At 37.1% G+C, this 288,358-nt stretch overlaps 3 protein-coding genes and 2 non-coding genes across 5 annotated transcripts; 2 read left to right on the top strand and 3 right to left on the bottom strand.

Moving 5' to 3' along the window:
* Window positions 1–23,567: 23,567 nt before the first annotated feature.
* Trnam-cau (transfer RNA methionine (anticodon CAU)) lies at window positions 23,568–23,640 on the bottom strand. Its single transcript has one exon. It is a non-coding gene; the product is annotated as a tRNA-Met (tRNA).
* Window positions 23,641–24,396: 756 nt separating this feature from the next.
* Window positions 24,397–24,469, top strand: Trnam-cau (transfer RNA methionine (anticodon CAU)). The gene has a single exon. It is a non-coding gene; the product is annotated as a tRNA-Met (tRNA).
* Window positions 24,470–39,668: 15,199 nt separating this feature from the next.
* Window positions 39,669–48,941, top strand: LOC135071405 (ionotropic receptor 75a-like). The gene is made up of 14 exons (XM_063965196.1): window positions 39,669–39,807; window positions 40,084–40,250; window positions 41,159–41,291; window positions 42,447–42,542; window positions 42,810–42,889; window positions 43,167–43,294; window positions 43,829–43,886; window positions 43,961–44,076; window positions 44,435–44,643; window positions 46,360–46,407; window positions 46,803–46,987; window positions 47,295–47,433; window positions 47,784–47,946; window positions 48,710–48,941. The coding sequence occupies exons 1-14, from the start codon at window positions 39,669–39,671 to the stop codon at window positions 48,939–48,941; spliced, it is 1,893 nt and encodes a 630-aa protein (XP_063821266.1).
* A 44,232-nt stretch (window positions 48,942–93,173) lies between these two features.
* Window positions 93,174–98,819, bottom strand: LOC135071404 (uncharacterized). Its single transcript, XM_063965195.1, has 3 exons — window positions 98,327–98,819; window positions 97,013–97,150; window positions 93,174–96,628 (listed from the first exon to the last, which is right to left on the bottom strand). Exons 1-3 carry the CDS (start codon window positions 98,817–98,819, stop codon window positions 93,174–93,176), a joined length of 4,086 nt encoding a protein of 1,361 aa, XP_063821265.1.
* A 20,499-nt stretch (window positions 98,820–119,318) lies between these two features.
* Window positions 119,319–230,492, bottom strand: LOC135071290 (lachesin-like). Its single transcript, XM_063965080.1, has 10 exons — window positions 230,292–230,492; window positions 203,480–203,632; window positions 199,189–199,295; window positions 185,325–185,532; window positions 180,553–180,714; window positions 177,037–177,165; window positions 172,633–172,807; window positions 162,915–163,024; window positions 161,610–161,672; window positions 119,319–119,553 (listed from the first exon to the last, which is right to left on the bottom strand). Exons 2-10 carry the CDS (start codon window positions 203,550–203,552, stop codon window positions 119,372–119,374), a joined length of 1,209 nt encoding a protein of 402 aa, XP_063821150.1. The 5' UTR covers window positions 203,553–203,632; window positions 230,292–230,492; the 3' UTR covers window positions 119,319–119,371.
* Window positions 230,493–288,358: the final 57,866 nt, after the last annotated feature.

Here is a 288,358-nt window from a genome sequence, read left to right as displayed (position 1 = left end):
GTCTACAGTCGAAACTTTAACTCCTAATCATTTTCTTCTAGGAAACTCCTCCAATTTACCTACTATTGGTGAGTTTGATGACTCAGACTTATATCTAAGGAAGCTTTGGCGTAAAGCTCAACGGATGGCGGACATGTTTTGGAACAGGTGGGTAAAAGAGGTATTACCAGACATGTTGCCGCGCAGAAAATGGAACGAGGAACGAGCACCGCTACAAGTTGGCGATTTGGTGCTTGTGGTTGACCCAAGCTCACCCCGTAACACCTGGCCGAAAGGCATTGTCCATCAAATATACCCTGGTAAGGACGGGCGCACACGGATGGTTGATGTTAAGACCAAAACAGGAATCTTGCGACGGTCTGCGGCACGCGTCGCACCTATTTCCGTCGTAAATTGAGTGCTGCGATGCAGCACTAGGGTGGGGAGTGTTAGCGACGCGTTCATAATATTATTTTTAAGTGTTAATTTGTATTGTTTCTCAGTGTATTCATTGCTTAAATCCATATCACGCAAATGTATGTAAAACTGCGGTAGTTATAAGTTTGTTTTTATTAAATATTGGAGGGTATTTTGTGGCCATATTTCTGCCTGTCATAAGCGACAGTTGAGAATGAACCGTCAGTTCAAACCGATCCACGAGCGGCACCGCACGCCGCCACAGTTGTAATACTTGGAATAAACGCGATTTCATACAAACGTTCGTTTTTCTCCGATTCGCACCTACGATCGCCAACGTATATGTTACTGGTATTTAATTTTATTTTTATGTTAACTGTGACAGTAAATTAAGCAAACAAAATTGCCTAACCCGTGGACGAAAATCTGTAACCTGTGAGAATCTTCTTTTTATAGAAATTTTAAGGCATTCATCTATTAAGAAATGCGTGATAAAAGTGAATAAAATTGTAAGTTGGCAGGAAGGCTCATTATTATCATAAAGATTGATTGTAAGGATTGCCTACGGCGGACTCCGTAGCAGCAGCTACGGAACATGTTCGTAGTATAACGTACTACGAACGTGACTCGTAGCTGATGTAGACCTATAGCTACAACAGAACTCTAGAGAAAGTTAAACGTTCCCGTTTCTTCACTGCTGAGAAATGCAGTCTGCTGGGCTAAACAAATAAAACATTTTTTATTATTATGTTCTTTTGAAACACCTTGTCTGAATTAAAATTTTTCATTATCACATTGAGCTATAAAGCCCCCGCGCGTCGAGCAAGTGGCGCGAATCAAAAGCCGAGTCCGTGCGAGTGCGAGTCACCGCGTCAAATTATAACACGCCTCACCTCGTTTAATTAAACCAACGCTCATTGACGCATCGCACTCGCTTTTCTTTCATACAATAAAACCTTATCTCTACCCAATAGAGTTGAAAGTTATGCGTGCCAACTGCAATGTTCTTCAAACCAATCAGTCAAGAGCTAAATTCATATCTCACCTACAGTAAAAGGTTATAAGGTTCAAATTTTAACGTTGCAGGTAACACTTGTCGATGTTGACGATAAGGTAAAACTACACGAACAATTTTTCAATTGTTTGGAAACAGTTGCCGAAGCTAGTGACTAATTGCTTACTCCAATAAAAAATTCATTAAGTCCAATGCAATGGTACAATAAGTTTTCTTTATTATCTGACATTCGAATTTATTTCGATATAATTTTTCTTTTTTGTTCTTATGATGAACTTGAGCAAATTTCTCTAATGAGCAATTTTAGTTGCCGGTGTAACGGCGCGCGCCGTCGCTGCGCTGGTTTGTGGCATTAAACGGATGCGCCCGAAAGGAATAAGTTGCACATTCCGGAGCGTTGACGGGGCTTATGAACTTTGAAATTTACCAGCAATTTGTCAGATATTAAAGTCGCACTATGTGTAATACTTCGGTAGGTGATTCCTCGTAATCTGTTATATTAGTGAGGCAAATGAAATATACTGAGATCCCGAGGAATTGGATCCATAGAGGAATTCCTGTTTTCGAGCGAGAATACCGCACGAGAGTGGACGGATATTAGAATAAATGTGGATTGTTGTCGTGAATCTTTACCTTCGACAGGATTTTCTCAAAGGATGTTGGGCAAAGATTGAGCTTGATGTTTGTCAGCCCTCGCAAAGATCCACAGCTGCCCATGCCCATGGTTGGTAGACACTATTTAAAACATGGTATAAAGTCGTTTCAGTATTAAGCTTATGGAGCACTACTCTTGAACAGACAAAGTCACAATAGAAAAATTGATGCAGTAAGCTTAAGTTAACTTCTGAGATTTTTAAAGTTTTCTTAGTTACCACGGTAGCAACTACGACGATGCTGTGTGATGTATCGCTTAAAACTAATTACATTTTGATAGACGTTATTTTCGGTGCCGAGTAGGCATTGAACGGGCTACGGCGAGTTTGCTCCGGTTATACTACAAATGACTACGAGTATCATACGGGCTGTCGGATGTAGAACGTTGATGATGCGTTTCAGCGGTCAAAATATTGTTGGGAACGCTTTTGATTCCAAATGCTTACATAGACAAAAGCTTGTGTCATTGTTTTTATCATGAAGTTTTATATGCTATAGGTAGGGTAAACTGCCAGTCATTGGACACTTAAGAAAGTTATTGGACAGTTGAATTAAAAATAGCATTTCTATTTCAACAACTGAGAGATTCCGACTGATGGGGATAAAAGAGCGTTTTTTTTAAGGAATATTCATTTTAAGAAAATTTAAGGGTTGTTTTGTCCAATTACTGGCAGCGTCCAATGACTGTCGGTTTACCCTATATGTTGTATTTAAATTAAAATTAAATATATGTTTTGCAATTTTAGACTTCGAATGGCAGCACAATTAAGTGATCTCGTTGGAATCTTACGATGTTGTTGTTTGAATTTGAAACAAAAATAATTAGCTTGATTTGTTATTATAATGTCTAAACCTTAAGCTGGAAGCTTTCTTTGCGTTCTTGCAGTACCAAGGGACTTCGTGCGATGATAACATGCGGTAATGTAGTTCCTGCCTCATTAGTAGTTATGTTAACTGCGAACTTTGGCGCGGAGGTTGTGTAGACAAGTCGACAACTCTCGGCTACATGTTATGCCTACTACGCTACTCATGCTACGCGCTTAACGCGAAACCCAGAACGTTCAGTTTACTTAGAAACTTAATATTAATTTAATCGTAGCTATCATAACTGCTACTGTTTGTGCAAAAATTGTTGAAAGTCTTTATAAGTACTTAAAATTATGATTATATTTTGAATATTTGCTGAGTAACGTATTATACAACTGTTTATTTTTTTCATATTGAAATGAGTACTACAGGGAATTCATAACTGCGTATTGGTTTGAAGCAGAAGCAGAATATACGAAATAACAATCCAAGAGTCGAGTTTGTGATTTCAAAACCATCTTTTAAGACAAATGTCTCGGAACGAGCGAAGGGAGGGAAGGGGTGCAAAAGTACACGCACGAATGTACAATCAATAGACGCTGTTAGCTACATATTAATTATCTTGAGCAAACACGAGCTCATGTTTGGCTTCGCAGCCTCCGCGGCCGCAGGGCTGCGCCTACACGAGATTCTAGGAATGGACTCAGATAAATAAATTTCACTTCAGTCCTCTTACAGATATTGGCTAAGATATTCATCAATGAATAATTTCAAACTTATTGTGCATAACCAAAATTGAATCTATCTTCTTTATATTATTATAAATGAAAATGAATTGCTGTTCGTTAGTCTGATTAAAACTCGAGAACGGCTGGGCCGATTGAGCTGATTTTGGTTTTAAAATGTTTGTCGTAGTCCAGGGTAGGTCTAAACAGTGATTCCTTGTCGTTTTTGGGTCAGTACTGAATTTGGTTATCTAGTCCCGTTTTCATGGTTAGTCAGTCATCTCATGTGGCAACCGGCAGCCCTGTCGTTATCACCGGCGCGGCCGCCATCTAATCGCTGCACTCGCTCGCCCGGCCCCGTCGGAGCAAAGCGAACAGCTAACATGAAACATTCACTTTCAGCTTTGAAAACTAGCTCGTTTGGCCTGCCTGCTATCACACTGGTCAAAGTCAAAACCTGCCGGCATTATGATATTACGTTTTATTTGTTATGTCATAAACTTTTAAAGCGGACAGATTAGCAAGCTGAAGTGGCAATGGGCAGGGCACATAGTACGCAGAACTGACGGCCGATGGGGCAGCAAGGTTCTGGAGTTAAGGCCGCGTACCGGAAAACGCAGCGTGACGACATCATAAAGGTAGCAGGAAGGCGCTGGACGCAGGCCTCTAGTAACCGGGCAACATGGAAAGCATTGGGGGAGGCCTATGTTCAGCAGTGGACGTCCTATGGCTGAGATGATGATGATGATGAAACTTTTAAAAGAAGGTTTTTAAAACATATTATTTACAAAAATCGACAATAAGTTAGGAATGGCCTGTCTGTTCTGTTCCAGGCTCGGGCTACGATCGCCTGATCGCGGGAACTCGGTAAAACTGTAATTAACCGCGGAGATACGCGCCATATTTGTTCAGAGCCGCTGTGTGCCTGCTGGGAGCTACACACTTGTACACTTTTAAACCTTATCTGTAGATAGCGCGCGGTACACGACAGAGTTGTACTTATAATTACTCTACATGATTATGTAAAAGAACAGGTGTTTTATAGATAACATAAGTAGGTACTCAATATGTTTTGTTAAGAAAGTAGTTTGCAATACAAAATTGTTTCAATTGAAATTTTATGTCGGGGTCACCAATTTGTGCCATGGTAGAGGACCGTATGAATGAGACAAAGGTTGTTATTAATCTTTGTTATTAACGTGAATTGCGTGAGTATTTATACGATAAGATAAAAGATAAATAAGCACATAAAACATTATTTGTGGATTAAAAAGCACCTTCATAGTAAATTAATGCTTTGTTATTTTGTTGAGGAGAGATATTTACTCTAAGAATATGCTAAATATTAGTAGACATAATCTTCTATATAAATAAAAATGAATTGCTGTTCATTAGTCTGATTAAAACTCGAGAACGGCTGGGCCTATTGAGCTGATTTTGGTTTTAAAATGTTTGTCGTAGTCCAGGGTAGGTCTAAACGGTGAGCAAATAAGGAAAAATTGCGATGGCTTATTTATTGCCTTTAAGGCGGAACAGAGTTCGCCGAGTCAGCCAGTATAGGATATTTTCGGTTGTCATTTTATGCTAGCCTAGAATTTCTTCTGTAATACTTAGTTGATGGAAGTAATTGATTTACAAACATTAAAGAAGCATTGCTTAATCGCGCTTGTACAAGTTAAATATTTGCCGAGGGCGACCGACATTCAAAATATTGTTTTATGTACACAATATCCATAAAGCAACATTTCGTATGGGAGCGAAATCATCTGGTTGGAGCTTTATTGAAAATTTCACTTTACATTTTGCGGTTTCGGAAATCCATTTTCATCCTTAACGCGTTACAATAGAGATTCAGCCTAGAGGCAAGGTAGGTTGTTAAGTTTGTGAGTAAAGTTTCTTAGCTAATATTTGTAGTACATTTTCGCCGAATACATTTAATTTAATCATAACATTTAATGTTGTTGCGAAGTTTCAACCGAAGAAATACGAAACTCCGCCGGCGCGGGCGCCGCGTGTGTGATCGGCGATGTGGGTCCCGCTTGTGGAACAATCAGGTAGACACGTATATAGGTATTAATATTTGTAAAGGAGCAGGCGCCTGTTAACATGTACAAAACTTTTATTTTAGTTTATCGAGTATCGCAGTGATCTGAGTGCGGCCGGGCGTCACGCGATGCGCCGGTATCGGTTACCAATTACCGGACGCCCCGTGCATCGCCATTCAGGGCGGGGAACGAATCCTTCTAGTTTTCTTCAATTGTCAATATTATTATAGTACATTTTTTAATGTAATGGATAATTGTACCGTTAACTACATGATATAGGTTCAATCTCTCGTATCTAGAAGGTTGTAATAAACCCGTGAGCAGCCATCTAACAGGAGGCTTAAATTATTAAGATAAATTGGTGTTATTGTTATTGTTTCTATGTATAATAAGTATGTATTTACAAAAAAAAAAAGTATTTAAGTATGTTTATATCCGTTGTCTAGTACCCATAGTACAAGCTTTGCTTAGTTTGGGACTAGAAGCGCAGTGTAAAATGTCTAAGGATATTTATTTTTATTTATTATTATTTTATTGAATATTAAGTGACATATTTCTTTGTATTGAAAATTGGGAAATCTTCAAAAGACAAGTAGGTAAACAGGTTATATCCGATCTTCTTCCGGCTCGTGATAGTAAAGATTCAGAGTTGCATTTTTATTTCATAAACATTTGCAAGCTCAAATTAATATGTCTGTCTCTTAAAAAGGATGATAGACCCATCTGCGGACACAAGGGATACATTTGTTGGCGCATTAATTTTTTATGACATAAAGAAAAATGTGTGTCCATTCCCAGCAGTGAGTGTCACCCTCAATGTCCCAGCAGCTGGGCCGTTGTTTACGCGCGCGCCCGCGCGTTAATATTCAGCGGGCACGCTCACGTCGGCCGCCGCCGCGCCGTAAATATCAGCTGATCACGCGCCGCCTCACGCACCCGGCTTAGAGCGGGGTAAAGCGTTTGAACTGTAAGTTATCGATGGAATCTTATTTAGAGTCTTGTGATAATTGTTTGCTGAAATTAGATTTATAAGCAGTCTCGTAATCACTACCTTATATTAGGTAGTTTTACGCAAACGCAACCACGTCACGTAATATAACTTCAACGACAACAAATCGCTGGGTTGCGATCCTATTGAGTAATCGTTCTATTGAAATGGCCCTTGTGAATACGGACTTAGAACTGTTTTTCAATAGGACGACTTCTAAACATCAACAAGATTTTGACTGTGTCAAAATAAGTGAATTAGGGCACAGGAGTTACTTTCCTCTGTTGCTATCACTTAAGTAATGCACCTCACCAAAACAATGTAAGTAACGTTACTTTATGCAGCCTTTACAACTCTAGACAAGTACTCATCGTTTGCACTTCGAAACATAATTCGTGGATGGTAGTAGGTAATATGTTAAAAATAAAATATGCCAATTAATCATAAAAGAACAAACATTTTTCTGAAATAAGTACGCAGAAGTTAAGGTTCAGCCAAACCAACGCGATCACACGCGATCAGCCGGCGTGCAGCGATGGCGACCAGACTTAAATGCATTGATCGCCATCGCTGCACGCCGGCTGATCGCGTGTGATCGCGTTGGTTTGGCCGAACCTTTATCGATGGCCCTCGTATCGAGAGCGCCGCACCCTCACTACGCCTGAAACGTAGTGCGGCATCGCATATTGACATTGACACCGGCGTGTTTTATTATTATTGTATCGGCCCTTGATGGACACATTTGCGGGTGATACGGGACGTTGGTCGAGCTTCAGTAGGTGTAGCGAAATTTAATATCATACCTAATTTGTTATAATATAAAAATGGTTTTACTCGTACTTGTGATGAACGTTCTTCGACAAACCATCGTTTCATTTAAGTCGTTTTACCGGTCTAAAGTATCGCCTACTGTATCACTAACAAAAAATCTAACTATACCTATTGCATCGAACTCACTCATTTCAGTGTAGTAATTAAATATTTACTTGGACTATTCGAAAGAAAAAAAATCGGTTAATAGCACAGATAAATCAATTTTGTGGCTTTGTGTGAGATTTAACCTAAATTGAAGGATTTATTATCCCCTTCAGTATAAAAATATATTATTAATTTAGTCGAAATCAATATACATATTTCAATTAATAGTATGACGGTACAGGATAGACGTTTTTCACCAATCAGTGAACCTTTCTAAGTAGGTACTACGTCACACTACTAACGGGCGCGAGGGCCACGCGATCGATGCGCCTTCAAAAGACTTCAACGCGCCTTTTTTATCAATTACAAAAATATTACTTTTTTCCAGGAACTTTTCCATGATTTGTGCATGGTGTAAATGATGTTGTAGATAATTTAGATTTTGCAATGGAAGAGATAATTTGAACTAATTTTATATGCTGAGTTTAAAGCACACTTTATTTGATATTTTACACTGATAATACATAATTGTTTGTTTCCTCCTTTTAAAATATTAACAGAACTAACTAGCGTTTTCATATTTTATAGAAAAAGAACAGATGTACAAAATTAAACATGAAAGAAAGACGTATTATGCATACCTACGAATAAAATAGTACAAAGTGTAATTTTTAGGTTGTTAGAAAAATAGTACACTATTGTCTTCATTCGAATGTACTACATGAATAATGAGGTATTTTGAGACCTGTAAAAGTGGTTGAAATATTTAAAATAGGTTTATCAATTTAATTTAATTTAATTACATTCTCATCAAGTGCATCCCGCGCTTCTCCCAAATGAGTGGGGCGTAATTTTTCGCGATGCAGACGAAGGCGGGCAGTATGTTAGCGTCGAGTTAAACGCAAAACGTTTCTCCATCACAATTCACATAGCTGCGCGCGTCTCCGGCGCAGGGCTGACTACATCATACGAGTGTGATTGTGACTTGATATTTCTACAGCTTTGGGATACAGCGAATGATGGTGAGAAGAATTTACTCTCTGATGGTCCGTGTAAGAAAGACTTCTACGACAAACACCTTTTGCACTCAAAAGTGTTTTTTTTTTACTAACGCGCTTGGTCAAAACCTTTTGACTGATTTTTGCAGGTAAAAGTGGTTTTGGTCAATTACGAGTTTTGACTGTAACATTGATACTTAATTACGTTATATCAGTGTTTTTCAACCTTTTTCATGACACGACCCCCCTAGTATGAAAAAATTTTTGGCGACCCCCCGACCGTTGGCTTTGTTTTTTTCATGCATTTTATAATGTCGCAAAGATGTTTGTAGGGACCGAATACTTCAATCCATACAACATTTGCATAATTAGATTTCGGATTAATCTGTCTTTATAATATTTTTTTTTACTGAGATAGTTTTTATGACCTCTCGCGACCCCCCCTATAGAGGCTTCGCGACCCCCCAGGGGGTCGCGACCCACAGGTTGAAAAACACTGCGTTATATAAATGTTTAAATAATTAATTTGATAGATTGATTGATTATTTTCCTTCTGTTAATTGAATAAAATTCATTTTAATTTAATAAACTATATGGTTGAATTAAAAGTCGCGGAAAGAGCCTGGATGCAGGCAGCGCAGGACCGTGCATTGTGGAAAACCTTGGAGGAGGCCTTTGTCCAGCAGTGGACGTCATTTGGCTGAAACGAACGAACGAACGGATTTGAATAAACGGATCTAAAATTATCAGCTCTTTTGGGCACAATACTAGCAAATGGCGTAGCGAGTATGCGCAAAAGGTTTTTACCTATTTCATTCAGACCTAAATAACCCTGTTAGTCCACGAAGCTGACTAGTGTAGCACTTATTTTTTGTTTCGCCAGCCCTACTCGCAGTAAATCCGGCGCGGTGACTTAACGGCGGCATAAATACCGGCGGGGCGGCGGCGGCGGGCGGCGGGGGCTGTAATTTACTGTTTAATTGCGCGCCATCTATTAGCCGCCGCGAGCAACTCGCGTCTTGTGATAAAGGATGCAAGTCGATCTCGACTAACTCAGACGCTAGTTTATATTTGGGAATGCTGGGTAAATTTTGCGAGTGGTGCGGCTATAATGATCTCAGTGTACAAGTTATCTACAATGCAAAGTGCCATTGAAGATACTGTCTAACACAAGTTTAAAAAATTAAACATTGTAACCCCCCTTGCTTTTTATAAATGTGCTACCTTATTATTCTGACACATTACCTGTTTGTGAACGAATCCAAAACAAAAGAGCTATTGGAATGTTACTTAAGCTAGCGAACTATCATAATCATCAAAAAGTATGTTTCCTAGGTCGCTGACCCCACCTGAGTATTGCACACCTTCGAGGCCATATCTAACGTACCGGCAGCGCTCGATCAGGATCGCCGCGTCGCCGCGTGATTGACAGCGACACGCGCCAGGCACGACGCCAGGCCCGAAAAAAATGCAACCGTCGCAGTTACTTGTAACATCCATCAATTCCATCTTTGTGCCCGTAGATAGACATCGAACTCTTAATTTTACGTCGGTTGAGAATGAGATAGTTGTACTTATTAACACTAAGGAGTTCTACCTACACGCCGAAGAAACCGGAGGAGAGATGAGTTTGAACTAGGTATGAAAAAAAAACGTAGATTAAGAAAAGAAAAAGAACAATGAAAAGCAGATGTAATTAGTAATTAAGCCCTTATACAAACATGATAGTTAAAAAAACACTATTACAGGAGAAATTGTTAAGTAATTCATTTAAGCCGTCTAATTCCGCATTAATAGACATTCCACTAAGTTGATCCCCGAGCAAGACATCGCTGGAATCGCGTCATAAATATTAGACGCGTGTATCACTTCAATATCTACGAGACGCGACACATACAATATGTAGAGGGCCTGAACGACGTTTAATTCGGCTAATGGAGCCGTGAGCGGTCGCTTAGAGATGTTCATTTGTTGCGGGGTTCTATTCGCACACTGCGCGATAACAACTATCAGAGACGTGTGACTTGCAGTTTCTGAGATGTTGGCTTCAGGATGAAAATTTACTACACTGCAATGTTATACATACTAGTAGGTATTACATTTATTTTATGTATGTATTGCTGTTCTAATATATTTAGATTATTATTCCGCGGAATATATTCGCGCTAAGTTTGCCGGTCAGTGGAATGCGCGTCCCCTGCCCCAACCGCGATTAAACGCAATTAATGTTTTATTTTATGCAAAAACACAATTTTTATCAATAATAATAAATAAAAAATATTTTAAATATAGTTTGAGAAAGTTATAGACGATTCTCGTCGAGTGACGTCATATCGCCAGCGGCAAACTTAAAGCGAACGGATAGTAGCATAATAATATGTTGCGACAGTTATTCATAGTTCTTCTATAATTAAAATTGTAAGCTTAAGACATTTCACAAATTCAAGTTGTATTGAGTATTGAAATTTTTATGATGATGTCGATAAGATGAGTTACTTGGTTCCTATAGTAAAAATTATGCCAAAGTATCACTATAGTCACCGAAAATAAAGCCTAATATGTCTAGCTAGCGGCACAGAGATAACCCCCCTCGCTAACTCGCCCGAGTGATGTTTACAGATGGCGCTCGTTGTCGCGCGCTGTCCGAGGCCCATTCGTCACGCGCACGACTACGCGAGACGGAGCCGCGCACCAGCCTGCTGTCGGCGAGACAATGACAAGTCGAATGGCCTGCCGATTTCATTCATACTTTCGTCTCATTTATTTATTCATCATCATCACCATCATCATCATTTCAGCCATAGGACGTCCACTGCTGAACATAGGCCTCCCCCAATGCTTTCCATGTTGATCGATTGGTAGCGGCCTGCGTCCAGCGCTTCCCTGCTACCTTTACGATGTCGTCGGTCCACCTTGTAGGTGGACGTCCCACGCTGCGTTTTCCGGTACGCGGCCTCCATTCCAGAACCTTTCTGCCCCATCGGCCGTCAGTTCTGCATACTATGTGCCCTGCCCATTTTATATTATTTATTCATTACATATTGTTATTTTATGAACGAGTCTTTGACTAAGCAGCATGCTGTTGAGAAAAAAAAACTAACTATTTGTGCCATGTTAAATGATAGAATGTTTTTTTTAATAATATCTGTGAGATGTTGTCTTTTATGAACAAAATTAGAATAGAAATATATGAAGCTCTGTCGCTTGCTTTGACTATATTGTTAATGTTCAAATATAGTGTTTTTGTCAATAGAATAACTATGGACAATACTTAGGCAAGGAAGCATAGTAAAAATATTTTGCCCAGCTTGTAAGCACTAAGTATCAAAAAAGGTTTTAATGATCACGACTCTCAGCAATGAATACCAGTATGAAAAGAGGGAAGAAAGTGTTAAAGCACTGCGCTTTGTGTGCATAGCACTCGAAAAATATCATACAAATGAAGCGGCATCCAACAGCAAACATCTTTACTCACCAGTAAACCCGGAGAGAAAAATGAAATAAAACTCCTGGAGCCTACATGAGCATAATGCCAGCACTTTCGCCGCGACCCGCGACCTGCGAGCTGCGAGCTGCGAGGTGACACAAAGGGGTCGGATGCATCTCACGAGATGAGCCGCCCGACTGCGCGGTGATGCAACCGCCGCAGACACACACGAGCTGGATGTGCCGTTACTACTACGAAATAATAATTTGAAAGTGATTTGTTAGTGTCCGTGAGAGGTGACACAAAGGACGAATACATTGACTAAACAAGGCACTTTGATACACGTTTACACACTTAGGCCCAGAACAGACGGTGAAACGCAACTGCAACGAAACTGCAACTTTCTGATGATTCTGATGATGAATGAAACTGAAACTTTCAAACTGGTCGCGTCATGTTTGGTCTCTCAATGGACGCTATGGCAGAAACTTAGATGCAACTCAAAAGTAACTAGCAGTTGCAGTTTCGTTGCAGTTGCGTTTCACTGTTTGTTCTGGGCCTTACACAACCAATAAAGATATGACGTATTGCCTTTGCAGATTTTTTTTGGTTAGGTATTTAAATAGTTTTGTGCCTTTTGTCAAATATCGAATCGATGAAATCAAAAAGTTATCAATAGTGCTTCAGCCACATCTAGAGGCAAGAAACGGCGTAGCATCGGCGTGTCGCGGGGTTTGCATTTTGTTGCGTCGCGCGCGGCGAAGAAAGACCTAAGTCTAATGCGCTGGCAGAGCTGTCTACATGTCTATTGTTTACGGTAAGAAACTGCATTTATTTTATTCAAGCGTTACGATTGCTCGTTGCTCATCAATAAGATGTCGCAAAATCTATGTGCGTTTGTACTCATTCAGCAATTCGCTTTATGCTTCTCTACTCTCAATATAAAATATTTTATTGCTTTAGTTACACTGATATAAAGTAAAAGTAAAGCTCAAGAGCTTTAAAAGCCAAGGCTTTTTCCCGCTTCTGTGTCCGGATCGTCACAAAATATTAATTGACGATACAACGTGGTAGCAGCCATTCATAGCCGACCACGTCTACGAGTAACACTTGATGTTGATGAAATACATTATGAAATTACTGAAAATCTAGGTCAGAATACACAAACAGATTAATTTAAATCGTAATCATAGTAGGATCGACTGTTTTGATTTTAACTAGAAGCTTGATAGATGAAGTTTTGGATGCTTAGAAAAGAGAAGTGTTGTATCTAGCGTATCGCGTTGTTGAATTTAACTAAGCAAAAACACACGTGTCAGCCCTGCCGACGCACATTCTGTAATTTGTTTATTATGTTTACGCGTCGCCATTTTCCGTTCGCGCTGTGGGTGGAGGGAGTAGAAATATTCATAAGACATCCAATTTAGTTTGCATTTACCTCCGGTGCTGGAGGATATCATATTCCACGAATAGTACTGCTGTTTGTGCGAGTACAAAACACTACACTTCTGGCAACCTACATAATACAAAATAATGGGATTGCTCCACGTATGGTTAATGAAAATAAACGCGTCAAAAGAACTACTAAGTCAGAAATACAAAAAATTCTAATGACCACAAATTATTATACGTATAATAATTATAACTGAAGAAGACACAAAATTGTAGGTGCTTTCCACATACAAGCTCTATTTTTTCTAAATTGTTTTTTTTTTTATGTAAAGCTTGATGCTGATAATTATAGCGACTCTAATAAATTAGAAAATTTATTAATTAAGGAAATTGTTGACAGTAATACAAATTACTAATAATCTTTTAAAAAAACGTAGAGGTAATATTCTAGCTTTCTTCAATGCATTTCGTCAATAAAATTGGATATGCCACATTATACCACGTAGATCCCTGGCTCTACTGACCCGGCGCCGAGTAGCGAAGTTTGCAGTCTTTGTCAAAACTAATGTTATTTTTGCCCTCGCGAGGTGCGGTCGAGAGCCGAGCAAACGTTCGCGCCGTCAGCGGACTGTGGACACAGACTACTAAGTACATTCAGTTTGAAATCCATTCTGCTAAAATATTCAACGGCTTTCTAAGCCTTTTGGGATTTCGGTGCCCAATTTAGATCGTGTAAGAGCAAGTTCATTTTCTATTAAAAGGATACACTTGTCAGTGGTTATGTCGCACGGCACATTCAAATTTAGTTCTGTTAAAATAATAGCATTTTGTGCAATCCAAAAACCAATCCAGCAAATGCCGCCCACTGAAATTTTCTTTACATTATACAATACAAAGAATGTATTTTATGAAGCAAGTGAATTTGCTGAAGTTTATTTTGTACACGTAATTGTTATTTTTGGGTAGTTTCTGAAATAAAACCGAAAATTTTAAGTATCCAAAAAATCAGGAATAAGGATTTCAGTGTTTAAGTTTTTGCCAAACTACGAATATTCGGTACACCCGCCTCAGTTGCCATCAGTTACTTTAAAGTTTGTATTCCAACTGTACTACTCGTATTACAATATTAAGTAACGTTTCAGCCTCTCAACTGGCTAGGCTGCGGCGGTGGCTGTTAATTTATGGGCCGCACGGGAAATTACCGGCGCGACACGCGACGCGCGCGGCTAACGAACGCATTGTGACGACGCGCTAATTGGGCCAAGATAAATTACGACACCTTTGTGGTGTACCTTATACTTTGTGATTGTTGCCCAATAAACCTGTCAAAAAACCACAAGCGGGTACCAGGCTGAAATTTTGCACGCATGATCTAAATTGATTAATGAACTCGAGGGAATTAAAAATGCTTATTTATCTTAGTTTGTAGGTGAGAATTCGCGCATTAACGTACCTATTAGTAGATCCCTACATAAGTACGTCTTAGTATTACCATCTGAATTCTAAAGAGGTCCAAAAACATTTTCTGTCAAACGGTCTTATCTAAAAAGTAGACATTTAGTCGGTTAGTTTCCTGCATGTCAGTAGTAAGAGCCAACGAGAGCTCGCACCGAACTTTCCGGCGACTGGGACCGCAATTAACTAGGACCGCCCAATCGGTAATAAATTAATAACGGAAAATAAATAATTTTCTTCCGGTCCCTGGGACCACTCATAAATAGTACTGTACCGATTTTGGCTTGAATAACATATTTTTTATGTTATCTATGTGTGGTCGCTGGAAGAAAACTATTAATTTTTTATGGATTCATCGACTGACAGCGGACCCAGTTAATTGCGGTCCCAGTAGCTGGAAGCCTCCCCGCCCCGCCCCGCGCGCTTCCGCGGCGCACCATGTTTGCGCGCGACTGTGCCCGCGCTGTGTAATCAACACTGTCTGTTTGTCGACAACTAACTTAGGTTAAGTTTAGTTTAGAGGAAATAGCTCGTGCTTAGTTCGGAACACTAAATTTATTCGATTGCGTCTGCTTTACAATGGAAACGGAATTTCTTGGCTTGAGAACTTTGAGCGGTTTCTTAAGGTTTGTTTGTTATTATTTTAGTTTAAAATATTTTCAGCATGGAATTGAGATAGGATGTTGAATGATAATCCTACTAATTCCTACTAATATCAGGCCTGTTCATCTCCGCGAGTTTACATCGAAAACAAAACACGCACGATGGCCCACCTACAGGATACTATTCGACAAGGCCTCACATACGAGCGAACATTGACTCACGCACGCGTATTCTTGTGTATGATGGAAGAAAATAAAGAAAATGGTGTACTAAATACTGTGCAGTATTTAACTGCCTAAATAATAATAAAAACACAGAATGTACTTTTCTAAGTTGGCTCAAGACACTGAGAGGTAAATAAGTAGTTAATATTATTCATGATAATTCATGCTAAATCATGTATTACCTCCGCCATTTTCCGCAGTTTGGCACCTCACGTCACATCATTTTACCGAAGTCAGCCCTATAGCATCGGCGCAGTGCCGATCACTGACGTTTGTCAACAAAATGGTGCTTGACTCTTGAGACAGGCTAAATTACACCATATTGTTAATGACATTGAGCATACATTTTTTTAAATACCTTCGCGAAGTAAAACTTCTGTACGTAGTACTTAATAATAAGTACTACGTACAGAATTCTGTGCTAATATTATAAATGCGATAGTTTGTATGGATTTTTGAGATGTCTTGATGTTAAAATGTTTTTTTTCACGCAAAAATTACTGAACGGATTTTGATGAAACTACACTATTATTGTTTATAACCCAGAATAACATAAAGGCTATAATTTATTTCCAATTCTCATTCATTCATTCCTCATTCCTCTCATCATAATTTGTTCAGTAGCCTAGACGTCGTAATAAGGAAATTATTTAAATAAAAATGCATGTATATTGAGTAAAATATGCCAGTAAACTGAAGTCGAGTTCTGACAGACAAACACATTAATCGTCTAACACGTTTCACCGGCCAACATGCAAATTGAGAGATTTTCTGGCTCGCGCAGCGCGGCGGGGCGGCGAGGCCCAGGCTGCAAAAAGAGCGGGACAAACACTTTTTGTACACACGGCTACAACCGGTGTCACTTGGATTTAGGACTTCATTGGACCGAAAACTGATTTTAGGGTAGGAGCTTTTTCCAAATCATACCTACCCTAACAAATAAAATAGGGGTTATAGCGGAAATCAAATCGGTCCAGTATGTCGATTTCAAAATCTTTATTAGTATAAAAGCCCTTCTGCCCCTTATTTGGTCCATACTTATGCTCTATTTTACTTAGTATTATCTTTACAAAAATAAATTGCAATATTTATTACAGAGCATCACTTGAAAACACCTCCACCAATTTTAATTTAATTTTGTTCTATTAGTTTTTTTCAGAAAAATTAAGCTTTATCAAGAAAAAAAGAACTTAATCATAGATACGTATAATTAAGGTACTTGATACAAATAAGGCCTACGTTCTAATAAGGCCTATACATCAGAAAACACAGATAAATAAATCCAACCGGGACAATACTTCAAGGACACGTACTCATATGCCCTATAACCCAGTAGAGTGCAAGAGCGTCCCGATCCAGGATCCCAGCACCGATTGGCACGCGTTCTTCTAAGGTGGTGGGTGATTTCGTGCTCTCTTATAAAAATCCGGTGATTTCAACATAAGATTTCAGTAAAATGACGCTGTTTTAGATTAAGCTTTTACTTAGTAATCGTTTCTAAATATATCTTACTAGCTAATAATTACCTTAATTTGTACTACTGGCTATAGATGCATTATTTGTAAATTTTTAAAGAGAACAAGAGCGAGATATCTAATAAGGCCTAGGCCTTATTTCAGCATGGTAGGCCATATTAGATACTTATGTTAACACCTGATTACGGACAAATTCATTAAACTAAATGAGTCAAAGAGTAACAAAATATTTATTTAATAAGAATGTTACTAACAGCACAGAAAAGAAAAAGAAAACAGTGTCAAAAAAAATTACAAAACCTGTAAAAAAAGAAACAAAATACAAAAACAATAAAAAATAAGAAAAAAGAAACCGTATGTATAATTCTTAAGGAAAGGAGAATAAAAGCTGGTATTATCATGCCTGTTTCGAAGACAAAGTAGCAGATACGCGACCATAAATGACTGCTTTAGGTGGTATCACAAGTATTGTGTAGGAGTTCGCAAAGATGATTCAGAAGCCTTTTTATGCCCTGGTTCTAACAAAAAATGATATCTCATTTTGTTTACAAAAATTCAAGACTAAATGATGTTCCTAAACTGATTTATTTAAAAGGTTTTATGTGTAGGCCTTATTCGAACACGGTGTTTTAATAAGCCCTATACAAAAAAACAATATTGTTTGTTTTTGATATTTTTTTTGATAATATATGTAAGGAATCGTTACTTTGTTACTATGAATATTTAATTTTATCTATAGTTTAAGTATAATTCTTAATAAGTGGAATTTAAGTTTATCTAGAGATGTACAGTATATTATTTTCTGTTTACTTGGTATGTCCAATTTTGATAACGCAAACAAATCGTCGTGTTTAATGTTATAAGACCGCATTTTGTTTAATACAACCTCAATTTTAAGGTCTAGAGGCATTTGAATCATGTAGGCCTTATTCCGTGTAGGTGATTTAAGAGCCATTTCACAAAAATATTCCGCGCGAATTTAGGTAAAAGCTGTCAACGCAACGTCAAAAGAGTAAAAAGAACGCTGTAATGGACAAAAAAATCTTGAGCCGTGACCGTATTAAGACTTGATTTAAGTTATTAATTTTACCTTAAAATTAGGTAGAATGAGGTATTCAAACTTGATAAATTAATTTAAATGTTTAATAGAGTTTAATAAGTCTTTTATATTTCGATTCATAATGAAACACGAATAGGTATAATATGTAAAATATATATTAAGTACAAAATAAAGACAGTCACATAGTGAAAAAAAAATTTGCCCCCTTACAGCTCCGTCATCGGATCCTGGATACGAAATATTCGTCAAGGCGAATCACACAAGCCCAAACTCCATAGGGTTCTATTGTTTTGTTACGGAGGTGGCCATTGCATCTCCTCCAGATCCATTATAAGACAGAGCTAAGAAATAAATAAATAAATATTATTATAAGAAACAAATAACTAAAATAATTCATCTTACTGTCTTACTTCTTACTAGTCTTACTAATATTATAAAATGGAAAGTTTGTGTGGATGTCTGGATGTTTGTTACACTTTCACGCAAAAACTACTGAACAGATTTTGATGAAACTTTACAGTACAGTACAGTAGTACTAGGCAGTCTGTGTTCAACTATCACTCGGGTCGGAAGTTCCTATCGCAAGACCTTTGGTTCACTCAGTTCCGATACGACTCTAGTGCTGTGTGTAATTATTTTCGTGAATATGTTACGGTCAAAGTGATAAATGTGAAAATTATGAATAATCGCCGGTTATTATGAATAATTACCGCATGATTTGGTAAATGTGATTAATGTGAGGTCATTTGTGTGTGTATAAAACTAAATAGGCGGCTTAGGGGTGGCCCAAGGGCCGCCGCACCTTAACCTATTTTTCACTTTAAATCTAAACATTATGTTATAGGCATCATGGAAAAGTAATATTATGCAAGAAACATTCCAAACTCATTATGCCAAATTATATTAATATATGATATCAAAACGTTCAAAAGTTTGGCTGTACACGAGCACGTACACAAGATGTTGTTCTCTTTTATGAAATTTGTTAGTACTAAGGTTGAATTATTAAATAATCACTGTTAAATGTGATTAATTAATATATCACTTTCACCGCGACTGTCGGTAATTATTCATAATAACCGGTTATTATTAATAATTTTCAATTTATCACATTAACCGTAACATATAAACTGAGTTTATTAATTTCTACGAGTGGATTTCATTTTGCCTGAGACCTACGCCATGAACCCTGAACCAGAAGACCCTGTCGTCAGCGACAGCGACGCTCATCCATCCCTGGCGTCCACCAGAATAACAATGTATAGGCTATAATTTATGACGATCTGTGACAAACTAAATTTCAAGCGGGTGAAGCCGCGGGCAATACTACATATTTCATACTAGCTTTTTGCCCGCGACTTCTTCTGCGATGTAGTGGAAAATGGTTCTAATAGAATTAAAATATTCTAAGAAAATTAATTTTGTTAAATAATTATATTTTTTGATATAAAATCTACGAATTATTATGTTTAAATTTTTGAATACTTACAAAATTATGAGATCTTTCTAAAACAAAATTAAAACACTACACCTGCCGCAGATTTCTTTGTAAACAATGTTTTTTTGTTTTTCCTTCATCTTCCATCACCAGGCTATTGTGTGCGCATACTCTGGAGTATTCCACATACAACTGGTCATCGGAGAAGCATAGATTTCCATTAAGTCTACTCCCGCTACCATATGGAACTCCGCTAAACCTCGTGAGGGCGCCAACACTTGCTTTTTACCCGACTACGGCAAAGCAAAAGGAGGGTTATGATTTTGACAGGCTATGTATGTATGTATGTATGTATGTATGTATGTATGTATGTATGTTCATGTGTTCCCTCGTAACTTCTAAACTACTTATCAGAATTCGACAAATGACATATCATTAGAAGCGTCTTAATTGTCCGCTGGTTATAGGCTATATGGGGTTTCACAAAATCTAATGTGGCGCCCTCTAGCGGACAAAACATACAGAGTAAAAAAATTAAGTTTAGATAAATATGCCGTGTTTGGTATCATTTGAAAGCGCTTTACTTGTACATTTTGAATATAATATATTACTAGCATTTGCTTGTGAGTGTGACTTTACCTGTATTCATGGGCTGATTGCATATAATTCACATCTTTTCGTTCGTAGCTTCTTTGCTACTTATTAGTTCATCAATTTACCTTTTCTTAATATTATGCGCCACAAATACACTTTATCACCAAAATAGTACAAATAATAAAAAGTAAAAAAACTAAAACCCAACTACGACAAAAAACGACGCTGAAAAAGTATAAAACAAGATTTTCAGAATACTGAACTGAACAAAGTTGCTAATGTAGTTGCATAGTAATTTTCATGTTTGGAAAGGCGTAGTCACACGTTACATATACCTACCTACCGTAGCACTTTGACAACGTGTGACTGCGGTTTTCCAAACATGAAAATTACTATGCAACTACATTAGCAACTTTGTTCAGTTCAGTATTCTGAAAATCTTGTTTTATACTTTTTCAGCGTCGTTTTTTGTCGTAGTTGGGTTTTAGTTTTTTTACTTTTTGTATTGAAAATTAGTATGAGCAACTGCGCACGCGGTTGCCCGTTGCAGGCTCTATGCAACCACACTATTTTAAACCGTGGTCCCTAAGCATGAGATGGGAAACTGCACTCTCTTGAATTCTCTTGAATTTGATGGTGTTAGGGGAATCCTAGGAATGAATACATACTTTCCAATGGAATCTCCTCATCAATATTGCGAAATTGCGAGTTGCAATGCCTATATAGAAAAAAATTAGGATTCTAAATCGTGAAAGAATTTTTTTTCGGAGCCTATTACCTCCAAACAAACAAACAAACAATTAAATCTTTCCTCTTTTATTAGTATAGATTTAACAACAAAGCTTCCCTCTCGAAACAAAATGCTTCTTTTTCTTCTTCACGAAACAAAACCACAGAATAATAATAAGTACTACGTACAGAAGTTTTACTTCGCGAAGGTATTTAAAAAAATATATGCTCAATGTCATTAACAATGTGGTGTAATTTAGCCTGTCTCGAGAGTCAAGCACCATTTTGTTGACAAACGTCAGTGATCGGCACTGAGCCGAAGCTATAGGGCTGACTTCGGTAAAATGATGTGACGTGAGGTGCCAAACTGCGGAAAATGGCGGAGGAAATTTAGCATGAATTATCACGAATAATATTAACTACTTATTTGCCTCTCAGTGTCTTAAGGCAACTTAAAAAAGTACATTCTATGTTTTTATTATTATTTAGGCAGTTAAATACTGCACAGTATTTAGTACACCATTTTCTTTATTTTCTTCCATCATACACAAGAATACGCGTGCGTGAGTCAATGTTCGCTCGTATGTGAGGCCTTGACAAATAGTATTCTGTAGGTGGGCCATCGTGCGTGTTTTGTTTTCGATGTAAACTCGCGGAGATGAACAGGCCTGACAAAACTCAAAGCGGATAAATAAATAAACAAATCTTTGAACAATTTCACAGCGCCATCTAGTCCAAAAGTAGGCAACCAATATGCTTGTGTTAAGGGTGCTAGCATAATGGATATACTTTTTTATAATTTATTTATTAAATTAAATACATGGTACCTACATATTATACATAGTTACACCCAGATCCGTCAAATAAATTAAAATTCATCATTTTAATTTCTGCTCGGCCGGCCGACTCGAAACAGCCTCTCGGCATAGTATCAAATGTATTTGGTCACCGTACAAATCACCGCTTTACGACACGAACGCACGTAAACGTCACGGCGGGAAAAATGACACAGGTCCTGCCTTGACGGGCGCTCGCGCCATACTAATCGATGTCGGCTTGCGCATTGTAATTTATACTGATATTCACATCAATATTTTGACAAAGTGGTTACTAATATTTAAACAATAACTGTAGAAATCAATTCTACAATGAATATTCTTTATTTTGGGATACTTTTATTGCAGTTATTGCTGTGTTTTTAAACCAAAAACCACGATCAAAATGTGACGTTAATCTTCAAATATGCCAAATTATTTTTAGATTTTACTCAATAATGGTAATGAAATTCAAGAATCTATTTCATTAATGGACTACAAGAATATATGTCCGATAATTACTATATATTTTTAAGCTTATTATATGAGCATAAATAATAGATACAGGACTTTGAAAATGAGTCTGCGGCAATTTTTCCGTAAAATGGTTGTGGGAGATGGGGCACTGTGAATTAAGCAAAAGAGTTTTAGTAAATCCGTTTCATTAATGGTCAACACCAAGGATTGACCTATCTTTCGCAGTTGTTAAATAATCTCTGGGTGTTGCTTAAGATAGTAATTCATGCTTCCAAAATCTTAGAAATTCGCACGAAAATGTAAAATGGCTCTTAATAAAGCCAAAATCAGTGGTTTCGTAATTTGCTTATTTTGAATAGATTTAGTTAAAAATTGTGTTATTTTTTGTAATATTGCTAAAATTAAAGGATGATAGAAGATAATTAACCTTGTTTTTGTTAATTGGCGTTAATATTTATTGAATTATAAGCATTTAAAGTTAGGTAGGCCTTATTTGTATCAAGTACCTTACTTTGTCATAAAATGTTTTTACAATAGGTAGTTACGTTCATACGGCTCAAGCCAAAACGCGTTCTACCGAAACAACGCGGCATTTAGCTCGAGTCGACACTGCTTTTTTATTCACGGACGGACAGAGCGGTGTCAGTTTAAATTTAGAACTTGATGTGTATGAATAGTTAGTGAGTTACTGCGCTTTTTGAATGTAGTATACGGTGAGATACTAGCTTAGCTTTGAATCGCTATTTATTTTCGTAGATTCTATGTATCTGTACACTATAAATCCACATACTTCTATTTGACGTGTTCCTAAACATATAAAGGTAAGGAGACTATAAATAGTGCGTTGTTTCGTTATAACCCCGGGGCTCCGCTACGTGCATCCCTGCCGGCGTCGGCGGTGCAGCCCGAGCTGGACTGACGAGTAAATGCAGCTGCTACTTTATCATTTCATAACACTTACTCATTCGGACAGCACTACAAGACTGAAGATATTTCAGCATCTCTGAATACTTACGTTTTTAAATAATATACGACTTTCCGCACAATATTTTTATATTTGTTAATAGAATTCAATTTATATTTTTCTTCGTATGTGTTGTATACTAAGAACATAATAAAAAGGCAGAAGAAGATTTACAAAGAAAAAACGTTTGAAAATAGCAAAAAGAATTTATGATTAAAACGATGTTTTAAAATGAAGTAAAATCTCATTTCGTTTCATTATATTAATTATATCAATAACAACTTGCAAGACACCAAATCGGTTCAATAACAATGATGGCATAACTTTAAAATCATTTTGATCATGCCATTTAGAAGAGATAAAAATTATGCCCCGGGTGAGGATCGAACTCACGACCTTAAGATTATGAGACTTACGCGCTGCCTACTGCGCCACCGAGGCGGGTGTTAACGGCTGCGAATAAGCTTGTTACCTACTTTTTTTCTTTTTATCTTAAATTGTGTCAAGCAAGGTATATTTTTGGATGAGTATGCAGAAGCTTCCCCGTAACTCCGCAAAAAAATAATAGTAACGCCAAGTCCGTCTTTATGTTTATTTATTTACGATGTATTTCAGAATATCTAGCCTGCTAGCAGAAACATGGAACAAAACAACTATAGCAAAGTGGTTAGGTCTTGTTCCCGTCATCCTTTCTATTGAATTTTGTCCCTAGGTTTGTCACTAACCTACCTACTATGTAAAAAATTTAGTAACAGACACTTCACTTGATGTTTATCAAGTTGGTAGTTGAGTGCTTTGCTTATTGATAACGTGCACTTGTTGATTTATGTGCCAAATATACATTACATAAAATATTTTGAGTTATCGATCCCCAATGATGACGATTGGTTTTGCATTCTGTGATCGCGAATTATCAAATATTCATCTATTTTAACGAAAGTCCTATTATGCTTCAGACTTTCTACTTATAACTCAAATGAGTTGATTTCGTCTGAAAGTGGTTAATAGTTGAACTATTTCTCAGATTCAATAATTGAGTCAATCAAGAATGCCATGCCTTTGTAGATAAGTATCATTTAATATTTTTGTACAAAAAAGTTTTAAATATCTAATTTATTGATTTGGTTTTAACGGTTCAGTTTAGGGCAATGAATAGTCACAAAATACAGAAACATACATTCAATCAGCGCCGCACCCGCCTCGGTGGCGCAGCAGGCAGCGCGTAAGTCTCATAATCTTAAGGTCGTGAGTTCGATCCTCACCCGGGGCATATTTTTGATCCCTTTAGTAATCAATTGCAATATGAACTTATGAACATTGTAACGTCACATTTACTTACAAAATCTTAATTTTGGATTTGTCATGACTAAGAAAAGCAAATATATTTTTCCTTTCAGTGATAACTAGATGAGTTTTCACAGTTTATCACAGATAACATAAACAGATAATGACTTACATCTAACCACTAGAAGACTGTATACTATATGACGACTGATATTACTCAATACTCATATCTCACTAAAATGTCCGCTGTCGAGACTCAAAAACGTTCATCCCTGTCTCAGGCCGGATGCCAGACACCCGTCAAGACTGCAGCGTATTGCAGAATTTTCGTTCCGAAACTTTCTAAACTGAGGCATCTGATCCCGGAGCCTTAGATATTAGACCAACGCATGGGTTAAGCAAATAAACCTTATAAAAGCCAAAGAACGGCAAATTTCCACACATCAAAATCACTTTACATTATTTGCAAATTAAATAATTTTCACCCCAAGATTCGTTTATTAATTACTCTTTCTCGTGTCCATGTTGTTTAATTAATATTAAACAAGCGGCATTATTTTCAATCGGTCCGTCTGTCACGTGCCAATACAGCTAGGTTACGTGCAGTAGGCCAGGGGAAAATTATTCCTTTTGATTTTTATAAATGGTTAAATAGATCTAAAATAAATAAAAATTAAGGCAAAAAATAAATTTTATCTAACATTGTTTTAAACCAGAAGTTTATTAGCTATTGTAAACGTACTGAATTATTTTAATTTTTCAAAAATTAACTTTTTGTCACCGGCTTGCAAACAATTCTCATAATGAGCCTTATAAAGGACCGGGCCACTTTTGACCCGTGAGCTCCAAAGCGTACAAACATAATATTAATATTGTTGAGATGTTTAATTTAATGCATAATTGAGGAGACTAGGACAGATATACTCGTATGAGAGTAAACTTATTGGACCTGCGTGTGGTGTGCTTCGTCACTGTTTGCTTTCCATCGGCCGTTATCGGCTGTTGTGACAGACGGACGCGTGTTTGTATTGCTACCTACGAGTATACGCCCGATATCACAACGGTAAAAATGATAACACCGAAACAATCAGCTCTGATTTTTTTTATCTAAACTTATCCATGTGTAGTGGCGATAATATTATATGTACCTATAATAAAATAAAGGTGCTTAAATAATTAAAATTGAATAAATGCTGTAGTTAAGTATCGTTTCAAAATGTGAAATGAGCTAAACATGGGATATTTTGAATTGCGGAAATTTTATAATACTTTAAAAAAAATAAACATAATATGGCAACAAAACATGAAGGAGGGTTTAAAGTGTATTGACATAATCCTATAATGCTATGACTACACTAGAGAAATACAGCTGAGCTGGCCAAACCATTTCTAAACGCAGACACTCAGACACAAAGTGAAACAGATCAACAGCAATTGCGAATACAAAATCAAGCAGCGCCCAAACATTCCTGCCTCCGAGGCGTGTTTGCGCCGGCAACTCGCCGGCAACTTGCGGGCGCGTGCCGGGAGAGCCGGGCGTGCCGGCTGGGCATAGTATCGGTTGGGGAGGTTTATCTTGGCCACTATTTGTCTTTGGGCCGAAGACGGAGTAAATAGATCTGGCACATCCTTAGTTTGAGTCGTTATCTGCAGTCTCATTGAGTTGCAACACGTACGAATTTTTAAGTGTTTGCGTATGACAACTGTCTTGAAGCTTAACATATCTAAGAAACATGTAGGAATTCGTATTATGCCTACGATTTGTGACTTTGTTGATCTTGTTATATCAAAATATTTTTTTTGAAAGTGCTAACATGCGATAAGAATAAGAAGCTGATTTTACATCGAAAAGTCTATACGGAACCTTAAAGACATTGCTACCGTAACGAACACTATCGAATCTGCTATTTTTTGCAGTTCCGATAGTGCTCTTTGCAGCAGATTTTAATTCTCATTCTAATTGTGCCCATCGCCCTATAATTTTAAATGGTGCATGTAATTATTTAATTTTTTGGTTACCCAGATAAAAATGAAACAACATTTATTGCTTTTGTTATTTCAGCAGACCCATGTTTCTCAAACATTTCCCTTGGCTTTTATAAATATTCAACGACGAGGAAAATAATCCAACCTTGAGACAGTGTGAGGGCTCGAGCCGCGGATGAAGACTCGCGTAATAAGGCTGAGTGAGCGAGTTAATAAGCGGCGCGGGGACAGCGCGCGGGCCCGGCGCCCCAGCGCCCCACTCGCGTGACAGATACTAATGTCATCATTTGCTGTTTCCGCGTTGCTGTTTTGCGACACACGAGGCGTCTTGTGAGCGGCAACGCTTAAGGCTGAGTTGCACCAACTTACTTTAACCGTAACTATAACAAAAGCCGGTGCTTTTTGTATGGAGTTTAACAGAGTTTTGACGTTTTTAAAGTCAAAGTAAGATGGTGTAACCCAGCCTAAGTGATCCTAGTGGTAGGTATGTAGGCACAAAATTTTGTCAATTTGCCATAATTTGCTGGCGGTGCCTTCCTAACTCATACTTTGATTGTAACGTTATGTCGGAAGGTGACGGTATGTGGGATACTCTATCATTTGGAAACAACGATTTTGTTGATGGGTTTTAACGACATACTACTACCACACCTCCTGTATTTTTTAATGCGTTACGAACACTTTATATTAACAGCATAATGCAACTTCTAGAGTTTTATTTCCCGCTCCGGCAGTTCGCAGCCGGTGTCCCGTGTGTTCCCGCAAAGCATCGCGGTAAGAGATATGCGCGGCAATCAAGCGACACGAAGCAGGGCCCACCAAGCATTTGTACTGACGTGCTCTCTATTAACAGACCGACATTTTTCTCTGTATTTTGAGGGTACCTCTTTGTTATTGTTATTCGTTACCGCGGCAGAAAAGAGTTTAAAAATAACAAGTATTTCAAAGCAATATCTATAGCATTACAAAAACGAGGCTTGTATATTCTAGTTAATAAATAATCTCTAGAAATACAAATTCACTCCATACAATGACTTATAGAACTATTAATTGTAGCCAATTATTTGCGTTTTCTCGTGACTCCCCAGAATGCACTTTCTATATGTATTTATTCTATTAACAATTGCATGCTAAAATACTATTTATAAGTGGGTAGGTACATCAATAAATTCATGTACCAATGTTTGGTCGTAAACATTTTGAACTCCTGGCAAAACCTGCTACAACAATATTACCAATAACTTTTGAACACTTTTCCCTTGAATATTATAAAATAATGTTGTTTCCTTCGCCATACAGAAACCTTACCCGAGCCGGCGGGGGCACTAAACGTGAATACATCAATTTTAAATATGCCAAAGCAAATTTACATAAACGGGTGCCTCCGAAGTTTTACTATCGAATTCCGTTGTTCACGAAAAACTGGCGCTTTTGCCTTTGAACTAACTCGCTGAATGATACATCCCCATTCTTTATTTCGAGGGGTCATGGTTCAGTTCGGCGTGTTTGTACACGAGTACATTATACATGCGCCAAGGATGCCGGCGGAGTTATCGGCGACGGCGGAGGAATCCGAAAGCGTTTACCTGCTATATGTAAGCAAATTTAAAGGGTTGTACGGGAGTCGATTTGTATGAGTTCAATTGATACAAGAATAAGTGTTTTATGCCTTTTAAGGGCGGAGTTATTGAAAAGAATTTCGAAAAGACGTAAAAAAGAAAGTTTATTGCGAGACGGTTTAATCAAGTGGAAGCCGTGTTATATGAAGCTCAGCCACATAAACGTTCGAGGTAATGTATTCAGTTGAGATGTAAAATTACGAATACGTTATACAATTACCTCATCAAAGTTTAGGTTTCGTAGACTGAATACTCAGAAGTTAGATAATATTAATTAATTAGACTATTCATTTCAAACTTTAATACAAAATGAACGCTTCTAAAAAGGCCGCCCTAAAACTAAACACAACCTGAACAAATATCGAAGCTAAAAAAATAAATAAACATTAAAAACACCTACCTTAACTCTCACTCCTTCCTCGAACACGAACTCCATTCCACATTCAGGACCTGTAATAACACAAAAAAGTAGGTATTAAACATCCACACATTAAAACAAAGAACTCCAGACGTATGTAATTTGTGGGTTAACTGCGGATAGACTATGAATTCGAATGCCGTAATCAATCATTAATCGTTTGCACCTACCCTCCGGGATTAGCACTAGTTTCAAATATTCGAGTTAGTCCGTCCTGCTCCATCGTGCTGAGGGGGACGGAGACCCCGAATGCGGAGATGTGGTACAAGCCGTGAGCTTGTAAATAGCGTGCCAGGAAGGGACCGATTATGGAATCGTTACTAATATACTGTTCGATATTTGAATGTCGGGTGGGATGAGAGATTTAATGAGCACAGGATGAATGCTTAAAATGTTGATGAAGGTATAAAGAATGATATTACAAGAGGGACGACAACTTAGATAACTAAGAGGTAAAAAATAACAGTCAATATCACAGTCAGATGTGACTCTAATAATTCCTGTTTGTTGTAGGTAATTATCTGAGTTCCCAAATATCCGCCAGGTATAATTAAAAGATTTTTATTTAGAATTTGATACAGTATTAGATAGATGACATAATACCTGCTTGTCGACATACATAATAAAATACAGAGTTATAAAAATATGAAAATCAGGAATTTGATTAAAATCTGCATTTTGATTATTAAAGATTAGAAATAAACATGGGAAGCTAAATAAAACCGTTTAAAAATTTGTAAAATTATCATACAGACAGTACACTTTAATGAACGTTACACCAAAATAAAGAGTTTCAAAACAATAATGGAGCCACAATTTAGGCGTACAGGTGTTTCAGTAGCTTTTAATAGTCTATTGTCGCCAGAATCGGTCCCCCACTGGTCGTGCAGTGAATTAAACGGTGCATTTGTGAGATAAATGCGCTGCAGCGCGCTGCAGTCGCCGCCGGGCCGCGGGAGGGCGCTAATTCTGATCATTAATCATTTCACCGTGACGCTGTTTACCACTTCATCTCTACGAGGTAGAGGTTAGTGCTAGGATTGACCCCATTCCGCGCGAGACATCTTTTATTGATGAAGGTAGGTTTATTAACATTTTAATGGTTTGTCGTGAATGCTACATAGTAAAAGGTCTTGTTTCAGAGAATCGCTCGCTTATTTCTAACTAAAGAAGGGTTATATTTTAGTAGAATGGTTGAAACGAATCGAGATTTTCATTTAGATTCGAAGTCGTTTTCCATGAAACTAAATAATGCGGCCTCTGCTTTGGTTACATTTATAGACTATTTAGTAAAAACTATTTTTGCAAAAACAATGGATGTTTGCATCATTATACGAGTAGCTTTATATTTTTGGGAATTTATGCTTCTTGATCGTAAAGTCAGTGTTACTTTAGAATAAACCTTGGTTATTGTCCACAGCGCCAAAAGTAACATTACATGAGTATGGCTTGTTACATAGGAGTAAGTGCTCGATAATGATATAATGGTTAGTAACAGAATTAGATAATTATGAATTTTGTACCAACCGATTAAAAGCACCTAATTAATATCAATTAAAAAAATATTTGTTTAATTTTTATTGTATTTTTGAGCCAATTGGTGAACTAGAGATTTTCTTTGCCATCGTGTTTTGGCAGCACAAAATTATTCTATAAATTTTAATAAAACTAGCGCTGACATTGCAATCTTTGCCCACCAGCGCTAACGCAGTTAAGGTTGCGGTTAAGCCGCCGATAGCCGGATAACTTGTCCCGGCATTTATTATTGACGGGCCCGCGCGAGCTACGCGCGACACGCTCCACAACTCAGTGCACTCCGAAGTCGGCTGTATGTAACTACGCGGTTTGCGGCCGCGCGACAAGACATCGCTTTTAGCGCGCCGTCGCCGCCGCATGCTGGCGCGTCGGGAAAACTTGCTACTTAGCCTCACATTGTAATGGGAAAGTCGAGAAGTTGATTTGTTATGTATTAACAATATTTTTTTGAAAAAAAACTTCGTATTTCCCACCACCAATCAATAACTCTTAGATTTTCTTTGTTTTGAATACGTAAATGCCTAGCTTATATTTATATGCTATTCTAACTTTTAATTACTATAGCATGTCTTAAAAATTTCTACTACCGTCAAATTTGTTTCCAGCAGCGGCTACTAAAAGCCAGTACGCAGGCCTGCTAACATGGCGGCCATCGCCGAGGAAAAAGCTAATTTCCCCCGCATTATAAATTCATGGATTCTTTGTGCCCAAAATAAGTTGTTTGTTTCGACAACAGGGGCACAAAGTGGACCTGTAATTGCTACCTTTTTGATCCCGTTCAAATTCTTTTTTCCTGTTCCGTCGCGAACGAATGTTGCAGCGACGAGCATGTCAATAACACAATGCTTGTTTACTTGTTCAGATAAACAAATTAAATGTTTGAAAGCAAGCGATTAATTATACGAGTACATATACCGTATTCGTCTTGTCATCATTCGCCTGCTAAATTGGCTTATGATGATTTTTTCCAGTACCTAGTATTTAATCTAGACTACACTGCTGGAAATGTTTGACTGCCTATACAGACTTATGTCCCGTCTTAATACTGTTACCCAAAGCGCTGTGCCGCCTCCATTCGAACAACTCTTTGGTCCGGTGGTTAAAGAGTCCAGCTCGTTTAAACCGAAGGCTCTAGAGCGGTTCTCAGACGGGGTAAACAATTTGAAAATCCAATTTGTTTCCCCTTGGGCTTGGCATGCCTCACAGTCACACAAGTTAGATAGGTATTTGTAAAACTCGCACTCAGTAAGTATTCTTAAGTAATTCAGTAAAGAACGAGTACAAAAGATGACCGAAATAAAACAAGAAAGATCCATCTATCGATAAGTAATTTGTATTTCTCCTAAATAAAGGGATACTGTGCCCAGAGGGACAGGATTATCTTGTTTGACGACTACCTCCCAAACGAAACATGTTCGCAAGAGATTTTATTATTATACGAGTATACATAAAGCAGATTTCTTTTCGTTTGTAGAGAGACTATGAGATGAACAAGCTAAACATAAAACCAAATATTTGATGAACGTCTTCTTTTTAACATTTTAAAAGTACATAGCTTTTATTTTTTATTTACAAGGACCCTCGTCTGGGCACGGCGGAATATCTTGCGACGTTATTGAGGACTATAAATATTCTTCAATTGTTTGTCGAGATTATGTTCTAAGACGTGATCTTCGTTCAAAATATAAATACAGAATTTTCAAGTTTTGAGTTAATGTTTTATCTGAATTGGTTATTTTAATCCTTCATTTATTAACTTGCATTAAAATGGTAGATTGAGAATGAATTGACCTTCACAGATCAGTAAAGTTTTCAAAGTTAATCATTATACTCTCATAATGAATCAGCCATACAATATACGATGACGACACGCAGGAAAATTAATTCGCTATTGTCACTATTGTGATAAATGAGGTTCCTCGACAAAGGCGCGAAGAAGGCAGAATGTTCGCGCCACTATTAGAATTAATATCCGCCGGCATTACAATAAAGACACCTTATTTCAGGGGAATTATAAAGCAAAGCAAAGACAGAGCGTTTATTAAGGCTGCCTGGAGAAACGTGTGGCCATCAAAACAGCGGAGAAGAAGCTTTAAAAGCGAATTTGAACATGATATTCAAAATTTTTTTCTAGGTAGGTACGATAAATAATATTCAAAACTTTTTACAAATAATATTTACAATCTTAAAGGTAGTTATTAAAAAAACAAGTTTTAAAAAAATATTCTTAAAATCATTTGAGATTTACAAACATGCATTTCAGGGTACAACTCAAAATATAAATATCCTTGGACATTTTACACTGCGCTTCTTGTCCCAAACTAAGCAAATCTTGTACTACCCATAGTACAAGCTCTAGTACCCATACTAGACAACGGATATAAACATACTTAAATACTTTTTTTTTGTAAATACGTACTTATTATACACATACAAATATGTTCAGGCACATAAATGTTTGTACTGTGCGGGAATTGAACCCGCTACCTCCGGAATAGTAGTCCGTTTCGAACCACTACACCAAACGGCCGACGAAGGTTTTGTTCCATTGTATTTTAAGTAAATAGCAAACGTTCACGTCGTCCATTATCAAGTAAATATTTCTGGAAACGTTAAGATTAATATAAATAAATAATTAATTTGATTTTTGTTTTTTGCTGCAAATCGGCGATACAAGTTTAAAACCCGCTATGCTTATGGCCCCGCTCAGCGCGTCCGCTCTAGTAGTGATAGATCACCCGCCACGCGCAGCCGGCGCGATCTGCATCCGCTTATAACGAACAGCGGATTTGCACTACACTTTATTTATTCGCCTCATGAGGCGCCATCAAGCGCGCTAAATAGGTGTTAGGCACAACGTTCGCTTTGTTCAACTGCATAATAATATACGCACACCTTTGACTGAGATACAATGGTGGCTTACGGTGTTGATGATGTTGATACTACCTATTATGTACTTTGATTCAGTGCAAAAAGAAAGAAACTTCGCGTAGACAGCAAAATTATCTGATCTGATTATAAAAACAAGACGAAATTTTTTGGACTAAGCTACATTTATGCTGCTATTATAGAACAAACAACCCTCCTTCTGGCACAGTCGGGTAAAAATATAGTCCGGCAGTCAACACAATCTTGTCGAAATGTTAAAGATAATTTGCATTGATTCTATAAAATGTCAATAAAAAACTAAACCCTGCTTGTGTATAAAATTAGGATTAGATCTAGTTGGTATTATAAATGTAAAAAGTGTTTGCTTAGTCGTGACCTTTAGGTAGTGACCCACAGACGACTGTAACCGAACTACACATCTAAATTGTTTCCTAAGCCGGGCCCACATGTCCGCGGTCGCAATTTTCGCGGCGGTAAATCAGCGAGGGGCTTAAGAATTTAGTTTAATGGCGCCCTCTCATCGCCCGCCCCTCGCCCTGCGCTTAGCGCGTATTTATGAGCTATGAACCCGTGGGCGCCACCGTCAAAGGGACACGTATGTAGATCTACTCAAGAAGGGTACGTTAGCTACTTTTAATTTTTTAAATATTATGGTCATTGAAAACAATATGTGATAATAGTAGTACATAATCTGTGTAGTTAATGATTTAAAAAATAAAACTAAATAATATGAAATAATTAAACGCCATTTAATTTGAAAACCCTATTGACTACGAAATTGCTACGACGTAGCAGTACCTAATGTATGGGTAAGCTACGAACGTTACTACGATATTTACGTAGCGTACAATATTTATAAATTTTTACCTATTTTATGCAGTTAGTTGAATTATTTACCGCGAGGTTTGAATTTCTGATATAAGTTTGATTAGGTATAAGAAAATCTACACATTGTTGAATTGCATATTATATAGGAATGCGGTTTTTATTTACGGGAGCTTGATGCAAACGAGTTCTGTGACATATTATGCAGTGGGCATGTCCCAGATAGTCTAGACCATATTGATATTCTGGAGATCATATTACTTACTGAGCTTCTAAAAATTATACTTTTACGAAAGAAAAGGAGCAAAAGTTATAATGTGCTAAGAACCAAATATCTGCAGCGATTACATCGGAATTGTCATCGTAGTTCGGCAAATCGCGGCGTGAACAGCGGCGCAAAACCTTCGGGAATTGACGTGGGACCAAACAAGTGAAAACTTTCAACTTTGTAAGGGTTTTAATTGCGATTTTTCTTCATTTTCAGATGGATAACTGCCGTGCTAACGATATCCTCAGTAACTCTAATATTTTTCTCTTAAAAAACTACTGTCAGCCCATCTGAAATAGAGGTCATTATGGTTTTATCAATACAAAATGGAGTTACTGCGGATATCGCTAGTAGGTACGGCAGAATTGTGATCAAGTGATATAGAATTCTGACTTCGTAATAATAATGAAGAAATTTTACGTTTATTGTCTAGTTAGCCTTTATTTTAATGAATATTTTGGATGTAGAATATTTTTACCAGACCGATAAAACTTAGCGCTAATGATGTTAGTAAAGTAAAGGGTTGAACGCGTTTGTTTTTATTACAAATTTCACAGGATAGTGATTATCCTAAATTATATCAGCATGCGAATAACATAACCGACAAGGGAGGCTAATCTGTGTAACGTGCGTTAATCGGGCCGCCATTAAAAAAACTCGTTAGGCGGCGCGCCCCTGCCGAATTAGCATTTATATTGTCAACGCGCGGGCCTTTTGCGTCCGCGGCGGGGCCCGCCACTCACACGCACTACGAATCTTAGTTAAATACAATACAACTATTCATTTAATACTAACAATGACTAACATGGTACGTTTAGGAAGTAATGCTAAGTGTGTATAGTAGGCGGCAATTTATAATTCGACATAGGATTAGAGTGCTAAGAACAACAAATAAACCATATTTTTATTTTTAACCTTCTATTGTTATATCTTAATTTCTATTATAAAATCTAACGACGCCACATAGGATTGTTAAAACAGAACACGCCACAAAAATAAATATAGCTTACAATTGAAAAATAAAACTTTCTTTCATCAGAGAAGTAAATAAATAAGAAGTTCTCATCAAACTAATTGCTTAGTGTCATACAATATGAACAAAATTTCTTTCCCACAGATTCCTTCCCTTGGAAAATACATTAGTTTTCAGTTTACAAATGATGTTGATGTCAATTGATGTTAACTGTAAGTGAATGTGAAATTTTCCTAAAGAGAACTTTATTTGTGGTTACAGTTCGGTGTAACAGGCGGCCGGTGCAGCGTGTAGCAGCGCGGCGTGCAGCGAGGGCCTGTTTATTGGCCCCGCCTTTTGTGCTTCTTTTCTACGCCCCGTAACCACGTAAATATACAGGGTTGCTTGTGATTGCATGGGTTGCAACCAGGAAGTGCTATGAAAGCAAACTAAATTCGAGGTCACGTTTGATTATCTACTAAACGAGTTTATGTATTACTAACTGCAATCATAAACATTGAGCAAAAATTTTTCTGAATAAAATATTCAGAAAATTTGTCCGATGTGTTAATTTAAAAAATATCTCGCGCTTAATTTAATATGCCGTTTCCCCGAGCGTATCCGTCTAAATGAGCCAAATTATGTTATGCACAGATAAAACGGTCGGACATTCAAAAGGTCGGCTAATTAGTACCTAATGGAGCTACATGAAGCACATTAGTACGACAGAAACCATAAAAAAGTCGGATCATTTTTCTCCGGCGCCAGGGACGGGCCGGCCACTCGAACCTGGACTTTATGAACTCGCCCCCTCAAGCAGATCGGACGTTTTTCGCGGGGCAATGTCCGGATGTCTCGAGGGGAACAATTTCTTTCAATAATTCCCGGTAATGGTCTAAGTAAGCCAGTTAACAAGGCTCTCGGAGAGGCTCGGCTCACAAAAAATAACAATTTCAACTTTATTCAATTATTCACGGTGTAAAAAGTTCTGATTTTAGTGGGGCAAGTCACTACTAGTGGGATGAGTTAATTTCAAGAAGTTCCGTAATTATTCAACCCATGTACGAGTATCACTTAGTCATATAGCAAAAATGAATAATAACTCATTGTCTCATTTCATTAGTAAAATGACCAAGTAAAATAATCCTACCTACATCATCAATTCGTTGGTATTTAATAAAAATCATAAACACAAAAATATGGAGTTAAATTACTACATACAGATTCACAAATTAATCGAACGCTTGTCTAAAATGAATAACGAGTGCTTACTTACCTACATGTTGACGCACTAATGCAATCCGTCGTTGACTTTTACAAAGCAAACAGCGGTGTAAATAATATACGACTTGATACACTTGACACGTTACAATTTTGTCACCACACCACTAAATAAAGCCACAAAACCAATATTCGTAATACTGAGCCACCAAAACGCGAATATCGATAAAATATGCGGCCGTCCCGCAGCGCGCCCGGACGCCCTGACAACTGTGTGAAACTGCACCGCACACGTTATTATTAAAGCAAAACCAACTACCCTCATAAAATTTAATTTTAAATAACTACCCTCATTATTATTAATAAAATCATATCGGTCTTTGACGAACAATCTACCCACTTATACAATGTCTAGTAAACATTTGGAATGATCGTACTATCAATATCAACTTAATGTATAAAATATTGCTTAGATGTGTGAATACACAAAACCAACGCCCACGTCATCTCTTACCTATACTTAAATACACAAAAGAGGTAAAAGTGCTTTTTTCTAAGATTATACGATTCTTATAATATCTATGCCATTGTCCATTACCTGACATATTTTTATCCTGAGATTTGATAGTTGTGTTGGTTATTCATTAGGTGAAATCGTGGTCAAATGTAGACTTAGTATCGAGTAATAAAGGCCGATCGAGAAGACCTAGACTGATAAGAAAGAAAGGAAAAGAGGAGTACCAGTAACAATGGTGCATCGCTCATATCAGTCGTCTCTTTGGTTAGGCCACAGCGGACTTCAGTTTGTCGTAATAGGCGGTGAGTCATACTTACTCGTACGTTTAAGTGTAGCTACTGTCGGCCGGAGAACGGTCTGCCTAATAAAGGTAATCAGGAACAGAGTAACGATTGCGGTTACGGTCTGAGACGCCATGGCCTGAACTGCTGACCTGTGGACATGTCATCCCTATTTGTAGACTGGCTTTTAGAAGATCATTTTCATTCTCAGTTAGTTACCAACTGGACATGTCTTAGCTATCCTCGCGGTATAATGCGACAGTCAACTACTTCTTCTCTCATCAGCTATAAAAGGTTCTGCTAAGTTATTTGAGCAATCATTTATCAAATAAGACCATTAATGAAATTATATTTCATTTCAAAAATATTTCTTCCATTGCAAAGCCCTAATTGCCGAAAACATTTTTACAAGTACACGTACAATTAATTTGTAAATCTGTAAAAGCCTCGACAACCGCGCGGCAACGGCGCCGTATTCCTTCCTAATGACTGGAACCGACACAAATGTACGAACAGATTTATTAACCGCCCTCTACTTCGGTTTTAAATGTAAAACATGCTCGGAAACGAGTTTCAATTAATTTAAAGTGTGCAGCGGCAAATACAAGCGGATTTTATTTCAAGTGTTATACAGTTTGCTAAAATATTAATGGCACTTGGATTTAAAACCGCTAGGAAATCGAAACGAGCAAGTGTTGGTTATTTTTTAATTTATTTTTCCGGTTGCTGACTACCAAGTAGGTTTAGTTACTTGGTGCAATACAGTAAGTAGTGAGCACGTGATAGGTAATCATTTTTAACCTTTAACTACTGACGTGGGGGCCTCTCAGGCCTTGCAAAAGTCAAATTGTTGAATTTCTCCTCTCCCACGTGCACGAAACACGCGAATCTTTTAGTACCTTCAAGTTTCATTGCGCCGAGGCTGTCAACAACGGTGCACGTGATTGCACGCGCAATTTCAGTAGGTAAATTAATTTTAAAGTTTCTTGTGGGCCTCTCAGGCCCCCACCTCAGTATTGGCGTAACTTTTTTTGTCTATAGTTTTCATTTAATTGTCGTCTTTTCTTGAAATAATTTGAAAAAATCTATAATATGGAGCCCACAGTACGTCGTCCGAGAGAAAGCGGTATCTCGGAAGTAAATATAACCAGCATTTAACGAAAAATAGAAGAACAGTAGTTTTTGGCACTTATGCTAGGAAATGATAAGCCTGTACCTGTCTATCAAGATTTAAACGATGAAACCAAGTGCCATACATGTATTTTGAAGACTCAAATGAAATCTACATTTTAAAAATATGTATAGCTTCCTTCACTGAGCAAAGCAAGTTTATTCAGGCTGTGTTTAATTCACACTATTTGATGTGTGTAATTTTTTTCCCCCTTTTTCATATTAGGATTACTGATATATCATTAGCTAAAAAGACTATTGATAATTAAGATTCTAAGTTGATTTGTTGAATTAATGAATATTTTTCATGATAACTTTGTGAATCATGATTTCATGAGATTTTTGCCAAAAAATGCTACATGTTTTCTAAATATTGAAATAATACGTACTTATTAACAAATAATTTACATAAAAATCGTTTTATTGTATTTAAATATAACCACTATTAATATTTATTAAACATAAAACCCTAAAAAGATTATATATTTTTAAATATAAGCACACATATGTACGGGCCTCTCAGGCCCCCACGTCAGTGTTTACGTGAAATTAAATCCACCTCAGTAGCTAAAGGTTAAAAAGGAGATGAATTTCTTTTGTTTTTAAATAGCTATACTCGGCGCAAAGACTCGTGGCAGGGTATGCGATTACTAGTTCTCAAAGGGGTCGATTCGCACCCGTTTTTAATTCTTTTGATATATCCGGGCGAAACGCCTACTAAAAAAAATATAATTGAAAGGACATTCGTGCAAAGGAAAATCGTGCGCAACTACTACTAACCCGTGGCAGGCGGTGTCATAATAAAACAGTGCATATCACGTGTTCTATCGCACTCACACTGGTTATGGGTGACGTCACACAGACGCAGGCATAGCATTGTTTTTGATACGTAATAAATTAATAAAAAATTGGCGAGTCTCAAAAATCTCTGTTTCAAAAATTACTTAGGTATGGCCCCGCCTGCCACGAGTCTGCGTAGAGTATAGTGATGATGAATATTTTTCTACTTACAATACAATTTATACGATTTTTAATAATAATAATATTATGAATAATGTACAACAAATAAATATTTCAAGTGTTGAACATGACATAATTATGTGCGTTGATTCTCTACACGATCAATTACCATAAATGTACTCGTAATTAGTTATTTAGAAATCAGCCAAGTGTGAGGCTACGTTAAATTCGTATTGAACATCATAATATTCTGTCATGTTATTAAGCCCCTATTCTATTTAATCAGTTACAATTTCTCGAAAACTGCTCAAGACTGACAGGATAAGCGTTAGATTGCACAAAATGGCCGCGAATAGCAATTTGCCAATCACTCACGTCTGCAATAATGTTAGTGCTGTTTAATAATAAAACTCATCAATGTCATTTCGTATTTGAAACAACCTTCAAGAGGCAATAAAATAATGGACTACAATCCTTCTGACTCATTCTCAGAGGTTTCATCAGTAGGGCTAGCTATTTGGTCTAGTTGTTTAAACTGGGATCATGAACATCCTCATAGTGTTTTGTTTGCTATTCAAAGGTTCAGAGGGACTGCAGCGTGAAGTGGCTGATTTGTCGTTTGATTATTTCATGTATAAAGATGTGAAATACTTATGTTTTTTATCCTGCGATAATGCCTACGGTAAAATATTTATTACACCGCACTTAACTACAATTTAATCACCATAATATTTATGGGTATCAATTTTTTACGTCAAAACTAAATGATATTGCAATATGAATGTATCTTGTATTTTAAAAATACATATTGAAGTATGTGTTATTAATTTATAACATAACATTTTAATTAGCAAAATGGAGCTGGTATTTAATATCAGGGTGCATCAACTACATTAACGGTTCAAGTAACTGATAATAATAATAATAATTGTAAACTAAGTATTATTTCTTTTCCTAGAAACAAAATTAATGCTCAACAAGTTTTTAAACACAGACGTAAGACTGTCAGTGCGAAGAACAGACGAATCCAAGACTTCTTTGGAATGGTTTCTCCGGCAGTGGACCGTGCCTGTTGGGGTTCTGTTAGATTTGTCTTGTAGTGAATCGCTTGACATACTTGAAGAGGTAAAAGTTATATTATATTTTCTAATTACGTCATAATTACTGGGAGTTATGGCAGTGAGTGGCACACAATACAAGGTTCGAGTAGTTTAACTTTCCCTCGGGACAAACTTGACCTTCATTGGTTGGGTTTTTATGGCGGTCAAGCTTTAGATCCTGGCTACACAGGAGTTGCAGTGGTGGGAACGAGAGGTGGGAATAGTCCCGTAAGCTTCGAGTAGAGAAACATGTAAGGTATTCTTGCACAATTTGAAATGACTTGGGTAAAAAAACAGATGCGTATTACTTACCTACACCGCTATAGCTGAGGCGATAGCTGACAAGCATCTGCGAAGAGTTCTTGTGTGAAGACCGCGTCTTGGCTGGCGCAGCCCATCTGTAAAAGATACCGACAATTCGTGAGATGAGTAGCAGCAGTATAACAAACTTTACCTTGTTTACACTAATTTAGATAATATTTTGCAAAGATTTTTTGACACAGTTTCAAGTAAAAACGTTAATTAGAAAAAGTTGTCAAGAGAATACGGATAAATTCCCTTTATGTTCGTGAATAATTAACATAAGCGGACCGAATCCTCCTCGATACCGCGAATCAAAGGAGCCTCTCACAGTCCATTTTGTTTGAAAGCCGCGTTTGTTCACCTTTGTCCTCGCATATAACGGGGACATTCAAAATTATTACTTAACATTAACGAAAACCAAATGTAAATACATTATCCCCAATACGCTTTAGAGTTCGAACGCACAAATACCGGATTTGCCTCTGCAATGCAGTACCTTATTAATTTAAAGGTGTCAACGTAATCTGATTATTCAAAATTATGAACCATTGTATAAAATAACTTGCAAAAGTATGAGTACGGACGACGGTACTTCATAAAACTGAATCTTTTTACGAGTATGTTTTTCAGGCGTCGGCAAAATCATTGTTTGACGCCACTCACATGTGGCTCATGCTGTTGAAACACAACGAAACGTTTGAAGACTTGTTCCAACGACTTAACCTCAGCGTCGATGCTGACATCGTCGTGGCGCAATATGACGGTGAGTGATTCTTATCAATTAGAGAAACGAATATTATGTTCAAGGAGTCTACCGCGGCTTTGTAAACGTGGAGTTCTATCTGTCACAGAAAGTCAGATGGGTGTGCGCCTCCGCTCTAAATATTATTTTTACTGTAGGTATTTTAAAAGGTTTTATATTCTTAACATTAGAAGCGATAGATTCCTCTAAAATTAAATCAGAAATCTCGGTTGACTGAAAAGATGATGATGATGATTGTGGTTATGCTGGAAAACTATTTCAACGCGTAGGAAATTTCCCAAAACTAGTGTTAAATTCGCAATTTGAATACTCACTTGAATACATTTATTTAAGTTAGTAGTAACTACGCTTCGCTTGCTCTCGTAATAACATAATTTACAAAAACAAAGATTTCAGTCTTGCCTGAAGCTTAATTGAATACTGAAATAACATCACTGGTTTAGTGTTTTAAAGCGGTAACATACTGTCGGTATTTTGGGCTCCAGCTCAATGTCATGTATGTCGTTATCCTTTTGAGAAACGTAGTATGTTTAATAGTGATTAATGTCAGACTTCAACAGGTTATTTTATCTAATACTATAGAACCAAAATAACTACTATAAGGTCCTACTTTTAGTCCATAAAATGAATTCAGCTATATCGTCACTATCCATCCTTTACCCTCAAGCCAAATCCTGCCGTGAGTAAGAGAGATGTTTGAGACAATACATCGAAATCGCTATTGGATAGACCCCTGAAATTACTTCATTATGGCAAGGTCACGATCATACCCCGCCTCAGTTCAAGGCTGTGTGAGGTATTAATTATCGCTGTCGAAGATCCCTCACAAGATAATTACTGTGTGTTATAATAATCGTTGCCTATTAATGTGACATAACAGTCTGAAATAAAATCGACTACTACGAGTCCAACACTGTAAAATAATTTTACTTGAATAAATAAACTAGGATTATTATTACCATAAAATTATTTTCGAATTTTCACAGATAATTAAAGGTATTGCAATTAATTATGAATTATCAGTTTTAAACTATGGAATTTCCCTATTATACTTAATAATGTTTAAATTATAGTAAAAATAAATAAACGAATAATAGCATAATTGAAACCAGTTGTAGTTAAATTATAACCATATCGTGGAATATACTTTCTCAGGGGAATGTCACCAACTCACAGACGTGTACAACTTCGGGCGCATCCAGGGAAACGACCTGGAGACGGAGCACCTCGGCGCCTGGGGACCTGGCACAGGCAAGGGATCCGTTAAAACGAATAAGTTTTATGGTCTCGTACCCAAAGGGTAAGAACGGGACCCTATTACTAAGACTTCTCTGTCTGTCTGTCACCCTCACCAGGCTGTATCTCATTCGACACGCAATTGACCGATTTTTCAGTATTTTATTTCGAAGCCCGATGTTGTTTGTTCTGTTTTATTCTTTCTGTCAGAATTACTTTTCTATTACTATTATATGTGAATGCTTACAGCTGTCAGAATTTACATTTTCATATTATTTTCAGGTTTAGAAATAAAAAAGATTGGTTTCAAATATTATAGGCGTTGGGATTTCCACAATTTGACGCTTCGTGCTGTATCAGTGGTAAGAAACAAATACATTTATTCATCTATTCCGCTGATTAATTTCATTAGGGAGTTCTAAGACAGTTGAATATCCCACGGGAATGCTCAACCCTCACTGGTTGGGTTTCAATGGCGGCCGAGTTGGAGATCCTGGTAATGGCGGAAATTAGAATAAGATTATGGGATAACTCATCTATGCTTGTCTTAATATTATGATTTCTGTAATTAAGTACATATTTGAATATTTTTACGTTCATTTAGTTTGAGATTTTTTATTCCTGTTTCATGATGCCTAGATCCTAGAAAAACCGGATGTCTTCAAACCAGAGATGCTACTGGACGTAAAATACACCCCTGGTGTCGCCGCTATGACTAAAATATCGGCGCAATTATTGAAGGCTCTGATGGAGAAGCATAACTTCAGGTAATATAATATTTTATTTGATTTCAGTTTCAGTATTTCAACTGCCTAATTATAAATTAAAGCACCGTAACTCGTACATGACGTGGTTGGGGCGTAATGATCACCCTAATACCGAATAATACCTTCTAGCTTACTTCTTCTATAATATAGAAAACTCATCTTAAAAGCGATACAGTAAATGGTTTTGTCATTTTCATTATAAAGCAAATAGCACCGAACCGAAACTAGCTTTTTCAATTAGCCATGATGGCGCATTTCTATGCAACACTCACGTATGGCTCATGGTAATTTCAAAAATGCAAGCTCGTTCACTCCACTAAGCCGAGTGCAGTTCCCGAGTCGTTTCCGCGGCCGTTTCCACAAACTTAACGGCAAGCGCTTCCTTCATACCATCTCCATCTTAAGACTTCTCGTGCAATCATTTTTGGGTAAAAAGTATTAGTTTGTGAATATAATTTCTCAATAACCTTTCGACTGCAATAACAATAACATACTGCTAAAGCGAGTTGGAAAAGTTACTTATAAACGTTTCAGGTTTAATTACACAATAGTTAGCCGATGGATTGGTGAGCCAGTGGTGAACTCAACTTTGGTAAGTATTCTTTGGAAACAAATAAAATGATAGACAGATAATTGTTGGCAAGGAAATGTCCCGTATTTTTGCAGACAGTGACCAACTCTCTGTACTGGCGCCAGCAAGACATCTCGTGCACCACCGCGAGGATCTTCCCCAAGTGGCTGGAGTGGGTCGACATCTTCCACCCTCCGGCTTCCATGCTTGAGTATTGAACATTTTGTTTGTTCCATATTACATTTCACTATTGCACAAAAACAGCATGTGTGTTAGGTCACATAGATCCTATAAAACTCATTCGGAATTGCGATTTGACATTATGCTGTCAACAGTATACATTATGAGACCCGTAACTATATAACTCAAAGGTGACTGACTGACTGACTGACATAGTGATCTATCAACGCACAGCCCAAACCACTGGACGGATCAGGCTGAAATTTGGCATGCAGGTAGATGTTATGGACGTAGGCATCACTAAGGGGGTAAAACGGGATCCACGCGTACGAAGTCGTGGGCGGCCGCTAGTCAAAAGATAAATGCTCATTCCATTTGTATCCCTCAAGGACGAAGTTCTACTACTTGATCCCGGACAAAGGCGTGGGCGAGTACGAGAACCGCTTCCTGACGCCGATGTCCCCCGGGGTGTGGTGGTGCTCCTGCGGCGCGGCGCTGGCCTGCGCGCTGGTGCTGGCGGTGTCCGCCGCCATGGAAGGCCGGCCCAAGCCCGGGTTATACGCCTTCTTTAGTGTGGTCGCTGCGCTGTGCCAGCAGGGTAAGACCGCCTTCACCAGTAGCCTTATCACGTAACAAAACTTCAACGACAACAAAACACTCAATTGCGATCCTATCGTTCTATCAAAATGACCCTTGTGAATACGGATTTAGAACTGTTTTTCAATGGGACGACGTAACAAAACTTCAATGACAACAAATCGCCGAGTTGCGACCCTATCGAGTAATCGTTCTATCGAAAATGACGCTTGTGAATACGGATTTAGAACTGTTTTTCAATGGGACGACTTCTGAACGTCAGCGAGATCTTGACTGTCAAAATACGTGAATTAGGCCACAGGGCGACGAAAGCGCGACAGCAGCGCGGCAGCGGCGTTTTTACAATGTGATGGTAGACATCCGCTGTCACAAAGAATGAAATTATCGGCACCGCGTTTGTCGCGCTGCTAAAGTCACCTAAATGTGAAAGCGCCCTAAGTAGTGGTCATGAAGCCACGATAGCCGAACGGTGAAGGGGTTAGACTGGCCGATTTGATATCAGAGGAACGCTGGTTTGTACCCCGTCGCCTGACTATTACGGTGAACCCATTTGTAACACAAGCATATTTAGCGACGAGGGGTTAACACGACTGTTAGTAATTTTTGCAACACAAATTTCCAATATTCTTTTTAAAAAAGTAGAGGAGAGATTACATACATTGTGGTACTAATAACTGCCACTACGAGATTTATTTACGGGCAATACTTTTAGCATGAAGTCCACTGATTGTACACCGTTTGTGCAACAAAGTGTTTAAAAATATTTAAAAGAAACCTTATAGGAATCGCTATTCTTAGAACTTTTAATGAAAACGTTTAGATAATGATTGTTTGTTTGAAGAGTCATATTTCCGAGTATTCTGTTAAGTGTCGCGCCACTTCAATGAGTAGTTATTAGTTAGTTAGCAGTTTAATAGTTCCCGCGCCGGAGTCTATCGAGCATTTTAAACTTTAAAACACTTAACAAGACAAAGCACTCTCGCTGAAGATTGTCTATTTTTAAACAGTCGCCGAGTTATCTTTGGCGATAGGGGCGCATTTTGTCTGCATTGTTGCCAAAATAGACGAGGATATAAAGTAGGAACATTTAAACAAACATTGCTGGTCAGATTAATTACGTTAAAGCACTAAGCATTAATCTTTAGTTTCTCTGACAAATGCATTTAGCAGAACGGTAGGTAACCTAGTATTCTGTGGTTATATGTAGTACATTTTATGTATCTATCTAAATCAATCTCCACACGACATGAGTCAGTTGTAATATTAGTCTACTAAAAAATAAAATTTATCGAGTTAAACTAAGACACAAACTAAGCAACTGGCTCTATCTTAACTTAGAAAGGGTGTTCCAAATAAAATAAATTAGGCATGATGGTCTTTGAAAATTACTTTTAGTGTGTCATTGTGAATTAATTATGACAGATTTTATCGTTCAACTCGCTGTTGAACTATAATAAACGAGCCAACTGAATCGGTTTCCACTGTGTGTCCGTTGACCTTATTCGGCGAGTGGCGGCAAAATGCGCTCTACCACCTTATCTCCATTAATTCCATCTATTAAGCATCGTCGAGCTGCATCTTACATTGTTCCTCGACAAGCTATTTAGCACTCGAGGAAACTGTAAAATTTTACTGCATCTAAAATTCCAAAGATTCTGTGGTACTAAGACAGTTTCATTTCAAACTGGAAATGTATTTGCATGAAATATTTTTTCAGCATACGAAGATGGCGTTATCTTCTTAGAAGAAAGGTTTTCAAGTCAAGGTTAGTAGAAGCGATCTATTTATAGGTAAAAAGGGTGATAAACTTGATAATACGTTATTTGAGTTTCCGATATTACGTATGAGTGGGTGGGTATCAGAATTAGCCCCACTTGCCAGTTCGATTCTGGAAACTCTTCAAATGCGATGATTTGCTTCCTAATTTATATAAATAGATCTGAATTTCAGATTGGTTAACCTGGCTTATTTTCTTTGTTTCCACTGAAGCATATCAATCAATCTTTGAGTTTGAAGTAGGTATTCTTAATGGGTCCCTTTTTGAGTGCATCATAATAAAGTTCAGCCCCGTATTTTGTAACTACCACTCCCAGGGTAACTGGACGGCTGCGCCCAGCGTCGCCTCCGTGAACGCGCTCATCGTTGTACCCATACTCCCAGGGCGCCGCAGCACGCTGCTGGTGATCGGGCTGACGAGCATGCTGCTGTACAACTACTACACCAGCAGCGTGGTGTCGTGGCTGCTCAACGCCGCTGCTCCTAGCGTCGCCTCCATAGACGCACTTATCTCCAGCGACCTTGAGCTGGTCTTCGAGAACGTTGGCTACGCGAAGGGATGGCTTGCTGTGAGTAACAATAACAATTTCAAGGTGAGAGTGAATAGGCACTTACAGGGCAGATGTGTACCATCCTAGACCGCATCCCACTTAACATCAGGTGCGATTGTGGTCAAATAACTGCCTTGTTATGCATAAAAAAATTGTATTGTTGTACTCAATATTATTTTAAGCATTGTTGCTCAAATCAACAGTAATACCACTATGTGGAAAAACTGGTAAATTAATGTACCTATAACGATATTTTCAATTAGTATTCTCGTATTATTCTTGGTTCAACCATGCTTTTGTAGCTTAATTTTTTATTTTATTGCAGAACCCTGGATTCTACTACTTCAGTGGCTTCAAGAATCCGAAAGAAGATGAATTAAGAGAGAAGAAAGTGATTCAAGCGCAAAGAACTACACCTATCTTTCAGTTGCCTGAAGACGGCATGAATCTAGTTCGCAAAGGCGGTAAGAGACTTTTACTTAAACGAAACACAAAACTGAAAACACCGAAAGCACGCCGCGTTGTGTCGCATAGTAGCACGAAGGCGGCAAGCAAGGATTGTCACTGGTTTGATCTTTTTTTTCATGCAGCACAGGGCAGTTATTTGGCCACAATAACATGATGTTAAGTGAGATGTTGTCTAGGATGTCTGCCCTGTAAGAGTGCTTATATTCACTCTCGCTCCTTGCGCCTACCGTGACGCGTCGCCTCGCACTCGTCATTGACTTGTGCTATCGCGTAATATTTTTTCCCTTCTGACGTTTCAAGATAAATAGCATTTTCTGACTCAATCGACGTTATGCTTGGTCTGCAGTGTACGCGTACCACACGGAGCCGTACACCGCGAGCCAGGTGGTGGCGCGCTCGTTCGAGGAGCGCGAGCTGTGCGCGCTGGGCTCGCTGCAGATGATGCCGCCCGCGCCCGTCTACATCATGGCCCAGAAGCGCAGCCCCTACGGACAGTTCTTCATTTGGAGGTTGGTTACAAAACCTGTTGCCACTGCTTCTTATTCGGCATTTACTATGAGTAAGATCACTCTTCATTGATCTTTCTGATTTTCCTGTACCTAACTGACGTTTCCTTTGTGATGGAATTCCGTGAAAATGTTATGATAATGCAAATTCCGTAGCTGGAAGTTTTCTGACTACATTGTCATTGTCACATGTACTAGGGCGATGTAGGGTGATGTTTTGTTATGGTTATCGTCTCTAATGTTACGATTATTTTTTTTTCCAATGTCACTCTCTACGGCAGCGTATGGGACTGGACGTGTATTCGTCATTGTACCAGGCCCGTTCATCTTCACGAGTTTGCATGGAAAACAAAACACATGCGGTCGTCGCATGAGGTGTCGACCTCCTGGGATATTTTATCGTCAGGACAATCACGAGCGAGCATTGACGCACGCAAGCGTATTCCTCACCCATTTGAATTGTAAAGTCATAAACTATGTATGATGGAACGTAGAAAAAAACGGCGGTGTATTAAAATACTGTGCAGTATTTAACTGCCTGAATAATAAAATAATTAATCATGTATTTCTTCTGCCATTTTCCGCAGTTTGGCACTTCACGTCACCCAATATTTAATTTTTACCGAAGTCAGCGCTATGGTACCGTCACAGTACCGATCACTGACTTATGTCACCGAAACGGTGATCGACTCTTAAGACAAGCTGTACTAAGAATAACATGAATCTATGTTTTAGTTTCATGGTTGAAAACACATTTTGTTTCCAGCCTAATGCGTTTGTCCGAGCGCGGGCACTACACGGCGTCGCAGGCGCGCGTGGGCGGCGCGATGCCCGCGTGCTCGGGCCGGGCGCCGCGCGCGCTCGCGCTGGGCCAGGCGGCGCCCGCCTTCGCGCTGCTGGCGCTGCTCGCCTTGCTGGCGCTGCTCATACTGCTGCTCGAGATACTGTGGTTCAAGTACGTAGCTGTTGCTGGCAGTTGCACCAGCAGTCCTCTTTGATACTAATGGGGCAGGCGGCGCCTGCCTTCGCGCTGCTGGCGCTGCTCGCCTTGCTGGCGCTGCTCGTACTGCTGCTGGAGATACTGTGGTTCAAGTAAGTATTTGTTTCTAGCAGTTGCACCAGCAGTCCTCTTTGATACTGATGGGGTAGGCGGCGCCCGCCTTCGCTTGCTGGCGCTGCTCATACTGCTGCTCGAGATACTGTGGTTCAAGTACGTATTTGTTTCTGGCAGTTGCACCAGCAATCCTCTTTGATACTAATGGGCCAGGCGGCGCCCGCCTTCGCGCTGCTCGCCTTGCTGGCGCTGCTCATACTGCTGCTCGAGATACTGTGGTTCAAGTAAGTATTTGTTTCTAGCAGTTGCACCAGCAGTCCTCTTTGATACTAATGGGGCAGGCGGCGCCCGCCTTCGCTTACTGGCGCTGCTCGCCTTGCTGGCGCTGCTCATACTGCTGCTGGAGATACTGTGGTTCAAGTAAGTAGGTGTTGATAGCAGTTGCACCAGCAGTCCTCTTTGATACTAATGGGGCAGGCGGCGCCCGCCTTCGCGCTGCTCGCCTTGCTGGCGCTGCTCATACTGCTGCTCGAGATACTGTGGTTCAAGTAAGTATTTGTTTCTGGCAGTTGCACCAGCAATCCTCTTTGATACTAAATTGCATTTCTAAAACTTCTTTAATATCTCTTGTTGAACTTATGTTGGTTGGTTTGCCCAAAAAAATTATACCTTGCTTCTTCTTGATGCATGATTTATTTATAAGAAACCCACCACAATGCAAAATACAGCCCGCTTCAGTTACCCGTAATAGTAGGCGAATGTACGTTAAAGGTTCCATCAACGAACTCTGTGTTCCCGAAATCTGAGGTCTTAAACACACAACGGGCAAGCTTCTGGGAAAGTTCGCTCCATCATAGATCGCATCTGCATACCTTGATATTAAAAAAATACCTACAACACCGACCGTGTTGAGTCAAGCCACGCTAGCGTATTAAGAAACATTTCTTACATTGATATTATGTTGTGGGGAGTACCTATTTACCCAGTTGGATGAATTAGAAAATCTGCTACAAACTACTAAACAGCCACTGCGATTAACCTACAAAATAACTAGCTATTTAAACGACTATGTAATACTGAAAGTAATATATCAAAAAAGCAATAAGACTTAGTACTTTACCACGTAAATTGAACATTAAACTTCTTGAATTCTGACATAACTTTTCTGCTTTCAGAATCACGAGGAACCGCTCTATAAAAAGGCGATCGCGAAATAATCGCGCACATAACGCACAGCTCCGGCTGGCATAATTCAGAACATAAAAAAACAATAAGGGGATGTTTGACGGGACGTCTTGAGCGATGGGCTTCAGCGAAGCGAGGGTGGCAACGAAAAGTGCGAAATATCTGAGATTATAGTTAACAATAGCTTGCCTTGATAGCAAATTTTTAAAAAAATCAGGAATTAGAGATAGCTAGGACGTAAGAAAAAAAGTTTAGGAAGAACACTTAAAACCTTTGAGCTTTGAGTAATTGCAATGCTATAAGCTAAAAAATGTTTCCATAAATGTGTAATTACGCTTGATATAAAATTTTAATTGATTGAGTGCACTGTAATGTAAGGGTAAAAATACTATTCCCACCTCTCGTTCCCACCACTGCAACTCCTGTGTAGCCAGAATCTACAGCTTGACCGCCACAAAAACCCAACCAATGAAGGTCAAGTTTGTCCCGGGGGAAAGTTAAACTGTCATTGGACCCGCAACGAAATTAATCAGAAGAACATAGGAGGAGTTCAAATTAAGGTTCGACTTCCCTCCATTGCAAAGCGGATGACAGGTGACAAACAAAGGTTTAAAACCTATAAGAAAAGATTATGCACCACGGACAATAAATTAAATTAAGGGGGCCTATCTTATGAGCAATTAGCAACTACCTGCCAATAATATTTTTCACAAAATCGCTTAAAAGCACGGAAATTTTTCCTTGTCGCGACAAGATCGGTGTAATAAATTGCGGAAACAGATGTATTTTGTATTGAATTAAGCATTATATCACGTTCATGTTTCCAAAGATCACACTCCCACAAGATATGATGGGCAGACTGCTCATGACTGACATCATCAGTGGAACACTCGCAAAAAGGAGACGGAACTAGTTTGAATTCGTGAAGTTTATGTTTAAAGTTGCCATGTCCCGTGAGGAACTGCGACGAGCAATGGTCGATTTCTAACCATCGCCTAGTTAGACGTAATGTAAGGGTAGTCAAATGAACAATTAAGCGCACTCTCTACAGTATGAGCTGCATCAGTACATAGTTTTTTAATCTCAAAAGTCTCGCTTGACTCCTATAACTTGGCGACCCCACGTTTAGCGATCAAATCGCGTCCTTATAAATGACGCAATCAATCCTCGTTTGCCGGCGGGCCGCGCTGCACTAATACTTCACCTGGAATAAATTCAATTAAGCAACGATAAGTGTTTTATTGCCTCCATTGCCCCCATCCATAAACTTTGAGCATCATTCCTCACTTGAAAAAATCTACCGTCTCAAATGGGACTCGAATCTATGGCGTTTCACTTGCCGGCTGACCGCTCTGACCATTGAGATTTTACGTTTAATAAAAATATTACGATGTTTTCTGTGAATAAAAGTTTGTGAAATAAAAGTAGCAATATTGAAAAATCTAATTTGGAATCCTGTAATTCTGTTTAAAATATTTTAGACTTATTTTACCAATAAGTACACTCGTATTATACATTACTATTAGAGCTAAAGTTCTTGAAATTAGTTGAAAGTAATTCTTTGCATAATTTGTTTTTCGGCTCATGATTAAACGTCGTGCAGTATATTTTGCAAGTTCTAATCATGGGCCACAAGTTAATACAAAATTTATTTTTCTACACAAGCGTTTTAAAATCATCCAACGGAACGATTAAGAGTTTTAGTTATTTCACTTTCGTCTTTACTGCCAAAAAAGGGAAAATACCACGAAACTATTATAAATTGGGCTCTTTCTTATTTTTGCTTTCAAAATTGACTGGGTATCACTTTTCTATCCGGTTAAAAGGAGATTTTATATCGTGAAAATTTCAAACGCGCAAAACAAAAGCGGATCGCCGACACTGTGATGGAGATATTATTTAAAGACGTATTCATTTTGAGCACACCCGCATTTGCATACAGATGGAAACTGTCACATTCATATTATATTACTTAACAGACACGAAAAAACAACAACTATCTTATTTCTTCCCGCGTAGAGTCCAATATCGAGGCGACTTTCGAAGTTTGTAACGGCTGTGTAGTTATTTATTGCGCGGTTAGTCTGGGGTCGAAGGAGTCAAACTCCAAATTTATTTATTTGTAGTTTGATACGAGATATTTCTTGAGAAACAAACTCTGAATAAACTTTTAGGCGCCTTGTGACATCTTTTGTGTTCTTGTCCTTTAGATTAAATTCTAAAACAGATTTAAAATTATTTTATACCAACTAATTCTTATAAAAGATCTAACAAACAATTGGTAATACTGTTCAGTTTCACTTGCACAGAACATGTACCTATGTAAAATAAATAATGGTATAGCTATTACAATGATCTCTAAAATAAATAAGTCTTATTGAATATGATAACAATACCTTAATTAGATTCAAGTGTGTAATATGACGTGGCATGGTAAATGGTACAGACGTACGCGGAATATGCCTACTCGAATGTAGTAATAATACTGTGGATCAACTAAATAGCACAAGATTAGAATTGCTCATTTAATATTAATGGCGTTCAGGATATTCGCGCCACACACGCGGTGGGGTGAGGCTAAGGTTACCATATTTTCTGACAAACCAGGACGCCTAATATAAATCATATTCAAAATAAAATGTTATCTTCGACTAAACTTAAAAAACTAACTAAACTTCGACTAAACCAGGAAGTCTTATTGCATAATGTCATCTCTTTATACCCCCAGATACTAAACGTGGGTTAGTTTTTAACATCATTTGAATTATGTTTTTGAGTTCAACATAATTTCGTTTTGTTTTGATTTACAACGTCATAATTTTTTGAAGACATTTTTTATACGGATGTAACTCGATATTCGTATTTATATTATGTTTTTATTTATAAATTGGACATATTATTTGGAATCAGGACTGTCCTAATGAACTGCGAACGCATGGGCATGTCAGACATAGCCTAATAATTGGCTAGGTTTACCGCGCGCCTGACGTAATTACCTCATCAAATGTAATTACACTGTTATAATCAAGACTCAGCAAATCAATTTTACACTTTATTAATCTAGAACGTTCCGAAAACACATCTGCGGCTGGGGCAAAAGAAACATCCCCTAATTTAATTGGGGGTTAGCACGTAATTAGGAATGTCTCCGGCAGCGTATTGGATTGCTGTTTGTACAGTATATTGGAATAGGTTTTGGGAGCTGGTGGTTAATTAGAATTTGATCGAAATTACTCACGCTGACACGAGCCGAGCGGCCGGGGCGTCGGGGCAAGAGGTGGAGAATGTGGGATTCCCCGATTTGATATTTTTAATTAAACGTGGAACGAGAATTGAAAGAATTTGCAACTGCAGGTGGAACCGTGATATGATTTTTAAGGAAAGAATAAATTGTCTTAATATCTGTAGGTATCTATCAAATATGTTTTTATCTTGCGTTGGCTGCTGTTGTGTAAAAGTTTTAATTAATTATTTACAACAGAAACCGACAGCCAATATCACTAACGAATAAACGAGTTTCAGCGAAGAAACAAAAAGGCGTGGAATTAAAGAAGGGCTATTTAAATATTTTATGAAGCGGCGGCAAATTGCCGACAGATCGGGAGTCAGTCAATATCGCGCCGCTTTATGACCCAATAAAAGTTTTACGGTCGGCGTGAAGTGCATGTCCCGGAAATAATTGTTTCAAACTTAACGTATCTGGAGTTTTTAGTATAATATTAGAATTAAAACTATTTAACTTTATAACGCCTTAATTCATGCGCAATTAAGATCTGCGAAAGATTAGTTTTAGCACTAATAGTAGATGTGACACACTTTGCTTTACTCGCTTTTTTTGCACAGTAGTAAACCGAAAAATACCTACGAGTATGTCTTTAGAATAATAGGTTTAAATCGATGACAAAAATAATTAAGTAAATCATGTTGCGGGCTACGAACTACGAGTACTACGGAAAACAACACCGTAGCGCCTGTGCTACGAAATACTACGAATGAATATTTTCGTAGTCTTCGTAGCGTAATATCCAATTTCTTATTTTTAATTCAAAAGTAACAGTATCATGATTGCTAGAATCAGGGACAGAAGAAACCACAAAAGTAAATTCTGAAATAGATTTAAAATTACAACAAACGTGCAGCTCTCTTATTCGGTTGCCCATTTTCCCGGAATGAATTTGAATTACCGTCTTTTGTTTGGTCGTATTAATCCATTCTCTAAAAGGGCTGTTTAAAAAGTCCTTCGGCAACAAGAAGCTGAAAGTGGGGAATTAGCGAACAAACAGCGAAGTGTTCCGCGGCCGCGACATTAGCTCGCGGATGAGCTTTTCACTTTGTTGGGATTTGGACCCGGACTTGAGGCCGTATCTGATCTCTCAGAGGTGCAAGTGATGAGAGTTACATATCGAAGGATTTTGTTCTTTACACGTTTCAAGATTTCTACCCTGCAGAAAGAATACAGATTTGAGATTTAAAAAGATCGATAAAAATTTTGGTCCCTACAATTAAATAATTGTCCCTTGGGTGAATGATAAAGTTACTATAATAGAGAGATTGTGTGTGACGCTCATGTGTGTAAAATTATGAGTGCTCAGTGCGGTATTGCAAAACTTCATCTAAATATAGCCCATATTATTTGCCGCCCGACTCCACATCTTGTATTGCGCACGCATTGATCAGCTCCTGAAAGGGTTCAGGCTCTGCAGGACGGAGCTTTGTGCGATAAGGCGCGGGTCGATCTCTACAAAAAGCGCCGTTATCAACCTTATCATCTATGTATTTACTTTATGGATTTTTCGCTGGGCCCCTGCTTAATGTAAGGATGTCATTGTCGTTGTCTATTCGAATCCTGAAAATTATTTTAGGTCATAAGACTTTATGTTAATTACGTCATGTAGGTAGCACTGCAATATGCCAAACAAGAAGCTATGATAGCGAATATAGCGTCGTTGTTTTACATAACATTAACTGCAGTATTAATGCGGTAACTAAACATTCTATTGCAAATGTTGTAGTCATAACTTCACTGACGTCTACGTCACAGTTTTTAAACCTTGGAACTTTACAATAACCACTTTATTAAGTACATGTAGAGTTGAATATTCAAAGGACTGAACTAGTGTGTTTTGTTGGCAACAGTGACTTATGGCGCGAACTGCGGTGGCTTATCATGTGTGACGAATGAATACTGGCTGCCTAGACAACTTTGCGAAGCACGTCCCTTTTTTATTGAAAAAAGAACGAAAAAAGACGTAGGAGTAGGTACTTACACAGACTTAATGCCGACCTGCCCATAGTGTGAACAAGGGATAAATGGTTATTTAAGTTCACTTTTTCGACTTTCGTCGTCGACTCCACTTAGATAAAAGTAACTAAACATCTATTCATATTCTTTCTGTAATTTTCTGCCTTGCAGAATACGAGTTTCGAATTAATTTTTACATAGTTGTAAATAACGACATAATGAAAATATGTATGAACGCTAAACGATTCTATTTCTAGTACCTACTACATACATAAAACGTACGTTTGTAGACAAAAGCGTTGGACAAAAAATGTGTTATCTTTCGCCATAATTATTGCCAGCGCCGCCCGACGCTGCGTAGCAATTCTGCAGCGATACAGGTCTCTGATTACTGCGCTGGCCCCAAATTTGGTCGTAAATCCGAACGTTTTAACCCTCCCGTACAGGCTGGCTGGTATTTTAGACACATGAGAGTAAAAGGGTTTTTTGTTTCTCGTAGGAACAAAGGTTTTTTATCATCTTCCTAATAAAGAGTATAGTTTCTAAAAGATAATTAAAACATAGGTTAAATAACTTAGTTAAAGCGAGAAAGAGATTTTTAAAAGAATTGAAATCAAAATATAAATAACAGAAAGAACGGCGACTGACGTCACTATTACAAAATGTCTACCTCAGGTATTTCTAGACATTTTTGAATAGGAAAGTCTCAGGATGCTAAAGCAATGGGGAAATAAAAAAGTTTTAAGAGAATAATTACAAATCATAGGTCTCAATGGCCAACTTTGGAAAATTGAATATCGTAAATCCTTCAGACTAGTGAAGGTTGGACAAACGGTCGCTGCATCCAAGTTGCAATATCAGGTGCTCTGCGGAACGCAAACAGAAAGCGCAAAATACGTGTTTAATTACCCCAAATGCTTCACGAAATGACGCGGGATGATATCTATGAAAGTATTTAATAGCAATAAAAGTTTTTTAGTTAATGCAGAATTACGTCTGTAAGTATCGAAAGTAGTCAGTACTTATTATTATTCTGTGGTAGTAGTACTTTGCAGTTAATATTCAAATTATATCCCTTCATTACCTGAATGCTTTATGTTTTTGGCATTTCATCGCCCATGAAAGATATTTATACCTAATATAGATGTTGTAACAAATAAATACATTAGAAAGTTAATTCAGCCGGCTGATGCTGCTAAGTTTCGCCATCAATCTTCACACGCAGCGAAACAAAACATCAACGAAATTTATTAAAATTAAGACATTCATCTTACCTGAGTGTGAACTCCTTAAAATCCCGTTCCGTTATAACTAAAGCGAATAAATGGCGAGCATAATTCTGCGATGACGCGCATAAAAATTCAAGGGGGCATGTCGGGGAGGGTGAAAAAACGTGATATGAAGACGCTGAGAAGTGGCGGTAATTCCCCGCGACTTTTGACTGACATTTGCATTCCCAAATTTAATTTAGGCACCTGAGCCTGATGCATAAAACATGGCCGACTTTTTCCACATTCATTCCACCGCTTCGGCTCCGGGTTTGTTTTAATGAGGTGCTATAATAATTTTTTCAAGGCCCGATTGTCGTGCGCGTAAATATTTGTGACGGAACGACCTTTTTTAATTAAACAACTTTTGAGTACGGCCGTGTAAAGCGCTTTATTGCTTCACTTTTTGTTGTGTTTGGTTAGGTCTTGACAGTCCACAGGGACTCATAAAGAAAATTGTCCCGAGGCCTATCCATATGCGATTAGGGTTACATTGATCAATAGCCTTTTGGTGGCCGACTCAATTATTTCACCCTTTCATTACTTTGATTTGCAGCTTTTTGTCAGCCTTTGCAAGTTTATCGAGGTTTTTAATTGAAGCTCTTTGATCAGTGCAAATAATAATTTAAAATCGTGATGAAATAAAATGACAAACTTTTCATCTGGTATTACTAAGTATTTACGGCAGGAAAGATTCATCCATGAGTCTTAAATTTTTACGTCTTTAGCATGCACTTGCATCGATTTTGACCTTCAGGTTTTATCAAGTTAGTCCGTAAAGAAGAAGTACATTTAACAAAGTCATCAACACCTAATCATCTGAAAGCAAATTGTTCCAAAAAGAACCGACCGAAGTGCGATCTGCAGCCGCGGCCGTAGCGAACACCGATAATAGGTATTCATTGTTCTTTTTGCCTCCGCCTGAACTTTTTCCATAAGAACGAGCCATTCTTGTCGAAACGATTGTCGAATCCTTTCCGAGACTCGATTAATTCCGGCGATCCGAACTTTACGGCGACTTAATTAAAAATAAACTGCGTCTTTTTTGGTGTACTTAAATCATTTTTTATCTCTGTTGCGAGCCATAAAAGTGGGACTCAGTGCTTTCTGCTATAAATTGTGTAAATATTTTATAGAGACGGCTCCGAGGGCGAGAGCCTGGCTTCCCCCGGGATCCCCTGTATTTATTACGTAAGAACTAAGCTCCAAGTCGAGTCGCAGTTTCGAACAAGTTTATCAATCTCGTGCCATTTTTAAATGTGCCACTTAAAACTTGAGCCGGCCACATTAAAATGTAATAATTGGCGAAAAGAGACTTCGTCCTGTTGTTGAATCGCATGAATCACTTACAATCTATTCATGGAAAAAGTTTGAAACGACCTTTCTCTGAAGCTTCTTGTAATAAATAAAAATCAAACAATATTTTGCTTTTTAGTCTAAAGCTGAATAATTTGAATACTTTGATTACTTTTTACAAGATTTTAATATGCTGTATGCATGTGGGTAAACAAGTAAGTCTAGAATACGGCTATCAGTAGCTTCAGCCAGTTTATAAATAAAGCATTTACCGACTTCAATACAAAAGTAAGTAGGTAACTTAATAATAGTTACTCTACCTAGCATATTACTCATTCTTCTATATTGCTTCTATTTTTTATTAAACCATGGATAGTGTACGAGTACTCAAGTTGTATGGACGAAGGTTGTTTTGAATTCAAAAATATGATCCATTTGAAACCCAATACGAATACAATTTGTATAAACTAACAAGACAATGTCTCGCTTTCGTCTGTATTTAAGCGCGCTACGTCGACAAGCCCAAACAATAGTTAATGGAAGCGGCGCAATTAGTTCTGCCGTCCGGCCCGGACAGCCGCTGTCCGGCGAGCAACTGTTTACATCGGACGCTATTTTAGTATTACCAGGAAGTGTACGCTGCTTTGTTGAGAGCGGTAAAGAACAGCAACGGCTGGAAAATATGCAATTCAGTCCTTTCTGAATCCAGTGTATAGAATGATGAGCCCGATTTTGATTTTAATCTGTAATCTGTCACTCAAGTCAGCATCTAAGGCAGTAGAAACAGCAGTTACATGTTGTTCTATGTAACCAAATTTTGCAATAAATTCTATTGAAATGGAATATTCTATTATAAGCTTTCTCATGAGATTTCAAAAAAATAGTAATTGGATAATTAGACGGAACTCAGACTTAAAATCAGATATTCTTCAAGGTCCCATCAAATATTGATAACCTGTTGGTCGTGCGTTTGATCAGTATTATTCATGCAACGCCAATCACGACGCTATCCACGCCCGCAGTGAAGGCACAGCCACAGATCTTAGCCACACTGCGAACTAGTACAAACTTGTAAACTGCAAGACGCTCCACTATTCATGATAAGATTACTTGTACGAACAGGTGGTTTAAGCACACACCAGCTTTGCTAATTGTGTTTCCGATCTCGAATGAACTGGCTCGTGTGTGTACCGCCGAGCTAATACACACTAAACTTTGTATGGGTAATGAAGGTTAAGTGACATGATTCGAGACGTATCTACGTGTTACAATGATCAATGGGTTAGCAAACTCAAAGAGAAATGGGATGTTTAAACTGTAACCAAAGCCGATGTGTCTTGACAATCGCACCATGGGCTTTCCCAGCTATTTGGAGTGAAGATTTAAATACTTACTCAATAAAAAGTTGCTAACAGTTCCTAAAAGTGAAGCTGCTGCTTTCGATGTAATTTGTTTTGTTCTGTTCTAATTTATATTCTGCTGTTTAATGCGAAGTCCGTAACTATGCTAGATAGTCCAGTCAATGAATGCCTTAACGACGGTGTAGAGAGAAATCCGTGGAACACAATTTCTGACCTCGGGACTTTATTTAGCCTAGTTAGGTGGTGAACATAGCAAAAGTTAGCCCTTGAGCCGGCGGGGAGAGGGGGTTTAAAGGAACCACTTTTCGGTTTTTCGCTTAATCCTCGGAAACTATGCGTCCTAGTGACATGACTACTATGAACCAAAAAAAGCTTAATCAATTTGCTACAGGTGAGACCGTCAAGTTTTTCTATATCTTGTATAGTTTTTGCGGCATCTGCTCTAGAAGGTCTGTAAAATTGGAAATTTTATTGTTGTCTTACATGTTCCTTTCAGGAGAAAATCGACTAAATCAGCATTGAGCAAACACTATAGACATGCGGGAGCATGTTAAGCCTAGTTCCAGGGAGGGGACTGCACCGTGCGTATATTTAGACGAACCAATTAGAGCTACTTTTGACTCCTCATCATTCAAAAACTGCTGTGCATTAACACTTCAAATTTGGCTCATGTATTGAGACTTGCAAGATATACATCAGCTTTAAATTTCATAAATATATCTCAAACGGTTATTTAGGTATTGACGTTCAAAAATCGATATTTAGAGCACTAAAATCTATCTATCACATGTGAAATGTTAAAATTTACTGGTTTTTTATTTGTTCCTATGTATTTACATAACTACCTTTCTGGATGCCAAATTTGAACCTTCGAGGTCATCTGGAAGTGGTTAGAATTTGGTCTATAGGTCAGACTTGTAGATTTTTGAATGTCAATATCTAAAGAACCGTTTGAGGCATATTTATGAAATTTGAAACTGATGTATATCTTGCAAGTCTCAACACATGAGCCAAATTTGAAGTGTTAATGCACAGTAGTTTTTGAGTGATGAGGAGTCAATAGTGGCTCAAAGTGGTTCGTCTAAATATACGCACGGTGCAGTCCCCTCCCTGGAACTAGGCTTAACATGCTCCCGCATGTCTAGAATGATTGCTCAATGTTGATTTAGTCGATTTTCTCCTGATGGAAACATGTAAGACAAAAATAAAATTTCCAATATTACAGACCTTCTAGAGCAGATGTCGCGAGAACTATACAATTTATAGAAAAACTTGTCTATCTCACCTGTAGCAAATTGAATATGCTTTTTTTGGTTCAAAGTTGTCATGTCACTAGGATGCATAGTTTCCGAGGATTAAGCGAAAAACCGAAAAGTGGCACCTTTAAACCCCCCTCTCCCCGCCGGCTCAAGGGCTATGGGCGGGGACTTTTGCTATGTTCACCTCCTAACTAGTCTAAATAAAGTCCTGAAGTCAGAAATTGTGTTCTACAGTTTTCCATCTATAATGCTTTATTGACTGGACTAAGATAGCAATTTATGCGGAATGTTTTCAAAATATCATCCATTAAATCAACAAAACATATTATTATGAACTACGAAGTTCTAAACACTGAGCCATTTGAAAAGCTTTAACAATAGTCGTTGTTAGAACCAGGCGGTATTAAAAATGTCATAACAATCGTACAGCAATGCACTGGCTGGCTGCTAGTAAATAAATAATTTGGCTATTCCACGTGCGCAACGTTTGTCGTGTCACGATATTTTGTCGTGCGATGGTCGTCGTGTGACGGTTGTTTGCCGGATCAGAGCCGTTATTTACTCGCGCGTCAACAGTTTCACGCTTTGAATAATAAATCGCTCAATAGCTGTGGTTTCGCACTTTTAGTGATTTGTTATGGAACTGGAAAAACAACAGTTTTATTACGAAATGTGCGGTTACTTTCATTCCGACCATCATGTACACTGAAAAAGTTGACTCTCTAAGCTCTAAATTGCGGAGCTTTGATATTCGTTAATCGTAATACCACAAAATAATAATAAGTAATACTAATTCTCGATAAATAATTTAAAAATGTAGAACGTTTAAAAAATCTATGTCCATTTTTTAAACATCCACTATCAATCACTTTGTTTTTTTTTTTGTTATCCTCTTTCATTCTGTTGTAACAGCAAAGCAAAATTAGGGCCAATTAACGTTTTACCTGCAAAAACGAAGCTCATACAAAAAGTAGCAAATAAATCCCGTAGATTGATTCAAAACATAAAATTTCAAATGAAAATCGCGACCGCTGCGATATAGTGGCGCAGCCGACTGGAAGTGACGTGGCCGAAACATTCGCCGCGGGCGGGCTCGTTGTAAAAACACATTTGGGGTCGAAAGGATTGCGCGTTGTTATTTGGGGGCTTCTGATTTATCGATTTGTGGTTCGTGATGAGAGTAAAAATAATATTGGTGTTTTACTCGCAAATCGGAAACTTTTAATTAATTATTCGGGCACAAGATTTTTATATGATGCGTGCATTGCATCGTATATTTAATTTAAAACAGATTTTTGAATGTGAGATACAGGCCAAGAGCTTCCTCGTTGTGGATAAAAAAACATCGTTCAGATGTGTTTACTTACGGCTATATTAAAGTAGGTACCTAGATATTATTTGCTTTAACATCTTCTATCATTATTTACTTCCTAAATTAAGGAAAAACATTGGGACCTGATATAATATTTCAGAAATATTATTTTCTCCTTTATTTATCGGAAAAAAAATCATGTTTATTTATGAAAAATGCCAAATTTTTGCGGTGTAGATTTGGCGAACTGGAAGTGACCTGGATCCGCGTTCTGCGGGGCACGCGGGTGTAACACGCGACCGGAGTTTTTGCAGCTGCGGTCTGTTTGTTACTGCTGTTTTCATTTTTTTAACAACGTGCTGTAACTTTTTGATAGCATAAAAATCAACAATAATCCATTTTGTTTTATTATATTTCAATCTGCCTGGTGTTTTAATACAGTTTTTTAATATGTGCTTAAATAAATCTTCGTTAAATACTTATCTTTAGTTCTAAAATTAAAGAAGAAGAGGACTTGGAAACGAAAAAGAAAATGGGCATTAAAATACTGTCATTTACAAGCGATATCAAAATGCATAATTATTCATATTTATAAACAATATAGGTAAGCATATCTACAAAATATTTCTTTATTACAGAAAGCTAATATGTAAAAATTAACTAGATACTCATATATAGAGGAATACATACCAACGAGAACGTCATATTTTATTCTAAAAATAATCCACCCATTTCCAAATGAAAGTTAAATTTTTCAGCAGTTTCAAATATCATAAATGATTCATTTTTATTTTGACATTGCGGTAATAATAGCTGTGGAATATAACGTTAGTAGACTGTGATGCGTTGTTCTGCGGTTTTGGTTGTGTCACTGATCGATACGAAATTCGAATATCGATATCACTGATATCAATGGGATCAATTAAATTATTCCCATCTAGAGATGTGCGCGAAGCATGTGCATCAAAATAATATGCAGACAGCCCAGGACCGGTCGTTATGGAAATCCTGGAGGAGGCTTTTGTCCAGCAGTGGACAGCCTTTAGCTGAAATGATGATTATGTGGTCTGAAAGGTTTTGTTTAATTAAGTATAATGAATCTAAGTTGAAATAAGCCTTTCTTGCTTGTTGGAACTTTGTAAATCACTATTTATCGATAACAGATAGGTAGTTGGACTAACACTGGTCTAGAATTTAGCGCACGTTATTTTTATTTATTCCGCGGGATGGATTCGTTTAATTCCCATTTCAACCGGCAAATATTTAAGCCGGAACTAAACAAACGCGTGACGTCACGCCGCGCGTGAGGCCTCAAACCACGAATACCTCTCTAACGTCCTTTTAATTATGATATTTGCGGAGCCAGATTTGGTTACGCTAATATTTGTTTTATTAATTGGGTCACTGAAAATAAGGCCCATCTGTCCACGACACACTTAACACTACCTACTTACTTATATGTTTTAGAAATTAATTATTACATTAATATATTACAAAAATCTACATAACAAAACCACATACAAGGGTTACATAAAATGTATTTAAAAACCAATTTAGATTTGTGATATCATCGGTCTTTTTATTTTCATTAGCGTGAATATTTAACAGAGGATATTCTTCTGAGTAGAGCCACTTTACTGGAGATGGCACTGATAGGACAGCTAGGGACTGGAATTCGTTGCCTGCTGCTGTCTTTCCCGAAAACTATAATCCGGGCATTTTCAACGCGAGAGTGAATAAGTACTTACAGGGCAGATATGTACCATCCTAGACTGCATCCCACTTAACATCAGGTGCGATTGTGGTCAAATACCTGGCTTGTTATGCATAAAAAAAGGATCAAAAGGAAACCTATTTGTTATAAAAAAGTGGTATTTTTATTATTATTCCACACTGTTGTACTTGTCAATGGCCTTGCAGTCCTTAATGTTGAGGATCAGTGTTCCGCCGCATCATAAAACCATAGTGACACCGGCCGGCGGCCGTAAGCCGCACGTCACAACCCATGTTCGCTAATGCCGCCCACTGACGTTTTAATACCGACACGTTTAACCGAAACAATCATTTATTTCCCTATATTTTGCCGTTTTTGCAATGGCCTCAACGAATTATAAATTGAGCATTGCGCCAAAAAGCCACCACCAAACCGAGAGGATAAAACTTTGATAGTGACTGCAATAATACATAGTGGGTTAATGTTTTGATAAAAATACAATACGAGCAATATTTATCAAGTTTTTTAGATACAAGACTTAGCCAGTCAATTATGAAACCAAACAATACAAAATCTATTATTTGAAAGGTTACTGACTCGTGTTTAAATCTAACGGTGAAATAAAACAAAAATTCTAAGGTAGGTAGAGCTATTCTTAACAAACGAAAGTATTTTAAAGAAATAGTGAGGCCGAAGGCTGAACCAAGTCTCTCGGAAACGAAGATTAAAAAAAAATATATAAGATAAGAAGTAACGGAATTTTATGAGTTGGAGAAAAATATTTTGTTGAAGGTCAGTTTCAGGTCGCCAGATTTGAATAAAGACTGAAATTTTGAATTCCTTGTAAATTTGAGTAGGTACCTAGTGTTTTATTTACGAGTATATAAGTAGCAGCAAATTGAGCTTAACATCGAGAGGCGCGCGAGCCCGCCACGGGCCGCCTAATGCCGGGACACTTAGCGCCGACACATTTTAACGAGGCGTTAGTTACGTAAATTGTTCCGAGGTGACGGTCATTTACTAAACATTGTTAAAGGACCTTTACCTTTGCATTATTTAATAATGTAGGTTGTAGGTAGTAAACATTGTTAATTTATGGATTGTTTTCATTTGACGAAATTAAGCTGAGTATTAAATGTGGATAGAGACGCACTCTCCAGATTTTTTTTTGAGATTATTAGTAATTTGTTATTTCACAAATTACTAATACAAATTACTAAGCTAAGGCTGAGTTTGCACCACCTAACTTTGACCGTAACTATAACGATAATCGGTGTTTTTTTAATGGAGTTCAGATTCAGATTCAGAGACAGATTTTTGACGTTTGTCAAAGTTAAAGGTGTAACCTACCCTAAAATATGCTTGTATCACGAGTGAGCTCACCACAATAGTCGAGCGGCGGAGAGTCGGCCAGTCCGAGCCCTTCACCGTCCGCCTATCGCGGCTTCAAAAATGAAATAGAACCAACGCATATTATGTTCAAGGAATACCAGCAGCAGTAAGTTTCAGCTAATCCTGAACTGTCACGACAGCTTATGAGCTTTGAAACCGGAAACACGTTTAATAATGGTAATGTAACAAGCAAATATAATTAAAAGTAACCATATCCAAAAACGGGTACAACGCGAACGGCAGGCGGTGAGTAAACCCGTGTCACCCGCCCTCGCTCTAATCCCGCTTTTAATGTAACTGACGTTTTGTGTCCGTGGTACTTTACATTATTGTAGGGCGGTCATGTGCAGTTGTAGCTTGGGTTTGTTACCATCAAACTAATTGTGGTAGGTACTAATTTAATTAATTGAAATGATCACTTACCTACCTACTAAGGTTTGATTATTAAGTAAAAATAATAAATGATTATGTCAAACGAGATCTCAAGAAACGAACTTAAAAGGTCTTTTAAGAATTCAGGATAAGAGTAGCAGCAGAGCTCTCGAGCGGAAGTTTCATAAACCTTTAGGATATTGTTACTTGAACAAATTGCATATAAATGTAGATTTTATAAAATCTAAGTTTGCATTAATTACTAAGCCAATGAAGCGTCTATTTGTAGGTCTTAAAAATAGTCTTAAAAGTTCTTTGAAAAGTGTTTCTTCATAGTCGCAAGTGAAGGGCCCTCCGTCGCGAGCGGAGGCTTTTAGTGGCGCCGGAAATACCCGGAAACGGCGTCACGATCGCTGTACAATTTAGTTTGAGCCACTTTCCAGCACCAACTACTGGGACACTTTAAACGGAATGCTGTTTTATGAAAAAACTGTAATCAAACTCATGCAGAAGTTGAAGGAATGTTTTTAGTGCTAGTTCTCATGTTATAGTTCTCTAGTACTGGTGGACTTAAAGTCCTCAGGTGGATGTGACAGAGAAAAGTAAAATTATGTATGCAAGATGCTATTGAGACCATTTTTATAATCCAGCACTTAGCTCGCGTTTCACGTTAGTAAGATGCATTTCACGTCCGTTACTTAGCCCTCTCTTTCCTCAGACCTCTTAAATTTACAACTTTTATTTTTGAACATGATGAAGAATTTGTTTCTTTGTTTACTTGAACGCGCTCAGGAACTTACTGTTCCAATTTGAACATTTATTTTTGTGTTGGATGGGTCATTTATCTAAGAAGGTTTTAGGCTATAATGTAACCACTAGCCTGGACGCAGGCCGCTGCCAACCGGGCAACATGGAAAGCATTCAATACTCAATTCTTTATTGCATCCATAATGTTACAGAGGTGGTATGTATGGTTTTATAAGATACAATTATGGACCCTGTCGGGCACAGCATTCTAGCATTGGGGGAGGCCTATGTTCAGCAGTGGACGACCTATGGCTGAGATGATGATAACCATCAGGCAATAGGGGCGGAGAGTGGTAATGAAAAATGTTGCAAAAACGGGAAATATTATTCAAACTAATTTCACGCGTACGAAGTCGCGGGCACAGCTAGTAGAAAATAAATGTTAAATATTGCAATATGTCCACAGTTTGAATGCCATGAGTAATGTGTCCCGGCCCACGCTCGTCGGGCTGCATGCGACGCGCTTTAGTCTCAAGCTCCCGGCCGTTGTTTATTGCGACAGCCGCGGGACAGGCCCATCCCTCACTACTTGACGATCTTTCCTGGAACTTGTCTTTTATACTGCAGCTAAATAAATCCTGCCTACTGTTAACAGTTATCTCGTTTGCCTTATTTTGCTGTTTGCAAAAATACTTGTAGCGTAGTAGTAGGTGCCTTTAATAAATTATTGACCTTTTCTAAAGTTATGGTGGATGTAATTTATGTAATTAATTTATCGCTACTTAACTTAGGTATCTATAACTTTTATTTTATCATAGTAAGTTTTACGAATAAAAAATACTTCGTGGCCCGAATCCAAAAGTCAAAAAAAAAAAGTCAAAAGTCAAAATTTCTTTATTTGTTTGGACTAATAAATAGTTCTTACAAATCGTCATTTTGCTCTTAAGGAGCCTCTACATGTCTCATAATCTTTTTACCCTACCAGCGCTTCGAGACCAACATTTGGCAAGTGCTGAGAAGAAGCGCCGCAACAAACTCAGTCACCACTGTCTGCCGGTTAATATAAATAAATAGAAATAGTAGTAGTAGGTACATTCGATTCAGGAGCAGTTCACTGAATTTACCATGCATTCTTGTATGGTGTATCTTATAAGAATGGGTATACAAGATTGCGTGGTATATTAAACAAGGTAGTGACGTGCTAATATCTAGACTTACATATTAAGATACTAGTAGAAATGACTCGCATACATAAATTTGAATAACTTGGATTGACCAGTCCCCGAAAGCAGCGCCTGTTCACAGACATGACGAGTGAACCAGCCATCGCTTCACTCGACCATATTAGAGGGAATGTAACGACCCGCCTCACTACGCCACCACCCCAGAGACATTTTAGTGAGAATGACAATTCCAAGTTATCTCTTTAAAATAAAAAAACTAATAATAAAGCTAAGTAACAGTCCAGATTGAGAAGCATGACACTATAACATTTGAGAAATTATTATGAGTTTATACATTACTTTTCATTTTAATTCTTTTTAGTGCGAGCATGAGAGGACCATAATCCTACTCCCAGGATGACTTATCATTAAGAAAATCTCGAGTTGTATAATAGGCTTTTTTAAGCATGTGATCTTTAACTATATCTTTAAATTTATTATACGGTAGCTCTTTATATTTATCAGGGACTTTGTTATAAAAATGGATACCTTGTCCCATAAAAGAGGCAAACACTTTATTAAGTCTAAAAGCGGGTATAGCCAATTTATTTTTATTTCTAGTGTTAATTTGGTGAATATCACTTTTCTTTTTGAATTCAGTAATATTTTTTTGAATAAATAGAATACAGTTTAAGATGTATTGTGAAGCGGCCGTGAGAATGCCAATTTCTTTAAACAATTCTCTAAGGGATGCTCTTGCTTTCATTTTATACAAGTATCTTATCGCGCGTTTTTGCAAAATAAATATTGTTTCAAAATCTGCAGCTTTGCCCCATAGCATGATTCCATATGACATTAGGCTATGAAAGTAGCTAAAGTAGACTAAGCGAGCTGTTGAAACATCGGTTAATGACCGTATCCTTTTTATTGCAAAAGCCGCTGAGCTGAGCTTTCCCGCCAGAGTTTCTATATGGGGGCCCCACTGGAGTTTTGAATCCAGGGTAATTCCCAGAAATACAGTAGAGTCTACCAGATCGATTGCATTATTATTAAGTTCTATTTGAGTACTAACTGTTTTTACGTTAGGCAAAGAGAATTTTATACATTTTGTTTTCTTTGCATTGAGTTGTAAATTATTAAATCAAACAATCTAACCCAAATCCACAATTTTGCAGCGGTCATCGGGTCCTATAAAATTTGTCCAAAAAGGCCCGCGGATCATCGTCCGCTAATATGCATAACGTAACTCAATCCGATGAGTATTTGCTCAGAGCCCGTCGATAATTGAAACTCAAATAACTGGATCCGCGGCCGTCTTCGTAGGCACGTTCCAATTGGAAAGTAATCCCACTCCAAACATTTGTACGTCTCAATCGTGGATCTTCTACTGTGATATATTTTGACGATATCATCGTTGCGGTACGATCTTTGTGCGACCACTTCATCGCTTGCTCTTCGAAAACATCTGCCAGAATCATCTGATCAAAGCGGCGATGTATCCTCAAATTGGGTATTGCTTAGAGAAATGAACAGCAACAATTGGGTCACAGGGTATTTGAAAGCGGTTATGAAAGGAAACAGAGGGTGGACCGTTCTATATCATTATACGACGACGTAAATATTTGCTAGATGCTGTTAAATGAGAATTGAAATTTCGCTATAATTTTTATTGTTTAATTTCGCTAGCGCCCGATAGATTGGATTTTGATTTACCGCTCAATTCATTGAATGAATAATGATTAAAATATGTCATGTTAATGCAGAACAGAATTTAAAATTGATTTATACAAAAGTAATGGCAGTCGCAATGTGTGTAAATAATTTGCTGTAAATCCAGCAGCTTAAGCAGATTACCTGCATGATGTTATTGTTGGAGCAAATGTTAATTAATTAACTTGGCATCGCGGCAGTTAAATAACTATTTTGTTAATTCATTATCTAGTCTATTTATTGTTATGTGACTACATTGTTGTGGTAAAGTCATATTATGCGTCTGGAATTTTCCAGACAATTGGCAAAAAAGATACTCCATCTATGTACTTAACATTGTAATTGGTTGACATGCTTAGTTTAACAGAAATAACAGTTTTTTAAATATTTCCGGATTGAAAATAGTCAATTTTCGAGAATATCTTTTGTAAAAACTAGAGACATGCTAGCTAAATAGGGATTTCGTAGCTATCATTTAAATCGCCATAACTAACCGCTTTTTGATTAAAAAGGCCATGTCCAAAAATGGTCTTGATAAAACACTGTGCAATGGTCGTACCTACTACTCGTATAATATTTTCCAAAATTCAACTATATTCAAGAACGAAAATTCAAAAGGCTATCGCTCACAAAAATGGCATTTCATTTTTAACTCAACTTCAGCACTACTGACAAACGAGAGGAGAACGGGGCAATATTCCCAAACACGGCCTCTGTAACAGGGGGGGACGTCTGCGAAACATTAAAAGCGAGGCTTCGCGCTTAATAGAGCGATGGACGTCAATTTGGGACCCACTTCACGAGCGCGAGACGTTACGCGGAGCGAGGGATAAGTGACAGCAGAAATAATGTTAAGTCTGATCACAAAGATGATGATTAACGAGATGGAATCAGAAAAGATCCGTTAAGACTCTACGAGCTATTGTTAATTATCTCTAAAATGCAGCTCTCCACAAGAATTTAGAAACTTATTCTGGTGTTTCCATTTAAAAAGAGGAGTATAGTAATGAAGCTTTATGTTTATCTAGTCTTTATCTTTTAACTTGGACCAAATGAAAAAAGTAAAAACAATATAAAGGCTAATAGGCACTGATCAAAAGTGACGCGCACGAGCGCCGTGTGTTTGTGTGTTCGGGCTTTATTTGCGACTAGGTGTTCCCCACGGCTTTGCATGCTGGAGTCGTGTTTTTGGTATTGCTATTAAAATATTTATTAAACTTTGGAGAGAGATAAAAATCTGGCAATTTATAGTTTTAAATTCAATGAAATTTAAGCTAGAAAGTTTGTTTTCTTGGATAAGTAGTCAACATCTAAAATATTAAGACGTGGAGTTAAGGTGGCTTTTAAAGTTATATGTACGTAATAATTTTTGGTTGGTGGATCAGTCAGGACAGACAAATTCTTGTAAATATTGAATTGTTTCCACTCGCCATTATCACTGCGTCACTTCTAACTTTAATGTTGAGTACTAAGTTGGCATAGAAAAGTTGTCGGCTTGTGACCGATAGTTCTGCGCTAAGTAAATCTGAGGCAAATATAGTTCGATAAACCCTTGGGAATATTTTAATACGGATAATAGTTAAGATTTTTATCTTTATCTTTCCTACTTTTTCAACTTTTATTTAATACATATTTTACATTATTCTGTGACAAGTATAATGAGTTTATACTACATAGCTCTACCAATAGCATCTCAATACAGCAACGGTTATGTTTTTGTCAAAAATGTCCGTCAAAATATTAAAGTTTTGATTCAAGCAGTTCATATAAATTCACCTAACGTAGACAGTGTTGATTTCACCACGTAGAATAATAAAAGGCGAAAATTCAAAATCAAGTTAAGCATTAGAATTGAATCATGCACAGTGCAAATGCTACGTGATATAAATTTCAAGTATATTTGTACCAAGATCAATCACAATAATTTTGTATTTTCATATCATATAGTGCTGATATTCTCATGAACAGTGAACATCTATTCAAAAACATAACCCTCCCTCTGGTGCAGTTGAGTAAAAACTTTTACCGCGACTTCACCTGCGTAAATTTAGTTTGTCATAAATCGTTATAATTATAGCCTACAAAGTTATTGTGATGTTTAAACAATAATACTGTAGGGTTTCATCAGAATCAGTTCAGTAGTTTTCCATGAAAGAGTAAGAAACATCCATAAAGATACATTTACATTTATGCGTGTGTAATCAAAAATAAATTAGTATTTTCATAACTCTGAAATATTTTGTAAGCTTTGGGTCGTATTTTTTCCGCGGGGAGGTTAAGGCGGGCGGAATTTAAACTATACAGGTAATTAGCGGGTCCCGCAGACCCGCCGTGATGAACGGGCGGCGTATGCCCGACACGTGCTGACGCTAACCGTACCGCTAGTGCTGTAAAATACTAGTGATATCTATTTATCACGTGACCACATATTAGTATTAGTACGAGTATGTTAGGTCGCATGTTTGCTTAAAGACAATATACACCACTCGTGTTGGATATCTATTACGGCAAAAAGCATTTATTAAGTACTGAATTAAACTACGAACTGAATCAATACCAATTACATTATTTTTGTGCAACGAATAACATTATGAAGCAAATTAATCACGTGATTTGTCTCTTTTTTATACCTATTCATAACGTCGTTAATATCAGGAATATTTCTACTTATGAGACTTCAAGACTTTAAGCAGCAGCTACCGCTGAAAAGAGGTAAATAACTTTAAGTACATACGTCTGCTCCCTCCACCCATCCTCGCCCTACACATCGCTCAGTTAACTTCACTCTATCCTATCTTTGTGAAATAGACTTTATGTCTATAACGCTAAGGCTTTTCTAGTTTCAAGTTTACTCTACGGCTGAAACCTAGTACAGTGGAACAAAAATACTCTTCGTTTTTATTAGCTGATGCCGAAATATTAACAATACAATAACGTTCTGTGTGATGCGTTTCAATAGATTCAATGGTTTTGGTAAATTTAAATTTCGTTTCCTGAAATTGATGATTTCAATATTTTAACTTCATAAACCTGACAATACGATACTTTGAAATAATTATTGTTTGTTATTTTTAATTGTTGGATTTTATTGTAATAAGACTCGTATATTTTTTAAAATAAAAGTGATTTGAAGTGCATTTACATGTTATTTCATTTAAACCTATGGTTGCAAAATAAATTTATTAAGGCCCGACTCGGCCAAACTTTTATCCGAGAATAACTCCTGGTATAACTGGCACATTGACAGTTTCAGTATGGGAAATTATGTCAAAATGTCGAATAACTGATGATTTGTTCAGATACTAATATTTATTCTTGTTTGGTCGAATCCACCCTAAGCCGCATAAGTTGCCACGGTTGTCTGCTTGACGTTCCGTCGTCTGTGCCTTGAAGTATGTCAGATGTTTTGGATGCCAACTGTACTATGCTAACTTGAGCAATATGGGTCACAATTACTTTAACGACTTGTAAAGTACAGGACACGTAAAGGAAAACTATAAAGGCCTCATTCATTACTTTAATGAAAAACGTTTGTAACTGTCGCGCTCATACGAACAAGTTTAGACGTTGTTCTTTGAGACGCGAAAGGGAACGTATCTCGTGCTCATTTGAATTTAAAAGCTTGTGTTGTCAAGGACATGAAGGCAAACTTTTCAAAACGATTCCTGAGTAGAAATAAGACCTCATAAATATTTTTTATTGTTGAAAAATGGTTATTGAGATAATATAATCATCATTAATTAAAAACGAGTAACGAGTTGATAACAAAATTCAGCAAATTATACATTTTATAATTAGAACCATGTATGTAAATTTCACTTTGAAGGAGAAGCAAAAACCATACAATGACCAGTTGCGAAAAATTAAAATATAAAACATACTCAGTTCAAAAGTTCATTCTAATAACTGACTGAACTTTCTCGTCCGTGCTTGAGCATAAGTTAACTGAAACCAAATTTTTATTCAACAGTTTTTAAAGAAGCCGACGCAGCCCGAAACACTTAAGGAACTCAACTTCCCGAGTCAATTCGCAAAAACTTAAGTGTTGAATAAACTGACAATCTGCCTACAGACCGCCCAAGAGGGTAGGGCTGACGCGTGATTGATATTTTCCGGAAAATTTGTTGTTTATTAATTGGAAAAAATTTACGGGAATTTTGTGAAACCACAAAAAATACATACCTACATAATTTTTGCTTGCCAATAGTTAGTCTAGTATTCAATGCTATTGAAACATTGTTTAATAAATAAAATATAATTTTACTTTGTTGAAAAGCTAGTCATTCACAAATTATTTATTAATTGGGAGAGGCCTTTGTCCAGTAGTGGATGTTATCTGGCTGAAATGAACGAACAAAGTTAGTCATTCATCGTAGAGTTCAGATTTTGTTTACACATTTATTTTGATCGTGCTAAATGGACTCGTTATTTCTTGAAATTGTCCTTCAAACTGTAAAGAACGAGTTCAACTGTTTCTAAAAAGTCTGCTAGCCCTAAGTTGAAACGAGTCTGTCAGAACTGAATTGATGATTTTAAGACGCGGCGAAATTGTTGAAATAAGCAATGAAAGGCTTGCCCTTGTTTCGAGGGTCAAAACCTTAGCTTTTGTTAGCTTAAGGGTCACATTTTAAGGTAATATTCAAACAGACTGTTACCTACCCGTAATATTATATTTGAATTTAGAAACTACAAGGGCAAAGGGTACTTTGTGTAATTATAATTTTAAGTACCATTGGAAACGAAATACACCTAGCCCGAAAGGTTACAAAGTTTGTAATATAAGCTGCCATTTTTTCATTATTCGTGAATGTTTCATTATTCTTGTTTTACATTATTAGTGATTGGCGACCCCGGCTTCAAATGTGAGTAATTAAAATTTACCCGTGTGGTCTTACTGAATACCAAATCATATCAACTGTGAAAACAATAACTGTATATTCTCTCACAGTAAAATATATCTAAACACATAATTTCCCCATAAAACCCGCAAAAGGGTGATATTAATGAAGTGTTATCCATTTTTCCCCAAATTATTGTTGGCTAAACGAAGTAATTTTTCCCAGAAGGGCCGCAAATACCCCAATTAACTGGGCGCAGTTAACACGTAATAAAATGAAGATATCGGGCAATCGGTCTCGCAATCAGAAGCTGTCCCGAGGGGGCGGCGCGGCGGCCGATTGATTCTGTATTGCCGTGACTTGCTCTTTATGTCCCTTTGATGTGGTGGCACTTGTTTTAGTAGAAGCTGTAGTGAGGTGCGTCTAGTGAAAAGTTGAAGTCTGTTAATTTATTGTTCATTTTAATAAAATAAAAAAAAAATATTTTTGTTTTCATTGTAATTTCAGAGAGTCTCAAAACTTGTTATTTTATTTAAATAGGTCGTAAATCATTTTATTTAAATAAACACGCACGTCTCTACTATTCATACATTTCACTCTTAGATATATTTTTATTCTATCGGGAAAAGGCAGATTTAAAATAAATCTAAACGCCACTGCAGTGACAATAAATATAAAATTCTAGCATAAATTACAATTCAACAAGGTGAACATTCCGCCAAAACGAAATAGCACGCTCGGATTACATTTGCATAGTTCCCAACACATTTAAATATTAAATACGTTTCCTATTCCCACTCTTAATTAAATAAGTCCTCATAATTCAAATACACAACCCACATTACAGGTACAATCTCCTGCGTTGTCCGCGTTAGCTCGCGAGGGGACTTTTTTGTCCAATTTAACAATGTTCTTGTTAATTTGTCCGTCTTCCTGTGTAGCCGGTTAGCGGGAATTTTCCCGTTTTAACCCTCCGCCGGGAAATTAATACCAGGTGCCGGTGCCGCGCAAACTTTGCGTATAACACATACCTAGTGGGCCGACGCGTACGCTGCGAACCTAAAATTCATTCTTTAAAATGCACTTTCATACTACTACGTACCTACTACGTCTTGATACAGGGGATTTTTCTACAGTCATTCTATACAATCATTATTTTAGGTTTCAGTAGTTATTTAGTCTACTGCTGAACCTAAACCTACCAAAATGAATGCCAATAAGCACGAGCTTGCTTTTTTATTTAATCACTGCCAGCGATCGTTTATAAGTCGATAATTGAGCCATTGAGCACCTAATCCTTTTCTTACACATTCGTACCGGGAAACTTAATTATAAAAAAATACAATTCATGAGGAATCTAACGTTAAATCAACAATTTATTCGAGTAATTGCTTTGTTTGTTTGAGGCCAAATATCATACAAAATTGGACTAGAAAATTCCCAAAAGTGCCTATTAAAATTCCTCGCTCGCCAGTTTTCGCGGTCGCCCGTAGGCGGCCGTAGAGCGCGGTTATATTAAGCCTAATTGCTGTTATTTTATATGCTGGAACACAGCGCGATCCTGTTTATTAACCCTCTCGATTACCGCCGACCTCTTTAGCAATTACCTTAGTGATGTTTGACAAAAGTGTGCTTAAGCTAGAGGAGGGACTAAATCTTAGTTAACTGCAGATTTTACTCTGTAAATTGAGATTTTGAATTAAATCATGTAACAACAATGAAACGAGGATGTTTAAGACAAAGTGCATAGGGATTACTTACACAGAAACTGCATATAAGATTAATGTATTTTATCATTATCATCATTATTTCAGCCACATGACATTTACTGCTGAATAATTATATCTACGCCTCCCCTATAGATTTCTACATTACATTTATTCGATCTGAATGATTTTTACGCATAATATTAATTTATTGTTAAATAATCTGCAACTTCTTTTATTTGTATACAACTTATATTTACCTACTTTGAGACTCTATTTCACGGCAAAATCCGCTGAACTTTGACCACGATTACTAAGTTAGTTCTAAAGAGGATTTCACTAAAGCTGTATACTTTGTGATCTTTACCTTTTAAAGATAGATTAGTTTTGTAAAGCTTTTACTCGTGTCCCGACTTAAATCTAATCTCGTTCTATGTCTTGGTTTGCAGACGGAAACAAACAGGTAACAAAGAACCTTGATTTAATGCGAGGCTAGGTACCTACACGGTATCTAGAATTATTTGATGTTTAGCTAAGTTCTAATTTAAAATCTATTAAACAAACTGAAAAAAAAAACCACAACCCTTGTAGGTCTAGATTTTAGTTTGTCCGGACTATTGAAATCTATTATCTAAAGCTATTATTATTACGGTTAAAGACATTTATTTTCTCAAAAGAATTTACAAATCCACTTACAGAGAAAACACAAATACAATTTAAGGCCGGGTAGCAGAGAAAATGGCGAAAATGAGGTTTTCATTTTTCATTTTTGAGGTACTAAACAGTAAAATTAAAGGCTAAGATTTTTATTGGGCATAGTTGAGGATATTTTCTAGGGCTATTAACGGATGGAAACACGATTTGATGAAGTTGACTCGATAGAATAAATTCCCAAAGTTACCTCTATTCGTTTTCTATTTAAGGTTTTATTTTTAAAATAAGCGATTTGAGATTCTAAATCTTTTACTAAACTAAAGTTCAGAAATAACTTGAGGGCTTTTAACGGATGAAATTTTTATATTGCGTCTTATTTAGTTACTATGTTAAAAAATGTGGAAAAAATCGTCCATGACGGCTTGGACAATCTCAATCAGTCGCGCGGTGGCGCTTACGGAGGACGGACGCGTGTCAGTTTGTTGGACGTGACAGTTCGCGATTTGTCAATATTTTTGACAATGATGACTTTGATGAGTCACAGTATAATAATATCAGTGTTACTGGAGAAAGCTAAAATGTTTGATAATTAAGAATTATCAATTTTGTCTACCTATTGAAATTTAAATGGTTCGCATCCTTTTAAACGAAGATTCTACTCATGATACATAGTACATTCCTCAAATATGAGACAAAACCAATAGTTAAAATTACATTTTAATAGTACCTACATACAATCGTCTTACACTCTTTAGAAGAGCACACTGATACCAATAAATAATAAAATATTAGGTCAGTGGGTCAAATATAGGGGCAACTGCACGTCACTGAAAGACGATTCTGTTTACTCGGCGTCTGGTCTGGAGAACATGAACCCTTGTTTACAGATGCAGATGTAAATGGAGTTATAACTGGACAAATTTTACTTGAAATGTTTAACAGAAATCAGTTAAAAGACACATACATGGAATACCCATAAGGTTGCGGAGGGAAAGCTACCTATTATAAACTAGCGGCCGCCCGCGACTTCGTTCGCGTGGACCTCGTTTTACTCCCGTTAGATATCATGTTCATAGATGGCGTTTCACGGCTTCCCCCGAATGAATATTTACGAACGTTATACAGTAGTTTGTCCAGCGCTGTAGATTTTAACCAATGACGATAGGTAGATGGCGCTTTTTAGACACGTCTTATTTATTTGTCACATATCATCATAAGTTAGCTTATATGTTAATCTGGGTTATAAACAATTATACTGTAAAGTTTCAACAAAATCCGTTAAGTAGTTTTTGCGCGAAAGAGTAACAAACATCCAGACATCCAGACATCATGACATCCAGACATCCAAACTTTCGCCTTCATAATATTAGTAGGATAGGATATTTCACAATCCAAACTAATATTTACTATTTAGCATTTATAAATAACCCATTAAGATAGTAGCGCCCTCCTGTCAATGACATACCTGGAACGATAGAGTATTGGACAACTAATAAAAATGCTTTGTCCTAAATGACTGACGGATATCGTAGAGACCTGAAAGTTGGAAGGTGTGTTCTTTGTATGACGTAGGCATCCGATTTTCCGAAATGGGGTCATGAAATGAAGGGGGTGAAAAAAGGGGGCAAAGTTTGTATGGGACAAAGTGATTTTTTGGTTCAATCTACTTGAAATTTTGCTCAACAATTCCTTAATATTATAATTCATGACAAACGTGTAAAAGGGGTAGAAAGTTATTTTGGGAGTCATTTGCTTCGAAGTTGATATCAATACTAGATACTTACTGCTTTTGATTTAATTACTTTTTATTTTTACAAGTGTTTGAAAACTCCATGTCAGATTGCAATCAATGTCAAGTGAAATCTCAAATTGTGATGCTCATAGTGATTTTCGATACATACGTTATACATAAATTATGGAAAGAAAACACCCAGATCAATACAAACAAATATTTTTATTTATTAATAAACAAAAAGACTGAACAAAATTGATGCGTGTACTGATTAATGTAATTAATCACATGCAAAGTTTCGTGAATTGCAATAACTATAATTTATTATCCAAGCTCTAAATAATCGCTACTACGAGTAACTGATCATAAAATGTTTTTCCAATCGCTCAAGCTCCCGATGACCTTCCCATAGGTCGGGTGACGTAATCTTGAAATTATTTTGGCCGACGCGGAACTTCCGGAAGGTCGGGTGACGCCACGCCTCTTTGAACCGTGTTTACTTTGGCAGTTATATTTTATATTAATTTATTCGATTCTAAAATATATTCCCAAAAATTCTGAAAGTTGTTTTAATTTGTATCACTTGGATATAATTTGTATTAGAAAGTGCTGTGAGTGTGACGCTTGAACGGAAGGAAGTCAACCTAACCTAACCAACTGCGTATTTCTATACTGTGTAGCTGGAAATTGTGGCGGGAGCTCTTTGGCGCGCTGTTTTCGGCGAACAATTGCGCGCGCAGATTTTGACAGCGCAAAATACCTACTTTAGCAGAAATACCAAGCCTTAAATGTGTGTATGTTTGAAAAACATTACTAAAACATTTGAAAAACGTCCACCTACAAGGTGAACCGACGACATCGTGAAGGTAACAGGGAAGCGCTGGACGCAGGCCGCTACCAATCGATCAACATGGAAAGCATTGGGGGAGGCCTATGTTCAGCAGTGGACATTATGGCTGAAATGATGATGATGATGATGATGAATATTATATTGTAGTATTTATAATGTCATTCAGAGATTTAAGAGCGATTTAAGTACTTTATGAAATCTATAACTTACTTTCACTAGGTTAACTTTACTACTGAAGCTTAACACTAGAAGTGCCGAAGATTACGACCCCCCTAAAAGCGCCGCTGGGTCAATTTTGTCCCAGCATATATTTTGTAACATTTTTTGGTTTCAGGCATGAATATTATGGTTAAAACTATTTGTAGTATCCTTAAAAAAAGATTTATTTATGTAGTTAAATCAATATGTACTTATTTCTTTAAAAATATAAATGTAACCAATTTTAATTTTAAATTATTAAAAGTCAGATATTTTTGGTTTAATATAAAAATAGTCACATATTACGTGGTGTTATACTGTATTAAAATAATGAAATTACTACTTTAACTAGTCATTATTATTTTTAAAGGAAAAATAAATATCTTACAAATAATAGTGCACATTTTGCACAAAGTTTTTTTGTATGGTTTTTTGTCTCTCTGGTGTACTAAGTGCTTAGGAATTTTTATAGTTATGGTTATTTTTCTGTTATCTGTACACAAACAGTGCAGTTTTTTACCAATTACAATGAAAAGTATGAACGTTTAATTTTCAAAATTTTATAAGTCACACATTTTAAAAATGTATCAAATCATACAATGTATGAACTGGCTTATATCTAGAAGCCACCTTCCTACTAATATTATAAATGTAAAAGTTAATAAATATTGATGAATTGAAGGATGGATGGACTGATGAATGGATAAGAAGGATGAATGGGTGGATATATGCCTGGAACTTGAACTAAGTGAGTATGGATTCATGGTTAGATCGATGGATGTTTTTTCACTCTTTTATGCAAAAAATACTAAGCCAATCTTAATAAAACTTTGCAGTTTTATTGTTAATACTTCAGAATAACATAATATAGGCTATAATTTACACTAATATTCAGTTATTTGGTCAAAAAGCAACGATAAATGTCAAGAAATTAGGTCTTTCTATGATAAACTTAATTTCTCACGAGTGAAGTCACAGGCAAAAACTAGTACAATATATTTACATTTCTGCATTGTCACGAGTCACCTAAACTCTCGTCACCTCTCCACTTTCGTATCTCCTCGAAACAAAGACTTCATCGAATTATTGTGGCAAATACCAGGGTGGGACAAAAATGACCCAGTGGCGCTTCTAGGTAAAACCGATTTTTAATTTTTTTCTATTAATGTTATATTATCAAAAACATTAAAAATGATAAAATTCAATAAATCAGTAAAAGTCAAAAAGTTTCATGGACTTTCGTTGAAAAATAAAAAAGTTAGAGACGATCAAACTCGCGAGTGGGACAAAAATGGGACGGCGGCCTTTCTAGTGTTAAAACGACATGAAGTTTGAAACAATTAGAATCACACTCTTTTAGCAAATTTCAATTTTATAATTAGTTATTTCCAGCTAAACGGTCCATCTGTTTTGACATAATGGTTATTAATACAGCACCGTTTGGCGTCCATGATTACATTTACAGCTGTTTATGTTTAAACAAATGCCGGCTAATTAAATGGCACGATGAAACGGCCAGAGATTAATTAATAATCGCTGCTCGTTATTCATATTTACCATGTCTATACTTGAATCGAGAGTAATTACGAGGAATGCGTAGAATTAAAAAATAAAATGATAAAATATTACGTGATTGTCGGAATAACTCGTGTATCTATGAAGGTATCGAAATTTTGTCTGACCACAATCATGAATATACGAGTACACTAAAATACCACTTCATTTTGACCTAAATCTATACAAAATGTCAATTATCAATTTTTCAAAATTATCAAAATTAAATATTACACGATGCTCCGTGAAAATAGGTTATTTCAATGTGAATGATAATGACGTTATGAATGTTAAATGCCTACTTTGAAAGATGCGAATTTTTAACACGTAGTTTTTAAAAGAAGCTAATCCTCTAGTTAAATCATAAACTGAGTTATTTGCCGTCAGATGCCAGATGAGTGGCGAAGGGAACTGTTGAAAAAGTAATGTTAAAAAAGTATGAAAAAGTACGTTGTTATTAAGACAATGATCATGAAAATTCAACGAAAGAACTTCTAAGCTTTCATATCGTAGCTGATCTAATGACAGTCTAATTTTATTTCATTATTAAGCGAGAAAAGTGTAAATAGAAGCTTTTAGCCTTCCTAATATTTTTTCATATGAAACAACACTTGGATTAGGGCTACCTACCATTTTTTTGTTTTGTTAAAACAAGCCAAAAAGTTGGTATTAAAAAACAAATCTAGAATTGTATTCTAAAAAGGTCATCATGTTAACAATTCGAATCACTCCAACTGCCTAATTTGGCATCCAACATTGTCTGATTGAGCCTTTCGCTCGAATCGGCTAACTTATATTGAAAAACTTCTCGGCGGCCATACGCGAATAATTGTACAGCCCTTTGCGGAGTATCATTTGACTTCAGTTACTTTTGCTCCGGCTTTTAGGTGCGAAGTGGAAAACAGCGTTGTGTTTTTTAAATATTCAGCTTTTCTATTCCAGTTGCGCGCTGGAAATCCAGTTGTGTCTGTGATGGAAAAGTCTTTGATGTAATTGAATTAGTTGTATTTTCATCCAGATGGATTATAAAGCAAAAAAAGCTACCTACATGGTTCTAGAAAAAGAATGAGAGTGAGGTTTGAAAAAAAACTTTAAAAAAAATAGATTACTTTTGAACTGATCGTCGGTCCACTTAGTGGGAGGCCTGCCCACGCTACGTCTTCCGGCTCGTGGTCACCACACGAGAACTTTCCTGCCCCAGCGGCCATCAGCTCTACGAGCTATGTGCCCCGCCCACTGCCACTTGATTTTAGCGATTCTGCGGGCTATGTCAGTCATTCTGGTTCTCCTACGGATCTCCTCATTTCTGATTCGATCACGCAGGGAAACTCCGAGCATAGCACGCTCCACCTTACTTATGTTGAAATATACAAGGATGAGAAACTTTTATGACGGTTTTGTTTAAAACATTTTAAAAATACAATTCAAACGCTCTATTTTCGCAAAGGGTTCGGTAAGTCAGACGTAAAATGCCATTTCACCCCGCTTGGCGCCAAGTTCGGCAAAGAGAAACCAAGTTCGCTTGAACCGCATGTGAGCTCCGCCAACTATACTCGGCTCGCAGACACAATGCCTAATTTAAAGTGGGGCGCAGCGTATAATAGCGTTAAGAGTGTTACTCCGGAGGACTTATTACTGAACGGTGATCGCCAGCGCCTTGAAGTCTGTTAGTGGCTTGCTTATGATGAAATAGCAAAAATCAATAACAAGCACATTAATTTTCAGTCAATGCATTAGAATTGTAATTTTTATTGATTGAATTAAATATTCAAAAGCGAACGACTCTACATAAAAAGTTCATATTTTTTACTGGTTACCGCAATAAATTATGTATATTATTATCTATTGCTGCCTGTCGATACAATGAACCATTATGACATTTTGCAATAGCGTTGCGGATGGGATGGGATTATGAGATAATAATATGTAGGTGGGTTCTATGTAGGAATTTTAATACTTTTTAATTAAAGACATTAGTTTATCTCTATCGATTCTGTTGGAAAGTACAAGGCGACTGATCGCCATCCCTTTACACAACACAGCCAGTTCGCATGGATTACTCGCGGCCGCACTAAACTTATTGGAACTAATTAACGTCACAAAATTGGTTTCCCCTGTTATATTAAGACACCTCCAGGGTTAACGTGGCTGACGAACAAATAACTAGCAGTTGCCTGCGGCTCTGCCTGCTTACATACAATTTCATCTTGGGAGATATTAAATTATAAGAGAGGGCATTGGGTTTATGGACCATGTAAATGGCCATTTGACATCCGAAAAGACAAAACAAAAAATCCAATGGTTTAGTAAAAGTTTCTGAATACTACTGCGTATAATAATTCTGAATAATACTAGAGTCGTGGACCTTTTCGAATAAGCATAAGCAGTCGTAATTAATATAGTTTGCTTTGTCAATCCAGCAAGTGTACTTTTAATAAATTTTAGAAAAAATGGAGAAAGAACAATTCCTGATATTTTCTGCTGATTTAAATTTGGCTGTATTCATGAGCAATATAAGTAAAGCATACTTTAGCGAAGCCCTAAACCTTAGGACACAACGGTCAGTGGTAATGACGTGTAATAAGCTCCGAGCATTTGTACTATATTTTATTAGGGTTTGACAGGAGCATAATAGAAGTTGGCACAGCAGACAAAGACTACATTAACTTCTGAATTTAGGGTATCAGTATAACCAGTCCAGTCCTATCAGTAATAGTAGCTGAGGATTGCGCCTAGTGAGGGCCCAAAATATAAGGAGACATGTGAAGTTACCCAAAAGGGCTACCTTTTATTTTTATATATTTACTATATTTTGACGTTCATAAGTGCCACTTGTGGTCTAAACTGAATAAATATTTTTGATTTTGATTTTTTTGAGTGTAGTGGTAGTGTATTGGTCTATCTCTGAGGGACTAAAGTCAAGACGGCTTTTTATCTATTTCTTAAATTTTTTTTCTCCAACTTCTGTTGAATAATAAATAAAGCCAAATTGTTCCAGCCTTAGGGAAAGGGAAGGATGGTTTTATAGGAGTTGAAAGTACTTCAAACGCATGTGAAGAAGTACTGAGCCATCTGAATCTACGTCTTTTGTGGCAGACGTGAGAAGGGATGCTCATGCAATATCGTCAGCGCTCTTTACGGCGTTTCGAGAGGCGCCCTTCGCATGAGCGTCGTAAATCAACATTTTTATTCTGACCCCAACACTCAAACTGAGCACAATATTCATATTTGAAAAAGATCACTCATAAAATTGTCATTCTGTACAACTGTAGTAAAATCACCTGTTTTTCTTTTAAATATTAAAAAAAAAAACAATCTTATTTATTTTTTAAGAGCAGCAACGCGTTAAAATTTTCAAAGCAAACTAAGTCTGTTTTTTATTTATACAAACATATTATATTTTAGATACAATTTTACATGTGAAAAATAGGTAAAAGCCGTCCAAAAAATCAAACAGTAAAAGTGTGTAATAATCCCGGTTGGCTGGCTCAACAAATAAATCCGGCCAATCCGTCAATGATAGCTAAACGCTCGCAATCGCGCGTCCGACATCCATCAAGTTTATAAATCATTCATGGGCTCGGGTCTCGCTCACCAGTTGCAAAAATATCGAATGCCGATTAATCGATACTTGCATCGACTCCTTGATCCTGGTGAAGTTTTGTGGATACAACAACTACAAGAATGGCATAAATGAATGGCGTATAAAAAAAGGAAATTTCCGATTGCTTTATATGTTCAGGAAAGCACGAAACACTGCTTTTAGTGTCCATTCCCCAACCATAATTTAATTTGAAATCAAATACTTACAACTGAAACTATACGAGTATTTTGTTGGTTATGATATAAACAATTGTTATCGATAGTGTTAAGTCTACTAATACTATCTATATCATATCGAGAGAATGACTGATACGAAGCACAAAATATAACAGAAGGTAAACTCATGTATGTACCTCGCTTTGCATACCTCTCTCGCTCGCACGCTCGACCGTCGCGCTAGGGTTGTCTTGTCATGTGTTGCGTTTATTTCGTTATGATAGAAAAATGTTACTCTTAATACTATGCAAGAAAGACAATAACAGATATCCACGTATACTTATTTATATTTAGTACGTTATTATAATAATAGTTTGCAAACAAATACACGAGAAGGAAGTAGTATTTAGTTGAGTGGTTGACACTATTATCCAACTAATATTATAAATGCGAAAGTTTGGATGTCTGGATGTTTGTTGCTCTTTCACGCAAAAACTACTGAACGGATTTTGATGTAACTTTACAGTATTATTGTTTATAACCCAGAATAACATATAGGCTATAATTTATGACGATCTGTGACAAACTGAATTTCACGCGGGTGAAGCCGCGGGCAAAAGCTAGTTATCCAATAATTCATAAAACCTCTCTAAAACAATTCGATATTCCTAATAATTGAGTTGGCTTTCAATTTCAATTGAAATTCAAATAAATAACTTACTTACCTCCCCGAATCAACTGGTAATTTAAAAAATGAAAATTCGGTATTTAATGACGAGTTTAAGCAACCAAATACCGAACAATTATAATACGACTTTTTCTGTTCACTCATTTTCGTCAATTTCGCAAAACAAAATAATATCACAGGCGGTTGATTGACCGGCGCGTGACTCAAGCGAACCACAGCGAACGTGTGGCGAACGTCTGTCGCGCCACGTCGCGCTCGCATTCGTCCAAGACAGTCTTGCTAGAGCGGTGTGTATGTGTGCGTGGCTCGAGCGCGTTTAGTATGGAGTTTGTCTTCTGTTATATTTTGTGTACGAAGCCAAACAAGCACTTCCGCAAACATTGTCCCAACTGCCGGATGCGACAACGTCCAAATTTTCCGATCAACAGTATTCGACACATTTTACGACTGCAATTTGTTGTCAAAACGATCGTTTGAAGCAAATTGGCGTGTCAGTTGATAGCTGGATACGCGATGAAAAAAGGCACGTTACAGGTAAAAAGGGAAACCATCTGCTGGCAAGTAACAGGGCCGATCGATCATGTGTATCAATATTCGGAACACTAAGTTCCGTCATGAGGTTGAGGCTTCAGCAGAAGGTACATCATGTCCTTTACAAATAACGATCAACGAAGATAATGTTACAAACATTGACATCTCTACTTTTTCTACTTTCTGTACCTAATCATGACTCGTGTTAACTTGACGTTGTTTGCCGAAAATTACGGCAATATCACTATAAATAAAAATTTACTTGGGCTTGAATAAAATAAAAAATAACAATTGGAATGAGGTTGAGTTCAGGTAACAATAGATTGGCATACTCTGGCTGAGTAGGTATGACAATAATGTCTCTACTTAGAGGTGCGTGTGCGTTCGTCAGTTATAAGAAGCCTTTTAACCGGCGTTACAACAGTTCTCGCTTAAATAAACAAAAAACGTTGAAAGCCGATGTTTGTAATAAATGATCGAATAAAGCAAAGCTCGATTGGGCGCATAAATCGCGCATTGTCCGTCCGCACTCCCGACGCATATTGCGCCGCATGACAGATGGCGTAGTGTCGCGGCAAATGTTGCGTTTTACCGTTTTATTTCTATAAGAGACAACTACTTAGTAACTTACCAGACTGCGACGGCTGTGCTAATTGCTCGGGAACCACCTGTAAGTAAAATTAATATTATTAATATTACATTTTATTCAACTTTTTTATATTTATTTAAAAAAAACATAATGGGGCGTTATTAAATACTAAATTTGTTAGATTTTCTTTGTTTAAGTCATTGCATTTTATGCTATTAAGTCTATTCGACCCTCCAGAATCTGATGCCAAAGAAATTAGTGGGCCTAACAATGGCACTCGGCTGCTATGTTGCGACAAAAATGTCTTGCGCAGCCGGCATCGCGTAATTTCAAACAACGGTGCGGTATGGTCGGGTTGCGGCCGCGTTACTGTTGCGATTTACGCCGCCAGCCGGCGGGAATGCAGGCCTCTTCTCGAAACATTTCCACTGGTTTTATAACTCTTTGAAAATAATTAAGATTTGCATGGACTTGATTTTTATTCAACCAACATGCTTTCTCTAAAATTTTCGATATTATTTTACAGTACGAGCTAAAGCTATTAGGTACAAGTCATGAAATGTCTACTTCTAAATAATTTATGCGATCTAAGATTTACCTGTCACCCATGATAAAGAAAGGTTTTTGTTAAAACGGAGCACAAGCGAACCTGGGCCATCCATATTTATTAACCTTTTAAGTGCGCAATAGCAACAGTACTACACATATATTACCGTTTAAATACTCATGATATACTTAGGATGCGCGTCTCGAGATGAAGGTGCTTTATAAAGAACCGACTTTAGAATCACTCGGAATGCTGAAAGAAAATCGTCAAAGCCTTATATTGCCTGAGCGGGCTGGGGCCATTGAAAGCGCGACTTTAACTTATTCTTGTATTAATTAAACCCTTTACATTCACAAATCTTCCATTACGAATAAATATTGTCTTCACTAAGTTGTACAGTTATGAAATTGGTAACATAACAATACAATACTCTAAAGGGCACATAGATATAGATAAAGTATTTCTAGGTATGGTAATGTGATGTAAGTTGTTGAAGGAATGGTAAAATTAATTATTGATTAATATTAAACTGCTATTTGCAAAATTTTTCAGTACGTACTTAGAACCTTTAGGTCTAATCACTAGACTCAAAAAGCGCTTTTCATTTGAAGGTAGCCAATGTACGCGAGTAAGTATTTTACAGCTGGGCAGTTTTCGCCGGAAGTCAATACAAGAGCTTTTCTTTCAGCAATTAAAAATGACAACTACCAATGATAAGGATGCTCATTTGCAAAATATGAATTCGCCGTTCTCATAGCCCCATCAGAAAGGCTAGAAGCGACGTATGAGTGAGACATGTATTATTCATCCTCCACCTACTGTTTGCCTCCAAACGACGGGGAAAAGTATTCGAAATTAAATTTGGCATGCAAACATCATTCGTGCCGGAGTGACTGCTCATTGCAGTTATCTTTGTCTGTTTATTATCACAATACACCGTACGGCGGCTTGCGTCTTGCGATCTACACTCGGTTGTGGTAGCGTTTTCATATCATTTTTGGGTAAGAAATCTCAATATTGGTGGAAACTTCTTTGGAGTCGATTTCATCCGACATCATCATAAATAAAGTAGCAATAATGGTACACCTGTAAATAACACGATGAGCTGAAAGTTTTAGTATACAGGATGGCCAAAACAGTGAGGTCTAAAAGAAAAATTTAGATTCCTTACATCAATGTGTATCAAAATCACTCCCATGTTTGTTCTACGATTTTGCTTAGTTTAGGAGATAGAGTTAATTTTGTGATGTTTTAAAACTTTATGACCGTATCTAATCTAGCTACAAGACGAGTGGACATATTTCACCTGTTCTCTCTGTGTAGAGGGCTGTACCATTTATATTCCAATCTTTTAGAAATGCTTTCTAACACGTTATCCACCTAGCATAGACAGCGCATGGCGCATGCTTTACCATGATGATAATAAAACTTAACACTTCACATGCCAAGGAGCACACGCAGTAATTTATTGAAAGCAATAGTCGTGTACTTATAAACTGAGGCAAGAAGGAGCTGCAGCAGGGACATATTTAAAGTAGTAAGTAAGAAAATATTTAACGCTATGTCTGGGACTAAATCTCATTTTACGAACATCATTTATTTTAAATGCTTTTTACAACAATATCGTTAAAAGATTATCATTGAACAAAGCGTAGTTTAAATTTCCTCAGTTATTTGCATACATTCTTTTGCTTTACACGAATCACACCGTTCTCGGGAAATACTCGTACTTTTGTGTTCAGTAGTGGAATATATTCCTAGAGTTTTTAGCTTAGTGTTTCAGGGAAAGAAAAATCCGAATCAAAACTGTTGTAACTTCAAAAATCATGACTTTCTGGCTTAAATATTAAAAACGTTTCCGTCATTCTTTGATGGTATTCAGCATATTTATAATTTTAATTTTATCATTTTAACACTTAGGTGAAAGATCTTGTGATATTCATGATATATTAAGCCAACTTAAAAGGGTTTTCGAAGCACAGATTACAGTATAGCGTGTATCTCAACAACATGCTTTGGCTCTGGCCAACTGGCCTGATGACCCGATGTCGAGCAGTCGGCCGGCGGACACGCATGAATCATTTATGGATGCAAACGCCGACGGATGCGATTGTTCGGGTCGCGCTCAACTGTCGTTGACTGATTGGACACCGATTTATTAGTACATGCTACGTCAACTGTCCTGTAACCGGATTTTTATAATTAATCTACTGAGTTTTAACAAACATTTCCATTAAAATATTACATGAAAAATATTACGTGCTTGTACGAGTAATCTTACCTAGCGGATGAGGTTGAGATATTATGGCAACAAGTGCGCCATCGTGAATTTTTTTAAATTGGTCCTGAATCCTGAATTTAGAAGGTTTTAATAAAACAAAAGAATGGTGACGTCATACTGATAACAGCATTTTTATCGATATTCATTTTGTTACGTTCTCGAGTCTATAAGAATGTATAGAAATTTTGTCATGTATTACCGCAAGGATCGATCCAATATCGGTATTGCCGGGGCGCTGCAGAGCCGCATCTAGTATGCAAATGGCGCGTCTAGAAAGACCGCGTCTGTTACCGACGATTCAATTATCTTCTTTGAGTTGCCATCCCTAATAGACCAGGATATTTATAATGTAAGTATTATTCCTTACTCGGCAAAGAACGTGGACTAAGACCAAAAAAATTATGGCAATCAACCACAGCGAGATCAAGAAGGACGAAGTAAAATTTAACGAGGATAAATATTTCATAAGACTATGTCTTGAGAAAGAGAACGGACAGATTCCTAAAATAGATGAAACATATTAAAAATATGTGATAAAATACACAAGTTGTCTTATCAATGCACCCACCATGCAGCAGGTAAACCCATCCCAAGAACATGGGCAGTGGTTTGAATGAAAACCTTATGTTGTATTTATGCTTCAAGTTTTAAAAATGTAGTCATTGGTGACTTCTTTTTGTAGTCTGAATGATTTTAAAGATTTACGACGTGAGAATATACGATTTCTATCGCAAACAAGCGTATCCCGCGGCCCCGCTCGCGGCAGCGAAGTGACATTAGCATATTTGGTCCGGAGAGGCGTCGCGCCCGCGTTAATATTTCATGAGCGCGTCACGCGCGGTTCACGCGCGATCGGGCGCCATCTGACAGCGAAACGCTATCTTGGAAATTGGTTATGTCTTTGGACCGTTTCAATTTAGAGGCACGTGCAATTGTCTGTAAATAATACCGAAAAGCAGGTATATTAAGATAATTGTTGCTCTTTTACGGGTAAGTACTTAAATATAGAGATTCAGTAGAAACCTTAATAACGGCTAATTAATAGAGTTTAAAAGCATAATATTATTCACAAAATAAGTACTACTTGGATAATTCTTAGAAAATTACTAGATATAAACGTCACATAGAGATCGTGTTTTTTAAATAAGCCGCGAGAGGATTTCTTTTCGTACATAAAAATAACTTGAAAGCTGATCTTTGAAGAACTTCTTTTGGTCTAGATAATAGTAAATTCTTGTGAAAGTTAAATATTAATTAGTTTTGCCCTTAATACGACCTATTGCTGCCTAATAAAGTTTTGAACCGCGAGACTGAGTTATTATTATACCAATAAATATGAAGCCAAAATAAAATGTTGAACAAACTTTGCAGTCTGGTCGGTAGGCAAAAATTACATTTAATATTTTATACGCGTAATACTTATATACCACTAGCGGCCGCCCGCGACTTCGTCCGCGTGGATCCCGTTTTACCCCCTTCATCTATCTTACGCGGTTTAGATTTTTTCATACAAATGTTTTTTCCCGCACACTCCCGTTCCCGTGGGAATTTTGCAATATCCTGTTGTAACTAAGCTTTAAGTTTACTATGATACCTGTATGCCAAATTTCAAGCGTCTAACTTAAGCGGTTTAGATTTTTCATACAAAAGGATTTTCCCGGTAATTCCCGTTCACGTGGGAATTTCGGGAATTCCTATCTTAGTGCACCTCTAAGGTACCTAAGCTACGTCCCTTCCAAATTTCAAGTGCCTACGTTTAGCGGTTTAGGCTGTGCGTTGATCTGTCAGTCAGTCAGTCAGTTTCTCCTTTTATATATTTAGATAAGTCATTAATTTACTAAAAACTTTCTCAAATTCATAAGCACTTGATCTTCTTTGACAGAAATCAGAAAACTAATAATATTCGTTTGGTTTCAACCTTTTATTAGAAATCTCAGTCTAATGTAGCACAATGTACACAACTGATTCAAAGACCAGAAGCGCATTGCATCTGTCGTGCAGCGGAACAAATTCCTCCGGAGCACGCATTGTAAATAGCGGAACACGGTTAGGGCGCTTTCTTCGGGCCTTTGACGGCCGGCCCGCTCGGCTACTTAGCCGCTCAGGCTCTTTATATTCCGGACTACGATATGCTACGAATATTCTCAGATATTTGCTGAAACTTGCTACTATTCTTTAACGTTTAGTTTTGGCCGGAAATTGAGTTGGAACTGAAAGCTAGGCGTAAAAAAATAAAATTTTAGTGTTCTGAAATATTTTTAGTTCGTTAAATATTTTTAGTTTGCTAAAAAATATGTTTAAATTCTATGATATAATTTCTATTATTCACTCACGTCATACCTACCTACCAAAGTTAGATACGAATTTTTTGCGGGCAACGAAAAATAGAAATAAAATATCTTTTCTGTTGTAAGCAAGAAGCTGGTAATATTTGAAGCTTTTAAAATAAAAGAGCTAATCCTAGAAAATGTGCTGAAAATACCTCAATTGTTATGTTATCAACACGCTCTCACGCTAGCCCACAACAAAGTGGCGAGGGTAAGCAGCTCAATATAATTGTAATTGCATTACAAGATGCTTAGTGTTCGAAGCAGCCCTCCGGTATCGGCGTAAGTAGTTCGGCACATACTGCTATTTGCTGTTCCCGAGGATAAACACAGCTTAGCCGCTCCTCTGTTTGCGCTTGCTCCGTAAATAACTCGCCATTGTTGCACATTCAGATTGGTTTTGTACCGAAGTCTATAATATTGTAAACGCGATAGTTGATATATTTCTTTGCTACGTTTTTATGCTTAACAGACCACTGAAAGATTTCTAGTAATGTTTGTTTCTATTTTAATCAATTAACTAACGGCTGATATAAACCACTTCCAGATGTCGAGGACTGATTATGATAAAAAGGAAATAGTGCAGTATTTCAGTATAAAATTGTAGAATAAACAGTTTGGGTTAGGGCCAATAAATATTATTTTCTTAAAGACTTGTGAGAATTGCTGAGATTTTACACTACAAATAAAATACTTAATTTTAAATAGGTAAGCTTTTCCATTTCATATCCGCCTTTGCTTGCTGCTCCTCTCGTGTTTGAACTTTGAATCCAAGAAAGATTGTCGCACATCCCACGGATTCTTGGAATAAAATGCCTTTTGGATATAGCTACAATATTTAGTTTTGTACGAATATTACAGTTAGTTAAGCATTAGGTGGTTAAATGGACCAAAAAAGAAACACGAAACTAGATTTATTAAAAAAAATAAAGGGCAATTTCTGAATTAATAGGTTAAGCACAAAAACAACTTGGCTGAGCTTGGCTATTTCGGTAACTGTCGCTTCCATCCGAAGAATAAAATTAACATCATTTCACTGAAAACGCCACAACATCATGTGTGTGAATGTTTCATGAGTTACCTACGGAAAAAAGACGTTATTTGAATACATAATGTTTGCATTATTCTTACACGTCGCGTCGGCGCTTCAAGTGTGGCTCACAAAGCCCTTGTAATTGCTACTCCAAATTACTGGGAATTCGAGCTTCCCTTAAAAAAGGTTGCCGTGAATCTTTAACGAGCCATCAGTCAGGCGGCGCGAAATCAAATAACCAGACGGCAAAACACTCATACAAAATCGAGAACGCTCGAAGAAAAAAATATTATTCGATAATTCGGGAAAAACAGGCAAAGAAAAAAGTCGGCACAATAAACAGGGTGTATTCAAATGAGGGCCGCTCCCCGAGGGGCCGCGGGGCGAGAAAACAATGATAATATTACAAACTTATTTAGGACGTGGCCACGAGGTCCGTGGCCGAGGTGATGAGCCTCTATGCTTGTTTGTGATGCCTTGTTTATTTATGAAAGGCACGCTACATTATGGACCCTTAACGACATGAAGGCTGCAAAGACATACAAACAATTGGTTAAATACGGCCTAACCACAATTTTTTAAATAAAAACTAGTCTGTTAAAAACGATCGAGTGGACTGTATTATAGAGAGGCCTGCCGGTGGTGATTGTGGTATGCCACTAGAATCAAGGAAACTCCAATAAAAGGGCCAAAACAGTAGGTATATTGTAGCTTTGCAGCTCAAAACATTAACACGAGAGTGTACAAAAAGCAACTTCAAAAATCCAATAAACAATATTAAAAAAAAGTAAAAAACCATAAACAATTATCAAAAAGGATTGCTGGCCAAACTGCCAGCAACATCCTCCACCCCCCTGGCAGAGCCGATTTAGTCAGGAGGGGGACTGGATGGTAGTTTGACCAGCTTGGTGACTGGTCGCCGCAGAATTCCGCCGGGAGTGGTGACCTCTGTGACGCGGATTATTCCGTCCTTGCCGGGGTGGACCGCAGATATTCTGCCTCGAGGCCATGTTCCCCGCGGGAGATTACCGTCCGCGATAAGGACGAGGTCACCAACTCGGAAATTCTGCGACGAAGAACCTTTGGGCGACCTTCTAGGAGCGATTAGAGGAAGGTACTCTTTGACCCAACGCTGCCAAAATAGTTCAGCGAGGCGTTGAGACTTCTTCCAATCACTCCTACTGAGCAGGTCCCCGGCATCAGTCTTGATGGGATGATACGGTGACGATGAACCGATGAGAAAATGAAACGGCGTTAGTGATTCAGGAGCGTGAGGTTCGCTGGACGCGTGTGTAAGCGGTCTGCTGTTCACCAGTGCTTCTGCTTCATGAAGAGCGGTGCATAGAAGCTCGTCTTTGGGCACTTGCTCTGCCAGCATGGCTTTCAGCGCCGTCTTCACTGTTCGAACCATCCGTTCCCACGCTCCCCCCATATTAGGAGCTGAAGGGGGTATGAACTGCCAGGAAATATGTTGGTTAGCACATTCGTCTCCGAAACACTGCTGGTAGCTTGCAAGAAGTAGATTATTAGCCCCAACGAAGGCAGTCCCATTATCTGACAATATCTTGCATGGGGTACCTCTTCGAGCGACAAATCGTCGCAGGCACATGACTGCAGCGTCCGCTGAGAGGCTGTGTACAATCTCCAGATGAATGGCTCGGGTAGTAAGACACGTGAAGAGGGCAACGTATCTTTTTTCTCGTCGTCTTCCCACTGCGACTATCATCGGCCCCATGTAGTCTAGTCCCACAAATGTAAATGGGCGCCGATGATGAGCCAGACGCTCCGGCGGCAAGTCTCCCATCGGTGGTGGAACCGGACTCGCGCGACGAATTGTGCAGATAGTACAACGCAGAGCTATGGAGCGGATTGTGTTTCGCAGTCGCAAAATCCAGTAACGTTGGCGTATCTCGTTCACCACAAGTTCATTCAGTCCGTGAGCAGCTTTTTTATGATAGTGTGTTACAAGGAGGCGAGCGGTGTGGTGACGACCATCCAATATTATCGGTCTCTTAGTGAACGAGGGCATATCAGGCGTGGCAGAGACTCTTCCGTTCATTCGGAGTAGGCCTTCAGAATCGAGCGTGGGAGTCAAACGAAGAAGACGGCTGCTTCTGTTGACTGCTTGACGTCGGCGAATCGACCTCAATTCTTCTGAGAAGGACTCTTCTTGACATTGACGAATGATGTGAACCTCTGCCGTGTATAAATCCTCGTCGCTGAGCAATGGTAAAGATGATAATGAATGCGCTGGATGACTATTATGAGCGCGCGAGGATGAAGAGAAACGTGTAGCCAAATTATGTGACCCCAATTTTGAATTTATGCGATTGCGGAGGATTTTGATATACTGATGCGCGCGGGCGGTTGCACGCACCATCCGCAACCAACTGCTAAATCGCGAAGGGTCCGCCGCCAATGTAAACGAAATAGGCGTTGGCGTGTGAGAATTTTGATCGTCTAAGGCATGAATGTGTATGTACTCTGCCTTAAACTCCCGTCCGAAATCATTCTGAGTTAAACTAACGGGTGGCAAAGTCTCCGAGGGCCAAGTTTCTTGACTCTTAAGGAGGAAACTAGGACCGTTAACCCATCGAGAGGAGACTGCAGAACTCATTCGAGTAGCTTCGTCCGCGACGTTTAAACTAGTCGGAACCCACCTCCATTCACAGACCTCAGTGATTTCGGATATTTCTCCTACACGGTTGGCAACAAAGGGTTTTAATGAGCGGGCTTCAGCTCTTAGCCAACCAAGAACGTTCATTGAATCTATCCAAAATACACGCCTACATGGAGTTACATTGTGCTCCGCCAGTATAGTGGCCGCGAGACGTGCGGCCAGCAGAGCACCCTGTAGCTCCAGACGCGGCATCGAAACTGGCCTGAGTGGAGTGACCCGTGCCTTCGCTGCAATGAAGGATAATTTGACTTTACCGTTTGAATCCAAAATACGCCAGTACGCGACACTCGCGTAAGCTAACTCGCTGGCATCAGCAAAGACGTGTAGCTCCAGCTCAGATTGGTCTAAGTCCGCGTTGCAATGAGACGCATAGCAACGTGGAATGCTCATATTTTCCACTAACGCGATACTGTCTAACCATGAACCCCATTCTTTTTGTTGGTCCATCGGTAAGGGTTCATCCCAAGATACTCCTGTTCGCCAACATTTTTGAAGGAGTATCCTGCTATGAACTGTCAGTGGCGAAAGAATTCCTAATGGGTCGTACAAGGACATGGCGCAAGATAAAACGGATCTTTTTGTTAATTTAGGCAATTCAGATTGCTGCGTTTTTGTTGGGCGAAATTGTAACGCATCTTGAGCTGTGTCCCAGATTAATCCTAATACACGGCAAGTTGAGGTAGCAGGAGCGAGGGGAACCACAGATGTAGGTGTCGTGGCGCAGAGCTCTGGTGGTAACAATTGAAGAGCTTCACTATTATTAGATACCCATCCCCTCATCTCAAATTCTGCTAGACTGTGCAATTCGACAATATCAGCGACAAGGCGAGCTGCGCGTTTGACGTCGTTGACACTAATGACGCAGTCATCCATGTATGTGTTTCTGATAGTGTCAGCGGCGTCAGGAAACCGAGACTCATGTTCCTGTGCATTTTTGCGCAAAATGTAAATGGCAGTGCAAGGACTGGAAGTGGCACCAAAAATCATAGAGGACATTTTATATTCCTTGACGGGACCTTCACAGTCCGCATCTCTCCATAAAAACCGTTGCATGTCCTGGTCCCGTTCTATTATCTTCACCTGTGGAAACATTTCCTTTATGTCTCCTATCATTGCTATACGTCCTTCACGCCAACGAAATAGAATTCCTAGAAGGGAAGGCAATAGATCGGGCCCGGGCAATAATAACGAGTTGAGGCTGACTCCATCTGTTCGAGCAGCTGCATCGTGTACCACGCGGATTTTCTTTTTTTGTGGATGGAAAACCGCAAAATGAGGGAGGTACCAGAACCTACAATTATTCTTTACAAGTGACTGGTACGTATCATCGCACTCTTTAGCATAATCTTTGTCAATAATATCGGTAATAAATTTAGAATACGCAATTTTCAAATCTTTGTCTTTAGCCATTTTACGCTCTAAAGTATTGAAACGAGAACGAGCTAGAGCATAACTATCAGGGATATGCGGGTTATCCTCTCGCCAGAGCAAACCGACTTTAAACCTACCGCTTGGTAACCTTTCAGCAGTCTTGTCGAGAGTTTGTAATGCACGCTCGTGTAAAGGTCCGCACGATGTGGAACGTTTAGTAATTCCTAAAGCTTCTAATTTAAATTGTTCCTTGACCAAGTTATCTAGTTCCGCTAAGTCGATATTTTCCACATTGGTTTTATTTATAAAATCAAATCCTTTAAAATTCCTACTATTGTTAGAAAGACCATGAAGTACCCAGCCTAGACTAGTACGAGTGGCGATTGGTTGTGAACGCAAGCCTGACCTTAACTCTTGTGGTACTGTCAAAAACCAATCCGAGGCGCCAATAAGAACTGTAGGCTTGGCATCTTCATATGTGAGCTCAGAAACAATGTCACTCAGGTGTGAGTATTGAATGTCTTGAACCGAAACCGTTTGTCTAGACAGATCAATATTAGAAATAGTTCGAGCATTATTTATTGTATAAAATTCATTACTGTATTTTCCTCTTATTTTAAATGAAACGTACTGTATATCTTGCTCACAAACCATACCTCCTACGCCTTGTATACGTATGCGTCCATCTCTGCCCTGGATACCTATTTGACGCGCGATGGTGGAATCTATTAGACTTGCTGTAGATCCATCGTCCAGCAACGCGAAGGTTTCAACATCACCTTGGGGTCCCCTTACTACAACAGGAATCACCTTTAGTAAAACTTTCCGTGAGGGATGTGAAGGGGCTAATGAACACGAAAGGGCAGTATCATTAGACAACGGATGCTCAACAGGACTAGATGGTTGAACTATCGGTTGGATATTGCTGTCATTAGTCTCCTGTTCGACGGAAACGCAGGTGGACATGTTGGGCACGGACGGTTGACAAAAGGTAGGTGCAGCAGCATTTTTAGAAAAACTGGTTGACGTACGATGTAACAGTTGATGATGATTGAGTCTACATTGATTTATGCCACACATTTTCCCTTTGGAACATGAGCGCCATTGATGTTTCTTTTGAGATAAGCATTTATAACAAATTTTATTATCACGAAGGAATTGTACTCTTTGGTCAACATCGATAGACCTAAAACCTTCACAGTCTATGATACTATGAGATTTATGACAAAAAAGACAAGTGTCAGTTACGTCTGTCACATGGACGTGACACTTCCTGTCATGTGTATTGTTTTGAAAGTTCATTTTATTTACAGGATAATTTTGTTGAGAAATTAAACCAAAACGTGTGTGATTCCTGGATTCGAAACGAAGATAATCAGATAATAACTCCAGTTTGGATTTCTCACCTGTGTGTTCAGCGGCATAGCGTGTCCACAGCATACGCATCAACGGTGTTAACTTTATTAAAATTGTGTTGTAAAGTTCCGGTGAATGCAAATACTCCAACTGATCTAAATGTTTCAAGACTGAAATTAAATTGTGTACACGACATGAAATGGTGTTTAAATCTTTGAGATCTGTTTGTAGTCTAGGTAGTAGGCGAATTTGTGCAAGCTCTTCTAAAACTATGAGTTCTGGCCGTCCAAAATTATCTTCTAGAGCTTGTATTACCTCTTCAGGGTCTCTAGAAGTCAGTAAGAGGGCGGACACAGATAGAGCTGCGTCTCCGCGCAAGGAAGATCGAATCCGTGCTAAATTTTCGGTGAGAGAGCATGACTGACTGGTATGATAGTATGACTGTTTGAAAGCTATCCAGTCAGCTGGTTTTCCGCTAAAAATAGGTAGTTGAGATGGTCTAGGTTTGTTGGTTAAGGAAGTGATGGCACGAGCTAGCTCTCTAATGTCATTAGATTGATGATGACAAGAAGGAGAAACTAGATGTGGTTCTACATGTTTTGACGTCAACTGACTATGATTAGGTAGTAAGCCTTCTGAACCTTTGGGTACCGTGTTGACAGCATCAAAAGGACCTGGACTGTCCTCTGCACTTGAAGCGGCGGGATTCTGCGGCTGTGCGGCGGCTGATACGATATCCGAGAAATGGTCAGGCAAACTGTGAACCCAAGAGTTGACGGAATTATTGCGTGTACTAGACTCGATGGCAGCGAGTTGAGCTGCCAGAAGTTTGTCTTGAGCTACCCTCTTTGCCTTAGCTAACTGCTCCTCAATTTCAAGCATAGCCTTAGCGTGAAGAGCTTCGGCCTGTAAGCGAGCTTTAACTGTGCTGGATGTAGATTTAGACCTATTAGAGTGAGTACCTCCAGCATTTGAGGTGGAGCTATCGACGCTTGGAGCGACTCCACCTGCTTGAGGCACCGTGACACTAGGATCTACACATACCTGTGAGGCTTGGGGCTCTGTAGGGTTACCTGATTGGGTCTTTACCTTGCTTCTAGTGAGCATGGTACCTTCACCTCTCCTATCGGTGGACCAATGTTAAAAACGATGGAAGAAGCAATTTATGGAAAAACTCCAAAAGAGCGAAAAGCAGTTATTGCTCAAGGCATTAGACACGAGAGTGTACAAAAAGCAACTTCAAAAATCCAATAAACAATATTAAAAAAAAGTAAAAAACCATAAACAATTATCAAAAAGGATTGCTGGCCAAACTGCCAGCAACATAGTCTATTGACATAATTTCACAAAATATTTCGTCCGTTTCGTTGTTTTTACATAATAAAATAAAATTTTCGTCATACAATTCAAACTTATGCCAAAACTCAACATTTTGACATTGCAAGTATTATGTTAACTTTCATCTTTTTCTGCATGACCCAAATATTGAAAAAGGACAATAGCTACATGTCTTAAGTTTGTTGTAATTTTAGCTGTAATATTATGGAAATAAAATAAATAAATATTTGAGTCAGTTAACCCGAGCACCGCCGCCTCCGTGGCCCGTACGTCCCGCGTCGAGTAAATTCGGAAAAAATAGCTCGAGCGAGTGTAACCTTGAATATTTACGACGCGTCCCGGAAGGGTTGCCTCCAAGCGCGCGGAACCGAGCGGGACAGCCCTGTCTAGGGTACCAATGTGGAGGAAATCTTCAGATATGGACTAGAAGGTGTTAAGGATACCTTAGCATGAACAGACCGTGCACAAATTGTAGAGACAGTAATAAAAGCTTCTAAATACGATGAGGTGTATTAAGCTACGTTTAACTTCCGTATACTTCCGTAATGGAAGTTTTTTTTATGTAATAGGAGGCAAACGGGCAGACGGATCACCTGATGGTAAATGATTAGCGTCACCTATATCTAGACACCCGCAGTCCCAGGGGCGCTACATGTGCGTTTGTTAATATTTCACTACTGAACGGAGTTTAAATAAACTTTACACTATGATTGTTTAATATCAGAATAGTAATAATGGTACTTTATATTTTCGTTCGTTCCTTTCAGATAAAATATGACGTCCACTGTCGGCATAAAATCATCTAAAAGAAAATGTAGAGTACGCAGGCCTGCTACTAGGTGGACCAACGATTTAGTGAAATTCGCGTACCAGGATGTGGGTAACGTAAGACCCGTCATTGTAAAAGTCTTTGGAGGAATTCATAATGATATTGAGTTAGTTGACCTAATTATAACGTAAAAAAGTCAGTTTTACTCTGACAAACTAAAATACAGACGGGAAGATCCGTGTGCAAAAACTAGTAAATATTTCAACAGATCCAAAGATAAAAGAGGCTTTAATGTTTAAATAGCGATAATTTCAATGGGAATAAACTATAAATAGCCTCACCTAATCTGTTTTGTGTAAAGATATCGTGCGGATTGTGTAGTTCCTCTCACGACACGCCGCACAAACATCCCTGTTTGCGCGCCGCTGTTGAATGAAGATTAACAGCTTTGTCGCAGCTCCAATAATAGTAGCTTCAGTAAATATTGTTCCTACTTGAAGGAACTCATCGATTCGCTATATCCCACTTACGATGCTTTTTGTGTCCCATTATTGCGCAACTTTTTTTATCGATATGATAATGTTGTTTGTTTGTTTGTGTTATTTATATCCAAAACTGTATACAATTGTATATTTTAAGTATATCATGAAACACTAAATAAACACAGCTTTCGAGGGATGTACGGAAATCTAATACAAACCCATATACGCACAAGTAAGACCTAATCGACTAAAAAGCATTTTCTTAGGACGCAGACGCAAAGATACGGCTTTCTTTATACGTGCTCGTCTCCATCCAAACTATTTAATTTTACATTTTTCCCCATCTTTGACGAAAATGGACACAGACACTGTCCAAAATAGCTTGAAAGTATGAAAAAATATCCTGTAATGGAGCAATCAATACCATTCCACTTCCACTTCAGAGTATGCAACTAAGTTCGTAGATACATCAAGCTACAAAAAAGATAATAATTTCTATTTAAACTGACTAAAGCACCCATATCCTGATTTACCCCGTCCTGCATTTCCATGTCTTCCGCCGGCTCATTTTTCCAAGAGCCACTAATTGAGCCGCCGCTAATTCCTCAAAGGCTGCGCTAGTTCTGCACCTGATATTAATTTCCCCGAGGGCGTATAAATTTTGTCGGAGATCGCGCGGCGACACACTGGGATCCTTTATGAGGGGCCGCCGCGAGGCGAGGAGCGGTTATGGTGTTAAGTTTCATTGAGACAGTTTTAAAGTCTTGTTGTAATATAATTTGAAACAAATTAATACTATAATCAAATAATTTTGTTATGTATTATTACCTACATTAGTTCCTTAAAATTATTCAATTAATTAGTTTACAAACAGTGTTTGCCCATGAGTTGTTGCGTGCTGCGTGAGTTTCAGCCTGTTACAGAAATATACCTAATCCTTATTTGTAAAATACTGTTATCTGTAGGTGAAAACCGCATGAATATCGTTAAGAATTTTTGAGCTTTGTTTATAACATGTAAATCATAATGTTTATTACCAATAATTTTCAATTTAACATTACACTTGTTTTTTTTTTCAAAATAAGTAAGTACATTCATGTAGGATTAATGAGTTTTGTGTGTAACGGAATAGTAGGATGACGGATGAAAGATTGTTTATGATTTGAACGGCTGAATGAATGGTAGGAATTGAGATTAAGAAGAGCAGTTTAAAAGAGAATGTGTTGTGGATGACGTAAGACGGAAGACACACGAGTTGTGTAATTATTTATTATAGTAAAAGACGTGTAAGCTGTAATAATTGGTTAACGAGCAATAAACGACGTTGGTAAATTCATCCAGTTGTTAGTTATTCAATAACCAGAACTCCCACTTCCCATATTAATATTATTATAAGCTTTTTTTTCTTTGTGCAAAAAGGAGGACGTCAAAATTTTTTCTCGTCATGCTTAGTGGTGGCACCTCTTAAATGCCTCTAACGTCCCGGGCCGCACGTGCCCGGCTCTTCCGAGCCCGTGTGTTTATTGCGCGATTCTTCCACGGTTACGTGTGTAATCTCCAGTGTTGATTGTCTGGAGACGGAGGACACTCCAGCACGAGAGGACACTTTTACATCTTGTTAACCCAAATCCACCAGTTGCTTATTCAGTTCTTGTTGTGTATGGTGGAAAAAAATGAGTTTTATTTTCACTCTATTTTTAATCCATTCGACTCAGTATTTGACATAGATTAAGAAACGACGATAGCCAAACGGTGAAAGTGTCCGACTGGCCGACTCGTAATCCAAGGAACACGGGTTCGATCGACAAGAAGTAATCTAAAATTGACGATAAAATTATACGCCACGATATATTTTAAAATAATTTTATTGCTTACAGAGCTTTCTCTAATTAACCCGATTCTACAGCTATTATTTCTAAGCGCTACCAATTACCGCAATAGGGCTTGCTCTATTTAGTCGCTCCATATAATTGAAGGATGCCGAAGGCGTCTCACGCTACGCTTGCCGTGACACGGTCTCCACTTATTCACCATCTCCATTTAACATCAAGGACCACAAGTCAAGTGCTTTGGTAGACAGCTCAGTCAGCTCATTGCCATTTTAACTTGCTATTTCTTTGGCCAAAATGGTTGACTTTTACTCTCTGTATTTCTAACTTTCATCTTCCAGAGAAATTCCGACTCTTCTCCATAGTTATTTATAGCATTGTTTGAAAATGCAAGCGACAAATGATATCGCCCAAGGCCGTGCGTACTCGCCTCGCCCGCGGGATTACCTGCTAAGCCCGGGACGCGGCCGACAGCCGGGAATTTACTCCTTACAACATCGCCCCGCATTTTGTGTAAGCTGTAAATATTGTGTAAATTATAGGCATGATAAAGCTCGAAGCTTAAATTCGTATGTATACAAGGCTTTTGTGATTTTACTTCATTATTATTGTCACAACAGGTACTTTTGGCATAAATTGCACGCATTTACAGCAGTTACATAGACGACATCTGAGTGTCGTGGAGTCTGACACCGCTGAAGTAAAATTATTTGTTTTGTGTAGTTTGATGTTACAAAATATTATTTCAATGCTAGTAATGCAATAAATAAATTGATCCTTTTTTAACAAATCATTAAATAAATAAATAAAAAATTTATTTATTTATTGCCTTCGAACCATTATACTCGTACATAGGTGCAGAAAGTTAGACTTAGAACTACATAAAAGTACACCGAAGGCAATTGGATCTGGCTCAGTCTACGTTGTAAGGCCATGCCAGCAAATTAAAGAGGTAAAGCCCCGAAAAAATTGATGGAAAAGTTGATGACTGATTCCGAATCAAAGCTAACAAACCGACTATAAAAATTACATTAAAAATCTTTCTCAATTTCACCGTTAAAGTTGTATGCAGTGTTTTAATGAAGTATCCGCAGTTAATTAGGTATGACGAGACATTACCTCCCGCCGGCGCATGGCGCCGACTCTGGAACTTGTTCAATTAGTTTTGACACACCCGAATCCGACTCGAGTCAAGCTTGCCACTAGTTTGTGACTTTCAACCTTTAATTGTCTACAAATGTTTTATGCAGAAGTTTCAGTAACATTTAAGAGTTTAATTAAAATATTTGCTTTATTAATAAACTTTAGCTTTTGTTCGACTTTGATACATCTTTTGTTTTAACAACTGTATTTCAATTTACTGAAAGAGACAAAGAAAGACGTGATGTGAATTATGCATCGCAGATTTATTATAAGTCTAAAAAAAGGAATATAATTACAAAATCAGGTAACCTACATTCTCGTAGCTGAAGTCCGTTACTATCTACCTACACTTAATACCACTTTCAGGAGTTTTCAGGCGTTTCTGAGCCCACATAATTATTCCAAAAAAGCATCTCTCACACGGACCAATTTCATCAATTTCCCACCTCAAATCGTTCATGTGTAAACTGTAAATCGCAAATCCCTCTCATTATTCATTTGCTTGCGTTGCAAATGTAAATAAATTAGCGATTATGCATTAAGCGAGCTGCGTTGAAGAAGCCGCCGCATCGCGCGATGTATGCAAAGCGAGCGATTTGTGCCGCAACCTGTATGTATAATGCGCTTCTGGAATACGACCGTGACTGCCGACTGTTACACCGAAGCTAACTTGGGGCACATCGGTACTCAATGTGAAATCTCAACTTTAATTATATTAAAGCTATTGAAAAATGATAAATAATGAGAACCAACATTATTCTTCTGAGATTTTTTGATAAACTAACACATGTTTATAACAGTCCATGAACAAATGATTTGATTTTTGTAGAGAGCATTGATACGCTGGCATAAACTGATGAAAATTATAACAGCGTAAGTATTTTGATGATTCAATATAGATTTTTCGATGGGGCTGGTAAGCGGCAAGGGCAGCTGTCTGCTGTAGTCACCCTATTTCTAACAATCCACAACGATAGCCTTAGCGATGGAAAGAAGAGAATTCTCATCTAGCAATAATTTGCGACCACGAACAAAGCCGAACCTTCATCTAAAGATACAAGTCGGTGTGACTGCAGCTCAGCATGAAGTGTACTCTGCGAACTAATTACGTCGGCTGCTCAGTTTGTCAATCATGCAGCCCTCCCTCGCCTCGCCCCGCCCGCCGCTAATTATTTAACTCCATTCCAGTTTATACGACTCGCGTTATTAGGTGCAAATTAGTTTGATTGCGTAATCAAGACTTTGATTGCGTGGCGCGATGGAATCCTGATGATCTAACCCTTACTCGAGGCGATATGGCTTCATTTCTTTTTCGTTTTGCAATTGTAATCGATAAGGTTTAAATTGCGAGGTTACTCAATGAAGTTATATGAGTCTTGTGATTGGAGACGTACCTAAGGGCTATATTTCACCGGGACACCATGGCGGCGCAACCAGTCGCCGCTACCAACAAAATGTATAGAGCTTTGCGCAACCAAACGGACACCAGGTGAGTAACTCTCTATAGAGCTGTATACATTTTGTTAGTAGCCGGCGACTGGTTGCGCCACCATGGTGTCCCGGTGAAATATAACCCTAATAGGAAAGCCCAATTGTATGTACGCTAAATTGCTTGCAGTACTTGGATAATCGGGTCGGATAATGAGGTCAGGTTAATGATCTTGAATCGGCTTAGTATTGTGCATAGAAGATGCCTCTATTAAGCAGAAATACTGAATTGATGATGGCAATAGATTATAATATTTAAAACAAAAGTTAAAAGTTTAAATGTTGTCGTAAAATACAATCGAAAGTAATTAATTCCATTACCTATGATAAACCCTAAGGCAATGTTTTACTGAAACATTGGAGACTTTTATTTGCTATAGGAATATTTTCTTTTGAAATCACTTACAAACCATATATTTATTTTAGATCTTACAGAGATAGCTAAAAGTAACCACTTAGAAGCAGTGGTCCGGAGCCCAAAACAAATCTTTTCTAAAAAGGCGTCAAACATTCTGATTAGTAATCCACCAAAATCCAGAGAGGACGAAGAATCTTTAATAGAAAACATTCCGCATGAGTAACACGTAAGGCACCTTTTATTTCGCGATATTGTCTGTCCTCGAAAAGGATAATAATTTCCAGCCGTTTGTAAATACTTCAGGGAGGGAAATTACCTCTCGCGATAAATTTCGTAATGGAACAACGTGAGTTCGGAGGATTCAATTACTCGGTTATGAGGAAGCGAGTAAAAATTAAAATTTGAGGGGCTCCGTGGAAATGAATTTTCTTTTGTGATTACAAATTCAGACAATAAATAGCATACATTTACAATTTTGTTTAAAGCCATGTCATGAGAGCTTTTTCTACCACCGTTGAATAATCAAAAAGGAGACACAATATGTGACTAAATTATGATTGCTAATCTACTCAATGTCCAAAATAGAGTTAGTGTCATCCTTCCAAAACTCTTTTATACGAAAAACAGTCGGGGTCACTGCCTAAGCCACTGTATTAAAGAAGTTAATTAAGTAATGGATACTTTAGCCGCTTCATAAGGCACTTCTCGCGGGTAGATCGCGAAGTTTGAAGGCAGCGAGTGCCTGCGAATAAATGCTAGTAAGTCTTCTGCAAGTTCGGAGCTGTGTTACTTGTGTGGAGTTGCGTTACCGCCTGGCGTTTTATAAAATGGCGGTTGTTATTGTTTGTGAAGTAGGTGAATACTGGAGTAAATATTGTTTCAGGGTGGATTCGACCAAACAAGAGTAAATATTAATCTCAGAATAAATCGTCAGTTATTCGACATTTTGACATATTTCCCACACTGAAACTATCAATGTCAATATTATACCAGGAGTTATTCTCGGATAAAAGTTCGGTCGAATCGGGCCTCAATAGAATAAATCCCAACTAATATTATAAATGCGAAAGTAACTCTGTCTGTCTGTCTGTCTGTTACGCTTTCCCGCTTAAACCTCGCAACCGATTTTGATGAAATTTGGCATAGAGATAGTTTGAGTCCCGGGAAAGAACATAGGATAGTTTTTATCCCGGTTTTTGAAACAGGGACGCGCGCGATAAAGTTTTTCTGTGACAGACAAAATTCCACGCGGGCGAAGCCGCGGGCGGAAAGCTAGTAATATTATAAGCTGGGCGCAACTTTACGAGTATAACACTTTTAGATATCCATTAAAATTACGCTAAACAGGAAACTATAGTACTCTACTCTATTTTAGTTCTTGATATTACGAATAGGTATGACTTTGTGTGTCAAATTTTATATACGCCGTATATATTTGTGAGGTTTCAATAGTTCTGTGCAGAACATTTTTGACGAGACGATCACTGATTTAAGCCTTGGAACGTGCCAACCAAACTAGGATCAAGCAAAGTGAGGCATTGGCGAAGTTCAAACTAGCGCAGAGTCCGCTAAGTGCGCGCCATAAGTCAGTAGGCCAGACTGATGTAGCCGCTCGCGCCGGGCAGTGTATGGAACGTGTGTCGAAATTCCCCTGCGACGGATTAGGCCGAGCATCGAGGGTAGCGTCCAGGCACGCAAGATATCATTGATTTATTATTTTCCCCGCAGCGGGACAATACTAGAAACAATATTTGTTATTACTCTATGAAAGCTTAACACTTGAGGACTCGCGCCTTAATTTGTAACATCCATACTCGCTACCGGGTGCGCTGGACCCAGTATATAAAATCCTATGTATTTTTCAAAAACACTTATTAAAAGTGAAAACTACTTTATTACAAGGATAATATGATATAAACAAAGACAATTAGTAAACCAAATAGTAATATTTATTACCTTTTTCTAAAATAACAACTTATTTCAAAAATTGTAGATATTTTGGCAAAATTATGGTTATTTTTGAAAATTTCTGTAATTAATTATTTTAAAAAATACCTTGTATATTTTCGTAAACTACTATGATTTGCTTACTTATACTAATTAAGAAATAATGAGAAATTAGTACAGAACATTAAAAAAAACATTTTATTTACCGGGTCCAGCGGACTCAAAAACACCTTTTTCGTCTGTAGCACTCACATGCATTGGGGCTATCTGACGAGTACGACCGCTATTGGCCGTGCTACACAGTCGTGGAAAGGTACTAAGAGCGACAACATCGTAAACGTAAAAACGTAAAAGTTATTACACAAAAATTGAAGAACTGGGTCCGTTAGACCCATTAGCGAGTCCTTAAGTGTTAAGAAAGCCAAAGAAATAAGGTAGCTTGTATTGAAAAAAACAAATCATATGTGTGAAATATACATTTTGTAACATGCCAGTTGAAACTGCAAAATGTTGTTTTAGAAGACATTCTTCTTCTTTTCGTGTCGACAACAAACCTACACAGTGTCAGCCCAAAACTCCGCCACAAGAGTGGCGTTGTCAGTAGCACTCATCAAATCCTCCTAAGTGCAGTTGCTTGGACACTCAGGGCACGACATCAGGTGCTTCATCGACTGGGGAACAATACCGCACCTGCACTCCATGTTTAAGCCGTCCAAGAATCCCCACCCGATCAGATGGTCCTTATTACGGCCATCCTGCGTCCGAAGTCTATTTAAAGACTTCCAGGTAAGCCAGGGGAGCTCATGTCCAGGTGGAGGACTCTCAGACAGGGACAAAAGGGCAGGGGAGATCAGCTCTCTCGCGCCACAACCTGCATCTCTCTTTTTCTTTAGAAGACATTAATTTTAGTCCATAAATAAAGCGTGCTGGACGATTAAGTTCTTCCCTAACTTAGTCTCAGACATAGTCGTGCAGATTATAATTTTAATCTATCGCGTCGCTATCTCTTATCACCCAAGTCTCGCCCAGTTCCCAGACAAATGAATAGCAATCGCGAAGAGATTATAGCCATCGAGAAGGGCCAAAGTTCGGCGCTTAGCAAGGAGTTCCCGGCGATTCAACGTGAGCGAGCGAACTAGTAACTGCGGCAACTAGTGACGTGTGCGGGGTAGCGCCTCGCGCACGCGTGACCTATTGTTTTGGCACCTTCACGCCTGATCTGGACTTGATTGAGCGTAAAACACTAACTTGCAAAACTTTGCACCCGTCGACTTTTCTAGCTTAAAACCATTTTTTCATTGAAGAACATCACTACAAGAATAGGTTGTTGACGGACATATTCTTGTAAATAAACTGTCCATAGTCTAGTATTTATATCCAGATAATATAGTATGATAAAACAATAAAAAGGACGTAAAGATCTAGTCACGAGTGCTTAACTCTGTTTTACTATCAATACTACGATGTTCAAGAGCTTACGAGCCAGAATTTATATCTTTTTTATTTGCAGTCATGGTTGTATCGTTTTATAGTTAAAAAATCATTTTCTATGAAACTAAATAGGTATTCTTACAAGTACCCATCAAAAGTTATAAACTTTCAATTACTACACAAAATGTTATGCATTCAGCAGAAATTACTAGACAGCTCATTCAGAGTTCTTTGACCTTTTTTAAAGTATTAAGTTGAGGAATTGATTAAAATATAAATACCTACCACGCGCAAAAGTTTCCAAATGTCAAAAACTTGTCGCTGTTTCAAACAATACAATGTTCTAGAAATAATGATTGATTTGTTAAATGCTAAGTATCATTTCGCGGAAAATGGGTTTTAGTCACCATTAATACTTATGCTGTCCTCGAAATATTAAGATCATAACAATAAAAATGGTCAATAACAGTAAATATCGATTACAAGCCACTGTCCGCGGTATATTATGCTTAATAATATTATCGCTCTGTGAGGGATGTCTGTGTCTGTGAATAATATTCGTGGCAATTATGCTTATCGTATGCTGTAACGATGATCATACAAATTCGGCGTCTCTGTTAACGAGTGGTGGTCAAAAGAATACTTTATAATTATTCGTATTAAAGAGGAAAATAAGGATGTTTTAGGTTAATCTTTGAATCCAGATTATTTTTAACCAGTTTTGTTGCGGCTCTATTCCAGAGACAAGTTCCACTATACGTAAATCATTAAATAATTACGTACAACAAAATATACCTAGGTTATTTGCAAAAAATAAAATAAAGGTAAGTACCTACGCTAAATTCACCTTAACGAAAGGTGTAGTTCGCGTAGATTAAGAACAAAACTTATTTTTAACATCTCTACATACAATGTAACCAGTAACTACAAGCTGTGAACAAATGAATTATGAATGACTTAACTAAGTGTATAAATAAAAAATAGTGTCGTTATCATTTAATGTAGAAAGTACACGACGAACTCAGTCCAACCTTTTCCTCATTCAGAAGCCCTACAAAAAACAATTTAGAGCCGCCGAGAGCGATGCTACCTGAAACGAAGCCCAATTTAATATCCTTCAAAGGGCAATATAGTTGCGGGGAATTTCCCGGCGCATCATACACCGGCATTGTCCGCCGTTAATCTGTCGGCTGTCGCGCTCTAACATGGGTCCGGCCACTCTATGAAATTGCCTATTTTTTGCGTGACATTATTCCACTTTGTTATGTTTAGTGAAGGTGACGGACGTTCGTTTGTTTCGGATCGATGTTGTTTATTTATGAAATAGGGTTTTAAATAAGTTTTTGGGTGATATCGTGTTGATGCTGTGGCCGGATTACATTGATACTTTAACGCTTAGGTACGCGGGATTATTCACTGTTTTTTGTAACGTAACTGTTTTAATTAAATAGCTTAGTCAATTCTATATCAAAGGTTAAACGTATTTTAACTCTTCTTATTACAATTTAGGAGAAAACTGCACAATGAAACGCCCTTTTAATATTACCTGAGTCTGACGATATGTTGTCTAATTTATATTACGTTTCATGTGAAATGATTCTTTGGTGACCAGCAACAGCATACATCAAACTCCCTACAAAGATTCGCCACCGCCTCCCAAAACATTCCGAAACTTTCAAAAAGTGCATCGCATTTGAATAGAAAAGGCATCCATATCAGACAAGTTAATTTTGCCGTGAATTGGGCACTTTACCCGCTCCTATATTTACCCAATTAGGGAGGTGTGCCAGTGACTGCAAAGTTCCGCGAAGTTGGGCTGCTACAAGCCTGCTTTGAGTTCGCGTTGCAGACGCGTGGTCGAAGGAGGGCGCTGTGGCGGTCGAGCATTATGTCGGACATCGCAAGGGCTTTTTCAGGGGATTTCTATTCGGTGTAGCATACTTTGTAAGCGCCTAAGTGCTTGTACCAAATGGAAGTCCATTTGTGTGAGAGAAAACAGTGCAAAAAAGAAAAAAAAGCGTGTTGTACGTGTAATTTTTATTGTATGGTATTGTAGATCGAAGACTGAATGTGAAGTTATAGAAATAACTTTTTAATTTTAAGATGCAGGTTTTAGGCTCAGTTGCACCACCTAAATTATTTTGACAGTAACTATGACGATAACCGGTGCTTTTTGTATGGGATTTGACAGATTTTTGACGTTTGTCAAAGTTAAAGTAAGATGGTGCAACCCAGCCTTAGACCACAAAAATAAATGAATATGAAAGTCAAAGTTTAGCACTTTCAATATGAAGCTAGGCTTCAACTTAATTAAAAGCAATCAAATCACTTTTTGTGTTTTTAAGCCCAGGTCACAATTTTAAACAAAGAGTCACTATAATAACGGTAACATAAAGCAAACTTTTTAGTATGAAATATGAGCTGAGAGCGGTCGTTGTGGAATCTTTGGGGGAGGGCTTTGTCCAGCAGTAGGCATTTGTATGAAACGAGCAAACGAACGAAATATGCTTAATTAAAGTAAAGTATGATATAAATATGATAATATATTTTCAAGAATATTATTCATTCGAAGTTCCCCTTTTTTTCAGCCACTGCTGTAACTTGCGCCACGCGCACGGTCCCTTTCCTCCGACCAGACAAGTTTTATTGCGAGTCGCGCGCGAGTCAACTGCACAGCGACGCACTCGTCAAATGCGCGCGATATTTGTTGGCCAACTCATCGAATGTAAAACGGTCTCCTATACATTTGTGTGTATGAAGTTTTGAACTTCAATCCTTACCGTATTCACATTGAAACCCAGAACTTATTTGTTGAGTTTCGGTTTACCTGTGGGCTACTTGGTGATGAATGATGTCTAGGTACACACTACCTTTTGTAAAAGAAGGGCGTACAGGCAAGAGGATAGGTACAATTTTATTATTTGTTTAATCTCTGATGAAACATGGCAACCGCATTCACTTCCGCGAGGCTTAAAAGTCGAAAATTCTACATCAAAATGAATTTTGACGGTACTAGCATACATCTTACAGAATTTTCATAAAGAGTATGCGATGCGTACCTACCAATTTCTACGAAAACTCCTTGGTAACTTCGTAGAATTATTACTTAATAACTTCCAAAGCAGCAGGCAAGTGGCTTAAAAATACGCGTTTCATAAACTGAATAGTAACGTATGAAATCGCAATATCATGCAATTAATATACAGGTGAAACATGCGAGCAAACGGCAAACGCTTTAAATTCAGGCTTAGTACAAACAAGTTTGGAAAACCGAAGATGTTGGATAGACAAAAGTGTTCTTTATCGCGATGGCAATAAGACGTCGTGAGCGGAAACAGTGTGGCTTTTTAGCTTTTACAAGCGTTTTTAATAATGTGCGGGACATGTAAATTCGGGCGAAGTTTTCCAATAAAAGTTGCAGCCTGGTTCGAGTGCGCCGCGAGTGCGACGCGCGCGCCGCTATTACGCTGCTCAAGAATAAACTGTTCGCTTGTGGATGCCAAACGCATATTGCGATATACGTCGGAGTGCATTGTGTTGCGCCATCAAATATTTTAATTATTATTTTACTTTTAATTATTACGTGATTCAGTAGATCGATCAAGAGGTGTAAATGCCTGGAAATGGGAGGATATTAATAAAGAATTGGACTACAACTGGATACTAATAAAGAAAACAATGAAGATGTAAGCATAATACTCTTTGGTAATACCAAAGAATCTATATATATAAAAGAAAGTCGTGTTAGTTACTCCACTTATAACTCAAGAACGGCTGAACCGATTTAGCTGAAAATTGTCAGGGAGGTAGTTTAGAGCTAGGAGAAGGACATAGGATACTTTTTATCCCGTTCGAAAAAAAAAAGTCTGCTTATTTATTGCCATTAAGGCGGAACAAAGTTCGCCGGGTCAGCTAGTATAATATAAAAATGTATCTAACCTCTGTGGTCAAAGTGGTGTACTTAGTAAAAGTCAAGCAAAAAATCTTGAAATCTCACTCAAAGAACTATTCGGATATTTGGATCATAATATAAACAAAGTATATTCCGAGATCTCAGACTATTGGGTCTGCAACATTTATATTACAACAAAAATATTGCAAATCGAGTGGTTTTTGGACCGGGAGCAAGCACTTTTTATGCTAAATCAAAGTTGATTCGCGTTTGCTCAGCAAATGCCGCAATCCCGCCGTGTGAATATTCCGATACATGAATACTGATGCAGGGATTTGCATCAGAACAACAAATCCAAGAATGTTCAGGTCAATGTATGAACCCAATACTCGTTATTTAGTGCTAAAATATTGGTAAATATGCATAAGCATTAAGAAGGTTTAATTTTGTTCTAATATTTAACTTTCAAGCAACTTTTCGTGTCTACTTATCAAAACACTAGCTTTTGCCCTCGGATTCACCCTCGTGAAATTTAGTTTGCCACAGATCGTCATAAATTATAGCCTATATTATGTTATTCTGAGTTAAAAATAATAATACTGTAAAGTTTCATCAAAATCCGTTCAGTAGTTTTTGCGTGAAAGAGTAACAAACATCCATCCAGACAACGAAACTTTCGCATTTATAGGTAATACTAGCTTTCCGCCCGCGGCTTCGCCCGCGTGGAATTTTGTCTGTCACAGAAAAACTTTATCGCGCGCGTCCCTGTTTCAAAAACCGGGATAAAAACTATCCTATGTTCTTTCCCGGGACTCAAACTATCTCTATGCCAAATTTCATCAAAATCGGTTGCGAGGTTTAAGCGGGAAAGCGTAACAGACAGACAGACAGACAGACAGACAGACAGAGTTACTTTCGCATTTATAATATTAGTTGGGATTAGTAGGATTGGATGTCGAGGAGAACTAAAGTATCAAACGGTTTTACCTAAAATTCTATAACTGCAAAGATACTGCCAACTCAACAAACCTCTAAGCTAACAAAACTATCATTAAACTCAAGCAATTCGCATGAATCTAGATTGCAGTGTAAAGCACAACTACATTGAACTTTACTTTGGAAAATTTATATGGTCTATATTTTTTACCTTGAGATGTATTTTTAGTTAATTATCATATCTTTCAGAGGAGTTTAAGAAATCTGCATTTACTTAGCTAGATGCAATTACAAAAAGCTAGGATGATTTTTTTTAATACAACTGGTTTATAAGCCCTAAGGGTTTACCTATCTTATAAGAGTATTTTGATTATTATGTGGTTTTCAGTTGTAGAGCGCCTTGTGATCTGTGCAACGTACCATGCTCATATTGTGTGAGCAATAATCGGGAAAATATCTTAGGGTTGTGTGAGTAGGTATTCTTGATTTACAAATATATTGACACACAGCTGAGTAACGGTTGTTTATAATCAGATACTTCACTAGTGTGTGTTGTCATTAAAATAAAAATTATAAAAACTAAATATTTATTCAATTAAATTTGTTAGCACGTTATCTCTATCAAAACTACCCGCTCAAGATATAAATCAAGTATATCCAGAAACGCAAATTACCTGAAGAAGTTTCCGACCCAAACCAACAGAACTTTAATAATTAAACTCAATTTGTACGAATCCGAAGTGCATTGCGGCACGCAGATCCCGAGCAGTAAGTTGGAGCTAACAATGAGAATAAAATTTCATTCCGTGTAAGACACATTGCAAGTAAGTTCCCGCGAGCGGCGCACGTGTCATGTCGGTGCTGCGTTTGGATGCGCCTGCATTTCTCTTGCAACTGTGTTAGAAAATTACATTATTTTAGTATTTTAACCGACTTTAAAAAGGAAGAGGTTCTCAGTTCGGTTCATGATAAGAAAGCTTTTTATTCACTTTATTACTTTTACGCGGCAGATTATTCCAGTCTATCAGAATATAAATCTATTTTTAGCATCTTTCCCAAAAACATAAGATACGAGTATTAAAGTAGGAAGTTTGACGAGCTGTCATTGTACTTTTAAATCCTCATTGTTCATCTCAGAGTCATTATTTTTAACAACTTTAAAAGCGTCTTTTTCAATATAGAATCTTTCTTTGGTCCCAAATCTATTCTAAGTAAGCAGATGTGCATTTAATCCTGTAATAAGTACATCCTAGTAGTAGTGAGTAGTGAACGCGGCAGGCGAGCGAGCGCAGACAGGCGTGCGTGACCAGCGCCCGTAAGTATTGCTTTGACATTACCGCGCTCTACACGCCGTAATGTTTGTCTCTGTTCCTTGGCTTATCCGATTGGCTTTATGGTTTCCTTTATTGAACCAGCGAATGACGAATGTTTTTAGTTCTTTCAGTTTAAAATTGTAATGTGACACTTCGTTCGTTCGTTTCAGCCGAAAGACGTCCGCTGCTGGACAAAAGCCTCCGCCAACACACAATTTGACACAAAAAATTGAAATTGTAATTGCAAAAAATATTGAATCAGCCCATGCCAATCAGTAGATGAAATAATTGTTTAGATAAGAGATTTACATGATTTTACAGAAAAAAAATACAGAAATAAAGCTGCACATTTCGCCAACCTAATATTAAAATTATCTAAAATGACCTGCACAAAACAATTACGTCATAATTCCGTCCCTTTTTTCAGCCGCGATAAGGCGCGGTATCGCGCATCTCTGGCGAAGTAATCCCACGCTTCCGAAGACAATTTGGGGATAATTGTGTCTCTTTGTGCCATATTATTCCTGTTTCCTGAAATAAAGATAAGCGGAATGCGAGGTACTTATGGTGAGAGTAATTTGAACGGGTGCGATTTATAATTTTCTTTTCAAAATGTAATTATTATTTGATGAGAGTGCCGAGAGGTTTAAAAACGTATCCGTGTTAAAAAAAATAGCAATTGTAATCATTAGAAGAACATGATACCAGTGCACAATATACTATTAGTGGGTTTAAGACTAGGCGCAGACCACCGATTTTTAGTTGGCCGATAGTTGTGCCCGATTTTAAATTGTATGAAGAATCCGCCAAATCGAATCGGTGTAATGTGCGCACTTCCATACATGCCTATACTGATCTACTGCCCGACTAAACTATCGGCTGACGAAAAATCGATGGTCTGCGCCTAGGCTAATAGTAATGGCGAGTAAATAAAAATGGAGGGATATATTCCCCAAGTTAAATAAAAGTATTTAGGTGCGACTAGCAACTGTATACGCGCAGAAACTGTTAAACAAAATGCAGCATTTTATCAAAAGCGGATTCCTCGCTGTAACTATTTCAACAAAGCCCTAATTTCAATGAGGCTGTTCCTTGTGTGAAGTCGATTAAAAGTTGCAGCCAACTTGCAGTATCTGATAGGCAATTATGAACGGCGTCATGAGTTGCCGAACTTTGGCCCCCACTCGCGAACTACGGCGCTTGCTGTTCTGCCGGGGGGTAGTTCACACAGTTTGAAAACACTAACATTTACGTAAAAGATAATTTTATCTGGTGAAATCTTAGATGATTTTGTCTGGTGAAAAGAAATCGATCTGTCTGTAGATACAGTTGTTGTTATATCGCAGTAATTACGATTTTGCATTATTTATCTAATATTTATCTACTTAATATGTTTTAGTCGATCACTGGAGAATAAAGAACAGCTTCCCATTTCTTTACCATAATTCGATTTTCCGTTCATCTACTATTCGATAAAATGAATTCCAAGGCGTGAATCAAACAATGTAATATTGATTGTTTAACTAAGATTATTTGAAAACCAAACCTCAGGTGACCACTCGCAATACTTAAACTCGTTATAACTCGTATTTTAACATAAAAAACGTTAAGCAAAAATTATAGCAAATTACTATCTGTATTAGTTACTTCAATGTATTTTTATATATTATAGAGATAGAGAAGTTTGTAAAATCAAATTACAACCATTTTCAATTTTCAGATGTCTCTAAATTTTGTGTGATAAAAAGGCCACGTCAAGTAATGTCAATTGTGAAATCCTCAATGTATTTGATTTTATTATTTTGTAGCGTTATTTTAACGAAGCCTTACAGAAGAAAACAAACCACACAAGCAGTGCCAGTAATCTACAAAATACGAAGGCAAAGATCACCACCCTACCTTTGCGATATCCTGTATGAGAATTGTGATAGTGATGAATTACTGGATTTTGGTGAAACTAAAATGAATAATGAGGACACACGCACTCAGAAAGAAACCACGGAACTGCAACCAAACCCTGAACAAATTGAAATGAAAGAAACAAATAAGGAAAGGTTAAATATACTAGATTCGTTGGAAAATTTAAGTAATTTCGATGATAATATGTTTGATCCTTCAGCATATTATGATGACAAAGGTAAACATATTTCTATAAAAATGTATGAAGAAAATGGTAAGGGAGCATACTTTATAATGTTGATAGTAGAAAATAATAATAATATTGCCGATGTATTTTTTTTAGCTGTGACATTGAAATTTGATGCTGATGTAGAAAATAGAGATCATTGGTATTCAAAACAAACAAGCAGTACAAAAGTTTGGTTCTATAATCACCAGACACCAGAGGTTCAGAAGCTGCCTCATCACATAATGATGTGCAATGATCAGTCTAAATGTCGTTTTCCATTTGAGAACGTACCATAATAGGTATTAGCAACGTATTTATTTGTAATATCGTTAGTCGTCGCGCTTATTATTTTACAATAAAATAGATTTCAGCCTATACATTTATTTAATATTAAAATACAAACTGTTCTTAGTTGGTGGGCTGTTCTACAGCATAAGCAGGCAGACAAACGGAATTATGAACGGCGTTATGAGTTGCCGAACTTTGATCGCTACTTGACAGTCTTTATACAAACATTGCATTACAACAAAAAAAAACTCTATTAATGTAATAATAAGGAAAGGGTTAGAAATAGCAAACTGTGATTTGTTATATAAATATTTAAATTCGACCAAACGCGTGCGTCTGTACCTGAGTTAAGCGAAGCATTGTGTTGCGTTCTGCGATCTGCTGTCAAATCGGTGCTGTTAATCTTACTGTCTGTAGTTGTACCTAAGGTTCCTTGGTTTTCGAAGGGAAATCGAAAGAGATCGGTTAAACCGTGTTGCGAAGTGATCACAAATATTACAAAGATCTTAAAAGCAGACAAGCAGTCAATCTACACCACTGTATTTGTTGGTAAATGAGAACGCAACCAATTAGTTTATTTAGTTTGGCTTTACTGTTTAGTTTAAATGTTTCATGTTGGCAGCACTTTTTTCTCTCTCTCGCCATCTTTCTTACTGTAAGCGTGTGAAGTCTCGAATATAATACCTACGTTTGTTAATATTTCCGTGTTTCAATGGTTTTCCCCGAAATATCAACACTATTCAATATGTATCTTGTCTTTTATTTTAATTAAAAAAAAAAAAAAAAAAAAAAAGAGCTTTTATGTAGGTTTATGTTTTTAAATTGCTGAGAATGAATAACTAACTTAACTTTCTGAGTATAATATTATTAAGTTTAATACTAATACACTAAAATGTATAAAACTCCCCAAACCACACCTTTTTAATTCATGGCAATTAGTCAACTCGAATCTTATGCAAATGAAAGTTAATTACAAAGTTCTTTTGTTAATTCCCGTAAAAGGCTTACTTCTTTTTCCTTCAAATAAATGCGGGAATCAGTGTCTGTGCTTTGTCACAGAATTTTAATGAACTGGGGCTGTGTACTTTCGAAAAGAATTGATTCAATAATATTCATTCGCTCTGTGATCTTTGATCCTAAGAACCCGGTCACGAGTTACTCCTTTATTAGAGACTAGTCAAAACTTATCTATTTGCTTTCACTTCGCTTTTTATTTTGTATAATAGCTCAAATACTAATAATACAATGCAAATAAAACATACTTTAACAACCTGGTTTATCTTGTATTCTAAAATAACTGAATAAGAAGTGAAAAGGGTTTTTTTCTATTTAAATCAATTCTTACCCTCTTAAAATGTATGAGACTTGTGTCTGTTTTCTACTTCTACCAATAGATATTTTTATTAGCTATCGTATGATCCCACTGTAATATAATAAATGCAAAAGTTTGTATGGATGTCTGGATGTCAAAATTTTGATGAAACTTTACAGTATTATTATTTTAAAACCCAGAATAACATAATATATTATGCTATAATTTATGACGATCTGTGACAAACTATACCTATTTCACGCGGGTGAAGCCGCGGGCAAAAGCTAGTATAAAATATTTTCTTAGTGTAAAGGTGCCCACTATTAATTGTTTTTTTGAAGAAAGAGGAGAATACTAAAAATTAAAAACTTAAATCCTTGTAATTTTGTGAAGCCCCAGATTTGAAGATTTTCATCGATAAAATTGTCCATACATCACGCACGCCCTTAGCCTAGGCGCAGACCACCGATTTTTTTCCGCCGATAGTTTAGTCGGGCAGTTAATCAGTATGGGCATTTATGAAAGTGCGCACATTACACCGATCCGACTAAAAGTCAGTGGTCAGGTCAGCGCCTGGGTTTAAAGTTTGATCACGACATGCCCGGACACACTGTATAAATTAGTATTACCTGGTAAAGATTTTAGAATTTACACACACAATGTTTGTACTGGACCATGGACACAGTAATAGTACCTATAGATAGTAATACTATGTATTACCGTATCATGGATCTCTCATTACATATAAGGTGAAGTAAGATGGAGGCGCTCGCACATTACATTTTAAAGGGTTTTTTTTAAATAAATAAAATACTACGATCAAAATAATTACGATAATTCTTAATAGTCCTATAGTCATATTTTTCTACTTTATAAAAATTTGGCAAACCTTGCAACATATTAAGCACGTTTATTAAGATTACGATATAAAGATAATAATGATTGAGTGCTATTAAAACTGCAACGTAATAACATTGTTTAATTTGAAATCAAGTATTTGGAGGTTCATGTTTTTACGTAGGGAGTGCTGTAACCTGGGAAGATGCGACACTTGGCGTAGTTGTTGCAGAGGCCGATCTCCACCGGGAGCGTCGGCTCTACGTCCGGAGTCGGCGAAGACAGAAAAATCTTAGCAGTGCTTTGAGTCGCAGCTACTTCTTGCTTATTGTCCAATGGTTTGGCTGAAACTTTAAATAAAACATTTTATTTTTATTTTTAGATAACGCTGTCTAGTTCAGTGTAAAGCAAAACTACCAACCAAATTAAGCATAAAACATACATAGGTAATTTTCAGATTAATAACAATATTTTCTTTCTTCTTGTAAAACTACGCTCATGCTCTTAGTGATGAATTCAAGAGCTCGCCTTATGTTCATCAGTCAGATATTGATAGCCCTATAATAATAATAATAATAATAATAAAAAGCATTTATTTCTTTCTTTCACAATTTCTATACTAAAGACTCGCTGCGGTCAGAAGAAAATCATAGTAGTAACTATCTGGTGTAGATGTATAATAGCTACACCAAGAGCGGGATAGTTATTCGTATTACTGTTTTTATTTAAGTTCACATGTATCAACTCATGCTGTTTGTTAACCGACTTCAAAAAAGGAGGAGGTTATAATATGTTCGACTGTATGTATTTTTTTTTCTATGTATGTTCACCGATTACTCCGTCAATTGTGGACCGATTTTCAAAATTCTTTTTTTGTTCGATAGGGTACACTTCTGAGGTGGTCCCATTGTCACCAAGTCAGGATCTGATGATGGGATCCTAGGGAAATCGAGGGCAACCCTCAAATTTTATAGGCACGTATATCGTTTTTCAAACTTTTTCTTAAGTTTTTCAAGTATTTGCTCCTAGAAATCATCATCTCATATTGATGAGCTGATGATAGAAGGTAAAACTCCTTAATGCTTAGGAGTTGGAGGATAATTCTTTTAATTTTATAGATAAGTATAGTTTCTAAAGTTATTCAAGTGTTTACATCAGATATTCATCATCTCATCATGATGAATTGGTCATGGTAGGTACAACTCCTTAATGCTTAGGAGTTGGAGGATAATTCTTTAAATATTATAAGTACAAATAGACCAATAGTTGTATTCTTTCATGTTTTTAAGGTGGGCTGACGGTTTAAGGTCTTTTAGGTTTCCTATATGGTAACCTGTATTTTGTATGGAATATTATTTACACTAGACATGAAGAATATGGTGTCAATGTACTGCCTACCTTCAGTGGTAACATCAAGGTAATAATTAGTTAACTAAAAAGCAAGAAATAAGTAAAATTTTATAAAAAAAAAAAAAAAAAACCGACTCCAAAAAACCTACACTAAAAAGTAGAAAAATAATTACTAATTTCCTACTTATTTATTAGGACGAATTAATATTTATGTAGGTATACCATGATTGATACTTCTGGAGTCGGTGCCAAGATTATGAAACATGTAAAATTTGCCTGCACCTTGCTGTAGGTTTTTTGGAGTCGGTTTTATTTTTTTTTCCTTTATAATGAAAAAATAAAATAAAGATAAAGTGTCAACCCAATGACACCAAAATTGGCAGTTACGAAACCAGAACCGACCAACCTGCAGAACAGCCAAGCGCCCCGATTGCGCTAAATATTTTCAACTACAACGCTACTGGACGACGAACAAAAATCAGCTGTTTGCACAAATTCGTATCGGTGTCGCTTTGACCGCTAATAAATTCAAACGAAGTTGTAATGTAAACGAAACGCAACTGCGCCACAAAGCTTCACGAACATTATTATGCTATGTTTTAGTGAAAAAAATAAGGTGTTCGGACTTTTAATGGAAAGTGCTTAAATCCATTGTTTCGTCTTTGTCTGCGCGTGAACTTTTCCGCGATACCGAATTGCACATCCGCTGGAATGAAAATGGAGCGTAACCACAGAATAAGTAATAGTACAGGTACAGAAGGATTACTCCGCAAGACGATTTAAATAAATGCGAGTCTTGCTACGACGCGATACAGTGGAATTCAGCTCGCACAGCACTACGTACCTACAATTTTATTCACCTACAAGTTTTGTCTCTTTCTATCGCGTGCCTCTGAACTCTTCTTACGCTGTTAGGGTTGCTGTCTAGTGAAAAAATAATTAATCTACTTATTTGTAATGAGGTACGTATGTAGGTAAGTACGCATTAATTATGGAAAACCTTGGGAGAGGCCTTTGTCCAGCAGTGGACGTCATTTGGCTGAAACGAACGAACGCATTCTGAGCAGTAGTCATGGTAGGTTAGGTTCCTATACTATCCTAAGAATTATTGATTACATACATGGCCAACATACCTTTCAGCATCTTTGAGAAGCGAAAAAAAAGATAAATCCGGTAGATTTATTTTCGAATTTAAACACCCGAACGCCGCACAATATTTCTTTCTCTTTATATCCATTTTTAAATAATACTTCGATTATAGAATTAGGTACTACAACGCACGCCAGCGTCCTGACCTGACGGGCGCGCGCGTGACACTCGACTGATATAATACCCGCCGGCGCACACAGGTGAAATTTGCTCAAAAGTTGGCCAAAATTCCGTTAAGTGTGTTTATGCCTATATATTGCTGTAGTCTGTCTAAAATAATAGTTTAAAGGTGATTTAAAAAGAAAAACTAACAAATGTTTTCATTGATGTATTTAGTCTTACTAATAATTTGTTAAAAATTTGATAAATTAAAAAAAATACAATTCCGATGCAGAAGTTATTTTTGGTTCTTTTAAAAGTTTTATTACATCTTAAGGATAGGGAATACTAATGGAATGCTATTCTGGGAAGTGCCTGAAAACATATTATGAGTATTTTTAAAATTCATAAAAATTGACAGTTTTGCAATATTTTGTTTAGGTGACGCAGTTTGACGCAGCTAATTTTGGTGTCATATGAAAGCCATAGATATGTTCTTTCGAAATATGTAAAAGAAACGGGTTGATCGCGCTTGATCATGAACTTTTTCACTGTTTAAAAAAAATAAACTGTTAAAATATAGACTTCTATTCAAACCTATATATCTATAACATAGTAAGTAATGTAGACTGTTTAGTAATACAGAAATAATAAACTAACCTGGAAGTATAGAATCCATATGTTTTATACCAAATATCAACTAAATAAAAGTTAAACGTTGTTGTTAAACAAGAGCTAAAATTATAATAAATTACTCAACAAGAAAAACTGTTTAAATCAAATGTTGTGGGTATCTGGATAAAAAGTGTTAAACTTTTTAAATATCATTTATAGATGGCGCCATATGTCTTGTTCCTATATTAGGTTACTAATTTAGAATCGGAGTAACTTTGCTTTTTTTAATTTTGGCCACAAATTACGTAAATTTCACCTGTGTGCGGCGGGGCGCTTCGCTGTAGGTAATTATCGGATGTACCGCGCGGAGTGAGCCAGGCCTGGCGTAACTGGAGTGTGGATTAGAGATGAAACGCGAATGAATTGGAGACATTACAAATTAGCGCAACGGGGCCCAGGATCACCTTCAGGAGGTACGGAGTCCAGGAACGAGGGCCCAGTACCGGCCATTGTACGAACAGGACTATTCTTACCATTAAATAAGTAGTGCTGATGAACTGGCCGCAATCAAAGGTGTTTATATAATATAGTTATACAACCCATTATAGGTATAATCTTTATAGGGATAATAAATGCGTGACAAAATAGGAAAGTATTCTTAAATAATTATGCTAGATACATTTTACAAAAATCCTTACTAGGTTCATTTTCATAATCCGGCGCGGTGGTGTTGTTTGTATCTTCCAAATAACTAAAATCTTCTAAAGATTTTGCCAATTTGGTGGGTAAATGTAATTTTTCTTTATGTTTATTACTTTTGTTATTTATGTATTCCTCCTGCTCATTATCGAGAAAATCTTCATATCGTTTATTGTTATCTTCATAGTTTTTTTCAAAACTAGCTTCTTTATGCGCATCTATTTCAGTTTCACAGTCCTCATACAAATAATCGCATTGCTTATTGCGCCTTCGAAGTTTTGTCTTATGTTTTACTTTTGCCGTTTCTTCGACCTTTGTTTTGTTTGTATTTATTGTTAAATTACTTCCAGGCGTTCTTGCTAAGATAGTTGAGTATAAGGATATCAACAAAAATATTGATAGGTGTTTTGATTGCATCACGTACTTTATATTTTTTTACTTTATTAGTATGTGTTTAATAATGTATTCGTCGTTACAAGTTATAGGTATTATTGTTTATAAGCTGGATATTGTGTTTTCACATTTAAATCCAATTAACACTACATAAATAACTATTATTATGTTCAGCAGTGGACGTACTGTGGCTGAAATGATGATGAACTATTTTATCATTATATTTAATTTTTAGCGTTAAGAGTATTAGTATTAGTTAGCATTATAATTTTCAAACTATTTTCATTGTAAATATTATTGAAATCGTGTAAAATTATTGTTTAGAAGGACAATACATTTATTTTTTATACAATGAAATAGTTTGTTACGTCCCTCACATCTGCATTCCTCAGGTAAAATAATTTCAAAGGCAAGCGTACACATCATACAGGGTGATTTTGTAATCAGTATATTTTTTTAATAAGCTCGATAGAATAATCTTAATTATTTTTAATCGTGGTATTTTTCGTGAAAAAAAAATATTGAAAATCTAATTCGTGGGTGCTTCTATTTAGCTTTGCAGGTAACTGAGTAAACGTTTTTTTTATGAACGAAGCAAATTATCCACTTGTGCCAATTTTGAAATCGCATACTTAAATATGAAAAAAAAAAATGTTTTTAAGTAAATCGATTAAGTCGCTCCTAAAATTTTGAATAGGCTGATTGCAAAGTCAGGTCAGTCAATATGTACAGGACATACGTACTATGCGTCTCATTTACCTTTTTGGAATTATTGTGTTGAACAATAATAACAATATTAAATTGATGTAATTTTGTCAGTGAAAATACTTTACAGAAGCAGATTCCTTGTCTGGTATTGATGTTAATAAATGATGTTTTTAACAAAATATTCAGAAATCACATGCAACTTAAGAAATATTTACAACAACTTACAAACATTTCTGTCACCATAATTATTTCGATTCAAAGTTTACTATTCCACAAGATTAATTCCAAGGCGCGACCTAAACAATGTTTTATTAATTTGTTACATAACTATTTCACTACGAAACGTTAGGTGAAGACACGCGATCAACTCGTTAAATGATAAATATCATAAAAAGTATGTACCTACCTACATATTATTATTGTTTATTGTTATAAAAAAATATTAATTAATCATGATATACTCATTGACCAATGTTTTAACTTACAACTCTTTTCTTCGCCAAAGTATTATTAAAATGTAACATGTATAGTTTGTACAGTGCGTTATAAAAGAGCAGAAATTAATTATTTTGGTACTGATACACTTATTTCCTAGCAACATTGATTATTATATCTATGTATGTGTGAAGTGATTGGTAAACACTGTTTTAAATTGAATTAAATTGTTGTTTTATGTGATATTTCTTTATTTCTGGGTTGTTAAGTTTTTAAACAGTATCATCATTATTAAGTCTATCCATTGCGGTTTTCGTGATACAATCTTATAAGATTATCTTGCGATGTTTGACAGAACTTCAAGCCGGATCTTTAATAACTATGGTATGTTGGTTATATATCGTTGTTAATTATTCTAACATTGTAAGTGTTAAGAGGTAGAATATGGTATAGTAAATTATGTTTATAACTTTGTATAATGAATTATTATTATAATTCACAGCCACTTTTGTTTAAGTTGTGAACAGATAGTGGGCTTATTTTACTCTAGTTAATTTTATTTTTGTTTTACTAGCTTTTGCCCGCGGCTTCACCCGCGTGAATCTTAGTTTGTCACAGATCGTCATAAATTATAGCCTATATGTTATTCTGGGTATATAACAATAATACTGTAAAGTGTCAAATCCGTTCAGTAGTTTTTCCGTTAAAAAGTAACAAACATCCAGACATCCACACAAACTTTTGCGTTTATAATATTAGTAAGAGGTAAGAAGTAAGATATTAGAAAGATTACGTTTGTGATTAGATTATTGTCTTTTATAGAAGACAGTGGCGCTCAAAAGGTTAATAAAGATAAGTTATGTGTACAATGTCTGTTTTATGCTATCCTACCTACATACTACTGAAATAAAATAATAGATATTTAATAATTTTTATATTTAAAAAAAATCAAGCATCAATATTAATCTAGTAGCGCTATCAAGGTTGCTATGTGAACGATAGTTGTGCCCTCATTTATTTATATTTTTTATGTCACACTATAGGTACATAACTAGGTACAACAATTTAGTGTTTTTAATGTGGACAGCTTACACTGTTAGCAAGGAATTTAAGGTTTTTAACTTTCTCATATTATAGTATGTAAAAGAAAGTTGTATTAACAGTTATTAGAAAGGCTTATTATGTCATAATATGAATGGCAGACCAAAACATAATGTGTTCAGCTACAATGGAGTGCAAATTAATCTATTTTCTTTTATACGATGTATTTTAGCACGTAAAACTGACGGGCGATGGAGCAGTAAGATTCTGGAGTGGAGGCCACGTACCGGAAAACGCAGCGTTAGACGTTCACCCACAAGGTGGACCGACGACGACGACCTTATAAAGGTAGCAGGAAGGCGCTGGATGCAGGCCGCTACCAACCAATATAGAAATTAAACCAAGGCCTATGTGGCTGAAAATATGATGATTATACATTATGTCATGAATTATTGTAATCTGCTTACAGGGACAGGTACAGTGACCATAATTATTTAAATAAATAAATAATTGTGTATCAGATTACGGTTATTTCAATAGACTTATTCTGGCAGGTGAATTTTCCTGTTTTAAAGAGCAGCCAAAAACTTTTGTCCTTTCGCTGGCACATTATCAGCGTTGTATCTAGTGTGTATCTTAGAGTTGCTTTCATCCCGGTTGCTCCCAGTTATTACGCCGGCCGTCGGGCTCTTGACAAGGGTAAATCCCCTTTCTTCATATTCCTGCGCACGTCCCGAGCCCCCGGTTTTTATGTCTGTTGGAATAAATATATAGCCAAGGTGGGACACTGTTTACAGTTTGCCGAAAATATTACACTGGAACGATTTGTTTCCTAACGTAAGGTGACTGCGGGCGTGTCAACCCGTCTCCGTCTTACTTAGTAAAATGTATTACGGAATAACACTTCATGGGTATTAACTTGACAAATGTTTTAGATACGCAATTTTTATTTTCATACCACTCCGACAGAGTAAGTCCATGGTATCTTGTTTTCGCAGAAATACTTTCAAGATTTTTATTTTGTATTTCCACTGTTAAGGGACCTCTAACTTAAAGTTGAAGGTGGATGTTTTAATAATAATAAATGTTTGATACTTGAAGGGACAATTTTGTTGCCATATTTTAACTGTAACTTCATTAAATTCTCGTAAGTAAGACATATATTAGTTTCAGTATTTTTAATATAACATTTAATTTTATTCTTTCTTTGAACAGGTACCTACAAATAAAATTGTGTATGAAACTGCATACATTGCAGTATTTTGGTAAAAAGTTAAGAATTTAATAATTAGTCTCAATGGAAATTGACCACCTGAAAACTGATAGATAGGTACATACATGTAGACTACACACGTTTTTCATTGACTTTTCTTAAAGTGCTTTAAAAATCGGTTGTACAACAGCACATCAGCGCTAAGCACCAACTCCTAGTCCACATACTTAGTCGGGGGTTAGATTCCCACCATAAGCAGTTCGATTTTTCAAGTTATTTTAAAAAGTCTTTAAGTCCGCCACTGTATAGACTATAGAGTTTATGGGCAAGAAGTATAAATAAATAAATACATACTTAAGAATTTTTGCTTATTTCAAAATCACTGCACATTACTTAGGTACATATCCGTACAGGACATAACGTGTAGGAGTATGTTTATGTTTACGTAAGAAAGGCTCTCTCTTTCATTCATCTATACTTATAATAAATCTGTAGAGAGGTCAATTCTGTACATGAAATATATCTTCAAAATAACTATCAGGGGGTGATTAGTGATCGATACTGATGCCAAAAATGCAATCAGTAAAATTTTTGTCTGTCTGTCTGTCTGTCTGTCTGTCTGTCTGTCTGTCTGTCTGTCTGTCCGTCTGTATGTTCCTTATAGAAACAAAAACTACTGGACGGATTTTAACGAAACTTGGTACAATTATTCTTCATACTCCTGGGCAGGTTATAGTATACTTAGGAATTCCCACGGGAACGGGAATTAGCGGGAAAATCCTTTTGTATGAAAAATCTAAATCGCTTAAGTTAGACGCTTGAAATTTGGCATGCAGGTACCTTAGTAAAGTTAAAGCTTAGTTACACCGGGGTATTGCAAAATTCCCACGGTAACGGGAGTTAGCAGGAAAAAACATTTGTATGAAAAAATCTAAACCGTTTAAGTTAGACGCTTGAAATTTGGCATGCAGGTATCTTAGTAAACTTAAAGCTTAGTTACAACAGGATATTGCAAAATTCCCACGGCAACGGGAGTTAGCGGGAAAAAACATTTGTATGAAAAAATCTAAACCGCGTAGGATAGATGAAGGGGGTAAAACGGGATCCACGCGTACGAAGTCGCGGGCGGCCGCTAGTTTATAAATAAAATTAGTACTAATCTGGTTAATAGTCGTGCATTAAGTGATTGATGTACGTCATTTAACATCCTATTAAGGAAACAATTTATCACTATATGAAACTGCGTGCGCGTAGTGATCATAATAATAGCCACTTGAGGCGTCCCGAGGGAATAATGACTTCCCGAACACGTCTGTTTCGCGTCGCGTTACTGAAAAGATTTCCTCATAAACATTGGGTGGTGCAAGTTAAAGAATAATCCGGGAACACTGGCTATCAGCGACCGTGGTTTCATAAGTTTTTTTAAATACTAGCCGTCGCCCGCGACTTCGTACGCGTGGACCCCGTTTTACCCCTTAGGGTAGAAGTTTTATAAAATCCGTTCTTAACATCTATAAAGCATACATTTTAAATTTCAACTCTCTTACTTCAAACACATATCATATAAATTTCCAACCCCCCTTTTACCCCCTTAATCCCTCTGAGGATTAGTACACCTCTACAAAATCGAGAGAGCATTAATTGTAAATTTCAAGTCTTTTACTTCAAAACAGAGGACTTTCATACAAACTTTCAGCCCCCTTTTTGCCCCCTTAGGGGTTTAATTTTGCAAAATCCCGTCTAAGTGAGCACCTACGTTCTAAAAGGAAACCCCATGCAAAATTAGAGACTCCTAGCACTTGAAGTTACTGAGATTTCGTGATGAGTGAGTGAGTCAGTCAATCAGTGACCTTTCGATTTTACAGATACTTGTTGTGTAAGATGACATTCCTATAGCAGATACAATGCAAAAATCTTTCCACTTCCTATGTTGTCGTTTTAATATTAATCGAGCAATTCTATCCTATGCTCTGCGTAAGGAGAGACCACACATGACGCGACCATTTCAAACCGGTTTCAAACTGGTCGCGTCATGTGTGGTCTCTCAACTGAATCTATGGCAGAAACAGTTGTTGCAGTTTCGTTGCAATTGCGTTTCACAGTGTGTTCTGGGCCTAAGTGAAATAATATGTATCGCATGTACTTATTCCTTAGACCACACAAAGCTGACGTGTCGGTCAAGTGAAGTGATTGGCGTGTGGTTGTTAAGGGAAAAACATTCGGAGAAATGTGAGCCTAAAACACGTCACCAGCGTAGCAAACTTAAATTGATTTGAGTACGAAAATATAAGGAACCATCAATACAGGAACTAAAAATTAATTTTAATAAAAACATAAAGCGACTCCAAAAATCATGCACTATGATGTAAAAAATAATTACTAATTACTTATTTATTAGGACGAACTGATTGATATTTTTGGAGTCGATGCCGATAAAAGTACGTTTCTTGAGCTTGGCATTTCGCAGACTGGCACAGTCATGCCGAGACTATCAATCATAGTCATAATAGTTATCCCAATGAAATAAATATGTAAAATAATTATTTTTCTACTTTTTAGTGTACTTTCTTGGAGTTAGTTTAATTTTTAAAGTCGGATTTTTTAAACGCCGTTTTTGAAGTATGTTAAAACAAAGTCCACGACATCAATTTTTTTTATAAATTATAGTTTTCCGCCCGCGGCTTCGCTCGGGGTTTTCCCGGAAATTATTTGAATTTTTTTCGCCGTAAAAACCATCCTTGGACTTCAAGGAACATTTAAAAAAAAGGATTGGTAAAATTGGTCCAGGCGCTGTTGCGACACATTTTGCGATTCATTTTTATATGACTGTATTAAAGAAGAAAGAAAGAAAGAAAATACATTTATTTGGCACACTAGAACAACAAATTACAGAATATTAATACGATAAAAAAATTAATTTAAAAATTATGCCAAATAGGCTTAATATGTCAAAAAAAATGTTTTTTTTTCCATAGCAACGTCAGCACATGCCATAATATCATTTCGTTCCCAAAAGGTTAAAAAGGGACCAAACTGAGACTAAGCTGCCCGTCTGTCTGTCACCAGGCTGTATCTATCCGATTCTGATGAACCGTGATAACTAGACAGTTGAAATTTTCACAGAATGTATTTCATAGTGATCTATAAGAGTAGGCGCACACCGTTGATTTTTAGTTGGCCAAACCGAAGTGGCCAAACCGAAGCGGCGTAGTGTGCGCACTCCCATACATGCCCATACTTATCAACTGCCCGACTAAACTATCGGCCGACGAAAAATCAACAGTGTGCGCCTACTCTAAACGCACAGCCCAAAACACTGGACGGATCGGGCTGAAATTTGGCATGCAGGTAGATGTTATGACGTAGGCATCCCTAAGGGGATAAAACGGGATCCACGCGGACGAAGTCGCGGGTGGCCGCTAGTATAATATAAAACAAATATTTAAGTGCGGCTCTCATACAACAAACGTGATTAATCTATCAGCTAACCTCAATCTTCCTAGGATTATTACAATCCTCTAGATTTCGACAACAAAAGTTTTTTAGTTTATTTTTTTTTAATTGAAAGTAACCAATTCGTTCCGTTTCAGCCAAATGACGTCCACTGCTGGACAAAGGCCTCCCCCAAGTCATTAGTTCATTGTGGAACCAATTACTCGCTATGAAATAGTTTTCAAAGCAAATCGTATGAGTGTTATACACGGGCAATTACAAAAATGATTTCAACACAAAATGTGATACGGAGTAAAACTTAAAAATGAATCAGGCTTTATTTTTTTGTATTTTGTCTGTCCACATTCTGATTATAACAGAAAAATCATTTTCTTTAGCTATAGAAAACCGGTCAGTTATTAGTGGCAGTGATCATGCTGCCGAGTCAAAGCCTCCGTGCGGGCCGGGCTCGTTCTTGAAGTCCAGCTGTGAAGGATTTACCACTTGCGTCACTGTACCTGCGACAGATGATGGGATGGGTTCCAAGACCAAAGCAGATAAGCAAGAGCAATATCAAACTAAGTGTATGTTGATAGACATGATGAAAGCCATTGTCGCTCGACAAGGAGCGACGTTCAGTACCGTGGCACCATATTCAGAAGGCACCGAGCCTGAAACGACGGCTTATATACAAGCTGAATGTCAGAATGGTGCATATACACTTGAAATTGTTTGGACGACAAAAACTTAAGTATAAGGTGCATGCATAATTATGTTATTATACACGGTGTTACTTTGCATTCTTGTCATATTTACAGAGGTAATCAGTAAATAAAAAATGCCTTAAAATATTATATTGTTTTAAACTTTCATGGTCACTAACATAATTATTATTACTAACGGGATTGCTACCTTACCATAATTTTGAGTTTCCAATATTTCGGCACTGTTGCAAGCGCCATGGTTTCTGAGTAACTGAGGAAACTTGCGGGTGAGATGTTATGGGCAGATATTATCGGTCTATCCTATCTAGCAATCCCGTCAGTATAGCCTGACCAGGAACATAAAAACCCTCGCCATGTTGCGGAAAATTAATGGTACTAATTTCTTTTAACCCATTTAGACCGATAATTATTTTTGTAAATAAAAATCGATTTTTTAGCAAAAACTTACAAAGGGAAGCCTAAAAATCATGAAAAAAATATTTAAAAAAATAATCCATAAATAGGGGGCCGTGGGGAGCCCGTACCATATAGGGTACAGTAGGTCTATAAGCAAGCAAAACATAGTCGTTGTTCAAAGAAGATTTTTATTTATTTTTGTATGATATAAAACAAAAATAAAATCACATAATCACTAGTATCACACTTGGCATATCTTGTAAGACGTTTTCTGTGATACTAACCACATTTGGTTCTTTTTTCCTACCTTCTCCGAAGTTAGTGAGGATAGCTGAAGAAGACCTGGCTTCTTCTGATTGGTTAGGTTTAGTGCTATCCATAATCGCATTTAGCAACACGACGATGGAAATTTAGCAAATCCATCGAAGAAAACTCTGAGGGTTATTATTTACATTGACACTATCTTTATCGCCTAAATCTTCGTCGATCTAATCATCATTAGCGGTCATCTGACTAGACAGCAGTAGAAAAATACCAAGATTTCTTATGTTTGCTGAAATTATCAATTTTTTCATGAGTTGTGGTAATATAGTGAAGCATCAATAGCCTAAAACAAATAAAAAAAAAAAATTATATTACATTTTTTCGCATGATTTGCTCATGCATAGACCTACTGTACCTTATACGGTACACCTATTTTAGACTGGAGTAAACCGTATAAAAATAATCTCAATAATATTTTTTTTGTAGTCATGATATCTATTGTACTCTATTTTTAAAATAAAATTGATAAATAACATAATTTACCATGAATAATAAGAAATTATACCTTCTTAAATACATTGTAAATATTTTTTTTGTTTTCTGTCGAGGAATTTCATAAATATTTCCGAAACCACTTATTAAAACATATTTTTAAATATTTTTATGTAAAATAATCACTTTAAGCTTACTGTCACAATCCTTTTTACAAATTAACAACAGTTTGGTACTTCGAAATATTTTCGAAAAGATACCGTACCACATAGGGTACGGTAGGGCTAAATGGGTTAATGGCAACAGTAACTGAAAACTTCATTGACATGTCACCTTGTATGTCAGTCTATTGTTGTCAAAGTGTAAACCAACTTTATTTTAAATGTGCGCAATTGATTTTGTGAATTAAATTGCTAAAATCTTTTTATAGTCGTGAAAGAAAAGTGGTTCACAATGTGTTAAAATATTTGTCGAAGAGAAATACTAAGGGTTCGGACAATATTTTCATTGAATAATGTTTCCGACAAAGGTTGTCAAATTGACTGACATGTTTATCGTATAGTACAGTCAACTATGAAAATTAGCTGTGGTTTGTTTCAACTACCTATTTTAAAGTTTTTTGTCACTTTGTAAGTGTTGAATTTTATGGAATTGGGAAAGAAGTACCGAGTTTGAGCTTTCATGAGCAGACATTGTAGTTGAATATTCAAGTTCAGAATTTGATTATTGATGAATAATAATAAAATCCTACTTGCTCGATTGATGGTTTCATTTAATTTATTGAAACCAGTCGACCTATAATATAATATTTTTTGTTAATTTATGAAAATATTAAATTAGCCCATAATCCTGAATCCTGATACATAAAGTTAGCCTATTAATTTAATACAGGTACGACTGTACCCAGTGTTGCACTATCAAATGCAATTGACGCGCCTCTATGCCAGGGTTTTTATGTTCCTGGTCAGGCTATAATAATAATTATGACCTAAAAGATTTGTTAAACCTTTTTGAAATTTATCGCCTTATACATGCGGCTCACGCTTGACCGTATTTTTATTTTTTATTTCGTCTATGACAACTCTGTCACCTTTCTACTCTCTGATCTACGATCCGTACATGTAATTGTTTGGTGTTAATAAATTCACATTTCTGTACCCCCAGTGAAAAGGGATCTAACTCGACTTAGATCAAAATTGACTTTATAACATAATGTGAATCTCTGAAAAATTAGCTATTTTTGTATCTAATCGGTATGTTTCTACGACGTATAGAAAAGAAAATAATTTTGTGCCAAATGATACAAGTAAGGCTTTGTGAACCAATTTTGAGTTTTCTTTCGTGTATATTGATACATGTCTACTTTTAACAAAGTGTACCGGAGGCTTCTTTCAATTTTTTATTGTGTCAAGAGGTACGACTCGTGTTACTACTTTTTACACGATTGAAGTTGTTCAGATTGAATTTGTGATTAACAATATAAGATGACTCATATTAATATACACAAAAAAAACTATGTATTGTTGGTTGGTGAAAAAGAATGTAACTTAATTTATATCACAAAAAGTAAAAGACAAATGATTATTTATTTTGTGTATAATGATTCAATTAGACTAATACCATTAACCACAAAAGTTTCGTACATGTGTAAAATGTTATCAGTTACTTAGATCAAAAACATTTGAAAATCGCAACTAATGATTTGGTTAATTATTTGGTGTAAAATGATATAACTTAGCCCAATTGTCAGATTAAAGGAAAACATAATGCGTAGTTTATAAATCAAAGAACTTTAGTTAATGGTTTTAATAAATAATGGTTAACATCTACTAGTAAAACATATAATTGAATTCATAGTGCCTAACGTTGTCAATAAAAGTACTTAATAAGTGCATTATAGAATTTACAAGAGCTCCAACTACCAGAACTCTTTATAAACAAAACTCATCACCTTAGACAATAAATTGAACTGGGCGAGTCATGTCGAGAACAAAATAAAAATGGCCTGTATAGCATTCCATCAGTGCAAGAGACTCATTGGTAGTAGATGAGGTCTCAACCCAAAGATAACACTGGCTCTACACGTCGGTTATATGGCCCTCTTACACAAAATATTATAGATCACTTGTGTGGTGGCACAGAACACAACTATCAACAGCAAGATCAAAACTCCAAAGCCTGCAACGCCTAGTAAGCATAGCGGCCACTAGTTGTATGAGAACCACTCCATCGACATCACTTGAGTACCTTCTGAATCGCAGATCTTTAGACCTCATCATTCAGGAGGAAGCGCAAGCAGCCGCTCTAAGACTTAAAGGTAAGAACGGCATATAGAAGCAAAACAAGGAGACAGGACATTCCACGATCCTGCACAAAACCCTAATAAAAGAAATACCTCTCACCGAGGCACCTATCGGCAGAATTCCCTGTGTTCACTCTTCGACTGAAGATATAATATCCAGCTTACAGCGGAAACGCAAGATTGCTCTGGAATCAATGAAGTTAGGATATTACACTGACGGCTCCAAAACCCAAAAAGGTACGGGAGCTGGTGTCTTCTCGAATTACCTAAATATACTAAGAATATCAACAACACTTGATAAACACAATACAATTTTCCAAGCAGATTGCAATCAGAGCAGCACAGGCGGTTGCAACCATAGACATCCGAGGTCTGAATATAAAAATAATCTCAGATAGTGCAAGCAATACAAAGCAACTTAATATACTACATTATAATACTTATATTGGAATGCCATGACGCGCTCCTAAGTCATTGCAGATGCAAATGGCGTTACCCTGCACTCCTGAAGTGGATCAAAGGACACAGTAACTCCTTGGGCAACGACGCAGCAGATGAACTGGCCAGAAGGGGATCGTACACGACGGTATTTGGTCCGGAACAATTATAATGCCGATACCATAAGCACAGATCAAGACCTGGCTGCGCTCCAAAATAGAAAAATAACACCATACAGAATGGAAAGATTGTGAAAGATGTAGGCAAACAAAAGATGCAGTTGTGGATATTATATCGAAAAAGTTAAAGACTCATAAGACTTAACAGGGACAACATCCGCAAGGTCCTAAGTGTAATAACAGGTATGTTAAACAAACACCTACACAGTATAGCTGTACAGACAGCCTGATGTGCAGAAGATGCATGGAGGCAGAAGAAAAACCACAGCACGTGCACAAAGATTCTTGTACATAAGCTGGAAATGATGGGAATTAGGGGAACCCCACTTGAATTGTTTAAGAGTTATCTGTCAGATAGGAAGCAAAGAGTTAGGCTGGCAAACTTTGTTAGTGCTGATGCGGGCGTGACATACGGTGTTCCCCAGGGGAGTGTGTTAGGCCCTACATTATTCCTGATCTATATAAACGATTTGTGCAATATGAGAACTCCAAATGCTACAATCTTTTCATATGCTGATGACACGTCTATTATATTTACTGGCAAAACTTGGGATAGTGTTAGGGCTGATGCAGAAAATGGACTGGCTGTTGTGGCAGCCTGGTTAAGGAATAACCTCTTAACCCTCAACACGAGTAAAACCAATTACATCTGCTTCAGTTTAAACAAATCTACGCAACCGAAGGATGAATTTGATCTGAAAACTCATGCATGCAATGAATCCACAAATTGGAACAGCTGTGGCTGCGCGTCCATCAGTAAAGTGGAACAAGCTAAATATCTGGGTGTAATGATTGACCAACACTTGTCCTGGTACCCCCATTTAGAACAGGTCATGGCTAGAGTTAGGAAGTTGATGTGGATTTTTAGAGTACTGAGACACGTCGTGCCGGTAAAAAAAAAAAAAGACTCGAAAAACTTATTAAATGTAATATATGTCTCTTTGGTTCAGTCTGTCCTGGCATACTGTATCCCGGTATGGGGAGGTGCAGCAAAAACAAGGTTTTTGGATGTCGAACGCGCGCAACGTGCCACAATAAAGGTCATGTATTTTAAAAAAAGAAGATTCCCGACGGCTGATCTCTATCGTATTACTGGACTCCTGTCTGTCAGGAAACTTTATCTGCTTCATGTAATTTTAAAGAAACACAAAGAAGTATCCTATAATCCCTCCATCATCACTAAAAGGAGAAAGTATCTAGTTTTTCAGGTTCCAATAACAAAAACGCAATTCTATAAAACACAATACACAGTCAGATCCGCTATTTTATATAACAAAGTAAATAAAATTCTACATATATATGACAAACAGTTCTATCAGTGCAAAAAATTAATTTTGAAATGGCTTGAAAACTTAAGTTATGAAGAGACGGAATTCGTCATTGCAAATACATTATAAATCGTCATACACATTACACATCATACAAACACACATATACCCATTACACACTCACATTCATACTTACATCCTTCACGCACACATGCACATATACACACACACACACACACACACACACACACATAAACATATATGTACATACATACACACACTTCTATACAAAATACCTACCTACATTATATTTGTCTAGGGAAGAGCGGTATCACCTAACACAGGCGTACACCTTATGCCTAAAAGGTGATTCCATTGTCAAAGATTTTGTAAAAGGTTTATATTGAAATAAAAAAAAATTATTATTAATTATTATTATTACAAAGAGTGCAGAAGCGTAGCAGATCAACAGGCTCAAATTCTCCAATCACCAGGGTCGCTGCAGAAGGCCTGTAGAGACCTAGATAGGCTGCTGCTACCTGGGGGGATCTGGAGCGGTTGGAATAGGAAGATCAAATAGCGCACAATGGTCTAATCAAAAGGTTAAGTGCAATATTCGATTGCCCTGCAAAACTAACTACGTAAGTCCTTATGAATGGATACTATGTATAAAGTAAATAATTATGTAAATGGCATGTGTTGCTGGACTTTATCTGCTTAGCTCGCAAGTATAACATGTCTTGTTAATCATGTCTCTATTGATCTAAGAAGATTCCCGTCTTAGGCAGTTCAATTTTTTCAAGTTATTTATGATTTAAGAAGAGGCTGACAATGGTGGCTAAATATCTTGCGCTGCTTCTTCTCAGCACTGACCTATTTATGTCCCAAAATAAAAGTAGGGTTCAAGTGATACTAGGACGTGTTAAAGGGCTTTTTAAAAGCCTCTTTGTTGAAAACAAATGCATTTTATGACTTTACTTTTATATTATCCTTCTGTAGCCAAAAAGCAATCAATATAGCTTGACATCATCATCTCTGGTCCAGAGTTTGATTCCCAATAAGGTAATTGTAGAAAACAAACTTTTCTCTGTCTCCTGTCTAATTAGTTGATGTGAAACCATTGTTGTTTCTGGTCTTTATTACCCAATTGCTTCAACTAATACTTACTTTAAAATAGGAGATAATGTATGTGATTTAGGCCGATATCATTCATGGTATATGGTGTAATAATTAATAAAATAGTAGTTTCAGATCAGAATAAACATTTAAGGAGTAAATAATTAGAATCCACTCTAAAATTCTAGCCTTATTCCTTTACAATCGCCACTTATATCACTTTACACATAATTATTAGGATACTTAGATCGCTATTATGTTAGTTAGATCAGTTTACACATTTTTTTTCTCATCACAAAATTGGTGTATATTGATATAAGTAGAAATTTTTGGACGATTTACCCTAAATAACCTGAAATAATGATTCCTCATAGTGTAATTACTAATGTTTGTTTTACAACTTTTTCTAAAATTAAAGAAACAAAAAAATATCAACAGAAATGGCGTAAAATGTATCACTTTACACTTGTTAGCGGGTGGTCAATTCAGTGTGGTGTAAAATGATTTATGTCCCATTACATCACTTTACACGAATGTAAAGTTGCCGTGCATGGCGATATAACTGGGTTTTTATTTAATTACGAAAAAACTACATGCTATATTTCCCAAACTGGCACACTGCCTAATTATATCTAACATTACCTTTCACCTAAAAAATATTTCACCAAGTTATCTCTAATAGCGACGAAGCAGGATTTTTTTTAACTTCAAATGCGATTTCCCAAAAATCACCATTTTCGACTTAACTCCGTTTTCACTGGGGGTACAGATTTATTTCCTCGATAAAGACTTTAATTTATCAATATTGTTTTTTAATCTTGAATATTTTATTTTATCGACAATCTGTTAAATATACCACTAATTCACATCACTTGTAGGCGATGGCGACGGAGACTCATTCTTTTTTTAACCAACTTAAAAAAGAGGAGATTCTCCTGCTGTTACCGCAGAACTCCGTCATTTTTATGAACCAATTTCCAATTTTGTTCGATAGGGTATACTCCCGAGGTGGTCCCACTGTCACCAAGTCAGGTTCTGATCTTTTTGTTAAAATTAATTTATTAATTTATTAATTAGAATATCTTAACCTGTAGTTTGAGTTAATGAACGGGCAGATAGAACGAGACGACATGACCGGCAATGGGCAGTTAACACTGTTGCCGATAGATGTAACAAGGCAACTGATAAGGGTGCATTTGCAATGGAAATTTGCGACGGATACTCAATATTCCTTACTTATGTTTGTAAAGAATCAATAGGATCGCTACACTTACCTCGTCTCGGTCATATTAATAAAAAAAATACACAGACGTAAATCACGTATTTAGAATTCCCTACTAAATGTCAATTTGACCAAGTGTTCAACGCCCGTATTTGTAATAGGCCCCAAATTTCTTAAAATTACATCATATTTATGGAGCTTTAATCCACAAAAACATGTACCTATTAAGTACTGTAGGTACTATGTGTAATAAATAAAACTGATTGATAGAAAAGTTTGTATTTCCATTTTCAGTTTCTGAATTTTTTAGACCAACCGAAGCTGCGAGCATTATTAGTATATTGGTGTGGAGATGTTTGAGATCCAGGGAAAAACTTAGGATAATTTAATTCCAGTTTTTGGAAGGGGGATACGCACGCGATAACATCGCGTTACTCAATTTTTAACTTATTAAGATTTAGTACATTAACCATCAATGTAACTGTTTGTTGTCCCAAATAAAGAGAGAAAAAAATAATAAAGACTTTCTGTGCAAGATTGAAGAAATTTACGCGGGCGAAGTGAAGCTGTCGCGCGGCTGACGACGTAATGTGAAAGTGGCCTAAGTATTTCGACAGTAACACAAGAATAAGGCCCGCTTTCCACCAAGTGTGGAGCGGAGCAGTGCGGAGAAATGCTTTGAATTTTAAATTTCATTCAGATTGAATGATATTCACAGATTGAAAGGACATTGGGAACTTTAATATGAGAAAATGCCCCACGGCGGACAAAGATGAAACGTATTTTATTTCAAAGCTTTATACTTGTAGGTATATTCACTTAAAGCGCTATGTTGTGAGATATGGGAATTCTGAGATATGACGAGTCTAAGTTGAAAATATATTTGTCTAAAATGATTTGATATTTTTACATGTTATGTTGTTTGGCATTGCAGAGTAACCAATAAAAGTAAATAAAATAATATTTTTAGTTCAAATATCCAAAAAGTGACGAGAAAAAATTATTGATTAAAAATCACACTTATTTACTTCTATTCCGTGAGCTGTTATGTACTAAGTAGGTAGTAGTGTGAGGCTCTTAAATTATTTATTTTCCTGAATGTAACATTTGCTGTCTGTCAACGATTCCTATTTCTTCCAGTTCCACTCACGGCAATTGGCCATATTTCTGCATTTATTATCGACTGTGCTTGTGTCTAACGCCTCGGGAGTAGTGCCCCCTGCGAAGGGTGCCATAGTGCTTGTTGTCAGGGGTCCTTGTCGCGTAATGTTGTTGGGACCCATCCGTAAAGCGCGTTTCATCAACTCTATCATCATACACGTCGTCTCATACTTTTCGTGCAAAGGCTCATCTGCTTTGGTTTTCCTCTTCCCATCGTCGCTGGTGGTCACTGTGATGCAAGTGGTGACTTCTTCACAGCTGAAGTCTGGGAACGGGACCGGCCCACACGGAGGCTTCCTCGACTTCTTGGAAAGATCACTGATTCTTATTACAGGGCGGTTCTTCTTGATTATCAAGGCCGCACACTGAACCTTCACGATCAGCAGGTGTACAGACAGTACGAACAAATATGCTGACGCATTCATTTTTTGGTTTTACTCCGTGTCACATTTTTGTGCCGCTAAATAAATGTTAAAGTGGAACTGTGGTCGCGAAATGAAAATGAAATTGAGGTTAGCTTTTGACGCGTTATCGCCCGATTTAAGATTTGCTTTGAAAAATATTTCATAGCGAATAATTGTTTTTGTTTCAACTTTAAAACTCGTGTAGTGATTATTAAAAGTCGTGTGACTCTACCTGCATGTTAAGAACATCGGAATAAAAATATGTAAAGAGTAAACAAAGAAATCAAAACATTCTTAAACATTACTTTTCTAGCTGTTATGCCGCCTAAATTTAAATGTATCTTTAACATGACTAATAAGGGATTTGTTAGTTTTTTAAATGTCACTCTATTATTTTTATGTAACAGTTTCATTTGAAGAAAGAAAAAAAGTAACTTAGCCTTTCAGAAGTAACTCATAATAATAAACTTTTTACCAAAAATAAAGTAAATAAAAAACAATAACCTGTCAAAGTGTTTCAGGAGCAACGCGAAATTGACGCAGCCACAAGATTGCGCGATCGTGAGCGGACTCTGTATCGTGCAAAATAAAAAACACCTCCCCGAAGGGAAAAATATGATATTGCTTTTAAATATGAAATATTACACCGAAAGTGTTCATGTATTATGAAGAAAAAGGGTTCCACCCTTGTCACGGCTATGCGCTACAGAGCGCGCGATGTGTCTTCATAGCCAAAACAATGAATTGGTTACCCCCACTTTGTTATATTGTGTTTTTAGTCACTTTTTCAAATGGATTTATCGTGTGTGCGAGATAAACACAAACAGGCGGAGTGTTTTGTAGCCAAATGTACTCTTTATTATGTAGTTCGCTCTGGGGTTTGGAAACTTGGCTAGTTGGCTTGGAGTCAAGGTAATCAAACGGGTAAGTGGTTACCTTAATAAAGAGTAGACAATTTGAGATGGATCAATCTTATAAAATATTAATAATTAGTCCTAATGTAAATATTTAAAAATGCATCTGATCCAACAGATTTTTTTTTAAATACCTAGGTTACTAAGGTTAGATATAGTAATATATTCCTAAATAATATAATGTAAACTTTTAATTATTAGGTAAATTAAAAAAATATTCAGGTAAGTACTAGTACATCGCCATTAGTAATAATTTTACAAAATAGTTACTCATTTCTTTTTAGTCTGTGTACGGTGTACATATTGTATTACACTCAAATCATTCCGTCAGCAATTCCGCCGTTTGTACGTTCTAATTCCGTTCAATAAATCAGTGCTTTCATCGCATTCATAGCAATCACACGTCATTCTTAGCATTAGCATAACATTGTAATTTACGACATATAGCAATAAACTCTTAACTATCTCAATCTCCAGTATTTCATTTAGCATTCTTTAGATGTACTTCTCTCACGGTACAGTCTGTTAACACGTTGGAGATCAGCTGCTCTCTCTTTCCTCATAAGCGTAATGAATAAGTTATTTCTGCAAAATCTCATAAAAAAAGTTTGTTACTTTTCTAATCACTTACTAGAACTACCTAGATGTCTGTCATATTATTAAACGTCGCGATTAAGCCTAGTCCCGTAGCTTTGATATGTTAAAATCTTATGTACGTATCATCTTAAGGCTGTTAGTAAAAAATATATTTATGAATTATTTCGGTCGTTTGGTGTAGTGGTTCGGAACGGACTACTAATGCCGAGAGGTCCCGAGTTTGATTCCCGGCCTTTGATTGTTACTATGTTATGTATGTCATCATCATCATCATCATCATTAATTTCACTCGGATGTTCACTGCTGACTCTGAGCATAGGCCTCCCCCAATGTTTTCCATGCTACCTTTAAGATGTCATCGGTCCACCTTGTGGGTGAAAGTCCCACGCTGCGTTTTCCGGTACGCGGCCTCCATTCCAGAACCTTATTATGTATGTATTTAAAAAAAAGTATATCATTATGTAGTATACAGGGTGTCCCAAAAACAATGGATAACCCTGTAACCATCGATAGGCCTCGCCATGATCTCCCTAACGTCCATTTTTGACCCCAGTAAAAATATCACCGTTTTCAAGATTTTTAAGTTTTTGTGCATTTTTAGAAAATTGCCATCTGCAATTACTTTTTCTCATGCCATTTCTACAAATGAGGATACTTTTCAATCTAGTTTTTTTCCTTATCACAAGGGATAGTTGGGCTATCAAAAGAAAAGATCAAAGTTCAACAAACTAGTTTGAAAGTATGAAAATTTTAAGAAATTGCAGAAGAGAAGGAAAAATTAATTCATTGTCTTGCACTTTCGATCAGCCATCGTGTAAAAAAAATGTAGGAAGACCATCGTGCCCATTACCTTAAAAACTTCTTTGGTTAATTGAGATTCTAAAAAGGTATCACAAGCCTATGTATTCTGTATTATTTTTATCTTATGGCTACTTGAATAGCAACTAGTATGAAAACTGCAAAAATGAGTTTTTCTCGTAATAGTTAAACTAGGACTGCATAGTGGCATTAAATACAAATGGATAATTTTTAGCGTAGGAATTTAAATAAAGCAACATTTTATCATCATCATCATCATCATTTCAGCCGTAGGACGTCCACTGCTGAACATAGGCCTGTACCCTAATGATTTTCATAATGACCGCTTGGTAGCGGCCTGCATACAGCACCTTCCTGCTTATCTTTAAGAGGTCGTCGGTCCACTTTGTAGGTGGACGTCCTACGATGCGCTCTCCGGTACGTAGCCTCCACTTGAACCCTGCTGCCTCAGTTTTGCGAACTACTGTGCCTTGCCCTTTGCCACTTCAGCTTGCTGATCCGTCGGGGTTTGTCAGCGACTTTAGTTCGTTTACAGGTCTCCTAATTTCTGATACGGTTTCGTAAAGAAACCCGAGCATAGCCCCTTCCATAGCACGCTGTGCAAAATATCCACGTTTCCGAGCCGTGTATCATCACGGGTATCTGTCTATAGGCACATTTATAAGGTGTAAAACAAAAATTAAGTAATTACAAAAACGCAGAACGGACGGCCAATGGGGCAACAGGGTTCAAGTGGAGGCTACGTACCGGAAAGCGCATCGTAGGACGTCCACCTACAAAGTGGACCGACGACCTCATAAAGGTAAGCAAGGAAGGTGCTGGATGCAGGCCGCTACCAAGCGGTCATTATGAAAAACATTGGGGTACAGGCCTATGTTCAACAGTGGACGTCCTATGGCTGAAAAGATGATGATGATGATGATAAAATGTTGCTTTATTTAAATTCCTACGCTAAAAATTATCCACTTGTATTTAATGCTACTATGCAGTCCTAGTTTATCTATTACGAGAAAAACTCATTTTTGCAGTTTTCATACTAGTTGCTATTCAAGTAGCCATAAGATAAAAATAATACAGAATACATAAGCTTGTGATACCTTTTCAGAATCTCAATTAACCAAGGAAGTTTTTAAGGTAATGGACACGATGGTCTTCCTACATTTTTTTTACACGATGGCTGATCAAAAGTGCAAGACAATGAATTAATTTTTCCTTCTTCTCTGCAATTTCTTAAAATTTTCATACTTTTAAACTAGTTTGTTGAACTTAAATCTTTTCTTTTGATAGCCTAACTATCTCTTGTGATAAGGAAAAAAACTAGATTGAAAAGTATCCCCATTTGTAGAAATGGCATGAGAAAAAGTAATCGCAGGTGGCAATTTTCTAAAAATGCACAAAAACTTAAAAATCTTGAAAACGGTGATATTTTTACTGGGGTCAAAATTGGACGTTAGGGAGACCATGGCGAGGCCTATCGATGGTTACAGGGTTATCCATTGTTTTTGGGACACCCTGTATATATGGGTACTATCCGTCAAGCTAGTACCCTTAACACAAGCATATTAGTTGCTTACTTTGGGGCTATATGGCGCTGTGTGAAATTGTCCAGAGATATATAAAATCTAAATCATTATAATTGTTTAAAAAGTTTAGACCCAAAAGCTGGATCACGCTGTTGGTTGCGTATTACATATGAATATCAAAATTGGTAAACAAGTAAAACTAAGTAACGTGTACTTTGTAAAGTCCCACAAATCAATGGTAGAGCAACAACGGCGAGCATTTGCTGCTCAAGTTTGCATAACGGATTGGTCATTTACATGACGCGATTCGATTTTGATCCGACTGTTGAAAACATTTTCTTATAATTTAGGTTCAAAACCTTAGCTTTATTTTACATTTTAGTGTTTTATTAAAAAAAATGTTGCTTAGATTCCGATTTAAAGACGTAACCGTGTATAATAAACGTAGTTGCGGTGGTGACTGCTGGTTTTGTCTACCAGATATCTTTTTTTTATGCAAGACAAGGCAGGTATTTGACCGTATCGCACCTGGTGTTATGTGAGATGCAGTCTAGGGTACATGTCTATCCAAAACCTGTAAAAAGAGACGACTGACAACTGATGAATGTGTTTACAATAATAATTTTAAAATGTATTATAACTGAACAGAGTCAAGTGGGTACCTACTATAGTCTTTTGTCATTCAATGAGGAGAAAAAAGAGTCTTTTTCCGCCGACTACAGACTTTCACTCGATAGTTTAAGCCGGGCTACAAAAATCAGTAGATACTTATATGGAAGTGCGTATATTACCTACCTACTTACACCGATTTGGTATAGGTTGATTTGGTACCAATTCCTAATACTCGTGCAAGTCAACAAAACTATTGGCCGATACATAGTTGTAGTAGTAAGAGCTTAAAATTCATTGAACGGGCGTACTTTATGGAAAATGTTCAATGCGCATGTTTCTATCTTATGGACTAGTATGAAATCAGTCGCAAAGTGTAAACAGCACTGAACTATCGTCTAGCGCAAAGTTGCGGTCGCCGAGGATCTGCGATTATCTGCCAAGTAAATCAGTTAGGAGTCAACACCATTGTGCCGCCGTACAGTTAATTAAACTGAATGTTTCTCTTACGGCGATAATTCGGTTTGGATTTAATTTAAGCCTAATTTTAGGGGTGTAAATTGTGAACTTATTATGTAAGCCGAGTTAATTTCGAAGATTTACAGACTACCTGCAAATTGGGTGTGCGGGTGGGGCTTTTGATAGGAACGAATCCAATAGCTATATTATCGAGAGAGGAGAGTTTGTCTGCTTGAATGCGCTAATCTCAGGAATTACTTCTTCTTCTTATCGTGTCGACTTGAATGAATCTCAGGAACTACTGGTCCGATTTGAAAAAATATTATTACGGGAAAAATAATCAAACTGCGCAGCTAGTAAGTAGGTAGTTAGTTTAGGTCAGTTTTTTTAGGTTAGGCCTGTTTTCATGTGCTTGGAATTAACACTACTTATCTACTTACTTACTTATCGTGTCGTTGAAGCAATAATTAATTCCAAAACATGACACATTATTTTTGTCCTTTTGTACCCTTTGCACCACCGGCCTGCACCACTGGTGGTGCAAAGGGTATTTTTTAATCCCTTTTGCACCACCAATAGTGCCGCCCTACCATTAACTGTAAAACGATTATCTATAATCATATAATATTAATATGTATTATAAAGAGGAAAGATTTGATTGTTTGTTTGTTTGTACTGAATAGGCTCCGAAACTACTGGACAGATTTGACAACATAACATAAAAATTAATAACAACCATTCATATCTACATACAACGAATAATTCCTAAAGTACCAGGGCAACATATCATAAAGGAGCTATATCAAATTCTTCTTGGTTGATCCGATAAATAAACATGTATCATAAAATGGCTCCTTTATGGTTATGTTGCCCTGGTACTTTATTCGTTGTATGTAGGATGTAGGCCCGGGGTATCGTGGGTCTGAAGTGAAATGTTTATAGGCACTTACACACACACAAATTAAAACTTTTAGGTAGGTTTTGATTTATTTATAACAATTAAATTATTAAGTATTTTACAGTCTACTACTAGTTTTACAGTCGATGGTAGCACAGCACTATTTGTTGGTGGTGCAAGAGGGATTTAAAAATACCCTTTGCACCACCAGTGGTGCAGGCCGGTGGTGCAAAGGGTACAAAAGGATTTTTGTTACTTAGTCTGAGTTGCATCACCTAACATAACTTTAACGATAACCGGTGTTTTTTGTATGGAGTTAGACAGATTTTTACCTTTGTCAAAGTTAAAGTAAGATGGTGCAACCCAGTCTTAATTATCAAAAATCTTACGGCAAGCTAAATATTACAGAAACAAAATAAAATATTACTAATTTCTTTGCTTTCCATTATTATTTGACTTTTATACGCAATTTATTTTTGTTTCTACTTTTGTTATTATTTTTACTATAACTCATGTAGGTACTTAAGTACTGCATAAAAACATCCATTGTTCTTACATAGCAGCCGTCGCATTAAGACCCGTGTCTTACTATTTAAACAACAAGAGTAATGCCATAAAAATCTACTACATAGATCGTAAAACCTTCTCAATACTGCTCCATCACGCTTACGATCTTCAGGTCCGGTCGTATTTTAGGGAAAAAATTATCTATCATAAAATATTTTAGTAAGTACCCTCGCAGCGCCCTAAGCCTGTCCAGATAAGCGGCGCAACTGCGCGTGAAATTATACAAGTGTCCCGCGCGACGTGTCGCGGAGCGCGCCCGGTTCACACGGTACGTCGTTTTCGCTGCTCTGACACCATTATTTATTTTATTTATTTAATAGGACAACCAACAAGACATACACTAGAATCTGAAGACAATCAATATTTACAGCGTATTTAAACTTAATCTAAGTGCTGCCTTAATTATAGGTTGCCACGGTATGCAATAGTGGACTTATACATTTAAACAGTGTCTACACTAAAAGAAAAGAGTTTCTATAGTACCGCTTTTTTATTTGATATTAATATCAACACGTCTTTAGTCGAATATGTCTTTAGTCAAATAAAATAGATTTAATATCCAGATTATGATTGGATAGCTAGTTACGAGCTGACAAAGTTTAAGAAAAGTACAAACCACGATAAAATATTCAACTTGGAATTCTATTAAAAAAAATTACAAGATGATAATGGATTGCCTTAAAATTAATTAATTATCTTAAAAACATTTTTAGCTTCTCATGAATATATCACATTCGTCAAAAAATCAAATTTTATGGAAGAAAATGGAATAATAATACAAAAATTATCCACTTCAGATTATATCACCCCTCCCGTACCGCTCCCATACCTCTGACTGAGTTAAGCGCTAAAACTATAGTAAATCATTTCAGGTTAGTTAAAATACCATTATTTATTCTGTTTTGATATTTCTACACTTACCAATACTTACGTAGAATCAGCAGTCTCAAGATGTCAATCGGCCTTTTGCTACGTCCTGAGAAAACCGGAAGGTCGTTTGTTGATGCTAAGTGTATCTTTCGACTATTATCATTTTCTATTGTTCGTCTTTCATCCCTTAGACGAATCCAACTGGGATCCCCAACAAAACCAAGTGATTTTATTTTGAGACTCGTTAGATGTGGTAAAACGTGCGGTCCATACTCAATTCATGCTGCTTGTAACAGTAAAATAAAAATTTATTTTACAGAACAATTTTACTTGCTTACATCGGTCATGATTCTTCTCAAACTCCTTTGCGGCACTTGGATATTTTAGCTGTTCCATAAGAAAAGTTCAATAAGAAGAATGTATAATTGAAATCAAACATCGCATACCCCTGGGTCGGACTGCAGCTGCAGCGTAGAAAGCGTAGCATTTATAAAATAATGTAGAACCATACTTCATTCAGTTTGCAGTACAATATTACGTATTATGTCGTCAACGTCTGGTTCCAACTGTTTCCAACAACAACCAAACCAAAGTCAATCAACCTAAGTGGAGGTGAGGCTTAAAGCCTTTACGTGTGGGTGCGGCGCGTGAATGTACTTCGATTGTCAAATTTTATGGTAACGTTATGGTACACTCTACTATTATCAGAGTAAATACAAATGAGTAGGTCATCTTCATAGAAACGCACCGAGCGCGGTTTGTATGTGAGCGCACGCCAATACGTATGCGGCGCGCACGCACCCACTGACAAAAGTCTGATTAGGGGATTCATGAAGCTATGATATTTAAATATATTCCTGCAACCTTTCACAGACGTGATTGTAACCTACTACACAAAGCAAATAATACAATACAAGAAATTTTATTCCATGTCTGCCGTACATTTTCGCGTCATTTGCTCTGCTACAATCAAATATTAAATCTAAAAGATGTGCCCGTTTCGTTGGACACAACCCTCCACGTCGAGCAAAAGGCTTTTCAATCTTAGAGTAAGAAAATATCAAATACCTAACCCAAGAATGTTAACAGTAACTAAACGCAAGTAATTTAGCGGAGCCTTCTGTGCGGTCTGTGCCGTCAATTAAACGCTGAGACGCGGTCGGGCTGCAAATGGCCGAACTGCAAAGGGCTACGAAATGCAGCGTCGATGGAGCCCCGGGACCCGCTCGATATTTCATTAGGTTTTTGCTTGATTCTCTTAACGGGCAAAATGTAAATGCAGATAATTGGAAACTGTTTTAAACAAACTGTAGCTCTTTCAGCTTTAAGCGGGTGAAGTATTAATGTCGAATATTTTTTACTTTGAGAGAAGGAGCTACTTGTAGGTATAGTATGAAAGCGCGCGGCAGTAAACTTTTTTCGACATTTATTTGAGTTGTAACTGTTGCTCCGTCTTATTTATTAAAACTTAAATATACGGCTCTGAAAACTAAAACATAAACGTGAACAAAGTCTACATTGAATTTAGTCAATAGTTGCCAAAGCCAACACTCGGCAATAATTCGTCAAAGCGAGGCGTAACGGCTATTTGCCCGCAGTTTTGCGGAGTTCGCCTTCGGCCAATCGCTTCGGAAGTTGCGCTTTGACTACAAGCACTCCAGGAGTCCAGACAGACAACTGTTCTGAAAACTGTACTGTACTGAAAATTTATTGATAAGCAGAATTTTAATCATAAATAGGACATTCAATATAACACACACACGGTCAATTTGTAAACATCATACCTGAAAAAATATACTTATCTTGTAAGGTACGAAGTAATAGGTAAAGTTCAAATCCTGATAGTCGTATTATACAAAAAATAATGATGTTTACAAATTAGCTAGTAGCCAATATAGCTGTGGGACGTGGGTGTATGTTTTTACTACGGTGTGTAGGTACCCCATTTTCGAGTAACACTCTTAGATTTTGTAAAAGTGTAGTTACTTACTTTAATAAAATAATTCACCGTTCTTTATAAAGATTTGTCTTCAACGTCACTCCCTTCACACAGAATGCTAACCCATACAGTAAACAGTCTACCTTTACCTCACCAAACATCCCAGACGTCCTACACTACAGAAACCTAAATGCATCCATAAAGCATTGTTATTTCGAATTCGACGGTCTATTGTTCTTGCGTACGACAAAAACAAAAACAATAGCGCAAGACAATACAACTAGACAAGCTAGAATACAATATACATAGAGTTTTCCAATAACACCATACAGAGACATCATAATAGGACAAAATCCTCTAAAGGCCAAGACGAAATGAAGGAATCAACAGAGTTCCTGTAACACTGTATTTGTGAGGGGATTAGGATTCCAGATTGTGGATGTGGACGTTACTGTGGTTAGTGCTTGAGATTAACAATTGTGTTCGAGTTCATACAAAAGCTTATAATATAATAATCCTGTCGAAATACAATATTGTTAACAGTGTATACGTTATCATAAGGTTATCCTGGAGTTAACTACTGCAGTAGATGGTGAATATTAGGACCTTTGATACACATAATATTCTCACTAGTTATCATAAAGAACCGCTATTAATTAGAATCTCATATTCTTAGCTGTCTACTCACGGACATAGCCCGCGGGCGGCGTGACCGGAGGGAGCGGCGAGCGTTCGGCGAACGAACGAGCAATGTTCGGTTCGCGAGCGAACATCGAAGAAGACGATCCTGACGCACTCTCTTCAACGACTTTGCACAAAACGGTCTCGATAACATTGTTAATTTATACCGAATAGACAACTAATTGTATACAGTCCACTCTTTCATTTTATTAACTTCCACTACACTCACTATCGAAGTAACATAGCAAATGTTAGAATACCTATTGCACGTGATAATGAACCACCCATTGAATTCTTTTCCTAAGGCCCTCGAAGTCATTACTAAATATATCTTCCGCCACTTGGTGTTTCTCGCCATTTTAAATGGTGTTATTTATTTTCCTTGCTTCTATTGGGCGCGTTTTCTTTTTAAGAAAAATCCGTTGGCCCTACCCGCGCTGAATTTCGATTAGAAAAAGACAAAGAAGCGATTGTTGGACGGACTGGAAGTGGGGAATCAATTAAAGAGTACCATCGATTCTCTGGTGCGATAATGTCTGTCAGGGGTAAGCGAAATGGGAGATAAGATTGTCGGCTCCTCGCCGACCCGCCTCGAACTCTGTCTAATTATTTTTAAAACGCTTATCGTAAATTCACCCATCGCTTCATTTAACACAAGTCTCAAACAAACTCCAATCTCATTTTATACTAATTTATTTAATATCCTCATTATTTACATCTCCAAAATCACAATCTGTACAATCATGCTGAACGCAAATAACCTAGTGATAAATCTCTTATTCATAATAAAAGATACAATTTTATACATTAACTATTTAGGTCGATTAATTAACATACATTAGTATAAAGGTATATCATTAAAATTTATCCTTTTTATTATTGTGCAATAATTTATATTTACAAGTAACCAACAAGCGTGAGGGGCAAGCCTGGTTAATAGATAACTCTAAGATAATTTTAGTTGTTTTGTTAAATTAACACCTAATTCGAACGTTGACTAGAAAATGAAAACTAGTTTCATTGTTTGAGACGCAATCACGTCCCAAATGAAGCGTCGTTATGTGTAACGATTCATTACGTGGGAGCGCTCTTTGACGCTGGGATCAGGTACATAACAAACGTAACCTCGCATATTAAACCGGAAACATTAAGATATTTGGCACATTTAGTTCATGGGGCCATTCTAGCAAAGCGCGGCAGCACAATGAATATATGTATGATTTTATGCTACTCTAACTTTGGAAGGACAATGCACATTGAGTATGTTATGTTGTAATTTGAAATGGAAATGGAGTAGGAATTCGCAAACAGGTTAACGAGGATCACGAATTAATATCTAAAACTATTGTAAAGATTCACGGTAAGCCCGAAGATTTTACGTAATCATTGTACTTTATTTATAGTAAGAGGACGCCATAACTAGGTCGTAAGGTAAGAGTTATAAAAAATAATTTATATCCCTTATAAAAGTAGGCGAACAAATTAAAGGAAGAGGAATGGCTATAGCATTCAGGGATTTGGCTTACAACCTATCGTATTTTACTTTGGATGGCCAACAGGATGTCGTCCATTTATATATTATAAAATCTCACTCTCTATCTTTCTTCACATACCTACAGGATATGACACAAGAAATTTTGGATGATATGTTTCAATTTAAAGATTACGGCCACAACATTACCAACGGAGAATATATTTCTAGTGTTACGCGTACAAAACAATCGACTTTGAACGATATATAAATTAATCTCTGAGAGGTGACAACACAAATGGAAGACAGAATTAATGAACGTACCAAAAATCTTACTACAACTGATCGTCTAGGAATAAAATCAGACTATAAGATCCATTTGAACAAGAATTACAATAGCCAGAAACGGTTGCCTCCAACAATGAAGTGTTTTTGCACCTATAACAAACAGAAAACTCGCATTAATAATAAATCCACATCGACTAATTACAACGAAACTTGTGCAATTAAACTATTGTAAGAATAAATGGCATTGTGCAATAAAGGTAGTTTAGTTTAACAAATGAGATGCCACTGAAAGATAAACGACGAGAATAAGCAATAAAGCCGCGAGCAAGCTTCGAGAGTAATGAATGAATGCGCAAAATAAAACAAATGACTACTTTGCATGACTATTTTAAATTAAAAAATGCTACAGGAAAGAAAGAAGCAATAGACAGATTCGCAAAAATAAGGAAGCACTCGTGAAGTGAGAAGATAAAACAACAAAAGACAGTAATAGAGTGAGCGGCGCGGCTGTTCTCTCAACCGGTACAATACATAAATATCGAGTACAAGTCACTATTCGACTTTTTATTTCACCGTTCCAATAAGAAGCCGCAAAAATCATTGGGCCGTGGTGAGGTAAACGGGCCGTTATCATTCCCGCTCCGGTGCTCGCCGGCTCTCGAATACACAATTCCTCCTTCTAAAAGCATCGTCGGTATTTTTGTTTATATTGTACTAGATAAGAGTATCAGCGGCTTACGGCTTCGTAAACAAAGGACCCGCGAATCTATTTCGTCCGATGACACATTTATTCCGCTAGTTTAATTTGCAGATCAATAAACTTGTAGATAAGGGTAGGCAAATAGTTGGAGCGCACACTCGAGTTTCATATCGCCTAATATTTATTCAAAGGCGCTCCCTGGTCTCTATTTGATATCATATTATTTGGCTGTTCAAACACTTTTTCCACGAACCGGAGCTTCAAGAATTGATTGTACGCGGTCTGCGTTGAATATTTATGAGAGTTAAGTGTGTGTATGTGAACCGTTGAATGTTTAATCTGTATTTGGAGCTTGGGTACATTGAGACGACCCGGTCGGGTCTCGACCGCACGCTGGTCCGACCCGGGAGACCGGGGACAATGTTACCTGTTTCTGAATTCAGAGCATCGGTCTTGCGTTATTTAACGTGATTTCAGAAATACAGCATCGCTATGTCTTGGTAGCTTTCCAAGAAAATTTGCCATGAGGTCAAATGGGTAGTTCTGAATGCTCGTTCGGGCAGTGAAGTAACCAATATGACCTCGTATAAAATTATACCGCTCGTTCCGGAAACAGGTTGAAATTTTTCTCACCCTGAATGGATTTCGTTATCTGTAAAAGGCTTTCGCCCTAAGTAGAATTTTATCTAGCTACGTTTATGATAATGGAATATTATGAAATTAAATTAGTTTGTATGCACTATGAGTCTATGATGTCAAGATAAAGGATAATATTATACGAATAATAATATTTGACCGGGTGTAAAAATACTCATGGCCATCTCTATATAATTTTTAGCCCTTCCAGTATTTAACCCAGACCGCAGACGGTGATGTAGTTAGTGTAGTAGACATTCAGTCAGTACTATTGAAGCTGCCTCATCCAAGACTTTAAAGTTTATTTAAACCTTAAAACATTAAAATACCCACGGCTTTTTCCATCGCGGTAAAAGCTGATCGCTAAGACCGCGGCGCGACCGGCGTCGTCACATATTCCGCGCTCAACCCATTTCACAGAGTTGGAGTACATTTATTTTTTACCATCAGAGGGGAAAGAGACGGTTTTAATAATGCAGTATATTGTTACAAAGAATACAAAGCTAGCAAAGCCGCGGCTTTCGTCTTTGTGCGCCGCATTATGAACTTTATGTATTAAGAATTAAGTTTTGGATCTTTAATAGCACGTAATTAGGTTAGGGTTAGCCGAAGATTTAACTTGGATTAGGTTTATTGTAAAATTCAGCGGTAAAAGCGGGATTAGCGAAACAAAAGTGAAGAATATTTGATGTAAATGAGAGAGATGTGCGTGAGGGTAAATGGTAATGGAGCAATAACGATAAAAGCGTGTGTGTTGTTTCGACTCCAAAAGCAATTTTAGGTTTTTCCGTGAAGCTGACTTTATTTCAAATCATCAAAATGATTCTTTCTTTTTCCGTATTTTTGTGAGTAACTTGCGTTTCAGTCAGGACCTATTTAGCTATATCGTCATAAAAACATGACAGTAGTGGTAGTAAATAAAAAAAATCACAGATAAAATCGTGCTTGGTAAAAACAAAATGATTTGACGCATAAAATAAATCATAAACGGAAGCTGCAATCTAAAAACACACAGTTTATAAAACACCAAAAACATGCAGATCGTGTTTGCGTATGTTTGTCATTTAAAAAAATGCGACGATAAAAATGATAAAGCTTATAGAAGAAACCACATTTTGTGTCCATATTAATTTAACACATCATTAAAATTACCCTTGAATAAAATAAAAGAAATGAAAGGTCCATGAGCCGCAATAGGGTAGTTGACACCATCATACAAAAAGCCTAAGATCGCGATCAAAAATTGCAAACTGGTGACGTCATTATTTTCGTGGCCCTAATAAAATGTTTAAATTACATTTTGACAGCTCATAAACAGCAAGTCAATTGACTAGTCATCACTTCGAATTAATGCAACTGATGTGCGTTATCCTAAACTATTTTGTTTTGGCTATCATTTTCATCAACTTTGGCGGAACTCATTGGCGAGGCTATAACATCCTACACCTGAAGAAGACCTAAATCTGTCGCCATAACAACAATGTTAACAGTAATTTTGTGTTCCAGCAGTTAGAGGTAATTTAACCAGTTCCTCTGTAGTTCAGGATTCCGGGTGAAGCTCGCTTCCACCTGCGGCCTGAGGTGGAATTGTGTAAAGCAATCGTTATCATTTGACAATTCATAACGTACGATTATTCTGTCAAACGTTTTGTTTAACGGACTTTATCGTACGTTATGAACTGTCAAATGATTACGATTGTTTTCAATTCAACCTCGAGTCCTCTGATCATCACTTTCCAAAAAAGACTGTGTCAACTACCCGTCTCTAGTATAATTTGGACATCGAATGTGGTTTCCTTTCGTACCTGAGACGTGGTGCGGGTGCGGCGGGCGGTAGACGTGGTGCGCGGCGTCGCGCTCGGGCGCGCGGTCGAGCTGCGCGCGCACCACGCTCGGGCGCTCGGTGCCGGGCTCGGTGCGCACCACCGCCCGGCTCGCGTTCGCGCGGCGCACGCCTGCAACACGCCTCATTCATGATGCGAACGATGTGGTTTCAATGTGGCTTAGAGCTAAATGAGATCTGTATGACGACAGCACACCAGAATATATATTTTTGACATTTAAGTCACTGCAGTGTTTAATGTTTAGCTTGATGTGATGTCGTCTGTACATACTACTAGCAGGCTCCTCTGAACTACAATAATGAAGTATTAAAAACGCATTTATTTTAATCGTTAATGAGTCAAAAGGAGCCAATGTGTCACTCACGAACGTTGTGGTCTACATAAAAATAATATCGAGATCGTCGAAGCATCATAAAATTATGATGCTTCGACGATCTCGATATTATTTTTATAAGTAAATACTTGCGCATTATCTTATTTAATAAGACTCTTAAGACATTTTAGTTAGCTATGTAGATCAGATATAGGTAAATATAGTGTATATTTGAAAAGTCTGAAACGTTTAGTATATTCGCGCGCACCACGCTCGGGCGCTCGGTGCCGGGCTCGGCGCGCACCACCGCCCGGCTCGCGTTCGCGCGGCGCACGCCTGCAACACGCCTCATTCATGATGCGAACGATGTGGCTTAAAGCTAAATGAGATCTATGTATGACGACAGCACACCAAAAATGTATATTATTTTTGTTACAAAACCCCTATTATTATTAGACTGCAGTGTTTAGCTTGATGTGCTATCGTCTGTACCTACCTACTACTAGACAGGCTCCTCTAAACTAGAATAATCAAGTATTAAAAACGCATTTATTTTAGTCAAAAGGAGCAAATGTAATACTCACGAAGGTTGTGACTTGTAATCTACATAAAAATAATTCGTTTAACGCGATCGTCGAAGCATCATAATTTACTTGCGCATTATTATTTAATAAGACTCGTAAGACATTTTACTTAGCTATGTAGATCAGATATAGGTAAATATAGTGTATATTTGAAAAGTCTGAAACGTTTAGTTCAGATATTCGCGCGCACCACCGCCCGGCTCGCGTTCGCGCGGCGCACGCCTGCAACACGCTTCGTTGATGATGCGAACGATGTGGTTTCAATGTGGCTAAGAGCTAAATGAAATCTGTATGACGACAGCACACCAGAATATATGTATATTTTTTACATTTAAGTCACTGCAGTGTTTAATGTTTAGCTTGATGTGCTGTCGTCTGTACATACTACTAGCAGGCTCCTCTGAACTACAATAATGAAGTATTAAAAACGCATTTATTTTAATCGTTAATAAGTCAAAAGGAGCCAATGTGTCACTCACGAACGTTGTGGTCTACATAATAATTACCTTTTTAAAAAAATAAAACCGACTTCAAATGCGTGAACACAAAAAAAACTAAAAATTAAAAATATTGCGTATAAAAAAGTTCATCCCCAATTTTCCACCCTTGGGGTGAAATATTTTCTTCAAATTCGCATGAAACCACCCTTTTGATAATACCTATTCAACAAAAAAATAATCGTTCAAATTGATTTATAATCGGCGGAGATATTGCGTATAAAAAAGTTCATCCCCAATTTTCCACCCTTGGGGGTTGTTTTTTCTATTATTAAATTTAAATGGGACCACCCTTGAGGTATTACCTATACGCCGAAAAAAGATTTGTTCAAATCGGTTCATAATTGGCGGAGTTATCGCGTAACAAACATAGAAAAAAAAAAAACATACGGGTCGAATTGAGAACCTCCTCCTTTTTTGAAGTCGGTTGAAAATAATATCGAGATCGTCGAAGCATCATAATTTACTTGCGCATTATGATTTAATAAGACTCGTAAGACATTTTACTTAGCTATGTAGATCAGATATAGGTAAATATAGTGTATATTTGAAAAGCCTCAAACGTTTAGTTCAGTTATTCGCGCGCACCACACCGCCCGGCTAGCCTTCGCGCGGCACACGCTTGCAACACGCCTTATTGATAATAATATGCGAGCCGATGGGATGTGGTTTAAAGCTACATGACGTCAATGTCGACAGCAAATCATACTCTACATTTTTGTTTCAAAAACGGCAAAACCTGCGAAGGTTGTGATCGACTGACATTAAAAGTTTAATGAGACTGATAAATCGTAGGTACGTAACCGCAAATGTCCAGGCTGTTATACAATTTTTGTTCTAAACAATTTGTTTCTTGTATTTTTAGATATCTTTGATAACCATGCTCGAGCGAATGGCCGAATTGAGCTTGCACGAGACCGAATTTGACTTGCAACACAGCCTATGTTCATTGGACGTATGTCAGAAAATGCATGGTGCGATTTTTGACTTAATGAAAGCAAGAAAACGTCAAGTTCGATAAGTTGAACTGTTAGAAAATATAACAGACGAAACGGCAGACGCCTCATTTGATCTTGTCTTCCTTTGCATTGACAAATGAGTGATTTCCGAATGAAAATGAATGCATTTATTGATAATTGGGGATGTTGCAGATTGTATGTATGAACGACGAAAATATTATTGGTGACATTCATGCTGAGTAAAGTAATTATTCTGTAAACGTCCATAAAATATATTTTTTTGCCTAATAATGCTGTAAGTAAGCACTAATTGAGAACCTATTTTATGTATTAAACTAAATATCTAATATATTAGATGTTATGAAATGTTAATTTAATTAAAATTACGCATCAGTGAACAAGATTATTGCTAAGATTAATAGACAGAGGCCGGCTCAGCGCAACGTTAAGCTCGAATGCATGCAATGTCTGTACTTCGCTTAATTTAGCCATTAATGGCTTGTGACTGAATTAAAGGTAATCGTTTCAGATTAATCCATGTGCAAAACCATTACTAATAATGCAAAAGGTTTGAATCCATTGCTGATTTATCAAATCTCGAACAGACTGACCACCGCGGGCGTTAAATAGAATATGAACCATATTACAAAATGACGATCAAAACTAGATTCAATTAAGTATAGGTTCAGGTCTTTCACTGATATTTATTTATTTAGTTATATTAATCAATCACAGAACAAAATATAAACTTATTATGGTCAGTAACTATCGCAAATCATGATTGATGACGAGTTTATTTACTCGTTACATACAATTTCGACCGAGGTATTTCTTTGAGTGAGTTTCTTTGATTTGCCCATCTATTGTAAATGCGAGCGAATAATACTAAGTTTTCCACTTATTCCTAATTCATCTGCCAACGAATCGAAAAGTCGACACGAAATACATTTTAAAACGGCACGTAAAAGAACTGAATACGATCGGCTAAGGGGACTGGGACGTTAAAGTTTAATTATGCCGGGACTGGGCGTATGGATTTCAGTCAAGACGAGTAAATGCTACCAGTTTTTTAAATCAAGGCTTTTAAAATTGTTTAGACACATACTTTTTAATGATCCAGTATCATCATCATCATTATTATTTCAGCCACAGGACGTCCATCGTTGAACAAAGGCCTCCCCCAATGATTTCCATAATGGCCGGTTGGTGGTCGCCTGCATCCAGCGCCTTCCCGCTACCTTTATGAGGTCTTTTTATTTTTTAATTATTCAGTATAACTCAGATAATATTATGTCTCCTAGTATTCAAGGCTTTAAAATGTGAAGTAAGTAATGTTGGAATTCCAATTTCGCGCAACTGAAATTACACATAAATTATGAAGACCGAGGAGACGTCTCACTTCAAGAAACTCCGCGACGCCATTGCTAATTTACTACAGTCGACAGCACACCAGCCTGCGCATTTTCGTTGCAAAATAGCATCTGTTACAATCATATAAGATGCCAGTTCGATTGATGTGCCGTCGTCTGTAAATTTAGTCTTGGGTACTGCAGTGAACAATGAGAGGCACATTCATAGACAGATCTATCGAATGCCCTTATTCAGCATTTAAGTCGCTCCAACGATGTGAGAACCTACCTCAGGTATCTATTGTATAGCCTGACCAGGAACATAAAAACCCTCGCCATGTTGCGGAAAACTAATGGTACTAATTTCTTTTAATGGCAACAGTAACTGAAAACTTCATTGTCATGTCACTTTGCATGTCAGTCTATTGCTGTCAAAGTGTAAACAAACATTATTTTAAATGTGCGCAATTGATTTTGTGAATTAAATTGCTAAAATCTTTTTATAGTCGTGAAAGAAAAGTGGTTTACAATGTGTTAAAGTGTTTGTCGAAGAGAAATACTAAGGGTTCGGACAATATTTTCATTGAATAATGTTTCCGACAAAGGTTGTCAAATTGACTGACATGTTTATCGCATAGTACAGTCCACTATAAAAATTAGCTGTGGTTTGTTTCAACTACCTATTTTAAAATTTTTTGTCACTTTCTAAGTGTTGAATTTTATGGAATTGGGAAAGAAGTACCGAGTTTGAAGCGTTCATGAGCAAACATTGCAGTTGAATATTCAAGTTCTGAATTTGATTATTGATGAATAATAAAATAAATCCTACTAGCTCGATTGATGGTTTCATTTAATTTATTTAAACCAGGTTACCTATAATAATATTTTTTCGTTAATTTATGAAAATATCAAATTAGCCCGTAATCCTGATACATAAAGTTAGCCTATTAATTAACACAGGTACGACTGTACTCAGTGTTGCACTATCAAATGCAATTGACGCGCCTCTATGCCAGGGTTTTTATGTTCCTGGTCAGGCTATACCTAATACAATCTCCAGCATAATATAAGATTATTTATTTTGGTTACGACGCTCGTAATACTAAGCTATACAGGGTGGAAACGATAAATGATCTCACGCGATTATTTCTAAACTATACAAGATATCGAAAAACTGGTTACTGATCCTGAAAGTGCTTTACAAGCTCTTTCCAACGGTATAAGTAATAGGTTACAGAATTAACTGGATCTATCCGAAAATTCAATGTTTTCAGCCTCCATACTAAATGTATGCCAGCCACACAATATTAGAAGTGTTAATTTTTTTATTAAATAATAAAAACTTAAATTGAACTTGTAAATTGCATTCTCATTTAAAATTATTCATAGAAAACATTGGTTTTAGGCTTTATTTGCTATAATATTATCAAGACATGAGTGCCATGGCAGTACTAAATGTATGGAAGCTGGAAACATTGAATTTTCGGATAGATCCAGTTTATTTTGTAACTTATGATTGGTACCGTTGGATAGAGCTCGTGAAGCACTTTCAGGATCAGTAACCAGATTTTTGATATCTTGTATAGTTTTTAATATTATGTGGTTTTACTAAATGTATGGAGGCTGGAAACATTGAATTTTCGGATAGATCCAGTTAATTCTGTGACCTAATATTGGTACCGTTGGATAGAGCTCGTTAAGCACTTTCAGAATCAGTAACCAGTTTTTCGATATCTTGTATAGTTTAGAAATAATCGAATGAGATCACTTATCGTTTCCACCCTGTATATGACATCGTCCTTTCATTAGCCTCACCTTCAAACATAAACTTCTTATTTTAACTTGAATGTCACGTAACTAATTAAATGTTTTGTAACAATAATCATTAAATGCTTCTAACATCCACATTATTTCCTATCACGATTATTCGCCTGAAATTTATAGACAATTTCATGACACTGTTAGTACCTACCTATAAATAAAAGTTGTGCAAAGATACTATTATTTATTTATTCTCATAAATAAACAATTTCAACGCAAAATGAGATTGTAAAGTATCTACACTATTCGTAGAATTCGAGTAATGAGATTGAATGACAAGACGGGCTCCTGTATGTTTGCTGCCTAAAATAATAGATTCTACTTAAAACAATATCGCTAGCCGTGAAACTGGTGTATGCGAGAACAGTCGTAATATTTTGATTTGAGCTTACGTGGGCTTGTGTGGGTGTAAGATAAGTGCGTAGCATATCTAATAGAAACACGAGCACGGTAGGCTCACACACGCGTTACTACGTTGACAAAACTGAGACAGTTTCTTTTCTTTGTTTTCTTTAAGGAAATATTAATCGATATGTATTCAATGTCTTCAACACGTCGTAAATTGTTAGGTTTAAGTAGAAAGCTAGTAAGTACTTGTTTTTAACCCAATAAATACTTAAGTAGACTGGTGCTGTATTTGTAAATAATTTATTGAAAAATCTCACACAAACACACACTCGTAGCTAGATTACCATGAAAGTACGTCGATTTATGCATCTATTTGTTTATTAGCCTATGCGAGGCGATAAACTGTCGAAAAGGTATGCATTACCAAGCTTAGGTACGCTTCAATTCACTCTGGTTCTGTCTGTCTCACTAATAGCTTTTTATTTTACGTTTGAGGAAAGCCTACTGGATCTGTATTTGTTGTATATGATGTAATGTAGTAAATGGGTATGAAGAATATCGAATTGTCAAGCATAAAAGGCTAGATTATGAATAAAATAATGAATATTTTCGTACTCACTTTCTTTGTGAGCGTTGCTTTTCATTTCAGTGGCCTTCGGAGACGTGGAGGGCATCGGTATTTCTGGAACAAAATAAAAATACTGTAACACTATGTCTGTTATCAAGGATGTCTACATAAAAATTACGAGCGGCTGCAGGTTTCACTTTTCGCAAGTTTATAAAAACCACTATATTCATTAATTCCTTTTTATGCTGCAAAATAGTATCAGTTTACAATTTTTGCTTTGTCAAGTTATTATATTCTACATTCTATGTAAATATCTACTCCTGATACTCAGCTCTAGAAAACTTTATTTTCTTCTGCGATATTTTTTCACAAAAATATAACAAAGTGGAGATAACCACTTTAATTCTGTACCAATATAGCAAAAGAAGCCTTACGTTCGGATTACCCTGTTTAATCACAAAGTTCCCGAACAGGAATATTCCTGTCACAGGTGTTAATTTGCGCGCACACATCAAACCCGCCGTAAACTGAACGTCGCGTCTCCGGGAATTTTTAGAGATGCATCCCTTGCTTACAAGCTTTAAATATTTTACTAAAATACTAAAAAAGTTTTACGGTAGCATCGAAACACTCAACAAGTTGATTATAACTTTTTTAGTAGTCTGCTTGTTTTGTAGTTTATTTTAAAAGCAAGCAGACACTAAATTAAACGTATACGAATTTCCAGACACACGATTAGTGCCTTGTTATTTTAAATAATTATATGGTAAAGGTATGTGCTACCTCATAAAATACTTGGTAATTACCTAGTGAAATCCAATGCATTGACTATAAAAGTAATTTTTCCCCACCGTTTTTTTGTGAATCAACAGCTGTTTACACGCCCGACGACCTCTAATATTTAAAGGTATTTTCTTTTTTTGTGAGTCGGTATAAATAATACAATTTGACGTGATATTTGAAATTATAATGAAAAAACATGGACTGAATGGTTTTTCAATATTTTTCTCTTTTTACGAAATGGTTTTTTTTTAAATAAAATAAACCTTTAAGTTTTTTTCCATACGTTATTATTGTGCCAGTTGTTATACCATAAAAGTTTTATATGCAATACACACAGTAAAACCTATTAATCTTTTTTACTATAATAATTAATCATCTTTATTATAATAATTCAGTTCCTATATCCACCAACCTTTCTATTACTATACGTTCATCCAATATTCACCACTCCACAACGAGACTGAAGTGTATAGATAAGCAAATTTTCGGGCTCGACCCCATCAGAAGACGAATCCAAAACTTTTTCTGCATTAGAGTGCCCTTACTTTCGATGTTTACCAACAATCCACTTACCGTAAAGCCTGATGGACCCCTCGGTCTCCCCGAGGGAGTTTTTGGAAATGCACCTGTAGTTCCCGAAGTCACCACTCTGGAGGTTCCGCACCGTGAGTTTCATGTGTGCTCTGGAGAACAAATACTTCTGTTATTTTCCTGCTTTATCATTAAGTAAAATAGTAAGTAACTACCCTCATATTGTCATTTGTTACACTACCACTAGTGATGTTACCACGACACGGCTGCAGCATCGCAGCCGAAACGTCAAGCCGTGAGTACATAATGTAACTCAATAATAAGCGTCGCGTTAAGACCCGTGTCTTACTATTTTAGTTGAAATGGAACAGCATCTTATCATTAAGTAGTTATTCTAGGTAGGTATAAACATTTATGTATGTTACGGTACGTCCCACATCCAACATTACTTATTTTAATCAGAATAGAACAATGCCACAAATCGGCTTAAAAACTTTGAAAATCCGGCCGTAAACCCTGCCCTAATTCTCGATTCACCTGCTTTATCGAGAAATATTACACAAAACAAAACACATTAGTGGAAATCCAAACAAAAAGGCCGCCAAACGTCCGCGTTCACTCGTCAGCGACGTGAATAATTGATCAGCCCATGGTGGGACGGGAATAAATGGGTATATTTGGGACCAAAACCGATTATCGATAAACACATCATAGTTCTCTTTGTTCACGAGTAAAAAAAAGCTTATTTTCATCAAAACTCGGTACCTACATTAATTTGATTATCACTACTTACTAGCACATTTTCTTTTCGAACATAATAAAATCCATATCTGCTTCATAGTTCAAGTATGTATAGCGAAATTTTTACCGAATTGTAAAGCTTTTAGAGTATTCTTTTAAATAAGTTTTCGTTTCAGCCAAATGACGTCCACTGCTGGACAAAGGCCTCCTCCAAGGTTTTCCACAATGCACGGTCCTGCGCTGCCCGCATCCAGGCTCTTCCCGCGACCTTTACGAGATCGTCGGTCCACCTAGTAGGAGGCCTGCCCACGCTACGTTTTCCAGCCCGTGGTCGCCACTCGAGAACTTTTCTGCCCCAACGGCCATCGTCTCTACGAGCTATGTGCCCCGCCCACTGCCACTTGGTTTTAGCAATTCTGCGAGCTATGTCGGTCACTTTGGTTCTCCTGCGGATCTCCTCATTTCTGATTCGATCACGCAGGGAAACTCCAAGCATGGCCCGCTCCATCGCCCTTTGGGTGACCTTGAGCCTTCTTATGAGGCCCATAGTAAGCGACCACGTTTCAGATCCATAAATCAACACTGGCAGCACACACTGCTCGAACACTTTTGTCTTGAGACACTGCGGTATTTCGGACGTGAGTATATTGCGTAGCTTCCCGAACGCTGCCCAGCCGAGTTGGATTCGACGATTGACCTCTTTCTCGAAGTTGGCCCTACCTAACTGGACTGTTTGTCCCAGGTATACATAATTGTCAACAGCTTCGAGTGTAGAGTCTCCAACCTTCAAAGGAGTGGGTGCGACACGGACATTAGACATGATTTTTGTCTTGTCCATGTTCATTTTGAGACCCACTTGTTGAGAGGCTCTACTGAGGCCATCGAGCATTGTGCCTAGATCTTCCAAGGTTTCAGCCATGACTACGATATCGTCCGCGAATCGAAGGTGGGTGATGTACTCACCGTTGATATTTATGCCAAATCCGCTCCAGTCCAAGAGCTTGAAGACATCTTCCAGGGCGGTGGTAAACAGTTTTGGAGATATGACGTCTCCCTGTCTTACCCCTCGCTGCAACTGGATAGGTTTCGAGTCCCGATCCTGGAGGCGGACTGACATTGTGGCGTTTTTGTATAAACTTTTTAACACTTCGATATAACGATAGTCAATTTGGCACCTTTGGAGAGACTGTAGCACTGCCCAGGTCTCGACCGAATCGAAGGCTTTCTCATAATCCACAAACGCCAGGCAAAGTGGCTGATTATACTCCTCGGTCTTCTGTATAATCTGCCGCAGCGTATGTATGTGGTCTATGGTACCAAAGCCTTTTCGGAAACCGGCTTGTTCGGGAGGCTGGAAGTCGTCGAGCCTGCGAGCGAGACGATTCGTAATGACTCTCGAAAACAGCTTGTAGATATGGCTCAGAAGTGAGATGGGTCTATAATTCTTCAACAAGGTTTTGTCACCTTTTTTGAAGAAGAGTATCACCACACTTCTGTGCCATGTCGTAGGCGTTTTTCCTTCGAGGATGACGGAATTGAACAGCTTCTGAAGAGCCTTCAGTATCGGCGTTCCACCTGCCTTCAAAAGCTCAGCCGTGATTCCATCATCACCCGGTGCCTTGTTGTTCTTTAGCTGTTTGAGAGCCATTCTAATCTCGTACAGACTGACGTCCGGGATATCTTCGGTATAGTGTCGGATCAATCTAGCTCTTGGGTCTTCGGCTAGATTTGTGACAGGTGTGCGTACACTCGTGTATAATTGTCCGTAGAACTTCTCAACCTCTTCCAATATCTCCGGCCCCGACGAAATGGCTCTGCCATCCTCGGTTTTCAGCTTGGTCAGTTGGCTTTGGCCAACAGACAGATCTCTTGCGAACACTTTAGAGCCCACTTTAGTGCCGTGTGGGGACGGCCGTAAAAGAATACTTTTCCCCACCGCTGACAGGAGGCGTGTCGTAAGAGGCGATAAAACCCCTGTAGCACCAGACGGGCAGCAGCGTCTGCGTGCGAAACCAAACAAAAAAACTGCGATCGCCAACCCGCCTGCCAAGCGTGGCGATTAGGGCAAAACCCTCCAGAATGGTTGTACACACAATAAAACGGCCCCTAGTCCCCGGCGGCCCCACTATCCCGGACCACGGTAGCGGTCACGGTAACGGTGGGGCAAGGGGTGCGAAGAATCCCCGGGGGATGCCAAGCTACCAACACCGACGACCTCTGGCCCTGGCAACCTTCAACGCTCGCACACTGCGTACAGACGTGAAGCTAGTGGAACTCGAGGAAGAATTGAGCAGGTTACGGTGGGATATCGTAGGATTATGTGAAGTCCGAAGAGAGGGGGAGGACACCATAATCCTCAAATCCGGAAACCTGCTCTATTTCCGGGAGGGCGACCAGCAGTCCCAGGGTGGTGTCGGGTTTATCGTCCACAAGTCCCTTATCAACAACGTGGTACAGATCGAGAGTGTTTCGGCGAGGGTAGCATACCTTATACTCAGAATCACCAAACGGTATTCGCTGAAGGTCATACAGGTATACGCACCGACCACGGAACACCCCGACGACGAAGTGGAGACTATGTATGAGGATATTTCCAGAGCCATACATAGCTCCCGGTCCCATTTTACCGTTGTGATGGGGGACTTTAACGCGAAGCTGGGAATACGAAGCGATAATGAGCTGAAAGTGGGGCAATTTGGGTACGGAGAGAGGAACGCACGTGGCCAACTGCTGGCTGGCTTTATGGAGAAGGAGGGCCTCTTTATGATGAACTCCTTCTTCAGGAAGCCAAAACAGCGAAAGTGGACATGGCTGCATCCCAATGGCGCTACAAAAAATGAGATCGACTTCATCTTGTCGACGAAGAAGCATATATTCAATGATGTTTCTGTGATCAACTCGGTCAAAACAGGAAGCGATCACCGAATGGTAAGAGGCACATTGAATATCAGACCCAAGCTCGAGAGATGTCGACTGTTGAAGTCTACACTCCGCCCAGCGCCCATCCAACTCCAAAACCCCGAAAGCTTTCAGCTCGAACTGCAAAATCGTTTCGAATGCCTAGGAGACTGCGGAAATGTGGACGAATACAATGACAGGTTCGTGGAAATTGTCCAAACGACTGGGTCTAAGTTCTTTAAAACCCGTCGTTCAAAAAGAACCAAAAAGATCTCTGACCTCACCAATCAACTCATGGAAGAGAGACGGAACTTGGTTCTGCAGTCCTCTGAAGATGCTGCTCAGTATCGGCGTCTTAACAGACAGATCTCCAAGTCTTTGACTCGCGACTTACGCCAATTTAATACAGACCGTATTAAAGAGGCGATCGAGCGAAACAAGGGCTCTAAAGTGTTCGCAAGAGATCTGTCTGTTGGCTCTTTAAATAAGTAACAAATGTTAAACGGTTTTGTACATCAAAATTGTAGTTGAAGTTCTGCACGCAAAACATAGCGCAGGCAAAAATCAGAACTGGAAGTGACTGATGCCCACCTCATTATACCGCGGTGGCCAGGATGTATGGCGGGCTGGCGGGACATTTCTCACTTCCTAATAGTTTTTGGTGCCACGGACCAACTTTATAAAAAGCGATTTAAGCGTTTAAATAATAAACTAAAACGTAGGTATTAAAATGTATGATTGATTCGATGCCTCGACAGAAGTTTTCTCATCTTTTAATATTGAAAGTAGCAAACATATTGGTGAGAACCCTCGTCAGTCTAAAAAACAACGGAATTCTTGAAAGCTGATCAAACTGAATCAATCTCACGGTTAGTCAGTTGACCCTTAGACTCACAAGTTTGATGTGTGATGTGATATATCTGAGCTTACAAGATGATGATCAGAGTATTACTGACATACTGATAGCCTTAAGAGCGCTTTCTCATTAGGGGCGTTAGTAGCGCGACTTCAGCGCGGCAGCGGCGTTTTTATAATGTGAAGGCATGCATCCGCTGTCACATAGTATGAAATTTTCGGCAGCGCGTCTGTCTCTAAAGCTAAATAGACTAAATGTGAAAGCGCTCAAGTGCTGCTAAAATTTTCAATTGAACCAATTTGCAATCAAATTAAAATCGTCATCATAATTCTTAGACGGTGCCCCAGTAAATTTCTTCGTCGGTTGTCGAAACCATCAATTACCCCGTCCGCCGCAACAATTAATCGTGCGGGGCCAACAGGCTCGTCCTGCAGATTTACCGACGCCCGAATTATTAACAGCTCCGCATCGGAATGTCTGGCCAGGCCCTACTATGCAAAATTATTTTATAGATTTGGCTCTTTCATTCTTCTGTGATGGTTGTATTTATACAACACCAAAGTGTCCCAGATATGACATTGACAGGAGGGTGCTACTATGAGTAGGTACTGGGTTATTAGTTCTGATTTTTCCCACCTGACGTTTCATAATTGTTTGACTACTTAAATCACTAATAGGGTTCGTCGATAAATATAATATTTGTAGAATGTTGATAGTCATGCTCATAGTAGAGTTTGTCACAGTGAAATTATTATTGGAATCATGGAGTGTCTTCAACTACTGTAGCCTTCGGTGACTTATATCATATCATGTGCCCGCGACTTCGTCCGCGTGGAATAATGACTTTGGGTAGGCACTTTTAATAATTTAGTCTAATTATTTTACAAATAGCTTTTGCCCGCGACTTCGTCCGTGGAGAAGTCGAAAACGTTCTCATACGATTATTTTTAAATTTTTTAACGTTATTATCTAAATGTTTGAATACTTTTAAAATATAAAAATCAGGTTAAATAAACATGAAAATATTTTTTTCTTATATTTTATGAATATGCAGCTCGGCCTTTGATCCGGTGAAAGTTACTCGGTGGTATTATTTTTTTACAACGAAATCGAAAACTACACCTACCGCAGTATAATTGGTAAACTTTTTTTTATATTTTCCTACGGGTGCTAGAATCACCAAGCTTCCAGCATGCCACTGGCCGTGGGAGAAGGAGCTTTTCCTCAAAATCTCCCACTACCTCAAGGGCCTCCGCCAAAACTCTCGCGCGAAAATGAGTTTATGTATACAGCGCAAGCAGGTGCCCGCGGCATGACTTTCATGCATTACTATGCATTGTTGGGCGAGCGCACGCAGCGGGCACCCACTCCGAGGTTAAGTGGAGGCCCCTAGAGTATGGTAGTCGTTAACATGACGTCATGATTGTAAAAAAATGCACTAATGAGTAATTAATATCAACTTTAAAGCAAATCACCACTAAAATAACTTTCTACCCCTTTTTAACATAGTTAGGGGGTGCATTTCACTAAAATACGAAACACGTCTTCCATTAATTCTGTTATAGAATGCTTATGCAAAATTTTAAGTAGATTGGACGAAGGAATCTCGTTATTTCATACAAACTTTGCCCCTCCTTTTTACCTCCTTAGGGGTAGAATTTTGGAAAATCCTTTCTTATCAGATGCTTACGTCATACAAAGAACACACCGTCCAAGTTTCAGGTCTTTACGATCAGCGGTTTAGGCTGTGCATTGATCCATCAGTAGCGCGCGTAGTACTTGATCATTATTTTGCTGCGATATGATTTTAAAACTGCGATATCTCCTAAGATATTTATTGAAATCGAATGGTGTAAAGGGCAAGAATGTTTAAAATTAAATACTTGTGGTGAATAATTTATTTATTTGGATAAGGATTAATATCATGTTTATAAAAACACCTTCACAAATAATGCATTATTTTAAAACAGTTTTTTTTTGCATAAAAATGGTTACTATGAGCCAACCTTAAAAGATAGACATATGCTACCGCGGACTTTTTTAAAGAACTTTTAAAGGGGAACAATCCTGTCATACATGATTTTTGCGAAACTTTAACCGTTTACGCAGCGTCAGCTCTCAAAAGGAAAAAATTCACTGATTTGAAATATTCTTGATTGGTGCTCCGCTCCTATTAGTCTTAGCGTGATGATAAATAGCCTAAAGCCTTCAGGAACTAACGGGCTATCCAACACAAAAAGAATTTTTCAAATCGGTCCAGTAGTTCCTGAGATTAGCGCGTTCAACCAAACAAACAAACAAACAAACTAACTCTTCAGCTTTATAATATTAGTATAGATATAGTAAATAAAGCAGGTATCTAACGTGTATTCCTCACTTGTGTACTTTTTTTTTAGTGCCTCTCTGTTGTTACTACCAGTACATACTCTCGTACAAGTCGCTACAAAGTTTATAGTGTATGAGGGACATGTCAGCAACGGTGTAATATGACTCAGACTTCAAAGCTGGACAGTCGTAAAACTAGTAGTAATGTTATTGAGGAGTGAAAACAAAAACGAAACGGACACGAAATACTGATGAATGTTATTGTAATTTGTAATGGATTCTATATCCCAGGGTCCGAGGGTATATCCTATTTGCTATCCTTTCCCTTCAAGACTGTATTTATTTTGGAATAAAAAATAAAATAAAATAAAAATAAAATCTTTTTATTTACTTTTACAAGTTGACTTGACTGACTTCATCATGACCACAAAGCGACGAATATTTAGTGATGTCTCCGTGATCAACAGGGTGAAAACCGGTAGTGATCACTGAATGGTCAGAGGCATACTAAATATTAACGTCAAGCTAGAAAGGTCCCGTCTGATGAAGTCTACGCTCCGACCCTACAATTCCCATATCCACTGCCCCGAGAGCTTTCAGCTCGAGTTGTCAAATCGCTTTGCATGCCTGGAAAACTGCGAGTCAGTGGATGAGATCAATAATGGGTTCGTAGAAACTGTCCAGGCGGCTGGGTTTAAATTCTTTAGACCTCGTCGTAAAGACAAGCCGCAAAAGCTCACCGACCACACCCTCAACCTCATGGCAGAACGACGTGCAATGACGCTGCAGTCCTCCGTTGACGCTACGGCATATAGGCAGCTCAATAGACAGATAAGGAAGTCCTTGCGACATGATATTCGCAACTTTAATACAAACAGTATTAAAGAGGCGATAGAGCGGAACCAAGGCTCCAAAGTGTTCGCAAGAGACAACTCTATTGGGCAAAGCCAGCTGACGAAGCTAACGACGGCGGACGGTAGTGTAACGTCAACAAAAGCCGAGGTTCTAGGTGAGATCGAGAGGTTTTATGGACAGCTATATACCTCGGTCACCAAACCCGTTGATAGCTCAACTTCAGATCCAAGAGCTAAGCTAACTCGACACTATACCGAAGATATCCCGGACATCAGCCTATACGAGATTAGGATGGCTCTCAAACAGCTAAAGAACAACAAGGCACCGGGTGATGACGGAATAACATCGGAGCTTCTGAATGCGGGTGGAACACCGATACTGAAAGTCCTTCAGAGACTCTTTAACTCCGTCTTACTCCAGGGAACTACGCCAGAGGCATGGAACAGAAGCGTGGTGGTGCTCTTCTTCAAGAAAGGTGATAAGACCTTGCTGAAGAATTACAGACCCATCTCGCTTCTGAGTCATGTCTACAAACTGTTTTCGAGAGTCATCACGAACCGTCTCGCGCGTAGGTTCGATGACTTCCAGCCTCCCGAACAAGCCGGATTCCGAAAAGGTTATAGTACCATAGACCACATCCATACGCTGCGGCAGGTTATACAGAAGACTGAGGAGTATAACTTGCCACTATGCTTAGCGTTCGTGGACTATGAGAAGGCCTTCGATTCGATTGAGACTTGGGCAGTGTTACAATCTCTCCAGCGGTGCCGTATTGACTATCGGTATATCGAGGTGCTGAAGTGCTTGTACAAAAACGCCACCATGTCGGTCCGAGTACAGGAGCAGAGCACGGGGGCGATTCCACTGCAGCGAGGCGTTAGGCAGGGAGATGTTATATCTCCGAAACTGTTTACCGCTGCATTGGAAGACGCTTTCAAACTCCTGGAATGGAAAGGATTCGGCATAAACATTAATGGCGAGTACATCACTCACCTTCGGTTTGCCGACGATATTGTAGTCATGGCAGAATCGTTGGAAGATCTTGGCACAATGCTCGAAGACCTTAATCGAGTTTCCCAACAGGTAGGCCTGAGGATGAACATGGACAAAACGAAGCTTATGTCGAATGTCCATGTTACGCCCTACCCAGTTTCAGTTGGGAGCTCAATTCTCGAGATTGTCGACAAGTATGTCTACCTCGGACAAACGATCCAGCTAGGTAGGTCCAATTTCGAGAAGGAGGTCAATCGTCGAATCCAACTCGGCTGGGCAGCGTTCGGGAAACTACGCAACATCTTTTCGTCCAAAATACCTCAATGCCTGATGACTAGAGTGTATAACCAATGTGTGTTACCAGTGATAACTTATGGCTCGGAAACGTGGCCTCTCACTATAGGCCTTATACAGAAGCTCAAAGTTGCACAGCGTGCTATGGAGAGGGCTATGCTTGGTGTTTCTTTGCGAGATCGAATCAGAAATGAGGAGATCCGTAAACGAACCAAAGTCGCTGACATAGCCCGACGGATTAGCAAGCTGAAGTGGCAATGGGCAGGGCACATAGTACGCAGAACTGACGGCCGATGGGGCAGAAAGGTTCTGGAATGGAGGCCGCGTACCGGAAAATGCAGCGTGGGACGTCCACCTACAAGGTGGACCGACGACATCGTAAAGGTAGCAGGGAAGCGCTGGACGCAGACCGCTGCCAATCGATCAACATGGAAAGCATTGGGGGAGGCCTATGTTCAGCAGTGGACGTCCTATGGCTGAAATGATGATGAATGATGACTTTTACAAGCAGGTAAACTAAAATTCAATAAAATAAATAAATAAAATTACATTCATCTGATGCATGTGTGTGTGTGTGTGTGTGTGCGTGTGTGTGTGTGTGTGTGTGTGTGTGTGTGCGTGTGTGTGTGTGTGTGTGTGTGTGTGTGTGTGTGTGTGTGTGTGTGTGTATGTGTGTGTGTCGTGTGTGTGTGTGTGTGTGTGTGTGTGTGTGTGCGATGGGTAGCCCTACGATTTTAATCTTGGGATCGGTTTTTAAAGACCACTACTCAAGACACGGAGGGATGTTCCAGAACTTACCTATAAGAGTTCTCCTCGGTGTTGATGGCGTACTTCTTGGTGGGCAGTACCATGACGTTGTCGTACACCCAGTAGGAGATGGCCCTAGGATGCGCTTCTGTGTGGCAGTCCACCGTCACATCGGTCCCGGCTGGCGCCCCCACCAGCTGGTTCGGGACCCAAATCATTGGGGAAACTGCAATGAAGAGGGATGTTTTAGAGATTTTGTCGACTTACGTATTTCACGCAGATGGCTCGTGGAGCTTCATGGGTCAAATTTTGAAAGACATTGCAGTTATTATAACAGGTACTTAAACTAAAGAAAAGCTTGTAACACCATATTTTGTCTGTAAGGACCTTTATGAGGTTATTCGGTTCGGTGTTCTTGAGTGTACAATACTTACTACAATCATGAGTAAGGGCTGGTAAATAAATGGAATCAAAGATGACCATTAAATAAACACTTTACCTATTTAACTGCGTGAGGCGATCGTTATAACACACTTTATTGTATAATGTATACCACACAAGACAAGAAAATAAAAAGAAAGAATATCGATTTTGTATACGAATTTTCTTTTTCTTATCTTTACACAAAATGCAGCGTGAAAACTTCCAAACAAAGACTAACACCCAACAACTTCCATAAAGCCATAACAAGGGAATATTAAAGCACAATTCTTTATCTTTGTCTCAAGAACAAACATTAATTTATATCCGGCAGGCAAACTTTAAAGTTGCGCCGCTAATACCGTATACATTACATCGCGAGACTGCGGAGGATCCGGTTATCCGTATTAGTTCCGGGATAGGTATTAAACTGCGAATAAGAATTAGCTGGGAACTAAACTTCAGTACTGTGGTAGGTGCGAATGGGGTCGTTGGAGTCGTGGAATAGGGCTGTCACGGGCTAAACGTGTTTTATCTATCAATTGAGAAAGAACGCTCAAGTGTGAATATAAACTCAATAGATTCAACTTAGCTAAGACTCAACATGAGTTACAGATAAATTAGCTGTATGATGAGTGATTTTTAGTGAGTGTCTAACCATTACATTCGGATCATTTTGTAGGTGTACGATTTTGAAAATCATTTATTGATATTGGATTGGTATAAAGCTAGATACTACGAGCGTACGTAACGTTTTATTAGTGTTTGATAACCCTGTTTATAAAATACACACTCGTAGCTTCAGAGCTAAGTTGTTAGTATAATCTTGTAAAAGCAATTTTGTAGTGTGAACTCTATACACTATACGTTTACACCACTACCAAGAGTAGCGTCTTTTGTCTAAGCACTCGCATAAAAGTGACATCAGAAGTGCCGTAAGCCATAACAAACACGACAGTTAAATAAGAATTAACCAAATGTACTCAATTTGCTTCTGTAACTTCTTATAAAATTACCAGTGGGAAAATATTTCCCACTACCAAGGTGTGACGAGTCGGCGCCCACTATCCATCATTATTGAAAGTTTATAAATTGCTTCGCCACGAGTTCCCGTGGACTGTGCCGCTATTTTATCCGGTCGTTGATTGATCGGACGGATTAACCGGATCCTTGTGTTTTTAGTCTGTATGCTTTGGACGGGGATCTTTCTTTATCTGATTGTGATCTTCAAGTGTTTTACCATTTGAAGCTAAGGCTAGGGCAAGAGCTTTTTCTTCATTGCTACAATAATGTAAACCATGTCCTGTGACTTCATTTAAGATATCTATTTGAAAAAAGTTCTTTAAATTTTTACTATTAATAAACACAATACATACATATTTTGTAGATCACTTTTCAGCAAAGACCTAGCGCAAAAAGTCATAACACCAAGTATAAGATCATGTTTGCATAATAAAACTATACCGTTCTACCGTTACAGCTTTAAAAGACGCAAAATTATTAATTTATATCGTCCGCTTTAAATTGTATTCAAACTAACTATGCTGTTTGTTCAGTTCAGTATAAATTACGAGACATTTGCATTTTATGTAAAGTAACATCTTCATTTTTGTTCAAGTTGTAGACTTGCGTAAATCCTATCCTTTTAGCAAACAACTCAATTGTGTGAAGAGAAATAGAGACAACATTTCACTTATTTATTCATTTATACTTTGAATTACCAGGCCAGTGTCAGGAGAATATGTTTAGGGCTTTGATCCAGCAAAAAAGACAAAATGTTCAGAAGATCTTATTTGGCTCTTTGGTGATCTATCAATCATAAATCATAAAAACAAAAAAAAAAAAATAATTATGGTCAACTATAAATTGGTAGTTGAGTAAAGAAACTGAAATGGACAACAAATTGAAATTACCAGGAACCGATTCGGATAAATTAAGAAAGATACCAGCAGCTAGTAAAGTAATTTGTGAAAATTTTAGCGTTAGTTGTGGTGCTTTGTTATTGTAGACCTTGATACGATATTTTGTTTGTAATTTCAGCCTAACATTAAAGTGCTGTACAGTATTATTATTCGTCCGCAAATTTTTAGCCGTTCATTTAATTTGTTCGCTAAATAAAAGCCCTCTTCACACAATCTAAAAGACACTACAGTCCCTGAGCGCGGCTCGCCCCCTTATTTTCAATTCTTATTACGGGCCAGCTGACTAAATAGACGAAGGTAATTGAAAGATAATATTTTTTCAGTGTGCATGCGCGCGGTTTGAGACCGCTATTGGAAATAAATAAAGCTGCAGGAATTGTGCTTCCTATTGCAGCTGGGACGGATAATTGTGATCGATAACGTTGCTTTTAATCTTAGTCATTGGTTTAAGTTGATAATCTTGAAATTCAGGTTTAGTTAAAAGGAATTTCTTTGATTGTCATTGACGTTTTGTGTTAGAAGTGCTACACAAATCGAAAAACTTCATTTTCATTCATTCATTTTAGTTTGATATTAACCGTACAGTAGTTACAGTGAAGAAAGTGGCCATAAGTTCCAAAAGCTAGATAGTCAACAACGCCCAAATTCAATGCCCTGCAAAACTATGCCTTATTAGCATAAAACACGATGCACACAAGCTGGTAATGTGCGCTAATGCCTGCGTTTGTTATTCATGCCGCTGTGTGTCGCTGGCTGTGCCGGGCGCAAAATTTCGTCCGGTCATAACGTTTGGTAGCGCAGGGGTTTGCACGGGTTAGAATTGATCATGAACTTAAGCTGCTTTGGAAATGAGCATTTTGTGATGGGTGACCAGTTATGCTGGTTTACAAACATATAAATAAGCCCCTAAGCCTTTTTAAGTTAAATAAAACTTAATTCTTCCATTAAAACACTATTATCTGTAGGCAGGCTAATAAAGAGATAAGTAAATAATAATAATGTATTCCAAACCCACAGCTTACAGTCTTCTCGAGCCCATTTTCATGAAATACTTTCCCAATAAACAAACTTTGTCAACATAAAAAGCTAATACATCAAAGATTATGTATTATGACGTCGTAAACAGCGCCGTAATAAATATTTGAAGCTATTGAATGCTAAGCCGCGTGACGTCGACGACTTTAATATTGTTCGCGAAAATTGTCGCCATAAACTTTGGGAATGTTACATTCTCAATTATGTGCGGTATCCATGTAAACAAAATCTGTTTCATGACCAAGTGAATAATGTAATGCAGAAAGTAATTGAAAACTTGATTCACTTTTGAAACACTATGTACGAAAAACAGATTTTTGACCCAAAAAAACCGAGCCAGTGATATTATACAAAATCAACACTGCATTTTTAATTTACTACATACGAGCAATTCCATTTATTTGTAAGTTTTTTTTTCTATTACGTAGCTGTTTGTAACCCGCAAATCGGAAAAGATTTATAAATTTTTGTAAAATTCTGTAAGTATTCCTTGTCTGTGCGCTATAGTATTTAGCTTAACGCGGTGTCATCTGTACAATATTTGTTTAGCTTGAGACTAGACGGCACTGTATAGGTTGAGTGTATTTATTACAGGCTTTTTGTTATTTTTTATTTCAAAATCAAAATCAAAATTATCTTTATTTGTTTAGACTAATTAAATTAGTACTTGCAAATCGTCAAATGCTCTTAAAGAGCCTATACATGTCTCATTCTTTTTTTGCCCTACCAGCGCTTCGAGACAAACATTTGACAAGTGATGAGAAGAAGCGCCGCAACAAACTCAGTCACCACTGTCTGCCGGTTTAATGCAATACACACTTAAGTTCAAGAAGTACGAAAGACCGATGAATAGACTAGGTGCTTCACCTTAGTAATAGATTAGTAAATACTACGGTGCTTATCGAGCATGACCGCTTTTACATACAGGACTGTTGCGTGATTAGCTAGAACTGTGTATGATCTTTCGTGTGTGTCTGATGGATCGCCACACACGAGCCACCGGCCACAGCCACAAAACGCCGCCATTATACATTTTTATGTGGCAGTGTCAACGAATGAACGATGCTACGCTACTTACATTCGACGTCCACGATGATGCGCTTGGACACGGAGGGCGGCACGGCGTTGGTGGCGATGCACAGGTACGCTCCCATCTCAGTGCGGCTGATGCGCTGCAGGCTCAGGGTATCACCCTCGTACACTGTCACTGAAACAACACAACATGGTCAAGATATCTTCAGAGGATGTGTGGTTTTTCCAAAGCATTTATACATAATTCTTGCTCTACCACATCATCATATCATTCAAGTTACAGAATGCCTACCACTGAACAAAGGCTGCCCCCAATGATTTCTAGATAGGATATTATGTCCACCTTGTGGGCGGACGTCTCACGCTGCGCTTGCCAGTACGTGGCCTCTATTTTAGAACCTTCCCCCTTCAGTCGTCAGTTCTGCAGAGCTCATCCTGATCTTCCACTTAATTTTTATTATTATTCAGAATGTGAGATAAAGTTAGAAGATTATTCCATGTGATATTATATTTATTCTTTGTGTGTAAAACTGAAAAATTTAACGAGACATTAAGCACTTTCACAGCGATACAATTGATGGCACTGTAACAATAGATTCGCACATTAAACTGCCAACATAAGTACAAGTGCATCGCAGTGATAACATTTGCGGGTTGAATGGCGAATGGATAAAGATTCGTACTATAGAACAATTTCATGTATTGTAAATGTGATGTGAGTAAGCAGCAAGCACACAAAAGTGTATTTTTCTTTCTCTGCCTAAGGGAAAGTAATTACTGTAAACAGTCATCACATCTTTCGCAATCAGTGACTTTAAATAAATGAAATAGTTGCAGAACAAAAGCATACAGCATTAACCGTTAACAAAAGGCACTGAGTGGGTTTTAATGGGCCGATATGTCCCAGCTGAAGTCTCATTACACCGTCCGTCGGGGCCGTAATTGTAAACAAACTCGTCGGCTGATGGAGGAGCGACGCGACGCGAATTTTTAATTTTTACGACTTCTCGCCCGTTACGCCTTTTATCCTGAATATTTTATGGGGCTTGCATAAAGCGCAGATCACACTAAAAGCGAAGCCACTACACCCTTTATTCTTACTTTGCGCATACCCACTGGTCGATGGGGATGACCAGACCAGTGAGTTGTGGGACCCTCCCCGCGACCAGCAAAGCTATTGGCTAGGCTAAAAAATTGATTTCTTTCACATTTTGTGGACCTTAAGCCAGGGAACAATGAAGATCAAAACAATGAATTAAAACTCCGTTGAACTATCAAAGCTAACTATACTAACATAGCTTGAGGAAGCCTTAACCTTCACACACGTTACTTTGATATATTGGTATTTTACTGTCACATCTCAGACTAAGCTATAAAATCTTTGCATGCGGTGTAGTCTGCGCTTAAGAAACAACTTTTTGCAACAAAATACAGAGTTTAATTACATTTAAAATATTGCGGTCCATTTATGTAAATTGCAAGAATTACGCCAGCTGATCATAAATTAAAAGCAATAATTAGTTTTTAATAATGCATCAGTACAAGAAGTTGTATTAAGGTGTTAGGACTACAAAACCAAGACTAACGTATTTTTAATTTATCTTTAGCTTTATATCCTGTTCAGCTTAGCCGGCTCCTTTCGACTATGCTTTTTTACCCTTAAACAGCACTTTCTAAATCATTATCCGCGTAAAATAACCTTGCTCAGTATTCGGAATGTATTTTTAACATAAATTTAGTTCTGGTGGGGAAATGAAAAAAGTTGTACAAGTCGTTCCCAAAGTCTTGCGGCAACTACACTTTTAAAACGTTGGTAAAACTCAACAGGTTATATCCAAAGGCAGGTATGCTCGAGGGGGTGTCCATTCCGAAATGTTTTATTAAAATGTTGCAGAGAGCGTTCCCAATAATCAACAAAAGGAAAATGACTCACACATACAAAATCTGCCTATACTCCACGAAATGTTTTTCTAGCGAAAGTGTATTTGTAAGAATTATAATAATGCTGGATTGCCACAAACTGAAAACCATTTATGAGTTTCATCGCAGATTTTGCTATTGAAAATACCAGAAACGATTTAATGAAAAAATATTGTACCTCTCGTTTTAAGTGTAATCTAAGCGCTTCACATTCTTGTTACCCGCGTCCTCACACCGCCTCATTTGCGAGATAAAATCTTAAAAGGCGCCCGTTAAAGAGATTTTTCCACATAAAATTCACAAACCTCATCTCAGTACTTATTTCTTGAGTAAAATGTAAATTGTAGCAGGTATCTAGTCCAAGTCCACTATTATAATAAAACCTGGAGTATAAAGCGTTCTAATCCCGCTCTATCTTCCGAAGGATTAAACCTCGTTGCTGGAAAAAACGCAAGTGTGAGACTGCCCGCGATTACAGGTTCTGCAGGTAGTGGGGCGGTGACGACTTCAAATTAAGGGCATTGGGTAAGTTACTTGGGTAACTTAAAACCAATGATCTTTCATTTGTAAGACAGGAAATTTTCTACATTAATTTGCGACTAAGTATAGGAGCAGGTTGTAGATTTTATTTCATTTTCATTCACAGATTTCATTGCTGTTTATCTATACGTCATAATCATAATTATTATCTTACAATTTTAACCTATCTTGATACTTCATATTTGTAAAGGTTTGAACAAAAAAAATTGTTAACATTCAGTATTCTAATGTTCAAGCTGCGGAACCCTAAATCTGGTTTGAGAATAATTATGGAGCGGGAAAGCTGAGTTGTGCCGACGAATTAAACGATTCGAGCAATTGGTGGCTGTCGACAAAGGCCCAAAAATGGAGTTTAATTTGAAGAGATTTTCTTGTACACGGTAAATTAACGTGTGGTTTTGGATGGTGCTTGTCCTCAATTGTGTGTGACCCTCGGAGCCGTCAGCCGCCGCGATTATGTCACGGAGGTTAATTACTCGTCGCATCGAAAAAGTACGGTTTTGTTTGCGTTGATGCGGAATCCTTTTGAGGGGTTCGGGCTATTGTCGGGACGTCATCTGCTGTGGAGTGTGATCCGGTATGTTTGGACGGTATTTTTAGGGTTCGTGAGACATAGGAAAAAACGTCAAAAGTTAGAAAACATTGAAATGTTTTGTCATAACGCTTTGGCTCTACAATTATTTACGTAAGATATTCCTGAAGATACAGATCCAACACGAGGCAGATACACGAGTACTACGAGCATCTTCGCCTGCACTATTGAGGTGAATATTAGGATTTTAAATAAGACTAGCGGCCGCCCGCGACTTTGTACGCGTGGAGTTTCATAAAATCCTTTCTTAGTGGATGCCTACGTCATAACATCTACCTGCATGCCAAATTTCAGCCCGATCCGTCCAGTGGCTTGGGCTGTGCGTTGATAGATCACTATATGTCAGTCAGTCACATTTGAGTTACGAGCATAAGTATCCTATATTTAGATTGATCCGCAATGAAACTGAATTTAAGAGCGTGACTTTACTTCACTCCGGCCTATCTTTTTGTTCACATGATAATAAGAACACGACAACTGATTGTATACTTATTATGTACAACGGCTGACCTTTCTTCCTCCGGTCCACGGATATGGGCTGGCCGTCCTCGCGCCGCCACATGATCTTGGGCGCGGGGAATCCGTCCGCCTTGCACACCAGGCTGATGTTCTGGTTCTCGCGGACAGCCACCGCCGACTGCGTGCTCTCCTCATCTAGGATGTTGGGGGGCACTGCGAAAGACAGATGAACTGTGAGTTATAAAAGCCACTTAGTATTCAGGTCAGGATCAGGTTATTTAGTCTCCACTGCTGCACATAACATCATACCCTTTTGGAAATGTATGACATTTACACTAATATAATAACTTTAAATAACGTTTAATGAAACAAATATATACTCTAGATACTCTTTAGTAGAATTTAACTAAGCGTTTGGCAGATAAGCGCGTTTATCAGATGTGGGGTGAGGCTGATCTGTAGCAGAAGTAAAATAGCTTATAGAAATGCGCCACACCACTTGCAATGTTAATTTTCTTGAAATAGGATTAGGAACCAGCCATTCTGTGACCACGAAGCGTATATTATGCTCTAGTCTACTGGCACCTATACTCATCTACACCAAGATCCCTTTACCTCAAGCGGTAAATTTCCAACTTAAAAACCCATATTTTAATATAGAAAAATTCTTTTGCACACCCACTCTACCCGTAGTGGTCTAATGCAGGGAATTCCTGAGCTGCGTGCATTTTTGATGCAAGTGCGATACGCCAGGAAGCCAGAATAAGCTAGCTGTGTTGGCTTAAAATATTGGTTTATTTAAACCAAGTGGCGTGACACCGGATTGTGTGGAGCAGGACGAAGAAATATTAACTTTTACTCTTTTTGAACGGTTTTAGCATTCTGCTCGAGATGGTAAAATGGTAGAAAAAATATAAGAACGCAAGTATGACATCTATCGTTTGATCATAATAGTTAATTAAATAACTTATGAGCTAGTTACTTCAGTAGTTGCTGTTAAAAAAAAAATTGTTGTAAGTGGAGGACGATTAACGAACGTGTTTCAAATAAACGTTTGTTTGGTAACAATGTTGAGTGAGTAAAATATTCAGGATAGGTACTTACTTTTTCTTTAAAAAAAAGTTATGTACCTATATGCGTATAATTTGTAATTGGTCCATAATCATCGTCTAGCCGACATTTACGGATTAAACTGAACAGAATCAATCGGATCTTGATGCCGATATCTGCCGACGCCACTGTTCCCCAAACTTCGCTGCAGGCTGGCACTATCGGGCCCAAGACGGCGCGCATTGGGGAGGCGAAACTTTGCAAACTTTTACCGATCCATAGGTTTCTGATAGACTGGACCGCATAAAAATGTTTTTGAAAGTTTTAAATCGTTTCTAGTGACACTTTGCTCACGTTTTCTATTATTTAAATATTTTATTAGTTAGAAGGTACTAAAGAGCATTAACCAAACTTGTGATAATAAAAGTAGCTAAGAAGTTCAGACAGTTTTTACTAAGAGTATTTTTAACTTTTTGGCACACATGTTTCTTTTCGTGAGATCATGACAAGTATTTTACATTTACAAATGTGCAATCATCGTCTCGGAATCTCAAATCATGTTTTACTAATTGGCTTTTAATGCTTAAACTTGGGAATCACTTTCTCTATGTGAGGCATTTTTGCCCTCAAATAGCGGAGGCGTGGCTCTTCCCGGCCGATGGCGGAAGCATCCTTTATACGGCCGGCGTTCCCACCAACTTTTAAGTGGGAATAAACCGTCCTTTTCAGCCATTCCTTAACCTCAGCACGTTGCAACGCGGTTTTATATTCATTTTATTTCTTTGGAAAGGCCCTTTGAATCAATCAAGGTGTTGCGCACTTTTGATGTTTTAAACTTTATTGCGAGGGGCTGATTTAAAGGTTTTGTAACAATGTATAAGGGTTTATCTTCTGAAGAGATCTAAGTTTAATAATGAATTAACTTTATAATATCATAACACATCGTCAGTCATCAATAAGCCGTTGGAGTGACAGTTTACGTCTAGTGTAAGCAACCCTTGCAAAATTTTTTATGATAAAAATTATGTTTCAGTCAAATTGCCAAAATATGAGACGACCGTATCCATCACTTAACGACTGGACAACATAGTAGTATGAATATTTCTAATCCTAACTCTTTTCAAGTATAACTGAAACTGATTCATGTCAGTATCTAATAGATAGATAGAAAGTATTTATTTGTGCCGAAATAGGTTACATTTACAAGTTATCACAGTTCACGTTTTATTCAAATTACATCTGCATTATTCGCATGAAATTATATTAAAGCAAGCTCAGAACCTTATAAGGTAATTTATAAAAGAACAAACATCAAATATTTTTCCAGAACCTAACAATTTAGTCAACTAGGTTCAATAACGAAGTTGTCAATTATAATGAAGACTTCCAAAGAGCCTGCTAACAAATACCGGCCATTATAACGGCACCTGACTAATTTATCGAAGCAAAGTGATCAGTTTACGGCTCCCGAGTAATTTCTTTAATAAAACACGATACAAAACAGACTCTTTTATTTTTTGCTGTAGTGATTTCCTTGGTTATTAATTCTGCTTCGATAAATATAAATTGAACGCCGACCTTTAATGCGGGAAAATTCGGTAACGTTTTTGTGAAAACAGATTTTTGTTAATTTTAAGGACTTGAAAGTGATGTTAAAAACCTCAAATTTTCGGGGTATTTTATAAGTACTGTCTCCAAAAGTAAATCAAGAGAAAATTCAAAGGTAAAGGATGAAGAAATAAGACTTCAAATAGAAAAGATTATAAGTAAAGAAGAACACAGAAATAAAGTAAACATTGGTTAGTTTTGGAATTGGTTTTGAATGTTACTAAAGTAAATTACTAGCTAGTAACTATTATAATAAGCTAATTAGAAACAAAAATAAAGCATAAGAAAGGCTTATAAAACTGCTTCAAACATTAAACAAGTATAATTAAAAGTTTACCTACCCGAACGAACCACCACGATATTGTTATAATCTTGCCTATTTAAACTTTATTACTTGAACCAAAAAATCTAACTTCAGATATTCTTGCTCTTTACCTTTGATCTATAATAAGGTTTTTTCTTAAAGAGGAAAGAAAACTAACTCCTGGAATTTTATTTCGCATTTCTCGCAATAGATCTTACAATTTATTGGATTATAGGAAAGATTCGATTAATTTGTCTTTCTTTTTGTTCATTACTGTATGTAGGACCTATTATAATTTACTAATTTCTTAATCGGATCATAATCTTTATATCGACAAATACATTTATCTAACTTAACAAAAAAATGATATTACGAGTATAAATGCAAAAGGTTACATAACGCAAAAACCACTGGACGGGACTTAAAGCTTCAGAAGCATCAGAACACATAGGTTACAAGCAAGACCTTCTAACTTTAGCCGTGTGGTTTCGAGGGAGTAGAAAAAGACCAGCCCCTAGCTTCTCGTGGGTAGATGTCGTGAGAGTAAGGGCGCTTCTAAGGGCAGTTGCAGCGCCACTATCGTGACAAACGCAAACAATAGTGTAGTAAAATGGAGAGGGACTTCTGCCCCCAGTGGAGTCTAAACGATCTGATACTGATTAATAGCTTTCAGTTTTCTATGCGGACACAATATCATTTATCACTTAAATATGATCATCTGGTAAGATGCAGGCCAAGTTTCTCCGTTGTAGAGTTAAGGAAAATCACAAGTGTGAGCTAGTCAACCAAACGGAACTCAACGACAACTTGCAGGTAGCCGACCTGGCTGATCATGGGGTTGGTGTTGACCTGGCACATGTAGTAGCCGCGGTCCTGCTGCACCTGGCTGACGTCATCAGCCACGTCATGCGTTGTCGTGCGAGCGCAAGCTACTCAACAAAAGGAACTCACCGACGACTTGCAAGTAGCCGACCTGGCTGATCATGGGGTTGGTGTTGACCTGGCACATGTAGTAGCCGCGGTCCTGCTGCACCTGGCTGACGTCATCAGCCACGTCATGCGCTGTCGTGCGAGCGCAAGCTACTCAACAAAGGGAACTCACCGACGACCTGCAGGTAGCCGACCTGGCTGATCATGGGGTTGGTGTTGACCTGGCACATGTAGTAGCCGCGGTCCTGCTGCACCTGGCTGACGTCATCAGCCACGTCACGCGTTGTCGTGCGAGCGCAAGCTACTCAAAAAAAAGGAACACACCGAAGACCTGCAGGTAGCCGACCTGGCTGATCATGGGGTTGGTGTTGACCTGGCACATATTGTAGTAGCCGCGGTCCTGCTGCACCTGGCTGACGTCATCAGCCACGTCATGCGTTGTCGTGCAAGCACAAGCTAGTCAACAAAGGGAACTCACCGACGACTTGCAGGTAGCCGACCTGGCTGATCATGGGGTTGGTGTTGACCTGGCACATGTAGTAGCCGCGGTCCTGCTGCACCTGGCTGACGTCATCAGCCACGTTATGCGTTGTCGTGCGAGCGCAAGCTACTCAACAAAGGGAACTCACCGACGACTTGCAGGTAGCCGACCTGGCTGATCATGGGGTTGGTGTTGACCTGGCACATGTAGTAGCCGCGGTCCTGCTGCACCTGGCTGACGTCATCAGCCACGTTATGCGTTGTCGTGCGAGCGCAAGCTACTCAACAAAGGGAACTCACCGACGACTTGCAGGTAGCCGACCTGGCTGATCATGGGGTTGGTGTTGACCTGGCACATGTAGAAGCCGCGGTCCTGCTGCACTTGGCTGACGTCATCGGCCACGTCATGCGCTGTCGTGCGAGCGCAAGCTAGTCAACAAAGGGAACTCACCGACAACCTGCAGGTAGCCGACCTGGCTGATCATGGGGTTGGTGTTGACCTGGCACATGTAGTAGCCGCGGTCCTCCTGCTGCACCTGGCTGACGTGCAGCAGCCACGTCATCGCGTTGTCGTGCGACACGCTGAAGCGCGCCAGCCGCGTGATCACGTGCCGGTGGATCGTCAGGATCATCTGCCGGTCGATGTGGATCCATGCCACCTGAAGCAAAGACGTTAATTTAGTGGTAGGGTTAAAGTAATACTGGGATATGTAAAATCGCTTTAAAACTTTATTCCACGTACAGCAGGGTAGCATCCTTAGACAAATAATATACTTAGTTAAAATTTGTCTTAAATTTTTTGACATTTTTATTGCAAAAAATGAAAATGTTCATAAGCAAGGATTAATGTCAGATTACCGTCATTCAAACATTTGGTTAGATTCTGATTTACGGTAAGATAATAAGGCTAGGTTCATGTTTTTTCAGAACAGAATATTTTTTATTATTGCCATGTATCGCATTATGAAGACGGTTGTTCTTTCAGATACCTAGTTCCTACTTCTAAAATAACTAAAGGATTCTCTTTATTTAATAAATCAGGAGTAGGGCTAAATCTGTTCTTTCTCAGTTAATTTGTTTTAAAATTACCAATTCGTACTGTGTTTTAACCATTAGACGCAAACTCCAATATAAATTTAACTCCACACTATCGGCAAATTGGATCGCAACCGCGGAGCATCTATTATGCGATAGTTTGTTGAGCCGGATTTATCTCGGCGCGAATATCTTTTAATTTTAGCACACATCGCGGTAGTCCAGCACAATAGCCTGGCGTTTGAGATGCGGTCTTATTCAGATGCTAAGTTATGTGATCGCTAAGAAAACCGTGTAAGCAGAAGAAGCAAAAATGTGATAAAGTCCGACTTATTTTATTAAAGGCTAGGACTGGGCTGGACACATCAGTTGCATGTCTTATTAGGTCGTAAGAAAAATAACAATCGATAGTTTTATTTTATTTTGTTTTATTCAGAAAATAAACAGCTTACAAATACATAAATTGCATACGATACAGTGTAGTCACCTCAATAAATCCTATGTTATATTATAGTGCCCTAGAAAGGGCCTATGTGAGTACAGAATAAACTAGTTTTATTTATTTTTATTTTATCGCAGAGTCCAGAGTTGTTACAGCCAGTACAAAACAAGAAGTAGTGATGCATAATGAGACATTGCATGGCAGTATCGATGTTACAGGATTCATAATAGATTTCAAGATCATCATTTTAAAACATGAATAGCTCTGGCCTGAAAGCTTAGAACAGAATAGAATAGAATAGAAAGTATTTATTTGTCTCAAAACAGGTTATAAGATGTTTATTTGAATCTCTCATTCACTCCGAGGTTTTTACGAGTAGGAGCGACAGAGTCGAGAATCGCATTGCGGAACCGTCCGTGGAGCCACACCAAGTAACAGTCGTGCGGAATCACAGTTCCACCTTATCCCCTGATCTCGTGATAGCGACGAAAGTTCACAGCCTCGTAAAATATGCATCGTATCGACTGTTGCGCACTGCGGCAGCGACTCGGCTTGCGGTGTGGTACAGCCGGTGACTTTGTCGACACAACGATGCGTGCTGTGACTCGGTTTGTCTCGCGGGTCTGTTTGAACTTCGACTTTAAGGTGGGGTTTTCTATAGCTATATGCTCCTAGTAATTTCAATGGATTAAGTGGTACTAGATCAGAGCAAAATTGTACCACAAATTAAATGCGAACCATAAAGTTTACCAGACCGTTAGTTCTAACGTTCTAACCAAGATATTTTTTAATATCTGTGAGTAGTTACACTATCTTAAAATACAAGCCACACAAAGATCACAAAAACCTCCTCTCAAATTGATCAATGAACCAACGTATGTTCCACGAAATTTCACATTCAAATCAAGCCCGTTCCACTAGTGGGACAAACTAATCGTTCCATTAATCATCGCTGCCCCCAATCACAGAAACTCCGACAACGCCGTAGATCAAGCGAACACCGAGTCTATTAGCAACCTTACATTCACTTTCATAAATCAATTCCACTATTAAGTCGAGGACTATTAACAGGAACGACGATTCGTGATTAAGTGACGTCATAAGTTATATCTCGCGCTTCCTGCCAGTAATAACGGCGCCGGCTGTAAGCCCACCTCGCTGAATTAGCCGGCTGACTTATGATCTATTAGAAATTTGAAAGAAAATTTATAACTTGAAGCAAAAATAAGTTCCCCATGAAATATGGAGCGAATCAAATTGAAATTCAGTTCAGTTTTTGTTGGCAACTTTTCCTGCATTCTCTTGCGCTATGAATTGTAACGAGTCAAAGTCAAAATTTCTTTATTTGTTTAGACTAATAAATAGTTCTTACAAATCGTCATTTTGCTCTTAAGGAGCCTCTACATGTCTCATAATCTTTTTACCCTACCAGCGCTTCGAGACCAACATTTGGCAAGTGCTGAGAAGAAGCGCCGCAACAAACTCAGTCACCACTGTCTGCCGGTTAATATAAATAAATATAAATAGTAGTAGTAGGTACATTCGATTCAGGAGCAGTTCACTGAATTTACCATGCATTCTTGTATGGTGTATCTTATAAGAATGGGTATACAAGATTGCGTGGTATATTAAACAAGGTAGTGACGTGCTAATATCTAGACTTACATATTAAGATACTAGTAGAAATGACTCGCATACATAAATTTGAATAACTTGGATTGACCAGTCCCCGAAAGCAGCGCCTGTTCACAGACATGACGAGTGAACCAGCCATCGCTTCACTCGACCATATTGGAGGGAATGTAACGACCCGCCTCACTACGCCACCACCCCAGAGACATTTTAGTGAGAATGACAATTCCAAGTTATCTCTTTAAAAAAAACTAATAATAAAGCTAAGTAACAGTCCAGATTGAGAAGCATGACACTATAACATTTGAGAAATTATTATTAGTTTATACATTACTTTCCATTTTAATTATTTTTAGTGCGAGCATGAGAGGACCATAATCCTACTCCCAGGATGACTTATCATTAAGAAAATCTCGAGTTGTATAATAGGCTTTTTTAAGCATGTGATCTTTCTGTGTCTGCATCTCGTCGCTATGATAGGGACTGCAAAGTTACCGTATTGTCATGCATACGTATTTATATTTTTGCACACAATATTTTTACTATTTATGAATTTTATGTTGCCTGCAGTACAAATGGTTTTCTGGACGCGGAAAGCATTTTGTTAAAAGCATATTGTACTGATATAAAATGAAGGAAAAGTGTCTCTTTTCTTTAAAAATCTTCAAGATTTGGTGTATTTGTTCAGTTACGTTCAGAAGTAGCGATACTCAAATTGTATGCACAAAGAAACAACGGATTACCTTTTCCTTTTTCCAGTAAAAAAGGTCCGCTTAAGAACGTTATGTTCCGATACACCGCAGACACACGCAACGTGTCCGCTGTTGACAAAATGCGCATCGCAAAACACCGCGAGCCCACCTTAATACGGCGGATAAAGCGGCAGGGTTCACTCGAAATTGCCGTTAAGTATGTGGTGGCAAATAAAAAGGGGGAAGAGGCTTATGAGGATTTGCCACTCGGAACAAGTTCGCGGAGTTATGCCACTTCGCGGTTGTTTGTTCACGTGCCATTTGTGATGTGATTAAGTGCAGGATTAAGATGGCAAAGTTTATGAGCAATGGTTGTGTGCGAGAATTTATAATGCTCGCCTTTTTACGTTTTTATTTTTTTGTTTTTATATCTCGTGGAATTTAGTACCTTGGGTATCTAAGAATAAAAACAAAGAGATGATGATTAAGCCTTAGCACAATTACTTCCATGAGGCAGCGTGAAACATCGAGACGTCTTTGTAAGTATGAAATATCACCAATTGGTTTGCTCTCAACACTCATCCAATAAATGCAACTAACTTTACCTACGTCACATGATACGAGTATTTAGAAAATAACGGAACGTGACTTACTGAGGTTATCTTGAATACTCATTTCTATTTTAGCAGTCTATTGATTATTTTGTTGGTTCTGGGTTCTATTTAAAGTTGAACGAGACTAAAATGACAGCTCGTAAATTCTGATACAAACAAGGATTGGTGCATGTTGAAATACGATTTTACTATTGTCCGATGTAGGTATATTGAGTTTTACTTTCGCTTTCATGTGTAAGAATTCAGAGGAATCACTCGTGGACGCATAAAATAAACCTGTGCGTACCCTAATAGATCTGTGCATATTTAATTTAACACTGCAATTAAATATTTACTACAAATTCAGCAGTTACACTAATAATTTTGTAAAAAGTAATAAACGTTTTTATTTATTTATTTGTTTGTCTATAATGAGATAATATGAAATAACAACGCGTTACATCTGGATTGGTTGCAAACCGTGTTTGAACTAATAACACAATTACACGTAGCATCGCGGGCGTCGCGTCGCTTGAGGACGCTTTGCATAAGGCTGCGCCAATCAACGTAACATTGGCGCCCAACGTTTGCCAATTATTTGAGGAATTGGTTACTAGCTCCATGACTATTCTAACTTTAATATTAATGGATTTACAACATTTTCATCATTTCAGCCACAGGACGTCCACTGCTGAACATAGGCATCCCCCAATGACTTCCACATCGCACGTTTGGTAGCGGCCTGCATCCAGCGCCTTCCTGCTACCTTTATCAGGTCGTCGGTTCACCTTGTGGGTGGACGTCCCACGCTGCGTTTTCCGGTACGCGGCCTTCGTTCCAGAACCTTGCTGCCCCATCGGCCGTCAGTTCTGCGTACTATGTGCCCTGCCCACTGCCACTTTAGCTTGCTAATCCGTCGGGCTATGTCAGCTACTTTAGTTCGTTTACGGATCTCCTCATTTCTGATTCCATCTCGTAAAGAAACACCGAGCATAGCCCTCTCCATAGCACGCTGTGCAACTTTGAGCTTCTGTATAACTGATTGAGCTGAATTACTTATTTGAATTGATTCCTCTGAAATTAACTAAAATATTCAAAAGGACGCATTTCCTAGTTAGTCCCAGTGCACCCATTAAAAGTTCAAAGCACATAAAATGTAATTCGATCGACCGCCAGAGAACTTTACCCTGTTTATTACAGACCACTATCCCAAAATGGCCCTTCAAAAGCGAGCGTTTACCGCTAAAAATAACCGTTGCCTACGTTAAACGTATTTCGCGGAATATTTTTTTGCGCAGTTAATTTTAAGAGAGCAGGCCCACTCCGTTGAAAGGGGTGCACAGAGCTGAGAGATAATGTAGGTAACTCACGAAGGCAGTTTTTTAATTGATAAAAACATATTATTTCTTTGAAAATAGTTTACCTCGATTAGTTTTATCTTCTTATTATCAGTTACTAAAAGTTACATAATTATTTCCAATTGTACCACAAAGAATCAATTTTTACTGTGCTTTAGGCCGCAGCCCATTGGTTGCAATAAAAAACCTTGGGATTTTTAGATTACATACGCCCCTGCTTCCGCGGATCTTATGTCGATAAGATCCGCGTAAGCAGGGGAGCTCCGCGTAGTAGTCGAATGTAGAGCACCTGAAGCAAAATGTTCCAAAGAGTGCATTCAACTCTCGTACACGGCAGACGCTAGTGGGTGTTTACGAGCGCGCCTACTGATCCTGCGCACCGTCATTTTTGGGCGCATACAATTTTCATAACAAAGTTACGGCACTCCGCGCTGCTTGAAACTGAACTTTATGAAATTTCACAAATAGTGCTATTTGAACAAGACATATTAGCTTTTAGGAACGATATTAGTTTGCAAAACAGGGAACTTCATCAAAGTAAATGTACTTAAGGAAGCAATAAACATATTGAGTATTGAGTATTGAGTATTAATTTCCGATTGATGCGTACATCGATTGCGGTTATACGATCTATTTTGGTTGATTCTGTACACTTTGATGTTTGGGGTTATCTGCTCTATTTGTCACTCTCACAACTTGGGGATGGTAAATGAATTAGAAATTGGAAACTAATTTCTTGATTCTATCGGGTCAGTAAATCTTTGTAGAGACAACTTGAACGTAGGACTAACTTTACTCATGAATTGCCTTAACTTTTACAACGGGACAGTTTAACCCTTACACGCTTATAACTATTCCAAACCATAAAATTATTTTTTCTTTAGTTATATCTATTTATTATAGTCTAATTTAAGATAGAAGTAGTACAGAAAATATAAGTACTATGTATTTCAGTGTTTTTCAGTCGGGGACACATATGTCCCTATATGCGTTAAGGTATACATTGCCTCATATATTGAAAATAAAATACTTCGACGCTTTTATTGCAAAATAAATACAAATCACACTAAAAATACACATTAAATTTAATCAATAAGCTTATTTTTAATATTTATAATAATAAATTTAAAATAGGTAGCATCATATCTTACGTATTTTTATATTTGATCCTCATCTCATCATAGACCTCTTTCTTGAAGTTAGATCTACCTAACTAGACTGTTTGTTTCAAGAACAACTTTGAGTGTAGAGTCTCCAGCGTTCAGAGAAGTGCGTGTAACACGGATATTTGACATAATTTTTTCGTCTTGTCCATTTTTATGTTAAATCCCATTTATTGAGAGCCTCTAATTAGGGCATGGGGATTGATTCTAGGTCTTCCAAGGTCTCAGCCGTGCCGTGACTACAATTGTGAATCTTACTTGGGGGGACAACATCCGAGAGGCTTCGCGACATCTTCTTATCCAAAATATCGCAGTGTCTCAAGACCTTTGACTGAAAGTCTTTGACCAATGTGTGTTGGCTTGGCGGCGATGACGCACGGAGCGGAGACGTATTCCTTCACTATGAGCCTTATGTGAGAAGGCTCAAAGTCACCCAAAGGGTGATGAGGAAGTCCGTAGGAGACTCAAAGTAACAGATATAGCCCGCATCATTACCAAACTTTCGCAGCAATGGGCAGGGCACATAGCTCGCAGAAGTGATGGCCGTTTGGGCAGAAAATTTCTCGAGTGGCGCCCACGGATAGGAAGACGCAGTGTGGCAGGCCTCATGTTCCTGTGCTGCTCATGTACATTCATGTATACGAGCAGCACAGGAACGATTGTTGTGGAAATCCTCAGGAAAGCCTCTGTCCAGCAGTAGACACCCTTTCATCAGGGAGGAAACCATACTCATTGTCACTATTTTCAGTCATCATGACTTCTAAATTTCGTCTTTCCTGAGCGAAATTTCTTCAAGTCGATTTGAAGACAAATGATTTACAAAAAAATGTATGAATTATAAATAAAACATCAATAAAAACATACAAATTATAACGAGGCAAACAATATCCTTAGTAAGAATCAAGTTGCCTTTGACGCACATAGGGACACCCGTGTCCCAATACAGATTTTTACATAATATTCATTATGCATACGAATAAAATCGAAAATATGCAATAAAACGATAATTATACTTATTAGTGAATGTAAATCGGAAGAAAAATAATTTCCAAACAGCCGCTAAGTAATATTAAAATATTTTTTAATTTTGACGTCGAACGAATTTTTTTTTCACATTTTGTGCCAGTATTTTTTTACACAAGGAATCGCGTTTTTTATTATTTATAGCGCATAATCATAAAAGATAATAATAAAATTTTAGAATATTAAACTACAAAGGGTTTAACTTAACTAGTATTACTGTAAATCGTAAAAACTATGCGGGGACAAATGTGTCCCATATGCGTGAAAGGGTTAATAAAGACATTTAATGAGAGATTAAATAATAAACAATGGGTACAAATTATAAGGTAAGTTTCTCCATTGTTCTTAATCGTGATACAAAAGATTATCTAAATGTTATATTCTCTCATTTAACAATCGTATTTCATGAATTTCACATTTTGATTATGATTGCGATTTTATTCTCATGCGAAAAAAGGAGTGTGACCATTTGGTTTTTCTCCAGAATTTACTTTACGCAAGTATAGAAATCACTTAGAGGAAAAAATATAATCCGTGCACACGATCGGGCGGGTTAAGGTAAATTTGATTAGGGTCCCAGAGCCGGCCCCTGAGGCATTCCCACCGGGTGCTCATATCGCCAGTTTTATTTGCTTCTCTCCATTAAATCGATTTTCAATGATGCCCTTTTAGTAAATAGATTCCGTGTAATTTTATCTTTTGAAAAACGATTCAAGTATTTTTGGAGTCAGACAAGAGGTTTGATTTTATCAGAAGCATGCTTTAAGTTAATTTAATCAGGTCAAGTTTATTCTTACTATATTAAAAGGTTATTGCCCATCTAGTATCTTCAAAGGCTTCATCCTTCTGTACATTATTTGTGGCATAAAGTTTAGATCTAAAACGCCAAATAATTCTAGTGCAAGAGTGTAATAAAGAGAAATTCTGATCCCGACTGTAAACTGGAACAACAAATGAAGCATCCGAACCCTTCATTTTGGCACTCGAGAATTCCACGGCACTCTCACTTACCGCTTAAGTATTTACGAGCAGGCAGTATCAAGATAATAGGGCTCATAAAATAAAATAAATAATTAGACACCCGGCAAATTCATGAATAAGTTAATTGTAACACTGCAAGGCGCTGGAAGTCGCCTCCCCAGACACCCCTACTTAATTACTGCAGAGAAATATGACAGTTCGTTTCGGGAGTAATCCAATTCGGAAAGGGTTAATAGCAAACTCGATTGAGTAAAAACGTGGGAACGTGAAGACGTAATTGATGTGAATCCGAAATGAGATGAGAATTGCCGATGTCTGAATGAATCGCGCGAATTTTAATAAAGTTGTGAATGGTCCATTCAATGATAATTTGACTCGGAGAGGAGTTGGAGCATTGTATAAATTCGTTTATTGAATTAAAATATACAAACCGAAATACATCTAACCGGATATCTGATAAAGGTAAACAGAGGAATATAAATAGAGATCAATTTTGGGAAGTGCCTTTGTTACCGATTCCAAATGGTTTTGGTTAAGCAACTAACTTCCAAGGCTACATTATTGCGAAGTACTAGTAGGAAATTTGTCATTATGTTCTTCATTCTTAGCGACTATCTAAATATGAACTTTTGTATTAAAATCGCATGACAGTGCGGGCATGTGTCATTTACATAAAATGCGCATTGCGTAAGTAAATAATGAGATTTTATCAGTCACATTAATCGTTTTAATGTTAGTGGGACCTCCTGGCACATCTGCTTTTCTCATTTGCTCGCAATCCACTAAACGAGTCATAGAAGATTGTCTGTTAATTACTGAAATATTCTTCTGTGTTACATAGCCTGTCTTTTTGTATAATAGGTCTTGAATGATCTGGCTCTACAATGACAAGGATTAAATATAAAGTAAATGAACTCAAAATACCGGATGACGTTTTCCGCGTTAAAAACCTATACATACAAAAACAAAATGACCCTACATAACATTCGAATTAAATTATGACAGCCAATTTAGCAAATGTAAGAAAAAATACAAAAGGGACGAGATCACAAAGTTTCTGAAAATGTTCATAAGCGCACCTGAAGGCTTCTTCAATTATTTCATTCACCTCGACGAAGTTAATCAAAACTTTTATACTTTCCATGTTTTCCAGAATAATTTGGAAAATAAATAAACAAGTTAAGTGGAGTGCTTGTCGGGGCTTTATGTTTTTCTGCAGCCGCTTAATTTTTGGTTGGCTGTTGTAAATTTAAAGAGGTTGAATGTAAATATTACTAAACGTAGCTTATCAGGTTGTTATACAAAATAACATATTGATGGTCTACTTTGATTTTGATTGTGTAAAGAAACTCTATAACTATTGGTTTTCCATAGGATGACGAAATGATCAGGACTAGAGAGGTTACGATGATTTCTAGTTTTCTTTATTTTAAAGAGTATTTAGTAGAATTGTTTTTGTAGTTGTAGTATTAACATAAACTATGTTAATGTAGAGTCAGTCTGTTGTATTAATATAAACTTTGTTTGTGTATCCAGTCTACTTCATTCGCTTCAACTGTACCTCGTGGTTACCGTCACGGGAATATTCGCGTTCATGAATAACTTAATTGATTCTGCAACTGTGCGCAATTGAAATATCCTGCAACTCGATATTAGATGGAACGCAGACAAAGCTTATTGTTATGTACGAGTTGGTACAGTCGACAGCATATCCGACTAAACAAGTTTGTGGCAAAATATGACCTAATACTATGACAACTAAATAAGATACTACAGTGTTTAATTTGATGTGCCGTCGTCTGTGTTGCCTCCCTTTAGAATAGAATTTGAATTTCACTTACTACAGTCTGGAGCTTCACCTGTGTGGTATTTGGTAATAATTCGGAAAATATTTATCGCGCGACTCACGTTCAAAAACACTTTTTATTCCTTACCAGAAGCATAAATATGAACTTTATCCCTAACATGAGAAATGATGGGTTCCCCATACAAACTTTCATCCCGTATTTCACCTCTCCAAAGATTTATATTGCGACAAAACGTAGCTTATGGTTTTTAGGTCGATCCCATGTAAATTACAAACAAAATTTGTAAAAAAAAAACTGCTTAAAACACTAGGAAAATTTAAGGCAAACAGAGTTACGTACCTACTCATTTGTAACATAAAAAAATAAGCAAGATCTTATATTTTATTAAAGCAGTACGTTACACAAAAATATATTAATAGCTAAACTTCTCCACATTGGGCGTCAAAAGAATAAAAGGCACGGCCTTGTGGATAAAAGTTATTTTTGTGTTACTTGATTTAGTTACTCTGCGACATCTTCCTTGAATAAGATATTGATTGTCTTTCAATGAAAAACAGGTCCAGACTTTTGACAAGGTAAAAATAGATATTTTTAAGAAATTACGCTTTCTTTAAATAACAGCTAAGTTATGAAGAGTGGTTTTCAATTAAAGCTAAAAATATAATTCAAGTTATTATTTCATCATTTAATTTATTATGTCAATTTATTTTAAATATCTTCATTTAAAAACAACTCTTTGAAAGGATGACTGTAAACTTAATAATTTAACGTTTATTAACCAATTTCAACAAAAAAGGTGTAATGTTTTAAATCTACATACAGGATAATGTAGCAGTGGTGCGAGCGGGTATTCATGAATAAGTTAATTGGATACTGCAACTTTGGGGCAAATGAGTCGCTTTTGTGGGGCAATTGAAACGTTTCAAGCGATAACTGGGATCATTTTTATTAAAGTTTTTATATTATTTGTTAGTTTATTACCACAGGGACTACTATTTATGTAAAAGAAATGATCATCTCTGTCATTCAACTATTACATTATTACAGTGAGTGATTGCTAGGAAGCGAAAGAATTGTGCTATTCTTTCTTGAAATTATTTTGTGTAAATCTAAATATACGAGTATACAACTCAAAGGTGACTGACTGTCTGACTGACTGACAGTGATCTATCAATAGGCATCCGCTAAGAAAGGATTTTACGAAACTCCACCCCTAAGGGGGTAAAACGGAAGTCGCGGGCGGCCGCTAATTAAATAATAAAACTGTGAAGTAAATGTTAAAATTTTCAAAACTGAAAATGAGCGTGTAATGCAAGACATTGACATGACCCTTGACTAAATAATATTTTACATAGCCGAATCGATTCCACGCAACATCACAGTCATTCAGTGTTCACACATGCATCGCCTACTTGCGCCTAATTTGCGTTCCCGTGATCACGTGCGCGGGGCAAGTGGGACGAGTGGAGCGAGTGGGGCGAGACCGTAGCGTTACAGATTTCCCCGGGGACAACTCCGGACGGGTGACGGGTACATTCCGAAGAATGGGGCCCACTGATAGCTTCCTTTTGATTGATTTGGAGAGGCGAGGACTATGGGTCTCAATGAGATGTGAGTGATGGGCTTTAAAATTGTAAACTCATGTAATAATCGACAGAGACCCCATAACCAGATGGCAGAACGTAGGTCAGAGGTATTAAAAATTTTTTTTTTTTTGCTGTGATCATTTGCAATCAGTCCCAAGACTATGAGCAAATCTGTTCTTTGATGCTGTCATGCGGAGTGGCTTCCCATTGGAAGCATCAACTCATCTGCTGCCCAGATCTACTGGCGATCCTCTAGCTCCAGGATATGATGACGTTTCAGTCGTCTCACATACTGGTCCATGGTAAGTTGGCGAGCAAGTTCGTTAGGATGATGGATTAACCGCTCTTTGTACTTAGTTGCCAGACTCCGAATTTCCTCCTTTATTGTTTTCATTTCAAGGTGCTCGTGGACTTCGTTGTTGGTAATGTACCATGGTACTTGTGCAATTGTTCTCAAGATCTTGTTTTGTTGGCGCTGGAGTATACTTATGTTGGAATCGCTTGCGCTGCCCCATAGTTGCAAACCATAAGTCCATATGGGCTTAAGGATAACTTTGTATATTAGGAGTTTGTTGTCCAAGGAGAGTCGCGAGTTCCTTCCTAGCATCCAGTATAGGCTGTTGTACTTCAGCTGAAGCTCCTGCTTCTTACATTTGATGTGGTGGCTCCAGGTTAGTCTACGATCAATGTGTAAGCCAAGATATCTAACATGGTCACTGTGGGGTAGAGTACATTGGCCCAACTTTACAGGTGGACAGTCTCCTCTTTTTAGGGCGAATGTCACCTGCACTGACTTAGCAGCACTAGCCTTGATTTTCCATTTTTGAAGCCATTCGTTTACATTGTTGAGGCTTTTCTGTAAGTTCTCTGATGCCAGTTCTGGATCTTTATTACTTGCTAATATAGCGGTGTCGTCTGCAAAAGTAGCTGTAGTTATCAAAAAAAATATTTAATTATAAGATAATTCATCAACATTTTTACTTCACGTGTTTTTTCTCAAAAGTGAAACATTTCTCGGTTTCTATCAGCACAATGTGCTTGAATCATTGCAACGGTCCTCACATACCTGAAAATAGTATTTTCATAGTATCTTTAGCTTCGACAACTAATTCTTAGAAGAATATTCTGTAGGTACTGACTGAACATTCTAAACTTAATTCAGTACAGTTGCTTTATAATAGAAGTTCTTATCTCCAGTTGTAATATCAAGAACACAGATGGTTAAACTGAAGACAGAATTATTTGGAGATATGAAAATTTTGTGATTTACATAAAGAAAATATTAGCGTCAGACGTAATAACAGTGTGTTAGGAATATTACAGACATTTAAAATATTAAACTTTAATTTAACTGTGGCATACGAAAATACCTCTCAATATATCAAACTGCTGAACTCAAAGTATCTGACTGCAACTAAGCATGGAAATATTGTAAAATATGGCACTTGATAAGATAGGTTAGATTCAATTTAATATTAATTAACACCAAGGCAGTGCCACTGAACTAGAAGTCCCTCATTAAGTATTTATAATTAGCAAGTTTGTATCACCTCGACTCTGACTCTGTATTGGTTCGGGCCGTCGAGACGTTCAGCAAACATTAAAATAGGAATACGCTAACAATAAATATAGACATAGTGCCCTTAACTTGGAGCTAATATTGAGGGCATATACGAAAAGAGGTTAACAAGTCCATAAATAAAATATAGAGTTCACAACTAATTTACTGATAGAAGGTAATAACTTAATATTTGAAAAAGTTAAGTTAAGAAAATATTTCTTAAATAATTCGTTTCATGACGACTTTCAGATTAATAATAAAGTACCTAATTCATAAGTAAAATGAAAGAAATGTGTGAGTGTTTTTCAGTCAAACCTCCCCTGGGCTTCCCATTTGGTGGACCAGTGATCTGGTGAAGGGCGCGGGAAGCGCCTGGATATGGATAGCATAGAATCGATCGTGGTGGAAATCAGAGGTGGAGGATTTTCTCTATAAGCTTACCTTATAAGTTCCAAGGTGTTCGACGACGCAGGGGAGGCTGGCATCCCGCCCCAACGCCACCGTCACGTTGGGGATGGGCTCGGCGAACCGCGGCTCCTCTGTCAGCACTGGAGACAAAATTGAGGTTTTTAAGTTTTGTTTCTGAAGTAAATTACACAACACCTTGCATTTGACTGTTTTTAAGTCTTTGAATGACTTTTAAATAACACGTAGGATGCTACATCATATCAATGAGCCTCAAACAATCAAAAATGTACAGTGTGTGGTGTCACACTCGACAGTCAACCACTTAAACTCGGCTATTGCACTGTTCAGCGAAATTAAAATGCGAAACATTCTAATAAAACTGCCTTTAAATATCACAAATAATGAATTTGAAAATAAAAATGGTTTATCTGAAGTATCTACTGAAAAATTCCCACCTGAATCAGTCATTGGCGTATTATTCTTTTAATAAATAGTATCAAGCTATTGCTCAAAATCAAAACATACGTTATGAATATCGTTATCTAAAATAACTTTAGCATATACTCAAGTAAGTTATATCTATTAAGGGCCGATTTTTCAATCGTCAGATATCTTTTAACTGATGAATAAACTTGTCATTTTGACATATTTTCCATACCGAAACTGTCAATGTGCCAAATTATTCTTTAGTTAAAAGTTATCCGACGATTGAAAAATCAGCCCTAAAACATTCAAATTGAATTTAAATTATTACTAAAGAAACATTGAGTAATAATTTAGTGAATAATATTTGAATATATCAAGCAAACATTCTTAGTTCAGACAAAATATACATTTAATGATAGTATTAAACTGGGTGGCTTAGTAATGAAGATTTCAGTATAGATGAGAATTTGTAAATACGACAATAATAAAATGCTTCTAAAATACCTACCTGAGTACTATTTACCTTTGTATACTCGATATCTTTGATAGTTACAACCATAATGGTCCTATTTTTGGCTTTACCGTTCCAAGAAAGGTTATCGTAGTAGCAGACTGATAACTCAGTGAAGTAAAAGATTAAAAGGTTATAATAAAATATTAAGGTCCTTAATTATGATGATTAAAATAAATAAATTCCTTATCTCTCTCATCCATCCAGGTATAAGATAAATTCCAGTACCTAATAGATACCAGAAACCCTATGAAAGCTTTTTCTAGAGAGGCCCGCTATAATGTTTTGTTTGTACTTTATCTAAAATTAAATTTTAACACCAGTCAGTTTAAGTGACCTCACAAATTATAGAGCAATATCTACTTATCAAAACTGTCTTGAGAATTAAAATAAATACGAGAGAAATACTTTGCACAAAATAATCTCAAAAGAAAAGTTTTATTTAAAACATTGTCTGGAAATATAAGCGAGATAAAATAATGAAGTTCTCGAGAAACTTTCCACCTACAGTGTGAACGGGAATTCTGCAATAAAGCATAAAGTGTAGATTGTTGAATTGAAGTTTTAATAAAATCAACATTTAACTCAAGAGCATGAGATTGAATAAGAACTTGTCTAATAAAGACGGTGCAGTCAAAACAAAAAACAATTTTGTCGAAAAATAACTTAGAAGGGAAGATTGACATTTTTAATCAAGAGGAAAGTTGCGGCGCCGCATGAGTTGTTGACGGCGAACATTGTTTATTACAAGTTTGCGTTTCAACTGTTGATAACTCCGAGCGTTCAGTGTGTGGTAATGATGAAAACCATTAATCTTTTTGATGATTAAGCACGAATTTTCTGTAGAATTTCTTGACAAGCTCCAAGATTGGGTTCAGGCGCTCTTTTGATGTTCCCTTAAAGATAGCGACGCTTCAGCCTATCTCGTTATTTCATAATAAACCACCACAATATTATAGCGTCGCGACAACGTAGGAAATAATATTTGGTGCAAAAAGTTTTCGTGAGGAATAGTTATAATTTATACAATTTTCTGTTCCACAAACTATTTTCATTTTTTCAGTGTTCCAAGGGATTGCAGACCTGAATATTTGACATTAATTTCAACTCGGTACCTCCACGCATTCCGGAGAAAAAGGGTCTTGACAGACAAGAGGGCTGGACAACAAAGTAATCCTATTTCTATTTTTTCTTTTACAGAACCAGAATAATTGAACTTTAAATCCTGAAGTGTGGAACTAAAATTGTATTCTTATTTTATTGGTACTTATTAGGTAACTTAGTAACTACATCTACGAAGTTCTTTACTAACATTTTTCTTACTTCCAGGCTTCAAGGCCTTTCAAATGAGGTAGGTATTTGATGTGCCTAATGATAAAAAATCTAAACAAATAAAACATTAAACCTTGACTCTGTTCTATAATAATTGAATGATTCCTTAAACTCAATTCATGCATGCGGAATTTAATATAAAGAATTCCTGGTATCTCTTATAAGAAATAGCAACAAGTAGTCACAATTGTAACCTTTCCTGGGCAGATTCAAGATAGGCAAATCTGAGATCTGCTTACAAAGAAACTTGTAGCAATTATTAAAAACCCGAAGTTACAATATCGGACAAGGATATTACAATATTCTCGGTAAAAAGACGACAGCAAGATCTTGTCAATAGATCCAAGGAATAATATCCGTTTTATTCAAATAGAAATAAGAAAATTTCTCGACGAAAGATTACAATACAAAACGTCTCATGGATTGTGTAATTTGTATTTATAAGCAGATTGTTTGCAGTTGTCAGTGATACGATATTGTTAGACAAATATTATTTAGGATTTATATCTACATTTGGTTTGTTTTATTCTAGTCATTGCTATAGGTTTTAGCACTTATTACTATTTATTTAGTAGGCATTAGCCCACTCTAGAGGGTGTATCTCCATGACACTAGTCTACGGGTCAAAAACTATCCAATGTTTTTTATTTTACTATTAAAATGCTTATTACAAGTTATATTAAATAAATAATTACGTTTCCTAAAAAGTAATGCAGTGTTCGCATATTATTAGGATAGTTCGCAATTCCTTCAGAGCGAATTAACCCAATAAGCCACAAGAAAATGTCGCTCGCTTGGCTTCGGCCCGTGAACGACATTAAACCGGATTCCAGTGGAAACCGTGCCTATAAAATATAGCAGAAAAACATAATAATAATAAATACTCTTTATTGCACACCAGATAAAAAAATAGAAAGAAAAGGAACACATAAGGTACAATTAGGCAGTCTTATCGCTATGAAGCGATCTCTTCCAGACAACCTATGGAGAGGACAGTTACAAAGTGAGTATTTACTAATTAATACTTGCGTGTGCATTATTACACGTATTTTAACTAACTTTAATTAAATAATTACAAATTCATGGCTCAATTACATCAGAATCTAAAATTAACCCTTACAAAATACATTAGGGTAACAAATACTCCACAACACTCGTTTAATTTATTTATGGCGAATCCCCACCCTCGGGGAGCAGAGGCGACTCGGCGCCATGATTGATGCTAGAACACTGGATTCCGTTCTGGAGTTAATTTGGTAGAGCTTAATCAATATTTTGCGGGACGACTCAAAAAGGGGTTAAGAATAGACGGATTCAATTAATTGTAATTGAACTATCTGACTCATTTTACTAATTTCTCGATGTACTTTGCAGATCTTAAAAATCAAATCAAAGTTATAATAACAATGATGAAGAATGAAATAATGTAGAATGCTCATTACTTACTGCTAAAGGATGAAAATTTAATTAAGACTGTCAAAACTTGATACAGATTTTTACAAAGGTTACATCAGATCCACGTATTTTCTCATCACTTAACGCTATAAATAATTAAACTGCGTCATGTGGCTGGGTATTTCTTATTCTTAGATTTAATTAACCGAGTCGGGTCCCGTCCTAAATATTATCTTCATTAAGAAGCGCCGTTTGAATCGCGTTTTATTTGAAAAGTTTCGCTGTAATTACCAACTTACTGAATCTATCAACAGTTCCATTTCTGACACTCGCCACCTAACTTGATGAGTTTATTGTCTTTGTTTGCTCTTTGCGATGTGGGAATGTCATTAGGAGTGGGATGACGTCATTAATCTTTTATTTTACATTGACAAGTCCCAAGTTAGTGAAGAACCTAGAGCAGGAGTTAATTATTAAGTTTCATATCGTATGGTCTTGTAAAGGTAAAGAAAATAAACCCTATACCACCATAATTATGATGTGTATTATTTAAATAGGTGCTGTCGAATGTTGATTCATTGAAGTTATGATGATAATGAATAAGACTGTGTGTGTAGTGCCTATTCTATTAGTGTATACTAATGCTTAATTAGTACAGACCTTGGCAGATGATAGTGACTATTTGTATGATGCTGATCGCGAAGCTCTTGCAAGGGCCTCGTCTCCCGCTCATCGTTCCAGCGCTCGCCGCATCACCAGTCAATGCCCGACGACGGTAGGTACGGCAGTTCCAGTTGAACTGCCATCTAGTGCCTGAAACAAACAATAATAATACTTTATCAAGACACAGATTCCAATTTTTCATTGTTCTTAGACCTCAAGACAAGCGATTATGATCAATCATTCGTTTCAGCCAAACGACGTCCACTGCTGGACAAAGGCCTCTCCAAGGTTTTCCACACTGAACGGTCCTGCGCTGCCCGCATCTAGGCTCTTCCCGCGACCTTTACCAGATCGTCGGTCCATCTAGTAGGATGATCAATCATTTTGTGGGAACTATATTCCCACTGCCTTTTAAATTGTTAAAAAAACGATTGCCTCAGGTCATACAAATAAGTCACCTCAAGGTGGTTGTTTTGAATAGATAACTTTCTAAATGTACGTACACTTCTTGGAAAGATGGTTTCAAGCACCGATTATACAGGGTGTCCCAGAACGGGTGAATCAAACTGATAGGGGAGGTAGCTCTACTAATGTACTATCCAAAAAAAATATGAAAAAAAAATTTTAAGTCAGATTTTTTTTTAATTAAGTGCAAATAAACTCGAAATCTAGTCAATATTTTCAAAAGTTTGTTTACAGATAAACGAAGCGATCATGTACAATTAATATTAGTAAGAAAAAAGTACAAATAAACTCCAAACGCAGCAATTATAGCCAGATACTTAGGCAAAGCTGTTCACTTTTTAAAAAAAAAAAATGTTTTCTTATGCGCTTTATTTTTTTTTTCATATTTTTTTGGGATAGTACATTAGTAGAGCTACCTCCCCTATCAGTTTGATTCACCCATTCTGGGACACCCTGTATAGAACAATGTTATTGTTAGTTGTTATACGAGCAGCCTCTCGCAGCTTGGTATGGCAGGGGTTTATGGAATTTTATATTTAGATCTTACGGTAACAGCGTGGAGAAAATAACTAGAAATAAAAAATAGTTACCTCTTATAATACAAAGTACATACGCCCTTTAAATACATTGAGGCCGAAAACATTTAAGATGATGCTTCTTTTATCTTTCCTCGTGTTTTGATTTACTTTCAAATGTCAATTCCCAGGAAAAAGCTTAGCGGTGCGTATATTCGACGATTTTTTCAGATATAAAAGTAATATATTCTGAAATACGATGTAGCCAAACTCGAAATGATAGTATCGTGGCTGTGTTTTATGAGTTTTATCGGCTCGCGATAAACCGAGTGGATTCATTCAGGAATAATTAATCAGAAACAAACTGCGCGAACATCGATATGTTTGCCGTATATCAATAATTACAGCGCACAAACTGCCGAAATATCAGTGTTTTCAATGAATATTCATAGCGGATTTGTGTACGCCGTGTGCGAACTTTGATTCGCATCTTGCTTCAGCACAAAAAGCGTTGGAAGACAACAAAACTTTCATAAAACTTAAAAGTTCGATGCCTACTGGCTGTATTTTTGCGGATTGCTTTATTCATGAGACTTTTTACATTATTTTAATGTAAACAATCTAAATAATTTTGACAACTTTCTACAACCCGCGGCTGTTTTGTAAATCAACATTATTAATGCAAGTAAATAAGTAAGTATGTGTAATATAATTTGCATCTCCTCATCTTATCGATATCATCAAAAATGTGCAGCCCTTATCTACCAAAAGGTACTCACCGCTGATTGCGCGCGTTTTTATTAAAAATTATAAATAATATTTCAAATCGAAATGTCGCCGTCAGCTGGAAACGGCCCGTATTTTTGGGGTGTATCCCGCATCGGCGCCCCGCTGCAATTCCTCCGTCACGCGGTCACGTCGCCCGCATTATTTCCCGGCGACATTTAACTTTCATTCCCGGTGTCACAGCCAGAGCAGCGCCCGAGAGGGAACGCGTACAGTGAAAGCGATTTTGTTTTTAATTAGCATCTCGGTAATGTTGGTTATTGCGTGTTATATTTTTTTCTTAAATTATGATAGAGACGACAAAAACTCGGTAGTAAAAAAAGTCCCTATTTTGATCTCACTAACTTCGTTTTTAGGTGACATGAGAAGCAATAAGTATTAAATATGAATTAACGATTATGTAGGTGAAATGTAGGTGGTCCTAATTTTATTGTGTTGTCTTCTATTTTAGTTAAATTATTCAACAATCACAACGATACTTTTACAAACTAAAAAAAATACTAGGTTGCGATTATAAATAAGTGGGTTTTTGGTCGAAAACAAAACAAAGATTCAGCAGAATTTCCCATTCACCCTCTTTAGCCTGTGCGACATATTTCACCACCCCACCGCACCGCTTGCACTGGACCGCGCCCTTCCCAGGAGTGAGATATAAAACGACGTACAAGCGGCCTCCTCGCCTCGCCTTTATTGCCGCTATGTGTAAGCCTTGTAAAAAAATTACTCGCGACTTACTTTTTATTTGGCCCGAGCCGCGGGGAGAGGCGATGATAATTTTTTATGCGTCTTTCTTCCGTGAATATTGCTAGAACGTCTTTATTTGCACGGCGTAATTGTTGAAACGCGAAAGAATGGCGGATCTGAACAGGCTGATGTTGAATGCTTTTTAACGCTCTTTGTTTGGTGTTTGAGATATTAATATTTTCGCTAGTTATTTGATGCTTTGACTAGAATGCTTTGAGACAAATTGTGGGCTTTGTAGTATCAATACCTTTTTCAACTAATATTAAAATCATTACCGGTACTTAAAGGTGGAAATGTCGTGATTTACAGACTTACGTACTCACTTTCTTATTCAATTACGTACATTTGCAAATATAAGAGACATCAAAATGATCCAAAGGCGTACATTAATTAAAACTCCTGTGAATATCGTTTTACGAAACACATGTAATTATCGCCAGTGGGGTTTTGTCACTTTTACGCAATTAATTAATATACTCAAAACTGAACTGAAATTAAATTCTTCCTATGTTTAACTTGAGAGCTGAAAAGAGCTTAAAACCAGCGTTATTAAACTTAGTTCATGTGGGTGTGTAATAAAATATAATCTTTTCCTTGTTTTCCAGAGATCTTGGATTTCCAGATAGAATAGATCAGAAATTGGCACATTGATCCATTAATAAATTAATAACTCTCTGATATTACGTCATAGAATCACGTTAATCGCAGTTTCACTATGCATTATAAAGCTTAAAAGAAAATCCTTAAAAAAAGACAGGCTTCAAACCTCACATTTTTTGGACATTATTTTTTATTTGGTTTACTGTCCATCATTTCTGACTAGGGTCAGCGTGCTAGCTCCGATCAAAATAAAATTGAATATTCACCTTATTTATTTTTGGGACATGTGAAAGTCAATTGGATCTCCAAATAAATAAGTTGGATTGAAAAAACGTAATACCCTCATACACAAAACCTGTCAATATACGAGGGTGGTCTGAAAAGTTTCCGACCTAACATAGATACAAGATTTTTTTTCTTAAAATTTATTTTTATTTTTCTACATAGTCTCATCCACAGTAATTAGTCGGCGCCAAAACTCGGATTTATTGCGCCTAAACTGCGCCAACAGAGCATTGGAAATGTTCGTTTGAACACGTCGTTGGTCTGGCGTTAGCAAACGCGGCACCCAACGCGCGGACAGCTTTCTCATGCCTAAATCTTGATTTAATATGTGATAAACACGTTCTTTGGACATTTTCATTGCCTCTGCTATCTCTCTCACTTTAATTCGGCGGTCGTCTAACACCATTTGGTGAACTTTAGCGATGTTATCGTCAGTAGTTACAGTTTTTGGACGTCCCGAACGTTCATCATCTCCCAAGCTCTTACGGCCACGTTTAAATTCGGCTGCCCAAAATTTTACTGTGGTAAATGACGGTGAAGAGTCCCCGTACACAGAATCTAACTCATCTTTGATTTGCGTAGGGGTATTCCCTTTCAAAAACAAATATTTTATGACAGATCGATACTCGATTTTTTCCATTTTCACAAAAATACTCACATCGACTCACTCAAACGACTTTCAAATAAAAACCGCGCGTCAAAAATGGCTGAAATTTTGAAGTGTTGCTGTCAAAAGATGCACAATTACATTCCCTGACTTTAATTGATGTATGCTGCCATCTTCACGTTGAGGTCGGAAACTTTTCAGACCACCCTCGTACTTGTTACCTTCACCCAAATCCCAAATAGCTTAATCCAAAAGACAAACAAATTGATTACGGCATTCCTTTACACTCACCACGTCTACGAAATTAACGTCCCATCCCTTGCAAATAATTCAATCCCTTCGATTTAGGGATGGGAAACACATTGTCGATATGCTATGTCCACTTATAAAATTGGGAGAGTTAGATATTAACTTTACCACAATAAAATAGGCATCTAAATAAATTGAACCATTAAACTGTAGAGTCTTAAGAGTTACTCTTGACGCAATTAATTAGTTACTTCAAATGTGACTAAAATCCTACTTGTTTATCTGTATTACGAGTATTACGTACACTTACAAAGTCAGCAATGTTATTGTCTATGATCGATATTTAAACGTTTCCAGTTCAAACACTTAAGGAATTATTAGTTTGTGGTCATAAATTATCGTAATTAGAAAATATTACTTAATTACGACACACCTAAACTCTATCAAAGTGTTACCGTCAGGAAGTCAATTTACAAACCAATATATGATAAATAAACAACCGTTGGCTATGCTAAATAAAGATTTACTTATTTTACCTACTAAGCTCAACGCTAATCGCATAGCTACTATCGATATCATAAAAAATTGAGCTTAATTCCCACAACACTAGTTCAATTTATACTTTATTTGCTCTCAATCATCACGCCGCGCACCCTCCGGTTCAACCGTTTAATATAAGAAGATGAGGCAAAAATGTTCCCAGTCACGGCCCTTATTACGCGGGCTTAATATTTTCCAATCTCATTATGACCTCAAGTTATATTCATATCGGAAACCGGAGCCCCGATTCATGTTGGTTCTTTGGTCCGCGGTTTTGAATGGGTTGAAAGAAATCTGCGCAAATATACTTCGCTTTGGATATAATGCTTTTTTATGAAGACTGAAGAACTTTGTTCGTTAGTTTTTTGTTGGTAAACAAGTTAAACTTTAACGATACGAAAGAGGTAGGTACGTAGGTAAAAAAAGAAGTTACGTGAAGAAGCTTTAAACAAGGCTTAATTTCTTTAGACTTTGATTTCCTGTAAATAAACCTACGCATAGCGGAAGTCAATAGAACACAAAAGAAAAACAATGAAAAGGTCTATCTAACAGGAAAATAATAATTAAGGAAAATTGAAATTGAAAACTTGGATACCAAATCATACCTACTTTATTACAATTTTAAAAGAATCATTTAAACTGGCCACAACTCAATGGCTAATAGCAAAAATAAAGATGTGTTATTATTAAGAGCCTGATGACATTTTCCACAAAAACTTCACCATAATCTATCCGCTGTAGTTACTGTAAAAGGCTCTCTTTTAAACCCAGAAAGTATTCACTTACAGCGTAAATCCTATCCTCAAAAATAAATTCTTTATTTTTATTTCTGCTCGTTGCTCGCTACATATTTTTCCTAGATTTATTTGAGGAGATTCCGCGGAATCTACTGACCATTCCGCTTTATGTACTTCTGCCCGCGGCTCGATTCGCCAATCGCTCTTAGATTCAATTTTTCTTTATGATTTTGAACGAGTTACTTAAAAGGCTTCCGGAGATTTTTGTTTTGGCTTGATCTTTTGTAAGCGTCAGTTATATTTTGCAAAAAAAACTATTAGCTTTCATTAATTTTATTTTTCAGCTAATCAATAATTGCTTTAAGAAAAAAATATTAGAAAGAATACGTAGGTACAAAAAGAGTTTCAGATGAGAATAAAAGCGGACTTAATAAGGAATATTATTCCCTGAGAGACTGGAGGGTTAAAGTATGTAAAGTTTGCCATATTTATGTTACCGATGGAAAGTTTTATCGCCCACAGGTGCCTTGCTAAACTCGTACATTAATATTTTTTTAAATTTTAATTACGTAACTTTTTCAATTAAATATTTATTATTATATTCTTGGTAAATTAAATCAAGGAAAAATAATCCCAACTTGTTGATGAATTTGTATGTTTTCCTATGAACATCGCTTTTCATTAATTAAGGTAAATATATTTTTTCCCTGTTTATTCTATACTAGAGTGAGTCGTAATAAGGTGGGAAGCTAATTCGTGGAAAATTATTAATTTATTTCTCGCATAAAAAATATGATTTATCGTTCCCAATCTGTGCCAAGTTTTTCGTCAGTCATCTCACAAATGTGCTAAGTTAGGTAGAAAGGGTGTCCTGGATTTTTTGCTAGAAGGGTGCAGCATCACACGGGCTTGGAGTTTTCCACATACAAAGTTTTATTTATCGCATTGTCGGCTCTACCCTGTATACAATTTTATCTCGACTGTACTGTATCAATGTCCATTTCACGGGTTCGCCCAAATCCTCTTAAGTTCTCTTCTAGATAAAACCGACAATGGTTCCGGTTGTTTGGGAGTAGGTAACACCGGCTCAGACTGCTTACGGTTACAAAGACTGGCGACGTTCTCACGCAAAAAGTATTTGGATATAGGTAAGCTGTGGCGTTACTTGTTATCCGTATCTTTAGATCTACTTAATCTTGTAATAAAATTAGCAACGAATCTTTCGAGGCAAGGCTTTCAACAACGGAAAATTAATAATTTTCTTTGTATAGATTGAAGTTAAATTGCGTGTTTCGCTCCGCATGTGTCCGCACTCTAGCGGGGATTATTTTGGCAGAGCACGCGAGCTGAACACAATCTCTGTCAACAAGTATCGACGATGGAATCAAAACTTTACTGAGAATTACGTATGGAGCATTTTTTACGGCTGGTAGAAAAGCAATAATGTAAAAATTGTTTTCATGTATGAATCTAGACTCTAAGTAGACTTAAATCATAAGGGTAAAAAAAACTATACATACTCGTAAACGAATGGGATATCTAAATATGACAATGAGAAGTTGTTAATACTTTTTCGAAATCTTTTAAAAGAAACATGACTGACGATCTTTTAATGCTACAAAAACGATTGCTCCGTAACTCGCTATCGGCAGAACATTACTTCGAAAGCCATCAATAAACACTTGCACGTCGTCGAAGTCAATTAACGATAAGCGTTATCACTGTGAAGCGCCGATTAAGCCGAACATCAAGCCTAATAACCATTATAAATATTGGGACCGATAAAAATATTTTCACCCTCGATTCCAAAGCAATGCAATGGAAATTGAACTAAATGTTTTCGAGAGTAAAGTTCAAAATCAAGGGAGAGTTGACTCCAGTCGGACATGGCTAGTAATTTTTCATTATTGTCGAGTCGAAATGTTTTGCAGCGAAGGAACTGCAAATATTCAGAGGTAAATATTGATGAAGCCACACATTTTTCATCTTCTTTTATAGGGTTGACGATAACTAACTAGTCTAACCGCGAATCTTTACTACTTTACATACTAAACTCTTTTTATGTATTTTCCCCCAACGCTATGGAAATAATTGTCCTGTCTACATCATATCCAATCAGAACCTAAGGTTTCGATTAGAATCATGTAGCCAAAATAAAATGTACAAAAGATTTATGTTTATTTCTCCTTCATTAAGAGAAAATAAAGTTCTATTTAATAATCTTCTCGAAGCGACTTATGGAATTAAGGACGGCTTATACCGAAATACTTAATAATCGATGAGACCATAGCCCTTTCTAACTCGCCAAGACTAACTTCGACCAAAGAAGATTCAAGAACACCACTCAAACAACTTACAACACATGTTTATTTCAACTTACAACACATGTTTATTTCATTACCCTCTGAGTAGCTGTGGACCTTTTTCTGATCAGATTAATCTCTACTAGTCCCTACATCCCGCTGTAATGGCCAATAGCACCAAACCCTCATATTCCCGTGATTGGCCTTTGGCCACAAAGAGCCCGTCTCAAAGACTTAAGTAGCCTCAAACGACTGATCTGAGGCCGCGACTTCGGAGAAGACAAAAGTTTTGGCCTGTGGTCCAAGGGGTAAGACTTCAATACTGCATTATGTATACGATAGGTAAGAGTCCCACTTCAATTACATTAGCTGTTATAAGCGTGTCGTGGTCCAATCAGCGTAACGACAGCTCAATGTAACTGCAAAGTTATGCGATATAAAAAAAAATGTTAGAGGTAAGATAGCCAGTACCTCTGTGGTTGATGATTCCGGATGAAGCTTGCTTCCACCTTTGGCGCGATCATCACTTACCATCAGATGAGATACAGGCCAAGAGCTACCTCGTTGTAGATATAAAAAAAATTTACTAGGATCAAAGCGTGTTCCGCTTAAAAAGAATTGAATTTTGAACTATACAATTTAATGAAGGCATTTAAATCATCTTGAGTCTGAAATAATGTAGAGAATAATAAAATCTTAGAGCCGACTCTGATGCCTTATAGATAGGGCAAATCCGAGAACGCGTTTATTTGTGTCGATATACGTAATAAGAAGAGACCGTTTCTGTTGATGACTGATCGAGACCAAATATCAATTTCCATTCCATATCCGAAGACATACATTTAAAAGCACCATGGCTTCCGACCGCATAACTTCAAAGTCTATCTTGATTCCCAACTCAAATTCAAAAGACCTTTGCCTGTGACTTCGGCCCGTCTCGGAAGTCACCCTCGCTCGTGCTCTGAAACCCGATTTGCTTCGTACAAATTCAATTGTGTCAAACGAGAAATTGACTAAAAATTCCTGTGTCGCGGCTTTACACTTTATGGGCTCGGATTAGGTTGTAGCCGTTTGCATACTCGATTGGAAACGGCAGTTGGTATGTATCGAGTTATTTCACGGGCATGTTTCGTAAATAGGCGTTGTTTGTTGCACCAGACAGGTACAACTGAAAAGAGATTTCCATCTCACTCATTACTAAGGCAAAATAAATATCCTTATAAATAATTACTCATAGCTTTCAATGACTCATACTTAAGTATGGAGATAAGAGTATACTGGCAATTGGTAAATCGGCCCCTATAATTTTTTTCGGCCTATTCAGTGTTCTTCTTCTTTTCGTGTCGACAACAAACCTACACAGTGTTGAACGGGTGACTCTAATGCTTGTAGCCGAGTTGCAGAATTTGATCATAAAACGTATAAATGGATTCATTAGGTACATTAATTACTAAAAGCTAAAGTCGTATAGTTGCTGTAATAAAATTATAGCTACTGAAAACACGGGATGGCTTAACTTGGAATATTGTAATTGAGATGAAATATTATTATTTTGTCGTGGCTTCCGACTCATATCCATACAGGGTGAGTGGTGTAATTACACCTGAGGCCTCGGAGCGGTTGCAGCGTTTAATCAAGCCCCGCCACCTAATAAGCCACGGCCTTAGGGCTCGGTGAGATATGCAACTACATTATTGAGGATGGCGTTGTTTGTATTTCCTTCTACGTGCATCTTAATTTAGTTGTAACATGGCTGATTTAGGAACAAAATTGCATTATTTGGTAAATAAATAAAATCCTTGATGAATTTTGAATTGAGTAATTTGAGATTTCAAACTAGCTCTCAGCACAAAATATGAAGCTGTAACAGTAAACTGCACAAATGCAGTATTTAATTCAAACTGCTAAAGATAAACGGGAAGATAGTTCAACTGTACATCGGCTTCAGGCAAAACTGATTCCCTCGTGATTGTTGATAAAGACGAGAGTTGCTTGCGTTGTTTGAATTAAAACAAGTTCTGTGCTTCAGTGTAATTTCCTTCAAGCTGGCGTAAGGTGAAGGATGTGACGTTCACGGAGAGAATTAAATGAATAAATAACGTGCTTCATTAAGTAACGCACACGTCTCAAACTTAGTTTAAAATTTCGAAATGCCACTTTTATTTGTGAGAGCTAGGGCTAGTTAGAATGGTGATAAAGCAAGACTAGTTAACAAAGACTTAGACTAGTACTCTGCTGATATTGCATGTACAGAGTATGGGTGAAACTAGGCAAACTACACTATGATGCTGTGATGCTATGATGTGATAAAAGTACTTAACTTTAAACAAGTTTGCAAGGGCCATCTACATTGGTCCTTTTTGTTTCAGTTAAAACTATCACATATTCAGTATTGAACAGCAAAATAAATGTAATATCATTGAAATTTTATTGATGTTAACCAACAAGGTGGACAGATGACCTCATAAAAGTAGCAGGAAGGCGCTGGATGCAGGCCGCTACCAAACGACCAATCTGGAAATCTTTGGAAGGGGCTTATGTTCAGCAGTGGACGTCCTGTGGCTAAAAATGATAATGATGAATTGATTAAGAAATTATGATACTCTACAGAGCGATGACGTAGTGCAATGTTCGTCACTTGGACCACTCTCGGAGCTAACTCAACACTCCACGCCGGTTGCAAAGTTGCTCCCTTTTGTTACTTTTTCATAACAATAACTAATTTCGTCGGTTAATTAAGCCACTGAGAAATGTTTGCTTTTACGAATTTCAATGTACCTACAACATCGAGGCGTCTTCCAAGTTCCCAAGTTAATTTTGTGGTAGTTAAGGGTAAGATTAATCGAACTTTGCCTCGAATTCCGAAGTTAGAAATCTGTTATTCTTGTACTAAATCATCTATGGGATTAAAATATTTAAGAGTTCTTAAAACCGATATTAATTCTTTCTATTGAAATTCGCTGGAAATTTTAATACTTTGATACCGATCAGTTTCGGTTGTTTGAGTTTAAAATATTTCATTTGTCTTTGAAAAAACATGATTGAAATTGGATTAGATTTGAAAAGTTGAAATAATATTTAGGATTTCTTTCACGTTGCTTTTACGTTGAGTAGTTATAAACTTATCTATGAGTACAATTCATTTAAAAATACTAATCAAATGAAATTAATGTTCGGTAGGCTCACAAAAAGTTGTGTCTAAGTAGGTATTTCAGTTTTTGTCTACTATTTTGTTTTAATATGAGCGAGTACACATTTTTTTTAAATATTTAAAGTAATATAATTCGTATGTAATGTTACATGTTTACAAAAGTTGTGTGTAATTGCATTTAGTAACTTGTTTACAAAATGTCACGTCTCCCATCCAATAGCAAGTCCAAATCGCCGGCGGAACCCTCGCAAATCTTACTCGAGTATTATTCAATGGCTCGCTCCCTAGAGGCCCATGAGCGGAGGGCCGGCCCTCTAGTTTGCGTCATTGTGACTACAGGTACAGTCCGATAATGCCCTCTTTTAGTTTGGATTTGGACACAGTGCTACACAATTTCAGCCTGAATTGTTAGAGGTTGCGTTTGAAATTACACGTAAAATGGAAATTATCCTCATCATGCTTGGGTGTATTCCCTTGGATTCGTCTGACATTTGAGACGCCCACACAACAAATGTTAAGTGCGGTTCAAACATACAACAAACAAAAGATCTACATATTCCTTTAGGAATGAAGACTACGCCAACTCTCGTTATTACGAATCAATTATGCAATGATGTAGAGTTATATTGAAATTGGTAACTTATTACTTGTTCTAATTGTATCATTATAATGATAATATGATGTTTAATATTATGATATTGGAAGAAAATACATTATTGCAGATGCACGTAAAATAACCTTCTCAAGGCTCAAACAATAACACGAAACTTTTAATTTATAGAAGAAAAAATAAGTTGAAATATCACGTAGAACAAAGTTTAGAAAAAGTTAAAAGATAAACACAAACATTTTAAAATCGCCGTGACAAGTTTGAAAAAAGGATCACGTCTTCTATTCAATCTGGGATCTCTCGAATCACACTCGCGCATTATTCGGGTCTTTCAGACCCAGAGACTCTCAGGGCCTACCCTCTAGTTTACTTCATTGAAAAGTCTCCTTTCTATTACAAAACGACCGAGTTTGATTCGAACACGATTGAAAGAAACTGGGTTTCCATTTTGCTTGATTTTGGACTTGGAATTTGTTTTGATTCTAAGAATATAATACATGTGATGCGATAAGGGAATAGAAAGAAAAATCCTTCAAAGCAAATAGTTACACCCACTTTTGTTTTATGGCAATTAAAATGTTAAATAGTGAGGCGGGTCGTTACATTCCCTCTAATATGGTCGAGTGAAGCGATGGCTGGTTCACTCGTCATACATGTCTGTGAACAGGCGCTGCTTTCGGGGACTGGTCAATCCAAGTTATTCAAATTTATGTATGCGAGTCATTTCTACTAGTACCTTAATATGTAAGTCTAGATATTAGCACGTCACTACCTTTTTTAATATACCACGCAATCTTGTATACCCATTCTTATGATACACCATACAAGAATGCATGGTAAATTCAGTGAACTGCTCCTGAATCGAATGTACCTACTACTACTATTTCTATTTATTTATAACCGGCAGACAGTGGTGACTGAGTTTGTTGCGGCGCTTCTTCTCAGCAATTGCCAAATGTTGGTCTCGAAGCGCTGGTAGGGTAAAAAGATTATGAGACATGTAGAGGCTCCTTAAGAGCATATGACGATTTGTAAGAACTATTTATTAGTCTAAACAAATAAAGAAATTTTGACTTTGACTTTGAATTTTTTTAATAGAACATTCTGATATAAGTGTCGTTAAGCTAATTACAGTCAGATCTAGATTGTATGTAGCATAAGCTGAAGGCTAGAACGTTATGAAGCTGAAATGGTGGGAATTGAACATACTTTTCGTGCGACGTTAAGTTAAGATAAGATAAGAAGCGTTTTTTCAACATACCTAGGTACTTACATGCGACAAAAGTATACAATTTCGTTTAGGTATAAAAGCTATGGTGAAAATGTGCCCTCCGCACAGTAAAGCAGTGATTTTCAATCTCTCGGTCGCGACCCCATCAGATAGCAAAATCTCTTAAAGGGGTTACTTCCAAAGTTTAATGGTTTGCACATCTTAAAGGGATTTTTAAGTGAAAAATATTTAGTCTCTACAAACATTAAAAAAATATGATTTCATTCTGACAATGATCCCATGTTGACTAAGGCTGAGTTGGACCACCTAACTTTGACCGTAACTATAACGATAACCGGTGTTTTTTGTATGGAGTTTGACAGATTTTTGACGTTTGTGAAAGTTAAAGTTAGATGGTGCAACCCAGCCTAAGTTACCCTACAAAACTGAATATGAAAGTTTATGGACTTCTCATACGTTTTGTTTATATTTACCTTGTTATAACAGTTGCTCTTATTACAGCACCCTGAATCGAACGACAACATTTCCCCGTGTGCGTTCTTTGAACAAATCCAGAATGTTCCGCTCTGTACTTTAAGTTTTGCACTTAGACTCCCTATCACGGAGACGGGAGGTGGGAAGTGGGAATCGTCCCTGCACTACAGCGCTTGTTTCCTACGTTTTCTCAAAGTTTCTCTTTGAGATTATCCTGTTTAGCAGTTAGAAGAGTTTTATATGAAATCGACATGCATGTTCTGTGAAAATACAATTTTATATCCAAATCCAAAATTTATATCAGGTATTTCAGTTTTTCTAAAGAACGGATAAAAATTTGTGACTAGCTTTAATTTTATTTAATTTAACTGGTGTGGATTGGTACTAACCCTTTATAAAACGCTCGTTCCCATCGCAATTTGACCCCAAACAAAGTAAATAGTTGGTGTTGTAGTCTGGTATGCGAACCCACACGTCAGGCGGGAATTAAAATAGAAAAATACTATTGAAATAATAATTATTATTTTTGTCTTGTTCTTGAAATTAAGCTTATCGCTTTAACTTGGCCTGCTCTAGCTTTCACTAATCGCTAAAAATTTCCAAGAATACTTTGGCATAGCCAGAAAAAGAATAAATTACATAATTAGTCTGCACAAAGCAAAAAACACCTTATCTTTTCTTCCCAGAAGCCTAGTTTCGTTTTGATATATTTTAAGAGGACAATGAAAGGGGCTTGTTAGCTAAATTTAATTTCTATCAAGTCACAATGAGAGGTAATTTTCATGTTCAACTGCGAAACAGAGTTTTTGTCATCGGTCAGCTTTTTAGTCTACTTTTTATTAAGTTTGCTTATTAGAAGCTGGGCTCATTAAGTTAGCACGCCGGTTTTCTCCCGATTATTTTTAAAGGGCGTTAATTTTATAGGGTTCCGTATAGCTCTTAAATCTAAACCTGTTATGTTCACTTGCGTGTCTTTCTGTACATTTAATTTAAAAACAACAAATACAACTCAAGCAAATCTTGCGCACATATCTAAGTTTAAAGATGGTCTGGTACACGTCATATTTTGCGGTGAATTAAAGTAAAACGAAAGTGTTTAATTAAAATAAAGAGTATTATATTATATATTTATGGAGCCCTTCAAGTACAAGCGAAGCAAGATACAATAGAAATCAATTATTGTTACCGCGGTCGCATGCCGGCTAGGGTTAGATAATGAATATAGCAGTTTATGCTACCACTGAAATATTCTTTAAAACTCTAAAATCTTTATTCTGACAGACATGGTGTTACTAAAACTACGTTTTAATAGCACGTAAAGAATCAAGTTTCTAGGTAGGTATTACATTTTGAGAGCTACCTCTAGTTCTCGTTACCATAGACATTCCCAGCGCAAGCCGTTTCATAGCCGGGTTGTGGAGTACGGATTGCCTGGTATTATTTTACAGGAAACCGTTTCAAATTTTTCGGGGAAACATTCAAACATCCTGGTTTTTATATTGTACACAGACACAGGTTTGTAAACGCTGAAATACTCAACTTTATTCAAAAAAGTCAGTTGTAAAATGCGTTTACTTGTATACCGAATGTTGTATGCACTATTTAATAGATAAATGTTAAAAAAAAATTGACTTTAAAGAAAATTCATTTCTGTTTATACCTATAACTAATTGGTTTTTTAAATTTCAGGAAAAGGTCACTAGAACCTTATTCCTAATTTACTACGAGTATAGCCCCTTGATGTAAGTAGTTGTAATTAAATAAATATAAAGTTATTGGCATATATTATTATGTAACCGAAATTGGTGTGAATTTTATTTATAGTTTGGCTTCAAGTTTTTGTAAAATAATAAGTAAGTATATATCTTTCTTCCCCCGCAAAAGATCCCTCGAATCGGCACACAATCAGAAGAACAAAGTTACTATTTCTAGCTACATTTTCAAGAAGCTTACGAAATTCTTTATAAAGATAAATCGACCTCAACAGTACAAATTATTCAGTTTTTAAAATAATCCTGCTTAGTAACCGATAGGCTTCTACGGTTAATTAACAAAACACAGCCTAAAAGTTTGACTTAATAGTCAACGAATTTTACCTAAAATATTCTGTCTTGGAAAGATATTTGAGACTAAGTACAATACACGTTTCCCGACTGTTAAAGTCGTAGGAGTAATAAAAAATGTTTCTGCCGTTAAGAAGATTTTTTATGTTAGACTTCCAAGTTTGCTTTGACTCTCTTGTGGGTATAAATGTATCTTATACCTTACGGGGCTGTTATTTAAGAAAATATGAGGTCATGTGTATCACTACTAAAATAAATTATAATATTTATAACCTTTGTATTAAGAATTTAACCTTTTAGGCAACGTATGTACGCATTAAATTTCCCAAAGGATATACTTAAATAGGTGGCTTCTGCCCACGTTCTGTCATTGTCATGTTGTTACAATGAATTAATGGTAAAATAGAGTGTATTTTGATAATAATTGCCACTTCAATGATAAAAGACATAACGGAGGTTCCGCTTTGTTAGTTTTAATCTGTCTTAATTGATCAGTAATTTAGTTTTAATCTATAATCAATATTTTGATGTCACTAAATTATTGACGGCACAATAGTTCGGATATTTTAGGGCTCATAAAATATTGTTCGGTGACTCTCATTATTCGATTACTAGTATTTTGGTGTAGGTACAAAATTTAGGCCAAGAATTATGGCGTCCATTTTGAGAATACGATTACACACTATTTCATCGTCTGACGACAGGATTATGTCCTTAAAAAGAAACCTGCCTATTGTCTGCGTATTACCACATAAATTAGTCTAGAATGTTTTGTTCAGTGCTAACAGGAGCTTTAGGTAATCTATCGCATAGAACTCATCCATCCAGCGTTACATTCTCCAGAATACCACATATTGTTCAACATCTATTCATTAACAACTACAATCCGACCCTTTCAATGCTTATTCATAACGGGTAAACAGTTTGCGCAAACGTTGTTCAGTCGGCCCCACTCTGTAAGCCTATTTCCACACGTATTTAAGTTTAGCCGTTTCTCTTATTAAAGTGTACTGTAACTGAGACTCTGATGGGATGTTTGTACTTAAGACTGTCGTGAGTAATTTACAGAAAATAAACACTAAGATATGACCACATCTTCACTTGCCAGATTTTGGAGTGGGAGTGGAAATCGGAAACGTCACTAACGTCTCTCTCAATGGCGAAGTGGGTTAAAGTAGAAAACTGGACTGTTGCAGATCAAAGGTTCTTTATTTTTGGGACACCAAGATACAGGCTATTCCTAGTTTGGGACCCACTGTTATTGATAATACCTACATATTGCTTTTTTACTTTTATTGTTAACACATCTTGCTTTTATTATTTTGTAACGCAAAATGTAACCTGTGCTATAAAATAAAAATATAATAAAAATACTTTTCATTTATTAATATTATTTTGTAGAAGTATGGCTAGAGCATTGCATCACTATACATGGTAAAAAGAGTCTCCCAATCATCCCGATTGTTCAAAAATAATAGGACTCCGGACTTTATAAGCAAATCACTTGATCCCGATGATGTCTATGACACTTATCATGATTCAAACTCATACAGCCAGGATTTTGAGCTTATAACCCACGAAAAGAGAAATAATAATAATAATAATAAAAAGCATTTATTTCTTTCTTTCACAATCCATTATTACAGTGAAACACAAATTGCTATGTACTAATTGAACAGGGTAAGATTGTGAGAGAACTGGAGTCTGAACTAGGCGAGAAGCCTGTACTACAGAGCGCCAGTACTCTCCTCTCTCGATAATGGCCGGAGCACATAGAATTTATTAAAGTTATTTTAAAACTAGACAAAAACTAGACGAGTATTGAAAGAGAGTGTGTAAAAGGTGAAGTGTAAGTGATGTGAGAGTGAGTGTAATGAGAGTGAGAGTGTATGTGAGTGAGAGTGTATGTGAGTGTAGGTGTATGTAAGTGTGAGTGTATGTGAGTGTATGTGAGTGTAGGTGTATGTGAGTGAGTGTGCGTGTCTGTTAGTAATGAACCATCTGCCCGTATTAAAGTTACCTAATTGGTTGAAGCAGGTTTTCCGTTTCAGCATACGTCAAGGATTGCAAGTAATTTGAGACCTTGTACTTACAATGAAATTTGGGCAAGGAGTGAAGATCTAAATTATGGTGAAGAGCATTATACAAAAAAGGACCCAAGAAACAGTAGAAGCGATGAGAGAAGTAAGTTTTAAAGGAAGAAGAGGGAACTACCAGGTGATTACGTCGGACAACAGAGGGATCGAAATTTGCTAGATGGTGTTGTTTTAAGACAATATACAAGATGAAGAGTTGGCGGACGGTTAAAACTTGGCAGTATTGGAAGAGCTCATACGTAGGGAAAAGCAGCGGTTTGAAGGTGCAAATTTTAAGGATGGCCCTTTGAGCTCGTTCCAGCTTTATCAGGACAGTCCTGCAGGCACCTCCCCAAGAGGTTATGCAATAAATCAAAAGTGACTGGCAGAGGGCTACATAGACTGTCCTGACAAGGCTGGGGTCTGCTACGTGGCGAAGCCTACGAAAGACAAACATAAGCTTGCGGAGTCTCCCGGCTGTAGCTACGATATGGGATTTAAAAGTTAGTCTCGAATCTATAATTATGCCTAGATATTTAATTTCATCAGTCGAAGACGCAGTGGTGAACAGTTACAAGGTAGGTCAGATAGAAGGGGGTGAGTATGGGCAATTAATCGAAGACCACTAAGGGTATTTGTTGGGATTTTGTTAATAGAGAACGTCATATAATGGGTTTTTTTTACGTTGAGCGTTAGAAGGTTTTTTTGTAACCATAAGGAGACCTGGTGAAATCCAGACTGTGCTCGCCGGAAAGTGTCACCCCATGAGTCGGCTGCAAATACGAGGGCTGTGTCATCGGCAAAGGAAATAATTTTACAGTTTGGGATGGGAAGGGAGCAGAGATCGTTGATGTACACCAGGAAAAGCGTGGGGCCGAGAATGCTTCCCTGGGGAACACCGTACTCTATAGGGACCTCAGAACTCACATTTCCGTCTATTACGACCGACTGAGAGCGACCTGTAAAGTAACTGCGGAATAGAGAAAGCTGGTTGCCTCTAACACCTATCGCCTCCAATTTGGCCAGCAGGATGGGGATGGAAACCGCGTCAAAAGCCTTGGCCAGGTCTAGGAAGATCGAAAGACATTTCTTGCCCCTGTCCAGATTTCTAGAGACGTGGTCGGTAAGTTCATGAACCGCATCAGCTGTAGATTTACCCTGTCTAAAGCCGTGTTGACCAGGAGACAAGAAATCCCGCTCCTCAATGAATTTGATCAGTCTGTTGTTTATTAACCGCTCTAAGATTTTCGACAAGGCTGGCAGAACCGATATAGGACGGTAGTTATTGACACGGTTTCGATCCCCAGACTTGTAGATTGGGTGAACTAGTGCCTTTTTAAAAGCATCCGGAAAGCAACCTAAGGAAAGGCAGAGGTTGCAGATGTGTGCAATAGGAGGGACTAGCTGGTCTTTACAGCGCCTCAAGAGGGTGGTAGGGATATTATCCCAACCAACTGCGCACTCCTCCCTGAGGGATAATAGAAGGGTTTCAACCTCTGCGGTAGAGGCACTCAGGAGAACGAAAGATTGACAGGCAGAAGACGAAGAAGAAACAGGAGGTGTAGGAGAAGAGGAGGGAGGACCGGAATTATTTGAGAGAATTTCTTCGGCGAGGGACCTACCAATGCCTGCGAAGAAAGAGTTAAGAGCGTTGTCACATTTTTCATGCAGAAATTGTGAATTTGGCAGATTTCGAAATGATTTTAGTCATATAATTTATTGTTATAGCTTCTTTTGACTTATATCATCGTAATTATCATACGTTTTTACGGAATGTCTATTGACAAAATCTCGTTCAAATTGGATTTTTTCCTACGAAAACAGCGAATTTTGAAAGCCCGATTTCCAGGTAACTCGCGAAGGCACAACTTTGAACTAATATTACAACAAATTTATTTCTAAGTAAGAAGATAGAATGTATTCATTAGAATAAGCATACCCTGAAGAAGAAAGTGTATTGAGAAAATTTTGATGTTTAATTCATTAAAATGCATTTTTATCATGTCTAAGATAGTCAAAATTCGAGAAAATTACTGCAAGAAAACAGGTCACATCTCATAATCTAAAAGTCATTTGGCAACATAAACTACTTTAAACTTAAGAAGAAACATAGTACTATTATTGTGTGAAAAAGAAAAAATATCTATCTTCAATCTTCAAATGAAAAATTAATTTGAAAATACTATAAAATCGGGTGCATCAAATGGCATAAATTAGTCGTGCTTTGGCACTCGTAGACGCCGGGTCTATGTCAGTTGACTGCCCACTGACGTATATGCGTCACGCGTGATTTTTTCGTAAATTGTAGTATGATTGAGTACTTTTGATCCGCAAGTATTTTTAATTTATTTCTTTAGGTAAATCGGACTTGTAATTTCTTTCTTTTCAAACTTTTTATTATTTTACTTACAGAATATGGGTAGAATAGACAAAAGATATTATTAAGGTATCTGTTTGGTCAGGAAAAAATAAATGACTAATAAAAATTTTAACAGGGTGTCAAAACATTAGTCTATGCTATTGTGTTTCTACCAACATAAAATATACTCTTCCTTACTAATAAAAGTTGAATAGCGTCTGTATGGTCACACAATGCTTCGTCATATTTTTCCGAAAGTTCAATTACTGACGACTGAATGAAACTATTCATCTGATATTAAACGTTTAGTAATAAAGGGGTAGGTCAGGTAAATGGCAAATCAACTAAGTTGGTTAGGTATTTGTATTGTAGATACTTATACAAATGAACGTATAAAATGAGTTTATTTTTAAAAGTATAGGTACAGGGTGGAAACGATAAGTGATTTCACTTGATTTTTAATTATACAAGATATCGAGAAACTGTTTACTGTTCCTGTAAGTGCTTCATGAGCTCTTTAAAACAATAACAATAAATAGGTCAAAGAATAAACTGGATCTATGCGAAAATTCAATGTTTCCGAATTTCATACTAAATGTATGCCGCCAGCCATACCTACCATATTAGAAGTGTTAATTTTTTAAATTTAAATTTTTAATTGAGTAATATATAATAATCAAACAACAAACTCGTAAATTGCATTCTTATTTAAATTATTTACGGAAAACATGATTTTAGGTTTAACTTGCTACAATATCATCAAGAGATACTAATTAATAAATACTAAATAAACAGATAAAGGGGACGGCATTAAGGCACTCAGAATTCTCAGAAACCATTGATTTCGTGTTTGTTTGTAACTGTATTAAATATATGAAAGCTGGAACTATAGGTTTTTTGAATAGATTCAGTTCGTTCTTAAACATATTATTGATGTTGTTTGCTAGGTCTCATGAAGCACTTTTTCAGTAAGTAACCATTTGTTCGACATCTTGTATACCTACTATAAGAAATATTCGAGTGAGATCACTTATCGATTATTTTCGTCATCCTTATTTGTATTAAATTTAATTAAAATACACTAAGGCTGAGATGCACCACCTAACTTTGACCCTAACTGACAATAACCGGTGTTTTATGTTAGACAGATTTTTGACATTCAAAATTTTGATGTCAATGTTAAAGTAAGACGGTGCAACACGGCCTAACAAATGTATCGTAGACAGTACTTTTTATTTTCTTCATAAATCTTTCTTTTCTTTGTAAAGCTATCTACAAGCTTTTATTTTCTTTGACATCTAGAGTTGTAAAATCTTGCAACTTAAAATTTACTTACTTCCCGTTTTCCCATTGAGCTGAAATTTTGCATGTCTACACAGGCATGCAAAATTTCGTTTCATTTCGCACTAAATAATTTAATTTACACGTGTTTTCATGCGATGGCCAAGTCAATATATTTATGTAAAACGTTAATGATTTCCTGGACTGGACTTGGTATTACATGGATCTCACAACTTTTTACCGTAGAACAACTGAGTAGTGAAACTTGGTTTTTTGACAAGTATTGTTTTTGATGGGTTGTATTACAGAACGCATGTGTACCTAATGGGATAACTGTTTAAAAACACGATTAGATAAATTTTGTTCTATGGATAAAAATCTTAAAGTTACCTCTGATTTTTTAGCATTATACGACCGTGGTTTATAATAATAAATTCTATAAAATCACAATGATATCAGTATTTATCTCTTCGATTTCCTGACGGTTTACGGTTTAAGAACTTTATTTCTCATAAGAATTAACAATAATTCACTTCCTGAGAAACATTTCAATTTAAATTATTTAAACATAATGAGTGTTTAAACTTGTTCCTGACTTGTTTAGATTTACAAAAACTAAATATTTATTATTAACTTTTAGATAATAATGTGAATGGCGCTTACGATGTTTAGTTACGAGCTCTTTGATGGACACAGATATTATAGATAACGTTTAAAAAATGGCACGCTCGTTTTCATACATTTCATTCTATTTATGTATTTAACCTATCCATATTTATGTGCGGAAACGTCACAAAATCAGAATAAATTTTAATTTTTCCATCCCGCATCATAAAAACTAAAAAGTCAAAAGTAAAATTTAAATAGTAAATATTTTTTATAAACAAGCTTTTGATGCTGTAAAAAGAATAAAATAAAACATAAATTCTTTCTAACCCATCAACTTATTACTTTACTCAATTTAAAGATTAAAAACTTGTCGCGGGATTTACTAGTGTAAAAAATACATTAATTACGTAACTTGATTTTGCTAAAAGTCTGATCTGAGAAAAAATCAAATAGGTAAATTATACATTATTTCTTTATTATTATGTATGATGTACTGTCTTAGGTACGATACAACTACGGATTAAGATCGTTTAGTCGACGCAGCGTTGAAATTGTACAGATAAATGCAGTTTGCGCACTCACTACGCGACGTCAAGCAATAAAAACCTAAAATTCGAACGCCAACTTTTTGCTACAACGCTCTTAGCGTGCAGCTTGATTTGGAGTGGGCATACAAGAAAGGAGGTCGGTAGAACTTGAGTTTGTTTTTTTGATATTAGAAACTTCTTTGATGGCGTTCCATAGTCTTTTGTTATTAGAACCCGCCTTAACAATGAGATTCCTGTCATGTGCAATTTTGATTTTTTTAAGTAAAGAGTTACAAAAGTTACGGTAGCGAATATAGGTCTTACGAAGGATTTCATTGTTAGGCTCATTTCTGAGTCTTTTGTGCATGTTATCCCTGTTTTGGATACACCTCAATAGACCTGGGGTGATCCAGGGTTTAAGGATTCTACGACGTCGAGGGACAGTAAGAGCTCGAGTGTGCTGTGCAATAGCAATTTGAAGTTTGGATATTAGGAGATTAGTAGCAATATTAGGGTCAGAAAGCTGAAGAATGGGCGAAAAATCAATGTTTTTTATAGATTCACAAGTTTCAGGGTAATTAACTTTTTTAATTTTGATGGTGCCAGGGTTTCCGATTTTGGACTGAATAGCGAGAAGGACTGCATCATGATCAGTTACAGTGGACTGGATAACCAAACACTGGGCAGGTGACGAAGTTTTGAGAATGGCATGATCAAGACAGAAAGACTGACATGAGTGAAAAGGACAGATAGAGTGGCCGTATCGAGTAGGGTTTGCAGGGTACACACCAAGCCACGGTCCCCGCTCGTCAGCAAATAAGACGCTATTGTCTGCGCTTGTTGTGGAAGGGTGCTAATGACAGCCGTGGTTTAGGCTAAATGCGTATTAGTTTGCTCAATTCAACTTTTTCCAGTTTTTATTTACGCTTTAACGAGTAATTTGAATTTAAAAGCAAGATGTGAAATAGATTTATTTTAATATTGACAGAAGATGTGATTAGTGGCGTAAAAGTTTGGTTATTCAACTTTTGACAGCTTAAGTTCAAGTTTTAAGTTTTAAAACCTGAACTTAAGCTACTATAATAATATTATACACTGAAAATGAGTTATTTCATTCTAATTATAGTTTTCTATTTTGAATCTATGTGGTAGAAAACAAACAAGAAGTCAATTTCTATGTAAATTTGCTCTTACCAAACTATTATGTAATAAGAAATTGTGGGGGTACTGAAATATAATTATACAACATGCCTTTATGTAAAGGTTACACGGCATCAATATTTTTAATGGGAAGTGACAAGTTTCACATAGTTGTAGTTGTACACATTTTCAAAAGTTTCGTATTTACTTCCTACTAAATAAAATGTGAACTAATTAAATCTGCCCTCGTATAATTTCCTGTATTAATCAAATTTAAACAAGAAGTCACTGCGCGTCTATTCTCCGACATAATTATTTATGCCCGAGCCTGTTTTTGACATATCTCATGTATTGTTAGGGTTGAGAGGCAAAGTGAACGGAAAAAATTGATTAAAATTGATGTAATTCTGGATTGTGACGTGACGTACTAAATAAGGGTTCCTTGTCAGGACTACGGAACCCTAAAAATCTTTTATTGATATTTAATTTGGCCCACGTTTCCAATATCTTTTTATCCTGATCGAATTAATTCTTGTAGTACGGACTTCAACTTTTTTATTTATTTATTTATTTATTTTCCATATAAATACACACAGTAAACATTAATATTTTCTGCCAAACTGTGACACAGTTTGTCGGCAGCAGTTCTCACAATACTGTTATTACCTAGCCTCTAAATAACATTATACGTATAGGTACAGACGACGGCACGCCAAGTAAAACACCTAGGTTGAATTGCACCACCCCACTTGACAACCTCGTAGTATGCCGTAGCAGTGTAGCGCCGTAGCAGTGTAGCATGATGTAGCGCCGTAGCACCATAGCGCCGTAGTAGTTCTACGTAGCAATAATAATGACAAGTTGTATATATTTATACGTGTAAGGCGAAACGAAGTCGAATAATCGCGCTACAACCGCGCGAGGTCTAGGACACTCGTGGTATTCCGCGGCACTTCGTACTTGCTCGGCTCTCCACGCCGCCCGCGCCCCGCGGTCGGCCAGTCGCAGGCTATCACGCGCCGACTACGCGTCGTTTTCGCGAATAATTAATATCTTCCGTGTCCCACACCTCTTCTTCTGTGCTGATGATTGTTATAAGTTAGAACCTTAGATCAATAAAGTGAATACAACCATCACATACGTTATTTATTTAATTAACTCGTTTCGATACTTTGTAAAATTTTGTATGAAAGTTTAATTACCCTTTTGCGCTTTCAAAACCATAATGAATGATAGAATCCCAACTATATAATATTATAAATGCGAAAGTAACTCTGTCTGTCTGTCTGTCTGTCTGTCTGTCTGTCTGTCTGTCTGTCTGTTACGCTTTCCCGCTTAAACCTCGCAACCGATTTTGATGAAATTTGGCATAGAGATAGTTTGAGTCTCGGGAAAGAACATAGGATAGTTTTTATCCCGGTTTTTGAAACAGGGACGCGCGCGATAAAGTTTTTCTGTGACAGACAAAATTCCACGCGGGCGAAGCCGCGGGCGGAAAGCTAGTAACAAATAATTATGATCTTTGAATGATCACAAAATAGCACTTATTCCGAGGTATTAAGGCGAAATGTGTCCTGTTTAAGGCGAATACTGCGGCGTTTGCCGGTTTCCGGTTGACCGCGCCGATAAGTGGCGTCGCCGATAATACGTGATTTAGCGGTAACGCTTTAATCGTACGATTTTGCGTAAAGATTCGATAGCTTTTTCACGAGACATTTGCTGGTAGATAAATTGTATTTGAGCAGATTTTAATATCAAAGGTAGAAACTTCTTTATAATTTGCTGTGTGGCTATTTTAATTTCAACCTGTACTAGTTAAATGGTTACGAATAAAAGAATCAAAATTCAACGGTACTTTATAAGCAGGTAAGAGGCTTTTATAATACATTTTAATTGAAGTTTAAATAATTCAAAAATGATAATAATTTAATGATTAACACAACGTGAAAAGATCTTCATGGAATAAACCCACGTATTCAAATAAAGCGGCCTCGTTTCATTGGAACTCCTCAATTAATATATTTCCTGTGGGGCTACCATAATTATACGCCATTAAGCACGGCAAATATGCCATAACAATTTGTGAGATAAAATATCATTGGCCATGTGTTTTAATATTTTAAAGACAATTAAATTGTCAAAACTTCTTCTGATGATTAAATTTCTTCTGTATGATGATACCCTAACCAGTAGGTACTATAAGGCTTCATTTATTCACACGGAGCTTTATTTATCGGGCATTGTGCTGCAGGCTCAGTTAAATTATAGGTAAACCGTAATAATTTGACCTACGTGATGGAAACTTTTTTAATCCCGTAAAGATGCACAAGACAAAAATACACTTCGAACTCTTATTTTACTCCTAATTTTATTCAAATTTTAGATTCCTTTCACACACTTTCCCACTTATAGTAAGTGGGAAAGTAAATACTCGAAAATGGTTCTTACCTTCATGAATAATTGAATTGAATTTCACTTAAGTATGGTAATTCGCAATACTTCACACGAATGAGCCGATTGGCCGACTCAATGCGTCCCTGATTACGTCGGAATCAATTTTTAAGTTACGTGAATTGGTTCGTCTGTCCGACGCTGACATAATAATATCGCGATTCTACGTTAATTGCGGTGGCGCGGTCATGTTATTTTGTTTTATTGTCAACTTTTGTAATTTTAGACTATTTTGATACCTTTATCATGCGTGATAAAATATTCTGTGCCAATAGACTTGGTTACTGAAAAATAGTATGGTTAATAATAGAACGTGTAAAAGTGCTTGTTAAAACCCTAGTTGCAAAATTAAATGATTTTTATGAGTTTTAATAAGGACTATAAACTTTGACACATAATTTTCTTTGACAACAATTTTGCCGCTTTTGCCGGTTTGTCACAGAAATACTTTATCACGCAAGTCTCCTTTTTAAAAACCGTGATAATAACTATCTTATATCGTTTTTTCCTTGACGACACAAACGGCTTGATTTTACGTTACAAAGAAACATTTTTTTTTATCGGTAATTTCTATTTATTTTTACGTGTTAATCGCGAAAAATCCGCATTCCTATATCATCGTCAATTTTTTAATAGGAAAATGCATTTAAATAAAGGCAAAATAGCTTATTTTATAACGATGATAGTATTTTAATTAAAGTCTACATACGAGTAAGTGTATGTATAAAGAGAAAAATATCAATGCAACAATTATAATTAAATGTTCCCTGCTGTCCGAAAATATCAATAGTGGTTTTCATCACTGAAAAACAATATTCAATTATTGTTTTGCGAATTTGAAATTTCGCAAATAGGTAAGATATTTTCGCAAATAGGTATTCATCTGATTGGCAGCTTGATATTTTTGAACAGTAGATTTTGTGAATAATCTTAATTTCGTAACAGTTTTATGTAACATTTTTATAAACTACCCTTCAACTAATGAAGAAAATTAAAACAACACTTACCCCTGACACAAAGGGATCAACATCAAATCCGTCTGCAACACTGTCCGTTTACACGCACAATCCTATTTAACAATAGTTTTTCTCATAAAAAACAAAACAGCATCGAACTCCAAAGCCACATTCGAATTCCGAACGCTCGACGAAAGTTTCCAACTTTTCGCGGGCAAAAAAAAATGGCGGCGGGATAGAACGCGCGCGACTCGCGAGGGCCGGCGAGGTACTGACGCTCGGTCCGCCCGCTGCCACCGAACGCACCTCCAAAAGGATCCAGTTTGTTACATAGTAAGATCGAAATTTGATCGCAGTTAGACGAAATGAACGCGCACTAAGACAGCCTTTGGCTATTTAGACCGAAAAAGATGGGGGTACGGCGCATGCGTAGGTCGTTCAACTCTTGCAGTGGATGCTGCATCGGGCTGATGGAGCGTTAACTTGCAGCGTTTTGGGGTTGGGGTCAAGATGTTACAGCGCAGGTTGACACTGCGTTTGAATCCGATTAATTTTTTTCGCTTTCACCCGCGAGGAAATTTTTCGTTATGAAATATGACTTTGGTGGTAAAAGTAGAAAGTTGTTGTCACAATAAACTTATTCCACAAAACTTTGATAAAAGTTACAAAATATGACGGTTGATCGATAAAACTTTTAACAAAAAAATACACAGTCATGTTTTTTAAACGCTAACACTGATAAGTATTAATAAAAACATAATGATACAAAGCAATGTGGGTCATTGTGTTTCTTGTACGAAAGTGTTTTTATCAACACTATTAACCGTTTGTATTCCACCTGCTTTTTAGACAAAATGTAAATAACATAACTGCTTTTTTTCAGCTCTAAAAAATATTAGTAGACGTAGATTAAATAATATATTTATATCAAAAGGTCAAAATAAATTTCTTTTTTTCTTAGAATTTGTGTCATTATGTTTATCGGGAAATTGTCTGGGATAAACTATGGCAATTGTCTTTAGTATTTTAAAATTGACAAAACGGTACACAATAAAAATACAGCAACTGGAACTTAGCATAAAATAGTAAGTAGAACGATCCGAATGTAACCTAAACCTAACTCCACACCGCCACAGATCCTTGATTGCTCGCCGCTTAATTATAAAGATTGAATAAGCCCGGACCTAGTATAGCACCCTGGGGCAGCCCGATTGTGCCGGAGTGAATACTTTATTCGTAATCCCGATCCAATCTCGCGCTTTGGAAGTAGCCCCTGAATAAAACCTGGAATTCGTAAGCAAGTGTATCGGCCGATATTACTGATTTGACGTTAATTGCTTCCGATTTGGTTTGGATGGCGGTAAAATGTTGCTCGAGATTCGGCAAAAAGTTCTCAGAATTTCAGGAAAAATGTTCGTAAAAAATACATTTAGATGATTTTGCTATTTGTACCAAAGTGAATGACATTTAAATGTTAATAATGTTGAAACAAATATGCCTCTGGGAAATTGAAGAGACGGCTGCACGGCTCTCTTGCGGTGGTAACTAAATTCAGGTCATCTTTTGGCTTGCATATGATATGAAATAAAATGATGCAAGCTAAAAGTAGATAATAATACAATTAGTAGCTTATTTAACAAAGAATCATCATCATATTTATCATTTCAGCCACAGGAGGTCGAAAGAAAATTGATCTTCCACTTACAGTAACTAATAACGTTTCCACCTAAAGTGACTCTATCATTGACTCTAATCAGAGTTTAAGAACCTTTAACTTTCTCTGCAATATTTATTGTTATTTCACTAAGCAAATGCAAGAAGTATTGCACAGCAACATCTTAGCCGCTTCTCACTAACCCAGCGCCTGCTCCTGACTTTCATTGACAAATTAGATTGATTCTCTGTATTAATGTACAAATCGGAACCGAGCCATTCTACATTCCACCGCTCAGATTTGCCATTCATTGCCTCTGATTAGAATTTGGATGGTTATTATGTGCTGTTTAATTAAAGGGGTTAATTAATGGTATAGTTTATGGAGTGATAAAATGTACGGCGACTTTTAACAACTGTGCGTGCACTGGTAATTACTAAATTATCTAATTAATTATTCCAATAGAAAAGCAAGAACTTACGTAAGCACATAATTATGTTTTCTATCAAAAATTCAGTTACCGTTGACGCAAGAAAAGCTTTATAATTATATAATTATATGCTAGCTACCTTCTTTGACTAGAATAAGATTAAAAAAGTTAGTATCGACCCTTAACGAAAACTATTTTTGGATCCAACCTTATACTTTGGTTAGACTCTATTATAGCCCGACCAGGAACATAAAAACCCTGGCATAGAGGCGCGCCAATTGCATTTGATAGTGCAACACTGAGTACAGTCGTACCTGTGTTAAATTAATAGGCTAACTTTAATTTTAGGATTACGGGCTAATTTGATATTTTCATAAATTAACGAAAAAAGATTATATAGGTAACCTGGTTTAAATAAATGAAATGAAACCATCAATCGAGCTAGTAGGATTTATTTTATTATTCATCAATAATCAAATTCAGAACTTGAATATTCAACTGCAATGTCTGCTCATGAACGCTTCAAACTCGGTACTTCTTTCCCAATTCCATAAAATTCAATACTTACAAAGTGACAAAAAACTTTAAAATAGGTTGTTAAAACAAACCACAGTTAATTTTCATAGTGGACTGTACTATACGATAAACATGTCAGTCAATTTGACAACCTTTGTCGGAAACATTATTCAATAAAAATATTGTCCGAACTCTTAGTATTTCTCTTCGACAATTTTTTAACACATTGTGAACCACTTTTCTTTTACGACTATAAAAAGTTTTTAGCAATTTAATTCACAAAATCAATTGCACACATTTAAAATAAAGTTTGTTTACACTTTGACACTTTGCAAGGTGACATCTCAATGAAGTTTTCATTTACTGTTGCCATTAAAAGAAATTAGTACCATTAGTTTTCCGCAACATGGCGAGGGTTTTTATGTTCCTGGTCAGGCTATAATTACTATTAGTGTTATTGATTCGACTCCGTGGGCTTTAACTTAACAGAATTATAAAATGCATAATGTAATGAGGTTGGTCTATTTATAATTTCTTTGAAACTTCTTTTCCTCATGAAAACTAATATAAAACGTTCTATTGATAAATAGGTTGCTCTTCGCTTTTCAATATAAACTATCGCATGACATAAATACCTTTATATGGGATCTTAAAAGGATATAAAACGCGCATAAAAGAGATATGACATTCAGGCCGATATCTTTTGAAATTTATTCCTTGAGTCATCTCACGATACACAGGTATACAGTCGTTATTACGGATAAAGATTAAAACCAGATGCTATTAAATGGACTTCTTGCACATGGAAACTGAAGGAATGGTGAACCAATGAGAGAAAGAGAGATGGAGTGAATTAAATCCTAGATTCCTAGCTGTTGTTAGTCTTAATAGACCGCCTGAATTGTGTCATTTCAGTTTTGTATTTCTTATTTGGCAGTTTCGTGTAGCGTGAAATAAAGAGTATTTAACTATCAATCAATCAATAAAACATTTAGAAGTGATAAATAGTTTGGAACCAATGAAAATTTAGTACTACGAAAGGTAAGTTCGACTGAAATATGTAAGACATCGAAAAAGCCTCTGTTACCTACTGATTAGTAATATAAAATATGTATTTAACTTCATTATTTATAGGATAACCACTGGTCTAAGTCAGTAATAAACGGTAAGCCTTAATTACCAGCAATAATTAGCTCGCTGATTAACTCCCATACGAGTAGTAACGACATTTGAAACCAATATTAATTGAGCAATTAGCATTCAATACCAACGGCAATAAGCGATTCATTGACATTCTAGAATATTTAACAGATTACTGTACATAAACTTCCATAGGAAATTATTTGGTAGCTGTTGCCATGGATAATAGCTACTAAGTGAATTGAAGACTCTTTAAGAAATCCTTACAATTTACTCCACTGGATCATACAAATAGCTATCTTGTACTGTATCGTATGGACAGACCATCAAATTCGTATTAGCCCAGCAATGACATTAGGCTGCTGGTTCAAAAGGCGCGTGTCAAAAGATAAGACGTCAAAAGGCTTTCAAAAGAACTGTGAAGACGGTTCATGGTAACACAGTGGCTTACGAACTTACGGGAGCTTGAAGGAAGCTTTAGTTGTAAATAGCTACCGAAATTAATAGTTCATACAGTGTAGATGTAAAAGGTTAGTAGAGCTTGGGAATATTTTTGATGTAAGGGAAAAGGTCAAGTAAAAAGAAGGTAATTATGTTACAGACTTTGATGACATTTTACAAGAATGTATAGCTCTAAGTTCAATTTTATTGAGCCTTTTTTTGTTGACATCTCTTTACCTATGTAAATAGGTAAGCGTGCTTAAAGTGTCGTGTAAAGTAAAATTTAGATGTGTTTGCTTAGCCTAAAACCTATAAATCGCCTCGCAAAACTACCCTCACTCTTACCCCGGTTCTGTTTGCTAACGTATTTTTAAGCCCAACTTTCTCGCACTCGTCGCGTCAAACCGCAAAGTTGTCTACGGAAAATCCTAAAAATAACTAAATCTAACTCAGAAGCCTTTGTAAACCGACACCGCGTGACGGGAGGTATTCGAGGAATCCCCTACTCACTCTCTCTTATGCTATTCACTTCAACCTTATCCCTCACAAAATAAAGCAGGGTACTGCTTGGAGCTTATCAACGAAACAATTCACACGTCTGCATAAAGCAAAAAATCCAGCCATTTCTCTACATTTCAGCCTACGCTTTACAAAATAAAGTTCAATTTACAGTGGCGATTTTGGTACGACCGCAAACTTCTTGCTAGCTCACTCCTGTTCTCAGATAGAGGATAAATATTATTCGAAACTAGTTTGGGCCAGTTGGTTCCAGTTTCAAACTGTCTGTGTTTTGATTGAAAGAGTCCGGTAGTCGGAGATTTGCAAATGTATCTTTTGTATTACAATAGGCGTAGCGTTAGCATAAATAAAACTTGTAATATTTTCATGAGAACTTTCTATGCCTTGTAATTTTAAGGGCTTTCTCCTACATTTTGTTTTGGGGAAAGGAGAACCAATTTGGAAAGTTACTGGCGTTTGTTTTATAATTTCCTTCGTGTGGAATGTAACCACTGAGATTGGAACCTGTATCTGGTAGAACTTACTAGTAACGCTTAACGTTTCTTCTCGACAAAATTATAGTTCTTTTCAGACCGGCTTATTTAATATCGAACTTATTAATTATTACTCTTTCGAGATATTTTATTAGTACCTACATAATAAATTGAACTCTTTCGAAAATACAGATCTATGCTGTACGGATAATATTATATGCTGGAGGAATAATAATTCTACTCTCCAGCCTGTAAAATACGTTCACCAATGACCTTCTGTATGATTTAGATATGCAAAACATTTGTTTATCCCGCTAGTGAAGTCCCATCAGTGTGATTATTTATTTCACTGGTCTATCGGTCGCGTCCCGGGGGCGCAGTAACTAAAGGCACCGCTTCCCGCAGGGTAGTATTGTTCCCGCTATGCTTACTATAACTGGATAATTTAATTAAAGTTAACAGTAACTTTCATTTAAAAGATAAATATGTGCTTGTCAAGGAAATATTAGAAAGAATACTCTTTATTTCCCTGCCTGATGACCTGTAATACAGGTATACTAAATACCTAGCATAGGCATCAGACTCACACAAGAATAAACATCAAACGTATCTTATACATTCATTATGTAATTCTGTTCGATTTTTTGTGTGAGTAAAATAAAGAATTATTTATTTATTTATTTATTTCATCTGTGACGTCAGAATAGTCACGTAGGAACGCCGTTAGATTTTTTTCATTGAAATATAGGTAAGTTTAATTATAACGACTACGAGTAGTTCATACTATGAAAGTTTCTAATTATACATATTTCTTTGCTATAAGACTGCTATTATTATGGAAAAAAAACTCTAAGGCTGAGTTGCACCACCTAAATTTAACGGTAAATATGACGATAACCGGTGCATTTTGTATGGAGTTTGACAGATTTTTGACGTTTGTCAAAGTTAAAGTAAGATGGTGCAACCCTGCCTAAAGTGTTAATCGGCGTTGTAACGCTGATTCGTCTCACCAATACTTCAGAAGATGAGGGCTTGTAATCAATACAAGCTACCAACCCAGTTGTCAGTCGCTCTTTTATTTAACCAACAGTAATCCCATCGGCAATATAATTACTATTTATCTCGCCATCGACCACGCCCGCGGAGCGACCGCATCCACGCCGGCTCCCGCGGGACGGCATTGTTCGGGTGCAACACGAATCGACGCTTTACTAACAGTTTGTTTACAAGTTCCGAAACAAGGTCATTCTTTACAACCGAATGTCTGGCGACGTGATTATATGTTTTTTTTTTTGGCTACAGCAAATAGTTTTTAGACGATTTAGGGAATCATTAACCTGTATGAGTACAGGTGCCTATCAACCCGGGGCAGCAAAGGGTTATTATAAAGCAAGTATGTGCACTTGGTGTAACGTAATTAATGATATTATGTCTCATTTGTTATTATTGTACTTTTTTTCAGTTTATCAATGAACTAGCTTTCCGCCCGCGGCTTCGCGCGCGTGGTCCCCTGAACCCCATTTTTTTCCAAAATAAAATTTAGCCTATGTCACTCGTGGATAATGTAGCTTTCAAAACAAACAAACAAACAAACAAAGTTTTCCTCTTTATAATATTAGTATAAGTATATTATAAAAATTAACGTAACGTCAAAATTTCAATCGGTGTCTGTCATTTGTAAGACAAACATTACGGATCACGATCTCATTATCGCAGGGATAAAACTCAAAAATTCCAGAAACAAAAGACATAAACGCTTCACCAGCAAAATAGACTATACATCAATGGAACTCGAACTAAGTAAAGTGGACTGGCACTGTGTTGTCGAAGGCACCTCGGTGGACGCTGCCGCCGAAGCGTTTACAGACACATTGGGATGCGCTATTGAAAAAAACACATCCAGAAACCCAGTTGGTCGGTCTAAAATTACATTTAAACCTTGGATGACACCGGGTCTTATTAGGTGTTCTAAACACAAAGATAGGTTACATGCACAGGTAAAAGAGAACCCGCAGGACCAAACAAAAAAGAAAATCTTCACACGCTATAGAAATTTTTATATTAATCTATTAAGGAAATTAAAGCAGAAACACGAAGCCCTAGAATTGGAAAAAAACAAAAATTCTCCAAAAAGGCTTTGGAACACTATTAGGACAATAACACATACCAACAAAAGTAAAGAGAAATCACACATACTAACACAAATAAAAGACTCTAAAGAAAACTCTCTAAATGATTGTAATGACTACTTCTCTAATGTTGGAAAGTGTTTGGCTGAGAAAATTCTTGCGAGTTCCAATGACACTCAAGAAACGCTGGCTGCCAAAGTTTCACTAAAAAACCCTCCGGTACATTCGTTTTTCCTTGAACCTACTGACGTAGCCGAAATTGAGTCAATAATTATTAATCTGAGAACAGATAGCGCACCCGGTCTCGATGGTATAACTAATAAGCTTCTGAAGGCAGTAAAGAACCACATAGTGCACCCTCTTACAGCTATATGTAATCTCAGTCTCTCTGAGGGAGTTTTCCCTGCTAAATGGAAAACGGCTGCGGTCACTCCTATCTATAAATCTGGTGAAAAAAATGAACCACATAATTATAGACCAATATCCTTGCTGAGCGCTTTCTCAAAAATTCTAGAAAAACTAGTAAATAAACGTTTAGTAAAATTTGCAGAAAATAATAAGCTACTTTCAGACAGACAATTTGGCTTTAGGCAGGGTAGGTCCACGGAGGGCGCTATATCCCTATTGACCAGCCTCGTCACCGAAAGCCTTGACAAGGGAAGAGCTTGCGTGGGAGTGTTTCTTGATCTTGCAAAGGCTTTCGACACGGTCTCGACGTGTATCCTCATAAGAAAGTTGGAGGGAATGGGTATACGTGGTATTGCACTAAACTGGTTTCAGAGTTATCTAACGGACCGTTACCAATGTGTCAGGATCGATGAACACAAAAGTGTACCTAAACTGGTGGAGTTTGGCGTACCCCAGGGTAGCATACTCGGCCCTACACTCTTTACCCTATATATCAACGACATATTGGTTACCAACTTGGTCAATGCTGAGATGATCTGCTATGCCGACGACACCGCAATTATTTTCCACGACGCGACTTGGGATGAAGTCTCCGAACGTGTAGCTGATGGGATGAGAGTTGTTGCTGCCTGGCTTCGGAGCAACTTGTTGACACTAAACCTCCAGAAAACAAAGTTCCTCTGCTTTCACAAGACAGTGGCAACCTCACCCTCCTTCACTAGCATTAAGATTCACACATGCCACCAAGACATGCAGGCTCATCAACACTGTAATTGTAACGCCATCAGCAGATCTCCGGAGATTAAATATCTTGGTCTGATTGTGGATGAGAAACTATCTTTTAAAGCACACATTGACGCAACTGCCAAAAGAGTCCGCAAACTTATCTACGTCTTCAAAAATCTGAGAAATGCAGCTGACCTACACCTCCTGAAATCGGTTTATACTGCCATATGTCAATCTATAATATCCTACTGCATCACAACTTGGGGCGGCGCGACGTCTAATAATATGATTACACTTGAGAGAGCTCAAAGATCAGTAATCAAAGTTTTACTTAGGAAACCAATAAGATACTCCACCCAAGCACTTTACAAAGAGAGTGGTTTCCTCACGGTCCGTGGCTTATTCGTTCTCAGGGTAACGATGCACATGAATGCAACTGTCATTAAATCAGATGACTATAAAACAATGCTCAAGAAACGAGTTTTTAAAATACCTGTCCCAAAGACAAAAAGTACTTGGGCCATGAAGTACAGCCACTTTCTTCATCCACACGTCTTCAATAGGGTTCAATCACACTGTTGTATAAAGAACTGCTCACTACTTGAAACGAAAAAAATTGTAACGGAGTGGATTGGCACCCTATCTTACGACGATATTGAAAAGCTTTTAAAGATACTAAAATAGTTTTAAATTATTTTATGTATGATTAATTTATTTCTAACTTATACCATTTTATTTTTTATATTATATTAACCTATTTTAATTATATCATTTTATTTATACTTTATTTTTATTTTATTATTAAATGAACATGAATAATGAATTGTTGCAGGTGAATTATTATTATTATTATATTATTTTAATTTTAATTTTATAAATGTAATAGTGAGTAACGGATGTGTATCATGATCGGCTAAATTTATAAGAGACAAATTCTGCCAATAGATTGTCTACAGGACAGGCTTTGCCTAGTGTAGAAATCTATATTTCTATTAGAATAAGAAACATTGTAATACAAATTTAGCATTGAATGATAAGTTATGTTACTTGTAAGTTTTCCAGTTTATTTGTGCTAATTTTGTTTTATTGAATAAATTTTATTATTATTATTATTTATTATTAAAAGCACCGGAGAAAAAATCTCTAAAATATTTTTCATAGGTCGACATAAACATTATTCCCTTTGGTTTACCTAAATTATAACGCTTAGCGACAAAACGCCCAGCTAGTAGAAGTTGAGTAGTCAAAATTCTAGGAATAGATTTGAACTGTCTTAAAAGTTGTAGAAAGTTTAAAGTAGGTAAATAGGTAGTTCAGAGTTTTGATTCGTCTTCAGTTTAGTTTTAGTCTTAATGTGTAGTCCTAAATTGCCTACTACTAAGATGTTTTTAATAGGAAGAGTACCTTTTCATTAATTGAAGAACCTTTCAATAGGATTGCAAGGTAATACATTAACTAATTGAAGTGAAAAATACTATCAAAGTATGCGAGGGATGTAGATTACTTGACAACCTCTCACTGCTTTAAATCTTTCGCGTTCCATTTCAACTAAAATAGAGAAACAAAACCGAAACGTCAAGCCGCGAGTACATGTAACTCATATAAAAGGACGCGTTGAGACCCGTGTTTCTCTATTTTGCTCTCACTGCTTAGCTAGAGATTCGTTACTCATCTTTGTACCACATATTTTCCATGTTTAGAAAAATATAGAAGAAGAACCTATACAAACTATTAGGTAAATATCGGCTTTACCTAGCCCTCGAAATATCATTCACCCTCGAAGCCCAATTTGCGTACAGCAGCAGTCATAACTCTCATTCCTACATTCGGCAACTGTGCACAGCCCGCATGGGCCCCGCGGGACGCTGCCTGCCTGCATATTGCAGTATGGTATACTACTCATTTGGTTACCTAATTAGGTTACGGGGAGGTGCAGTAAGTTAATTTTAAGTTACCGATTTAGAACGTAGGTAACTAGGTCTCCAGCCTCTTATGAAATTGAAGCCGAACAATTAGAATACAATCGTTTGCATTAAAATTGTATCTAGTCTGTCATTGATTAATAAGATGTGTATGTCTAATAGTCCTATTAGATAAATAAATAAATTAATTATGTATTTTTGTAATTCTCGTTATTTAATGTCTATGACATTTAAATCCAAAATTTACGCTACAATTATTATATTATGTGGCTGTCATTGATTAACAAGATGTAATAAAAAAACATTTCATGATGTCTATGACAGTCAATTGATGTATGAGCCTTCCTCAATATGAAAATGACAATATCTTTCGCTTTTTGCATTTTCATGGGGAAAAATATTTCTAAAAGTAAAATATCCACACATCCAACGCATGCAGCATTTGAGAAAACTAAAAGTAAACTACAAAAGGTTTCCTTGGAGATGCAGTACCACTACTATTAGTCATTCCCAGTCGACCGCTCGGACCTACGGTACTGTCCAATACACGTTACTGAATGGAAACCTTATTCTATTGAGATAAAGTTTAACGTCTGCTTAAAGTGCATCTAGTCTCGAGCAGGGGTAAACTGTATTTTCTTCGGCACGCCCCAGTGGGAGACTTGTTGTGAGTTGAGTGCTCTTATAGATGCTACAAAGAAATTCTTAGCTAAATATGTAGCAACTTAAAATTGTATCAATATTTTAAAATGATAACGTGCAGTTTTTTTTGTAACACTTGTAGAAAGGCACTTTAGGTGTTTGAAATAATGATTATCAATATAATATGAATAAAAATTGTAAAATAGGGTTAAAAATGCAAGTTTATTTTGAGATAAGTAATCCGAAGCCTGTTATTTTTATACCGTGCAAAGTAATTAGTAAGCACAGTCGACTTGACGTTTCGACTGTGATTAAAATTGTATGTACCAAAAATTCTGGAGAAATAAAAACTTCTAGTGGCACATACACAACCGATGGTAAAAAGTCTCCAAAATACAGCAGAGCGGTAGGTTCAATCAAACAGGTGAATTGCTATGATAAATTAATAGACGCTGTGAATTTCAGCAGATAGCAGTTTTCGTAAACTGATATAAAAAAAATATCAACGTAGAAACGAGATGGTTTGGCTCCTTTATATCAAATAATCCATTCATATTCTAATATCTAAAAATAAGAACCAAAATAAATAAATTTCCTACATAAAATTGGCGGTTTTATCACACGTATACCTTTCATGGAAATGTAAATTATCATTTGTTTACGCACGGTCTATACAGTAATAATAATTTCCAGATAAAACATATTACGTGTAGGCTGTATAACATTATTACTTTAACTTCGCCAGACAGCCTTGACGTGTGGAAATTTATTTACACATATTTAAGTAATTTGTAAAGAAACAACGTTGTCGTGTTTCGCAAATTATGTTAAACACACGTCAAACAAACCATGCTGAATTAAGTTACAGTTAACAATTTTTGATAGTAAAAATCTAAGGCATAAGTTCTCTAGCATCCTCTTTTTCATAAAAAGTAAACCTCTTTGACAAGATTAGAAAAAGTATTTTTCATTACTTTCGAATTTTCTTTCATTACGATAAAATTCTACCTAAAATACTATAGAAATAATTTAACCAGGTTTAAGTTGGATACATAAAAAAGAAGGAAAATAATATTCATAATAAAGTGATAAAGCAATCTTTACATAGATCAGTGGACTTGATTCACTGAACGAGGAAACAAAATAGACTGAGTAGGAGTAAATAAATAATATCACACAATAACAAAACGGATGATTTTAGCAATGTGGTTCTTCATAGATAAGTATTAAATAAAAATAATTATGTTCGTGATTAAATCTAAAATGCTTTGATTGCAACCAGCCTCGGAAGCTTCGAAAGCTTTGAATTAATGCTTTTAATCCAGATAAGCTGCAAGTGAGTAAACGACACACAGTGGAGCCTGAAAGGCTTACTTGTGAGCTGTCGCGTGCAGCGCCGCCATCTTCGTCGATAAAAGGGCTAGGAGATACAAAAAATGTGTGCACTTTAGTCAATAAAGGCTATCCCGTAATACAATGGTAACATAATGTACGTTGGAAATAATGTAAATTTGCTGAAATTAAAAAAAAAAACAAAGGCATATGGTGTGAGTTGATATCCAGTTATTAAATTGTATTTTTGTGTTAGCAAATAAGTAGCACTTTGATAAAATTTATGAACACGCAAGTCTTTAGAAAATAAAAATAAATTAACGTATTTATTGGAACCGGAATTGAGTACCAGTTTAAAAAAGAGTCTCATAATAATTACCGCGTTTTGAATAGAAAATTCTTAGCTTTTAAGCTGACAACACACCTTACGGATTTCATTTTGATCTTTCCCCCTTAAAATTTCCTGCCTAAAACTCCGTAAAAGCTCTATTTGAGCGAGTGTTAGCGATGGTCACCGGCGTCCGCAGCCGCAACGGGAGTGCGGCTCGTGAGTCGTGTCGTGACTAGATTGACGCCGCAACGTGTCACTCTATTGTACACAATGAATGGAGATGTTAATATACTGCTGCTCTTGTTATTTAGACTGTTGCTTTGCTCTTACTTTACTACACAATTAATGTTTGATTAGCTAACGATGATGATAGTTTTCTTTTAGACTAATATTTTATAGAGGAATGATTTCATTGTTTGAATTTTAGAATCTCAGAAACTACTGGACTAATTTGAAAAATACTTTAACCATTAGAATTCTACACTCATCATCATCATCATCATTTCAGCCACATGATGTCTACTGCTGAACATAGGCCTCCCCCAATGACTTCCACATCGCACGGTTGGTAGCGGTCTGCATCCAGCGCCTTCCCGCTACCTTTATCAGGTCGTCGGTCCACCTTGTGGGTGGACGTGGGAATTCTACACTATCTCTGATGAACATAGGTGAAAGATGATTTTCAAAAAATTTAGAATCCGTACCCAACCGTTCCGAACAGGGTTATGTTTTTTAAAGTAAGACACAATAAAGTCATGATATATCTCAGCCTAAAACGAAACCAAACATTTGGTAGGTATTTAATTGGTTCACACTCTTTACACAGTTGACGGATGAAAGGAACGTGCTCGTTTCCTTCTAATAAACTGTCAATAACAATGCGCCTAACACGTATAAAGCTCGTTCGCTATGAAACTAAAGCTCCTGAGAGCTTTATTTGAGCGCGTGTCGGCGGTCGTCGCCGGCACCCACCGCAAGCCGCAGCCAGTGAGCTTGTTGACGCCACATCTAAATGTTGTTCAATTTAATAACGAACTTAGTGTGCTTAAATTTGTGTCTGTAGGCCATTGTCCTATAATTTCACACGTTTGTGTTTAGCGGAACTAATAATATTGCGTAATTCAAACGTATGATAATCGTTCATTCGTTCGTTTCAGCCGAACGACGTCCACTGCTGGACAAAAGCCCCCAAGGATTTTCACAAAGAACGGTCCTGCGCCGCTCGCATCCAGGCACCTCCCGCGACCTTCAAAAACGTATGATAATGTAATAAATCAATTCGGCTTTGACGGCATTTGTTTTAGTTAGAAGCTCCTTAGACACTTTTATGAACTAAGCTGCTGGGGTCATTATGCCTGACTCTATGAAATTGGCTTCTAATAACCAGCCTCATACTATGGCTATACACTCATTATTTAATTTGTTGCGAAATGTGCAAGATAATATGAGTTTTACCTGGAACTTGACAAAATTTAAAAATAATTATTACATGTAAAAGCAATGTTTACAAATTACAAGACCTTAATAGCTTCTACAAAGGTGTTTTGTGTTACCTCTATAACATTATCTATCAGCCTAAAGCTCCGTAAAAGCTTATATAAAGCGAGTGTCAGCGGTCGCAGGCGCCCGCCGCAAGCCGCAGCGACGAGTGCGAGCCGGTTGCGAGATTGACACCGCTAAACGGTGGCCAAATAACGAAATTGGTAGGGAATGTCTCTGTTTAAATGTTACTTGAAATGTGGCAGCAAGAGTTAGAAACTTGTAGAAAAAAGGATTTTGTTTTAAGTTGCCTTCAGCGGTCGTGATGTTGGGGAAGCTGTTCCACAAAACTTAAATTTTAGAGAATTGAAAAAGATGGTTAAAAGAAGGTGAAAAGCATTTAACAGAACATCTTTCCACAACTTAATAATAAATTAAATGATAATTATATGTTAATGGGAAAATTATATTTAAGGATCAGTCGCCTGTATAAAAAGGTTCATGAAAATTAAACGAGCATAGTACAGTGTACAACACAAAATTGGGAAATGCACTTACAAATTTAATTCCGTGTGTACATAAAAAAGAATTTATTTCGTCCACTCTTCCAGTTCCATCAAAATAACAACCGTTGGCTCGAATAAAACATTTCATGCACTGCTATTGTATTGCATTTTTATTCGTTTCGCTTTCGTTTATTAATTTCATCCATTTTGGCGGCTGTCGGCGCCCGCCCGCGCGGCAAATGCGTCCAAACCACCGTTGCGAAATAAAATTATGAAAAAAATCTCGTGCGTAACTTCAAGTTTCGTTTGAGTGTTCTTGGATGTAGTGTTCTGGTAGACTGTTATTATTATTAGCACACATATTGTACTTAAGTACTTTTCTTGCTGTAATTAACTTTATCGTCGTTTGTCGTCTTGGCATTATATTATTTTCTTTTTGCAATTCATGAATAGATAGGAAATGAATTATGGTCTTAACGCCATGGTGTTTATTTTGTGTGCGTTGTTTATAAATTCAGCTACGGGACACTAAAATAAACGAACACCAACAATGAAAGGTGTTGAATTTTGGTTCAAATCCACCTTTTATTTGGGTTTGTTTTTAACACCTGATCTCTATAGAAAGTCAAATGACTTTTCAGTATTGACTGTATTTTTAAAATTATAATTGAAATAAAACAAAAATAAGTTGTCTGCCTGTTTTATTATTTTAAACTAAAAAAACAGGCTCTATAAAAATTTAGTTTCATCCACCTTGACGTTAAAGACAAGAGACTCAATCAAAATTTCGTGAATCCAAAAATACGCTTTTATTCACTGGATGTAGCGCAAAAACTGAAAATTTTAGTGCTGTACACTAAAATTGTTACTTTCCCAGACTTTACTGGATAATAGTTGGCTGAACAAAGCATACAACACTGCAAGAAACTGCAGTAGGCTTGCTCAAGGCAATGTCTTGTTTAAAAAAATATTTTACTTTTTGAATTCTCCTAATTTGCGTTAGGCCAACACATTAATTATTAATTAAAAAAAATCTCAACAGATTCATTGGTAAAGCGCCTGAAAGCTATCAGGAAATTCGTGAAATTTTTAATTTGTTTTCATCGGTAAGTACTTAAATACTTCAATTTTATAAGCACAATATCATAACTGCAGATACTGCCATCTGCTGAATTCATCATCTGTTTTATTTGAAAATTATAATTGAGATGCAACTCAACGCTAAAAATTTAATATCTACGTTTTAAGATTGAAAAATCCTGTCATAACATCAAGTCGAGCGATTACAGCTTGAACTTTCTTAGCCCACATGTGCTGTGGCAACAACCATTCGAGGCGGACCTTAAAAAGAACAATCGAACACAATGGCGACGCTGTAACCCGTCGATTGCCAATAATATTGAATTTTGGACGTGAATTGAATTTCATAGCGACTGCCACTTCGAGGGCGTACGTAATGGGGACAAACTGAACACTTGTAGCGGCGATGTTTGTTAAAAAGAAACATATTTCTATTTTCTTCTGTGCTAGGTATTATGGAACTTATATAACGTGGTGTAACGTAACGAAGTCGTAGAGTGTTGTTTTTTCTAGTAACTTTAAGTTCTAAAACTTGATTGTCTATAATAATATATAGGACTAATTGCATTTGTCTAAACCAATAAAGATAGGTATTTTTGATTTTGATTTAGTAGACCTTCAACTCAACTCAACTTCAACTCTATTCACTGTCTTCCAGCAAACAATGTCATGCATCCAATGCATGCATGCACGTCGGACAAGAGCTTGTTCCACGTTCATTTCTGCTTCGATCTCGTTAGGATATTGACGTTCAACGATCACGGCGTTGATGTCGGCTTAGTACTCCGTGTTCCGGACTATAAACTGTAGCCATTTCGGTTGCAGGTTCAAATTTCACCAGTGATGAGTTCGTGCGTTATCCTACTAATATTATAAATGCGAAAGTTTGTATGGATGTCTGGATGTTTGTTACTCTTTCACGAAAAAGTACAGAACGGATTTTGATGAAACTTTACAGTATTATTGTTTATAACCCAGAATCACATATAGGCTATAATTTATGACGATCTGTGACAAACTAAATTCACACGGGTGAAGCCGCGGGCAAAAGTTAGTTTTATATAAAAAATCGTTATCTCATCTTATCAAGTAGTACTCAATTTGGGGATAGGAAATTGGAAAATTCTAGTTGGATCTCTTTTCTGATATATAGGTAGAGATAGCATTTTAAACTATACATTTTTGTTGAAAAATCGCCTCTACATCTAAGAGCATAAGATTCCAACGTGTATAGTTTGACATGCTGTCGTCCTTACATAATACAGGGTGTTTGGCGCATCGTGTGCCAAAATGATTTGGTGGATAGAATGGGTCATTTCCTATATTTTCAGCCCCCATAACACGTTCCATGCCAGGCGGCTACTTTTATATTATTTTTTTAGTAATTTCACCAAAATACCCAAATCGCATCATTTAATTTCGATTTAAAAAAAAACTACTAGGCGTAGCCTCAAAGTAAATATTTTGTTTTGACGTGCATTGATGTAGGGTTGCATCAAATCTTAATTTACTGACAAATATCATCTAGTTTTTTTTAAATTCAGCTTTGAAGTTTTCCGAAAAGTTAAAAATGGACTGAACATTTAAGTTTACATGGCTATAAAAAAATAAATAAAAGAGATTGCGATCTTCGGATTTTATCAAAACTTCTTTAGTCTATCCCCATTTAAACGGTACACTAATATTGTTTAAATAAAAACAATAACTTCACAAATTCCTTAAATTAGTGCATTGACTCTACTCGGACTGATTTGCGAAATTTGTGTTTATAGCCCCTTTTTGTGTGAATAGCGCGTTATTAAACACCTAATAGGTAAAAATTATTTATCTTATGCAATGTAAAAACCTTTTCCCTTTCGTTTTTCAATGTGGATTTCTTGAAATTAAAGACGAAAAGAATTATTTTGATCGTTTATTAATTATTACAAATGTTGTTCAAAATGACCGTCTCGGCAACGTAGGTATACACTCACGACATCTTCTTCTAATTTTGACTGTTGTCGTATGCAGCCACATTTCTCTTTTTATTACTACAAAGGCGTTTTCTACTCGTGGATTGGAAGAGATGGCCCTATACAGTGGCCTGCACGTTCCCCAGACCTAATTCCGTTAGATTTTTACGTCTGGGGACGAGCTAAAGAACTGGTGTACGTAACGGATTCAAACAATAGAAGAAAACGCCTTTGTAGTAATAAAAAGAGAAATGTGGCTGCATACGACAACAGTCGAAATTAGAAGAAGATGTCGTGAGTGTATACGTTGCCGAGGCGGACATTTTGAACAAAATTTGTAATAATTAGTAAACGATCAAAATAATTATTTTCGTCTTTAATTTCAAGAAATCCACATTGAAAAACGAAAGGGAAAAGGTTTTTACATTGCATAAGATCAATAATTTTTACCTGTTAGGTGTTTAATAACGTGCTATTCACACAAAAGGGGCTATAAACACAAATTTCGCAAATCAGTCCGAGTAGAGTCAATGCACTAATTTAAGGAATTTGTGAAGTTATTGTGATTATTTAAACAAGATTAGTATACCGTTTAAATGGGGATAGACTAGAGAAGTTTTGATAAAATCCGAAGATCGCTATCTCTTTTATTTATTTTTTTATAGCCATGTAAACTTAAATGTTCAGTCCATTTTTAACTTTTCGGAAAACTTCAAAGCTGAATTAAAAAAAAACTAGATGATATTTGTCAGTAAATTTAGATTTGATGCAACCCTACATCAATGCACGTCAAAACAAAATATTTACTTTGAGGCTACGCCTAGTAGTTTTTTTTTAAATCGAAATTAAATGATGCGATTTGGGTATTTTGGTGAAATTACTAAAAAAATTAATATAAAAGTAGCCGCCTGGCATGGAACGTGTTATGGGGGCTGAAAATATAGGAAATGACCCATTCTATCCGCCAAATCATTTTGGCACACGATGCGCCAAACACCATGTATAATTTAATTTAAAAAGTAATTTTATTCAAAGGCTGGAAGTTTATGTCGGTTTTTAAGCACAAACAACAGTTGGCAAGTTCATCAGCCGCCAAGCGGGCGCTAATAGCTTTTTAATGTGTGATTGCGCCCGGGCAGTGCTATACTAATCTTGGGCTAGCGCTAGCTGGCAACTTTGGCCGGACCACGCTACATTGTTTCGAAGTGTGCTATTGCTATTCCAATAGGTTGCTTTTATGGCCCGAAAACTACTACGAGAACTACCATTTTCAGTCAATATTGAAGTCACTAAACTTATAAAAGCAGGGCTGGCACTCAGAAAAATATGGAAAATGTAAGTAGACTTTTATGATAGGCAGGTCAAGCGCTTTTACAGTGAGCAATATTTTATAATTAACATAATATGACTCACAGAGTTATCCTAAAGTAAACAAAAAAAAAGAGTATTTCGTGACAATATAATATAGTAACTTTGTCAGGCAGGAACCACATAGAAATTGCAAGTTCCACGGAAAAGAAGACTTTGCTAATGAAAATTATAAAGTTTTAATTCTTTGCGATCGCGGTCACGGTTCGCTTCAACTAAATTAAAGTCAGGTAGGTACTAAGTCCATTTAGATATTCTTTTAGGTAAAGTGCAATAAGATTTTGCAGTCATTTAAATAATGAACCGAAGGTGCATTCAATTTCATATTTGATTGATATACACAAATTAAGCTCACTAATACCTAGGTGTTAATCAACTGCAAACTGCGACATACATCTCATAGCCCGGTTTATCTCCAAAATAAGTCATGAATGGGGAGGAATATTAATCTTGTCGGCGAAATCATAGCAAGTGATTTACTATCTGAAATCGTTAGATTAATCTCGAACTAATTACTGCGTTTAATTACCCCGTCACAGCGCGGGTAAATAACAGTCGCATAGGTTGATTGGGTAAATAAATTCAAAGGGGACGTAGACAGGTTGGAATAAATTAAAGTTAATATTAGTTATTTTAAAGTTTGTTTACTAAAAGCTGATTAGTTCCAAAAGATTTAATTCATTTGCTAACTTTTCTTAATAAATCAATTTTTTAGCCTACAAAAAAAATCTAACTGGTAGGTAACTGACAGACAGTGCAGTAACATTAATACCGAATTGAAATCTAAACAAATGCATAAATTAAAGTATGACTGTGGCTATTCCAAGAACCTAGCCACAAACAATACATATCAAAAATATTTTCGTATTAAAAATGCAACGACATTCCTGTAACCAGCTAATTAATATGCCAAAAAGCTCGCAACCCAACCTGTCCCAATCCCACATTCTTCCGAATGCCATCGATACAGCGTGTACGTGTAATAACGGCGATATCAAACGCGCACCGTTTTCCGATATTGATGAGTCGAGCGAGCGCCAGCGTCCACCGCGCCATGAATCACTAGCATTACCTGATACACATACTAACACACCGACTACATGTCACGTCTATCTTACAAGTCATCATCCATTGACTCGTCAACATTCGCTGTTTGAAAATTATAAAGAACATGCGCAGCAATGGATACGTCACAAAGTTTGAAATCGCAGAGATGTCCAGCCGTGGAAGCGGTAGTATTGGTTCAGCAACTAGCGGAAGTCCAATGCTACCGTGATGTATGCCATAGATGTATGGCGTTGCGCTGTGTGTTTAAATTTAATGTGTAATGAGCTTGATTGACGAGCTTGATAGGAATTTCCATTTTAAGGTAATTTAAGCGTTACGTTGCTGACGTGCGGTGGATTTTAGGTCGTAAATTAACGGAAGCCTAATTTTGAAATTCAATTAGCGTTTGTGTGAAGTCGGGATTTCCGGTAATGTATGGTGCTATAATCCTTTTGTGGGCCGTATCAGTTTATCAGATGTCCCATGTGATTTTAAGATGTCTCATTTATAAAATATAAAAAAAATACTAGTTAGCAAACATTTTTTACTGATTATACTATATCATCAACTAAAAGAACTAAGATTTCGTTATGAATATAAATTGCATCATTTGATGATCGGTTACATTGATTAATCGGTAAAATATCTAATAAACGTGTGACCTCACAAACCGTTCCTCTAGCCAATACAACCGAATCGAATTTCTAAAACTAATGCTCAATAATTGTCAACAGCGCCAGACGGAGTCTCGCAAGTTCCTAACGCTCAGTTAAACCGTCGCTAAACATTAGCGAAACTAAACTAAGTTTATGATGCCTACTATAGTCGGACTGTAATTCTATCGACGCGTCGGCTTGCATAATGCATGCCTGCACTTACACTCACCTCTCAGGCGGTGCTTGAACGTCAGTGGACTGGAACGCTTCATTGAACGCGACTCTCCACATACTTTTGCTATACATTTCTGTCTTTCTTCTAAAGAAACTTAGAAGTTTATTGGTTAGCATTCGATGTATTGCGATGCCATTTGGATTCAAAAGCGGCCCTCAAGTCTCATATTGGCGGTTTCAGGGAAGCGCTCATTTCGAAAGCAATAACTCGAGTGTGCATTGACGAACGCGTTTCGAGTGTCGGCCTCTTAACTAAGATGGAGATCGTTTCGAATGCCTCTTTGTATTCGGCTCGCTAAAGTGTCTCAGTTTGTTTCCTCAGCCGTGTGATACGCCGGTCTTTGGTCGAGCCTGGATTGGAATGTTCGCACACTGTGAAATTGTTCGTTTTGTATGTCAACACGGGTTCGGTAACTGTATCTATCAAGCAGTGCTTCACATCAAGAGCACGACAGTATGTGCTTGCTGCATTATTTGTGATATGAAACTTCTTTAGAATGAGTACTATTAGTTGACAAAATTTTAAAAAAATCTTTCTTATGGCTCTATTATAGCTAATTATGAGTTGATTGTGCAATAATTTCTTACTTTGAAATATTATTCGTAGCTTCCTAGACTTCAAGGATCTCCGATCTCCAAATCCACTTAGAGAATTAATCCCGGCTCTTACTCGTACTTTTCATTAAATGGCAGGAAATTTGATTAGCACGACTTACTTTCAATTTTATTCACTTACCGATATCGCGCGAGTGGTTATTGGACTCCCGCCCCTGGTGACGTAGTTCACCACTCAGTATTGAAAATTGGCCTAATTATTATGGAGCATAATTGCTTGGCCGGACTTCGACAGACGTCCATTATTAACGGTAATTAAAATTTAAATGTAGTTGCTCAATAAACAGAAATTTTGAAAAGCCATATCCACGCAGTGGTAATTATACGACCCATTCTGCTATATTTACTTCATAACTACGAATTTCAAAAATAAAATGTAGCGCAAATTTTGTAGCATGAAACATTGATGAATTAATACGCTCGTAATTTTTGTTAATTACTTTTATTTGGATTTAAACGTGCTATGAAAAGGTAAATACGAGGGTAAAAACTAACGCATATTTTTATATTGAGTTCGTTCTTTTATGCACCAAAATGTGCCTTACATCCGCAAATTAATTAGAATAAATTCCATACAATTTACTAATTCACACGACATGAGCACAGCTGTAAAATGACACCGCGGCCAAACAAAATAACTATTATCTACTATCCATTAGTCAATTGTGAATTTCCGTGGAATCATTATTCCGGTGGAATTACCTCGATCAAACCAACATTTAGTGTGAACCCAAAAATGCGGCGATAATTAATTTCAATGGCGAGCGCCGGCGATGTACAGAATTTTGATTGCTACGGCTGCGTGAGCTACGAGTGCTACGAGTGCTACGACTCAGATTTGTTCTTGAGCATTGTTTCCATATTTGTTTAAAATTTCGCGTAATATTTTTTTTTTGACAAAATACTGTTATTTTATCAAAGAGACATTAACCATTTATGGAGATCATGAAGGGAACCAACCTTCTTCACATTTAGGAGTTTTTATGAGTCTTTGTACACAAAAACAATTTAAGTTATAATCGTGTTTTATTGGCTACATTATTTATAGCCCAAAAAACATTAAATGTATTGTTTTTATACAATATGTTTATCTATAAGTTTTTTATTAATTTTTGATACAGTCTATCATGTCAGGTATAGCAGTTAATACCGGACATGTTTAACTTCATTGCAACTATTGCAAGGCATCAGTAATTCAGTATGCACTACATACTCATAAATAACAGTTTATAATTATGTGCTCGTAGCAGCTACGGACTACGACGCTTAGGCTACGAAGATACGTAGCAAAGACATACATACAAAGTCCGTCTGTTACATGCCGTCTACGAGGCACTGTTTTATGTATGCCAGCGACAGTTTTATGAGCGCGGGCTAGAACAACGTATATCCATACATTAATATTATCTGGTTCGTGTCCTAAGAAAAGGCATTATTTTAACCACATTAATTCCTACATAATTAAATTACTAAAATATTGGAACTTTTTGCTTTCATACCCAAAAAATCTCTATATCTCTATGGTTATTGTCGTATGGTGTGTGTAATTTTGTCTATAAACTACAATATTGAGACAATTTAGTTACGTGCTACAGACCTCGTAGACTACGGAGCTACGGGCTACGGGCTATGGACGCTGTGATTTGTCTACGAGGTGTTGTATTTTATGTCAACGACTTTACGGAAACCAGTTAAAACGCCAAATGGCCCATGGGTTTTATGAAACTGAATGGGCTAGTAAGTATTTTATTGAAAGGCTTTTGACATTTATGTATGCTATGGCAAAATAAATAGAATAAACAAACATAATAATTTTCTCTTTGTTTTCAGGAAATTACAATATTACTTTGTTTTCAAACACAATTATACGCTCTGTTTCAGTAAGTTTGTAGTTGATTTTTTTTATTTTGGTAGATTTTTAAATGATAAGTTTGATGATTAGATAAAAAATAATTAGAAGATACATAAATTAAAAATAACCGACAGATTACACCACCATAATTCTTAAGTCACTGCGGTGCAAGCCTCAACCCCCCACGTGCGAGCTACGGCTCGTCCGTCCAAATTGTTCCTTTTCACATCACGAATTTATCGTCCGCCCCACTACGTATTTCGTCCGTGCGATTTATGGGGGTTGAATGCATCGCTGTATCGGTTTCCAGTTATTACAATATCTACAGCTAATACATACTGATACGCTGAATTCCAAGTATTTCGCTTTGATATTTATCGAATGGTTATTGAAAAGGTAACAACACAAGTACATAATTTTCTTCAATAAATATTTAAGTACGCAGATGTATGGAAATATTCATAAAAAACTAAAAATGTTAAACAAGTTCGGCGAAATTTGCTTCAATACGCAAACTTTTTAACTATTCTAGAATGTTTATTGAACTCCAATAACTGCGTTGTATGTTTAGTGCGAATTTAAATAGCAGCAGTGTTTTTTTATCTATTAACTAAAAATGTTATTGCATAAAGTTATCGAACAAGAGGCTAACTTAAGATCATTGACATTGCCTCCCAGTCAATCTTTGGCTGAGGAATGGAAAAGAAGGAAAATAATCAAGTGGCTACGAGCTATGTGCCCTACCCACTGTAGGGCACATAGCTCGTAGAGACATGGCAGTTGGGGCAGAAAAGTTCTCGAGTGTCGACCACGGGCTGGAAGACGTAGCGTAGACAGGACCGACGATCTGGTGAAGGTCGCGGGAAGAGCCTGGATGCAGGCAGCGCAGGACCGTTCATTGTGAAAAACCTTGGGGGAGGCCTTTGTCAAGCAGTGGACGTCATTTGGCTGAAACGAACGAACGAACGTAGAAAGGAAGAAAATCTGTTTCTGAAGCTTAATAAGTAGGTACGTATCTTTTTTTAAAACTGGTTAACGTTATTTTCTAATACGAGTATTATTGTTAAAGTAATTTTACATTAGCCAATACCTATCTGTTGTAGGCACATTAGCCGCTCGCAGCGCCTCCCGGCGCGCAGTGAGCTGTGAAGCGCACTTCCCCGTTCGGCCTGCCGATGTGGCAGCACAATGGCGTGCAACGGTAGGCTTGCTTCTTGATACTAACACGGCATGTACAGTAATGTGTGCAGGGGTATTTGATTTCAATGATCACGTATTAGACTCGTCAATTAAGAATCCTGATATAAAACTAAAATAAAAACGCTTTTATGATCTGGGCATCAGAAAAATGAGCTTTCTAAACTTAAAATACAGAGATCATCATTTCGTGCTTTGGGTGGCACTATCAGTCATCGGTTAATGTTACAGTAGCTTATAGTGTGTGTACGTTATGAACTCAATTGTTGGTATCACGACTAAAGAGACTTGTGTTTAAAACTTGTACCACCTTGTACTGTCATAAACTAACTGGAAAACGTTGCTCAATCTTTGCAACTTAGCTTGGACGAAAACATGGGGCTGCCAGTGAATCAATAAAAGTCTTCCTAAAAGCTGGTATAGATAACTAGTTTATAGATCCCAGTTCAGCAATCGAACCCCGTTCATCACTTCGAACAAGAGCCATGCATCAGCCAAGCTTTATCATAGAGATGTAGTTTATTAGGGATATCTTCTATTTTGACAAATAGCATCGGATGTTTCGCAATGCATTTTCGTATTTTCTGTTGCGTTCTCCCTCGACAGCATCTCGAAGAGAGTGAAAGAGATGTCTGAGTTGCAAATACGGATAAAGTTTCTTTTAGAGTAGGCCTGCTTACGGCATTGTACGATGCATTGTGCAGTGGACTGTACCCTAATTTTCAGTTGAATAACGTAACATATTAGAGAAAGTTGCATCTTTCCTACTATTAGAAGACACGTCACCATATGATATTGTAGTAGGTAGGTTTAAATCTGGGAGATTGTTATCTCCGAAACGAACTCATATTTCCTTGTATTTGAAATTAAAAATGTTCAAGAATTTTCCATTATTTTCCATTATTTTTGTTCCTAAAGGTTCGGTCAAACCAACGCGATCAGCCGGCGTATTGATCGCTATCGCTGATTGCGATGATTTGGCCGAACCTTAAGTCAAAAAGTCAAGACATCAAAATTTTATAGAAACCCTGTCTAACCACTCTAAAAAATCCATAGAAAATATAGCCGAGACCAAAGCTCTATTGTTTATATATTTAAAAAATCCGAGATAAAACTAAAACTCTGTCCAATAACTTCCCCTCCGTTCTGTAGTATCATTGAAAATTCACAACAATGCATAAACGACGCAACTTTAACTATAAGTCACAAAGTAAAAGTGCACTATTTTTCGAGAGAGCATCGCGGAGACGCTCGGCTCACTGGCGAATATATTAATTTTTAAAATAGTAATACCGGAGGACGTTATCTATACTTATAATAAATCTGTAGAGAGGTCAATTCTGTACATGAAATATATTTTCAAAATAACTATCAGGGGGTGATTAGTGATCCATACTGATGCCAAAAATGCAACCAGTAAAATTTTTGTCTTTCTGTCTGTATGTTCCTTATAGAAACAAAAACTACTCAACGGATTTTAACGAAACTTGGTACAATTATTTTTCATACTCCTGGACAGGTTATAGTATACTTAGGAATTCCTACGGGAACGGGAATTAGCGGGAAAATCCTTTTGTATGAAAAATCTAAACCGCTTAAGTTAGACGCTTGAAATTTAGCATGCAGCATGCAACAGGATATTGCAATATTCCCTCAGGAACGGGAGTTAGCGGGAAAAAACATTTGTATGAAAAAATCTAAACCGCGTAAGATAGATGTAGGGGTAAAACGGGATCTACGCGTACGAAGTCGCGGGCGGCCGCTAGTTCTATCATACTTGTCAAAGGCTGTACGGATATCCGGACTAGGATATTCAGGCCGTTGGTCTGCCGAGTACGACTAGTTATCTTCCTAGTTCCTATGCAACTAGTTTACCAACTGATCTATTAGTCACTTACTAATATGTCTTCAATAGGTTCTATTTATGTAAATTCTAGTGAAGTCTTATTCTACCAAGTTGAAGCTTTTAATATCATGAAACGGCTTATTGGAAATGTTACAAGGCAAAGGTTTTCGGAGAACATGTCATCATATTAAACCTGTTACTTTAACATTTTGATTTATAAAGGAAATTAAATATTTGGACCCCTGATATCAAACATTTTTCAGCATTTTTAAAATGTTATTCTAGCATTACAATTTAATCCTCCAAGCCTCGTTTATTTTATTCATGTTCGCGTTATTTTACACTTCTGCGCTTAGGTTTGTTAAGACTACAAAAAATAATATGACTAATGCTACTAAACTCAGTTATCAATATTTTTGAAAGATGAAGAATTTTATATTAAATTCGATAGGGAATAATGATAAATTAATATGAAGTATCATAATAAAATACAGAAGTAAAGAAGCAACGTATCTTTTGAAATACATGAGCCAAAAATTTTAAATTGTGTTTCGTACTTGTACCTTCTTTGAAGTCCGGTCATGAAATCTGCTCTACACATCAGGGACGTTTCCGGCTTTATTTTGGCTCAAAATATTCTCAAAACCGTGTAAAAATGATTCAAAAAGTCTGCTCTAAATCCCCGGTGGTCGGAGCAAGACAGTGCTTAGCTAAATCCCCGATGTCGGGGAGGCCAGCTCACGTACTGCCACATGAGCTGGAATTTACAGCTAAGTTCACATTACCTGAATTATAATCGACATGGGGTTTTGTTGAAGAATACTATTTCGTCAGAACAACTGGTTGTTACTAGGTAATTTTAAATACTCAGTAATTTTTCTACTACCAACCCAAGAAGCTGTTGAAAATTACCAAACAGGCACTATTTTAAAGGTATTTCTGAGTGTTAAAAAAAAAAACATTGAACAATTAAATACATTTCAATTTACAATGAACTGACCTGCAAAGACTTATAAAATGTCTCATAGCAAGAAAAGTGTATCAAACTAAGTTAATTTCTCAAGTCAAGAGTTAAGAGAGGGAATTTAAATCAAAGTTCAAAACTAAAATTAAACATAGCTGTTCAAACTTCTAGATAGTGGAGTTATTAAATCAACTATCAGGCGGAAACACTCACAGGGTATAGCCAATGCTCAGCCGCGCCGTAGATTTCATTAGACTTAATTGAAAAATAAAAAGAATTCCTTTACTTACATCGCATTCAGCTCTGTCTTGCCTGCCATCCTACAGTTTAGTCTACAAATGCTTCTTCCTCGCTGTATTTCAAAATGATCACAGACTGGTCTATGTCGTATAGAAAATGATGTTATTGTCTTGACCATAAAGTTGAAAGTTGAATGACAAATGAAAAATCTTGCATCCTTTCGGATTAATCAATTCGAAATACTAAAGTTCTGGTGCATCAAATCATACAGATCTTAATCCTATAAGACTTAAAGGTGAGTTTAGTTTGGTCAACGTTTTAGAGATACGCCATTTCGTAATCCTCATAAGTTTCTAGTACTAAGTGCATCGAGATCGCTCTACGTGCATCCGTTCGCAATGTCAGTTGGAAATTTCTAGTTACCGCAATAATCCACCTTCGGGTTGAAATAACGTTTTGCGATATTTCACAATTTCGCGAAAGCGGGCCGGAGTTCTGCGGATATATTTTCACTTCGTTACGCCAAAGGATAGAGATACAGACAAAAGAATTCTCCGAGACATCCTAGTCCGCCTGGTTTTTTATTCTGTTGTCTTATAGTATCTCACTGGAAACGTTTCCCATTAAATAATATCTGAATTTACGTCCGTAAAATTGCTACAGTAAAACGTCTTTCATTATAATTAATATTTATAGAAGAAGCTCTGAACATAAACAAAAACTAAACTTTAACCACGTTTGTATCGAGAAAGTTGTAGACGCTGTACAAACAAAATGTAATTAAAATTACTCTCACCTGATTAAAGTAACAACAGGTGATGAAAATTGGAATTGATGAAAAAGTTGACATTTTTCTCGTACACTACTGTCACGGTTAAAATATTTTTTGTACCTACTTTAGTTGAAAAGATAAACAAAGCTCTTACTTTGGTTTATAAAAGGCTATATTATAACAATTGACTTAAAATGTTGATCGCTTGAACTTTAAGCTGACAGAAGCCAGTTAGAATCTATAAATATTGCGAACATAATATTTCAGTACTTATTTCACGCGCTTTAGAAAGGAATTTTTCCCTCTCTCCGAATCTCTTACATGCGGCACTAGTGTGAAGTAGTTAAAAAACACAATTTTTTAATTAACGCCATACACTTAGCTTTATCTCCAGGTAGAAAGTTCTTAAACATTGTGGCAGATTTATCAATAAAATATCGTTTATCAGGCAGGCATTATCTAACAGGCTTACAACGCGAACACATGTTTTATAACTAAGAAGAATAAAATGAAAGTTAGTAGAAAAGGTTTTGTAATATTTCCCAAAAGTCCTCGGCATGTTTGCTTCAAGTGCTTAAACAATTACACATTGTGTTTACCGCGGTGCATTCAACATATCCATCCGAGTCGTGCAATGAAATTAGACGCCTGGAATTAATTAAACTAGGTGCCGCACATACAGTTCTTGAAACAAGAGAAGCAATTAAGCCGGGCAAATGCAGGAGATTAATAACCTAATATTATTACAGGCTTTATGAAGCTGGTGAAACTTACATTTTAGATCAATTTTTAATCTAAAGTAAAGCACATAAATACATTCAATTAATATTTCAGCAGAGAGTTATTATGACAAAATTTATGAGTCAAACTAAGAGTAGGCGCACACCGTTGATTTTTCGTCGGCTCATAGTTTAGTCGGGCAGATGATCAGTATGGGCATGTATGGGAGTGCGCACACTACGCCGATTCGATTTAGCCGATTCTTCATACAATTTAAAATTGAGCACAACTATCGGCCAACTAAAAATCAACGGTGTGCGCCTACGCTAAAAGTGATTTATAGATTAATAATATGAAATTAATTGGTATTTTTTGTTTGCAAGGTGTAATTTATGGAACTGGTATTGAGTGGATAATAATCCTATACATGTACATCTTTGACTCATATGATGTTGGGATGTTCATATTTTAGAATCATAACCTCGGCATGTGGAATCGCGATTTACAATACGCTTTTAAGTTAGATGAGTACAAGATAAAATATACCTGGTATAAGAAACTTTAACAATAATTTAATAATAAGGATTAAATACCGATAACAGACTCTGAACACAGGTTAAAATACAATGCAACGAACCTGTCTTTTCAAATTTCTAATGAGGTTACAAGTCGCGTCCCGAATCCTGACGCTTTGAATTAAAAAACCGGATTCTTCGCGAAGTGATCTCGCTAAAAAGAGTCCAACTCCCAACTTCAATCACCCAACTGCAATGAGAGCGCATTGCTAATTTTTGACGCGTAACTCTAAATCACCGGGGATCCGGCCCACTTTATATTCAGAATCGATTGGAGTTGTAAAAGCTGACTCGAGTACTGAGCTGAATTAGAATTTAAAATATATCGATTCGGGAGGTGGAGATGAAATATTAAATGGCGTGTTTTTTTCCGATTGCCCGTCGGCAGAGCAGCTGAGTCGGCAGTAAAAACGATACGTGACCGAAAGACCGAGTTCGACCAAGTAAAGAATTGAAAAGTTGGGGTAGTGAATAAGTAAACGTAATCGCGAAGGGTGCGCGTAAATAAAATAACCGCCGCAGAGTTATTTCGTTTGGGTTGCTGTGCGGAATCTGTATGTGCGGGTAGTTCGGGATTATTCTGCTACATTTCGCAGCTAATCTACATTTGATGCTGTAGGGATTCGAGTAAGATAAAAGCGGTATTGAGCAATACCTATTGTTTTTGTTTCTTAGTGTACAACATTTAAAATTATAACCGAAATGTACATTAAATAACCTAAATGCACAAATTGAAAATCTTCAATGTAACATAAATGTGATTAAAATGATAGTAAATTAAATGCCTTTCAAATGAAAAGCATATTAAGCAGGTACCTACATCGCACGTCTTTACCAAACAATACAAAAACAATCATCTCATAAAATAGTATGGCGCAAGTACAATATTCGGGAAATAGTATCGAGACGTAGTGTAAACACGCACTTGGGTTAGTTTCGCCGTGCGTCGCGCGTCGTCCATACTTCGTTATGCGGGCTCGCGCTTCGTCTCGGTCAATTTCTCGCATATTGTACTTGCTCCAGTACAAAAACTAAATAAAAAAACACTGACCTTTTTTACTCCAAACACCGCACCATTGTCTTCGTCCGGTCCGCGGCCTCGCGGCGCCGGAACGATCTGCCACCGCTGCCACCACGACACCCATCTTGAAATAATAAAAAATACGTTTAAAATCACCTCAAGTATTTATTGACACTGTAGGAAACAAATAAATATGAACTCACCATCAGATAGGCGTCACATCACATTAGCAACCACGCTTCGGCACCGTGAAGGCCCATGAAAGCCAATTTTTGGCAACCACGCCCCGGCACCATGATTGAATGCAGTGCCTGTGCAGAGGACGAGTCGAGGACTGCCTTCAATCCAGCACCGTTTTCTTTAGACTTCATAACACATAATATTATATTTTTAAGACAAATCGCGGCGACATCTTAATTTACGGGCACTGTACTTACATAATTTCAAATTAAACCACGGACCATTTCGCTTTTTACAATAAATAACTAAAATAATTCACTGCAGGCATTCAGTAAAATAAAGTCCAAATTATGGCAGTGACAGTTTTTTTTTTCATAAAAGTTGTGGCTCGGACGAACTTCGTGCAGCAGTATTTTTTTCTATCGAATTTCTTACCACAGATTAAAGAACAGATTGCGCAAGATTGTTTACGTGATAATTTTAAATACTAATTATTATTGTAAACATAAAAATTAGGTAATATTTTTTTTTTCAAGTCAAATGTATTTGTTATATTGCATTCTGTCCGCAATTTTCTCCTGTCGAATTTATTACCACAGATTTAAAAACATAAGCGCAAGATTGTTTAATGTTAATTTTTTTAAATAATTATTAGCTATACTTTTAAAGCGTTTAATATTATTTCAAACATAAAAATTAGATATTTTTTCTTCTTTTTTTATGTCAAATCTATATTTTTTTGCATTTTGTAATTTTGCAACCCCACTGCCTGCGTAGCATACTGTTGTATTATTTTCTATCAATAACATTAATGACTAATAAAATAATCATGAGAACGCTACATAAATGTGATTAGTAGTGCAGTAACTCGATTGAGCATTCATTTCTGGCTTCCAGTCGTACATTTCGTAGGAAATCGAATAAAATTTTACAGCCCGTATAATATTGGGCACATGGCACCGCTACACATCACGGTTGCATAATTCAGCGCGGTCCGGCTGCGTATTAGTGATAATTAGCAAAAACACTATGTGATAGAGAAACGTGCACGCGGTGTAAAATAAATAAATTATTGTAACATCAGCTGGAAAATGGAATTTGTGTTTTAAGTAAATTGCCGTAGATTTGAGATAGGTGAAGCTTATGTGGTTGAGATTATTGTGAAAAAAAATCTTAACAATTTACATAAGTATTGCCAGTATTTATACAAAAATATCAATCTTACTTTAAATTACACTTTCTTTTTAATATTAATTAATATTTCCTATTACTACGTAAATTAAGTTCTAATAAATTTAATCTATTCTGGGATAACAACACCTAACGATGTCAATTTGTATAACGTGCCAATCACCCTTGTATCTTCAGCCAAAATTTAATTATAGATACATAATAACGCTACAGTTTCATAATTACCCCCACACCCGCCTCTCCATCCTCAAGTCCCATTTCGTTCGCTTATTAATCAATCGATGCACACGTGCTTTTGGCACGTGCAAAACTAACGACCTCCATTTTGCAAGCAAATTTCCCTGATACTTAACAGTTTTGAGGTGAAAATCTTTACTAAAAGAGAGCCAACACAGGGTAAGCATGAAAAGAAAACGGAAATTTTTCACATAAAAAATAGTTGATAACGTTATTTTAAACACATTAGGATTTATGGTGCTATGCCTTTGCTAAAAAGTGACTTTGAACTCTCAGCGGTGTTCGAAATTCAAATTCCTGGTACGTAGGGACGTAGGCCCTTTACATTCTTCTTTTTTTGATGTTGGGAATACACGTTGTGGCCTACATGATTTGTGCCATTTTCAAGTTTCAAGTGAGACGAGTTATAAGCATGGGACCAAATGAGGGCTATCGTTTTTATACTTAACAGTTGGCACCCCTGGCGATTGACAGGACCTTACTCTACAGTGGCGCCATCTTGATGAGTGCAAATGCGATAGTCCTCCTACCACTTTCGCGCTCACCAGTTGGTGCCACTGTCTTCGCTACTAGCAAGTGACAGGACGTTACTCTACAGGGGCGCTAACTGGTGAGCGCTAAAACTATAGCCCTCATTAATGGGATGGGATTTGGGTTATTTTTTAAATGATAAATGAAGGATGATAGATGATACCCCTTCCCAGCTCTTGAATCTCAGTAAAGTTGTGGCGCTTTATTCAGACTTCATAATATGAACTACTTGAGAGAATACGAAGAATCACGCTGCTCTATTTTGTTTCGTTTGCTCATGCACGTTCACGAACAATAATGCTCTTATTAATAAAAGCTACAGCCCCCTTAGACAAAACGCACTTTTTGATCGAATCGAAAATCGAATCCGTCAAAACTCCATACAAAATAGGGGCATTTCGACCACTTTTCGACTGGTTTGCGATTATAATTTGCACTTTGTCTAGACCCACAGGCTCGTTGAACACTTGTTTAAAGTGACGTTTAGTATGGAAATGTCATTTTATAGTCCCACGATTCTGAAACGTCAAGAGGCAAATAAAAACTAATACCCAGTATTGATATTAGCGCCCTACGATAATGTCATAAATTATGGTTGTCCAACGTCGCAAAAATCGGAACCAGCGATCCGGTATTGACGGTGGCGCCCTCTATGAATATCACGGGTGGGACGGTTCAGTAAAGTTCATCTATACTGTTTAACTAGTGTATAACTTTTTATTATTAAGGGGGTTAATGGTTAATAATCCACCATTATTACACATTAATAGTCGTCTTAACACAAATTTTAGAAAAAAAAAACTAAACCACTAATATGACGCTTCACATTCCCGCCAAGAAGTCCACACTCTTTTCAGGCCTCTAAATTTTGAATTTGGAATCCAAACACAATGCGCCGGCGCCGTACAAATCAAAAAACAAAAGAATGACGCTGTTCTAAATTTGAAATTCTGCGTAGGGCACTTGATTTTCGCATCGCTGACATTTTAAAAAGACGTGCATACGAAGAGCTATTTATTGTAATTAAATTGTGTTAAAATGTGTGATTTGTGTAGATAATTAACAACATTTCTTATAAATTCAGTGTCTGTGAAAATCAGTGAAGTTTCTTTACTTCAGAATGTACTTGAAACTCGTCATGGATTATTACGGCTACTGAACGTATGTGTTTTCTCAAATTCTATTGTTAGTTTGTAAAAATTGCGTCTAAGATTTAAATGCCTAATTGTCTATTATACTCGTACTCGTACCTGGCTTGCATTATATTTTGCCTCATAATGCAACTTTAATACTAAAAGCTTGTAAGTTGTGTAGAAAGTATCGCGGTTAGCCCCATAAAACTCACGTGCGTAATGTTGACTGTGAAAAATCTGTGTTTGTTATTTCAGTATCACAGTATCAATGGAAAGCCTAATGTGACATCTAATAACAACGAAAATACTTGTAAGTTTATTTGAACTCGATATTGTCGAATGTTTATGAATACAAAATAAATTGTTGCAGGCTGTCCGCGGTGCCAAGGAGACCGACGGCATAGCCGATGACGTCGACCGAGGTGAGTGATATTTTTCCATTCGATAGTTTATTATACTACGAATACTAGAAACGTTTGCTTTGTCAAAATAAACATTGTTGATATTAAGCTCTATGAAAGTTTTTCTAGTATTATAATACTAGCTTTTTCCCGCGGCTTCACCCGCGTGAAATTTAGTTTGTCACAGATTGACATAAATTTTGCCTATATGTTATTGTAGGTTAAAAACAATAATACTGTAAAGTTTCATCAAAATCCGTTCAGCAGTTTTTGCGTGAAAGAGTAACAAACATGCCTTCCTCAAGGCTTTCCATAACGACCGGTCCTGAGCTGCACTCATCCCGGTTCTTCCCACCACCTTCACCAGATCATTGGTCCACCTAGTAGGAGGCCTGCCTACGCTACTCGTATGTCTTCCATCGTCTCTACGTTGGCCGTGTATTAAAGTTTTACAGTAGGTACTTATTGTTATTCTGTGGTTTTACTAAAAATTATTCGTTCGTGTTAAGTTTTAAAACAATTGAATTCGATGTTCTCGAATGTTTATGTAAATACAAAATAAATGTTTGCAGGCTGTCAGCGGTTCCAAGCAGACCGACGACGCCGGCCAAGGTAAGTGATATTTTTCCATTCATATAAACTACCTATTAGTTTATACTACGAGTGATAGAAATGTTTGCTTTTACAAAATACATTGTTGAGTTTAAGCTTCATGAAGGTTTTTAGACTATAATAACAGCCGGCGGCCTTTAATGCAGTCAGTCATAAAATTAAAACTGATGGCCGCGTATTAAAGTTTTATTAAAAATAATTCGTTCATGTCCAGCTTTAAAACAAAGGCCAGAGCTTTTATGGTGTACAATAAATCGCGTGTCCTAGCGACATTATAAACTATCTCATTTTTGCCCAAATTTGGGCGGGCGCCAACTCGGCCGCTCTTGCGGCGGTTTGAGATCCTGTAATATCGTGCTTGATTATGTTGTCAATGGCCGACGTCTGTTGGCTTTGGTCAATTTCTTACAAACGTGTTTATTTTTATATAATTTTAAAAATTTAATAATGAATTTAGTTCATTTAGTAATTCACACTATTTTAGTATCAGTCTACTGATGTTCTTGCTATAACTGTTATGACACAACTGGGATGTATTTATAATTTTAGCTACATGTACCTTTTTAATGTGAAAATAATCGTTCGATGTTCTTATCAAATTATTTAATTACTACGAGCACAGGTAAGTGCTTTGTAACGATGAATTTGGTTTAGTTATTTTCTTTTTAAAGTTATTGATTTATTTCATACAAGGATAGATGATGAAGCTTCTCAATCAATTAGCAAAACTTTGATCCCTGTCCATAGCTTCTCAAATCGCACTACACACCACCTAGCCTTTTTGAAAAGGGCTTATTCTCTTTGAAAGTCGCTCGCCAATTGAAAAATCTCGCTATTAATCTTGTAAAAAATGTTTTCATCCAAATAGCTCTTGACCAAATCAAATAGAGCTATCCATCTCAAAAGCCCAATCGAATTAGCATCGGATCCATCTGAAACCCATTTTGTAATGGAGAGATTGTCCCAAACATCGCCCGTCCAATACGCCGAATGCTCACTTTTAGTTTATTTCTACCGTCACTTTTATTCCGCACTTTAGTTCTACCACGATTCAGCCACTCTCGTCTTGCCTTGCATCAGAATTTACGAAATTACAGCCACAAGGCAAATCCAACCTTGTAGAGCAAACTTAAAGTTGCTTATTCAGCGGACGGAGTATCATCTGCAATGTTTTTACTTTTCATTGCTATGGAATATGACGCAGAAATGTAAAATGTAAGGACAATTGAGTGGGGAGCGCAAATGTGTAGTAGCGACTTTTTGTCTCAAAGCTGAATATATTTTTTAGAACAGCTCTTTTAGGTACATATTGCGAGACTTCCTTCGCTAGATGCAAAGGAATTTTGTTCACAAACTCAGCTTAGTTGACCTACAATATCTTTTTGACACATGATATTAGAACGATTGAAAATATTAAAAGTAAAAACCAAGAGCTCCTTAGTATTGCATATTAGTATTTTGTTGTAAGGAACCTAGTTAATATCAAATTCAATAATCTTACAACGTTTTGAAAGTATAAAATTAATGGTATTCCTATAGACTACTACTGAAATTCATGAAGCTTGACTAGCACAACATATCCGCATTTAAAAAGTAATTCCTTTACGTAAGTTCAAACAAAATGTTAGCTCTCCAAAACCTACTCTGTATTTTCGGCGTAACACGGGCGTTATTAAAAACAAGTCAAGCCGCGGCAAGTTTATGTTTCTCGTCCATTCAATATTTTGTGCAGAACTGAAAATTTGACGTGCGAGCGTGAAGCAACACGGGCCGCGTAAATGGTAACTCTACTTCGTGTATTTGCAAAAGTATTTTGAATCTGTACTCGTGGCTCGTGAGTCCTGTTTCATGTAATTAAAGAGTGGATTTTATTTTTAATAAACTCTTTTGCGTGTCTTTCAGTCAGCTCTTTATGCCGGTAAAGATGCATTATACTTATCTTTAATTAGGTATGTATAGGTACTTGTGCATTTTTATACTTAATAGACATTGAAGCTTTTTGATACATTAATTTTATAGTTGTAAACTAAACTAGTCAGGAAACTTTGAAAGATTTTCCCAAGTTCACTTGTTTTAAAGTTCAACAGTTTTTATGGTGTTTGTAAATACGCGTGCTAGACGTTAGAGTCGAGCTCTAATATCACATTTCAGTCGCATCCGCGTGTAGCGTCCGATTGATATGCTGCTCTGTTTATATTGTGCCAATATAGTGTAATACATACTACGTAGAGATACACGCCTTATATGTGGAAGAATAATAATATGGTTTACTCGTATTCGTATATTCATGACTACATTAATCACTTACTTTGAGATAGTTTAAAATATTCGTAGACCTATGTCGAACTATACAGTGTGTCCGGGCATGTAGTGATCAAACTTTAAAGGCGTAATCTATGGATAATTTTATCGATGAAAATACTTCAAATTTGGGGCCTGACCCATTTCTCGAAAAATTACATCGATTTAAGTTTTTAATTTTTAGTTTACACCTCTTCTTTAAAAACCAAGTGAAAGCGAGGGTAGCTTAACATTAATAGGCAAATATTTTATATCATGCGATAGCCAATAAAATTATCTATTAGTAGAAGAAGAAAGCAGACACAAGTTTCATACATTTTATGGGAGTAAGATTGGATTTAATTAGAAAAATACATTACTTTTTTAACTTCTTTTTCAGTTATTTTCCAACACAAGAAAAACCAGGTCGTTAAGGTATGTTTTATTTGCATTGTGTTATTAGTATTTGAGCTATTCTACAAAACGAATGTAAATTTATTAGTCTACGTCTATTAGTTTCAACGTAATTGTTGAACAAAGATACCCCTTCCCAGCGGTTTCCATAGCGCACGTGACATGCGAAAATGCACTGCCTGAAAGAATCACACAACCTATTCCGATTACTATGGAAACCGCTGGGAAGGGGTATCTTTGTTCAACAATTACGTCGAAACTAATAGACGTAGACTAATAAATTTACATTCGTTTTGTAGAATAGCTCAAATACTAAAAATACAATGCAAATAAAACATACCTTAACGACCTGGTTTTTCTTGTGTTGGAAAATAACTGAAAAAGAAGTTAAAAAAGTAATGTATTTTTCTAATTAAATCCAATCTTACTCCCATAAAATGTATGAAACTTGTGTCTGCTTTCTTTTTCTACTAATAGATAAATTTATTGGCTATCACATGATATAAAATATTTGCCTATTAATGTTATACTACCCACGCTTTCACTTGTTTTTTAAAGAAGAGGTGTAAACTAAAAATTAAAAACTTAAATCGATGTAATTTTTCGAGAAATGGGTCAGGCCCCAAATTTGAAGTATTTTCATCGATAAAATTGTCCATAGATTACGCCCTTAAAGTTTGATCACTACATGCCCGGACACACTGTATATAATCTGATATTCTAAAGATCTCCAATACTGAGAGAAGGCAGTGATTGCAGAGGATTGATCTCTACCTTTCGCTTTATTTACATAAAAATTTTGACCCTCATTTTGAAATAAATATCATGGTCATGAACCTTTTTTAGTTGATAGCTAGGAAACAAAATTAGATTTATTTTATTGTGAGTATATTTTAAATTTTATTTAAATAGTTTTTCAGTTGTTAATATTCAAAACACAATAAAAATAATTAAACATAGCTTATTACAGATCCTACTGATCTATATTTTTTTGTTAAGAATAAAAGTCCATTTACAATTCCCGAGTGATAAGTATTTTCGAAGTTTTATATGATTCCCCAGTGATACAAGTAAGCGCTGGTGCAATACTGGTATAACTCAGTCTAGTTTAATAAAAACTTAGAACGTTCTCACTAATTAAGACTTACGGCACTGAAAACTTTTTAAAATCGTATCAAAATTCTTTACCGTTTAGCTAACCGAATCGCTTATTTAACCCCTAGCATGCCAATTACAAGCTCTTAACACTAAAACAAATAAAAAGCAAGACTCCAGCTGGTAAATGAACTACAGCTGACATAATACACTGCAATTTCAACTCTAGGTTAATATCTTTGAGTCCATAGTATGTTGCAGGGGTTTTCCTTGTACATCAGCTCAGTGTTAACGACTATTTGATTGCAACGATAATGTCTCCGGCTCCGTTACTACTACTCACTAACTTACGGACACCCATCTGTCTCATGCTTCTCTTTAAGATAGACAAGGATGGAAGTAAGATGAAGACAGTGGCGCAATGTGGTAGGGGTTAAGCTTCTAATCGACATGTTAGCAATTTGTTAGCGTGTCCGTAGTGATTTCATTATTTTCGAGTTAAAGGTTAATAGTGGCAATTTAATACAGACAAGTGTACAGTCTGAAAATATTGTACAATATTAATACCAGTTGCAGGAGATAATAAAGCAGGTATGAAGATATCAGTAAAATTATTTCGCAGAATTTTTTACTTTTGTAAGGTTTAATTATGCCATCAATACCTTCTGTATAAAATTATATTTTCTACTTAAAGATTCTCGGATTTGAATGTTCCGATTTTGAAAGAATATTATTTTTACAATCGTTCGTTCGTTCGTTTCAGCCAAATGACGTCCACTGCTGGACAAAGGCCTCCCCCAAGGTTTTCCACAATGAACGGTCCTGCGCTGCCCGCATCCAGGCTCTTCCCGCGACCTTTACCAGATCGTCGATTTTTACAATGTCATGTCTTTATTTTTAGATCTTGCCTATCTTTGTAGTCCAAAGATCAGTTATTTTTGTACCTGCAACTTGTAGGTACAGTATCAATACATATATTGTGCTGACAGTAAAACCACCCTTAGTTTGGCAACTATAATGCCTGTTGTTTGCCCACGTATGAATATATCAATGTATTAATATTCCGTACCCACACCTCTAGGCATAGAGTCATCTTGACGCGAGGCGACTGTAAAAGCTGATTTACGTTGTATAGAACTCTATTTATGGCTGTACACCATCGACTGGGGGCACTAAACCAACTGATTTAGTGTTTTATTGGCAACTGTATACATTATTTGGACAAAGCTCTTGAGAGTTCGCATCATCGATGGAACAGAGCCGGTCCGATACTAGACAAGTATCAAATCGTTTTATTGAGCTTAAAGATGTGCTTTATTTTCGCACACATACTGGCAAACGTCTCGGTTATCGAACTGCATTGACCCTACCATAAACATAAGTAAGGTATTTGTGTTATTTGGGGCTGTGGATAGAAAAAATAAGTCAAACACTTTAAGATGGAGAATTATTAACGCATAATAGTCCTTGTAAATACGAGTATTAAGTAGAGCAGGGAGGGTAGGATTGTCAAAGTAAGCTATAGATTATAATGAAGTTTTGTATATGCTTGACTAACGTAGTCTTCATTCGTTAATGCATGTGTTCATGCCTTTTAGGCCTGAAACGTAGCACTGTTATATTTTTAACTTTATTGGACCGAAATGCTAAACGCGAGCACACATGCCTTTAAAACTTTATTAAAAAGTTGTTGACGCACAGCAAATATTTTGACAGGCTAAATTTAAAGCCCAATAAAACTGCGTGTATCACCTAAAAAGTGTTTTTAATAAAAGGCAGGTGGTCGCTCTCGCGCAAACAGGCCGCACTCGGGCAGTGTATCAAAGCGATGAGGCAGCCAATATTGGCGCCAAACAAAGGCTTACAAGAGTTTAGGGCACGCCCAGCGCTGCATATTCAATACGGGCCTAGCGGTACAGCGCGTAGGCCGGGAGGCAGCTCCCTGAACATAGAAAACGTAAAAGTCAGTAGTATTATTTTGTATTTTTTTCATTTGTGCCTTCTAAGAAATGACTGATCTCAACTACATACAACATGACAATTCAGCTGCATGCTAAATTGGGAGTAGATAATAATGACAGTATGATTAAATTCTCTGACTTTAAAGCCCACAAGTACTGTTTACTACTACGAAACATGAGTAGTGATGCTACAGAAACCTCTACGATGCTACGAATACTGCTACGATGCTACAAAATCTGCTACGACACGAAAAACATGTTTGGTGTCTAGTGCACATTATTAACAAACACAGTATAGCTGCTATGCTGCTTACTGCTGCAGTAACCTTGAAGTATATCATATCGTACCTGTCATAAGCAGAAACAAAACTGGAATAAATGAGATTGAAATGTCTCAGTGCCAGTACCTGTCCACTTTTTTTCAAAGTCGTGTAAAATGGCGGTGATCTTTGGTCATGACCTCCCGGTCTACATTAACGCATCATCGCTCCTGCCAATATATGACAGAACGCGGCTGGACCTTGCATTTGCATACTTTCCAGCGCCCGGGCAAGTTTGTTTGAAGTTGCCGCAGCCTCCGGCTCTTTGACATTACTTATTCGGCTAACTACCTAAACTGGAATACCTGCCTGAAATTTAATTACGAACTTTATACAGATTAGTGATGTAAACATACAAGGAGCGGTCATTAATATAGTTTCTAAGAGTTTTAGCGTGGGTTACAGCGGTGGGTCAGGCTATATGAACGGTCGTAGGCGTCTGAAATTGCTTATAATCAACGTTATAAGTTTTTGTGTTTAAATATTTGTCTAATCTTTTTTTCCTAACGCAAGCTCAGTTACATGTACGCGGTATGCTAAAATGCATTAAAAAGTATGCGACGATTAATTTACTCTCACATATTTTATTTTGCTTTCTTACTTTACACACTTTTAAATAAATAAATAGTCCCTGTATATGATGGTCAAATTTCATCAGTGTCCATGATTTCACAGGCTTTCAAAACAGCATCAAACAGAGCTCATGTTTCACCGCTTAGTAACATAGTTCGGACTCAAACAGTAATTAGCTGTTTTGCTAATTATCGCCCCGTTACATCGGCGTCTGTGGACACACACTTTGATAACTGTCGGGACTTAGTTTTGGCGTTTTTTGTGACAAACGTGATGACAAACTTATTTAGGTTGCGCGTAAATAACACATTAGCTAAACGTGGAACACAGTTTTTTGGATGTGTCGTAAGTTTCTAGACACACTACGTAATATGTATATTTTAGATAATATTTTTACTTCATTTTCCACTATAACACAACGTGTAACACAATGCAATCGTGCTATTTATACGCGCCTAACAACTTTCGTACGCAAATGGTCTGTTAGCGGAACTGTATCGCTGTTGAAGTTGTCGGTCTCTTAGGTCTAGTAGTTAGCTAAATCACACTTCACATAACCTAAGTTTGCTATAGCTAACTTAACACCTAACTCAAAGTCTATCTGGAGCTGTGAAAACCGCATTTCGCAGGACAGTACCATCTTTTGAAGTCGCACCAAAGCCCCAATTCGGGGCTTGGCTCTCCTTTCACAATTATTCAGAGGCGCTCGTTATAATTTGCGCGTGCTAATTAGGGTCGAGTGGGCTGTACGTACATTATGTTCTATTCTAATTTTCATACGTACGCAGCCGACAGGGCCGGGCTCTAATCTCTTTGCTGGTTAACTTTGAATTGCGTCAAAGTAACAAATTCTGAAAGATGTTTTAAAGAAATTATAGTTTTATTTAATAAGAGTAGACTGGGAGATAGATACCCTATGGAACTAAAACTGTCATTTGAGCTGTTTTTCTGAGCAGCATCATTTTAGAATTTGCAACTTTTACAACAACTTTGCGTCTTGTCAAAATATTCTAAATTATCTTACATGATTTTCAACATAGAACTAGAAGGAGCCAACATTACTGGTAAAAGTAACCATAGTATATGCCATTTTTATTGCATGCCAAAAAGGCGATCTATGTTTAAAAGGTATAAAGCCTTTTATCTGTTAGCCATAATTTTCACCAACGAATTAGGATTCATAGTGTACGCTACGTTACTGCGTGGTTACGTTATGTTCTAATTTTCATACGTAGAGCGCCAGGGCCGGCCGCGGGCGGGTTACGGGCTAATCTCTGTTATTTGCCCGAACTTTGTTAAGTTGTTTCGATGGCTGTGAGTTCACAAAGGGCTATAAGTCCGCTATGTAAATAACGAATGCACACAAAGCATCGGCTAACTTTCTAGTCAAACGAATGTAAGCGATGTTTCGCATAACGTGGGTATGACATTTCATAATGATTTAAAAGCCTATAATAGCTTTCCATTTTTTTTGGGGTGGGTTAATCTTACACTTATTCTTTGACATCCTAATATTATAAATTCTACTAGCGGCCGCCCGTTTTACCCACTTAGGGGTAGAGCTTCGAAAAATCCATTCATAGCGGATGTCTACACCCTATAAGGAACCTACCTGCCAAATTTCAAGTTTGTAGGTGTTAGTTTATAAGGTTCCGTAATTAATCAATGAATCCTATTTCTCTATTTATAAAGATAATAAAATCTATTTATTTATAACATTTTCATCCAGATAAATTGTTTTCTAATTTTCATAGTAGCGTCGCCAGGGCCGGCCGGAGCCGCGAAGTGGGTCCCGGGCTAATCTCTTTGCTACTTACCCGAACTTTGCCGTTTCGATGGCCGCGAGTTTACAAAGGGTAATGCTAGCACAGATACCAAAACTTTGCTATTATTTACTTTTTTAATATGGGTACTTTTAATTAATTTCAAATTGACAATAAACCACTAATGTAGTTAAAACTTTTACTGCTGACCAACTCTGCACAACATAAAGTTTTACTGTGTTAGCCATAATAATAAAATTACACCTGACTTCAGTTTATAATAATAGGTAATTAAAACTAATTATTTTGTTAGTAATGGCCATTTATGGAAGTTCGTAGAGGTGAGTCATTGGTGGATCTACCACACATGTTACCTTTTAAAATAGACTAGTGACCCGACCCGGCTTCGCACGGGCGCTAAGTATCCCCTTCCTCTTGAATTACTCTATCTTATATTAAAAACCGCATCAAAATCTGTTGCGTAGTTTTAAAGATTAATTTGCTATGCTACATATGGACAGACAGCGGAAAACGACTTTGTTATACATATACTATGTAGTGATTAGAAATAGAAAAACGAAACTCCACTCACCTTGTAAAATGATAATAATACAGTGTGAGTCACGTTAAAGTGTACATATGAAAATAGATGAAACTAGACCTATTTTTATCGACAAAAAAGAGGTCAAAAAGTTTTTGAGATTTTTTTTTAATTTTTTATAGATTTTTTTTTCTTCCAATTACTTATTGTAAAAAAAACATAATAACTTTTAAACTAAGCGGTATATCTTGATAAAATAAAAACAGTAATAATGCTAAATAACAGGCAATACTAAAAAAATACATAAAATACACAAGAAAGGCCAACAAATAATAAAAAAATTATACTTTTTGAAAAAAATCCGCTTATAAATTCGTGTTTTTTTGGTTATTTGATAAATTTCTCGAAAAAATGCCCCTATAACCGGTAGTTTTTATTACTTTGTATTATTCTCTATCGTATTACCTTCGTAAAACGAAAAATCGCATGTCTCTATCCCTATCACAACGTTTGCAATGATCGTTTGAACTAAGCCTCTCCGGGCGCGCCATTCAACGCTTCGTTAACAACAAAACTGAAAATGGCTCTAGATTTGTAATTTTGATAAAGACAAGTTAGATTTCAAATAAAAACAAAAGATTTCGAAGTAAAATAAGCATTTTAGTTAAAATTAAAATTGTCCCTACCTGTAGCGGAGAATAATGTTGTGACAGGCCCTTGTTCAAACGATCATAGCAAATGTTGTGATAGGAATAGAGACATGCGATTTTTGGTTTTACCAAGGTAATACAATAGAGAATAATACAAAGTAATAAAAACCACCGGTTATAGGGGCATTTTTTGGAGAAATTTATCAAATAACCAAAAAAACACGAATTTAAAAGCAGATTTTTTTCAAAAAGTATCATTTTTTATTATTTGTTGGCTTTTTTTGTGTATTTTATGTATCTTTTTAGTATCGCCTGTTATTTAGCATTATTACTGTTTTTATTTTATCAGGATATACCGCTTAGTTTAAAAGTTATTACGTTTTCTTTACAATAAGTAATTTGAAGAAAAAAAATTCTATAAAAAATTAAAAAAAAATCTCAAAAATTTTTTGACCTCTTTTTTGTCGATAAAAATAGGTCTAGTTTCATCTATTTTCATATGTACACTTTAACGTGACTCACACTGTATAGATAAAACTATTTTCTCATCAATATTACCTTAGACGGAAGATACTTAGTTATAACGTTTTCAGCTAGTTTTTAAATATAGCTGGTAGGTATTACATACTAGGGATGTTGCGAATATTCGCATCCGCATCCGCATATGCGGAACATTCGCATTGATTTTGACATTCGCATCCGCATCCGCATCCGCATAAATCGACGAGGATCTGATGCGGATGCGGATTTGTAGCTGGTCGCGACAAGAAAGAAAGGGGCAGTCCCGGCGAGTGGCGCGCGTCAACCGAATGTGTTGATTGACCAATAGGAAAGCAATGATTTTTGTTTTTGGACCTCAGTGAATCGGTGACGGTGGCGCGTCTTGCTATTGTTTTGTTGTAATTACTAGTGAGTAGTTGTGACAAGTGACAAGAACTGAAGCGTACGTTTGATTATTGTGGTTTTTGTTAAGAACTGAACTAACTGTATTGTTTAACGTAATACGTAGTACCTTCATTCGTATTACGTACCTTAAATAAAGTTTTATTTACTATTTGGATAAGTGAACTATGCCACCACCTACGCAAAGTGAAATTTGTTGGAAGAAGACCACTCATATGTCATAGCCACTTACCTGGATCCTCGTTATAAGAACAAATTTTTCACATCAGTAACAGAGGAAAAGATTAAAGATGATATATTGAAGATTAGCAGAAACACCGAAGACATCTTGGCTTCTCGAACAATGTCTCCAACTTCTCCAAGTACCGAAACGGCGAAGAAAATGAGAATGACAGATTCTATGGAAACAGATACGGCACGACCAGGGACCTCAGGTACAGGATATCAGTCCTGTTTAATTAGTGATCTTGCCATGATTCTCGATTCATCAAGTGACGACGAAAGTCAAGAAACATCAGAACCTGACAGTCCTGACGCAATTCTCAAAAAGGAGTTACTTATTTTCCGCAACAAGAAGCGAATTAATTTAAATGAGAGTCCTCTTAAATGGTGGAGCGTTAATCAAAGCGAGTTCAAACTTTTATCTAAAATAGCACGCAAATTTTTATCAGCTCCACCAGCCAGTGTTCCAAGCGAACAGTTATTCAGTAGCGCAGGATTAATATATGAACCCTTGCGAAACAGGCTGGAGTCTGAAAAGGCGGCCATTCTACTTTTTATAAAATATAATGCTCCACTTTTCAAATTTAATTATTAAATTATATAATAATTACTAAAAGTAATTCATTCACTACCTACTTTATTATTAAATAAAAAATGATAAATAAGACTGTGTTTCTTTCTCTACTAAGCCAACACTTAAGTTTTTTGTACAGATCCGCATCCGCATCCGCATCCGCGGATGTGAGCCTCTTAAAATCCGCATCCGCATCCGCATCCGCGGATGTGGAAAAAAGTGGATCCGCAACATCCCTATTACATACTTGTCAGTCCCACAAAACATTATCTGCCTAATGTCCAACATAAAACCGCTCAGGGCCGCACTAGAGTTCAAATTAACGGAGGCTCCCAGTAATCTCTTCGCTACTTAACGGTTTGGACTTGGAAACTAACTTGTTGTCGCAGTTCGATGGCTTGAGTGGGTGTAACTAAAGATCTCGCGAACTTAGGATAAGGTAAGATGCAATCAACGAAGCACTACTTTGGAGTTGTGTTAAGATGACATGCTGCAATTAATTAATTTAGACTAAGTAAAGTTTTGTTTATTGAAAGGCAAAAAACTAACAAGTTATTATTTATCATTTTGCTATCATGCACCAGTTTCTCTTCTCGAAAAAACTACAAAGAAAATCTTACCTAATACAAGACAATTGTACCTACTTCTATTGCTCCTTTACACCTTATCACAGTCATAGGACTATGACAGACAGAGGTGCAGTAGTTTTCAGGTTCCAAAGTTTTTTTACAGAACAAGGCACGTATTTGACCGCAATCGCAATGGTAAATGAAAACAAAATTAAATGACAGTCGGTTATCTACATCATTTGCCCGAATCCCGCCCTGTCGCGCCGTAAGTGCGCTGATTATGCGGAATGGCTTCCAGTTTGGTACTGTTCGGTTAGTTTGTCCAACTATTGTGTTGTAATTCGGTTTATTTTATGAATTCTACCTACATTAGCATAGTCGTTGAAGCGATGGCGAATTCAATACGCTGTTTGCATGTACAAAGATTGTTTGCGTTCAGTGAGTTAGCTACATGACGCGCTTGTTAATGTGCTGCAATAGGATAACACTTGGTATATTTAGTGCTGATGAACAAGTAGGTATACCTAAAGGCAGATAATGATGCTAATTTTACCTTTTGAACAGTATAGCTAAGCTCTGAGCAAATAAATATTTGGAATATCCGTATACTTATGACAAGTTTGAATTATAAATGACACCTGGCCCCAAGTAAGGTGCGTAGCAATATTAATTGTTGCATTAGTCTACATGTAATTCAATTAAAAAGCAAACTGTCTCAGATTTAATACAGTGACACGAGAGTTTGCGCCACATTGGATACGCCACACTATTATGTATAAGTCGTCATACAGTCCGTCATAATACTTCTCATAACTTACCGCTTCAGCCGTAATCCCACACACAAACCGAGCATTTAAACCCAATCCTGTATCTTTTGGTTTAATTCTGACAACATAATATCATACATCCTTTGTCCCAGATATATTCAAGCGACAAGAATTAAAACGATTAAGGGGGATCGGAGGGCACGAGGTAACGTATTTGCATCTCATAAGACGCCCTGAATGCGTAATGGAGGTCGGCGTCATCGGCGATTGCCGGCGATTAAGGAAGGCTCTGTGACTATGTGGCGGGTAGTCATGAATAATGATGGAGATACAACGATTTATTTGCGTTAATATATGTCATTTCACACTATCCTGTGGGAGCGGGTGGTTGCGAACTACGGCGAAGTAGCAGGACTATTCGCTCGACATGATACGTATAATACTTAAAAGCTATTTTGGAATATCGAATGATCATAAATGTTGAAGTGTGTTCTCACTGAGATTTTTATTTTACTTTTTCTCATTTTTTTTCATTTATCCTAAAAAAATATAAAATGTGATTATCATCGAAAGTTAGTAATCTCTTTGAATAATGTAAATATTGCTCTCAAACTCTTCAAAATTTTGTTAACTATACAAAATCGTGTTTTGAAAAGTAATGCGATTTAATTACAATACGCAATGTTTAAAACATATTTTTATTTATTTATTTCTTCAGTTCGTCTGGAAATCTGGTAGCATGATGTTACATATTTTGACGTTGAATAATTTTAGTCTGTCAGTTGTATACGGACTACACTATCATACAACATACTTTTTTCCCCATCTTCCTAATCCCACACTAAGCACATGTTCTACACTCGCCATCTACAACAAAACTGTCAATAAACCGTCTAAAACACGACGCGACCTCATCCCGAAAAGCTCAACCGTTCGTTTTTCTCCACCAAGCCCGTTGTTTCACGAAAAATATTATCTTTCGATGCAACATAGTAAAGGCGCTTACCTATTAAGTGCATTAAGCTTTTAACACATGCCTAATTCAAAGAGACTGTGCTGTTACTGGACCCAACCTTGGGGGCTCATCAGGGAATTCTAAACTTTAGCATGTCTTGATAGGGTTGTGTTTTGTAAAGTTTAGCTGCTCAGATGGGATTGTTTGGAAGTTTTTAATGCTCGGAGGTAGAGTGTCGGTGGAGGCGCGAAGTTAGGTCGTCTCATTTATTATTGAATGGATTACCTCACGGAGTTTCAGAGCGAAAGAGGGTCCGCTACGATCGTCGGGCGCTTGCAAAGTATTTGTTACAGTTTTTAAGCGGTTGCCCCTTGTTTTTGCTGGGATGAATAACGTTGAGGATTGCATGTAATTAAGAGAGGGAAGGGTTTTAAGTGCTTGTAGTTTGATGACAGTGCAGTTTTGACAGTTTTGTTAAAATACGTGTTTTGTCTAGTGGTTGCAGGGTAGAGCTGTATTTTTGGGGAGCGTAGGATCAGTTTTTACTTTAACGTGTTGATGTATTCAAATATTAGTAAGGTATATGTTAATTCCAATGTCATAAATTAGTATGCAGTGTGAATTTCACAAACTTACCTGCTCTCTATTCCTTTCTGTTGTTGTAACAAAAAGTAACCCCCTTTAGAGGCTTCAATCTTTAAACCATCTAAACGGTTGTAGTAAAAAACAAACAGTTAAGAAAACAGTTCATTAGGCGTTTATTATTTTAGATTTTAAGATAAACCGGTCTAAATTCTCCTTCAACTAGACCATTATACTAAGGAGCAGGATAAAAAGCCAGTTATCTAAGTATAAATACAAACGAGTTGTCGCTAATGCCAGCTAAGAGCGTATTATCAGCAAGTTGGAGGTAATGTGGCCGCCATGAAGTTGGATGGTGCCGCGGAATAGGGACCTCGAGACAGGCCATAAAAATACTTAGTCGGAATATTGTGTCTTTGGAAAGAGTATATAATTAATCAACGACAGTTTGTTAATGCCTGAAAACATCCGGGAAAATCAGTTTAATTTCATGTTTTGTCAGTAATAAAAATGGCAGGCAGGTAGGGCACCACAACAGGTAGTTCAATATTTGATTTACTTCAATAATTTTTACTTTAATCTCCACAACATACTAAATAGTGGTAGGTATGGTACAGTTTTAAGTGTTCTTAGCACTACATTTTTAATAATGGAACTGTAACATGCAGGGGAAAGTATCAGATCGAAGAATGCCTAATATTACTTATTGAAGAAAATAAAATCCAAGACAAGCTATGCTAACTAGCACTTAATCATTCACCACACTTCTGCTGCGTCATTACTTAAAAAGAACTAACAAAAGTATTTCGCGAAATGTTTTATGGAAATCTAAGGTATTACTCAAATTCGCACGTAAAACATTCTCTCCAAGATTATAACAGTCTAATTATGCAAAGACTAAAAGCAAAGTACTTTATTACAGGCACTCGCCAGAAATTCACAATAACATATTCTTCGGAGGCACTTGCTTGATATAATTGGCGGTAGTTAGCGACATATTTGTGTTTAGAGTAGCGCGCCATGAATACGGAATGAGGGTACTTGGTAGGGGGTGGAATCGAGATAAAAGTGTCAATGCTTTACTCGATTGTTATCGTTACCTGGTTCCGATTATCTTATCCATTACATATACACATGAGACTATTTCACTGATTAAAAATTTATGTTTTGAGACGGATCGGTCTTATGACCAATTTTAGTTCACTTTTTATCATAGAAATGTAAATGCATGATTTAGAAGTAAGGATGTAAATCTTTCTAGAAGATTATAAGTGATTTATTGATATCAACATAGATTGTAGGTTGTCAAAGCAATTAATACATTAGTGGTAGGGGCGTAAAATTAGCGGGAATTACACAGAAAAGGGCAGAAAGTTTATTAAGCGTGGGTGCCTCTAGTAATTTGACTGCCGTCATTTTTGAATAGTTTCGAGGAAAATTATTGTTGATAATATGTTTGCTGTTGGTTTTTATTAATTTTAGAGCTCATGTCTATTTACGCAATAGAATGTAGAAATTCTAGGATTTTAAACAAGAAAACAAAATCGTGTTTTTCATTGGTAAAACGCTTATGTCTTATTTTTCAATCCCTGAACCTTTTTTTTCCTTTTCAATCCTTTTTCATTGACCTGAATATAAAACATGAAAATATTTATACGCTATACGATCAAAATATTTTGAATGGATTTTTTTTTCGGAAATAGGTACCTACTAATAATTATTATTGACGGGATTGTTACCATGTACCATAATTACGAGCCTCCGATATTTCGGCACTGTTGCAAGCGCCATGATCACGGAGTAACTGAAGAACTAGCAGGTGAGATGTTATGGGCAGACATAATGTCATGGCGCTTGCAACAGTGCCGAAATATCGGAGGCTCGTAATTATGGTACATGGTAGTAATCCCGGCAATAATAATTATTATGTTAGTGACCATAAAAGTTTAAAACAATACCTACTTATTAAAGTAATTGGAACGTGATCGTTCAATTTTAATATTCTATAATATGACACCAGAAATACTGAATATCTACCTAGTTTCATTCTAATTCCCGCCCGGTACCGTATTAAAATTTCCCTCTTATGAATTTGGCACACTTGTTTTGCCGGCAGCATAATAGGCAGCTTTTCGGAAGGTAATTAGTTAATACATATTAAACACAACTAGCAACAACGATAATAGCGCCCGTAAACTTATTAACAAACGCTCAAAACTCCGCTGTTTTACATGCCTTGAATAATCCTACATATTTGATGGCCGCACAAAAAGGGCGGGATTCTGGTGTTTTCACAACATCGTCTCAGGTGCCGCCGGGGAGTTCCAATCACGAAATGGAAATTACACGCTTTCTCCCACTCAGTGACAACTCTCTCATTGCTATACATATTTGAACCCCACACTCATTACGCAGTCACAGAATAAAGCGTCGCAACCATTTTTTTCGCGCCATCCGCCCGCGTCCGACGGTTTTTGCCGCGCATCCCCCCGACTGTGACATCGGTTTGAGCAAACTTCGGCCATTCCATTTCGGAGATGTTTAACAAATCAAGGGGATGACGAAACAAATCCAACAATTCCTATTTTCGCTTTCCAATTGTTTGTCGGTGGCTTGTTTTTGCGACTCCGGTTGATTGACGACTCTGACAAGTTGGGATTGCGCTGTCGGTGGACTTGTTACAATCTTTTTTATAACATTTGTTGTTTTGTTGTGATTGTTGTTATGGTAATATTGGCGTTGGTTTCATTACTGGACAAAACAACACTTTAAATATTTGAGATTTGGTCCTTTTTAATTACGTAGGCCTAGTCATAGAGAATATGTATAGGAGGATGTATGCGGAGGAAAGACACGTAAGTGGATACAATGATTGCTATTCTGTTTTCCCAACGGCACTTACAGCACAGCCTTTTCTAACCTGATCATAAAAGGTCTAAAACTTATATAGAGTCCACTTTATTTCTGAATTTATTAATGTTAAAAATTCTAATAACGAATTTCCACCGACCGATGGAGCAGTTAGAAGTTTCTCAATGCGATTTTTTAGGGCGCCACTAAACGAACATGGCTCACTTAAATCTCTCCCGTTACACCAGCCAACGATGCCAATTTCAATACCATCAGATGATTGAAAATTTTCTGCAATATAGACAAATGTTTTCGTTATAATTTGGCCTACGCATCTTTGCCGTTGAATACGAATGCGAAAGGGTTTTAAACATGTTTCTACGAAGCCGCGCCTCGTAGAGACCTCGTAGTTTATTCACTGTAAGATATCGCGGAGCTGAATAGACGATTTGTACGATGTCGTGGATTAATCCCGACTCTCTCAATGCTTTTACGTTTCTTACTTGAACTAAGCAGCTTATTCTCTTTTAAATTGATTGCCGTAGAAACAGGAAAACATTGTTTGAAACTCTCTTTTCTCTCTGTTTTGTACAACAGCCAACCCAAACTATATCAAGGAACTGACTTCGTCTAGTCTTGCCCACGTTATACCAAGCTTGCTATCAATTTACATAAGCTGAGTTGCACCATTTTAAATTAACAAACGTCAAAAATTTGTCAAACTCCATACAAAAGCACCGGTTATCGTTATAATTACATCTAAAGTTAGGTGGTGCAACTCAGCCATAGAGTCGCGTGCGCCGCTCTCATGCAATGCCAAATTGCGCTTTCTGTTTGTTAAGCTATACCTAACTTTGTGTAAGTTATAAAATTTCAGACTCTTTTCACGTCTTCTGTAAATGCAGCTGTAAATTCTAATCACCGTTTTACTGAAAAAAAAAATGTGGATTTTTTGATAAGCTACAATTAATAAAACAGTCTTCCACTTTATCCCAGTGAGAGCATTGTTTAACAAACGCGCAGCTGGCCGTGACAGCTGCTGACTCGTATTCACTAGTACTCCAGTACTGAGCAGTGAGCACTCAGCGGGTAGTGACGTGCCGATGCGTGGCGCGCCGCGAAGGTTTTTAGTGTCATTTTATTAGGAGGTTGTATGAAGAGAATAACACAACAATACACTGCACTAGAGTTTATAAAATCACTTTTAAGACTGTGAGAGCCTCTAGCCTCGATGTTTTAGCAATATTGCAACTAAATGGTGGCAATGACGGCGTTACTTAGCTTATCACACCAAAATAGAATACACACGAAAGAAAAGAAAAATGTTATAAAAAAATATTTTTATTTACATTTTCCTGAAAATTCCACTCAGTAAAATAATTATTCTTGAATACTTTTCCAAATAGGGAAATTGGTAGGAAGTAGTATTTATTATTAGTTACCCTCCTCTTGATCAGCTATTACAGTAGATTTGAATTCAGGTTCCTCAGCCCATTCCTCGAAACAAAGACCCCAAGGTATTATTGTGTAAAAGCGTGCGGCTGGCGATGACAGCGCCCTCTGTTCTGGCCTCGCTTCGCGCGCAGCTGCCGTGTGTCTCTTTGCTGATACAATGCACCTCTTGATGCTGTTAGATTATTCGTTGAAATTCCTTTAACCATATTGTACCAGTTACTTTATGTGATAATGGAGCTATGCGTGGAAAGTATGAAACTTTTGCAGTTACTTGTAAGCAGCTGAGCTGACTTCTGGAACGCAGTTTCGGAGTTTGAACGAGCAAACCGCTGTGCACTAAAAGTTTCATTGATACCAGCAGCAGCATAGCAGTATTAAAATTGAGATAGGTTCTTTTACGAACTGTGAAAACATGATTATACCAATTGTATAAGGACATTTATTTTTCAAGTCATTATAATATGCATCGTTGTTGCGATTGCGATTGCGATTGCAGATATTCTTATTAGCAACATGACGGTGGCATAAAGTGTTGATAAAATCCTAGCTTTCTAAGGCTGAGTTGCACCACCTAACTTTGACCGTAACTATAACGATAACCGGTGTTTTGTTTATCAAAGTTAAATTAAGATGGTGCAACCCGGCTTTAGTATAAAACTTGTTAATAAATCCCCCCGAATATCTTTTGTTAGAGTTTCCGCGTTTCATTAAGTTTGCATTAAGCGCGAAGCTAACATGTTTCGTCTGGATCGAAAAACAACGAGACTCCTTTGTCGACGTCCTTTGTCTCGGGCGATGCTTATCAGCCGTTTAGTTCTAAACCTGCTGTCATCCGCTTTTTTCATTTCAACTCTATCGTTTTATGAACTTTCTCTCTATCAATTTAAATGGCGTTATTCAACTTACGCCTTTTATATAGAAGTTTAGGGGAACTGATTTTACACAGGTTATGACTTAGAGCAAAGGTTCTTTGGATTTCTACAATTTTTTTTACGAGCCTATACTTACTTTACGTAAATTCCTTTCTTGCATTTTGTGTGTTTGCAGTAAGATTCAGTGTCCAATAAAACTGAATCTTATGGTGGTTACTTACGCCGTCCATAATCTTGGATTTGCCAAGATCCGAATCCAAATGGTTGATGCATTTGTTTGAACCGTAGTTTTTTGAAGCAGGCTATGATTATTTCAACCTCTGATTCAAACAAGTGGTCGATGCACTTGTTTGAACCAAAGTTTTTTCAAAGCAATCTATGATTATTATGCTCCTATAATTCAAGCACTAATATTGAGACGCTGGTAGTTATATCAAGCATCTTTTGAACGGCACGAAAACAGCCGCTTAGCGTGTAGTATCGTTAGCCTGAGGACCCTCGCCTCAAGTGTTGCTCAGAACTCGGCCATCGGGCGCTTTCGAGGGCCTGTTATTGGTTATTATATTTCTAGTTCATAGTAGTCTATTAAATAATAAACATGATTAGTTGTTATTGAGATTTGAGATAGTAGCTGGAACTTATTACTTTTACTTCTGTGTCTAAAGATTGTTATATAAAAAGAGTAACGAGAAATAATTATTTTACGACAATATTTCATACATTTTATTTTTATCATATAAAAATAAATATTTTCGAAAACATGCTCTGATATCAAGCATAATATTATTATGTCAGTTCTCGGTAAACTTTAATTTAAAGAGCAGCTGCAGCTTTGAACATACAAATATTTGTCACTTCGGTCAGCCAGTAAGCCATTTCAATGGTGTTCTCTTACTAGACCAATCGGACAAAACAGTGATGCAGTATACGAAACTATGCCTTTAAAACTGAAATTCAACCAACACTTACCATCTGCGAAGAAACTTCAACTTCACCAAGTTAAATGAACAAAACAACACCGTATTAGCATTTAGCATCCTGCCTCCAGCGATGCTCTCGACTCATAATGGACGAGAGGGTTTGACGGCCGACCGAGGGCCCTTGCTGAGGGCCCTCCAGACGATAGGCGGCTAAACAACCTGCGATGGACTAGTTGCACTCCCATTGTCTCTGCGTCGTGGATTGAAGTTTACCGCAAAATTGGCGATGAAGAGTGATGCAGCTTAAAATTTTGTTTAGTACCTTAGTCCCGGTTTCCAATAGGTCCGAGATTCGGAAGTTCTAGTAAAATAGTTCTAGTAGAACATCGGGAGTCGGATCTGACCTAATGGAAACGGGGTTTGATCTTTGATAGACAAAAATAAGCTGGCAGAGTTCTCACTGACTGATTTTTCACAGGCTTAGAGTACAATATCGACTGCGGATGAGTTCTTTTCAAAATTCAAGTTCAAATTCTTTATCAGTATGTAGACCCTTTCCAGGGCACTTACCTAAATACGCAATGAAACGAGCCTACCTACATGCTAGTAAGTAATTTTCATTTATTTATTGTTATTTTATACCGTAGGTTACAATAAAATTAATTTCTCCTCTAAATCTTATTAATAGAAAATTCAGAACAAAGCAAGGAAATAACACGTTTCCCCCAAATACTTCCAATTACTTAGCCTAATTAGAATGTTTAGAGTCACACAGCGCTGTGAAAATGATCCAATACATCAAATTAATTAATTCGGCGGAGTTAATGGCGGAATCAACTCGCTCGGAGTTCGTCATCGCTTGTAAGCAGTACTGCGGTATAGGGCTAGCCCACACTGCAGTGATTTTTGGTAATTTTAATGTGGTATATTGTTTTTAATATTGCATCAAGTTAACTAACACGAATTTTATGTAATGTATTGTTTTTTATTACTGGTTAGCAAAGTCTATAGAAAATGAAACAAAATATGGACAAATCACTTAAATTAAGCAGGTATTTTAGTTCTTAGATTAGGCCACCTTTTCAGTTCAAGCTTTCGGACTTTTAATTTTTGTTATTGTAATGGTAGGTATGGTTGTCGACTTTTTTAGGCCCCCAAACATAGGTTTTTTTTATCTCATCTGCATATTATTATGATGAAAATTCAGCTTCATAATTTGAACCTCAAGTGAGCACACCTCTCAATTCCTTAATCACTATTTAATTATGCGGAACTTTCGTTGGCGCAGTCCGAAAGCCGAACTTGCAGATTACACCGGTTTTTGTTAACCGTGTTGGTGGGATTTGTTAACTTTACACACAATCGAATTAGGTGCAGCAAGATATTCAGAGTCAAACATTATTAAATTAAAGCTGGCCTCTCGATAGTTTTGTAGTCCTAGTTTAGATTTATTGGCAAATCAGTACTGAAAAAAACTTTTTTTCTCGGGTTTGAAGCATTGTATTCTCGTATTTACTCTCTTCCTTGTTTTATTCAACGTTGACACAATTTTTAGGTTCTTTAATTTTTAAACATAGCTTATGATCAACTGTTTTCAGGCTGACCATAAGAAACTTTTTAGATCTTTACATTACATAGGTAACTATAGAGCTTTTTAAAACCCTAATGCAAATATTAAAATGAAAGCCGACTTCAGAAACGTGAGGCATACTTCTCTGTATCACTTGTTGAAGTGATAATGAGCATACTGTGTTCGATTCCCACTGTGCGTTACGTCCAAGGTTCCCTAGACAAACATCAAAGTGAATGGCCGCTGCTCAACATTCAAATGTTTTTTAAATTAACCCATTTTCATCGCTAATTCTTATGGTTTGGCTGAACACTTCTCGTCTTCTTAACTTTGCATAAGTTGGTTTTGATTCCTTTTGTATTATTCATTATTCGTAACGCAGAAAGGAAACACAGTTTACCGAATCGAGAGAACTGCAACTTCCAATTTCTGCAAATATTTTCAATTGGTAGTTCTTAGACTTTTAGGCTTATTATAAACAGCAAGTTATTCATTATGATGCGAATTACTAGAGATTTATGTCTCCATGGTCTTTGTCTCAGTTATCATGTTTGATATACTGCCTAAAGTAAAGTTAAATAGAATGACTCATTCTTCTTTTAAAATTAATACATAAACAACGCGCAACGGCAGGAACCTAATTAAAGTTTCTCAGTAAAATATATCGATACCTTCAGGTTCAATGAGGATCATTTCGATTTTTAGCTGTGAATGCAGATTTATAGGGCTAAGAAATCCTTAATACACAGTCCAAAAATTTTTGTTCTACGACAAAAATTGACGAAGTTATGGCCAAATTACTAAAAAAGTTCACTGACCGCCCGGCGCGGGGACGATGACGTCACTATATCCGATCTGAACGCTGCCGGCGTACTGCGTGGATAGAAAATATTTTTTTCTAGCCAAACTATCAGTTTTAGAGAAAAACTTGTAATGACATTTATTCATCAGAATAAAGTAAGCTATCGATAGGTAATTTTTAAAAACAGAAATTGTGAAAAATAACGCGAAAAATCCATACGCTCATACGATTTAATGGAACGCAGAGACGCGATTGGGGTCTCCGCGGTGGTATATTTGGCGATTTATTCAAATAAAGTGTTCATAAGTGTTGTTAGAGTCATATCTTCTTCCAAGTAAAATATAAAAATGTATAAGTATTAATTTATTACTTCTAACAATAAGGTATAGCTGAGGCAGATACACTCTG

The sequence above is a fragment of the Ostrinia nubilalis genome, chromosome 4 (assembly GCF_963855985.1).
Source record: "Ostrinia nubilalis chromosome 4, ilOstNubi1.1, whole genome shotgun sequence".
NCBI lineage: Eukaryota > Metazoa > Arthropoda > Insecta > Lepidoptera > Crambidae > Ostrinia > Ostrinia nubilalis.
The sequence above is the reverse complement of the archived record's forward strand: the minus strand, read 5'-3'. Positions and strand labels throughout refer to the sequence as shown.

Excerpts from the sequence above, each read along its gene's own strand:
- LOC135071405 (XM_063965196.1), top strand. The coding sequence starts at position 39,669 with ATGAACATCCTCATAGTGTTTTGTTTGCTATTCAAAGGTTCAGAGGGA. Across the intron at positions 41,292-42,446 it reads CGTCGTGGCGCAATATGACG|GGGAATGTCACCAACTCACA; the intron begins GTGAGTGATTCT and ends ATACTTTCTCAG. Across the intron at positions 46,988-47,294 it reads ACGCGAAGGGATGGCTTGCT|AACCCTGGATTCTACTACTT; the intron begins GTGAGTAACAAT and ends ATTTTATTGCAG.
- LOC135071404 (XM_063965195.1), bottom strand. The coding sequence starts at position 98,819 with ATGCTCACTAGAAGCAAGGTAAAGACCCAATCAGGTAACCCTACAGAG. Across the intron at positions 97,151-98,326 it reads AGGCTTACTACCTAATCATA|TAAGGGGACCCCAAGGTGAT; the intron begins GTCAGTTGACGT and ends TTCCTGTTGTAG. Across the intron at positions 96,629-97,012 it reads ACGTATACAAGGCGTAGGAG|CGGAACTAGATAACTTGGTC; the intron begins GTATGGTTTGTG and ends ATATCGACTTAG.
- LOC135071290 (XM_063965080.1), bottom strand. The coding sequence starts at position 203,552 with ATGAGCGGGAGACGAGGCCCTTGCAAGAGCTTCGCGATCAGCATCATA. Across the intron at positions 172,808-177,036 it reads CATCATCGTGGACGTCGAAT|TTTCCCCAATGATTTGGGTC; the intron begins GTAAGTAGCGTA and ends TCTTCATTGCAG. Across the intron at positions 119,554-161,609 it reads AAGCAACGCTCACAAAGAAA|TTTCAGCCAAACCATTGGAC; the intron begins GTGAGTACGAAA and ends TTTTATTTAAAG.